This window comes from Rhamphochromis sp. 'chilingali' (genome assembly GCF_963969265.1).
Source record: "Rhamphochromis sp. 'chilingali' genome assembly, chromosome: 8".
NCBI classification, from domain to species: Eukaryota; Metazoa; Chordata; class Actinopteri; order Cichliformes; family Cichlidae; genus Rhamphochromis; species Rhamphochromis sp. 'chilingali'.
The window spans coordinates 7847514-8105940 of record NC_137935.1 but is presented as its reverse complement, the minus strand read 5'-3'; the positions used below and the strand labels follow the sequence as shown (position 1 = coordinate 8105940).

The following is a 258427-nucleotide window of genomic DNA, read 5'->3' as shown; positions in this document are numbered from 1 at the left end:
TGTGCAACACTGGAAATTGAGAATCTACTTCCATGTTTGCCCTCTCACTGACCTTTCACAGCTTGTCCTCGTGTCTTGTTAACACCACAAGGCTGAAAGCACTGTGGAAGATGATATTCACGAGCCTTTTTTACCCCTCTCCATGACAACTTTTGTCACTCACAGAATAACCATTGCATGTTTACAACTGAGGGCAAATAAATACTGTAATAGTAAGACTTTCCATGTAGGTTGCTGAAGCATCACCGTTATCTTAAAATAATTTTAAGTTTTACAAATTATGTAAAAAAAAATGCTAGATGAAATTAACTGAGAATCGCTCCTCGTATCAGGTTATACCCTATTTGCTTGTAAATATTACATATTTATTTGACATTTCTCTCAAATGCAAAGTACTATATCTTTAAAAGCCCCTCTATATTTCAATGTCAACAAGTGCCTTTCTATTACCAGTACAGAGAGCCACTGATGTATTCATTCTTCCAAAGATTTCCTTTCTAAGTCTTCAAATAGATCTTTTGCCTGCAACAAACTGAACTTTGAATCCTTAAATTTGGAAATGCTATTTTATCACAAAGCATGTTGTAGGCTGCTTCCCATCTTTTCAAGGGCATCATGCTGCAAGTTCTTTAAGGATTGTAAACAAGGTCAGTGCTGAGAGATCTCTTCACAGTACGCCCTGCAGTTCTCACATCTTATTTTGCAAGTGCTCAACCGGCGGGAGCAGTTAGAATTACAATCAGAAACAGGTTTACGTACACATACGAGGAGTGTCAATCAAGAAATAGAGGGTAACTAGTGTTTATGCAAATAAAAACAAATGAATATATATCTACCGAAAAGACAAGTGATCAGTTAACATTCATTTTAACTCATGGGAAATCCCTGCCTGACCCCCTTTTTGTCCATGTTGTAAGATTAAACAAAACAGTGGTTTGCTTTCAGCACAGTATATTTATTTCCATATGCATGTCATGTCTCACCGCTTTCCATTTAAGTCTGCATTCATTTTCAGTAGCTCTGACGCACTGTTTTCTACCTCGAGGGTGTTGTGGGTATGCTTGCTTACATCTCTGTGTTTTTGTCAGTGTGATAACAATTGCAAGCTGTGCAGCTGACAAAAGTCCTGGCTAGATTAAAGACAATACTGCCTCAAAATTCTTCATCGCCAGCAGATGCTACTCATATTGAAAGACAAAACTCTCACACTGATAAATATCAATCAAAAATCAACTCCCTGCTCAGATGACAGATTTTGATATCTGCTGCTGCTGTTTTGACCTTTCACTTAAAACCTGAGCTGTCAAGAGGCTGCAGAAAAGCTAAATGATAGCGTCACTTTAGTAAATGCAATTATGGCTTGGTGTTTTTTCTCATGTCTTAATAATTACCACAGAATAAACACAAAATATTGCACTACTGATTAACTCCATATATACACACACACACATACACGTCTATGTGCGTGTGTGTTACTTGTTGAGTCCCTTTCACATTGAACAACCCATCCATCCATCTAAGTCGGGTCACGCTTGGGGGAGCTAAGTATCCATAGCATGTTTTAGCCAAGCAATTTCCTCAGGTTTCCCCACTCATAGTTGGTCACGCTCCATCAGAGTCACAGCTAGAGATTTTGTGGCTCTTGACAACAGCTAAACAGAAGCTTTAATACAATGAATATCCTGGGTATTTTCCAAGGGCCTGTCCAGCTCTTGGCCCCCTGAATTATTCAAGGTATGTGTTTGTGGTCAGTAAACACTTACTGATGTCACCCTTGTTGCGTCAGTTTCTGCTCCTGTATTTCAGTCACTATTAAAAGCAAAGGATGACAGGTTGAAAGAAAAAAGAAAAAACAGATGTGGATGTACTTTAGATTTTTTACTAACTGGATATCAAGAAAACCTTCTTGACGTTGTCCTACCACATACTCTGCTTGATGGGTCAAGACTCATCAGTTTTACTTCTGCGCCAAATCTTTGACAATGTGAACAACAGCACCACATTGTTATTTTATAACCCAAACTGGGCAAATGCTCCCTGCTGTGTACTAGCTTCCCAAACTTTCTTAATTTCCTGTCCTTGATAATTGCAAACGGGAGAAGCAGCAGGGTGTAACTGCTGGGCTACTCCAACACCACCTCAGGAGACACGGTCATTAGCCATTTCCAAATACGCCAAACACATTTTGACAGGTTTGGCATATTCCCGTAGCCATCTCATCATTTTCCTCCGGGTAAAAAGCATGCCCATGCACCGTTAACAGGAATAAACGCAAAGTTTGATAACTGCTGTAATTGCTCTTAATGAGGAGAAATACAGACTCCTTTATAAACTAAATAAGACATTCACTTGAAATTGATGTACGATTGCTCCGAATGACTTCAAAGACAGACAGCAGGGCAGCAGCTAGAATAAAGATAGCTTCAAACGTACAAACAATTAGCTATGTTGCTTTTAAAACAGCTGTCCAAAGCAACTAGACTCTGTGTGTTGCCTCACCCGAGTGTTCCCAGATAAAACAAATCACAATTGGTTATTTATTTATTTGTCTGTTTGTTTTATTTCTCTGATGTTCTCCAGCACTGTGCGGCAGAGGTTGGTGTTAACTGTATGATAATGAATTGAGGTGGCAGTCGATGTTCAGTAGCTCTGTGTAAATAAAATTCCATGTAGATACAGCAACGGCATGAGCTGTGAAGTGTCTTTACTAACATTGTTTACCTGATGGGCTGGCTCTACATGTTCTGTTACTTCCTAACAAAGGGGAAAAGACAAGCAAAACAGAAACAACACTGTTTAAACTAATGTTAATGAAACATTTTCATGCTTAATTATCGTCTTTTGGGGCAATTTGAAATCCAGACATCAGCACAAAGCAGGAGTGACAAACCGATTTGGCACAATGACCAATATCTGGTGGTCAAAATGTGATTACAGCTATAAAGTTATTTAGTAATAGTAGGTAATTCCTCTGTGGCCTTGTTATTAATACTCAGAGCTTCTCAGCAATAAAAAGACCACTCGTTATAATTGGCACAATTGCAAAATTAACAGAATTAGCTGTGAGACTCTGCAAGTTGTCACTTACCCTGCAGCCATGTTCAGTTTTTACTCTGAAATGCAGTCCATTTGTGCTTGTGTCCAACACCTTAGAGCACAGAACAAAGAAAAAACAACAACTGTGTTTTCTTCCATTATTATCCCTTTACTGGCTTTAAGTAGCAGATTTGAAAAACAAGGTTGTTGCATAACACCTCTGTTGAAGGCTGGACATGTATACCCCTCTGTGGTAATGCAATGTAGCCAAGTCTGTCATTGCACAAGGCACGATAACACTTCTTCGTACAAATTCTGCTTGTCTTCATGCAAAGTGCGAACGTGAGTAACATTCTCACCTCAAAATAGATGTTACTTTGTGAAATCATCAAAACTGACTGCCAACAAGGCCCACAGAGCTGTTCAGTTATTGAGTTGTAGCGTGTCTAACTGCCTTGGAGAAATAATCTCTCCAACTTATGACTCTTAACATCCTCTAAAAGAAAATTTCTCTCTGGCTACTGTCATGTGAAAATGGTCAAAGATGTTAGGTTGAGAGTACATTGTTTGGGCTCCCTGTATCACACTGAGGACATGATCTGATCTGCAGATATAAATGATATGCCTATCATCCTAAGGAGAGCAAGTTGTATTATACCACCTGCACATCCCCTGAGAAGCATAATAATCTTTAAAAGCAGAGACAATCCCATTACCTGTCACAGATTTATTCCCTCATAATTGCCAGAGCCTTCCCTTTGGGAGGAATAGGGGGTGAAGGACAGCAGACTCACTGATACCAGACTTATCTTCGGGAAAAATCTAGGGGACATCTATTTTAGTCTTGTCATTCCCATAGCATCGTTTGGCTGTTCTCAAAACCTTGAAAAAGGATTTTTGGTATAAAACAGTGCTGCAATAACACCCATGCATCGAAACCTGATGCTGAAGACCAGCAAACCTCAAGACTTTATACTTTCAACAGTCACCACACTACAGCTGGTAATATCGGTTGTTGATCTTTAATTTAATATTATCCTGCATATAGTAAGAGTCAGTACATTAGCCCTTTCATGCATAGTGGACACTACAGTGGACAGCTATTCAAAGGCTGTTTCCTTGTATTTGTGTCATTGTTGATGGTATACTTGCACATAAACCAGGAGGATGTGTCATTCCACACCCTGCCACCCACTGGTGGTTTAATGTTACTATAGATGTATGATGTGTGTCATTGTAATTATTGTTATTTAACCCTGTCATGCATGAATTATGGCAACCTCAATCAGGATTTTTTTTCTTCAGTATTTTTTTCATCTGTTCATGCCTAAAGATGAATAAAAATACTTAAGAAAAAATCCTGATTGAGGTTGTCATAATTCATGCATGAAGGGGTAAGCCTAAAACTTAAAAAATGTAAAGGCTTAATTCCCTGGACAATACAAAGTTTACAATCTTTGTATGTCCGTTTGTTATTAAATGCAACATCCATGAAATTTGATAACAAGTTGGACAACAGGCCAAGAAAAAATTAGTTTTTGTACAGAGCAAGGCATTAGACCTGATTAATCTGTTAAATTTACATCAAAAAAGATTCTTTTTTTTTTTAATGGAAAAAATACAATATAAAGTGTTAAATGAGTGCTAAAATGACATGTAATGTTGGTAATGACTATCTATCTACCAGTTGCCATTTAATGGCTATCCAGCTACCAAATTATCCATTTAGTCAACCATTCACTGGGAGCAGGCTGAGCAAATTTTGTCTTGACTACGCAGATGTGGTTAACAAAGGCAGTCAAAGCAAATCACTTTTGTTCACACTTTTCAAGATCAGCAATAGAAAAGAAAAAAAGCACCTCTGTGAGCTGACCTGAGAGACTCTCTGTCATCAAAGATCACACGGTCCGTACAGTTGTTTGTTCTGCTCCTGCTGCTCCGTTTGTTCAGCTTTATCTCCAAGCCAACCCAATTACAGAGCATCAAAATACCTTGGGTCTTCTTGTCCACTAAATGGCTCCGAGTTTTTCTTTCTTCCCTTGACAAAAAAAAGAAAGAAAGAAAGAAAATAAATAAACAAGGCACGAATCAACTGAAGCAAAAAGGTACTGCAAGCTGGTGAAAACTGAACATAATCATCAAAAGCCTCCAGTACTTGTACGCTTTATAGCGGGTTCTGTCTTTTTCACAACAATGCAAATGTGTTAAATTAACGAATCAATTGACAGTATTGTAGTAGCATAAATCATTCAGAACCAGCCATCATAAATCATATTCCAGCTCGTTATTGTTCTTTCATGTTATGACAGATTCTCTATCTCTCTCCTGCTCTCTCTCTCTTTTTCTTTGAGCCCCTCATTTGTTTAGATGATCTGACTAATGTCCAAGAAATTGTTCTGTCCAGGCGTGTGCTTGGCTGAGCGGACTGTTTGCTTGTCTGGTATTTGTTGTGCATCTGGGTGCAGGTAGAGCGCTGCAATTCTGTGAGTGATGGCACGCCCCTGTTTTTAATGAACTGTTTATCTGCTGTTTGGTTGCTGGAAATGTTTGATGTTTGCCCATGGAGAGACAGTGACGGCGAGAGAGAGAGCGAGAGCGAGAACTCCTTCTTGTGACACGTTGTTGTGTCTCATTTGAAATCCGCACATTTCTGTAAACTTTAAAAGTGCAATGAAAGATGAAAGCGGAATTAGCTCAAATAATTTATAGGATTTATAAGAAGTTGCAGGGTATCAAATGTTGTTTCAATTTCCTTTGTGATCTCCCTCGTAAGATCTTTCATCTTTTGGTATGACGCATAACAGTTCCTTCAGGAAAGTACGATCAAATTTACCGATCCTTCAGGAAAAATCAGGTCACTGCAACAGCCACAAATATGGTAGTAATAGGATATTTCCAGTCTAGTGGTGAAGTACATAATTTACACTGTTAAACACATTTCAGAAATTAGGCAATTTAGCCCAACAATTTAGAAGCAAACATTTAAAAAAAAAAAAAGAAAGAAAGAAAAAAGCTCTGAATAATGAGTTTGAGTGTGTTTTTGTAATTTGGGCATGTGTTACAGCTGCAGGAAAGATTTCACTTTTCTTGACCATTGTGAGTAGATATTTTACTCCAACTGAAAGTGAATGGTTTAGTAGAGACTGAAGTTACACAACAAGCTTTTATGATATTGGGGATTATAATGTCCATCTGCTTAGGCCCTGCTTTAAAATCAAATCTTTAAATGAAGCTTAAACAGCTGTTGTTGTGAAGTGCGCCTGATGCAATAAATTTTTCATCCAAAAACACAAGGAATAGATTATTCCTTATTAGCAAGTTGGCCAAAGTCATTCCTATAAGTTAGTTTTCCATCAATTCTGACAACATTTAGATATCCAATAAGGTTCTGTAGATATTTTGCTCTGTTTGCATCATATGAAAGTAACAATGTGTCTTCCAGTACTCAGTAACATTTACCCAATCACTATTTCCATGCAGTCAGTGATAAAGCAATGAAATTATAAAGACACCATGCCTCTTTATGTCCTTGTTCACGTTTGTGATATGGTAATGTATGTATATCAAGGGTCCATTAGCATCTCTGTCCCATGAGATATGTCTGCATCTACTGATTGTATTTCTGGGGCCAGAGAATTCATATAGACAAGCTGAAATTTTTTTCTCTTATTTTCCCTCGTCTGGTAAATTGTTCCATTAGCCTTCCGCCGAAAAATAATTCTAGGCTTTCCAAATGCCAGCCTATTCTCCAGCGATATCAATAATTATTACTAGTTTCCGACAACACAATTACATGTTGGAAAGACGTGCTTCTAAGTGCTCTGTGCTGTGGAATACAGATCGCAAGAGAATCTATTTTGTCTGTGACGCTTGTGTCTCTCTGTGTGTCTATGTGTGTGAACAAATAAAATTAACAGCATTTATCTTATTTCTGTTTTCAGCAGAAAAATCTAACAAGTAGAATTTCTTCCCATGCAGGAATGCATGTGCATGATCACATCCTCTCAGAAGTTTGCAAATATCTCAAACTTTCACTGAAACCGTGCTGGCTTGCATCTCCAAAGCAGATGTTTGTAATAGGTGAAATCCTCTCGAGCAGCTGCATTCAATACTGGTTCATTGACCATACAAAGACAAATGACTAACAGCTGTTTGACTAGCTGCACTCACATTCTCTACAGGTGAATTTTCATGTTTTACTGTATTCCTCTTCTTTGTTGTACACTCTACTATTTAACCCCCACAATATGCTCACTCAGAGTACACAAACCAACAAGATTAGCTGTATGTTATTATACCTGTTATTACTCTTTGTCTGTGTGGAGCTTTCACGTTTTCCCTTTTCTCAGTTTTCGTCTGTGTGCCCTGACTGCCCTGATTGGCATAAATGTAGGGGCGGGAATGTTGATTGTCTGTCTCTTCAGCAGTGTTGGTCAAGTTACTTGAAAAAAATAATCAGTAACTAAATACTGATTACTTCCCCCCAAAAGTAATCCCGTTACTTTACTGATCACTTATTTTCAAAAGTAATTAGTTACTTAGTTACTTAGTTACTTTTTAAAAACAAGATTTACAACCTGAATAGGTGATAAAGTGATAGATCTTTCAGCCCAATTCTACTTTTTCTGCATAATCCATCATACAAAATGTAATCAAATGGAAAAGTCTCTTTTTTTAACTTGTTTTATCAGTTTTAATCTTTTAACTTTATGCATCAAGCAAAAATTAAATTATATGCAACATTCTCTGACTTGAAGAAATTTGTTTAACATTTAAACCTATTTTCTGCACATTCCAGCACATAAAATAAAATATTTTTTGTGTTTACACTCACTCTTTCAAATAGATGCAAGTAAAACACAGAAGAAAATAAATAAAGTCAAAGACTAGAGGTCCTTTTGCTCTATTTTCACCTGTAAAGCAGGAGCGGGGTAGGCAGAGGTTTACCCTGGTGCAGGTGTGCCACGGTCAGTGGAAGAATCCGCGAGTTTCTCTGTGAATTTCCAATTACGTCGTTGCGCACTCGGTGCTTGTTTAGGGGTTTTTTTCTCTGTAAAAAGAAGTTTTCTTCCCACGCACAACGGACACTAATGTTTTTGTCACTTTTTATGGAATCAAACTCAAAGTAAGGACAGTACTTCCACGCTTTAAACGCTGCACGCTCATACTCTCTCCCGCACTCATTATATTATCCATTGTTGATCTGCACACAGCTGTTGTCACGAAAGTCACACTCGCTTACGTCCTTGTCATGAGACATTCTCGCAAAAAAAAAAAATCACGGTTTTAGTAATGCAGTAACACAGCGTTCCTACGGGAAAGTAACGGTAATCTAATTACCGTTTTGCAATAGTAATCCCTTTCTTTACTCGTTACTTGAAAAAAGTAATCAGATTACAGTAACACGTTACAAGTAACGCTCTGCTCTTCAGCCCTGCAATAGCCTGGTGATTGATTCAGGGTGTACACTACCAACTGACCAATATCAGCTGGGATAGATGGTAGCCCCTCATAACCCACTGCAGGATAAAGCGAGTATAACTTAGTGGGTCATCCCACTGTTTTACCTCTTGCTCTAATGCCTGCACTCTATAAAAATGGTACAATTATGCACAGCTTTGTAGCTTATGCAAAGCCAACTACTTCACATGAACCTGTGCACTAGGTTCAAGGTGTGATGATTGGCTGTAAAAGTAAATGTAAGGATTGATTTGCATGCGCAGCAGCATAATGATGGATTCATCAATAAACCTCCAACCCCAACCTGTTAATGAGTCAAATATTTAATCAAATTGGAGCTCCAATCAATAGATTCTGATCCTCAACACGAGGACTCATTAATGTGTTCTATTGACATTAACACCGAAATGCAAATCTGCATACAAACAATGCCACATTCACGCTTCGGTCGAGGTCTACCTGCTGGTTTCCAAGTGAAATATTCACATGCAGAGCAATGCATTTTACAAAACATACAACTGCAAAAGTCATTCTCTTAATGGAGAACAGTTGATTTTTTTATTTTTATCTACATGATAGCAGTCTTTTTTATAGTAATCTCTTCTCATTAAGCACTCTACAGCATTTTAGCTTCATGTAAGCTCTAATTCTATCAATCAGGACAAATATCATCAGTATGAGTGTAGTCTTCTGTGACCTTTTCAGACTGCGTTATGATAGTGAACACAGTGAGAAGGTCAGCGTGTGTCCTCTTTGTTCAGAGGAGGAAGCATAGCACAGTGTGAGCTGCTCTAATTTAAGATATTAGAGAGAAAGCTGAGGAATGTGTCAATGCAGAAAAGCTGACATAAACGAGCACACAGCAGAGAGTCCAAAGTGGCATATTTATCGAGCATTTTCACCTATCGCGAGTTAGTTGAGGCGCACAGGTGTGAGTTATACTGTAAATGTGAAAGAATTATTGTACTGCATTGTCTGATCTGTGGGCAGACTGCAAATAAATAAATAAATAAAACACAATCTATTAATATTTCTTATTGTGGAAATCTGCTTGTTCTGAGCTGGCATAAGTCACAAAAGATAAAGCGATTATCATGTCTCAGGTATTGTGACCGATTTAGTTCAACTAATTGAACTCATAAGTTTAATGTAAGACTTTATCATTTCTTGGCTTAAAGCAAACAAATGGAAAATATGTATATTTATAACATTTCCGGGTAAACAACATGGTAAATAATTTACTGAGAATTTGTGCTTTCTTCTTTAAAACAAACCACCTCATTAATAGGCTAAACACTTACTCCAACAGAAATTTTTCTGACTCCCCAACTGAACTCTAACACCAAATTATGAGTTCTTTCTGCCTTCATAAATATATATTTGCCCACAGCATCTCTATCTACGGAACAAACTGAGAGCTCTGACTCACCTAAGCTACTTAATTCTAGTCAGGTAAGGCTGAACTTAAAACAACCCCAGCTTTGACTTTATTAATTAATTTCCTGGGGACTTTTTATTGATTGCAAAACAGTGGCTGAATAGAGCTGCTGGTGTATGTTAAGGGTAAATATAATACAAATATGAAGAGAAGAGCCGTGGGCTGCCGAAACGAATTTCAATTTGTCTGTCTATCGCTGATAGACGCAGAAACAAAGTGGCGTAACAGCTCAAGGTAAAAAGGACTGCATGATGGTTTATGTTTACAATGTTTGTTGTTATAAACTAGGCAGTATGTCCCAATGTGAATTAAAAGAAGTGGAGGAAAACTACTTGCCAGGGGACGAGTCTTTTAAACAGTTTAACAAAATAATGCATAGGAACCAGTTCAGGAATGATTGAAATGTCTTTCAGTATTAAGGGAAAAAAACTGGAGCATTAAAGAAACATCCTAAATTAACCTAATGGCCCAGGCCACTTGCATTGCTCTTAAAATTGGGGCATATTTGCAACATAACCTTCAAGTAATGCAACATTTTCTCATAACGTCTCCGTTTTTTTGGAAATCTTATCACACCGCAGAAAGAAAAACTCCAACGTGTTTTGGATCCACATAATTAAAAAGCACTAATGGTGGAGCAGATTTATTTCATGTCTTTGTTTTCAGCTGGAGCTAGATGTCGAGAAGAAGGAAGCTTGAAAGGGAATCCTTTACTGTTTCTATTAATAAAATCCTGAAGGAGGGAGAAAGAGCCTGAAACTGGGTGATGAGCAGCCTAATAAAAAAAGATGGATTTCAGGTTCGAGTACTTTTCCTGATCTTCAGGAGAAGAATAATGAGTTTCTTTGTTTGACAGTTGGTTAACAGAGTGGATTTGTGCAATCCCTTTGTTCTTTTTCTATCTATTTAAAGTAGTTTGAACTCTAGTTTCTTAAAGGTTGTTGAATTTAGGAATCTGGAAATATGTTTGTCTTAAATATGTTAATTAGTGCAGCTTGAATTAGCCTAGCTATGCATATTTAATTTACAGTGAATACTGGGTGACACTGTTAGTTATACTTCAGTATATTATTATTCCAGCATAGTTTTATTCCAGTAAAGCCAGCCAACTAACAGCCATCTACTGTCCACAAACCCTGTGAGATTTGTCTCCTTCAATCTTTGCGTCTTTACTTGAAATAGAACAGAATAGAATATTGATAATTGTACATGTACAACAAAATTATAGTGGCAGCCAGCATTATAATGATGCTGACGACTTACCTTTTAGTAATCGGATAATTTCCATCTGAGCAACGGTTAAACTACTGCAGAGAACTCTTTCTCTTTAAATGTATCTCTCATCTCATTACAAAGCTTTTTGCCCAACTATGTGTATTGCAAACATTTAATAAATGAGGCAAAATATTTCATAATTATGAATGAAACTAAAACGAGTTTTACACTACAGCCAGGTGTGACATCAAATTTAAAGCTCTACTGAAAGCCATTTTTATGCAGCAAAGAACATAACAATCTAGAACTAACATTACATTAAAATGCAGTCTATCACCGCCACCGCTTTTATACCATCGGCAGCGGGACACCATCTGTTGGCCAGTAGATGCTTTTGTACCACTTTCGTGTGACCTCGGCAGTGTGGCGCGTTCATTTAACCACTTCACTGTTCACAGCGAGTCACTTTTTACATCACCCTTTGCTGCATGTTAAATTCATGCTATTCAGGAATAATCACACAACACTTCAGTGCAAAATGTGACATTTAACATATAGTGAACTGTGGACACACTGCGCAGCTGCCATTCATGGATAAAGGAGAATAACTACACTGTGGTGGGTGTATTCTGGCTGGCAGGCAGGCAAGGTCAAAGGTGAGGCTGAACATACTTTACTGTTATAAACACATTTTTACCTGAGGAAACAGTTTACTTTTTAAACTAGAATAAATATTTGAATTCCACTACTGTTTTAGCTGATTTGGAAGTAAAATGCTGTTATGTTGGTAAATGTCAGTTTTATAAAGAGGATATTTTCCAAATGATAACACCAGGGAGCTCTTTGTTGTGGCACATCCTGTACTTGAAGTTGTGATATTTGCACATTGACTGTCTCGTATGTGTAGGTGTTATCATGACATTTAATGTTTCCAGAACAAAGCACAAATAGTGATAACAGAATAGGACAAAAGGGCTTTTTTGCACATAATGCTTACTTACTTTTTAATTTTGTAATTAACATACATGAATCTTAAGCTCATCTTAATCGAATTGTGTTGGGTTTTAATTAAGGACTATTTTAAAACTACAATGGGATTCGCTGGTATCACTCCTTGTCTGATAAATGCAAGGAGGGCAGGGGAAATGAACATACCTCTCCCTGAATTAAATAGATTCGGAGAGATGCTTGAAGATGAAACGGTAAATTAATAACAATGAAAGGCTGAACCGTATTACAGAAATGTACTGTGTCAGTTGGTTGACATGCAATGAAAAACAAAATAAAAACCAATACACATGGCCTTGTCCTTCTAGGATTTTGCCTGATCCCTTTCTCTCATATCTTCTTGCCTCGCTTGATGCTCCATCTGTTATGATTGATAGAAATTACACAGCTATAGTTGACAGAGAACAATTCCACTGCATATCCACAGAAAAGATAATAACAGGAAAGGTGCTTTTGCCACACAGATTTAAATCAAAGCGGCAGGCCAAGAGTTCGTCTGCTCAAGAAGGTGAAAACAATATCAGAGGTGAATAGTTTCACTTGGAATAATTCTCCAAATGCACATGACATTACACTTTAATGAAGCTCATGTCTATGAATGTAATCTCTGTGATAACCGTGCCATGCAGGCTGTATTAGACGCACTGTAATGCATTGGTACTGCTTTGCCACAGAGGCTGTGCATGTGAGGGACACACTGTGTAATATCATCTCAATGTCATCCCAGAGATTATTGTGAAATAGCTTTGGAGTTACTGATGGAGCTGAAAGCGTGAACTAATAATAGCACGAACAAATAATGCTTCATCAACTGAGAGGATGACAAAGAATGATCAAGGGAACAGCCTCTGAGGTGCAGCTTTAAATGGGTGGGTGGGGGGGGTGGGGGGGTCCACGCTCAGATACTCATTACGTTATTAGAGATAATCAGTTTGTGGTTTTCAAAGTATTGTTTTGTGATGAAGCGTTGGAGTTTACTATTTTTGGTAAGCTCACATTCCCTCCACATGCTCTGTCAACTATTACTCAGGTGGTAATTTCATGTGATTTTTGCAGAACTTGAAATTGCCTCTGGAGGGAACTTGTTACATTCAATCAAAGGTGTTTGCATGGGATCAGAGCACAGATATAGCTCGCTAGCCAGTGTATGATTGCAACCACACCTTCACTCAAAGTACAGGGCCTTGTGGCTCAGCTGGGTTCTGCTCTGCGTGGCACTGTCAAACGCAGGTTGTTTTATTGTGTAGTTCTTTTCAAATCAATACTTCATAAAACTTACGCATACCAAATGAGCAAAAGTACATTATATCGTGACTATATGGCTGAATGATTCTTTCAGCCATGCCAAAACCATACCCAGTCCCAAAGAACTGACCAATAATTCACAATGGTAAGACTGAAGTAAATTATATGAGTAAACGTATTTATATGTATTCTGTGCTTCAGCAGAGTAGACATCCTCATGTTAATATTCAAATTCTTAACAACACGTTATACTCCACGTCCAAATAGGGGTGCAAAGGTGTAAATGCCAAAAGTCGTGGCGGTGTTAAAGAGTTTTCTGTCGAGGTTTTGCTGTTTCACAGGCTGGCTGGCCCCTGGTCAGAGGCGCCCTTGTATTCTGAAGAGCACACAGAACTCAAGGTCTGCTGGTCCTTCCATGCTTTGCTGCTTCCTGCTGCAGGGAATGGGAGATGCTTTATCACGATGATGAAGACCGCTTTGCTGTCTGCCCAGCACCAAGCCATCTCTATTTGATAAGAAAATGTTTTGGGTTTGTTTTTTTTGTCTGTAATCAACATGCAAAAATGATCCTCTGTGCAAAGACTTTATGCAATACTAAATGTAGGACAAAAAAATTAAATGGTAATGCACTGTACAGCTTCTTCTAGTAATACAGCATTGATAACTTTGCGATGGTACATTTTTATTTTTAAAAAATGGATATCCCTGACTATTTGACTTTTCAGAGTTTCATTCAGTATTTATGTTTCCTCGTGGTGGTGAAAACAACTTCCAGTGAAGAATAACCTCATAGAGGGAAAATGGTAGACTCAATTTGCAGCCTTATCCCTTGTCATTTTATTTTATTTTATTTTTTCTTACATTTACTGTTATAGTTTATCACAGATACAATAATGTGCTGAGAGTTGTTTTACAATATGTCAAGTATCGCAGAATTGCTATATCCTGATATTATTGTTGATTATTTTGTGATTCTCGCACAAATAAACTGCCTGTTCTTGTATTCAATTAGACTTATTTTGTTGCAGTGTTTAGCATATCATGAGGTTGTTGAGGCATATTATAAAAATCTACCTTAAAGTGTTCTTAAAGGCTATTAAATGGCATTCACATAATACGAAAGCTTGTAGTCACTTTGGCTTCAGCAGCTGCAGGGGCTCACTGTATGTGTCACAATGGGAGCAGACGTACACTTTGTTGTTAACGCAGTGAAGCAGATGTGATTCTAAAGCTCCCCAAAGGAGAAAGCAAACTGAAAACAGAGGACCCAAAGGATCTGGGGGGAAAAAAAACCAATGAATCACGCAATTGTTGCATACATTCTTCTTTTTTCAGATATATATGTCACCAGTGGGCTCAGTGGGTTCAGCACAATCAGTCTTGCTCAGTCTTTGTTTGTTTTTTCTGTGAAATTTAAAAACTCTGAACATATGGGTGCAGGTTTTCCTCTTTTTTGTCCAAAAACTTTCCAAGTAACACTCTTAGAATAAAAGAAACAGCAAAATGAAATATTACTGTAAAATATTTATGCATTTTAGATGTGCAAAGAATATGCATAAACCCAGTGCAGTGTTTTTAACTGTCAACTTGTCTGAGTTTTTAATATAATCCAATCACAAATCATGTAATATGTATCTCCATTATCAAAATTATTGGGAGCAGATGTAATATTAAAGTTTTCCATTATGCTAAGAAATTTGAGTTTATCCATTTCCAACAGCCTTTTGAAGCTTTTAGAAAAGGACAATATTACTTTCATCTGACTTTTATAATATTCCAAAATGAAACTTGTATTGTTTTGCTGTATTGTACTTGTACTTCAAAAGGGATTGGAAAAACTTGTCTCAGCAAACAGTGATAATAATGTTTGCACAATCAGGAACAAAGAGAAAGAGAGGGGCTGTGTGTGTGTGTATCTGTCTGTCATGACCTGCTCACAGTAGCTCTTTTGCTTATTGATTTTGTCAAAAAAATCTCTTCGGTTTCTGTCCCTTTTCTAGTCCCTTGTCGCTGATCGCACTGATATCCGTCTGTCTGCTTCTTTTAGACCTTCCCAGGCAGCTGGTGCTCTGTATGCTTTACATTTGTAGTAGCATAATGATCGCAGATCTGTGTATCATTACAATATGACACTTGTCCATATGCCAGTGATTAATGTAAAACAGCTGCATTTCACAATGAAGCATATTTCCTCCCACAGTCATTAAACCAAACTATAGCAGCCATCACTTTTCAAATGCAGTTTCAACACATCTACCGGTTCAAGGTTCGTTTACTTAAATCCACGATGGCATAATTAAATCTGTTTGTTTATCAATGCACTGTGCTGCCCATGCTATTCACACTGGACTTGCCCTGGTAAACACACCTACTGTGCATCTTGAACAGAGACACTTGCATAACTGAATTATAATGTTGCGCTTAGATCTCATGCTCTCAGTAAACGATTCACTTGCATGTTGCCTTGATACTCTCTAAACAATGTGATGTGTCTAATTACAGCTCAATTATCTGAATTATCAATGTAGAAAATGTGAAAATCCTATGTTGGTTTTAAACACCCCTCTTGGAGCTTGGCATTTCTGTCACGATCGCAGCTTTGTAATTGAATGGGTTTTGTCTGCACATGGATCATTGCTTTCAGCTGATTAAGGAATGATAGGAAAGACTATATAAATCAAAGACAACCAACCCAACTAATTAGCTGTCCTAGCCATTACATCTACTAACAACTGCTGGAGGAGGTTTCTCTTACATAATCAACTTCTTTATTGGATTGTTTCGCTGCATCTTGTAATGGATCACATTTGAGAATAAGCCAGCTGAGCATAGTAGGAGAGAAAAGGCACATTGTGTCATTAAATTCCCTGTAATGCCATATTTGAGTGACATATAAATACAGGGAGCCTTTTAGCAGTGCTGTAGGCCAAAACAAACTTTGAGCTTTTTTATTTAAAAAAACCTACCAGTTCCCAAGGGCAAACAGGGCACCGGGTCATTTCAATTACTGAGTCTGGTGAAGCACTTTGGTTTGATTATAATTTGTCTTTATATCAATTAATAAACCTTGACAGCAAAATTACATCAAGGTACAAACTAAATGTATGAAGGACATGCTGTTGCTTAATGATTTAATTATGGAATTATACAGTGACATTTTACGAATGCAAAACAACTCCATTCACCCATGTGAGCAACACTGAGGACACAGCGCCTGAGAGATAATCCTCCAACTGCAATAAAATCTGTGACAATTGCCCATGTTGAGCAAAGAGTGTGCCCTCAAAAAGCTTCACCTTCAGACTGGGACTATTATGTTTCTCCTGATATGGGGCTGATGCTAATCAGTGTGGATTGTATTTTACGCCTCAAGGCAGGAAAATGTGCTGATGAGGGTCCCTACAATAAATGAACCATATCACCTAATGGCATCTTGGCCCACCTTGTGACTTACTGAAAAAGCTCCTGCTAAATGTCACAGGCAGGCAGAATGCACGTGTGAGATAATTAGAGAGAAGCGAGTGATCCACAGATTGATTGGTCAGTCAAAATTATTGCTGATAGCAAACTCACAGGTCTCTTGGACACACAGTCATAGGTTTCAAATACCACACTGGTTTTTAAGCAAAACTATAATCACTACAACTATCAGCACTGACCTCAAAAACCCCAAGAAACCCCAAGAAATGATCCTGCATATGTTTCGTACTTGTGGCACTAAAACTTTCCTCTATATAGCTCTGAACACAATATGTGTTCCACATTGCCTCAAAGAAGCAAATCAAAAGCCTTAGCCACTTTTTCTTTAGTATATCTGGAGTATTTCAAAATTTGAATCACAGATTGTGAGGGTGACAAATTGATAACAGTCAGTAACCCGTTAATAGGTTTACACAGCAATTTCCCACTAATTAACCCTCCAGGGTGAATGCAAATTTGCATCTAAAAGGAAGCAATTTTTGGCTCTGTTGTTATCAACTTTACCTCCCAATATTCAGATTATCACTCCAACGAAGTACCTCGAGGTGTCTGTAGTACATGTGCATGTGTATGTCTTCAGGGAAGAATGGGTACGGCTAAGAAGACAATCAGTCCTCGTGAGGAATGGCAGACCTGAAATGTAAGTAAACCCAGTAAACGTCCAGATGCTGGGAAGAAGTGAGAACCATGGCTCATTATATCAGAGTGGCTCATTATATCAGAAGAAGGGAGTCCATCGGCCTTTCTCTGTTGGCTCTCTCACTCATTTAAACCAGAAGCACTTTTTCTTTGAGATGTTCTTCCATCAGGGAGACCGGCCAGTTGGGACAGTTCCCAAATCATTATAAACATGAAAAAAAAATTAACATAGCATTCAGAATAGGACCATAGGGAGGGAGCTATGGTATTAGAGAAAGGAAAACAGTTTCCTGTAAGCAGCAGATTATGAAAACATTAAGCAACAATTACCGTAATGAGAGTTATTGAAGCGGCAAGGTAGCACACAAGCTGTGTGCATCTGGTTACCGCATCTGGCTGCAGTGGTGGAGCATCCAAAGGGGCAGGAGTAAAGGCGTTCATTTGTTATGGCCATTTCTTTCCTGTGGATCGAGAAACGACGTGCCAGTAATTGTCATATACTGAAAATGATCTCACAGGCTGCACATTGATGCATGCACTGCTATGGACACTAAGTGCACTGTCAGAAATTCTAAAGATGTCATTTCGGATAAATCGAGGGAATGGCTTTCAGTTGGCAATTTGTCTCCCTCCTTCTGTGTTAAGAAATGAGCACAAGAGAGGTATTGAAATAGATATAAACTGCAGATAAGATTTCCTTTTTTATTTTGGCAAAAACAGCCACAGAGAGTGGCCAAACTTGGCTCTGCACAAGGCACAGATGTTATTATTTAAACAATGCGGCCATCTAACTTTGTTTGAAGCAGAATGTCTAATGCTTGAAAGCTATCTTAATTGGAAACACGGAGAGGAAGGTTTGTACAGCGCATGCTTAGTTTTAATAAACATGCTTATCGCTCCTATCATCACAAGCATTTTAGAGTCTCCCATGCATTTGACCATAGGAGCAGTGAATCCCACTTTTAAATGGCAAATACTGAACTGACAATATAATCATTTAAAGTATTAAGATAAAGATGTAAACAATTTAATCTCCCTCTTTAACTGTTTTTTCTAACCCGAGTCCTGCCATGAGGCTCTCCTGAATGGTCCTGACCCACATTTGATTGATCAATAAGTCTAAAATCACGTGCAATGATACGTGCATCACATTGTAGGTTACCCACATTACCAGTAAATATATAGAGCATATGCAGACCCCGTCTAATACGACAAACTGCACGGTGAAAGTAATGATCACAATAAACTGACATTTTGTGTTTCATTATTTTGCGTTGCATTCATCCAGCCTTCCTGGTTTGTCACTGGCAATTTAGTGTACAATGCTGAATCCTGCCCTCAGTGCACCCAGCAGCCCATTTAATCAGGGAGTAGGATTAAGGCTGAGCAGCCCTGCACCAGACAAGACGTACAGTAACATGACTCTCTACTAGGGACTCAAGATGGATGGGCTGGGCTATAGTCTGGATGGAACGCCTCCATTGGGCTGTTTGGCCTGGTGGAGCCCATCAATCAGAGCAGCACCAGAGGTCTAAACTGAGGCTGTGTAATGATGCGAACAGCATGTGGCCAAGCCATCCCTGGCTGCTCAGGTGTAAGGGTCCGCCCTGTCCAGCAGTCCTCTCAGCTCCTTCGCCACTATCATCCATCAAATATAGGCCATATTCACACAACGCAACAGATTCTAGTAGGTCTGGAAAGAGAGCTTTGAATAAAGTGGAGTTGTAAAAGACATTTTTAAGCAGAAGATTTTTTGATGTGTTTTTAGTCTATTTTTGTTTTAATGTTTTATTATTCAAACTTTTGAAAGCCTCGTAGTCGTATACAAACCACAGCATTACCCCGGTATCCTTTGTAGCAGCTTGTTTTGGGGACCTCATTCATGCGAGATTGGGCTGCATGATGCTTGGTAAGCACCGTGTTTGTATTTCCAGCTTTTCAAATGGAAAGCAGTGCAGAAGTGAAGACCAGACAGATCACTTTTCCTTAATAGCAGCTTTACAGGAAGTTGCCATTAGCCAATTTTATGTGCCCCATACTTAAGGCTGTGTAGATGCCTCAATCTTTCTATAATGTTCATTAAAGGACATATTTTATTGCACATTATGTGCTTTACATCCCTCACACAAACATATTATGCTCCTGGATGAAGGTGGCCTTATGAGTGCTATAAAACAGGCCTCATGAATATGAGCGTAAAAGCTGCTGCTCAGTCTGGACTCGAAGTGCGAAGGGAAGGTCATTTGGTAGAAAGCATGCACTGCAAAAATGTATGCTTATAAAAATGTCTCTGGTAGAGTTTCCAAGCTGCTAAAATACATCTGCTGCAGCCTAATGGACTTCTTTTCCCTCACTGGAAGCCGGCTTGGGTTTCAGTATGTTATGGGACTGAATTAAAGCAAAGCCATTCTTTGCTGAAGGATTTGTTTCATGCTGCCATGAGGTGGGCAACACCTTGCCCCCCAATGGCCCCCAAATTCCATTATGAGACAAATATTGCAATTATTTGTGGTTTCATTGCCATCATAAATTGAGAGAGCTTGTGGGTCACCAAGGTAAATGAGCACTGGCAAGTAGGATATGAATCCTGCTTTTGTCTTCAGCTTGTCATTACACAACTGCGTGCAGGACCTTTTGGCATTTGTATTTCCATGAACCTGATATTGACGGATGTTAAATCAGCTAAGCTTTTTCCATTTTTCTTAAGTAATCACTGTTGAATGATTTTCCAAGAAGCCAGTGTGTGTGAACTGCTGATAATTGCTTTATGTTCTGTACTGATGATTACTAAGGCATGGAGGCATAGCAATTCCTGATTAAAACCTCAAATTGGATTTCAAAACTAGGATCTGAGGTGTGAGGAGGGGCTTAATACAATGCATTAATATGGATTTTAAATTCTGTTCTTTCTCCTGAATTTCAGCAAATCATTAAGAAGTATGCACTTAAAGGGTTTATTAATTTGATATTGATTGCTTCATTTACATGAGGAGGGATTTCACACTTTTCTAAAATTGAATCGCTAATATCCCCCCAAATCCTTATAAGCCTATAAACCCCAGAGAAAGAATATTTCCTGGTATACTTGTAGCACCTCCAGAGCCTTTCCCCCCCTTTCCATGTCACATCTTGTTATCTCATCCATGTTTGGGCATCTAATCAGTGAGACCTTTCCAAGTGAACTTCATAATTAAAGAATGCATTATTATTATGACTTTAATTACACAACTATGTAACTTTGTTTTAATTAAAAACACCCTTCCCCAATGGGAGCACGGTTTGAATGGCTTTTGTGGGCCAGAGTGTAAAAGCAATTTCTTAGCCTGCATGAGCACAATTATCACAAAGTTCACCTAAAGAACTCCATGACCTTGAAATAAGTGAATGACAATGGTGGTCAATTCTCTCTACCTATCAAAGCATGCAAATTGCAAAATTTTATGCTCCGTTACTACTTGTAGTCTCCTTACAGCGTTTCACATTTCCTTTACTGTGTCCACAAAAAAGAGCTCATGGTTCCTGTAATCAGGGGGTTAATAGCAGCTTTTCATAAAGGCTGCTGAGGGTGAACGTCCTTTTTGGAAAGAGAGGGGCAATGTCTAGTGATTATTAAGATGTGTTGCCAAGGCATAATGGGGTTCCAGCACATTACATACACCTCTCCATGTCATTGGGTTTTGTCAGGCATAAAAACAGTCATTTTACTAATATGAACAAACCATTCTTCATTGCCATGGTAATGATTGGGAAACTGAGTGCAGTCCAGTCAAGTCATTACTATGTCATGGATGACCAGTCTCATTTGATAGAACACCATAGATGGCACTGTTGCACTGCTGACAGGCTGACTGACAGCACGTTGATGCACCAGTCAGAGAGCCCAGATTGTGCTGTCACTCTAAATCTGTGCATTTACCAAAAAGCTGTTAACTACCAATACGGCGAAGCTTCCTCTTAAAAAAAGTAAACAGCCTATTTGGTTTTACGCAATAGATCGGAATCGTGCAATTTTGCAGTGAAAGAATATGTGGAATTTTAATGCCGTGTAATGATAAAGCACACATTTTGCCGATCTGGAAGACTAAAATATTAATTTCCTGTGAAGCTTCAGGTGCTTGTTTGCTGTGAATTATACACAGGAATATGATTTGTCATTCACCTTGACAAGTCTATTTTCTGCCCTGTCATTCCATCTGTGCAAGTTCAGCATAGCTATTTGAATTCCTTCATTATAATATGCTGCTTGTGTTGATGGTCAGTTCAGTCTTTTTTCTATTTAAATTTCAACATGTACAATTTTCCTCAATAAAAAAAAGCAAAAACAAACATTTTTTTATTTTCTCATCAGAACTCACATCGTCATATTTTTTCCTGGAAAAAACCCAGACAACATAGTTTTTCATGATATTTTTAAAAATATATGAACGGTTGCAGGTCCTTGTGATAATAATTTCCATTATATGAGAACTATGGGTTTAGATCTGCACAATAACAAAGGCATGTGAACAAGGTTTTGATCTGAATTTCTAAAAGCTGTAGCGCACTTCAACAAGCTATGTACTGAGGCAGGCAACCTGTACATGGCAGGCCACACAGACCTTCACCAGTACTCTGGGCCTGTCTGGTGGCTCTCCAATTTAACGAAGTGATGTTTTAATGAGGCTGGATCCAAGGGACACCGGTGCTGTTCTCATTCAAGGTCCCTGCTGAAAAAAAAAAAGAACACCTGGCACTGAATACATGAATGCTATAACAACATGCTATAGCTTGCTCACAGAAAATATCACTGCATTATCCTCATCAGTGTGTTGCATCTGCATCACATATTAAATGCCACATTGAACTGAATCATTAGATACAATGATGGTAACACTGGACTTGTCAGTTTCAAAACAGAAAATTAAATATTGATGTTATGACATTCAGAATTATGCAATGAAAACATCGAGCTACCATCCCTTGCAGTGTGATTGATAAGGATTACCTCTACAGCACAGCCATAACAAGCATATCAAGCAGGAGACTTGGCTCCAGTGCTTTGGCTCCTTTTAGAGTATCTCTCCACTCTGATGTGCACGATCACACAGAAGTGTGATGTGTTCAGAGATCAAGGATGGTCATAGTCATACACAGTGAGACTGGCCTCATTAGGGCCAGAAAGTTCTAGTTTTGAGACTTTAACCATGCCACAAAGGGTCTATGAATCCTTTTCTGAATCACATTTGCTGGGGCAAAGCACCACCTTACAAACACCAGTGTTACTTTGGTAGGATGTTCTCTGCTACGATTAGGTACTGACCTGAGGTACCATTATAAAGATTTAATCATTTACTGAGAGGAGACAAGAATCATTTGGCTTAAAGTATGATTTCTGATGTCTTTTTTTAAGGTCCACCAATCATGGGTGGCACCAAGGTGAGGGGCGAGGAAGGACTACTGGCCATTTTCCTGCATATACAACTTTTTTTCATTCGTATTGTGTCATTTTGTATATCCTTCATGATTTCCCATTGTCACCCCCTCCCATCTGCTACGCCCCAACACTTCTTCTTCTGTTTCTGGTGTGACCCCCCCCCCCCCACTATTCTTAGTGGCCCCAATAAGGCCATCCCTATATAAAAAGTTTTGGAGGCAATAGTGCCATCAATTTGATTGGCCAGGGGGTAAATGGACTTATTCTTATATAGCACTTTTCTACTCTCCCGGAGTCCTTAAAGCACTGTATACAGCATTTCTTAGTGCTTCCTAACTACCATTCATATTCCGATGAACGCATCGGAGAGCAATTTGGGGTTAGTATCTTGCCCAAGGATACTTGGCATGCAGACTGGAGGAGCCACGGATTGAACCACCAACCTTCGGATCAGTAGATGACCTGCTCTACCTCCTGAGCTACAGCCACCCCCGAATGTATGTTGGTGAGCCTCCATCCATCCATCCATTCGCTTCCGCTTATCCTTTTTCAGGGTCGCGGGGGGCGCTGGAGCCTATCCCAGCTGTCATAGGGCGAGAGGCGGGGTACACCCTGGACAGGTCGCCAGTCTGTCGCAGGGCCAACATACAGGGACAGACAACCATTCGTACTCACTTTCATTCGCACATTCACACCTAGTGACAATTTGGGTTATCCAATTAACCTATCCCCACTAAGTGCATGTCTTTGGACGGTGGGAGGAAGCCGGAGTACCCGGAGGGAACCCACGCAAACACGGGGAGAACATGCAAACTCCACACAGAAAGACCCCGGCCTGATGTTGGAATTGAACTCAGGACCTTCTTGCTGTGCGGCAACAGTGCTAACCACCGTGCCACCGTGGTGAGCCTGTGTTTTGAATTTTGACTGGGTGGTGGTTAGCGCTGACCGGCGAACTGTCCACTGTATGGCCTAGTTTGCCCTATGACAGCTGGGATAGGCTCCAGCAACCCTGAATTGGACAATAAAATAAATGGATGGATTATTATTGTTATTATTTAGAATTCAAAATTACCCTCATTTTATTTATTTTTGCCTCCTGTTGTATCCCGTGTGGGGTTCTAAACTTCGATGCGCTGTGACAATGATACCGACTCCCATATTTAGCCATCTTAATAGAATGGAAATTCATCAGCACATTACTTCAGACTGTCATGTAGAAAACAGATTGAAGTGCATTGCAATGAGAGTGGAGATCGTAACCTTAATAGACTGTAGGCTATTACTGAATTATCATTAAAAACACATCACTGAACTGAACTGCCTTCGAGTGACAGGAAGCTGAACCCTTTCAGCCATACTTCACATTGTTTATGTTGTCGAGATGCTTTCAACTTTGCAGATATGCAAATTTCTGGCTGTGGCTCTTTAGTTTGTTTTCCTTAAGAGCTTGTTAATTAACGAAAACTTGAAAAACAATTGGGCGGCTTAGATCTAAGAGCATGTCAAAGCTAATAGGCTTTTTATATTTTACATATGCAAAGATGAATCATTAATATCAGCATTGTTTTTGTGTAGACTCCTTCCATCACATCCACAGGTAAGTGTTTTTATTTTTCCATTGAAAATAAAATGAGCTTGACATTCCTCCTCATTTTGATGAGAGAAACACAAATATGGGTTTGTTCTGTAATGATGTCAACGATTAGCAGTAGATCAAAATGCAGCCTGGATGATAATAAAAGTTAAAAATTGTAATGTGAGGTCATAGAAATCATGCCTTCCTTCGATAGATTAAGAAAATGCTGCTGCTGTTTGGGGAAAAGATTAAAAAGAATGGATTTTTCAAATGTATTTTTAGATGGTTAGAGGATCCTGTCAGTGCCTTCAAAACAGCTGTGAGTGTTTTTAAAAGACATCTTTGAAAGATCATTGTGGATTTACCTTTGAAGAAAGCAGCTGTGTGGTATTAGTTAGCTATGTGGGACTCCACACGAGGAAGGATAAAATCTGAGATGCTCAAACACTGGATAGCTTAACAGTAATTCTTCAACAGAATTTTTCGCCAACCTCTTGAAATAACACAACAAATTATTTCAATGTGGTCTGTATTTTATCATGTAGCAGCATATACATGCATTTTAGTTAAGTACAACAAAGCAACTGCTCTTTATCCTGATGTCTATGTGTTGTTATATTTTGCTTTATGTAGGTCAGGCTGATTTCAAGTCTAGGATCCAAGGTTAAGCAGTCAGGGGACATGAGACTCGAATGAATAATGTTTTTTCTTGGGTGAGTTTCTGGCATTCAAATGCCTCTGCATGCCCTACAATGTCACTGTAGTTATAACTTGAACAAGGACATTTTAGCTGTATGTAACAGAATAATCACAATCACAATAATTCTTTGTGTTATTGATTCAACAAGGTGCTTTAAGCATTCCCAAAAGTGTCTGACTTATTGTCATGTTAAAGAAACCACTGGTATGGTGAATTATCCTTCTATAAGCAGTCTTCAGGAGATAAGTAAAGTGTGGTCATGAAAGGATGAACACAGTCAGCAGCAATACTCAGGTAGGCTGTGTGATGTTCAGTTGGTACTACAGGGTCCAAAGTGTACAAAGAAAATATCACCCACACCATTACACCACTAATAACTGCCAGAAGCCCTGATAGAAGGCAGGATGGAGCCATGCATTCATGTCTGACACCATCTGAATGTTTTGCAGCAGAAGTCGAGAGTCATCAGAGTTTATGTAGCAACAAGAACCAATTTTAAAATCAAAGAGTGTCTTGTGACACAAATGATATCCTGGAGAGACCTGTCACAAGATAGAGGCACCTTTGGCTTTTCCAATTAATATGTTACACTTCTTCCTTCACTGGAACAAAATGCTACCAGTGATTAATTAATGTTCTCAAAATCTCTCTGATATGAATAGAAACACAACCAAAATATATTTTCTTGATAAAGTTTTCAAATGGGCTTTGTTTGCGGTGTTTGACGTCTTTTATCTGTAAAAGTATGGACAATGGCAGTATGGTATAATCTTTTTAATTTGTCTTTTATTTCTGTGTGTTGACAGAGATGTTTTATTATGGCTGTGCATTTTCATAATACATAATTGAAAACTCTGAAGAAGAGGGACTCTTATTTTTCCATCCTTTCAATCTAGCAGACACAAGTCTGACAGGCTGATGAAATGGAGAGATTGACTTCTCCTCTGCTACTCAGATTTGCGATGCTCTTTAATGTCAGCAATGGATTGCACAGCCTTATGAAATGTTGGTGGTCATTTTAGTACAAAACAGAAATAATCAATTGTATTCTTTCCTTTTTCATTAATTTGAGGAGATTTCAAATGTCTTTCTCTAAAGTGGGGGAACAGAAGTTAATCAAATATAGTGGGATTGAAAATATCAATCATCTGGTCTCTTCAAGGGTCCATGCTGACTGCCAGAGCACATGTCGTCATCCATTTTCAGCCAATTCACTTGATGAATAAACAGCTCGGCTGAGTGTTTGGCACCCATTATACATTTACATAAATCTAATTTCAGCAGGTGAAATATTCAAAGATCACCTTTACCCCAAGACAGCTTTCACTCCAGATGACACAGCCATCTCCACAGAATACTTATCAAAGCAAGCTAAAGGGGAGGCAGGATTTGTTTGATTCACCTGTGTTAATTACGTATTACAAAGGTATGTTAAAATCTATAATGACAAGGTGTGGGACACATTTAAGATTTTAAGCAGTGATTAACATTATTTCCTAAGACAAAGAAGACCGTGCTGTGATTGTGTACATTTGTCACATTGCTACAAAGGAATTGGATGTGAATTTTGTTTTCCAGACTTTCATGAATAGCATTTTAAGATTAAAGGATGATTTGTTTTGCTTAAGGTTATTCTTGCCTATAGGCGATAGATTTCATTGGTAAATTTGGATTGAACTTTTTAAGTTTGGTCCGTGTTAATATTTTAGCATTGATATTGGGAGACCTGTTGGAAGATTTTTAGGCTGCTTTAAGCTGCAAATAACAGAGTTAAGCGCTGTGAGGCGATTGAAGGCTATCTCAAAGTTAAGGGGAAATCATGAAAAACAATAGAAAGCATTCAAGACAAAGTCACACTCGATTTGGTGTGGGAGCTCTGTTCACTGAAATGAGACCACTCATGAAAGCAAGCACAGGGCTGTATTAGGTGGTAAAAAATGATGCTACCTTTATTTTCACTGTATCACTATGAGCATTATGAACACCAGCTGCTTCAAAAATGAATACAGGTGGGTGGGTGGATGGGGGAAAAGCTATAGGTCTGAAGTTCAGACAGAAGCAATCAAAGGAAGACTACTGAAAAGACTGTTAGATGGATCCTCTCTTTTCATACACTTGAGACTGATATAAAAAGACAGTGAGCTTAGCAATGTAATATCGAATGGTTGTGCATGGTTCTTGATATTTTTCCAACAACAGGACTTGTTTTTAGCTACACATGTTGTAACGCTTCCAACATAAAGCACATCCAGAGACTTTTTAACGAGCTACCTGTCAGATGATCAAAACCTGTTCCACGGGGCAATTTTGCATGCTGTCTTCAGGATAACTGATTTTCTTTTTAGTGCAACTGCTGGGCTGATATTAATTTTAACTTTACTGAACGTGCTTACATCAATGAATATTTACAAGTTATGATAACAGTCACAAGCCATGAATTGCAACAGCGATAAAAATGACTCTGTGAAATGACTGATACAGTAATGCTAGGACAGCATCGCCCTTAATTAACACCAGACAATCTGCTTTCTGATGGGGTTTGCATCATGTGGAATATTGTAAATCTTCACTTTGTGCATTAACTCTACTGGAGCTCTGTATTCATCTTAGGTTCTTTTTATTACATGGCTGATTGACCATGACAGATCCTCTAGCTCTAGATTATTTTGCTATGAGATGAAGCTGACATTTTGTAAGGCTCTGTAATAAGTTCCCACAGAGGTTTTTCAGGCTTCTGATTCAACTTTAGCATCACTGCTTCTGATAAATGAAAAGAAATGTCCTCAATCTCAAAGCCACCTCAAAGCCCTAATGTGGTCAGTTTTGTAGATCGCATGCGAGTCTGCACTTTAGGATTGGCTTGTTTTAAATTTAGTGCTTGTTTTGAGGCAGTGAGTGGCTTTAAGGCACAAACTGGAGACTCAAATTGCCATTTTGAAAGTGACAAGGTGCTGATTTGCCCGCCTGGCACTGAGCGATTGGACATCACTGTTGACAAATGGGCAGTGGAACAAAACTGGCAGGATGCAGGGGAAGACAAAATGCCTTCAGCCAAAGTTTTTTTCTACTATCTGTTATCACAGCTGGACAACAGCTAGTTAAAATTCCTAAATTTACTGAGTATAATCATTTTGCTGCCAACTGTTTCTGTGTCAACCATACTGTGGCAAATATTTACATACTGTATTGTTATTGGATATTCAGACTGTGGTATTTTTTAGTTAGTCACATGAAATAATAATGGAATTTTAATGTTACTTTTGATGGCTGAAAAAAAACACACTTTTAATTCTACGGTATGATATCAGCAGCTGAACCAGCTGTTTTGTATGATAAATTGAACAGCAGTTATATAATATTCAGCCACAATGTTAAAACCCTGTCTAATATCATGTGTCCTCCTTACTCTGCAAAAATAGCTCTGACCGTTTGGTGCATGGACCTCAGGTGTTGTACTGTGGCATCTAGCACTAAGATGTAGAAGCAGATCATTTATGGCCTGTGGGTTTTGGGGTGGGTCCTTCTCAGAGTACAGTACATGTATTTTGTTACATGTCAAAATAACATCCAAATAAATGCCAGCATCTATTTTTTAACCAGCTAAACATTTCACTGTAATCAGATGAAAGGTGTTGAATGTTATTAACTTGAATATAATGGTATTAAGAATGGATCCAGAGGCTTTTTATAATTCTCTGTAGCTGGTATATACTTTATGACTGACTGTAGGACTGCCAGACAAGCTGAAATGCTGCCTGTGGGTGTGAAGACTGTACTGTCTGAGGAAAGGAGAGCAGACCTGAGTGGGTCAGTGGATGCCAATATAAGACAGTTGTAAAGGGATTACAGAGGAAGTGATGAGATGCAGATTGCAGTCATTTCTGCAGCACTGCTGTAATGCAAATTGGAAAGAGCAATGCATTGAATTTCTAGTTATGCCATGTAATACATGAAAAATCAATTTTACAATTACCATTTCTTAAAAGGAGCTTGAGAAAGCCAAGGCTCATTTGCCAAAGCTGCTGTATGTACAACCACAACGTGGTTGATGCCTGTCATGGTGGTAAGCCCCCCCCCCCCCCCCCCCCCCCCCACACACACACACACACACACACTCCCCCAACCCAACCATATGGTTTAAACCTGAGATGCTTTCATACAAAAGGAATCCTGTTTAGCTTAGTTGGCGTGAGACTCTGGAGACAGCTAACAGATAACGACAAGCCAACTGAAGTGTGGCCCTAGCAGTAGAAACCTGGGTGCAGAAGGAGATTGGTGAGGCCATTAAGCAAGGCTTTCAGTCAGCCTTGAGGAAATTATGACAAACCATGAGGTAATTTAGGAAAGGGGAGCAACTTCCCTTTCACACTGTTTATAGTGGAGATGGAGTGTGGCTCATCTGAAATAAGGATATAATTTGGCAGTGGAAAGAACACTCAGCCATCACTGTTGCTGAGGTCACTGAAGTAGTCAAAAAGCTCTCAGATGGCCAGGTCCGTGGGGTGAATGTAATTCTTATTCTTATAGTTCTTGAAAATCTAGGGCTGGATTTGTTGACACGTGGCACTGCGTGGTCTGCACAGTGTTTTGCGATTTTAGAGGGCTCACACTCCTCAGTTTGCTCAGGAAGGTGTATGCCAGGATGCTGGAGAAGAGAGTTCTGTCACGATCAGCATTTTGGTTTTAGTTTGTTATGTTTAAGTCCTTTAGGTTTTCTAAGTTCGTTCTATCATGCCTAGGTTGTCATTATAGTTCTTTGTTTGTTGGTTTCCCTCTGTGTTTTCTACCCCTGTATTAAGTCTCCCCTGTCCTATGTGTTTCATGTCTGCATGTCATTTGTTGTCAAGTTAATGTTGTCATGTCTGTCTCGTTGTGTTTCCTGTTTTATTTTGAAGAGGTCATGTGTTCCTGTGTTCATTGTGTTTAGTTTTACTCTTCTACTGCATGTCATTATGTTCATTTGTGTCAGCTGTTTTTCCCCATGTGTTTCCACTTCCCCTGATCACCTCCTGTGTGCTTTTAGTCTGTGTTCATTCATGCCTTGTCCAACCGTCTGCTATCCTACCTTGAGTCCATGTTCCTGGGTTTTGGTATGTTTAGCGCACCCAGTTTAGGTTATGATTTAGTTTTGTCTTTGCTTTAGTTTTTCTTTGCTAAAATCAGCCTTCAATAAACGGCTTGTTTTCAGTTAATATTAAGTCTTTTTATTTTGCGTGTACGCACTTGGGTCCACCCTCTCCACTCTCTATAGTCTGCCTCTGCCAGACTGTGACAAGTTCAGATCCACTTCAGATCCATGAGGAGCAATTTGATTTTTGTCCTCACCAAGGAAAATTGGGCCAGTTCTTTATCTTCTCGAGGTTGTGTGAGAGTATATGGTCAACATGTGTTTTGAGGACTTTAAGAAGACATTTGACCATATCACTCTGGGCATACTGTTGGGGAAGCTGTTCAGGAGTATGGAGTCCGTGGCTAGCCCATTGCTACAGGCCATTTAGTCCCTGTACAACCATATCAAGAGCAGTAAATCGAACCTGTTTGATTTACTGGATGTGTTTTGCTTCTTACCAAGGTAGACCAAATCATGCATCACTAGCAATACGACACAATACTTGGTTTTTAATTCAGTTGTCTGCGCATAGCTTATTTAGCAAGTCAGAAATACACAACAGTGGCATCACAGATTACATTTTACTACTGTTTTTGTTAACTGCCAATATCTTGGATTGTTAACTTGTAGTTGGTGGGACAGCTCCAAGTTTTTGAGTCAGAAATCTGAGTTAAAGCAGCATTTCAGACGAACATTCAGACTTGGACTTCTGAAGTTCCAACTGCTGCCTTAAGCCGCAATACACTGCAAATATCTCAGGGTCTTGTTTACAGGTGACGTAAGAGTGGAATGGGAGACTGACAAAGTAATTTGTGCAGCGTCTGCACTGATGTGGATGCTGTACTGGTATGCTGTGATAAAGAGAGAGTTGATTCTGAAAGCAAGCTGTCAATCTACTTTCCTACCCTTACCTTTGGCTATGAGCTCTGGGTAGTGACCACAAGGAATCTGAATGAATGAATACATACAGTAGAAAATAGGCTATATCATGGCTGGGCTTGATTGGTGACCTTCATCATTCAGGAGTAAAGCTGTTACTCCTCTGCATTAAAAAGAGCCAGCTGAAGTGGTTCATGCATCTGATTATAATGCCTCCTGGATGTCCTCTAGGCAGTAGCAAACACTGCTTGCTACTGATTACACAAATCTAAATCTATTTTACCTTGTGTCCCTCTCAATTAACAATAACTTGAGGTGGACAAGCTGAGAGGTCAGCAGATTTTTTTTCTTTCCTTGGTGGTTTGCGCATGCACATTGTGGATAAACGTGTGTTGGCTGGGTCTGGTCTTTCATGATGAATTGATTAGAGACCAGCACAAGGTAAGCTTCTGCAGGCTCTGCTTTCACTGCTATTAGATCAGTTATGAGCTAGGCTTTGTATGGAAACGCAGCTAGCATTAGCAACTGGACTGGCTTCAGTAATTTATCATTGTGACAGATGAATTTGTTCTTGCTAACCACCTTGGCCATGTGCGATTTGGAGAAGATGGAGTTTAAAAAATCTGTTTAAAATTCCTTTAGTACAGCAAGGAAAAGTCTGATGATGGAGAGCGGATGGCAGCTCTGACTATGTCTGGTCTAATGAAGCAGGCTAGTTGACCAGATGCAGGCTCAGCAGTCCTTTCAGATTGGCATCTGTGAGTTTAACCAGCTATTTTGCCAACTTTCCACCTTCATTTTCCAATCATATTTTAACCCCTATTGTAGATATTTTAACTCAGCTAATTCATCAAATTTTTTTTAAATTTTGAAATATGTGGTCCTCACAGGATAGCCACAAACATATGATTAAGGTATTTAAAATGAGCTGAACCTTAAACATATACAGCAGCAATATTAATCCAATGAACACATTAATGATTTCTGCAGAATAACATATTTTTACTTTTGATACTTTATGCACAATTTTCCAATAATACAGTTTTATGGATGACCTGGAGGAGCCCAGGAGAGTGAGATCTGGGAGTCTCTGCTTAGACTGTTGCCCTCACAACCCTAACCCCGATAAGCGGCATAAAGGATGAATGGATGGATTTCTTAAAATGTAGCATAACTAATCTGCACTTCCCTGTTTTTAGATAGAGGTTATATTGCAAATACACGTATCTCTGCAAATACTTTTGAACAAATGAAGGCTGAATCAGGTGGGTAGGCCCACCAGATATGACTTTGGCAGACAGTGTTGTATATCACAGCATCCTGTTGAGAGCTAATGCATAATTCAGTCCCTGTAGTGCAAGTCAGAATCAGAGTAGAACAGCCATTCACACTCATTCGATCTGATCAGATCCTGGTTCCTACCTGGAATTTTCGAAACAAATTCTTCCAACAGAACATGACTAGGTAACCCTCACTGGATATATATTCTGAAGGCTCATCTTGAGTGGTAATGCATTCCTGTGTATGCCTGTCTGCCTCTGCTCTTGCAAGAGTAATCCCTTGAAAAAGAAAGGAGAAAATATGATTTCATATTGATTTCAATGTAAAACATACCAGGGGAAACGGGAACAGCATGAGTTTTAGAATTGGTATTTGTTAGTGGTATAGAGAAAGGAGACTAACAAACAATTAATGAAATAACAATGTTAAATGCGTTACAGGGCTGTGAAAGTCATTGTTGTCCTGTTGACAAATAATAAGCCCCTGGAACCCCTGCTTTAAATCTAGTGACATTAGGTGATCTTGACCAGCAGCAGCTCATCTTAAACTTTTGAGCATGTGATGGCGTAACTGCTCACACCTCACATTAGGTGAGAGGTGAGGAACCAATTACCTGGAGATATGTCTTGGGGCCAAAAATATCATTGTCAGCTTGTCACAATGTGAGAAATAGGGTGGAAAAAAAAGAGAACAGTGACAAATCGCAAGGTAACATGACAGATTGTGTTATCTTGAGTTTTCTCCCCAGAGTTGACAAGATCATTCGTTGGACCCATAACTATGGTCATCAGTAGTACAAGATTGCTGCTTCTGTTAAATTGTTTTGATCACTGCGTTGCATTGTGAAGAGTCATCTTACTTGATTAAAACAAGAAAGGAAGCAGCTTTTTGCTTAAGAGAACCAAAACACAGTGGATCTATGTTTGGTGACTTCATGTTATGATGACTCTTCACAACACACGGTAGTCTTTATTAACCCTGTAAAGCCTGAAACACAAAATAATTGATGTAGAAAAACTCATGCATCACAAAAACGGATGTATCAAATATAGTACACTTGGCCTTACAGGGTTAAACCAGTACTTACTTACTTCTACTTGGAAACAGTGTTGGTAAATTCCATCCTTCCATCCAGTCTCTGCCGATTATCCTCATCAGTGTCATGGGGGGACTGGAGCCTATTCAAGGTACCATAGGGCGAGAGGCAGGGTACAGCCTGGAAAGATTGCCAGTCTGTCTTGTGACCTATTTTTCAGTCAGATTTTGTTGTTGTTAAGGTTTTGGCTCAGTGTCTGCTGAGGGAAACTTGTATCAGTGCCTCACTACTTGGTTTACTTCACTCCCTGGAAACCCTGATCTCACCTTGAACTTGAGCACTTGTCATGTACTCTGGATCTCACTCTGCTTTGTCAACAGTGCAACTTGAAATTCATTCTGGAGAACACCAAAAAGTTGTGTGGCAAATTGTGAGGCAAACCAGGCCAGCAGAGTGACAACTGTGCTGCTGTTGCCAAAAATACCTTTTCAAATTGCTCTGAGCAGGCAAAATATGGCACAGGCCACAATTCAGGTTGTTTTTCCTCTCAGTTTGTTGTGGAAGAACTTGGCAATAACAGTCTAAAAGTGTTGGAACTGTGGGGAAAAATAAAAATAACATCTATAAGCTCTGATACTGTGGGCTCATCCTCTGGAAACTCCTGTTTGTTCTTCTGGTTATGGTCAGTGACCCAGCTCTCATCACACGTGATAGACCTTGCATAACAGTCTCCGTGGGGCCCACTGTGATTTCTACCTTTGTGGATGTTTTGTCTTTTGCTTGTTCTCCTATCTTAGGTACCAACGACTGCTGCTGACTCTACTCAGCAACTGGGCCAGGGATAAGGTAAGAGAGTCCCATTGTCAAAGTGCACCATATCTGTCTGGGGGAAAGCAGCTTGTCTGTCGCGTTTAGTGTCATTATTAAAACAAGAACCTATTCTTTACATCCTGTCTCCTTGTTTCCTTTTTCAACTCAGATACTTTTGTTGTTATTTCTTCACATCCCCAGGAATTTTATGTTCCTGAGGAACATAAAACCTTGACATGAATTTTAAATCCGTTTGAAACTGAAGTTGATTTGTATCAAGTTTCACACTGATACATTTACTTCTCAACCACTTACACTCTTGCAAGTGGCCAAAAGGGGACTATCAGGGTGCAATTTAACCACACTGAAGAAATAAAAGCAGTGCAGCGCTGCATGAGGAGCTGGCTTTGAGGAGGCCGGTGGCCATATTTAAATTAGCTATTTGTTTTGTCTTTGTGGGCTGGGGTTTCAGGATTTGTAATCAGCGCTCATGTTGTTAGCTGTTTTGTGCTGGACAGGTTTTTGGAGTTAATTTGCTGTTGCAACATAAAAAATACTTAGTGATTAGACAGAATGAACACTGTAATTCTGCAGAGTAGAATGCTTAATACACTGAAAGAAGAACTTTGTCTGATTTTATTGGAAGCTGGTAGGAGTTACCAAGTTGTCATGAAGCTTGATAGGAGGAAACGGGGAAAGACCAATTTCAAGTCTAATAAAAGAGCAACGTTTTTCCTTGAGTTTCACTACTGTGCTGTTCAGTTATCATGCAGAAAGGAGTTTTTGTGGCAGAAGAAGCAGAGATATCAATCTCTCTGCTGACAGTAGCTTTAGTAGACCAATACAGACACACAACTTAATACAGTTTGAGAAAGGGACATGACTCTTACCTTTTTTTTCTCCTAGAAAATTTGATCTCTTGCTCTCTTAACCTTATCGCTATCACTTTTACTATTACTCTCCAACTTACACATAACACTCAAAGCTAAAAAAAAAAAGTTCACAGGTGTGGGAAATGTGTAAAATCACTACCACTATGAAGCACAGGCTTAGGAACACTGAGTAAAAGAAAAAAACCGCATAGCCAAAACAAATGACAAAATAACTCCTGAAAATCACTGAATAACACAGAATAGTGATAAATAACCACACCACTGTTTTTGAACGAAAACTTATTTTTATACAAGGATGGCGAGAAAGCGGGTCAACGAGACATGGATGTCTGTTTGATAAATCAGTTGCCATGGAGTCTATTAATTCAGTATCTTGCTGAGTCTGACTTATATCAGGTGATTTATTTTGTTCTATTTTATAAAATAGATGTAATGCATTTCTGCTAATACATGTGTACGGCAGATATGGTTGTGAAACTTAAAAACAAACCATCCCAGTAGAAGGCTTATGTCAATGGCCAAGTTACAGTCTGCATGGCCTCGGTGAATGTTGAAAGTGGTTGCAACTCCCGCAGGCCCTTTTTTATCACTGTCGGTGTATTTAAAATGGGCCCTGCAGTAAAGGAAAAAGATGACTTCACAGCTGCGTAACAGTGTGTACAATCAGTGTAAGAAGTAAGGATCTCTGGTTACCATTTCATTTTCACAGGACATAAACTGATAACAACAGCTGAGACTGACAGCGGGATTTATATCCAGACACCGATATATACATCATTCTGTATCAGCTTTCCTTAAAACTGAGCAGACAGATATGTGTCTGCAGCTGTGTAAAATCCACAAGAGGTGCACTCGTATTCTTGAGGAGAGGACAGTACTATAAAAGGCATTATAGTTCACATCTCTATGACACATGAGATGAAGCAAAATCAGAGCCATCCTGAGACAGGTGTAACATATATTTAGTCAGTTAGCACCAGCTCTCGTCTCTGTTTCAGTATTAATACAATGTTAATGGTGACATTAAGGTAGTGTCAGGAAATATTTACTCTTGTCTTACATTGATACTGTGATTGTGTTGATGAGACTGAACTGTTACTCCATTTCTTCATATAGCCTAATTAGTTACTGTCGTCAAACTCAGTAAGGAAAAAAGTGCCTTGAAAACAGCAGAGTGTATCCCTGTATTTATCCAAATTGTATTTAGCCAATATAGTAATTGTTTCATGCCATTTAGCGTGAATAAGGATTGCAATAATCATTTTGAGTAATCCATGTACAGCAAATGCAAGGACCAAAACAGTGAGAATCACCTTCTTTTCCTTGTGATTTCACTCTGCGAGCCAACAGATCCAGTTTCACCGAGAATCTGTTGGATTGATTTAATAGTTAGTGAGTGAGCAAACTCAGCAAGGAGGCACGATAAATCATTTTTATATGTAAAAATTGATAGGGGGGCTCAGTTCCCCAGGTTATGAGTTAAAACTCTCTGGTTTGCCGGTGCTTTTCTGTGTGGAGATTGCTGCTGCATGGATTTTCTTTCTCTCTTATGCTCCTCCTACAGCCAAATGATAGGAGATCATAAATTGTCCAAGTGTGGATGTGAGTGTAAATAGGTGTCTGTCTTTGCATGTTAGCCCTGTGATAGACTAGAAATCCGTCCAGGGTGTACCATGACTCTCACCCGATGTCTGCTGGGATAGGATACCTCCCCTCTGTGACGCTATGGAAAGCGATGAAGAGAATGGATATATGTAGCAATGGATCCTGAAATGAGAGGATTTACACCTTTAAAGTTGTGCTTTTACTATTTTCCCTCTCAGCATCTGTGAGCAATGATTTAATTCTTAATTAATGCACAGAATTTGCTTTTACTTTTGCATTTAATTCATACATTCTATATTGTAAAAGGTTGCTCTTGTTGAACAAAAGATCAAGGTAATAAATTTGAATAAATTTGAATTTACATTTGAAAGCCTGGTTTAAAAACTAAAGATGCAGGGAAAATAACCAATGGGATTTATGTGAAAAATAATGTCATTAGCTCCAAGAAACCGACCCCAGGCTAAGATAAGTGTACATGTAGTTAGTTAGCAGTATTTTAGAGGAGCTGTGAAGGAGCAGAAGTGCACATCATGGAATCATATCACTTCATTTGTATGAACATTTACAGAGCCACGATCTGTAGCCAGTGTCACTTGATCACTTCCTGCACTTGGCTAATGCAAATGTAAAAGGGTTTTTTTTTTTTTTTGCAGCTCTGCGTGATGACTGTGAAACATTATTCTGTATTAAATCCTTTTAAGTGCACAAAGAATTAAGAAGGGGAAATGCAGAATTTTGAGTTGGATGAATTTAGGCAGCAAAATTTTTCATTCTTTTTTTTCCTCTGTGCTTTTACGAAGAACACTAAAGCTACTCACCATGATTAATATTAACTACAGAGGGGGAGAAACTGCACATTCAAGTAGTCATCTGCATTTGCTAAAAGTGCTGCACTGCATTAAGTAGCGTCTCCTGCTTTTAAAGCAAGTTGTGCAAGAGCACTTCTCTCCTCTGGCTGTATTAAACGAACAGACTTTTGGTTGTTGTGGAAAATAATGAGTGCTTTGAGGCAGACGTGTTTTATCATGCAGTAGGAGACCTGTAGATGTTAAAGAAACTATCTATCAGTCTTGGTCATTGTCCTGTCAGAGTACATTTTTGAGTTTACCAAACTGTCTGCTGGGGGTTTGTCTGGCAGTGCTGACATGGCCTTTGTTCTGTGGACCGCTATATCAAAACGAGCAGGGGGTAGAGTAATGCAGCTCCCTGAGAGGTAAGCCTTTTAACCTCGGCACAATAAAGTGAGGCATCACAATTCAAAGGGCCGCTCTACAGTCTGTACACAGTAATCTGTTCAGTCATGCGTCACTGTCACCCACATTCTCTATGCCATCACATTTCTGTCTTGTTGTAAATACTTCAATCACAGCATGTCTCCCCTTGAGGAATAGCACTTTCTTGAACCAAAACGGAGGCCAAGGCAGTTTCACATTCCAGCCAACACCTCATCCATCAGATTGAGCAATAATGGCACCTTCTGTGTCCTTATTAAGAACAGTTTTCATAAGACACAGGGGACACGACTTTGTGAACAACAACAGTGTATCAATCAATACACATCAGCGCATCTTTAAAATCTTCATGTGGAAGCAGGGCCAAGCTGGAAATACTTTCATGTGTGCTGCGTATGTTCTGGCATCTTCTTTATTTGTGAAAAATGGAAACATAGTAAAAAGCAGTATCACGGTTGGATACAAATGTATCTAATGTAAAATAACTGGAACCCTTAGATTCTTCCTGTATTGTGGTTCAGTTTTATTATATAAGGTTCTGCCTGGCAGGTTAAATACATTATCATTCGACTCTTGTGTCGGACACAGAGCTACAGATGAATGGCTTTACATATACTGAAAGGTCACACGCTGTGAGAAAGCTACACTTTTAAAGGACAAATACAATTATTTGCATAGCTGCACTTAACAAGTATAGGAAAGAGACTTTATCAGTCCTAAGTTGGCAGTACGAGAAATGCATACAGAGGGTTTTTATAATATCAACACAATCAGATGTTCAGTCTCATTATTTAGAGCGCAAAACAAAGACATTCCTCCCACTTCACTGCTCAGTACCGAAAACATAAAACTGAAATATCGTCCTCAGAGAAGAATGGAAGGGACCATATACAATGAGCAGTGTTAAAAGAGAGACAGACGAGTATTTCCTTTTTGTTTGCAGCAATACACGTGTGAGAAAATCAGGATATTGTGTTTTGCAATAATGGAGACACTTGAGTTTTTGATTTTTATTGCTGTGGCTGATGTTGCATTGATTATGATCTTGGATATTAGAAGATCTGTGATAAATGTGCACAAAGAGCCTTATTTTGTTTTAAAGTAAAGCTGATATGGCTTTATTCCAACAAAACATATAATCTCCAAGATTATAAAACAGTTCATTTTGACTCCAGATTTCACACCTTATATGATGCCGTTGAGAATATAGTTGCATACAAATGTCTGAGAGGACAAAAAAAAGTTGTAGCAATTTTATATGCAAAAGTTCAAAGGTCAACTTCATGGCAACATCTTTATGTTCTGCCAAAGTCCTTTTTTGGCCATTACTCAAAGCCATAACTAAAGAGCAGAAGGGGAGATTGTGACCATATTTCATTTTGCGTCTCATAGTGAATTGGGACACTAATAAAATCTGCCACTAAATCTGTCTGTCATCTGGACAGACATGAATATAAACTGCAACTTAAATGCTTGGCAGAGTTATACAACCACAAAGTAATAACTCATGGTTTTACTCATAATTCTTACAAATAGGGGTGTGTTTTTTATATTGTCACTGTTTTCCTAAAGTTTTTTAATATAAAGTGCAGCATTCGCTTAGAGATTTGCAGTATATACCAGCATGATGAATCTTAACCTGTTATGTATCATACTACTAGATACTTCATTCAAGCAGAGGTCTTTACAGATCAAGAGTGGGCGTTCCAGACTCAAGTGGCTGCTTCTTCACTGCTGCACACGGTTGGTTAAGGTAAGCGTTGGGGGGCAAGGTAAGTGTTCTTCAGATACTGCTTATCATCTTCAGAGGGGTAAGCTGCAAACAAAGAAGCAGTGATAAATCTCAGGTTGAACATGTTACTCACTGGCATAGCAGCTTCACCATTCGCCAGATATGTCTGGTCACACAGTTGTTAGAAGTGATTTTACCCATGGGTGTTGCTGCCTTGCATTATGCTAAATAGTTAATCCAGTCACTGCACCGCATGTGTCGTAAGGCCTGCTCTTGTTGTGGAAATCATTTCAGAGTCAGTGGTACGAAACAACAGAAATATTCTCATATAAATGTAATTTACCTGCTGAACTTGTAAGAGATTAGAGAATGGTTAGTGTAGCTTGAAATAAGTCGTAGATGTTCCTTCGCAATATGAGAATGTGTTATGACTTGATGCAGTTACGGTTCCAGTTTGCTGTTTGAGCCTGTGGTTGTTAGCCATCATATGCTTTCACTTTTTCATTTGCAAGAGTGGTCAGATTAAAGCGTAAAGGTCACCTTGAGTAACAGAACAAGCAGCAAATACAAACAATGCCTTACCTCAGATGCCATTTTAATAAGATTTTAAACTATAAAAAGCTTCTTTCGCTTGTCGCTTTAACCTTATGCAAAGTTTATTCAGTTCTCAGCAGCTCTGTAATCATAGGCATTGGTAAAACTGTATACAGACCTATGCTTTAATACCCAGTGATGCTTATCTTCATGCACTAATGAGTTAATATTTACACAAAACAAATCTCTAAGCTCAGGGTTTAAATAAGTGTTTTTTTCCTGTTTATCACAATAACATGAAGTGATGGTTTCCATTAAAAACCTGATAATTAATCCACATAAATAATACAGGCGGTTTCAGGTCAATAATGCATTACCTCAATCACACTTGATAATCATGCATAGTCACAACTTGAGGGCCCATTTCTCTCCCCCGCAACAGTTAAGTCACTTTTCATTTTCCCCTGGGATTAAGCGGTTGGCAGCTTTATTTACATTAAATATTCTGGACCAGTGCACCACAGACTTTATAACACACATTTTCCTTCTTTACATGCTTTTGGTCTTTAGTGGGTAAATAAGAAAGACTTTGCTCCTAAGGCCACCAGGGAAGTCAGACAAAAAAATTGAGCTAATTAAAATAGGTAATCAGCACTTTCTGTTTGGAAAATGAATTATTGTTTGTTTGTTTACACTTCAGGGAACTCTTTCTACAAAAAGATAAAGTTCTTTATCCATAGCAAAATCTGAGCTTAAATACAATTAGGAGGGAAAGCTCACTTGTGCCTGTTAAGTCAGTTTTGTTTTTGTTTGTCTTTTTTTTAATGCTGCAGCTGAGACAAAATATTTACCTGCCTCCAAAAAGTTAGGATCCTGTGATTTGTGCGCCATTTAAAAATGACATATAATCAATAACATCTAAGTTGTTTACTTTTTATATCATAAAACTGATGCTAGCGACATATTCAAAAAAAAAAGGAGCAGGGACATGTTCACAGCTGTGTTGTATCGCCTCTTATTTAAATGTTTCATCGACTTATATTAACAGATATCAGTTTTGTGATGAAGGTAAAACATTAATTGTTTTATATGTGCACAAACTCATTAACTGTTTCAAGGCTGGTATGAAAGAGAGACAGCAGATGATCTTAGTTGTGCTTCCTTGGACAAAATTTGATTAAAGAGGGTCCCCGTACTCTGTTAATATCCTCTTTGACTGATAGCTTGTGCAGCAGACAGCAGCTTAGTAAGCCAAAGCCTCTTATTTTCCTGTGAATTCCTCGCTCTAGAATTGATAACCTGCATTAAAATTCGTTAGACTGCTAACAATGTGAAAATTTGCATAAAATTGTTGATTTCTTTTCATTTATGTTTGACCAGCAATGCCTGTTGGAATGCTCAGGCATAGCTGAAAACATTTGCATTTGCATTCTGGGATTCATTGCACAAAATATGTGCCGTAGGCTAACTGCTAGGTATAAATATTGAACAGCTGTAGATAAGGACCATAATGCAAGCCATATTTTATAAATACATGAAGGGTATATGTGTACATTTTATTTTGTATATTTGTTCAAGTGTGGGTTGACACCAGTGTTTAAAGATGACAAATTACTTTTCACAGTCTTTTGCAAGAATGCTAACTGTGTTGTATGTTTAATAATAAAGCAGACAAGCAGGTCAAAGAAAATGACAGCAGGAATGTCTTAATTCCAGTGAATCAGCTTTAAAATGAAGCTCTGCACTTGCATACATTGTGAGTTTGGGTGGTGTATTGATTGACACTGTTACTCCACGCTTGGATGCCCATTGGCATCTGAGAGAAGTGGCAGAGCTGTGGACGATGAGTTGTGGAACAGTTCAAAAAACAAAACCTAAAAGCAGCTTTATTTTTAAAATAAAATAATGGAACATAACTTGTATCATTTCCTGTTGGTATGATCAGGGGAGCTTGACCCTTCACTGAGCTATTTAAAATTTCACAAGCAATTCAGCTGAAAGGGTTGCTGTGACCTTGCTGCAACCATTGAGGTTCATTTTGTTATACTGATGTTATCGGCCTTGTGCTAATATTTATATAAGATGAGATATGAATCCTATTGTGGATCTAACAGTTACAGATCTATTTAAAAGCCTGATTCTAATCTATAAGCCTCAGAGAGTTAAAAGGAGGTCTTCTTTTTAGACAACTGTTTTGAGGCTATCAGTGTAAATTCATCTTAAAGTTTGTTTATTTTTATCCGGCGTAAGTGTTAGGGAACGTGAGCCAGGCAGAGATGTCACACTGCTTTTATTGAATGACTAAACACTAAAGTCAAATCACCATACGCAGGAAAATGCCATTGTATACTTAATGCTCAGTTCTCCTCACCGCAGATGCCAATAAGCATTCTTCCATTTCAGTCCTCGATTGATCTTCCATTTTTCATTATTGCAGTGAGAAAAAAAATTCCCTCTGACAAATCGATTTCAAGATATTTAGTGTTCAAGTTTCTCTTGTAGGTGGTCTTGTTTAAGTGGTTACATGAAAATGGGCAAAACAAAGCAAAAAAACAGGAGATATTTTCAGAGAAAGGACAGCCCAGTATGCAATAGAAGTTCACTTGTATGACATGGCAGTTGCATGACATGTACCCAAGACAACCAGTCCTCCAGGATGTCACAGAGACACATGATATTATGTGACAGGACTTAATGATATATTAAGAACCAGTGAAATGATGTCTTCTAGCTCACACCACTGACATATTACTGACACATGCAGCAGTCCAGTGGAGATACTCCAAGATACTGATGATACTCCAAGTTTTGTAATGCTGGATTTCTGATCTGATCCCTCTCTTAATCGTGTATATTTTTATAAAACACGTGCTACTTTAGAGACCTTATTTTACGATGCCTTATATAAAATTAGCTGCAGCACAAAGATAGCTTTGAGTTTGTGCAATGAATAAATGTCCATATCAAACACATGTCTACGCATAACATTCACCCTAGTATTTTTAGACGTTACGTTTAATAATTCTGTAATTTTGTACATCACACATCGTAATTTCTGTTTGCAGTAAGCATGCAAATCTGGTTTGCCTCTGTGTTTGTTTATGTATCAATTCCCGTAAAGATAACCTGGTAAATTTATTCAGTTTTATTTTAAAAATGTGTTTTCTTTCTTACCCTATAGTGTATATTGGCCACACTTGAAGAGTGTTTCTCATTACTTCTACTGCAGCAGTAATTGAAGCAAGTAGCGCTGCTGTTCACTTTGGGTGGTGCTGTTATTTATTTATGTTATTTAAGGGAAGCAGGCTGAAGGACACATAACGTCCTTTGAGATTAGCTTTTGTTGTTGTACAAGTAGAACTAGCTAGACTCTTGCAGCGCAGAGAGATGCTGAACTACTTAGTCATCATTTGGCATTTTAAGGTTCTGTAATGCTGCATTAAGTTAATTTTTATTTTTTATTTATGAATCACTCTGGCTCTTTCAAATATTTACTTGTATGAACCTTTGAAGTGTTCATTACAGTGGCAGCAGAATGTTGATATTGATTTTACTGACTGCTATTCCTTACATGGCTATATATTTTAAAAGCAAACAAGATTCCGAATGCAATATAAAACCATAATTCTGCACCATACTTGTATGATGTTTCTACATTCAGACAGTATCTGCATTTATTGTACTGTAAATATTTCAGTATTCCTGAAAGTAGAGACACTCTTAGCCACTTCTCGCTGCATTTCGCACATTCAAGATTTCCTCTTAGCTTTTTTATTAGCTACCATTAGATCAAGTTGCAATGTAAATTCATTGCAGCAACATCTTGAGGTCATTTGAGCAGCTGCTTATGTAAAGTGAAAAGGGACCCTGCTGATGCAATAAGTATTTACTGAAGCACAGAAGCACTAACTAAATTTCCTCTCTGCTGGAGATGCAATATGTAACAGTTGTCATTTCCAATTACTCAGACTGAGTAGGTGGCAGGTGATTGACCCTGTAAACATATTTTGTGCCTGAAGACGTGTGAAACCAGCCAAAAACAACGATAATGGACAGCCTGTAGAGGTCTGCCTTTGTCTCCGATGCTTCTGCTGCATTGTGCATCTGTGTTTGTGCAGTGCATAGTTGTTACTTGTACTCAAATGATCTCGCTGGAAATGGAGAGATATTTCTTAGTTAGATGTTGTTATTTTTTTTTTCTAAAAAAAATATCAATCCTAGCCAATCATATATTTGAGATGCTTGAGGAACCCACAGTAATCTGAGCGCTAAGAGTAATAATATTAGTAAGTGTGAAAATGTTTGTGCATGCAGTCCTGATTAACATATGGCGGAGATGAATCATGGAACCAAAAACAGTTTATTTTTTTGGCAATGATAAACAGAGTATGCCTTTTCTGGCAGTGAACCACTAGGTTTTGTTTTGTGCTTTTAGAAACTAGAAACTGCAGTTTGTTTTTATAATGTCATAGATTTCAGGGTGTATTTCTGCAGACTAAACCAGAGAATTTAGGAAATTAATTTCTAATAAAAAAACGAAAGATTTGTTTTCAAATAATGGCCTCATCGGATCATGAGAAATTTCACTGCTACTGTGTGTGAAGCAGTCTGTAACCATTAAAAAATAAACTGTATTTGTAAAGGAGGGATACAAGGAGGTCACGACGTAGTAAAAGCACATAATTTATTAATATCATTTATTGTTTCATGTGAGACGCTTGTCAGAGTTACCGGTGTCAGATCGTTTGTCATTTAGTTATACAACTGCTCCTATTTTGCACAGTGTTTAGTGCACTATATATTTATGAAGGTGACCTTTACTGAAGAAAATGTCTAATTGTGTTTTTCTCATCCACTCTTATAGTCTCTGACAGGTCGGTCAAGGCACATACTATGTGTAGATGTGAGCGTATATATCAGACATGCTCTTTTTCTGTCCATCTCTAAAAAAAACCCAAAACAAATAAAAAAATATTAATCTTATTTTTCAAAATTAAATATTATAGGATCCTCATTAGGAGGCCGAAATGCATTTGTAGGTGCTGCGCTAATCTCTAATTTCCTGGATCGGATTTGGTGAGTCAAAAAAAAAAAATCAACAAAAAAGCTACAGTTATTTATTCCTTTGTGCTCAGACCGGAGCTCTCCTCATAGATAATTTATCAATGCTAGTGCTTTGGCATCAGCTAAGAGTTGTGTATGTGTGCAGAGCAGTAAACGAGTGCATTCTCAGATACTATTGGCTTTCACACCGTGAAGTTTCCTGATGGCTATCAGGAAACTTTGCGCTTTAATTGATTTGGATCAATTACAGCTGACTCCTGGTTGTCATCAAGAAGAAAAGATCAATATTCTAGCTCAAGCCAAGAGAGGTCAAAAGCATTGTGCATGTAAACTGTCCTGCATATGTGAAGTATGGCCTTGTAGATGTTAGTTATTTTCTTGTCAAGCCAAAACTTAACAAGCTGTAACTTCTTTTACACACTTTTGGCAGCATTCTTCAGAGATAGAGCAGCTATATCCTTAATACAGGAACAAATCTCTAGTGTTTTCAATCAGTTTGCAATGTTTTTGTTTTTTTTGTTTTTTTTAAAAAAGCACGTCATTGAAACTGATTACATAAAAGAACCTTTTCATTTTTGTGGTTTTCTAAACATATGCTTTGTTTTACTTGTTACATCCTTATTTCAAGTTTAATAGCAGACTGTACAGAAATAGGTGCTGGCAGATATTCCTTAATTACCTTAATTAACAACACTCATTAGAGTGATGACTTAAGATGTCAAACATCTGCCAACATTGATTGAGCTCTAGCAACTAACAGAAAATTAACAGTTGTAAAAATAGAATCTTGGAAGCTTTAGCCTACGGTTTAAGATGAAGGATTATGCAAAATTATTTCTTTAGTTAGGGTCACATAGAGTCAGCACTATTCAAAGGATCAAATCCATTCACTATAGGCCATTCTGATGGAAAACGAGTGTGCTAAATATGACCTTGAATTGAGTTCCATGCTTTGTAAAGGCAGTGTTTGTGCTCAGTATAAACATCTTAAAGTTTAAAACCCATGAAACAGTGTCTCGAGTTCAATGGGATTAACATATTACTGATCCTCACTGCTGGGATTCTTGTAGGGGGGGTTATATTGTTGCCATTTTATATTTTGCAACATGAATGCATTTAGACAGGAACAACACAATATATTCATTCACCATTTTATATATCATCTATTAAAAACAGAGTAAAAAACAAATGGCAGAGCACGAATTGAGATATTGCAAATAACAATGACTATTGTTTTTTTTGTAGCACTTGGATGTATTTTTACAAACAGTTGGGCCGTCGCAGTTCTGCTATCTCAACATTGTAGGACCCTGAAGTTGATTACAGTACAGCCAATGTGACAATTGTGTTGCTTTTAATTGCTAATTCTTTAAAGTCTAAACTATGGATTTTAGTTGTGGTGCACAAAACTTGTATAGTGATGACAGTAATATTAGCTTTTAGTGTTTATTTTACTGACCCACAGTTGATGCAGGTGTGGTTTGGTTTCTTTTGGGTGGTCTCCAGATGCAAAATCTTGACAATAAAGGTACATAGTGTTTGTGATCTAAAATTGATAAGCAAGCAAGCAGAAAATGAGCAACAATAAAAAGAATTTGAAATTTGCTGGCGTCCATGCTTTTCATTTGACACTGTGCACCATGTCCTCAGCAGGGACTTTGGAGTTACCAGAAAAAAATTCCTGAAAATATTCATTGCTGTTATGAGTTTGAAAAGTGTTTCTGCTCAAGTTATTTTTCGTGCCCTTAGCCAGATGTGTGAATTCTGAAGTGGTACAAGAGTCGAATTATTCTGTTTTGCTTCTTTTTCCAGTGCATATTTCAGTGTAATGGTGTAAGTTTGCTACAGTCAGTGCAGTACTTTATCATAACCAATGTGCAAATCGTTGCAGTGTTGGTGTATTTTTCTTTTTTTTTAAGGAAAGAAACAAGCTAAGAACAGGCAATGAAAATCAACCTACTCGCTGCCTTAGTTAGAAAAATAGGTACTCCAGTGGGTGCTGGAGAGACTGTGGGACTGAAAGAGCAAATCATTACTGTGTATTTTGGGAATGTCATTGGAAGGGTTAGCTGCTGGAGGACAATCACAGACAGCATGGAAGAAGTTTTCAAAATGAGTTTTCTAATCAGATATTTTTTGGACTATAGGACACAGCCTATAGGCTTTTCCAAATAACAACAATTCTGGTTTCTGTTAAAAATCAAACATAAAAAGATTGTCAAGGACCACTTGCATATTTAGACTGGTTTATTGTGATGCTTGGTATTTTGTTATAATTGGGAAAAAATTGATTTGTGATTTTCCCACTTAAGGAACACATTGACAAACGCTGCACCAGAGTAACTGAGTAATTTAAGCGGTGTAGACTGGATTTCAGATAAAAGAGTATGTGTTGAAGTATAGTTACTTTGTACCAGGTAAAGTACCACGTATCTGCTATACAGTATTCTGCATTATGTAAGTGTTCTGCTTTTCTTTCTTTTGTCAGCTCTCTTTTTCTGTTTTTTAAGCTCTAAACGTCTGCAATGCTATGTCCTAGAAAAGTTGGACTTTTCTATAATAAGAAAGAAAACATCTTTTAAATGGTCCTTTTAGGTGCTGCTAGAGTGCATCAGATCATCAGTCCTCTTCAGTCACATCAACCTCTGTCGTCTTTCACTCAATCCGTGAATCTTCTCTGTGGTCTTCTTCTTTTCCTCATGGCTGGCAGCTCCATCTTCAGCATCCTTTGTCCAATATACCCACTATGCCTCCTCTGCACATGTCCAGACCATCTCATACTTGCCTCTCTAACTTTGTCTGCTCCTCTGATATTCTTATTTTTGATCTTGTCTAACTCCCACTAAAAATCAACATCTTCAACTCTGCTTGACAGCTTGGCCTGCTTTATTTTTTGTCAATGCTACCATTTTCAATCAAATACATAACAGGCTTTACTACTATGTTGTAAATCTTCCCTTTGTCTCTTGCTGCCATCCTTTTGTCACAAATTATGCCGACACTTGTCTCCACTCAATCATGCTTTGACTCTCTTCCTTACTTCTGTCTGTGGTGCATGTATATGCACCACAGACACACACATGTCTGTCTTGCTTATACTACTTTCATTCCTCTTCTCTCCATAGCATTACTCCACCTTTCCAGGCTCTCTTCCACCTGCTCCCTACTCTTACTCTCTCACTGCAGATCACAGCGTTATCTCTGAACATGAATGTCAACCCATTCATCATCATCCTCTTCCTTTGAATACTTTCCATCCCTCCTTATTCCATCACCAAGTGTTCTTGCCTTCTTTCCTTTTTTCTTACAGTACATCAAATGGCTTCCTGGGAGATTCCCTCAGCACTACATTTGTACTTTTCCAGTCATCCAGTCACTCTTCTCTGCCACTCAGAACCTGTTTCAACCTAAACTGTATGCAACAGTCTTCCTTCTTTAATTTCCACCACTTAATCTTTATCTGTGCCTTCATTATTTCCTCTCCACGATGTCATCCTACAGACTACCATGCAGTGCTTCCTCACTACATTCTCCCTGACACCACCTTGCAAACTCTTATCTTATTTAGATTGCAACTTCTGCATAAGAAATAGTCCACCCGTGTGTTGACTCATGCATCAACCCATGTTCCTCCCTCTTTTTGAAGTATGTGTTCAACACAGCCTTTTCCAACCTTTTTGCAAAATCCACTTTGATCTGCCCTTCCAATTTCTCTCCCTAACACTATACCTACCGAACACCTCATCACCTCTGTTCCCTTCACCCAGATGTCCACTGAAGTCTGCTCCAATCACCACCTTCTCCCCCTGAGAACACTCTCGATCACTTTATCCAACAGAGTTTCTCTGTCTTTTCCAACTGACTTCTGGCTTGTGGTGCATATATGCTGACAACATTCAATATCACATCTTTGATTTCCTGTTTCAAACTCATTATCTTGCCTGACACTCTCTCTTCAGCTCCACAACACTGTTCGCATACAGTTTGAATCCATCTCCAGTGCTCCTGGCTTTGCTTCCCTTCCACCTGGTCTCTTGCACACACTTTTCTTCTCTCTTCCATATCAGCTTTCTCTCTTTGCCAGTCATTGCCCCTATATAATAAGTCCCTACACTTACCTCCACATTCCTGCCTTTGTTTCGCTCTTGCAGCCTTGTAAGACACCTTCCCCCTTTCTTCTTCCTTTGTCTTTGGCCAATAGTAGCACAGTTTCCACTGGCACAGTTTTGACCAACAGAGGTAGTTGTTAACCTGAGCCTAAACCAATCCAGTATGGAAATTTCCCTCCTTGGTAGAAGTACAACAAGTATACTGCCTGTTACCCTTCCTCACTCTGGCTGGAATTACAATGCAATCCAAATATCTTCAAGTAAGAATAGTAATAGAAAAAACTTTAAGTGGTCTCCATTTTGTACTTGCCCGTGAAAACAATTCCTCTTGGGAAAAAAGTAACTTGATATTGAAATGTGAGGTCATACTGCAAGGTCAGTCATTATTTTTTTGCCTCTACTGCTTCACTAAAAGTATATATATTCTACTTAATAAATTAAAAGTTCAAATGAGTCAAGCTGAAGACTGCACAGGCATTATTACAAATCTGAGTGCAGAAATGTTAGTCAGCGCTGTTGTGCTACTGATAGAAATGCATAACAATGCAACATTGCAATTGTTTAAAAGGTCAGACCATTGAACCACCAGATGAAAAATATCTACTATCTCGCTAAGATACTGTTAACCAGAATTCAAATACAGCTACAATCTTCACTGACAGTTTACTGAGCCAGTATGGACACACATTGTTTCTAGAGCAGTCAACATAATGATAAGACGACAAACTCTTAATGTCTAATTTAGAAATCTTAAATTGGTCTTGAACCGTGAGATGAGTTCCCTCATGATGACCAGATAATTGCCATTAAAAGTATTGTCAAAGACTCTGCATCAAATTACACTGCAACACAATGACCTTTTCCAAAAGTGATAAATCATATTTTTTGCCCTGCTGTGCCAAATGCATTTTAAGTGAGTTGAAGAGACATATTGTAAGTTTGCATGATCATTTCAGTTTAGGTAACCGTTACGAATTTAGCAAATGAGTAGCTTCCTCACATTTACATCTGAAATACTTGACTGAAACCTCCATTTAAAGTGATTGCACCAAGGACAAGGGAGAAAATAGGCTGCTATATCAGCTATCCAGTCACTCCAGAGCCTTTCACACAGCCTCTGCAAATTATAGTAGGCTCATTCCATGATTTTTCTGCAACACATAAAAAAATAAATATGACAAAGGTTCTGTTTTCAAGGCCGCAGGCAGCAACAGAATTTAAAGTTGCTAAATTTCACAAGTTGAATTCTACCTCCTCATACTGCTGGATGTGAAACAGGGGATGCGATTGTGAGTTTTCAAAGCACAGGAGAAAGAATTTCTATTAACAATTATATGAGATAAAAATTAAAAGTAGTTTCTATGTCTATGTCTACAAGATGATGATAATAATTAAATGGTCTATTAATGTGAGCTTTAGAAAATCTTCATGATGTTTAAAATCAGTTACATTAGGTCTTAGACCCCCAAAGATGTGAACAATTATTTCTATAGTGCTTTATAGCCCATTGCAACTCATTGTTTTGAATTTGCTTTTGAACACAGTGGCACTTTTGCTGCTAATGAGAAGGGGATATCCCTTAGGACTTGGTGGAGACCAAAAACAGAGCTAAATTGGGGTGAATACTAGACTTAATATTCCAACTAGAATAGAATATGATAAGCAACACAAATTCAAATGAATCCTAATCTTCCTCTGTATCTGCTGGACTTACAGTCATGTATGAGAGGCTTAGCAAAGCTGCATAGGATCCTTTTGTAAAGCAGTGTTACCTTTCACTGAAAATGTGTTTAAGTAGCAAATGTTACTCTTATCACATTGATTCATTGAACACAGTGTAAATTGCTGTTCTTGAAAGCACTGCCTTACACTCTAATTAGTGCATGTATAGAGGTGACAGGCTCCTGAACTGGTATGCAAGTGATAAAGTACACTAAGTGGTGCATATGGCTGAGACACAATGCTAAACAATATAAAATAACTTTCTTTTTCTTCAAGCACAGAAAAACATCTCACATTAAGTACTAAAAAGAACTTTTTGAAGGTTGTGTGCACAGAATTGTGCTTGATTGTTTTTCAGTTCACCTTAGAAGAGAATTTTGTCAGTTAGATCTTGAACTTTTATAGTCTTTGTGCTCATTTAATGACAGAGACGACTTTATTAATCCTGTTCCCTGTAGTATGATCTGAGAGGTGGGATAACACATGTGGTTGTGCTAAAGTAAGACCTATATAAACCTTTATTTTTTAGCTAGGTCTTAGTTTCTTTCTCTTTGTTCCTCTTTTCCCTGATCCAAGTTTCCAATCAGCCTGAAACACCTGTTGAATTACAGCTAACTTATAAAGCTGTGAAAATGCTTCTTTTTTTTAAAAGAAATTGGCACTTGGCATTGGTTAGATATCACCAAGGCATCTAACACGAGGGCAATATTCTATTATTTATCTGTTGCACATTGCTGGTTTTGCTGTTTTTATATACAGCAGCAACATCTGTGCAGCTGGCTCTAACAAAAATTTGGTTCTAATTAAAAGTAATCACCTTTGGCTGACTGGTAAATGGACCACCCAGCGAACTCTGGGGCTAGGCACTTAACTACACGATGGGGCTGCCAATTTGGCCGTCACAGATGAGTTTTCGGGATTGGCACAATGGCAGGGTTATTATAAAGCCTCACTGGCCCATACTCTGAGAGGGCTGGTGAACCCATGTTTAACTGCAGTCCTTTGCATCTGACCTGGTTGAAGACAATGTGAATATCATTTGAAATTTTTCACTTCTGGAGTGAGTGCATATGAGAGCATGAGGGTGGGAATGGATGTTTGTGTCTGTGTGTGCCTGTATGTCTGTGTCTATATGTCAGGTTGGGTATCAGACGCCACCTCTCTGGGGACACCTCAGGCCCTCCAAGGTTTGGAGGCCTATCTCCACCCACCACCACTTCCCCTGCCGGTGGCGGACTCCCTCAGGTGTCGGTGTGTTGGTGGTTCTTTGTGTCTGGGGGTGGGCGTCCGGGTACACACCGGCTCACTCCTTGGCGGCCGCTTGTCGGGGCCTGGGGCCTGGGGCTCGCTCGGGCCCCCTTTGGAGGTGGGGTGCCCCCGGCCTCTCGGCCTGGGGCTCGGTCACTCAGGCGCAGCTGGGGGCCGGCGGAGCTCACGGGCGCGTCACTGCAACTCCCCCTGACTTCTGCTCCGCGGCTGCTGGGCGAGCCCTCATCTGGGACTCTCCTCAGCTCTTACTGGAACAGTGGCGCGGCTGCCCCTCTGTTGGTCTTCCTTGGTCTCTTGTGTTCTGGGGGCCTCTGGATATCTGGAGTTTTGATCTCCTCCATACCCGCTTCACACCCTGGAGGACGGGGCTGTGGCCCCCCCACACTCCCTAGCAGATCATTACATGGAGAAACCTTTGGAATGCAAGCATGCTGATCCACACAGGTATGCACACATGGGTATTCACAGACGCGGACTAAAGCTTTCTTGGCTGCTGCCTCAAAGCACACTGTGCGCTGTCTATCTTGCGTGCTGCACAATATCGTTTATTATTTAGTAAATATTGATATCTATGACTAGCTAGTTTATTGTGATGGTGCTTTGTTTTCTCTATTATTATGTTGCTCTTTGTTGTTTGCTGTCTCCTCTGTTTGTTTTTTTTTTGTTTTTTTTTTTTTTTTCTCCATACAGGTGACCCAGGAGTTCTTTTTTTTTTTTTTTCTCTCTCTCTCTCTTCCCCCCCCTTCTCACCGTCTCTTCTCCCCTTTGGTTTTCTTTCTTTCTCTCCCCCTCTTTCTCTCATTCATTCCCCCTGTCCTATTTATTAAAAAAAAAAAAAAAAAAAAAAGACAAAGGATGAACTGAAGCTCTGCCATCACGTAATGTCGCATACTGCTGTTTCTGATGTCATTTAGAAAAAAAAAAAAAAAATGAAATTTTTCACTACTTTTTTCTTTTTTGGCAGTGTGAAAATAACAATTTTGGGTGAGTCAAGGATAGACTAGGTTGGATAATGCGAGCAGACCCCTGAAAAAAAAGCTGTCTACCCTTAGCTGCAGCATTTTCTTCTCATTATAAACTGGTTATTACTGCAAATTTGAAGTCCAGCTTTGTTATAATTATTTCCTTGGTTTTATCATTTTCATTTTGTCCAATGTAGTTGATAATTGGTCATTTATACACAACAGCTGCCATTCTTCTTTTGAAAAATGTTTTTGCTGTTTCAAAATCTTATTAATTTTTGAATTCTCTACACCATAGGTGTCAAACTCTGGCCCGCGGGCCAAGTTTGGCCCGCAGCCTAATTACATTTGGCCCGCGAAGCCCTACCAAATTACTATTAGAGCTGGCCTACTGGTATTATACAGCTAATATATATTTTGTTTAGTATTAAGCTTTGCTTGTTCCACATTCAGATTTTCAGCAAAACGTGTTTGAGTCCATAAGAAAAGATTCATTCTTATATCTGGATGAATAAATATATTTCAATAAATATTAACGTTAGCCCGCGACTTTGTTCCAGTTTTGAATTTTGGCCCACTGTGTATTTGAGTTTGACACCCCTGCTCTACACTGTAGGCTAACCTTGTTTTCGTAGTAGGTGATTGTTCTTATTTTGTCATATGATATAACCTCCAGATTTATAGAAAGAATGAACTATGAGTGCATTCGAGCATTCATTATATCCCAGAACACAAATCCCACTTGGTATTATTATTAAAGTGGCATGTTAACAATCTGTTGCTGTTAATATCATCTGCAACCTTGTGAGACTTCAGTCCTCCCACACAGTGTTACTTTTCAGCCTCAGTTTTGCCCATTCTCTTCTGTTCAATGCTTATAATGTACAATGAAGTTCAGCAATGTCTGAGCAATGACCACAAACATACTGCAAAAGAAACCCTGGAAGTTTTTTTTTTTTTTTTTGAGGGTGAAAAAGTATCAAATTCTGCAGTGGCTGAGTCATTCACAAAATTTCATACATTTTATTTTTTGAAGATGGAACTAAAGACAGAATGACAAGCCAACAACAGCTAAAGACAGCTGCAGTAAAGGAAAAAAAAATCCTTGATGTTAACAACTTCCAACAGTCAAGGATTCTTGACAATGTATTAAAACATCTATGATTATATCAGTTGGTCCAATTATATTGGAGCCCCTGAAAATTGGGGGAAAATGGCTGTAATTATCGCAACATTTTTGTTCATCCACTAAAGCTGAGACTCTGCTCTTCAGCTGTAACTTGTTTTATTTTAAATCTATTGAGGTGGCATATAAAAACCAATATTCTGACAGTTGGGTCCGTGTCCAAACATTTGTCGACATAACTGTATTTCCTGTGCACTCGTTCGTGTGTTCAATGATTCTCAACACCTGGCTAGCAACGTGGTATTAGTCAGTGAAGTTATCCCTACACAATTACAAAGATATCTTTTATTTTTGTTGTAAAAATAGATTAAACGTTAAACGTGCATTTACTTTATCCATCTATTTTTGTAAGCACTTATCCATTTCATGGTTTTGGGGGGCTGGACTCCAAAGGCAGAATTACGATGCTGAGGCGTCGACGTGGGCAAAGGGAGTAACTGGTCAATTCACTTCCACAGACAGTATAAAGCATGGATGTCAGAAATATGAAGCCAATGCAGCGGGACATGCAGATGGCCATAGCAGTTGTTGCAAAAGTCTCATGGTTGTATGGAAACCCAAAAAGTGAAAAAACACTTGACCTCTAGAAGCACTTTCCTCCTGAGCTTATAAGCTCAGTTCCATCTTTTGAGTCATACTGAATAATATTTTGAAAGTCTATTTAGTAAATCCTGGTGGTATCATTATAATTATAATTGTTCAATTAGCTCACAAGTTGTAAATGAGTTTTTTGCAAACAATATTGTGACACCTGTGGATACTTTTCATTGTTTTTAACACTTATTTCACTTCAGCTTTTCATATGTTGTAACATCATGTTTCTCTGTGGCTGTTTATAGAATGAACAGGAGCACAAGCAAGACAAGCCCACAGACCCCCTGTTCTTGGCACTTGCTGCCTGGTGACAGTAAAGAACCACAACATGTACAAGACATGTGTCATTATATAGATAGGTCACCTGTGTATCAGAGAGCCAGCACACAGAGACAAACTAACATTCACACCACTCACATTCACACCTACAGCCAGTATGGAATCATCAATTACCCCAACATGCATGTCTTTGCACTGTTTGAAGAAGCTGGATACTTGGAGAGAACCCAGTTGTCATATAGAGAACATGCAGAGAAAAGCCCCATATGCATATGATTCTAAGCCAAGACCAGTTTTCTCTGAGGCAACAGTACTAACCACTGCATCACCTATATTCAGTCCACTAATCTAGTATTTTTGCTCAGCATCAAAGCTAAATATACCACCACATGTTTCATGAAGCCTTTCCCTACTGTGTCAGGCAGCACATTGAGGGAAGAAAATGGAGGCAGGAACAAAGAATGATTTTTTTTTTCTGTCACTAATATTGATCAGACACACTATGAGAGATTAGCTGCGAATATACCCAAATTGTCTATTGAGTGGATAGTTTCCTTTTGCGAATATATAAGTGAGCTTATTTTTTAAGTATTATTTATAGCCATTTTTTGATAACTTGCTCGCTTGCACATCTACAGGCAAAAATCATTTTTTTCTTATTCTTACTTCACTGGGGTGTCACGCTGCAGAATAATATATGTGCAGAGTTTGTTTTTAAAGCCATTTGCTGAAGGGGGAAAGATTCTGTGTTCAGCTTAAATTGTGCAGTTTACATATGCACTTAGAAGTAGAAGTATTCCAGACTTTTAACATATTAATAGACCATGCATTTTTCCAATTCAGTTTCTACAGAAAACGTAATTTATCCAGACAGTCATTAATTAATTAATCATTCGATCAGGTTAATCTTCCTTTTATTCAATTTCATGTCGAATGTATAGTTTTAAAATGACATGAAAGCATTATTACCTTGCAGAAAACTTGTATTGATGTGGGAAGTCTTGGTGCCTTCATGCCACAAACTTATTCAGTTAAATTAAGAAATGTACTCTAATAACTGAAAAAAATTAGTCATAAAAGTTTTTATTATTTAAAAAACTCTGAATTTGATGTTTCAGTCTTTAATTAAACACTTATTTCTACCGTTGTCATGCAGGGAGTTTGATAGGTATTTTTATACCATAAACTTTGAATACTCAGTTTTTGATATTTGTGAATGTTACTGTCTGTTTGAAAATGGTGACATTTGGAGGTTCTAATTTTGTCGGCAGTATCAATTTCTCTGTAGCACTGAAAAGATTTCTGGGTTCTCAAACAGAGCTTTTTAATACCTGCGTGAAATAAATGAAGCATGCAAAGCATTCACTATATTAGATCTGCAAAAATAGATTAACAATATAACAATAAACCTTAAGTTAGAACCAGATTATTCTTTCTGATTCTACTGTATTTCATATTCATGCAGGAGATGAAATGTTAACTCAAATATTTACCCAAGTTATTATTTTTTTATATGATGTGTATTATATGACAGCCAGCATATTAATTATTAATGAAAGTTACAATTTTCTGTCCACTAAAAGTAATTTTACGGAGATGTATCATTAAAAAAGAGGCAAAGTGGGAATATCTGCGGCAATAGAGTCAAAAAAAATTCAAGATGAGTCTGAATGCTCGTTATCTCCACCTAGAGCAGAGGCCCTTTTATAGTATCTTACTTCACAACCTACACATAAAGCTCACACGAGGAAGGAACACAAACTTTCAAAATAAAAACGAGAGGAGTGACTCAGAAAGATACAAGCAAAGAAGAAAAAAAATACAAATTAAAATGGTTCGCAAATTTTTGTGTTGGGCAGAATAATGATGAAGAAAACACGTGCATAATTATAAGTAGCTCTGTGCTATTTGTACATGTGTGTTTTGTGTTTATATAAATAGATCAAGAAGCAAAAGAAGGAATATATACATAAATCATGCATTTCCCCACTGTGGGCACTGTGAAGCTCAGATCAAGTGTAAACTCCTGTTTCATCTGGATTTATGTTTGGATATCAAAAGACACCAAAGTTCTGCTGTGACTTTTGATTCTACATGGCATTATAGGCTGTGATCACACAGTTTTGCTAACCTGTAAATCTCTGAAACAAGATATTTTTGCCAGCGGTAACTTAAGCCAAGCATAATGGATTTATCTGCACTCTTTACAGTAACTTGTGCCACCTACTGTAAACACTGTTTTTCTTAAACAGCCCTCTTCCCTTGCAAAACAAAATGTTCCTTTGGTTTGGTCAGAGTATATTCATATCCTTAGTAAAAAAAAAAAAAAAAAAGAATTAGCTGGAGGACTTTTGGAGGCTAATTGTGTGATTATTTTCCACAGCCAAAGTTCAAATACCAATTTGTACATTCTGAACCACTTTAAAGCTTATATAGGTGTTGAACATACATGCTTAACATTTAGGAAGTTGTTAAAACTCACTAACAACAGGTAAAAAAAAATAACTGAACAGCCTTGCTGTAACCATTCCAGAAAGTTTACCTCAGTCTTCTTTGGTGAAATAATATACGGCACATGGTTTTATTCTGTGTTCATGGAAGTAATTATACGGATAATCATCCCTCAAAGACAGACCATGGAAAGAGACATGAAAACAATTCCTCTGGTTTTATGTTACCCTTTGCCCGGTAAAACCCTCTGCTAGGTCACAGGCATGGACTACTAATAGCCACACACAGTGCTGTGTCGTAATTCATCTTGAAGTTATCAGAGATCTGAGATAGCTTCGGGGAAAAAAAGAAAAACCCAGAATCTATGAATAAACATTTCCAGTCTGGGAGCATTATCGATTAACAGTTCAAAACAATACTCCCTGTTATGAAATGGGCTACACTGTACTCTACTATTATAATCTTTAATGTTGCGTGAGCATATATTAACTGAGACTCAATTTCCAACAATAGCTGTTTTTCAACTAAAGCTGTAAATGGTAACAAGTCACATCCAAAAAACAAAGCAAAGAAGGAATCCTGTTATTCTGCAGCATGAAGCGCTGGAGCTCATGCAGCTGAGACATTAACAGATCAAATCCAGAACTGAAGCTTCAAAGGATCTTGTGATGTCAAAGATAAACACTGTGGGGTTTTGTTTTTTGAATAGTTCATAACCTTTATTGTAAACAATTTTCTCAAGGAAAGTGGAGAGGCATGTTTAAAATGCCATATGAAATAACTTTTTCCACATCACTTTGTATACGGATAACAAAAAGTGACACAAGCTAGTACCTGTGTTCTGCTCCCTGTCACTGAATCCAGTTGTCATTGGGACAAAGACACATTGCAGAAATATTATTTTCTATCTCTACTCCCTGTGTAAACCCTAAAAGTGCTTCAAAATTTATTGCCTCGCCAGCCAAGACCAAACAGGTCTGTTCTTATTTTTGCCAAAAAGAACCAGCTCGTAATGAGATTAGATTCCCCAGCTTTGGAAGACATCTTGAGTTTCATTTTTATTTATCAATCATGCATGAGGTCGCTCAGATAAGACCAAGGTCAGCAAGGCTCCCTGTCAGAGCAACTCCCATTAATACTACTACACTGATTTGTCTCTCACACTTGTGTCAGCCACGCACCACCTCTCTGCAGTGGCTGCACAGTGTGAAGCTGAGACTGTCAACGTTTAAAACGGGCCGTTATGCGACATACATCATTAGATGCATATAACAGGATCTTTTGATGTTGACCAAATATTAATACTATATTGTGGTTACATGTTGTTTGGTTAAAATGAAAGAAGGGACACAACAAATGTCGACTCTATTTTCAGATTTTTAGTTTAAAGAACATGTTTGTCATGGAGTGCATTATAGTGTAATGCAGTGTGGAGTGTAATATATTGGTAGGCATCATGGTTTTTTAAGATGGAAGAGAAAGAATAAGTGAGGAACTAGACAAGGAAAACCAGATCGTTGTCCAGATTTAGGAACTGTTGGCTTGGCCCAAATTCTCACGTTTGAAATTTCTATTCCACGAGGAACTTTCCTATCCATGTCACACCCGAAGAGCCTGTCCAAATAGATTGTAATGTCTGCGTATGTTTAAAATATGCACTTACTTGTAGATTAATGTCATGAGAGTGGCAGCAAAGATTGCAAATGTAATAAGAACTCTGGATTTAGACTCAACACAATACACTGAGATCTCCTGCCTGTGGCTTTGAAATATGTCACATGCACAGACACTAAATAACTCAGACTAGTCGTGCAGAACAAGATATGCTTAAGGCAGCACTGTCTGAATTAAGAAGTAGGACAACCCCGACTACATTACAATTGACTATATATATAGCCTTGGATGAACCGGGATGTTCGTCTCCTCCTGAAGGCCCGCAACACTGCCTTTAGGTCAGGAGATGCACACGCCTACAGTACAGCCAGGGCTAATCTAAAGAAGGGCATCAAAAAAGCCAAACACCATTACAAAAAGAAGGTAGAAGAACACTTCTCCAACTCCAACCCCCGACGCATGTGGCAAGGACTCCAGACCATCACAGACTACAGGACCACCAAACCCTCCCCCGCATCCTCTGATGTCTCCTTCCTCAACGAGCTCAACAACTTTTATGCTCGTTTTGAGCGAGGGAACCCCACAACCACAACCAAAGCAGACATGACGCCAGACCACCAACCTATGACTCTCTCCCCCACCGATGTAGGAGCGGTGCTGAGCAGGATCAATGTCCACAAGGCTGCAGGCCCTGATGGCATCCCCGGGCGTGTTCTCAGAGCGTGTTCTGGGGAGCTTGCAGGAGTGCTCACAGACATATTCAATCTGTCCTTGGCCCACGCTGTGGTACCGGCCTGCTTCAAATCCACCTCCATCGTCCCGATACCCAAAAACTCCAACCCATCTTGCCTCAATGATTACCGCCCAGTAGCACTCACCCCCATCATCACTAAGTGCTTAGAGCGACTGGTCCTAGCACACTTCAAATCCTGTCTCCCCCCCACCCTGGACCCCCACCAATTCGCATACCGCCGGAACAGGAGCACAGAGGATGCAGTCTCCATCGCAATGCACTCTGTCCTCTCACACCTGGACAACAACAACACCTACGCCAGAATGCTGTTTATAGACTTCAGTTCAGCGTTCAATACAATCCACCCCTCACAACTCATCAGGAAACTGACAGACCTGGGCATCAGTTCCCTCATCTGCAAATGGTTACTGGACTTCCTGACCAACCGCCCCCAACACGTCCGGCTGGATAACCACTGCTCATCTACAATCACGATGAACACCGGTGTACCACAAGGCTGTGTGATGAGCCCTTTCCTCTACTCCCTCTTCACCCACGACTGCAGACCTGCTGATGGTTCCAACACCATCATTAAGTTTGCAGATGACACCATGGTGATTGGCCTCATCAGTGACAACGATGAGGCCGCCTACAGGGAGGAGGTGGATCGTCTGGCTGAGTGGTGCGACAGAAACAACCTGCTGCTTAACACCGAGAAGACCAAGGAGCTCATCGTGGACTACAGGAGGAATGCTGACCCACATCCACCCATCCACATTAAGGGGACGGCTGTGGAGCGTGTGAGCAGCTTCAAGTTCCTGGGAGTCCACATCTCCGAGGATCTCACCTGGACGACCAACTGCGCCAAGCTGGTCAAGAAGGCTCACCAGCGCCTCTTCTTCTTGAGGACTCTGAGGAAGAACCACCTGTCCTCAGACATCCTGGTGAACTTCTATCGCTGCACCATCGAGAGCATCCTGACCAACTGTATAACAGTCTGGTACGGGAACTGCTCTGCCTCGGACCGGAAGGCGTTGCAGAAGGTCGTGAAAACTGCCCAGCGCATCGCCGGAGCACCACTTCCTGCCATAAAAGACATCTACAGGAAGCGGTGTCTGAAAAGGGCTGGGAAAATCATCAAAGACCCCAGTCACCCATCACATGGACTCTTCACCCTCCTGCCCTCTGGGAGGCGCCACAGGAGTCTCCGGACTAAGACCACCAGGTACCGGAACAGCTTCTTCCCCACAGCTGTCAGACTCCTGAACTCTGCCTCCTGACATCTGACCCACGTTAAACTCATGGACTGAACATACACACACCCACAATGGACAACTGTACCCTCAAACACAATAATAACATGGACTGAACCACCACTCACAACCACTAGCACTTTATATAGCCTCTGTAGAAACTATCTACACCCTCACTTATCTTAACTGCACTACTGTATAGCTCTGTGTAAATAATCATTCTGTACATTCGATAATCTTTAATCCTACAACTGTTTACAACTTGCATAGTTCCCATTTCTGTATAGCTGTATATCCCAGATTCTGTAAAGTTATTTATTTCATATTCTGTATAGTTTTTCATATTTATATCCTGTTCATATCCTGTACATAGCTTGTACTCACTACAGCCTGTACATACTTATAGTTATAGAATATTCACAACATACTTCATACCGTGTACATTATAACATACCATAATAGACCCATTTCTGTAATATACTCACATATCTATATTATTGCTAATATATATTGTAATATATCTATATCACTAAAGCACTTCTGGATGGATGCAAACTGCATTTCGTTGCCCTGTACCTGTGCATGTGCAATGACAATAAAGTTGAATTCTATTCTATTCTATATGGCATCAATATGATTGATTTGTTTATCTGCTGATCTAGTAGTATTAGGGGAGTACTGGAAATATACACAGAGTGCTTTAAATTGGTGCTAATACATGAAAAACTGTGTGAAAGCACACATCTCTGTTCATATGATGGGAAAATGATTTGCACTGTTATGCAACAATGTTATGCTTATATGCAGCGATGTCTATCTGTGCTGTCATTTTAAACCTGGCCGGTGTTTGTGGGATGACTTTTTGAGATATTTCTGTTATGTATAATGAACTTTTTTTTTACTGGCACTTTGAGTTCACTCTGTGACAGTGTTGAATAGAGTATCAGAGTTGAATAAAGTTTCAAAGATGAGGGACATCAATTGTGAGCAAGGCCTGTCTCCAACCTTACTGAAGCAATTTCACCACCCACCTGAAAATCCCACTTCTGTTTTCCTGAGGGCTGGAAGGCTTTGCCCGCCATCCATTTCTACACTTCCAAGGCTGTCAGTATCTCTACTATTCCTCTTTCCCTCATGTTCCTTCTCTTCCTCTGTATTTGTCTCTCCCTCCATCTCTCCCCCACCTCTTACCTCTGGTATATGTGCTCTGGATACCGATGGTGATTATCGTAAACCAGGGGAAGCAGAAAATCTTAAGATGGATTTTTGTTTCACATAAGATTAGCTATGGAGGGTCCAACACTAAGGAGTTGCTCCTCAGTGGCTAACAAATTCAAATTCAAATTTTATTTGTCACACACACACAACCATACACAGTATGACATGGGGGTGAAATGCTTGTAGCTGTACAATGCCCGACCATTAAATGACAGAAGAAAAGTTTTACAATATTTACAATTTACTACAAAAATTTACAAATTAACTTAGGAATTTACAGTAAAGAATGTGCAAATAGCAGAAGAGATTATAAAGATAAGGATTATAAATTATAGGAATTATAGGATTATAGGAAATGTGTGGTGGTGCGTGTGGTGACGTGTGTGAGAGTCCAGTCTTATAGTGACGTGTTGGGAGAGTCCAGTCCTACACCTGGTTCAGGCCCCGAATAGCCTGGGGGAAGAAGCTCCTCCTCATTCTCTCTGTTTTGGCCTTAAGGGAGCGGAAGCGCTTCCCAGACCTCAACAGTGAGAAGAGTCCATTGTTGGGATGGGAGAGGTCCATCATAATCTTCCTAGCTTTGGACTTGCACCGCTTGGTGTAGATGGACAGCAGGTCAGGGAGCTCTGATTGAATGATGCGTTCTGCCGAGCGCACCACCCTTTGCAGATCTCGTCTATCCTGCTTGGTGCTGTTCCCAAACCAGGTGCAGATGTTTGACATCAGGACGCTCTCGATGGTGCAGGAGTAGAAGTTCTTGAGCACCTTCAGTGGCAGATGGAAGTCTCTAAGTCTTCTGAGGAAGAAGAGACGCTGACGGGCTTTCTTAACCAGGGTGTTGATGTGACAGGACCATGACAGGTCCTGAGTGATGTGGACACCCAGGTATCGGAAACTGTCCACTCTCTCCACTGGCGTGCCACTGATGATGAGGGGTTTGTAATTCCTCGCCTGCTTTGTAGTGAAGTCCACGATCAGCTCCTTAGTCTTGCTGACGTTTAGGAGGAGGTTATTCTCCTGGCACCAGGTCTCCAGGTTCCTAATCTCCTCCAGGTAGGCCGTCTCGATGTTGTCGGAGATCAGGCCCACAACAGCAGTGTCGTCAGCAAACTTGACAATGGAGGTGGTGTCGGATGTGGCTACACAGTCATAAGTGTACAGTGAGTACAGCAGGGGGCTTAAAACACAGCCCTGAGGCACTCCAGTGCTGAGTGAGATGGAGGGGGAGACTTGTTTTCCTACCCTCACTGACTGGGGTCTGTCTGTGAGGAAGTTGAGGATCCACTGACACAGTGATGAGCTGAGTCCTAGATCCGTCAACTTGGTGAAAAGCTTAGAGGGAATTATTGTGTTGAATGCTGAACTGTAGTCCACGAACAGCATCCTAACATAATTCCCTCTGTCAGTGTCCAGGTGACTCAGGGATGTGTGGAGCAGGTGAGATATGGCATCGTCTGTGGAACGATTAGTCCGGTAAGCAAACTGAAGTGAGTCGATGGTGGGAGGAAGTGAAGAAGTGATGTGATCTCTCATCAGTCTTTCAAAACACTTCATCACAATTGAAGTCAGTGCTACTGGACGGTAGTCATTGTGGCAAGCGGGCTGTTGTTTCTTTGGAACAGGGACAATAATGGACCGTTTGAAGCACGTGGGAATCACAGCTTGGGCCAGGGAGAGGTTGAAGATCTCCGTGAACACCGGTGCTAGTTGATCAGCGCAGGCTCTAAGGACCCGGCCAGGGATTGCATCTGGTCCTGCTGCCTTCCTGGTGTTCACCCTCCTGAAGGTGTTCCTCACGGCATGCTCTGTGATGACGAATGCATTTTCTTCACTGGTGCACTCCAAGCGCGCACAGCCGTTTGTTGTTTTAATTGCTGCGGCGTCGAAGCGAGCATAAAACGTGTTCAGCTCATCAGCCAGTGAAGCATCTGCATTCATCATTGAAGAAGCTGGTCGTTTATAGTCCGTTATAGTCCGCAGTCCTTTCCACAGGCTCCTAGAGTCGCACTGTCGTAGCTGTGACTCTAGTTTTTCCCCGTAGCTCCGCTTTGCCTTTCGGACCGCGCTGCGCACGTTGTAGGACGCAGCCTTGTATAGGTCCATATTACCGGAGACAAGCCCTTCATTGTAGGCAGCGGTGCGTGATCTCAGAGCGTCGCGGATGTTTTTATCCACCCACGGCTTCTGGTTGGGAAACGTTCGGATGATAGTTCTTTCTGCTGTGTCGTCCGCTAGTTTCCCGATAAATCCCACAACCGCTTCCGTAAACATGTTGATGTCATCAGAGCTGCGCCGAAACATGTCCCAGTCTGCGTCATCCAGTGCGTCCTGCAGCGCGGCCACCGATTGGTCCGTCCAGCGAGCGACCTCCCTCCTGATTGGTGGTTGCTGCTTTAGCCTTTGTTTGTAAGCAGGTATGAGGAAGATGGCGGAATGGTCCGATTTTCCAAATGCCGGCAGGGGCTGAGCCTTGTAACAGTTCTTGAACGGGGTGTAGCAGTGGTCTAATGTCCTCGTGCCCCGGGTGGGGCAGTTGATGTGCTGGTGAAGGTTGTGAAATGTCCGTTTGAGATTCACTCTGTTAAAATCTCCCATAACAATGAGTGCGGCATCTCGGTGAAGTGTTTGTTGATGTGTGAGAGCCTCATGTAGCTCACATAAGGCAGTGTCCGAGTCCGCGTGAGGCGGAATGTAAACAGTGCAGGCAATGACCGCAGTGAATTCCCGAGGGAGATAGAAAGGGCGACACTTAACGATCAAAAGCTCCAGATTGGGCGAGCAAGAGCGTGTGAGTGGGGAGATGTTTGTGCTGTCGCACCATCTGTTGTTCACCATCAAACACACTCCACCACCTCTTTTCTTCCCCGACTCCATTGTCCTGTCCATGCGGTAAACCGAAAAGAACCCCGTCGGCTGCACGGCGTGGTCTGGTATCGCTGGGTTCAGCCAAGTCTCGGTGAAGCAGAGGAGGTTGCAGTCCCGAATGTCTCTCTGGAACTTGATTCTGGCTCTGAGGTCATCAAGCTTGTTCTCGATGGATTGAACATTGGCTAGCAGGATACTGGGCATGGGTGCGCGGTGTGCGCGAGCCCGTAGCCTGTTCCTGATGCCGGCTCTTTTACCTCGAGGCCGTCGCTTAGGGTCGCGTCCTTTGTTCTCTCTCAGGATCTCCTTTGGCCAGGTTGGGTCCGGAGTTAAACATGGTGAAATGTTCGTGTACTGCAGACCAATAGAAACCAAAGTGTCTCTACTGTAGCGGATTTGTGTGTTTTCCATGATGCCCATGCAAGATTATCGCAGATATAGCAAAAAGTGACGAAAAACTGCAAAAACTGGAGAAGTTAGGGCAGAGCATCCAGCACGGCAGCCGACCTCACCGGCGCCATTTTGTACCAGCAGCATCACCTCTGTAAAATTACCCACAAATGAATGTAATTATATAGAAAATATTATGCAAATATCAAGTACTTGCTCAAGTAAAATTTTACAATTTGACACATGTGAACCTCTAGCAATCAATTTTCTTAACATCGTCATTCTCCTAAACACGAATTGCCTTTCATGTTGTCATTTCAAGTAACCTCTGGCTTACAACTCCTGACAGAAATATGCAAATTTTGCATTAATTCACATCATTTCATGGATGTCCCCTTTGCTTCTGGACCTTTAACAGGCTGTTTAAATAGAAGTCCTTAAATGTTGGCAAACAATAGATCATCAAGACAAAGGGTGAAAATCCATTTTCTGTCCCTTAATTACATTTTGCCTCAGTGCTCATATATTTATTTCTCCTTCTTTGCTCAGTGCATGTCTGTTTGGTCAGTTTAATAACCAATGCCTCTCCCTGAACCTGCACGGAAGCAAAGCACTGAATATATTCCCAAAGATCTATTTTGCATGGAAAATAATTAAAAACTAGTGCTATGGGTTTTTCACATTTAATTTGCCTTTTAACTCTCTGAAGAGTTCAGTAATGCACTTACCAAAAAGAGCACTTAATGCCATGATTTTCGCAGACAAGTGTATGTGTGTAGTATTTTGTCATCTCCGTTGATCAGAGGAGAGTTAAAAGGTTTGTGGCGCTCGCTATGAACATCTTGATGAAAATGAACTCGATATGTGAGTAATTTTCTGTTTCAAGGGACCCAGTGACAGTTTTTCATTCAGTCTCTTTCCTTTGGCCTACCAGTCTGCTTCTATGTCCATTTTCCATCTGCCTAATGTAGCCTTTCAATTTGTGAATGCCAAAATAGTCTGCTGACAACTGATCAGGTTGAGAGCTTGCTTGTATCCAAAGTAATGCATCGCCAGGATGCTTCACCAGAGGCCAGCTGCTAACACCAGCTTTTGTGGTGATTTACCCTCAATTCTTAGCCTCTGCAAATAATATTAGTTATTGTTGTGCGTCATGATTAATGGTGGTGCCTCAAATGTCCTGCTGCTCTCAGCGATTCATTTAACTATCATTCTGTGATTTTTTTTTTATTTTTTTTTTTTTTTTTTTTTTTTCCCTTCCTCTGTTAGATTTGTCTGATGCTGACTTGGTCTAACCACAACCATCAGACTTCCCAGTGTTTTAATTAGACTATTGCTTGGGAAGAGTCTGGCTGGTTATCTAACGAGGTGATGAATTGGATTATATCTCAATGTGAGGTTGAAAGGGAGAAAGATTGTAATGATAAAAAGTCAGTAGAGTTCAGTTAAATCATTAAAACGTCCCCTAGACAGTGTAGGTTTAATGACACACACACATTAGTTTCTACAGTATATCACATATTACCTTATTTATTTTTTTCATATAGTCTTTTTTTGGGCTAAGGTCTGACATTTGCTGATAAATCAGTGCAACTCTTTATTTGTATAACATATACTGAAACAAGTAGAAAAATGTTATGACACAGCAATATGTTGTGTTTCCTCTGTTGCTATTAATTAAGCTGAGATGTTGGTTATTAGCAGTGACACTTTATTGCAAATGATTTTATCAAATTATCAAAACACATTTAATTTATTTCTATTCTGGGTTATAGTGTTTTTTTATCATTATTATTATTTTTTCTTTTTTTTATTAGAATATCTTTCGTAAAACTTCCTCTAATGTTTGGTGATTTAAGGAGCTAACAGAGGCTTTACTCCACTGATATTTCCCTCTAGTCAAAGTTTATTTGTGTTCCACAGAGGTAGATTTAAACCATCTTAAATCAGACCATTTATTATTACAGCTGTTGGGTAGGTGCAGGTTGGAAAGGTCTGTCTCCACTGCAATGTTTTCTCAGCTGCTCGCTCTGCATTACACACGTCTCCCCAGGCAGTGGACAAGCAGGACCTACTCCCCCATGTCAGGATGAGCCCCTGGCTTCCACCCGCGGGAACAACCTGAATGCAGGCAGCTTATTAAGCTGCTTTAAAGGATGTTGTATTTTCTGTCCGAGGCTAAATTCTTCTGCACTCTCCTCGCGAGTTTGCTAACCTCACTACTGACACAATTTGTTGGGTAGAGTCACCCTCCTCATGAGAGTTTGACCTTAACATACCTTTTCCCCCGTCTTCTATCTGTTGGAGAAAATGTATTTACAGGATTGTTCTTCAGAGAAGCGAGAACAAGAACAAGCTTGTGTAATGGAGATAGTTTTGCTTTACTGTTTGTGGTTCTTCTGTATTCTTTAAATTATAGGTTAAAGAATGCGGCAGTACCCTGTTTTCAGTGACAACTCCTCATGTTTCTCCATTTTTTTCCTAGTGCCAGAACTCCATTTAGATTAGCTGCCCAGTGGAAGAGATACTTTGTATCATTGTGTAAGGTAATATCATCCATGGCATGGTAATATTATGCATTTATAGAGTATCTTGAATTTTGCAGTCATTCAGCAGGTTTTCACAATTCACTTATCTGCTTTTAAAAATGGGCACAGGCTCTTATCACATGAAGACTATTTTACCAGTGTAATTGGTTACAGCTTGAACAATTTTTGAAAGTAAAATTTGGAGCTCATATTATGAGGAAGTAATTTACACCTTAAGGAAATATCCTTTCAAAACGATACCGTAATGCTTTCATCAATATCACACAGCTTTAATATTTGCAGAACCTGACAGAAAAGGCTTAAAAACACAGCAGTGAATGCTCCTGACAGAAGGACACCTTGAGAATGGCTGTAATCACTCCACTAAAGGGGAATAGGCTGTGTCTCTAAGAAGAAGACATGACCATCTGAAACCTTGTAGACTGTTGGCAGAGAGTGATCACTGAAGTCTTCAACCAAGGTCAGACCCCAGTGTTTAGTGGTAAGGATTCTGTGCTTCATTTTTGTGTTTAAGGTGGGATATTTCCTTGTGCAATTTAAATGTTACAATGTGTTGACACAAAAAAGGAAGCAGGAAAAACAGTTTTTAGCAAACTATGACCCTGCATCAGAGAAAATACTCTACAATCTGCTGCTTTGTAAAGTTGTCCCAAGAACTGAGGTGGTTTTTATAGCACAATAAACAGGCTGAAAAAAAAAAGTTCCAGAATATATTAGCAGAGAATGACAGCTGACAGATGATTTCTCACCTGAAATCACCAATACACAGTTTAAGTGTCAACGGCATACTGATAAGCCTGCAATTTTCCACACTCATTCTCCTGCAATGATAAAAAATTAGTCTGCATTTCTATTTGCAACATATCTCAGAACTGACATATCTTAAAAAACTCAAATGCATTCTGTGGCTCGCTTTGACTTTGTTCATAGATGGCTGAGAAAATGGTTCATAGAGTTTTCCAGGGGAAAGAAATTGTAAACTCAGTGAAACGATTTACAAAAGATTGCTACGCGAGACGTGCATTGTGTTAATGCTTTGAAGAGCCAGTCAATCCTTTAAAATGGGTCTACACGAATGGCAGGAAGTGTAACTTTTAATGCCAAGCAAGGATTGGGATAAAGGACTTCAACACTGCAAATTAAAACACGAAAGCAAAATCCTGACAGTCTATTAAAAACAACATCCTGTCCTGATACTGTCTTCAGTTTCACTTGATATCTGTAAAACACTAGGTCAAAATGTCAAATCTAATCATTTTCAGGTCCAAACACATGTATTTTTCTTCGTACACACTGAACCTGAGACAGATTGCCTCATTTCAGATTCATAAAATTCTGGTTGACATGTGGTGGGACCTTTGAGCCTTAGAAATTGCATGCTATTAAATGATGGAACAGTGTCTTCTTTACACATACATACAATCACATGCCCTTGTAAACCAGATTATTAACGTTTGTGTCACAGTGGCTGCTGACACCTAAGCTCATATTGTCCCTTCAACCGATTTCTGTGCTGGCCATACACCATGACCCATGTCATTTACTCAGACTTTTATAGTATGTTTTTCAATACAGGCAGCCTCATCTGGAGCCAAAGGATCAATTCAGACATTAATGTTATGAGCATGACATAAACTATGATATGCAACGTTGTAGAAAAGGCAAACTCGCCCACAATAAACGGCATGTTTCAAATTCACTATTACAGTTTATATATATTGTAAGATAACAACATGCTGATTCAGTTTGCAATGAAGTCCTGATTTTAGTTCATCTGTGCCCGTCATTACAAGCAACTCGTCATAATGAGAGCAGAGGTCAAACACATTTAATTTTTTATTATAGCAGACACCGTGGAGGTACTGAAGAGGGGGATGTAATTTCAGTGCAGTTCAGAGAGCAACCCAACCTCTGATCCAGTGCTTAAGTTTATTACTATGGCAGTCACACGACCCAGTACTATAAGAGATCATTATCCTGTGTTATTCTAGTAGTGCTGAAAATGATTTTTGTTTTGTTGCAGAACCCTGATTCAATGAGTTGGGAGTTGCTTCATTATGTTATTATTCTGCCTTTGCATTCGTTTTTACACAGACAGTGAACAAAAGGTCCCAGTGGCTTTAGAATAGCACATCGGAAAGAGATCTGACTGGGAAAATGAATGTTTTGTAAAGTAATTACTATACGTGCGGACTAATTTATTCTTCATATATTTCCAAGAGACTGGGTGAATACTGTTTGCCCTTGCCCATTTTTATTCCAGTAGCATTAGCGACAAGTACAGTAAGAACGGCTGAGAGCAGTAGTCCTAATAAATGCCGGTTATGACACTAGTAGTAATATTTAATGTTTTATTAACTGCTGAACCACACAAAAAGAATGCTGTGACCATTTTCCAGCATGAACAGTATAACTTGGCGTTCTTTAGGGATAGCAATGTGACTGCGTTACTCAAACCGAAGAGCTTTTCAATAATCTCTTGACTCTGAGACACCTCATCCCCTTGTAGAAGATGCACGTACTATACAATGCCACGGTGTAGTACTAGCTGTGTCGACTCGAGATTGATCAGATGTGTGGATCCATTGCTGGGACAGTCTGTGTAATAAGGTGGTGTCCATGGTATGTCATGTAAGCTTCCAGTCATTATCTTCCAGCCAGTACAGAAGCACCTCACTGTAACCCAAGTGGCTCTTTTGACCTGAGGCACTCAGCTTGCCAGTGCCCAGCTCCCTCTTTGAAATTAGTCACTCTCTGACAGGTGAGGATGGATGCCTGTGATCCTGGCCAGATTCATATGCTTTTTCACCCCCATCTATCATCACCCACAGCTCCTTTTGACTCAAACTCCCTACTGCACCATTTTATTTCTGTTACAGGCTTTTTCTTCTCTCTCTGGACACAATTTGATCATCACTGATTTTTACACATGAGGTAATAAACCACCCAAATGTCCATGTGCATTGATATTTTCCATCTTTATCATTTACTTTAGATTTCTTCTGTTTGCTTATTTACCTTCTGTCCAAGCCAAGCCACATATAACTTGTGTGGTAAGAGTTAGAAAAGATCAAAGTAAACTTTGCAGTCCTCCACAATAGTATAACACCATAGCTGTATTTCACCCAGCACCTTCACCAATTTCTAACTGTGTGGGAGACAGATTGTCTGTCTGAGTGAACTGCCACACTTTATAAGCCAAGTAGGTTCTGAACTCCCTACTATGATATGAAAAGTGTGTTTTGCTTTGTGGTCTACACTATAAGCACATTTATGGTGTGTGTGTGTGTGTGTGGGTGTACTTGAGCGCACACAACTGTGAATGTGAGTAGGAGTAAAATAAATCAAAAGCAATCTGACTAATCAGTCACTTTTTACTTTTATTAATGAGATGTGTTTTTAAGTAGCTGAGATGGATCTGCAATATTTTGGCTCAGCACTCAGCACAATGTTCATGGTGCATTTTCGCTCCCACCTATGGCAACATTGCTCTTTTGAGATTTACTGTGTGTGGGCAGATTGTAAAGAATTGAGTGTTTCACACCCTCTGAAAGGAGTGTTTTTCTCTCAAAATATTTGTAATTAATCATGTCATATAATAATAAGAGAACAACTTACAAATAAGACAACAGCTTCTGCAATGTCAACATATGTACACTTTATTCTTTATACTATATCGAATCCTCCTATTTTATGCAGTTCACTTATAATAATTACAACACAAAGGAACATCACAGTAGTCAGCTGAATTTGACAGCAGTTACAATGGATTTCACCAGACTTTTCCGCCATTTGTTCATTTGATCAGTATGTTTAACCCTCATAATTTCACCAAATGCGTCTAACATCCTTCTTTCAGTTCTTCGAGGCAACTGTTGACTGCAGGGAAAGATGCATGTGTTGCCTGGTACATGTTCACTGGACAACTGTTCATCTGGTGAATTTTTCAGTCTCAGAGGATACACTGTGGGTAGCACTTTAGGGTGTAAGGCGCAAATATAAAACATATGAGGCACTGAAGTCATGCTTTGGGATATGACTGCAAAACCTCAGCTCAAATTACATGCTAATGAAGTGTGCCACCATTAAACAGAACAGATTGCTTCCTATTTCACCAAAGGGTGTATAGAAAAAGCATTTTGTTTAATTCACTTGCAGGGGAAATGACTCAAAATGCTGCTTTATAGCACAAAGAAATCCACCGGAGCTGCCTTATTTTTAATCACCTGGTCTAATAAGGCAGCCGTGGTAAAAAGAGAGTGAAGAAAACTAACTCTTTGACTTACAGAAGATACAGATTTGAGATCATCCTCTTCCTTCTGTCCTGTTTAGCGCTAGGTTCCCTGTATCTTCGACCAATATTAACTTGATCAAAAGACAGTGGCTGGCCTCGGAGCAAACTAATACGCTCATTAACATTGGCAAGGGTGCCTGGAAGCAGTTCATGTGCATTAATGAAGTAAAGAACTGAGCCAAACAATCGCACCCAGCTAGCTTTGGAATGCACAGCCAGCCACACGCGGGGCTCCCTAATGACCTGAGGATCTGAACTTGGGCAGAATTCAATAGGCTGTTGTAAAATGGCTTTGTTCAACAGCTCTGTACTGTTATCATGTATAGCTTATGGTGCTTTTGTAAATCCTGTGAATAATGTTCAACTGCCCCAAGTCGGATTTTATTTTAAAATGCGAACAAATGAAAATAGAGCAGCCTCCCCTAACTACATGTTGTTCCACTTGCAATGCTAGAAAACACTGAAAGAAAAAGGAAAAAGAAAACAATTTTCTCTGCATATTTAGATATGCTACCCCAGGGATATGTTTAATTTCCATGGATGAATTGCCCCTCACAATTTTACTTCCTAAAACTGACTCACTGAAGCAAATGAGTTTTCACTCTTTTTCTTGGGGACAAGAGGTCATTTCATTACATTTTCTATCAACACCAAGTATATGCTGTGTTTTATATTCCGTAGCCAAGATTATTTGAATTGATTGACCACTGACATTTTGCTGTTGTTCTCTGTGATGCAAATTTTAACGGCAGGAGTTGGCAAAGGGCATTATTTTCAAAGTATTCACATCTGCCTCCTCCAGTAGGGGTGTAGCTACAGGGCCATAGCTTGCCACATGACAATTTCAAAGATGACATTTTATCAAGACCATCTTCAGTTGTGAGTACGGGTGAGTGCAGACAGCATTCAGGTCAATTGTTTCCTGTGTCCATATGGGCTGCAAGGTGTGCACACTGCCATGCAATTGTAGTCTCCCTCTCCTTTTATTCCATTACTTCCCTGGTTCTTTCATGCATACACACACAGAGAGAAAAAATATGGTATGAACAAGGCAGATTGTGGCAAAGAAGCAATGTGAACATACTCCCACAGCATATCGTATAGGACATAATATGCCTTTATTGGTCTAATTGGAGAAAAACACCTTTCTCTACTATTACAAATGACCTATTTTGAGATGGAGATTTCTTTAACACTGAAAGCAGTCCTACAGAATGGTGAGTAGAACTATATCAAGGAAATTAAACTTGATGGGTAAATTAAAATGAAGAAAAAATATCCATCAACTAACAAAAAATACACAATTGAACTGCATGCTTCTGTCATCTATTGCTGCTAACCAGCCTGCAGGGCCTTGTTAGTCAGCAGCTTCACCTAAGTGCAAGCAGGATGCAACCCAATTTGGCAGACACAGTGCACTAAATTAGATGGCTTCCTTTTTAAACTAATGTTGCTGCAACCAACAAGTTGCATTTGAACTCTACAATAGAAGAGGGTGAACCAAAGGATGAGTTTGGTTTTAAGAGGTTGACCTTTTTGGAAGAGGTTGTCATGCATTTGAAAAAGGCAGTGTTGGTCCAAAATCAAAATCAGAAAGCAGAATGGTGCTTCCCTAAGCATCATGACCTTTGGTAGCCGCTCCATCAGCTGCTCGTCACCTCAGACTCATCTATCAGGCACAGCGCTCTCTCAGAAAACTCACAGGTGCTGCCCTGGATGGGGTCACATGACATGTCGGGTCATCTCACATAATCTTGGCTGGAGGCGATGAGCGAGTGGGCAGAAACACAGTCCTCACCGGTCTATGGTAAATAGAAGAGTTCTTACAGCGGTGTTAATTGGCACAGAGGCAAAATCATGATACCAGCTGCTCTATAAAGGAAAATGGCACTTTCTGTCAATCTCTCATTAGTTTTCACAGGAACATTTGACTCATTAGAGTATTTGACCTTGATGCAGCAAATCTGAAGTATAAAGTCATACATACTTTCAGCCAGTCTCAAAGTTTTCATATAAATATCAGTCTTGCTCTATACCTTGCTTTGACACTTGCATTTAAAAGCTAAAACTGAACCACAGAAGAATACAACGTATTGTCACTGTGGATTTTCTAGTGCACCCCACAGTCTATAATGGTTGTCACAGAAAGGATTTCGCATTAATTTGCATTGGATCTAATAATAAAATAATCTCCTCAACTCCGTACAGAATGAAGCTTAATGACAGAACACTTATCTAATTCCTTAATGTATGCCATTGAATTGCAGACTGCATTATGGTGGGTTGAAGTGGTGGCAATGTCGTTCAATGAACATTCAGCATCTGTATTCAGAATACAAGGGAACAAGGGAACAAGCAACAGGCAGCAAGGTAAGACAACCTCCCTGGACAATTAAAGAATAAACTATTTATGGGGATTTCTAGCAAAGATTCATTTTGGATTTTTGTCATGTTATAAATGTAGCATTTACAGGTTAATATTATTATTTTGCAAAAATCAAAACTCTTCAAAGTTAAAAAAAACAAACAGTCATTTTAAAATCCCAGTGAGTTTTCTGAAAATATTACTGTTTTTAAATGACTCAAAATGCAATTTGTTAATATCAAACTTTCGTCACATTGTCACATTTTTGATTGGTAATACCTTTGCTGAATCGTTGCATTCAAAACATTTAATGTTACTGTGTATGTCTAAATGGTGACATGTTATTCACAGTTAAAAACCTTACAAGCAAGTCTTATTATTGCATTATCTTAAAGTCACACACAGTGAATTCTTAGAAGTCTTACACGATCTGCTAACATCTCAGATGATAATGAGCCACTTAACAAAGGACAGAGGTTCTTAATGGATAGTTTTGGTTGGAATTCAAGAATTTGCTGACAGTTGTGACAATTAGCAATGACCCCTCACAGTTTGGAAGAAGAAAGTTATAAAAGGGAGCAGGTTGCAGTGATAAAATTATACTCACAATCTGCTACACACTCACACATGCCAAATTGTGTGGTTTTGTTTTTTTTGGGGGGGGGATACTGCATATTTATAGTAGCACAGGCAGAAAAAGTCACTGACTGCAGTTACTAGGACCATTTGTAAAACAGATTAACTAGCAAACACAAGTGCAAAAACAGTAAATGTAATTTTTTTTAAAACAACTCAAATATAGCTAAAAGCTTCCTTGTAACACTATGATATTAGTATTGACATTTAATTTTCGTTAGTACAAGCTGAATAACACAAACTTTGCAAAAGGTATTTCAAAGAATTAAAGCAAAGGCAGAAGACACATTGAGGCTCATATGAATTTCATGGGATATTTTCTAGCTGAATGCTTTATGAGAATAACTGAGCCTGCCAGATATAGACTGGCTCTAAGAAGCTATGTTCAGGCTGTTCTAGTCAAGAATATAATAACGTACCTGTGTGTGTAAAGCTCAAATACAAAATTGGCATGTTAAAAATTCAAAAACAAAAGGAAGAAGTGAGACAGTGCAATCCGTAAAAAGCTTAGTTGAATAAATGTTAACCACTTTAAACTAAAGAAATGAAAACCAATACATTAAAAGCACAGTGAAATGTTCTCATAAAGGAGTTAAACACAGTAAAAGCAATAACATGGAAAAAAAAAATCAAGTTCATTTAAACATTAAAAAGCAATAAACTACTTAGAGTTTGTAGATAAAATAGCAGTGTTTGAATCTATTGATTCCAGCTAGTGGAAGTCAAAGCCAGCTATTTAATGATAGAAAGTGAAACTTTTGATAAAAGAGATGGGGATAATCGGATTGCATGCATTTAGTTTAGTTATATAGCTGTTTTTGGTGAGATGCTATATGTAGATTTCTGCCTTAGAACTCAAAAATGACAATGATCAAGGGTTTTCTTTTTTTCTTTTTCTTTTTTTCACAATTGAGGGATTAATAATCCTTTAGGTGTAAAGTGCAAAGCTTGGTTTGTTGAGTTTAGTGTTTTGTGATGTTTACTGATGCGGTGTTGAATACCCCGTGATTATTGAAAACATGCTTTTGGATTTAGAAGCAAAAAGCAGTCAGTGAAATCGTCTACAAGGTCTTGGAGGACCTCAGTAATGTTTGAAACATGTTGCTACATGGTTTGGTTATACTGACATAGTTTTTCCAAATGTTTGGATCACAAACCTGAAATTTGCAACTGATCTGTGGCCTTGGTGGATTATAAAATATAATCTGGAGAGTTCAACTATAAACAGAGGCATGACCTTTTATGATGAATGCTGAATATTTAGAGCAAAGTTATTTCAAACTAAAGCATTTCAGTATAATTACGTTATTTTGTCGCATGTACTTAAAAAGAATTTTATAATAGAAAATACTTACACTTATCTTCAAGTATAAGCAAAGAATCATGCAGTGCATTGCAAAGTGCTTACATGCAAATGTATGCTACTTAGTTGCATTACAGAAATATGAAAACAAGGGCAAATTATCATTGGTGGGTGATCAAAATTGAAATAAAAATGTCATAACATTAAACAATTATGATAACAGGTATTATTATGTTATGATTAGAAAAAAAAAACAGGGTTGCTATTCAATTATCTAGTGCGACTCATGTCTTATATCAGCACTGTATTTTTAGAATGCATCTGTTCTTATAATGCATACCGTGTCTGCGATCTGAGGCATCATAACCCATATGTTGGGCTGTGACTCAAATCAACCCCTGTAAAAGTAATGATGGGCTGTTCGTGACACGCATGAACACTCTGTTTTGCGCCACACTCATTTACAAGTGAGCAGCTCAGCTCGCCTCTGTGCCAGTCATAACTCAGCCATTTTGTGAGGGACAGTGCAGTGGCTGAGGTCACACCGCAGCCGCTGCTCGCTGGCTGATAATAGCTGACAGCTCTGAGTGGACTCCAGAGTGGGATCCACGCAAAACATGCTGATTACAATCGTATTCAGACCATACACCGTGATCTGATCAAGAGCCTCTTCTCTGCATCTGAAAGAGGCGGCACTCTGCTTGGAGATTGTCTCCTTCAATTGTTTTGATCAATTGCAGATGACTCAACAAGGCTCCAGTTTTCTTCAACAATTGAAGGAAATTGGATAACCGAAAAAAATAAAAAATATTGCTCCGCTACTTATGGTTTATGACGACATTCGTCTGTGTTCACCCTTGTATGAGATGTGTGTAATATATTGCAACGTAAGCCTACTTTATAATTCATCAGCTGCACAGCATCCAACACATGTGCATGCATTAGGGCATCAGCTGCCAACACTTTCCAAATAGCTTGTCTCTGAAGGTGTCTGTGGTGACATGTTGCAACTATTTTATGCTTAGGATAACATATTAATAACTGTAGAGGCGAGCTAGCTTAGGCAATGACTTAATGCACTGCTGAATTGGTAAATTGACCCTAGACCCTGACACCACACTTCAGCTCATAATGAGACAGCAGTCAGGGCACTGAGCTTCAGCTTGATTTTGACAGACATGCAGTCGTTATCGCTGTTGGTCACCACTAATCATATGCCTCCATGGAATAGAGGGTCAGGACACCAGGATGACACAGTTTCAAGGTCAAAACTTGCCTTTCTTGCATTTCTGTTTCACATGAATAAGCCAGCTAGTGTGCTGATCGCATCAAACATACTGTGACAACAGGAGACATAAGGTGAAATATTCTGCAGCTTTAAACATAAATAAATGCGATAAAAGTGCTTCAGTTAGAATAGTGTGTCCAACGGCAATGATTCCTTGACACTTAAGGGTTTTGGGGTATGTCACAACCCACGTAACTGTGTGATGCAGCTGAGAACTTCCCACTAAAATAACAATTTGCTGCCTCATATCATTCAGCTGCTACTTCTTAATTTAGTATTACCTCTAATTACAGAGCTCCGTCACATTCAACTTGACATGGATACCCTGTGGGAAAACATAACTGACAGCTGAAAATATGTAGGAAGGTTCAGTCGTGTAATGCTTTTCGTGGACACATCTTAAATATGTTTAATGTTGGGCGTTCTAAAATTCTCACGTTAACGGCACTGAAATTACAGAAAACAACTCAGACCCATGTATACTGCATAATGCAAATCATGACTAAATATATTTGTGTATGAAGGGCAAAGCTAAAGCACATAAATGTGCTCTCAATTATTAAAGATTGAAGTAGGAAAAATTGATAATTTGGTTTGTGTCTTCAATCAAAAAGCTGTCAAATGCTTCCTGAGGGTGAAAGCAAACAATCAGTAACAGCTAAAGTCACAACTGTTGTCTTGATTTTTCGTTAGTTTCTTATTTTTTCTTTCACCTCTATGACCATTACTGACTCAAGACCCTCTGAGGAACAGTCAGATTTAAAATGATTGCCAGCTTTTCCCTGTTGCCATGTCCTCAAGACTTTCGCACAACCATTTCACATTATTGGCATTCACTGCAGTGATCTTCTCATCTGCATGGTGGCAGCCCTACTGCCAGCACAAGGACAAGAAATTGGACCTCAGTAGGGAGCTAAATGTGCCTTCAATCTCAACAATCCTTTTAATCTTTCATCAATCATGTGGAAGCAGTTCAGAGCCCTGATCCTATTACAGTTTGAGGGAAATAGCTTCGAACTGACAAGCATGAGAACTGCAGTGAAAGTTTGCCGCACGAGAAAGTTGTGATTGAAGCTGGGTTTGGCTCGGTAATTTGACGACAAAATCCTCAAACTGGTTTGCTAAAATTGAAAGCAAACAAACTGGGAGTGGTAATTCGCTTGATGTCAACAAAGTGATCTTGAAAGACCATCAAAAATGGGAAAAGGTTCTAAAAATTGTTTTCTTTACTCGCTCTGAAAGTGGCAATCACAATGCAATAAGGACTATTGAAATGCAAGCCTGAAACATGGTTTGAATTTAGAAAGTCTGCGGGCCACGTTGCTCTTAAGTGGCCAATTTAGGAATAAAACTAAAGAATAACGACAGGTTCATCACACTCTAAAGTTGCTCTGATGGTAATTTAGAAAACATTTTAGGTCCAAATGTGCACCCAAATCAAGACCAGTGAACTGGAAAAGTGATTTAGAGTAAATAACTGTGTTCTTACACAGAGATGGTGTTGCTATATCGCAGTAAATTCCAACTCACATACTTGTTGCCCCAGGTTTGTATAGCAGAACGTAACTCAGAAACGTAACTATATATATATATATATATATATATATATATATATATATAATATAACCTTACCAATTCAATCAGTGCTATAAAATCCAAATCTAATTAGTATTTAGTGGTTGCAACAACAAAACATTTTGTATATCTTCCTAATAAGCTTAAATAGTAAGCAGTCACACACTGATGCTACTTTTAGTATATCACAACTTGAAAAGTGAAGGAAGCCGAGATTTTTGATTGTGACACAAAAAGAAATGTAGGAACAGATTTTACCATCCTCTCTTTTTCATAATATATGAAAACTCTTTTTACTGAATTTTAAAAATTGAATGTTGGATTATCTGTGCAGCTGTTGTGTTTTAGTGCCATCATTACATGTGTGCATGTGACATCTTTATACTACTAATATTGTACAGTAGCTTTCTTTCCTATAAACTCTAAAGTTGTCTGTGAAGGGTTCAGGAATCAGAGCTGGGAGTTTGTGCCATTACGTTTTTGTATTTGATTGCTTATTTTCCAGCCCGACAAGAGGGCATATCACCCTGTAATATGAAAAACAAAGTAATCCCACAATTTTTCTACCTATTTTCTAAATTATAATAATTATTTTATGATAATGAGCTTTATGCTTTGAACCAAAGTATGTCAGATTGTTCAGTTTTGTTTTCCCTGACTTTTACCAAAATAAAAAGGTTCATTGAACAACTGATGATCAAAAAATAATTTTTAAAGGGAGTTTTGACTGGTAATGGGTGGCATTGGGGGCATCGCTTCAAAGTCAGAGTTTATTGTCTAGTGTTTTTTGTAGTATGTTTGTGTGACACTGATGCCCTGTGAGTCTGAATGTAAAAGAGACACGTTTATGGGTAATTTGGGGTTTAAATTCAGCAAGCTGAAAATGCCGTAAGTCTGTTAATTGCTAACTTTTTCTACGGTTGCACTAAAGCTTCTGAATATTAAAATTAGAACTAATTTATACCTGGTGGTTGACACTGAGGATTTAGAAAGATGGCTAAAACATTCAAGTTCAGAGAAGTTTAGGTTATGACTATATGCTGCCTCATATTCTCCTCAAAAGAGAATAAAACCAAATTAGCTCAACAGAGGGCCACTGTTTTAGTGCAAAGTATTTACTAATTAGTCACTTACTGTGAGTGTAAATAAAATGAAATGATTGAATCTAAACAGCCTTCCACCACATTGACTGTGATGGAAGCCTTGTCTTTACAAACCACTGTTTTCATTTAGCTTTGTTGGGTTTTTTTTTTTTTTTTTTTATATATAGAAAAAGGGCTTTGGTCCAATTAAAAGGATTTCTTGAATATTTTGTGATTTATGTGTTCTGCTGTGACTGATAAGATGCTTTATAACAGCATTACAGCATGCAAGAATAGTGGAGAACCGCACATACCACGTGGCTGTGTTTTCTAATGATTCCCTTTGTTCATTAGAAGAAAAGTAGGAAAGTAAGAGGACAGCATAGCCCAACATTCCCTAATTAGGAGTTTTATGGGGCATATAATTTGAGTCACAGCACTGAGCCTTAATTCAAAAACTAACATATTTTTCTCTTTGATATTACAAGAATGCACTGCTGGAGACTGAACATTCACAAGCTTATATGACAACCAAGTGATTAGCAAAGGGACTGAAATCAGTTGTTGTGCAACTGATTAATAACAGCGCCAAATGCTATATGGTTTTAAACAGTCCAGAATTTCTGTTGTTAAAAGAGATCAACTGAGTTATTGATCTCATATTTCACAAGCCCACTATCTAATGGCAGCAATGAGATATGGATTTTCCATAAGATATTTATTTATTTATTTACCGCATTCTGTCTCCAACCACATGCGCAGCATGTTCTAATTATAACACAGATTATGAGAGTCGACAGCCATTAACATTCACGTTGCATGACTGTCACTCCTCTGAACAGGTATTGCTATCTCCATCTGTAGTTAAGATAAGCTGCATAGCTGTGATAATAAATTCTTCATTGCAAAGGAATATATTCTCTGTTTTGTATAAATGTGAATTTTATTTCACAAGAACCAGTCTAGTATGTTAGATATGTACATTTAATTTAGATAAGATAAGATAAGATAAGATAGAACTTTATTAATCCCTCGGGTGGGTTCCTCTGGGAAATTCGACTTCCAAAAAGCACAGCAACGACCGAAGTTACAGTTACAGAATTGTTTATATATATATATATATATATATATATATATATATATATATATATATATATATATATATATATAAAAACATGGTGTCAGGAAGGGGGGGAAGCGAGGGAGGCAGGAGAGTGGGGAGAGGACTCTGTAGTGAAGGTGAGGGTGAGGGTGGGGGGGTTGTGGGCTGGTCAAACCTGTTGAAGAAGTTGTTGAGTTCGTTTGCCTTCTCCATAGTCCCCCCCACTGTGTTTTTCTTGGTGTTGTGGCCTGTGATGGTTTTCACACCATTCCAGACCTCCCTCATATTGTTCCTCTCCAACTTCTGCTCCACCTTCCTCCTGTAGGTGTCCTTTGCTTCCCTCAGGCAGCGTTTCACCTCCCGCTGTGCTGCTTTCATCTCCTCCTTCACTTTGCTCCTGAAAGCCTTCTTCTTCATGTTGAGGACAGCTTTGACTTCCTGTGTTACCCACGGTTTGTTATTAGGATAACACCGTACCGTCTTAGCAGGGGCGACTGTGTCCACACAAAAGTTGAGGTAGTCTGTAAGACAGTGTGTCGCCCCCTCTATGTCCTCACCATGTGAGCTCAGGAGCACATCCCAGTCTGTGGTGTCATAGCAGTCTCTCAGAGCATCCTCCTTTTCTGGGGTCCATCTCCGGATGGAGCGCGTTGTGACAGGCTGCCTTTGGACGAGGGGTGTGTATTGTGGCTGTAGGTAAACCAGGTTGTGGTCTGACTTCCCTAGTGGGGGGAGGGGGGTGGCTCTGTATGCATCTCTCACATTAGCATACAGTAGGTCAATTGTCCTGTTGCTCCTTGTGGGACAATTCACAAACTGGTGAAAAGCAGCCAGAGTAGAGTCCAGTGTGGCATGGTTAAAGTCTCCAGATATAATAATGAAAGCCTCGGGGTTTTGTGTCTGAAGTCTTGCTGTGACTGTGTGTATTTTCTCACAGGCAGCTGTTGCGTCGGCCCTCGGAGGGATGTAAACACACACACAGATCACATGACTGAACTCCCGAGGTAGATAATATGGCCGCAAGCTAACAGCTAGCAGCTCCAGGTCCGGACGGCATACCGAAATTTATCTTAGTCTAAAGAAAATTGCATTTTCACATGATCAGTTGTATTCTGTATCCTATATTTTTTATTTGTGTTATTTTTATTTGTGCATGTAAGCATTTATTTATTTGCTGCTGGTGTAACCCAGTTTTGCCAAAGATCATTAGTCATGTGTTTGATGCATATATTAGTCATATCACAGTGAATGCTCACATTCCACGTGAAAGTTTAAAGTATTGCAGTCAGCACATGTGCAAGTAATTCTACTGAGCTAAAAGATCTGGCTTCACACCGCTCCAATCACTTGAGACAATTTTTCATCTTCTTAGAGCTGTGGTTTTCAAGAACAGCTAATCAGAAGCAAGTGTGCATAAAGGGGGAGGGGCTAAAGCAGCTATTTTCAGGCAAAGTTGTTAACAAACAGTTGTTTAAAAATTGATTGATTGATTGATTGATTGAATCTTTATTTTGAACATGTTGAAAAAGTATAAAAAAAATAGAATTAAAAGAGACAAATGAACAAAGCAAACAAAAGGAAAACGAGCAACCACAACTCCAAATAACGTCCATGTTCAAAAAGGAGCAGGAAGAAGCATAAGCTTATTTAATCCCACCCCTTTTCCACTATCTAGTATCAATAGACTACAGAAATACCTCCTTGCAATACCTCCAAGCAGTTAAAAGCAATATAGTCACATGTCTGGCAATGTGGCACATGTAAGTGTGGTACTGGGTATCTTTTAGCTCAGATTTTGGTCTCCACCAACTCCTGGTAGAGATACTTCCTCTTTATTTACTCTACCAAATCTCTGTTAAGATCATCACTTCACTGATCTGCCTGCCTGTTGTTACGAGTGTGTCTTGTCCATTTGATTTTTAAAAAGTTTGTTTCCCATGAATTTTATGTTACAAAAGCAATGAGCATTAACCAAAACAAACATAGTATATCATGAAGGTCAAATCATGGAGCTCGAACAACATGGATTGGGTGTCTGATGTATACAGTGTGCCATCAATTTTGTGTGACGGTTGAGTAAAGGCTACCACTGTGAGCTGTCAGTTTCTTTTTTTACACATGAAGCGGCATGAAAATCAATGTAATGACCACTGAATTACAGCCTATCGCATGCAAACATGAGCCTGAATGCAGCATCTCAAACTGAAACTGGCACTTTTCCTCCTGTTGCCTGGGTCAACGGCAAATCTCACATTCCCACAATGACACAAACCACAATACCAGGCTGGTCTTCAGTTTTACATTTGAAAGCATATTTAACTTTTCACTCATCCATTCACAGCCCATGAGCAGTAAGACTCTGAGCCTGGCCAAGATTAGCTTTTGGCAGACAATGCAGTGAATTAAAGGCCACACATGGCCCCTCTCTTGTTCTCTGGGTGACCAAACACACTTCCAGGGCCAGGAACTCTTGACCAGTCTTTTTAACCAAGGAGGAGAAACTAGGAATTTGAGATAAGTATGGGGCAGCGGATTTAGGATCAGAACCTGGCCAGACAAAAGTTTTGTCAGATGAAACAAGACAGATGGTCTCCTCGTTAACCTACCAAACTCTAGTGTCAGCGGTTTCAGCACAGGTTGAGGGAAACACCCTCATTCTCAAATGTTGCAATATTGAGCTGTACAACTTTATTAGTACATTTTAGGTTGCATTTACTAATGAAAGCCCATTTTAAACATCGTAGTTTTGACTTTATTGGAAACAATTCAGCTTTATCATATCAGCAGCAATTGCGACTTAACACAAAATCTACCATTTACCTTTAAATCGCAACTTAATGTTTCTTTATTCCCATTCCATTGATTTTACGAGTAGTAGGCAACCTTATTTAATGTTTCATCGACTATATTTGTAATGGTTAAGCATCTCCCTCCAAAATAAAACACTACACATGGACATTTTGAGTAACAGTAACTGGCACCCTGCACACATATGGAAGGGCGCACTTGCAGTGTGCAACACTAATTCTGGTTAATTATGACCTTTATAATTATTAAAAACGATGCGCTTTGACCAAAACTTAATAGGAGGACATCATTCACGTCTAACTTATTAAGTCCTAATTATGTTTCGGAAGTCTCCTTTAAAATTGTTATCTATCGAATATGTTTCTTAGGTTTTCCGTGTCTGGTGGAGAATAGGATGAAACACAATGTGTTGAATGTAAATAACATTAGGACAACCCCCCCCTGTAGGGTTATTACTAGAGCGATTTTCCGCGGAGAAAAACGGGCAGATATAGCGCCAGTAGCCCATACCGAAGGGGGCGACCACGCACAGTCGCTCACTCATCTATTCTCCAAACTCGTAATTGTAAATCGTGAGGGACCACGCAGCTTGCCATTCCCCAGCACGTCGGCTGGCGTGTCACCTTATCTCCCACTCTGTGTTCGGGGACTGTTTAACATATTTCTCCCTAAGGATTTTGAAGGCGTTCAATTAGGGCTGTGCATGTAAATGGGCATCTTGGACGGCTGCCTTTCTCGTCCATGTGTGCTGCTTCTCTGAGAGCACTGTAAGCAGCTGCAGCAACAGCAGCGGCACCTTGGAAGAGCAGGAGGAGGAGGATTTCTTTCAGCCGTACCGTGTCGTGCACAGTGGAAATACTCCGGTTACTATCAAAACGAAAGGGAGGGAAGAAGAAGACGGCGGCGAAGTAGAAGCATAAGAGCTTTTGGGGGAGCAATCCAGACTGAAATAGTGAATTGTCAACGGGACAGGCCTGCTTCGTTGGATGTGTCTTCAGAATGGTAAGGTTTATTTTACTGATTTTTGTGTGTGTGCCTGTGTTGCAGAAAACAGGGTCAGCGGCACACAAACATCATGCAGCAGCGGAGCAAAAACGGACAACTAACGCACGGAGCCGCGATCACTTCCACTACAGACGTGTGTTGTTTTTGAACATAGCGTTTGATTGTGCTGGCTCTTTGTAAATCTGCCCGCTTTGCACGTTAAGAAGAGCGAGCGAGAGATTAACGGGGGCTTCGTGAGCGGTGCAGCACGGTAGGTTTACCTGCTCCTCGGTTTTAGCAGCCCAAAGGGTCTGCAGACCGCCTTAACATCGCGCTGTGTAGATCTGACATCGAGCAAAAGGATCAAAAAGTCCATACTTGCTTTTCCTGGCAGGCTGAGGATTAGGAATGGCTGCAGCGTGTCCTAAATGATGTGAGGTAGGCACATAAATAAGGATGTGGAAGGACTGAATTTAGGTAGATGAAAATACTGTGATGTATGACTGTAAGCCTAACCTTGTGTTGTACAGTGACTGCCTCTAAGAGTAGGCTGCGACATTACATTATGTTACAAGTCATTTATTTATTTATTTGTTGTGAAAATCATGGGGCAAATGAATGGGTTTGAAGTGTCTGGGACCCCCCCCCCACACACACACACCTTGTCTTTTTTAAAATACAGGTGGGTCCATATTCAACTTTGCAGGAGCCTTATAGTGGAGTAGCAGTACCAGCCTAGTGAATTGTGTCGGCAGCTTTTAAATGAAGCATGAAGCAAGGCCCAGGGAATACTGCATAGCTGATTTACTGCAGCATAATAATAGTAATAATATTAATAACTAATAATATTAATACAGGGCGTACTTTGGTCTTTATAGACACACACACACACACACACACACACACACACATACATATATATATATAGATATAAGTGACAATATAACTGTAACACAACATCACTGTAAATTTAATACTGTTTCACTCTGACTTTTTATAAAATCTTTTTAAATTTCCAAAGTCGAGCCCTCCAAGCTGGGTTATCACACAGGGTCACAATCGAACCAACTGAATTAACTAAGGTGAATAAATAAATCCCCTTATTTAAATTAATGCAGCATACAAACATTTGCGAGTGAAGGGCACTCAGACTCGGCAAGTTGTGAGGCTAACACACACACCCACACTTCTGAGAATAGTATGCTGCTCGTAGATTTTTGGCCTCGTGCTACATCACGGTGATAGATTTTGTCGAGTTGCTAATGATGTCTAACTAGAAATAAAGTCATACCAAAGAATTGTGTAAAAAAAAAAAAAAAAAAAAAAAAAAATTAACACAAAACATAAACTGATAACAAACAGATTAGAATGCATTTGTCATGCATTTGAATAATCAACAATTTGCCACTCAGTCACATAGTCTTATAAGTAGTAGTTGGTTCTAAAAAGTGAAGTTTCTCTGTCAGAGGGAACATTTTTAAGAATGTTTATAAACTGAGAAAAGGTACTGCAGTGTTTCTTGTCTCTGCTGATAGTCCAGCTTTTCTCAAGACTTGCTTTAGTCAACCAGAACATTAAGAAACTACTCTGTGTACGTGGCGAGATTACACAGAACAGAACTCACAAGTGACATTGGTAGTAGTGGGATGAGTGACCTCTGATATGAGAGGTTAAAGCCAGGGGAATCCAGGGGCCCTCTGTCCTCTATGGCAAGTGTTTGGAGTGAACATCAAATGAGAAGTCTGAAGTTGTTAGGTCCCGTCGAGGTTAACCTTTGTAGAACAGGGCTGCATTCTCTCAGTTGTCTTTGTCGTGCTGATGAGCTCTGAGAAGCAGTCTCAGCACTAGTTCTCTGCATTATAAGAGGGGGAACAGCCCTCCCTTTGTGGTCACAAATGAAAAATCTGTTGCATGTGTTTTTGCCTTAGTTGTCATTTTATTGTGAACTGAATGCGCAGCTATTCTCCAAGGGACAGATGGCTAAAAGAAAGATGACATCAAAGTTGCGGTTGGACCTTGTTATATTCTATAACCGATTGTTATGTTTGAACTAATGTTGGCAGTGTTCGGGGGCAGAAGGATGACAGAGAGGAAACAATGAAATGGTTCATTCCCCATGGAGTTTTCCAGGGGGGATATTGTGTATTTCAAGTAATAATTGTTGTAGGAACTGTACCATCATCTAGGGAGCAAAAATGATAGCATGTTTGGGTGAAGAGTACGTCCTCTTTGATCAGTGGGAAGAGCACGACGATAGGCAGGATGTGACATCAGGTAAATGCTGTATTCCTGTCCATTTAAATAATGGATCCATCATTTAAATGGACAGGAATACAGCATTTACCTGTTTTGCTCGACTAAAAACCTTAAATTGATCAGGGTGTCAATAAAGTCAAAACTACTATCTGTGATACGTTTCTTGTATACTATCTCTTAGTTTTTTCTGCTAATTTATACAGTGTGTGATCCACATGCTTTTTCATCTTAGAAGCTCTGAGTGCAACAAAGGCAGAGGTGAATTATCTAGTGTGGAGCATTGTTTAGTTGAAGCTGCAGTCTGTCATGCTGTGATTTATCACATATAGAGCTAATGGCTAGCTGTCACGATTACACGACATGAAAGCTAAGCAATACGTGCACACTTTTCTCACTCAAGCGTGCCCACACAAACGCACACGCGCACAAACACCTCTTTTTTTTTTTTCCCTAATGTTGACACGCCAGCTCCAGACTTTGCGTGACAAGTCGAGGACACTGTAAAAATCAAAAGCATGTGGTGCTACCGAATGACCAGCTAATCAAGCATAGCAGTTCTTTCTGGAAAATCAGACCTCCTTAGTACTACTAATAACACTAGATCAGGTCTTTTGTGAATTTTATGCTGAATCATTCTAATTGGACGTGCACAAAACTGAAGTAAAAGAGCAGGGACTTGTCAACCTGACTTTAAAAATAGAACTCTTTTTTTTTTTTCCGAGGCAGTCTGTTTTAGTGCTTTTAGAAAGCTTCATGGGGTTTGTTGTGAGTTGGTAAATCAACAAAAATGTGAAGTGACAAGTGCCTGAAAAAACTGAAAAAGCTAAGGACTTTTTAAACAACTAAAGAGGCTGAAAATTGCAATGCAGAGCAGTTCGCAGTTGAATTCACCTTGGTGGTTTCGGTTCCTTGAAAAAACATACCTCAAGAAGTTAACTTTGATGCTGTATTGCTGCTGTGCCGCCTGCACTGGGGCCCATTTCACTAGGTAAACAAAGAGAAATCCAAAAGTCCCAGATAAAAAAAAAAAAAAAAAAAGAGAGAGGTTCTTTTTTAATTTAATATTATTCTCTTACAGATTTATTAATGAAGGGAAATATGAACAAACAAACATTTGATCTCACGTCAGGTGTGCTGAAATCCTTTTTTTGTTTGAATGTGTGTTGCAGTTTATGGCATCATTTAAAAAAAGAAGTGGAATCTTACACCTGTATGGGGCTTTGAAAGTCAGAATCACTCAAAGTATTCGAGGAGTGAGATTGAGGGTGAAATTATTCACTTGAGCCCCCGGACACAGGATAGTATTTCTCCTCTTGGGAACACGGCAACAGACTCCCCTTTGTGTCCGACATTTCATAGTATGCGTGTAGCAATTTTTTAAGATGACTCTCGCTGCTGCAGAAGCTAATGACAACTTGCAGGTGTTGTACTGATTATCCTTACAAATTCTACTTTGATATATGCTTGTCTGCTCAGTGGCACAACAGAGCACTAGCCTGTTTTTCTTACGCTATACTACGTTATCCTCCCATATCTGATTTCATTTTAGATAGAAAAGAAGAAAAATCAAAGTAAAGTGGTTAGTTGAACTAAGGGCACATTTATAGTGATAGCCATAGTTCATGCATTAATCATCGTTTATGGCTTAAAACCAGCCGTTCTGTTGTGCAGAGACTATTTTGTATATTTTTTAAGTGAAATTTCTTACCAGTTGCTGTTATTTTATGTGTTGTTGTTGGATATAACGTTATTGTCTATGCCACTGATTTGATTTGAAAAGGATGAAGAAAAAAATAGACTTTGTTAAAGAAATGTAACATCATTGGCAGCGGCTGTTTCTTTCTTGCCACTGGCTACTTGTTGGTCTGTTTCCTGCTTCTGCAAATGACATGTTCAGATCACCAGTTCGTGTACAGTAAACACCTTGGGCAGGCTCATGATTATAACCACAGGGTGTCTGAATGTAATAGCTAAAGTCATTAACTTAGCACCAGAGTATATCCTTTTATTTTAATTAGAGACAAATCAAAGGAAGGTTGAACGAGACCTCTCCTTCAAACTTAAACTACACCCTGAATAAATAATAGCTGCCAAAAATCAACATTCTCCTTTTTAATTGCATTAGATGCTTATAAAAGAAGTGTCAGAATTTCAGCTCTCTCACGAAGCACAAATTAAAATTTCAAATGTTTACTTTAGGCCAGAATTACAGAGAGCTAAAGCGAACAAACAAAAAAGAAATAGATAAAACAAAACAGCAGCTATGTTCTCAAAAAAATGTAAAATTATTTTACATCGATTGAGAATATTTGAATCAGTTCCAGTGGTCATTTTTTGCATTTTTATAGATATCAGCTGCCCTTTCTACTCTCTCGTATCAAAAACCTTACAAAACGCCTGTTTCCTATTGTTCACTCACAGTTTCACTTCTACTTTAGGTTACAGGTAATGGCTTTGTTTGTAACTCCAAACGGTCGCAGCACAGGGCCGCCCCTTCCTGAGCCTGGTTCTGCCGGAGGTTTCTTCCTCTTAAAAGGGAGTTTTTCCTTCCCACTGTCGCCAAAGTGCTTGCTCATAGGGGGTCATATGATTGTTGTGTTTTTCTCTGTATGCATTATTGTAGGGTCTGCCTTACAAAATAAAGCACCTTGAGGTGACTGTTGTTGTGATTTGGCATTGTATAAATAAATAAATTGTATTGAATTGAATTGAACATGTGTGCATACAACATACAACCAGATTTTGTAAGTCACCACAGTGCCTCAACTACTTGTATTCTGTCATTTTATAACCTTTTCTTGTGTTTATCTAAAAATGCAGATGTAATACTGTGGCAGTTTCTGCCTATGGATAGAAAATAGTATTAAATATTTTATAATTTATCAATATATTCTATTAGAATAAATATTATCTTGACAACACTTCATTGCTTAAAAAAAATTGTAAATGCTATTAGAAACTTAGTTCTAGAGTAATTCCAATTATTAGTACTGCCCAGGATTTAGAAGTTAGAACTTTGAAATACATAAATCTCGAACATCTTAGTCTGCTTTGTTATCCTATTTTCTTTTTCACAAATTAGAGGGAAGCAAGCATAAGCATGGCTTAAACTGACAGGACCTCATTCCCACATTTAAATATGGTTCTGGACAAGTAATGGGACGAATGACCATCTCAGTAGGGTCATTAGATCTGATGGTTGCCTTGCATGGTTGTTAACAGCCAAATAATATGAGGCCATTTTAGAGGACCAGGTGCACTTAGTGCAAACACTGTTCTCTGAGCTTATCTCCATATTCTCAGATGATAATGCCCCCAGCGTATTCGGCAGCTTCTTGAACGCCAGGATATAGTCAGGTAGTTTCATGATAATTTCTCACTTGTCCTTTTTTAAGAATGTCAAATTTAACAGTTAAAGAAAGGTTGTTGGTGCTCGCAGGATCTTTGCCAGTTAACAGTTGCAAAATGTGGTTGTACCAAAAATATGCTGTCATTTTAAACAGTTCATCTTTATATTATTATTATTATTATTATTATTATTATTTATAGTTGTATTGTTCAGTACTTTGGTCTACCAGGTGTGTTTTTAAAGTGCTATATAAATAAATGATGATGATGATGATGATTTCACTGTTATTTAAATACAGCTAAATCACAACAACAGTTGCCTTTAACTACTTTATACTATAAGGTAAAGACATTACAGTATCACAGAGAAAAAACCCCAACAATCATTCGATCCCCTATGAGCAGGCTTGTGCAACAATAGCAAGGAAAAACTATCTTTTAATAGGAAGAAAGTTAGGCTCAGGCAGGGGCAGGCATTTGCCTTGACCTGTTTTGGGTGTGGGGAAAGAGAAGAGAAAAAGGAGACGGGACAAATACACATACAGATTTTTTTTTTCCTATTAACCATCTACGTCTTTTCCAGGAAGATAGCGGTCAAAACTGCAATTTTTTTTTTTTTAATGAATGTTATTTTTTTTCTTGACTAGAATTGCAGTATAATCTAATAGAAATATAGAGTTAGATCACACATGAGGCAAAAATCTGAATTCTAACATGCTTAGATTTTTTCACGAAAGCATTCAATTACTCACTTGTACCCAATACAATGCTAGTTTGTGCCTTGCATGTTATATTGTTCTAATCCACGGGTTCCCCTGAGTTTTTACTCTTGAAGTTGATATGAGTACACTTATTTTGACTAATTATGTTAGGCTAAATGATTCATTGCTGTATGTCAACAAGGTTAACCATGACTTGAAGTACTACAGCTGGTATAGCCTACATTTGTCTTCAAGCAGGAATTGGGAAATAAATTCCCCTGGGTCTCTTGTCACCCAAAGCGTATGCAGAGCTGCATGTCCACAGCTCAGCTGTTTCCTTGAAGGTTTAGATGCACTACATAAACCAAAACCAAATCTTGGTAAGGCTCAATAATAATCACTCTATTGAGACCAGTGAAATAGCTTTGGTTTTAAGTTGAATTTCCTCAAATATTTGAAAAAAAAATATTAAAGCAAATGCAAAACAAAATGGACCATTGAGGCAGCAAATTAAGCAAACTGAGATGGTCCACAGCCTAAAATGTGTCATAAATTGAATGTCAAAGTGGAAATTATCAAGCAGTTTGGTCTAAAAGAGCAGATTTGACATCCCTGGCCTTCCAAACCTTTGTTTGATTGCCCATCATGCACTAAAAAAAAAAACTACACTGATGGAGAAAAATTGAGGCTGACCATTTCAAACTGCTCTCAACTACTGCTCACAGACTTACTCTGCCCAACTGTCGGGTCAATGTGTTTTACACCACTTGAGTTAAATGCAGTGCAGCAATTTGCCCCACTCACATTGTTGCGTGTATATGCTGTGGCCTGCTACAGCTATGGACAGTAGATGAAAAAGCTAGTAATGTGATGACTGAACCTCAGCTCATGTTGAACTTGAGAAAGTGACAGGAATTACAACATGTCCTTGCAGTGTTTGAAAGTCGCATTATGAGGGTGATTTAGCTGGCAGGCGTCACGTTCCTTGCATCTATCACACTAACAAAGTGGCATCTTATATTTTCTGTGTCTTCGAATCCTCCCATCAGAACAGCGTCCCTTGTGGCATTTCATCATGACCAGGATAATCTTATGCAAGATAGTGAAACAGCAGTTAATTTGCAGGTAATTAAACCCTAGTGATTTGCAGTTGAAAAAGCAGCATATACAATAAGAAGTCAATATGGCTATATAATGTTATGAATAATAATAGGGCCACAGCAATGCCAGTACCGTACTTTTATTTGAATCACTGCACGGATTTATAGGGGGTGCTGACACAGAGCTCTGAAAATCGAAAAATGAGTTCATGTCCTTACTGTATTAGTTTGGTTTTTCAGAAGCGCCATCCACCCAAGTCCAAACACCCTTTGCTTTGTGTAACTGTCCCAGGCTCATGTTACATGGTGCAAGAAAGAACAGCATTGCTGAAGGCAAAGATGTGATGCCAGTTTATTAAAGTAACCACCCTGTCTCCTCTTCTAAAAATTACTATGCCATCCAATGAAACTCAATTCTCAGACACATTTTGAGGGAAGCATATTTTGTCTAAGCCTTAGTACCTTTCTAATACAAATAAATCTCATCTTTAAATAACTTAAAACATTTACATTTTGACAGTAGTCTGCGTGAGGAGTGGTTCAGTAATAACCTACATTAAGTTTAACTCTCATGTTGGGTTGTTGGTTCTTAGTCCCTTTTTTAAGTTTAGGCTAGAATTAGTCATCAAAACCACGTGTTTAGGTCAACAAAAAGATAATGGTTTTGGTTAAAATAGACTTTTTCACAGCATCAACTTTTTTTGGAAGCTTCTCCTCCCTTTTCCAGGTTTCCAGGGTTACATGTCCCGCTCATCTAATGTAGGTGTAAGATTAGGTAAGCAAGAACATCAATTGCACTGATATGTTGATTACACGCATATTTATGAAATGTCGCAAACCATACATTTCGTGAGAATTGAAGCGCAAGTGAGAAGACAGTTTAATGTATGGGAATAACCTGCTGTGACAGGTGGTAGCAGGCCTTGTTACTACCCTGATTTAAAAATTGGAGACTGCAGATTGTGTCTGGTCTGGAACAAACATGGCTGTTATTTAGTCAATGCTCAGCAGAGATGTTTTTACCAAACTGTAGTGCCTGAAAACAGATCTGAATGTTTTCTAATTTTGTAAATGTAGTAAGTATTTGAACTTTTTGTTTGTTTGAGATTAATGAAATCTACTCATGAAAGGCTGGATTACAGTGTTTAGTTGTGACAATGGTTAGCAGGTTGTTGGGCAACAAAACATACATGCTATATTATATTATATCTTAACTTATGTTGCTTAAATTTGGCTTGAGATTGATTAAGGTCTTAGTAGGCATCGTGATTACTTGGGAGTTTAAAGTTTTACTCTGCAGTGCTACAGACTGTTTGTAAGATTTAACTTCAAAGTGCTTGACTTCAGTCCTGAATCCCTCTCTAATCTCACACTAATTTGTTGCTTTTAGTTTAAGCTATGATTGCTGTGACAGAGACATTTTTAGAGGATGTGATTTAGGACTACATGAAAGGGAAGATGCAGGACATTTAGAAGCTTATCATACTCCTGACTGATTAAGCCTTTTTAAAAGAAATTAAAAACATTTTCAGATCAGAGTGTTTTTATAAGGTTGGCATCCACTTGCTGTCAGCATCTGTTAGTACTTTGTCTTCTGAATTATATGTCCAAGACTTTATATGCTTCTAAAATGTAGAAAGTGCTAATATGAACTGTTCAATTCTTGTACTGTATGTATTTGGCTATTAGCATAGGGATTTGCATGTTTGTGTGTATGTGTGTTTGTGTTTGGCAGGGGGTCTCTTTTTACTTTAATATAGGATTATAATATTTAAGTGTCATATGGATAAGAGCCTAAAAGTATGTTAATTCAGCTCATGGATAAGAAGAGCACTGTGGGCTTTACTGCCAGCTGCTACCTGAACGCAGTTTTATTTACCTTTGTATGCCTGGGCAACGCTTACCATGGGGTAATATAGTCTGCCTGTAGCCATCAGTAGAGCTCTGGAAACATTTATTTAGGGAAAGGACTGGTGAAATTATCTTTTCATTTCTTTGAGTCTTACTAATCCAACTAATCTGATGTTGTTTCAGGAAGGAAACAATCCCCTTTGATTTTGATTTTGACTGACTGAAAACTGGTTGAAACTGGCTGCTTATATCTGAGTCATCAAAGTCCTGTCAACAGCACTTTCTTTCATCACCCAGTCAGACATCATCGTGACATCTGTGACATAACATTATGATTGTTTGAAAAAAAAAAAAGAACCCAGTCCATTTTTAAAATTTTCCTTCCAAACTGAATTCAGATTCCACAGATTTGCAAGTTTTTTTAAAATCCAATGGCACTAAAAGTCTTTGTTCCTTCAGAAAACTGGCATTTTTGAAACCTGCTGCATATTGCACCTGCATTGGGGGGATTTCAGGGGCAGGGAAGTGTGGAAAAGAAGTTGTCAATATATTTTGCAAGTGTTAGGCAGCAAAGTGGAGTGATAGCTCTCAAGGGGGATGGCCTTAAGCTGTTATTCTATAAATATTAATAAAGCCCACTAGCCTGCCTGGAAGGAAGCTAGCAGTTTGCTCAAGTCACAGACAGGGCTTCAATGTGACAAGTTGTGAAAAGAGTGACGAGATGGCAAGGAAGTGGTAAGATGACATTTAGTGACAGGCCTCATTGTTCAAAAATGAAACGTCATCACTAAAAATGGAAGCTAAGTTTGCTGACCTGTCCCATGCAAAATTCAAATAGATAAAACAATACAGGTGTGAGTTTTATTTACTTTACATTAACCAACAAAATACATAAATCACTGTAAGAAGCTTTGTAAACATTGATTGACATGTGTTTATGTGATCACCTACAAGCTGCATTAGCCATTGTGATTGCAAACATATTTTCACAGTGGACTACTTGACACAAACACATGTTTTACTAATGTGACTTGTTACCCTGTGTCTGACTTATGTTCATGAAAGTGTCTGCAATCTGGTTATTGTGTATTTTTATTGTTATCGGAGCACTTGAAACTTACAGTGGCCTGTTTATCCACATGGCTGCCTAACTGGAAGAATAATGGAACCAACAATGTAGACAAGAATAGAAGATTCTGGCTGCTGCTGACATTGCTCTGCCAAGATGCACTTGTTGTATGCAGCAAAGACTAAGCAGCAACACAGTGCTTTGGCATGCTCGTAGATGCAAAGCATTTGCTTTGTTTGTATTTCTTTCACGAGCTACAGTAGCCTACATGCAGATGTTGTTTTATTGAGAGTTTAGAACAACAGAGGCGAAAATTAAACCATGAAAGTGATATTGATAGGCATAAAAAGGAATATAGAGGAGTATACACATATAGTGTGTTCGTGTGTGTGTTATTTAAACGGTTGTTTTCCCCCCAAGCACTTTATCTAAATGCTGTTTTGACACTGAATAATAAAATATCACTTTTACATTAATAAGAAATATATATATATTGTGATATAATGTGTCTTTCTATTAATCGGCACATCAGTTTTTCCCATACTATGGCACATCATTGTTATTGAATCAAGTGACATTGTTAATGACCTGTAACTGCACCATTTCCTTTATGAATAGGACATGTTTTAATCTAAATTAAACTATTGCATATACGTACATGACTTCAATATGGCAACAGCTATGACCATTACGCAATAGCATCATTCTGCAGGCTTATGCTTAACCACAGTATTTGTGTTAATGGCGTTTCACACTAGTGAGGAGATAATTCCTGTGTGCCAAGGTGTAAATTTGAGCAGCTTTGATTTTAAGCACTTTAACATTCAAGATGAGGGTGTAATTTAGTTGACAAAAAGCTTTATTGTCAACTTATTTAATTCCTGTATGAAAATCTGGTTTTTAATATGGCTTGGCTATTATAAAATTGCTTATCTTTCTCAGTAATTATGACCTATCTGGAAGAAGTCATTTTTTATGATGCACTCAGGGTCAACATTGTATCATACAAAATCGTGTTGCACTAATTATATAAGCAATCATCAAAGTAGACTAGTAAATGAGCAAATTTGACTAGACCTGCTAGTTTGAAGTTCTTTTCAAATAATCAACCAAAGCTGTGATATTTAAGACCTTGGGGAATACTTACCTTGCCAAGTTGTCTAGGCAAGCAAATCCAAATCCTATACAGGAGCACATATAGTACTTACCATGTAGCTCTTAATACTCTACTGGAGTAGGCGTGCATAGTGATTACAGAACATACAGTAGAACCTTTACGATCTGTTTCGTACTTCAGTGTATTTGTTTTTTTATTGAGTCAAGATAAAAATGTAGATTTTTTTTGTATTGTCTTGCAAAAATATCTAATTGTACTGTATATATAGTGTATAAATAGGCCGACAGGACTCAACCCATTTACAGCACATTTGTGGAACTAAGCAGTTTGTGTACAAGTAAACTATGTTCAAACTGAATGGACATTCTGTCTTTTCTAAGAACTCTTGCAAATCCTCTATTGGCAGATGCTCATGTGGCTGGGTCCACATACTGTGTCAGTCACAAAGCAACCATAATGACAGTGCAGACATTGCAATGTGATTGTTTTCATTAAAAGGGCTGCGAGCTGCTCAATTTGGTAATGCTGTTTGTCCGAAACATGTACCCTCTGTAACTACAAACAGTTTTTTTGGTGAAGTGTTTCTCTCACTTATTAGGGCCCGAGCACCGAGAGTGCGAAGGCCCTATTGTATCTGCTCCGTTTCTTATTATTATTATTATTATTAGGGCCCGAGCACTGACAGTGCGAAGGCCCTATTGTAATTGCTCTGTTTATTATTAGGGCCCGAGCACTGACAGTGCGAAGGCCCTATTGTAATTGCTCTGTTTATTATTATTATTATTATTATTATTATTATTATTATTAGGGCCCGAGCACTGACAGTGCGAAGGCCCTATTGTAATTGCTCTGTTTATTAGGGCCCGAGCACTGACTGTGCGAAGGCCCTATTGTATCTGCTCCGTTTCTTATTAGGGCCCGAGCACTGAGAGTGCGAAGGCCCTATTGTATCTGCTCCGTTTCTTTTTAGGGCCCGAGCACTGACAGTGCGAAGGCCCTATTGTAATTGCTCTGTTTATTATTATTATTATTATTATTTCGGCAAATGAATTGGCCGTTTGAGGGCCTAAACATGCTCGAAAACTCATGAAATTTTGCACACATGCCAGGTCTGGTGAAAAATTTTGTATTTTAATGGTTTTACATATGAGCACTGGGAAATGGCTCTACAGCGCCACCTATGCCTTGTTAAATGCAGCCCTACGACCACATCGTTTCAGCTACATGTATGAAATTTGGCACACATGTGTATCATGCCGAGTCGAACAAAAAAGTCTGTGGGCCCATTGATGCAAACCCAACAGGAAGTCCGCCATTTGGAAGAGAAGGTGACATTTTGGCTCTAATTTTGCCATTTCCATGCCTCGAACTTTTGCGAACTCCTCCTTGGGATTTGGTTGTATAAGCTTCATCTTTGGTCAGTGTCAACTACACACCTGGGCCATGTTAAATTGCGGAGCTTTTGAGTTTTCACAATACTATGAGGCCGTGGCGCCATGGCGAATTTCGATGACTCGCCATGAAAATCTTATTGCCTCTCATTTTGTCATACATTTTCTGACCTTGACCAAAGTGAACACATATGATAAGGCTCCACCCCTGAACATATTTCAACTGCCATATTTGACACCAGGGACAGCGCCACCTAGTGGGAACAGGAAATGTCATGTTTTACACTTTGGGGTACAGTATTGTGATGGGTGACACCTGCAGCCTCAAATTTCTCCAGGAAAGCCTTAAGGAGTTGGTCTTGGGTTACAGTGAAAACTGTGACTTTTCGCAAAAGGGTGTGACCCCAGCAGCATGGCGAACTTTAATGTCACGCCATGAAGAAACAAATTAGTATAACTCAATGAAATCCAGTCTGTTCAGTACCAGACTTTACAGGCATGATGTCAGACCTGCCCTGAACAGATTGATGTGCCCATTGTCGGGAATACGTACAGCGCCACCTAGTGGCAACAGGAAATGTCATGGCTTTAATTTTGTTGTACTGATTTTCACAGGTTCATCGTGGCCACCTCAAAAGCGGTGAATATCAACATCAGTCCCTCGTGATGCTTCAGTGCAAAAATTGTGACTTTAAACTGAACGGCGCACCCTGGTGGCAACGCGGTCCACCATGAAAGATGAAGTGGCTTTTGAGGGGCTTGGAAAGTATATAGAGGCTTTAAATTTAGCACACCCCTCCAAATGGATGAAGGCTTTGTTGTCATGTGATCATTTTTATTGAATAGCGCGAAATGGCTCCACAGCGCCCCCTACAAAATTTCAAAACCACAGCCCCAGCTCTGTGTTTTATGTATGAGTCTGAAACCTGGTAAGCTTATAGGAGATATCAAGATGTACAAAAAAGTCTCTTGGAGCAATATCCAAAATCCAACAGGAAGTCAGCCATTTTAAAATTAATGTGCAATTTTGGCGACATTTTCCCCTCTTTTCAGGCTTCATACTTTGACGAACTCCTCCAAGGGATTTCATCATATTGAACCATTCTCCAGTGTGTGGAATCTAAAGACCTTTGTGATGTTAAATTGCGAAGCTTTTTACGTTCAAGGAAACGGGGTGGTCATGGCGGCACGTGGAGTTTCAATCACTCGCCAAAAAGCAGTAATCTGCTGTCACTCAAAGACACAAAGTCCAATCTCTCCCAAAGGTCGCAGGCGTGATGAGACTCGAGCTCGGAAATGTTTGTTATGCCATTTGTGCATAAGGGTTAGAGCGCCACCTAGTGGAACGACTAACAAATCATGAATGAATGAGTTGAAATGTTAGCTGGTGGTTAAATGCATGAATTCCATCAATGTGACATCACATCGGATGTGCTGGTTTTAGGTGTTGGGCGTGGCTCGACACGCCGGGGGTGCGAGGGCCCTCATAACGCTGCTTGCAGCTTTAATTATTATTATTATTCACCCCAAACAAGGGCCTTTTTGAGGGCCTAAACATGCTCAAAAACTCATGAAATTTTGCACACATGCCAGGTCTGGTGAAAAATTTTGTTTTTTAATGGTTTTACATATGAGCACTGGGAAATGGCTCTAGAGCGCCACCTATGCCTTGTTAAATGCAGCCCTACGACCACATCGTTTGGGCTACATGTATGAAATTTGGCACACATGTGTATCATGCCAAGACGAACAAAAAAGTCAGTGGGCCCATTGACGCAAACCCAACAGGAAGTCCGCCATTTGGACGTGAAGGTGACATTTTGGCTCTGATTTTACCGTTTCCATGCCTTGTACTTTAACGAACTCCTCCTTGGGATTTGGTCGTATAAGCTTCAAATTTGGACAGTGTCAACTACACCCTTGTGCCATGTTAAATTGCGGAGCTTTTGAGTTTTCACAATACTATGAGGCCGTGGCGCCATGGCGAATTTCGATGACTCGCCATGAAAATCTTATTGCCTCTCATTCTGTCATACATGTTCCGATCTGGACCAAAGAGCACACATATGATAAGGCTCCACCCCTGAACATATTTCAACTGCCATATTTGACATCAAGGACAGCGCCACCTAGTGGGAACAGGAAATGTCATGTTTTACACTTTGGGGTACAGTATTGTGAAGGGTGACATCTGCAGCCTCAAATTTCTCCAGGAAAGCCTTAAGGAGTTGGTCTTGGGTTACAGTGAAAACTGTGACTTTTCGCCAAAGGGTGTGACCCCAGCAGCATGGCGAACTTTGATGTCACGCCATGAAGAAACAAATTAGTATAACTCAATGAAATCCAGTCTGATCAGTACCAGACTTTACAGGCATGATGTCAGACCCGCCCTGAACAGATTGATGTGCCCATTGTCGGAAATACGGACAGCGCCACCTAGTGGCAACAGGAAATGTCATGGCTTTAATTTTGTTGTACTGATTTTCACAGGTTCATCGTGGCCACCTCAAAAGCGGTGAATATCACCATCAGTCCCTCGTGATGCTTCAGTGCAAAAATTGTGAGTTTAAACTGAACGGCGCACCCTGGTGGCAACGCTGTTCAACATGAAAGATGAAGTGGCTTTTGAGGGTCTTGGCAAGTCTATAGAGGCTTGAAATTTGGCACACACCTCCAATGTGATGAAGACTTTGTTGTCATGTCATCACTTTCATTGAATAGCGCAAAATGGCTCCACAGCGCCCCCTACAATATTTCAAAATATCAGCCCCTGCTCTGTGGTTTATGTATGAATCTGAAACCTGGTAGGCTTATAGGAGATATCAAGATGTACAAAAAAGTCTCTTGGAGCAATATCCCAAATCCAACAGGAAGTCAGCCATTTTAAAATTAATGTGCAATTTTGGCGACATTTTCCCCTCTTTTCAGGCTTCATACTTTGACGAACTCCTCCAAGGGATTTCATCATATTGAACCATTCTCCAGTGTGTGGAATCTAAAGACCTTTGTGATGTTAAATTGCGAAGCTTTTTACGTCCAGGGAAACGGGGTGGTTATGGCGGCACTTAGAGTTTCAATCACTCGCCAAAAAGCAGTAATCTGCTGTCACTCAAAAACACAAAGTCCAATCTCTCCCAAACGTCTCAGGTGTGATTAGACTCGAGCTCGGAAGTGTTTGTTATGCCATTTGTACATAATGGTTAGAGCGCCACCTAGTGGAACGACTAACTAATCATGAATGAATGAGTTGAAATGTTAGCTGGTGGTTAAATGCATGAATTCCATCAATGTGACATCAGATCGGACGTGCTGGTTTTAGGTGTTGGGCGTGGCTCGACGCGCCGGGGGTGCGAGGGCCCTCATAACGCTGCTTGCAGCTTTAATTATTATTATTATTCACCCCAAACAAGGGCCTTTTTGAGGGCCTAAACATGCTCAAAAACTCATGAAATTTTGCACACATGCCAGGTCTGGTGAAAAATTTTGTATTTTAATGGTTTTACATATGAGCACTGGGAAATGGCTCTAGAGCGCCACCTATGCCTTGTTAAATGCATCCCTACGACCACATCGTTTGAGCTACATGTATGAAATTTGGCACACATGTGTATCATGCCAAGACGAACAAAAAAGTCTGTGGGCCCATTGACGCAAACCCAACAGGAAGTCCGCCATTTGGAAGAGAATGTGACATTTTGGCTCTAATTTTGCCATTTCCATGCCTCGAACTTTTGCGAACTCCTCCTTGGGGTTTGATTTCATAACCTTCATATTTGGTCAGTGTCAACTACACCCTTGTGCCATGTTAAATTGCGGAGCTTTTGAGTTTTCACAATACTATGAGACCGTGGCGCCATGGCGAATTTCGATGACTCGCCATGAAAATCTTATTGCCTCTCATTTTGTCATACATTTTCTGACCTTGACCAAAGTGAACACATATGATAAGGCTCCACCCCTGAACATATTTCAACTGCCATATTTGACACCAGGGACAGCGCCACCTAGTGGGAACAGGAAATGTCATGTTTTACACTTTGGGGTACAGTATAGTGATGGGTGACACCTGCAGCCTCAAATTTCTCCAGGAAAGCCTTAAGGAGTTGGTCTTGGGGTACAGTGAAAACTGTGACTTTTCGCAAAAGGGTGTGACCCCAGCAGCATGGCGAACTTTGATGTCACGCCATGAAGAAACAAATTAGTATAACTCAATGAAATCCAGTCTGTTCAGTACCAGACTTTACAGGCATGATGTCAGACCCGCCCTGAACAGATTGATGTGCCCATTGTCGGGAATACGGACAGCGCCACCTAGTGGCAACAGGAAATTTCATGGCTTTAATTTTGTTGTACTGATTTTCACAGGTTCATCGTGGCCACCTCAAAAGCGGTGAATATCAACATCAGTCCCTCGTGATGCTTCAGTGCAAAAATTGTGACTTTAAACTGAACGCCGCACCCTGGTGGCAACGCGGTCCACCATGAAAGATGAAGTGGCTTTTGAGGGGCTTGGAAAGTATATAGAGGCTTTAAATTTAGCACACCCCTCCAAATGGATGAAGGCTTTGTTGTCATGTGATCATTTTTATTGAATAGCGCGAAATGGCTCCACAGCGCCCCCTACAAAATTTCAAAACCACAGCCCCAGCTCTGTGTTTTATGTATGAGTCTGAAACCTGGTAAGCTTATAGGAGATATCAAGATGTACAAAAAAGTCTCTTTGAGCAATATCCCAAATCCAACAGGAAGTCAGCCATTTTAAAATTAATGTGCAATTTTGGCAACATTTTCCCCTCTTTTCAGGCACCCTTCTTTGACGAACTCCTCCAAGGGATTTCATCAGATTGATGCGATCTCCTGTGTGTGGAATCTAAAGACCTTTGTGATGTTAAATTGCGAAGCTTTTTACATTCAGGGAAACGGGGTGGTCATGGCGGCACATAGAGTTTCAATCACTCGCCAAAAAGCAGTAATCTGCTGTCACTCAAAAACACAATGTCCAATCTCTCCCAAAGCTCATAGGCGTGATGAGACTCGAGCTCGGAAATGTTTGTTATGCCATTTGTACATGATGGTTAGAGCGCCACCTAGTGGAACGACTAACTAATCATGAATGAATGAGTTGAAATGTTAGCTGGTGGTTAAATGCATGAATTCCATCAATGTGACATCAGATCGGACGTGCTGGTTTTAGGTGTTGGGCGTGGCTCGACGCGCCGGGGGTGCGAGGGCCCTCATAACGCTGCTTGCAGCTTTAATTATTATTATTAGGGCCCGAGCACTGACAGTGCGAAGGCCCTATTGTAATTGCTCTGTTTATTATTATTATTATTATTATTATTTCGGCAAATGAATTGGCCGTTTGAGGGCCTAAACATGCTCGAAAACTCATGAAATTTTGCACACGCGTCAGGTCTGGTGAAAATTTACGTATTTTAATGTTCTCAGACATGGCCAGGGAAAATTAGCTCAGTAGCGCCACCTAGAAAAATGAAAAACGCGAGCCCCCGGTATGGGTATGACCTACATGTTTGAAAGTCGGTACACCTATATAACTTTCAGAGTCGAACAAAAAAGTCTATTATGGCAATGTCCTAAACCCAACAGGAAGTCCGCCATTTTGGATTGAAGGTGACATTTTGGCTCTGATTTTACCGTTTCCATGCCTCGAACTTTAACGAACTCCTCCTTGGGATTTGGTCCTATAAGCTTCAAATTTGGACAGTGTCAACTACACCCTTGTGCCATGTTAAATTGCGGAGCTTTTGAGTTTTCACAATACTATGAGGCCGTGGCGCCATGGCGAATTTCGATGACTCGCCATGAAAATCTTATTGCCTCTCATTTTGTCATACATTTTCTGACCTTGACCAAAGAGCACACATATGATAAGGCTCCACCCCTGAACATATTTCAACTGCCATATTTGACATAAGGGACAGCGCCACCTAGTGGGAACAGGAAATGTCATGTTTTACACTTTGGGGTACAGTATAGTGATGGGTGACATCTGCAGCCTCAAATTTCTCCAGAAAAGCCTTAAGCAGTTGGTCTTGGGTTACAGTGAAAACTGTGACTTTTCGCAAAAGGGTGTGACCCCAGCGGCGTGGCGAACTTTAATGTCACGCCATGAAGAAACAAATTAGTATAACTCAATGAAATCCAGTCTGATCAGTACCAGACTTTACAGGCATGATGTCAGACCCGCCCTGAACAGATTGATGTGCCCATTGTCGGAAATACAGATAGCGCCACCTAGTGGCAACAGGAAATGTCATGGCTTTAATTTTGTTGTACTGATTTTCACAGATTCATCTTGGCCACCTCAAAAGCGGTGAATATCACCATCAGTCCCTCGTGATGCTTCAGTGCAAAAATTGTGACTTTAAACTGAACGGCGCACCCTGGTGGCAACGCGGTTCACCATGAAAGATGAAGTGGCTTTTGAGGGGCTTGGAAAGTTTATAGAGGCTTGAAATTTGGCACACACCTCCAAATGGATGTAGGCTTTGTTGTCATGTGATCATTTTCATTGAATAGCGCGAAATTGCTCCACAGCGCCCCCTACAAAATTTCAAAATATCAGCCCCAGCTCTGTGTTTCATCTATGAGTCTGAAACCTGGTAAGCTTATGGAAAATATCAAGATGTACAAAAAAGTCTCTTGGAGCAATATCCCAAATCCAACAGGAAGTCAGCCATTTTAAAATTAATGTGTAATTTTGGCGACATTTTCCCCTCTTTTCAGGCTTCATACTTTGACGAACTCCTCCAAGGGATTTCATCATATTGAACCATTCTCCAGTGTGTGGAATCTAAAGACCTTTGTGATGTTAAATTGCGAAGCTTTTTACGTCCAGGGAAACGGGGTGGTTATGGTGGCACTTAGAGTTTGAATCACTCGCCAAAAAGCAGTAATCTGCTGTCACTCAAAAACACAATGTCCAATCTCTCCCAAACGTCTCAGGTGTGATGAGACTCGAGCTTGGAAGTGTTTGTTATGCCATTTGTACATAATGGTTAGAGCGCCACCTAGTGGAACGACTAACTAATCATGAATGAATGAGTTGAATTGTTAGCTGGTGGTTAAATGCATGAATTCCATCAATGTGACATCACATCGGACGTGCTGGTTTTAGGTGTTGGGCGTGGCTCGACACGCCGGGGTGCGAGGGCCCTCATAACGCTGCTTGCAGCTTTAATTATTATTATTATTATTATTATTATTATTTCGGCAAATGAATTGGCCGTTTGAGGGCCTAAACATGCTCGAAAACTCATGAAATTTTGCACACGCGTCAGGTCTGGTGAAAATTTACGTATTTTAATGTTATCAGACATGGCCAGGGAAAATTAGCTCAGTAGCGCCACCTAGAAAAATGAAAAACGCGAGCCCCCGGTATGGGTATGACCTACATGTTTGAAAGTCGGTACACCTATATAGTGTTCAGAGTCGAACAAAAAAGTCTATTATGGCAATGTCCTAAACCCAACAGGAAGTCCGCCATTTTGGATTGAAGGTGACATTTTGGCTCTGATTTTGCCATTTCCATGCCTCGAACTTTGACGAACTCCTCCTTGGGGTTTGATTTCATAACCTTCATATTTGGTCAGTGCCAACTACACCCTTATGCCATGTTAAATTGCGGAGCTTTTGAGTTTTCACAATACTATGAGGCCGTGGCGCCATGGCGAATTTCGATGACTCGCCATGAAAATCTTATTGCCTCTCATTTTGTCATACATTTTCTGACCTTGACCAAAGTGAACACATATGATAAGGCTCCACCCCTGAACATATTTCAACTGCCATATTTGACCTCAAGGACAGCGCCACCTAGTGGGAACAGGAAATGTTATGTTTTACACTTTGGGGTACAGTATAGTGATGGGTGACATCTGCAGCCTCAAATTTCTCCAGAAAAGCCTTAAGGAGTTGGTCTTGGGTTACAGTGAAAACTGTGAGTTTTCGTGAAAGGGTGTGACCCCAGCAGCATGGCGAACTTTGATGTCACGCCATGAAGAAACAAATTAGTATAACTCAATGAAATCCAGCCTGATCAGTACCAGACTTTACAGGCATGATGTCAGACTCGCCCTGAACAGATTGATGTGCCCATTGTCAGAAATACGGACAGCGCCACCTAGTGGCAACAGGAAATGTCATGGCTTTAATTTTGTTGTACTGATTTTCACAGGTTCATCGTGGCCACCTCAAAAGCGGTGAATATCACCATCAGTCCCTCGTGATGCTTCAGTGCAAAAATTGTGACTTTAAACTGAACGGCGCACCCTGGTGGCAACGCTGTTCACCATGAAAGATGAAGTGGCTTTTGAGGGTCTTGGCAAGTTTATAGAGGCTTGAAATTTGGCACACACCTCCAATGTGACGATGGCTTTGTTGTCATGTGATCATTTTCATTGAATATCCCAAAATGGCTCCACAGCGCCCCCTACAAAATTTCAAAACCACACCCCCAGCTCTGTGTTTTATGTATGAATCTGAAACCTGGTAGGCTTATAGGAGATATCAAGATGTACAAAAAAGTCTCTTGGAGCAATATCCCAAATCCAACAGGAAGTCAGCCATTTTAAAATTAATGTGCAATTTTGGCAACATTTTCCCCTCTTTTCAGGCACCGTGCTTTGACGTACTCCTGCAAGGGATTTCATCAGATTGATGCAATCTCCTGTGTGTGGAATCTAAAGACCTTTGTGATGTTAAATTGCGAAGCTTTTTACATCCAGGGAAACGGGGTGGTCATGGCGGCACGTAGAGTTTCAATCACTCGCCAAAAAGCAGTAATCTGCTGTCACTCAAAAACACAATGTCCAATCTCTCCCAAAGCTCATAGGCGTGATGAGACTCGAGCTAGGAAATGTTTGTTATGCCATTTGTCAGTAATGGTTAGAGCACCACCTAGTGGGACAACTATAATCATGATTGAATGAGATGAATTGTTAGCTGGTGGTTAAATGCATGAATTCCATCAATGTGACATCAGATCGGAGGTGCTGGTTTTAGGTGTTGGGCGTGGTTCGACGCGCCGGGGGTGCGAGGGCCCTCATAACGCTGCTTGCAGCTTTAATTATTATTATTATTAGGGCCCGAGCACTGAGAGTGCGAAGGCCCTATTGTATCTGCTCCGTTTCTTATTATTATTATTAGGGCCCGAGCACCGAGAGTGCGAAGGCCCTATTGTATCTGCTCCGTTTCTTATTACTATTATTCAGGCAAAACAAGGGCCTTTTTGAGGGCCTAAACATGCTCAAAAACTCATGAAATTTTGCACACATGCCAGGTCTGGTGAAAAATTTTGTATTTTAATGGTTTTACATATGAGCACTGGGAAATGGCTCTACAGCGCCACCTATGCCTTGTTAAATGCAGCCCTACGACCACATAGTTTGAGCTACATGTATGAAATCTGGCACACATGTGTATCATGCCGAGTCGAACAAAAAAGTCTGTGGGCCCATTGATGCAAACCCAACAGGAAGTCCGCAATTTAGAAGTGAAGGTGACATTTTGGCTCTAATTTTACCTTTTCCATGCCTCGAACTTTTTCGAACTCCTCCTTGGGATTTGGTCGTATAAGCTTCATCTTTGGACAGTGTCAACTACACCCTTGTGCCATGTTAAATTGCGGAGCTTTTGAGTTTTCCCAATACGGTGAGGCCGTGGCGCCATGGCGAATTTCGATGACTCGCCATGAAAATCTTATTGCCTCTCATTTTGTCATACATTTCCTGACCTTGACCAAAGTGAACACATATGATAAGGCTCCACCCCTGAACATATTTCTACTGCCATATTTGACATCAAGGACAGCGCCACCTAGTGGGAACAAGAAATGTCATGTTTTACACTTTGGGGTACAGTATTGTGATGGGTGACATTTAGAGCCTCAAATTTCTCCAGGAAAGCCTTAAGGAGTTGGTCTTGGGTTACAGTGAAAACTGTGACTTTTAGCAAAAGGGTGTGACCCCAGCAGCATGGCGAACTTTGATGTCTCGCCATGAAGAAACAAATTAGTGTAACTCAATGAAATCCAGTCTGAACAGTACCAGACTTTACAGGCATGATGTCAGACCCACCCTGAACAAATTGATGTGCCCATTGTCAGGAATACGCAGAGCGCCACCTAGTGGGAACAGGAAATGTCATGTCTTACACTTTGTTTTACTGATTTTCACAGGTTCATCGTGGCCACCTCAAAAGCGGTGAATATCACCATCAGTCCTTCATGATGCTTCAGTGCGAAAATTGTGACTTTAAACTGAACGGCGCACCCTGGTGGCAACGCTGTTCACCATGAACAATGAAGTGGCTTTTGAGGGGCTTGCAAAGTTTAAAAAGCCTTGAAATTTGGTGCACACCTCCAATGGGACGAAGGCTTTGTTGTTATGTGATCACCTTCCTTGAATAGCGCAAAATGGCTCCACAGCGCCCCCTACAAACTTTCAAATCATCAGCCCCTGCTCTGTGTTTTGTGTATGAGTCTGAAATCTGGGAAGCTTATAGGAGAGATCAAGTTGTACAAAAAAGTCTCTTAGAGCAATATCCCAAATCCAACAGGAAGTCAGCCATTTTAAAATGAATGTGTAATTTCGGCGACATTTTTCCCTCTTTTCAGGCACCGTTCTTTGACGAACTCCTCCAAGGGATTTCATCAGATTGATGCGATTTCCTCTGTGTGGAATCTAAAGACCTTTGTGATGTTAAATTGCGAAGCTTTTTACGTTCAGGGAAACGGGGTGGTCATGGCGGCACCTGGTTTCAATCACTTGCCAAAAAGCAGTAATCTGCTGTCACTCGAAAACAAAATTTGTCCAATCTCTCCCAAACTTCACAGGCTTGATGAGACTCGAGCTCGGAAATGTTTGTTATGCCATTTGTCAGTAATGGTTAGAGCGCCACCTAGTGGGACGACTATAATCATGGTTGAATAAGGTGAAATGTTAGCTGGTGATTAAATGCATGAATTCCATCAATGTGACATCAGATCGGACGTGCTGGTTTTATGTGTTGGGCGTGGCTCGACATGCCGGGGTGCGAGGGCCCTCATAACGCTGCTTGCAGCTTTAATTAGGGCCCGAGCACTGACAGTGCGAAGGCCCTATTGTAATTGCTCTGTTTATTATTATTATTATTATTATTATTTCGGCAAATGAATTGGCCGTTTGAGGGCCTAAACATGCTCGAAAACTCATGAAATTTTGCACACGCGTCAGGTCTGGTGAAAATTTACGTATTTTAATGTTCTCAGACATGGCCAGGGAAAATTAGCTCAGTAGCGCCACCTAGAAAAATGAAAAACGCGAGCCCCCGATATGGGTATGACCTACATGTTTGAAAGTCGGTACACCTATATAACGTTCAGAGTCGAACAAAAAAGTCTATTATGGCAATGTCCTAAACCCAACAGGAAGTCCGCCATTTTGGATTGAAGGTGACATTTTGGCTCTGATTTTACCGTTTCCATGCCTCGAACTTTAACGAACTCCTCCTTGGGGTTTGATTTCATAACCTTCATATTTGGTCAGTGCCAACTACACCCTTGTGCCATGTTAAATTGCGGAGCTTTTGAGTTTTCACAATACCATGAGTCCGTGGCGCCACGGCGAATTTCGATGACTCGCCATGAAAATCTTATTGCCTCTCATTTTGTCATACATTTTCTGACCTTGACCAAAGAGCACACATATGATAAGGCTCCACCCCTGAACATATTTCAACTGCCATATTTGACATCAAGGACAGCGCCACCTAGTGGGAACAGGAAATGTCATGTTTTACACTTTGGGGTACAGTATAGTGATGGGTGACATCTGCAGCCTCAAATTTCTCCAGGAAAGCCTTAAGGAGTTGGTCTTGGGGTACAGTGAAAACTGTGGCTTTTCACGAAAGGGTGTGACCTCAGCAGCATGGCGAACTTTGATGTCTCGCCATGAAGAAACAAATTAGTATAACTCCATGAAATCCAGTCTGATTAGTACCAGACTTTACAGGCATGATGTCAGTCCCGCCCTGAACAGATTGATGTGCCCATTGTCGGAAATACGGACAGCGCCACCTAGTGGCAACAGGAAATGTCATGGCTTTAACTTTGTTGTACTGATTTTCACAGGTTGATCGTGGCCACCTCAAAAGCGGTGAATATCACCATCAGTCCCTCGTGATGGTTTAATGCAAAAATTGTGACTTTAAACTGAACGGCGCACCCTAGTGGCAGCGCAGTCCACCATGAAAGATGAAGTGGCTTTTGAGGGGCTTGGAAAGTTTATAGAGGCTTTAAACTTGGCCCACGCCTCCAATGTGATGAAGGCTTTGTTGTTATGTAACCATTTTCCTTGAATAGTGGAAAATGGCTCCACAGCGCCCCCTACAAAATTCCAAAATATCAGCCCCTGCTCTGTGTTTTATCTATGAGTCTGAAACTTGGTAAGCTTATGGAAGATCTTAAGATGTACAAAAAAGTCTCTTGGAGCAATATCCCAAATCCAACAGGAAGCCAGCCATTTTAAAGTTAATGTTTAATTTTGGCGACATTTTCCCCCCTTTTCAGGCCTCATACTTTGACGAACTCCTCCAAGGGATTTCATCAGATTGGACCGATCTGCAGTTTGTGGAATCTAAAGACCTTTGTGATGTTAAATTGCGAAGCTTTTTACGTCCAGGGAAACGGGGTGGTTATGGCGGCACTTAGAGTTTGAATCACTCGCCAAAAAGCAGTAATCTGCTGTCACTCAAAAACACAATGTCCAATCTCTCCCAAACGTCTCAGGTGTGATGAGACTCAACCTCGGAAGTGTTTGTTATGCCATTTGTACATAATGGTTAGAGCGCCACCTAGTGGAACGACTAACTAATCATGAATGAATGAGTTGAAATGTTAGCTGGTGGTTAAATGCATGAATTCCATCAATGTGACATCAGATCGGTCGTGCTGGTTTTAGGTGTTGGGCGTGGCTCGACGCGCCGGGGGTGCGAGGGCCCTCATAACGCTGCTTGCAGCTTTAATTATTATTATTATTATTATTCACCCCAAACAAGGGCCTTTTTGAGGGCCTAAACATGCTCAAAAACTCATGAAATTTTGCACACATGCCAGGTCTGGTGAAAAATTTTGTATTTTAATGGTTTTACATATGAGCACTGGGAAATGGCTCTACAGCGCCACCTATGCCTTGTAAAATGCAGCCCTACGACCACATCGTTTGGGCTACATGTATGAAATTTGGCACACATGTGTATCATGCCAAGACGAACAAAAAAGTCAGTGGGCCCATTGACGCAAACCCAACAGGAAGTCCGCCATTTGGACGTGAAGGTGACATTTTGGCTCTAATTTTGCCGTTTCCATGCCTCGAACTTTTACGAACTCCTCCTTGGGATTTGGTCGTATAAGCTTCATCTTTGGTCAGTGTCAACTACACACCTGGGCCATGTTAAATTGCGGAGCTTTTGAGTTTTCACAATACCATGAGGCCGTGGCGCCACGGCGAATTTCGATGACTCGCCATGAAAATCTTATTGCCTCTCATTTTGTCATACATTTTCTGACCTTGACCAAAGTGAACACATATGATAAGGCTCCACCCCTGAACATATTTCAACTGCCATATTTGACACCAGGGACAGCGCCACCTAGTGGGAACAGGAAATGTCATGTTTTACACTTTGGGGTACAGTATTGTGATGGGTGACATCTGCAGCCTCAAATTTCTCCAGAAAAGCCTTAAGGAGTTGGTCTTGGGTTACAGTGAAAACTGTGAGTTTTCGCAAAAGGGTGTGACCCCAGCGGCATGGCGAACTTTGATGTCACGCCATGAAGAAACAAATTAGTATAACTCAATGAAATCCAGTCTGATCAGTACCAGACTTTACAGGCATGATGTCAGACCCGCCCTGAACAGATTGATGTGCCCATTGTCGGAAATACGGACAGCGCCACCTAGTGGCAACAGGAAATGTCATGGCTTTAATTTTGTTGTACTGATTTTTACAGGTTCATCGTGGCCACCTCAAAAGCGGTGAATATCACCATCAGTCCCTCGTGATGCTTCAGTGCAAAAATTGTGACTTTAAACTGAACGGCGCACCCTGGTGGCAACGCGGTCCACCATGAAAGATGACGTGGCTTTTGAGGGGCTTGGAAAGTTTATAGAGGCTTGAAAGTTGGCACACACCTCCAAATGTATGAAGGCTTTGTTGTTATGTGATCATTTTCATTGAATAGCGCAAAATGGCTCCACAGCGCCCCCTACAAAATTTCAAAAAGTCAGCCCCAGCTCTGTGTTTCATCTATGAGTCTGAAACCTGGTAAGCTTATAGGAGATATCAAGATGTACAAAAAAGTCTCTTGGAGCAATATCCCAAATCCAACAGGAAGTCAGCCATTTTAAAATTCATGTGTAATTTTGGCGACATTTTCCCCTCTTTTTAGGCTTCATACTTTGACGAACTCCTCCAAGGGATTTCATCATATTGAACCATTCTCCAGTGTGTGGAATCTAAAGACCTTTGTGATGTTAAATTGCGAAGCTTTTTACGTTCAAGGAAACGGGGTGGTCATGGCGGCACGTGGAGTTTCAATCACTCGCCAAAAAGCAGTAATATGCTGTCACTCAAAGACACAAAGTCCAATCTTTCCCAAAGGTCGCAGGCGTGATGAGACTCGAGCTCGGAAATGTTTGTTATGCCCTTTGTCTATAATGGTTAGAGCGCCACCTAGTGGGACGACTATACTCATGGTTGAACCAAATGAAATGTTAGCTGGTGGTTAAATGCATGAATTCCATCAATGTGACATCAGATCGGACGTGCTGGTTTCAGGTGTTGGGCATGGCTCGACACGCCGGGGGTGCGAGGGCCCTCATAACGCTGCTTGCAGCTTTAATTAGGGCCCGAGCACTGAGAGTGCGAAGGCCCTATTGTATCTGCTCCGTTTCTTATTATTATTATTATTATTATTATTATTATTCACCCCAAACAAGGGCCTTTTTGAGGGCCTAAACATGCTCAAAAACTCATGAAATTTTGCACACATGCCAGGTCTGGTGAAAAATTTTGTATTTTAATGGTTTTACATATGAGCACTGGGAAATGGCTCTACAGCGCCACCTATGCCTTGTTAAATGCAGCCCTACGACCACATCGTTTCAGCTACATGTATGAAATTTGGCACACATGTGTATCATGCCGAGACGAACAAAAAAGTCTGTGGGCCCATTGATGCAAACCCAACAGGAAGTCCGCCATTTGGAAGAGAAGGTGACATTTTGGCTCTAATTTTGCCATTTCCATGCCTCGAACTTTTGCGAACTCCTCCTTGGGATTTGGTTGTATAAGCTTCATCTTTGGTCAGTGTCAACTACACACCTGGGCCATGTTAAATTGCGGAGCTTTTGAGTTTTCACAATACTATGAGGCCGTGGCGCCATGGCGAATTTCGATGACTCGCCATGAAAATCTTATTGCCTCTCATTTTGTCATACATTTTCTGACCTTGACCAAAGTGAACACATATGATAAGGCTCCACCCCTGAACATATTTCAACTGCCATATTTGACACCAGGGACAGCGCCACCTAGTGGGAACAGGAAATGTCATGTTTTACACTTTGGGGTACAGTATAGTGATGGGTGACACCTGCAGCCTCAAATTTCTCCAGGAAAGCCTTAAGGAGTTGGTCTTGGGTTACAGTGAAAACTGTGACTTTTCACAAAAGGGTGTGACCCCAGCAGCATGGCGAACTTTAATGTCATGCCATGAAGAAACAAATTAGTATAACTCAATGAAATCCAGTCTGTTCAGTACCAGACTTTACAGGCATGATGTCAGACCTGCCCTGAACAGATTGATGTGCCCATTGTCGGGAATACGTACAGCGCCACCTAGTGGCAACAGGAAATGTCATGGCTTTAATTTTGTTGTACTGATTTTCACAGGTTCATCGTGGCCACCTCAAAAGCGGTGAATATCAACATCAGTCCCTCGTGATGCTTCAGTGCAAAAATTGTGACTTTAAACTGAACGGCGCACCCTGGTGGCAACGCGGTCCACCATGAAAGATGAAGTGGCTTTTGAGGGGCTTGGAAAGTATATAGAGGCTTTAAATTTAGCACACCCCTCCAAATGGATGAAGGCTTTGTTGTCATGTGATCATTTTTATTGAATAGCGCGAAATGGCTCCACAGCGCCCCCTACAAAATTTCAAAACCACAGCCCCAGCTCTGTGTTTTATGTATGAGTCTGAAACCTGGTAAGCTTATAGGAGATATCAAGATGTACAAAAAAGTCTCTTGGAGCAATATCCAAAATCCAACAGGAAGTCAGCCATTTTAAAATTAATGTGCAATTTTGGCGACATTTTCCCCTCTTTTCAGGCTTCATACTTTGACGAACTCCTCCAAGGGATTTCATCATATTGAACCATTCTCCAGTGTGTGGAATCTAAAGACCTTTGTGATGTTAAATTGCGAAGCTTTTTACGTTCAAGGAAACGGGGTGGTCATGGCGGCACGTGGAGTTTCAATCACTGGCCAAAAAGCAGTAATATGCTGTCACTCAAAGACACAAAGTCCAATCTCTCCCAAAGGTCGCAGGCGTGATGAGACTCGAGCTCGGAAATGTTTGTTATGCCCTTTGTCTATAATGGTTAGAGCGCCACCTAGTGGGACGACTATACTCATGGTTGAACCAAATGAAATGTTAGCTGGTGGTTAAATGCATGAATTCCATCAATGTGACATCAGATCGGACGTGCTGGTTTCAGATGGTGGGCGTGGCTCGACACGCCGGGGGTGCGAGGGCCCTCATAACGCTGCTTGCAGCTTTAATTATTATTATTATTATTATTCAGGCGAAACAAGGGCCTTTTTGAGGGCCTAAACATGCTCAAAAACTCATGAAATTTTGCACACATGCCAGGTCTGGTGAAAAATTTTGTATTTTAATGGTTTTACATATGAGCACTGGGAAATGGCTCTAGAGCGCCACCTATGCCTTGTTAAATGCAGCCCTACGACCACATGGTTTGAGCTACATGTATGAAATTTGGCACACATGTGTATCATGCCAAGACGAACAAAAAAGTCAGTGGGCCCATTGACGCAAACCCAACAGGAAGTCCGCCATTTGGAAGAGAAGGTGACATTTTGGCTCTAATTTTGCCATTTCCATGCCTCGAACTTTTGCGAACTCCTCCTTGGGGTTTGATTTCATAACCTTCATATTTGGTCAGTGTCAACTACACCCTTGTGCCATGTTAAATTGCGGAGCTTTTGAGTTTTCACAATACTATGAGGCCGTGGCGCCATGGCGAATTTCGATGACTCGCCATGAAAATCTTATTGCCTCTCATTTTGTCATACATTTTCTGACCTTGACCAAAGTGAACACATATGATAAGGCTCCACCCCTGAACATATTTCAACTGCCATATTTGACCTCAAGGACAGCGCCACCTAGTGGGAACAGGAAATGTTATGTTTTACACTTTGGGGTACAGTATAGTGATGGGTGACATCTGCAGCCTCAAATTTCTCCAGAAAAGCCTTAAGGAGTTGGTCTTGGGTTACAGTGAAAACTGTGAGTTTTCGCGAAAGGGTGTGACCCCAGCAGCATGGCGAACTTTGATGTCACGCCATGAAGAAACAAATTAGTATAACTCAATGAAATCCAGTCTGATCAGTACCAGACTTTACAGGCATGATGTCAGACCCGCCCTGAACAGATTGATGTGCCCATTGTCGGAAATACGGACAGCGCCACCTAGTGGCAACAGGAAATGTCATGGCTTTAATTTTGTTGTACTGATTTTCACAGGTTCATCGTGGCCACCTCAAAAGCGGTGAATATCACCATCAGTCCCTCGTGATGCTTCAGTGCAAAAATTGTGACTTTAAACTGAACGGCGCACCCTGGTGGCAACACGGTTCAATATGAAAGATGAAGTGGCTTTTGAGGGGCTTGGAAAGTTTATAGAGGCTTTAAATTTGGCACACACCTCCAATGTGATGAAGGCTTTGCTGTCATGTGATCATTTTCATTGAATAGCGCGAAATGGCTCCACAGCGCCCCCTACAATATTTCAAAATATCAGCCCCTGCTCTGTGTTTTATGTATGAGTCTGAAACCTGCTAAGCTTATAGGAGATATCAAGATGTACAAAAAAGTCTCTTGGAGCAATATCCCAAATCCAACAGGAAGTCAGCCATTTTAAAATTAATGTGCAATTTTGGCAACATTTTCCCCGCTTTTCAGGCATGATTCTTTGACGAACTCCTCCAAGGGATTTCATCATATTGAACCAATCTCCAGTCTGTGGAATCTAAAGACCTTTGTGATGTTAAATTGCGAAGCTTTTTACGTTCAGGGAAACGGGGTGGTCATGGCGGCACGTAGAGTTTCAATCACTCGCCAAAAAGCAGTAATCTGCTGTCACTCAAAGACACAATGTCCAATCTCTCCCAAAGCTCATAGGCGTGATGAGACTCGAGCTCGGAAATGTTTGTTATTCCATTTGTACATAATGGTTAGAGTGCCACCTAGTGGAACGACTAACTAATCATGAATGAATGAGTTGAAATGTTAGGTGGTGGTTAAATGCATGAATTCCATCAATGTGACATCAGATCGGAGGTGCTGGTTTTAGGTGTTGGGCGTGGCTCGACGCGCCGGGGGTGCGAGGGCCCTCATAACGCTGCTTGCAGCTTTAATTCTTTGTTGTATTTATTGATTTAGCAATGAATGTACTAAAATATCAATTTTGGATGCTTTTAAAAAAAGTCAGCACTCCACAGTTTATCATTTTCAGCTTTACAACAAAAGCTTTGTAGTGATTCTCCAGTGGAGGGCTTTTATTTTGAAGCCCTTAGGCTTTTACAGTATTTCATGACAACTCAATCAGTAGGTTGAATTGTCATAAATCGGAACATTCGCTATTATCTGTTTAACTGGAACTGTAGGGACAAAACAAATTCAAAAGGACATTGACTCCCACGTTACTCTGGAGCAGAAGTAAATAATCAGATTATTAATTAGATAAAGATGTTGTGCCAATCTATACCCCGTGATGCTTACACAACGCGTCATGGCGTGATAGTTTTCCCAAGCCGGGATCATTATGTGACATCATGGTGGTCACCCCCTACTGTGAGGATGCAGTGTAAATAGAACTTAGTGTGGCACGCAGTGTTGTGGCTGTGAAAAAATCCCCCCAGCAACATTAAGCCTGCACATAGTCAACCTCATTGAAACTTAAGCTGCCAACTTTTGATGTGGATGAGATGATTTACATTCATGCATAGTTAGCTGGAAGCAACAGAGCTTAGAGTCAAATGTCAAACTCAAAATGCATTAGATTTATGTTACCTTTTGCCTTTTTGAAAACCATACATTTTCATTTTTATTTCATTAAAAAACTGAAATATTATTTGTCAGTTATGCTTAGAAAAAGAAAAACAATGCAAAAACACTTTCCATACTTTATTTTTACATATTCATATACAGGCGTCTATGTAAACCTGTGAAAGACTAAGTACATGCTTACTGCTTCCTGTTGTATCTGAATAAACTACAAGACTTCTGGAACGATGTCTTTTGGAAAGACAAGAGCAAAGTGGAGACGTTTGGCACCACCAAACACAGTATATCAGCACAAACACCGCATAGCAACTGTCAAACACAATGGTGGAGGAGTGATTCTTTGTGCTTTTTGCACAGCCACAGGACCTTGGCACCTTGCAGCTATCGAGTCGACCATGAACTCAAAGTATCAAAGCATTCTAGAATCAAACATGAGGGAATCTTTCCAACAGCTAAAGCTTGGCCCAAACTGGATAACGCTACAGGACGATGATCCCAAACACACCAGCAAATCGGAAAAAGAAGAGAGTCGAGGTGTGGCCCACTAAAAGTCAAGATATCAACGGCTGAAATACTGTGACAGAACCTTAAGAGAGCTGTGCTTATAATGTAATGAATGCTTGTAAACCTCAATAAGAGGTAAAGAAGAGTGGGTTAAAATTATTCCACAATGATGTGAGGCTCTGATGCAAACATAAAGGAAATGATTACTTCAAGAAATTGCTTCTAAAGGTGGTTCTACATGCTATTGAATCGCAGTGTACTTACCTTTTCAAAGTACTGCACAGAGTCCTATGAAAACCTTTTTCCATTGACTGTATGTGCACACAGAGGAGTCTTGTGTAGCAGTCGTCAACATTTCTATTGTTGAAACTATTAAATAAGAAATTCACAACCACTTTACAAGGAAGATAATATTTTGTTTGGGTGACTGAACTCATTTTTCCCTCGCAGAGATCCCTGCATCATACACATACACTCCATTTGCTGTTAAGTATTTTCTTGGAGAAAAATCTGTTGCACAATAGGACTTTATGTTAACCAGTTAAAAAGTTCAAAGCAATAGTATGTTTCAAAAAAATACATTTGAGAACATATCATGACAGATGCATTGCAATAGTATGCGGTTGCAGAGTTTCTGCCAGTATTCAGGTAGACTTAGATGAAAGCTGTTTGACTCAAAAGCTTTGCTTCTGGATTTATTTTTAGAAATTGGACTTTCGCGCAGCATATGGAAACACGGTTCTTGGATTATGCTGTATCATAAGCTGTGGATCAGTCTGTTTAAATGTGCCTTTTGTATGCAGAATCACTAGTCACTCAGGTTAAGTGATACCTCACCTGAAATCTTTTAAGTGTGAAATCACTGCATCAAAAGTAACAGCAGCTGTGGTTAGTCAACAAATGTTTTTGTATTTGTGCTGTCATTTTATTGCATGGCTCTTGGAACATTGTGAAGACACTGCACCCACTTGTGATATTGCTTTTCAAGAAAAGAAAGAAACTTTCACCATCACTGGTATGTCGGGTTTTGAGTATTGTTTTACAGTTACACGTATTTCTTTGTACATATAACTATTAGTAGACATAAGTTATGTTCAAAATTGCTGCTGCAATTCCTGCTGAAGGAAGTCACTGGTCATAAAAATCGTTTGATGGTCCTGTGCACCGACACATGACCTTTTACACAATAATGCAATGTGTTCTTGGATCAGAGAGCTTATTCCTAATTTCACAGCCAGCTTGCATTTTCAGAAATCCTATTTGCAGGCTAAAGTATTTTGCTGTCATTTTTATATGTAGTACATGTGCACTGCTGAATAAGTAATGGGGGTTGCCACAGCATGCATGCATTAACACTGTAGATCAACAGAGTTGCTCAATGCACTTCAAACCCACTAACTCTACTGAGTGCCCTCACAGCCTCTTCCAGTTCGAAATCATCTGCTTTAAAACGGCAGAAAGTATTTTTATGTAAAAATACATGCACCCTATCAGCCTAAATCATAAAGTGGCACTGCAAAATAGAAGAACCCCAAGCACTCTCTCACTCTGGTAAAAAAGAGATGGCAGACCCAGAAGCTGTGAGTGAAAATGAGTGATATGTGTGCACAGTTTCCTGATGTCACTTTATGAATGTTCCTGTAAGATTCTTGCAGTTTTAAAAAAAATTCTATCAGCCTACAAAACTACTGGTTTAGAGGTGATGCCGTTTGTGCATATGCTCTGGTATAACATGATAGATTATATATGATGAAGCTTATTGATCTAAAGTGACACCCATGTTGCACCATTCTTATCTTAAAGCTGTTGGTAAAGTCACCCCTTACTTAGCTGCTCCTGGCTGTGGGGTGTTCCAGCTGAACAACAAGCTTTGGAAGCTGTCTGCTCCCAAAACATGTTCACTAGACATTGATCTAGAACTGTGTTGCCAAAATGTCACATTGCAAGTATAAGTGTTAACATAAGCCACACGGTGCGCAATTCCTGTGACATGTACTGCTTGTTTGGAATTGGTTTAATTAGGGCTGTGCGATATGACCAAAATCTAATATCCCGATATTAAGACATCTATCGTCCGATAATGCTTTAAATCACAAAAATGCAACATTTTCTGTAAATTCTGTGAAGCGACGCAGCTCGACTTGCGTGAAGTGTTTCCAGCTGTGCGTCACGTACCTGGAGTCGAGTGTTTTAACTGATGCATGAAACGATACATTTTTAGACATAGGTTGTAACAGCCGCCGTTTTCTTTGTGAGTATTTATTACACGGCGTGCTGCGGGGAAAAGCCTGTTCTAACGTTTGAGTCTAAGGTTTATTTTTTTACCACCTGACGGCTCTTTTTCGCTTCTCATCCGTAAACACTCTGCATCTTTCTCATGATTCAGTTTATTTTGAAAAGTCTCAACAGGATCTTGAGCTTTATTGTGAAAGGTTTATGTGGAAAATAAACAAGCGGACACGCGGTGGTTTTACCGGTTGTTGCTAACATACAAAGCATAAAAACAAGCGCTTGTCTGTCTGTAGTGTGGTTATATTAAATATAAGAGAAAGACAGAACTTTAAGAAATTAATATAGCCACTACAGTGACCATCAAAACGATGAAAAAATATTGCCGTAAACAGTTTATTTTGCGACACCACGAAACAAACGATAGCATAAAATGAAACGATAGACGTTTTTATATCGTCATCTGATATATATCATTATATCGAACAGCCCGAGGTTTAATGTTAGGAAACTAAATAATCTGAATGTCCTCAATTTTGTCCTTTAATTTCTAAGTATTTAAGAAAAAGTGATCTGCTTTAATCAGTAGTAAAAGAGAGCTGGCAACTCTCTGTCTCTCCCTCTTGCCCACTGTGCCACCCACACAATGCCTTGTGTCTGTATTGCTCAGTTTCTCTTTGTTCAATGCAGTGTTGTGTAAAATGACAACTTGGTGAAAATGCTCACTTGATTTTTGGGCTTATTTTAAAGCAGAGGGATTTGCATTCCTCTTTTTTCCTTTTATATTTTTTCCCCTTTTTTTCCTTTTTTAATTATACTCATGGACCAACCAACCAGTAGTTTGATGAATCTGCTATTCCACGATTACCACAACTACGCCCAGTTATCATCACTATCCACGATACGGTAGCATCACAGTTCTTATACATCCGATTTAATCAGCTCTTCTCTTAATTAATCTGCCTTTATGATTTCCACTTCAAATGTAAAACAAGTGTCAATAACACAAACATAATTTTGCACGTTTTAACCAGTGATGAATTTAATGCATGTTATTTTAATATTTTATCGTCGCTTCTTCCTAAGCGCTTTTGATCACTTTACAAAAATTAGCGTGCATTCAGTATAATATTTTAATTAATGCATTCAGTATTATGTTTTAATTAATGCATAATTTCTCTGTGAAACTGTGTTTTTATTGTTGCAGCTGAGCTGTTAATTGATTGTATGCTGCAGTCACCCAAGGTCAGTCTCTTTTAGAAGTCTTAAAACATGGCAGACTCCCAAAAACAATAAAGACCAGATGGTGCTAAAACATGTAAATTTCTCACAAAGACGTGTTGGTCACAACACTATATGGATGCTCTTCTAAAGAGTGCACTGAAGAAATATGTGCTAATAAAATGTGGAAAGTGCAAAAGAGTGTGAGATGAGGACAAAAATGAAAACGCTCAGCTCAAAGTGCAACTTCTGTCAGACTAATGTTGGTGTGAGTCAGACCTTTAGTTCCCTTTATTTTCTTCTCAGCCTTCTCAGCCGCTTTATTTAGAGGAGTGCTATATGTGCCTGAATAGTTTTGCATGTGTTTGAACACACAGAGGAGCTTATGTGATTTAGATCATGACTGGGAACGGTCCTGGTATGCTGAGTTAGAAGAAAGTCATAGTAAAAATGAAACCGCTGTTGTGTAGAACACAAGTTGACCTATAGCAGCAATTATTTATTGTTGTCATCTGGCAGGCTCATAACTCCTAGTTCAGTGATTTATTTTTATTTGTTAACGTCGGTTCAAGGACTTCATGTCGCTGTGTGGGCTGTGAACAGTGTTGCAGAAAGTTTTCACCAATTTTAAATAACTTGAAAAGAAAATGATTAACAAGGCTGTTATGAAAAGAATACAGTGGTCTGGCCATCGCAAGTTTAAAAGCGAGCAGATCATGGCTCTCAACTCAGTGAGTTCTCATATGAATAGTTGTTGGATATTTTAGACAAATCACTTGTCTGAAACCATAAATAAGCTATGTTGAACCATAATTGCAATCTGCTCATATGAAAATTTCTCATGTGTTTATTTTCATGGTAAATAGTCTACACTAGTTTTGTTTTGTTGTCATGGTTGGTTCTTTTCTATGTGGTGACTACAAGAAAATACATGTATTGTAATACACTATATAGGAAGACCCAGTCTTTTTTTTTATATACACAATAAACTGCACATACCTGCGTATCACCGAACCCACAAGTAGTTCTTTACAGACAAATACTTTACTGTGCAAACGGTTTGAGCCTTCCCTTATTTCTTTATATTTTGCCTGGAAAATAGAAAATAGCCGCAGCGATTTAATACAGTATATAATGCAAAAGGTGACTTTCTACAATTCTAATGAGCTTGAAAGTCAGTATTCTGGATGGCCATACATAGCCTGAATGCAAATATTAGTTGTATCTCTTAGGTCCTGTGTCAGGACTTTGCTGGATTTTTTTTCCTGCAGTTTTCCAGTTTTCTTATTTTATTTTTAAGAACACATTGCACATATGCCAACTTTTCACCTCGTTGATGCAAAATGCTGTTCTTTTTCTGTCAAACTCTGTTATCTGTGCCATTTTTCATAGATTCAACTAAACAGACTGGAGCCAATTATGCATTTTTGTGGCAGGCTTATAGTACCAACGTTTACGCATGAATAATTTCCAGGTCAGTGTGAAATGGCTTACCAAACTGAAACTGAAAATCAGCTAATGTTGAAAAAAGAAAAGAAAAGAAAAAAAACTAAGTCAGAAAGAAATGAAGAGTAGTTCTAGACTTTTGCACAATACTGTACAATTTTTAAATTATTCCGGAGTTGATATGACATAGAAAACATCTACCATTCATTGTTAGGTCTTTTTAAGCACTTGCCTCCTCTAATATCCTGTTCAGCAACCGTCAGCACCACAGGGCTAAATCTATTTGGGTTGACCCCTGTCTTGCATGCATATAATAAAAATGCCATAGCATATTCCTTGTGTGAATGGCATTTTCATGCTCTGAGCATGTTTTGTTTACAAGAACATCCACTGGGGCAGAATCTGTAAACAACGTATCTGGTGAGACTTTTTGTTCTTGATACGTATGAGAGATATACATATAAATATGAAAATGCTGCTGTGTTTGCATTTACAGCATTTAAAAGCTCTACAAGGTTTTTACAACCAGGTTGTGTATTTGGCAGGGGGAAGGTAGCACCATACCACCTTTTTTCTGTTTGCATATGAATGAGAAAATAACTGGCTGCCCTTCTGATTGCATTTTATGTTTCGTTTTATTTGGATGGTCGTTCACTGTACTGCGCTACAAAATATATTTTCTGATGACTTTGAAGTATTTTCTTTTTAACGTTCTGACTCTTGGGACAGATTTGTTTCTACTGTTTCTTTTGTATCATTGTATCATTCACGTACAATAATTATGTTTAGCTTCGTACATTTGGCAGCTATCTGGGAATGGTGAAATACATTGTGCTTTTGCAAATGTAGCAGTCTGCCTCCTTGAGTACTGAACTTGGGTCATGACTGATTAGTAATGCCTCATCTATCCTTGAATCGTTTAAAGTACCATTAGCATGTTTTGAAATGTAACATTTATTATTGCATTCATCATCAAGGGATTGCGGAGATGAACAATCTAATTCTAGTACAAGGTATCTCTTCATTTATTAATTCAGTTTCTGGTTCCTGACAAATAAAGCAATAGGTTAACAAGTTTTAGTTCATTTAAACTAAGTAATAAAATAATTACCTAATGTTCTATTTACTTTTTTATAGATTGGTTCTATGTTGCCTAGAGCCAGTGTCTACATACAGCTGTATTAAATTTCAAGAAAATAACAGAAATTTGATAAATAAAAAGTTCTCAAATGTTTTTTAATCTCAACACAAAAATCAAAGCACATGAATGCAGTGGATTTAAAGTCATTTCCAAAGATGCCAAGGAATTAGCAGTGAGTGATATTTAAATGTTAGTCTTAGACATTTAAGTTATACAATGAGTATTTTCCAGTCAGTTAAAAGCAGCAAAGGAGAAGAAAGAGAAGTATAAACTCTAGGATTTTCTCCTGTGTCATGGAGTGGTGAAACACCAGCCAATGAGGATTTGAAGGAAAAACCCTGCTTGTTTCAGAACTTGTTAAACACAGAGATGGTGTTAACATGCTTTGTTCCAGCACCACTGCACTACCCCCACCTACACACACACACACACACACACACACACACACACACACACACACACACACACACACACACACACACACACACACACCCCTCCTCCACTACTATATCCAAACACACCCCTTTTCAAAGTTGAGTAAACCTGCAGAGAAGCAGCGAAGGGAGCTTGGCCCTGAATTCAGTGCTGTGGAGGAGCCAGGGGGCCCAGGGGACACTCAGGTTACCAGCATCGAATCCTGCAGTATTAGCAGGGCACAGTGAAATAACAGCCTGCCATCTGGAACCTATGCTAAAGCCATCCTAGCCTTGGAGCGTTCAATCACACTGACCTCAATTAAGTGTTATTTGTTCAGTATTTTTATTCACTTCTTCCTTTGCCTGCAGATCTTTCTGTCCTGCGTTGTAATGTATTCCCTAACTGTGTCACATCCTGAGCAGAGAGTTTATGTTTTTCATGCAGGTCTTCTATTTGCATGAGCTTTCCCATTAAACTTTAAGCAGGTCCACCTCAGAAGAGGCTTCAGGAGAGAGCACCATGAGTGCAAAGGAATAAGCCTGGTCTTTGTGTGAAAGACATGCTGCATGGTATGCTTGGTAAGAGTGGGGTTTTTGGGTGAGGGCTCATGCTCATGACTCTACATGGTCTTTCTTGACCCCACTTAAAAGGGGGCATGATGAGTGCTCTTGAGCAGGTCTTTTCTCTTTTCAGCCTTTATGGTACTCACTTTCTGCATTCAGAAGGGAAAGTTTTATTGTGATGTCCGTCATCAGTTTGGTATGGACAAAGTTTATTTCCGATGTTCTCTAAAACACATTTAAGTATTCCGTTATTGTTAGATGCCGAGTGTATTAGATTTATTTTTAAGTGTAAACATAAAATAAAATTACCTTTTGTCTGTCTTCTGTGAAGTGCAGATTATAATTTTCAACCCCAGCATGCCAATATTTTCTTTCCTCAATTTGTTTCATTTAACTTGCGACACAACCTAAAAGAATAAAAAAACGATCTCGTAAAATTAGATTTTTTTTTTTTTGTCTTTTAAGGTTTTCATTCAATGTAAAATAATTTAAAAACAGGTTTTGTTTAACCAATAATGCTTATCATGATGTCAAATCATTAGGGTGTTATTTTGTTTATTCTAGATATTTAATTGGTACTGGATTGTTATTTATTCTGACCTGTTTTAGTTCTTGACATTTGCTTGACTGGTGAATTGAGTCAGCCTGAGTTATGGATTGCACTTGAAATGGAGCCAAGCGAGTACATGTGTTTTGAAACACAACTTGGAACTGTATTAAAGTTAGTCACTACTCTGAAATGAATATAAAACCTTTGGGTCTTCGGTACTCAAATTCCATGGCTACATTTCTCTTTCAGTTACTGCTCTTTCAGAAAAGCCAGTTTTAATCGCACCTAACAATTCACAAATTGGATGTGGTCTGACTGGCAGCAGTGGTTGGACACCCTTCAAACTAGGGTGAGGTTGGCAGTATTTTGAGAGACATGCCCACAGGAAAGGTGCCATACTGCTTTTTTTATACTGATGCTACTGAAAGTAGCTTTTAATTAGAATCTATGATTTATTTGGACTTTTCACTATGTTTGGATTAAATCTTTGAAACTATGTAGCAAATATAATGTTACACATCAGAGTTATTGAGTCATTTTCAAGTGAGAACCCAAGTAGAGTGCAAAGTCCGTTTTGCTGCTGATTATCGGGACCTGGCAACACCAGAAATCAGATCAAATACTTCTGTGTACTGCAGTCAGAATTATCAAGGAATGCATTAGCATGGGGAGCGCAGCCTTGGATAACTGGTGATTAATCCCGTCCACGTTGGGCATCAAGTAATTTAAATGACATATTTAACATTGCAAAAGTTTCTATCACTGTGCCTAACTTTTCAGTAAGATTTTATCATTCAAGAGTCATACATCTTTGCTTTTCAGGTTTGATGCATTCTCACTCATAAAAATTTCATTTTGACTCCAGAGGTCTTTTTCCTTGATGCATGCAAAATATGCAAAAAGTGGGAAAGAAAGAGAAAGAGGAGGAAGAAATGATACTGCTATCCTAACAGCAGAAAGTTAAAGCAGTGGGAGTTATTGTAGCCCATAAAAGACAATTGGCATTTTATTCAGAATAAAGTATTAGTCTCCGTTTTTATTTTATTTTTGTTTATTCTTTTACAAAGGATGTGTTTTCTTTAGTGTCTATCACCTGTGCCACATTCAGGAATTCCAAAAAGAAACGAGAGGTGTATGAAGCCTCTCTTTCTTATCTCTATTTACTTTTTGTGATGAGTGAGCTCTGGTCAAAAATTGCCTGGTGCCGTGTGCCATGCTGTCAACATGTCACAGTACTGGCTGCATGCCAGAGATGCCAAGCAGGTACAGACTGCGCAGTGGGCATTTTGAATTGTCTGCTAAATATCCCCTGCCATCAGTGATAGACATCAATAGCAAAGTATGTCCTTAAAGGCCAAGAGACACATCCCAGAGGAATTCCCAAACAGGTGACACAGGGAACACTGCAGATGGCCTCTGAGCATGCTGCTATTTTTAGTGTACTTTTGCATAGATTTTCTGACTGAAGCGCAGGACATTATAACTACCCACCAAAGGTAGCATGCTGAAAAATAATGTGCAAGCATCAGTGAAGACCAAACCTTGATACATTACAATAATAATACATTTTATTTGAGGGCGCCTTCCTAAAGCCCAAGGTCACCTCACAAAGAGAAAAAGATATCAATAAAACAGTAGATTAAACTAGATTAAAATAATAATTCTCATAATAAATAATATTCTTAACCAATCATGTACACAGATTCTGCCAGCCTACATTTTGGTAGCTTTACAATAACTTAATATCCAAGTCTGGAAGCAGTGCACCCCTGTATCCATTTGGTTAATAGATCCATTAAGCAGCATGGTGTGAGCCGAGTGCGGCTGCTGTGTGGAGCGCAGGCTGACGTGTTAATTCTGGGTAATTTATTACCCTGGGTGTCGACGGGCACGGCGCTTCTGACAGATTCTGTCTCACTGGGATCACCTCAGCCTGGCTTCCATGGGCATTGCCTGCTTAGCAGTGACTTCAGCATGGGGTGCTCACATCCGCTGATGCAAGTATGATGTAAAACCCTTTAGTGCAGGAAAACAACAGTGAAGATGCACATAGTGTGGCATTATATCAGACTGGCTCTCTTTGAAGATAGAAGGCTAAAAGCACACCTGTGGAGAGAGAGATGGTAATCAAATGTACTCCGAATGTTATAGGCACTTGCTGGCTCTCATATGGTTTTATTTATGGAAGTATCCTTTTCTGTCTAGGGCCGAGCTGTTATTAAATTACAAACGCTGATTGTGGCCTAGAGCTGTAGTGATCAATCCTAATTTACTCGGAGAATTAAATTTATATATAAGAGGATGCAGTGCCCTGGCCTGATAGATGAAAGGGCATTTCCCTCTTATGCGCAAACAATCAAAATGGCTTAAAAAAGAGACAATACATATGGGATTTTGATTTTTGTTGTTGTTGTTTTAATAACATATAACACAGGGCTTTCGCTGGAGAATAAAAGCTGCTTTAAGGACTGATAATAGATAAGCCAAAAAAGAAAATGCACAGGCGTTTGTGCGTGAGGGTTTTTTGCAGGCCTCAGCACTGTCTAATGTTCAGCCGGTGGGATCAGAGAGTGCAAACCTCTGGTGCCTTAGAGGCAGAGAAAGGGGATTGTGCAGGTCAACACAGCACTGCCAAACTACCCTTCAGCCATTTCATGTTATAATCAGTTGAGGGCAAATCAACATATGCAAATTCTTAGTGCCCTAAGAAAATCCTCTTAGAATTTTTGTCTGCACCGAGAGGATGGAAGAATGGATTTCTTTCTTCATGATCAATGTTATTAGAGATTTCTTTTTTTTAATGCAATTTTGCAATGCTCTGTTTTCAGCTCTAGAAAATGGGTGCTTTCTGTTTACAGTAGGCCACTGCAGCAGCCACGCCTTTTAAAACATTGCATCTTTATAGCCGGAGCTGTCATCCGGTCGATGATGAAGCTACAGGGTGATTAGCCCCACCCAGAGGCTGCTGAGATGGGAGATGTGGGAGGTGTGTGGTTGTCAAAGCAGGGCTTGTGGAGATGACTCAGTTAAGCACTTAAGAGTAAGATCATTGCCATGCAGGAACCCTTCGTCTAGCTTTGCTGCGTGTGCTGATTTTTTACTGTTGATATTGAACAGCTGCAGATTTAGTTGTCTCAACACGGTCGTGTATGCTTCTTGTTGTGCATCAGGTTATGGCGTGCGTCTCATGTTCTCGAGCTGATTCATTTTGCAAAGTGCAGCTAAGATCTTTATTATTGCTGTTGTGAAGAAACCTAATGACTGCAGTTTATGTGATTGATTGATGCTTTTATTATATACAGCACCTTCTAAGGTTCAGTATTGTACTTTGATCAAAGATGAGAATGCATCTGCATATAATGCATATAAATCCTTGCATAAATGGACTAAAACTATTAGTTTTTGGGCTGCTAACACTGAAATTCAGCTTTGCAGAGCCACTACACTGCCTATGATGGGATTTTTTTTTCATAAGGAAAAAAAGAAAAAACCCCAAAAAAAAGTCCTCTAAGTTATATTCAGATATACAGACTCCTGTAGTGACAGTGGTGACAGCAAGACATTACTAAGTCTGTGATGTTTGCAGTGCAGTTCTTTGTCCGGTCCCTACATGAGTTATCATGAGGAAATCTCTGGACCCCAGTGTGGAAAGATTGTAATTGGCATCCAGCAGTACAAGAGCACTGCCTCACACTCTGCTTGCGGGGAGTTCTTCCACTCCTTAAGAGCAACATGGTGGCCATTTATTAACCTCGTCTCCAACAACCTGTCACAGAGTAAAAAACAGAGCAGGGTATTTTCAACGTGCAGCTTGATGCTGGGATTGCACTTTGAAGAAAAATATGGGTTAGATGATCTGATTACTAGTGGATGGCTCTAAATGCTCCAATTATAGACAACAGGCTGGAGCTACTTTTATGAAGAAACTTAAGTTACATTTGACAGTGTGCTCTATATTGTGTACTACAGGCTTTCTTTGAGCCCTGCACAAGGAGATATGTATTGGCACAGTTACAGGAGACTTGAAGTCCAAATAGAAATGATCACTTGAGACAAATTTGGATGCAGTTTTTCTTTTGTTTTTGTATTACATTTTTTTGCTCTTTGTTGTATGTTGTATGTGCATAGATGGGGCAATAATCGACATGTCTATTTGCACTCAGGTTTCTGTGTTTAGAAAAAAAATGTTACTTAATAGGCAGATAAAATACACTGGCCAGCTAATGTATTTTACACTTACATGAGTGTGGTGCGTTGCTAAACATTATTCGTGCACCCTTTTTGGATTCAGTAACTGTAGGATCATAAAGGTGTGATCAAATCTGACTCATTTTGTAAATATTAGATTTCCAAGAAACAGGATACATTTTTTTATTATTATTTTTCAGGAGCACATAAGCCCCCTGATTTTTATGCTTTTGCACTCTTTCAAATGACATACTTTGGTAGTTAAATGGTACACTAATAAAGTGCTGGGAATAAGTTGAAAACATTAGCGTTCAGAGACTTTTTTGCACTGTATGTTAAGTAGCAGCATCAGTTGAATTACTCCTGAGGCCAATTCAAAGACAGCTCTGTATAGAAAAATATTTTTGGAACAAGACAAGTCATGCTGAGGTAAATGTCTAGAAGAGTAAAATACACTTTTGAGATGCCAAGACATATATTTAGGTATTCTGAGATCAAGGAAAGCAGAAAACTTACTGGTGTTAGCAACCTGCCAAGTTCATTTAAGCAAAACAACAGAAAACTGTTAATCAGGCCTGCTGATATTAAGACAGCATTTATCAAACCACTTTATAAAAATGAATTGCTCTTGTCTGCAGTGCAGACTGCTAAAATTACTAGAAATATAGCTACATATTTAACTTTCTCAGTTAAAACAGACAAAAACAAATTAAAACATTTCAGATGGCTAATTTCAGACATTTTGAAATTTCATCAAATGTTGCCAGCCGCTGTTGCAAATAACAGGAGACCTGCAATAGCCAGAAAGCTTAGGTCACCTGAAAGATGTTTGTTGATTGTATTGCAACGGGATTTTGTGGCTCAGCCACTGTTGGAAAGACTGAGTCATGCAAGCTGATCTTGGAAAAATCAACACAAGAATCCCCCATCCCCATCATAATAATAACAAAACTTCACAACCTTTTTTGAGTAGCAGCTGGCAGTCTAGTTTTATTTTAATCTGCTTGTACTGCAAAATATACAGTACATCTCTGAGATTTCTGGAGTTAATCTAAATATATTGCAGTTAAATAGTTTTTAGGTAGGGTATATGAGTAGTTCCAAATAAACAGTTTTTAGAAATACAATTATTACTTAACAGATTTTACTTTTTAATTTTTCTATTTGCAGTATTTGAAGGCGGTCAGCAGCAGATATCGAATGTGTTCTCCTCTCTGAACCGCGTTATGACACACACATAGTCTCCACGCATTGAAGAAGGGTATTTTTGTAATTCCGATGAATCACTCCTTAAAGCAGGAACTAGCACTACACAATATTTGTGTTCAGTGCATCATTTATTTGTAGCATTTCAGCCCCATAGACCTTCCTCTGGCTAAAGCTGCAAATTCTCAAATATTTTTAAGAATAAATATCAACGACGTTTACAGTAAGTTGATTATTGCTTTGCTGGTATTAGCTTTGGTTTCACTTCAGGCCAAACTATAAATCATTCAGGTCTAGCCTTTGCAGGGTAATGAGCATTAGTCCGCAGACTAATGAGAGACAGGTCACCACCGGAGCACTTCAGCCTAGTGGAGAGGTTCTCTTTCAAACCTGCGTGAACTCCACATTTATTTGCTGTCTCGCTTTTTCTTCGGGACAGCAAACCTTACCAAAACATATTATTTCCTGTCTTCCCATTAATTCCTAACATGTGTATGTACAGAACTCTGAATCAATCTTCGCATTCTGTATTTTGCCAAGGCCAGCAGTGTATATCAGTGGTGTAAAGTGAATAAATAGACTGCTTCTCTCTGTTATTTACCGGGCTGGTTTAAAAGCATTATTCCATTGCCTGCTCCTTCTGTCAGGGCTAAACCTTGAATTGCTTAGAGTGATTAGTAGCAGGGAGCGTGCTGCAGCACTGGTCCCAGACTACTTTTGTTTATGTAAAGGCTTTTACGCATTCTGTTTAATGCGCTGGTGGGGCTCGCTTTTGATCCCGGAAGGAGGCGGCTGTTGAGATACCTCCCCACCACCACTATGCCCCCTCTCCTCCGCAGCTTGTATTAGCACTACTGAATTCAGATCTATTTGGCAGGCCATTCAGCCCCCCGACCCCATCTACCCAGCTCTTTTTTCCTCTATTGAAAACACACCTTTCTGTTGGCTGAGGAGGCTTTTCTATAGAGTCTAAGCATGTGAAAATTTTCCAGAAAAGAAATAAATGGAGCCTGCATGGAGCACTTCTTCCTTTCAATAGACCTTGTAGACAGTGTTACTGATACCTGCCCAATTTTCCTCTGAGCTGCACTATGAGCTGCTTGTAGGTGTAGATGTTTGTCTGCAGTGTTGTGAGCTTTCTGTCACAGATTATTTGACTATGTGACTTGATAAGTAAAAGTTTTTCACCTGATCTCTTATGTATACATTGCTTTAGCCTGATAACTTTAAAGGGGGAAATAGTTGCAGTTATTTAGTAAAACATGGGCAAACTTACATGAAGATACAGTAAATAGGCAGAAACAGAATTTGTACTATTTTAATGAGCTTGAGAGTCAAAACTTGGTATGACCACCTTTATTCTTCTAGACAGTCAGAACTGCCTTAGACAAGTTTTCTTATCATTCCTTCAAGTGATAAAGAATATTTCTAAGGAATAATTCTCCAGGCTTCTTGAAGTGTATTCCAAAGTTCTTCTTTGGATGTTGGCAGCCTTTTGTTCTGTCCTCTGTAAAGGAAATTCCATACTGCTTCAATAAATATAAGGTATGGGCTCTAGGGAGGCCAAACCATAATTGATGTGATAGTTTTCCATTGTGTGTTTTTCTATACAGGTATGCTTTTGCTGTATTGGCAGTGTGTTTGGGATCATCATCATGCTAAAAAAGTAAGCCATTGCCAGTCAAAAGATTTACATGCGTGATCTGACTGTACTTTTCTGTGGTCATCATCATCATCGTCTGTGTTGCATCAGCCTGTAAAAATTTTCCAACACCACTGGCTAAAATGCAGCCCCAAAGCATAAATGTTTCCCCCCTGGAAAAACAAATAGAGTTTTTCCACTTTTTGTTCTTTTGTCCTCCATCTTTCCAGTTTCCTCAAATTTTCTAAGCATAGACTGCTGATATAGGCCCGGTTTTTGGCTCATACCTCTTTGGGAATCCCTTTGTTGGTGCAAAAATGCTATTTTATGCTTGTCAAACTGTAGTATCTAAAAGATTTAACTCCAAATAATGCATTTTTATGACAGGCAGCTAGTAACAAAGTGTCTGAAGATATCAGGTACAGTACATTTTTTTTTACATTTTATTTATTTATTTATTTATTTATTTTTACCAATTTTCTCTTAATGTGTAAGTCCTTTGTAGGCTTAACAAAAAAGAGCATCCCTCTGAAAATAGTGAGCTACAAGTACTGGACTGAAAAATTAGCCAGTGTCAAAAGAAAAAAAAACTTGAAGAACTATTGCTCAAGATAACCTAAAATAAATGACAAGAAAGCTTTGTGCCTTAGAAGCAAAGTATACAGAAAAATAGACTTTTTGCACAGTATTGTATCTTTACAGTAGGTGTTACAGATAATACTGTTCTAACATTTTAATGATCAGTTGCAATATTATTTAGATTTAGTACATAGCCTTAAAACTTACATTCTTATTAAATTACATTTGCATTAAAATATTTTGTTTCATGCACCTGAACATTACCAGCTGTTACTTATCAGCTATTATCTTAAAATAGCATCACTCATGAGGAAAACTTTAAATGCCAGTGTTTATGATCAATCAATTAAGAGATTTCACAAGCAAGTAATCTGTAATTGCATTGGAAAATACTCAAAGGAATTTGGTAAACACCGTGTGAAAATGCTCTAAGGTGCTGGAGTATGATATTAAATTCAGTGCGTTTAGGCTGTGCTATAACAATAATACCAGAGATATTTTAAGGAATGTTATAATACCAACTGAATTGTAGGTTACATCACATGGATGCGAAGCCTCTGCTTTTCCCTTCCATGCTCCATACTTGGCACTGTTGTGATAACAGCTGAAGGACACATCATGCAAGGCAACATGGCTTCTGCTGCCACGGCTCAAATAGATTTTCTTCTTTGTTGGATTCACAAACATTTTGTTTTGCAGATTTTAACATATTATTATGTTAAATTGAGGTTTGTTTTGTGTAATTCACAATGGCGCTTACGTTGTGTTTATCAGCATGTTGTTTTGTCCTGGTTGGCTGGTCGGGCGGTAGATGTAGGTCATGGCAGCAGTCACACTGGGAGATGCGCATCTTAAATTATTGACCCTATCACAATTCTGTCCTAGGGCTTCTGTAACAATAGAAAAACAAACATGTTGTTGCCATAACCAAATATATTGTAAATATTTTCTCATTGCCATTTTTTTTCTCAGGGTCCAAAATTGCAAAGTCTTTACTCTGTGACGAATGTTACCATTTAGTCTCGAATACTGCATTGAAAAATCTATGACATGTAAAGAGCAGCAAGCAGTTAATTATAATGGAAAACAGGGTTGTGCTGCGAGAGAAGGCTAGATTTATATGCACCGGTGCTGAATAGCAATTCTCAGCACGCTGCTAATTGTTTGATGGATAGTACAGACCCATTTGCATTTATATTGTACCCCAATTGCCTCCCACCTATTTAGATCACATATTTAACTCCTGACACTGGACCAATGGCCATAGTAACCTCCAGACAAAAACCTCAACAAGTGCTTTAACATGAGCTTCACTAAGTTACTTTTGCACTACAGATAAACTACAGGTGGTTTATTTTATGCTTTGCTTTGCCAGGTTTTGTGAAAGACAAAAGACTACCTTTGGAACAAGGAACTCCTGCAGCTACAGCAGTTTCCACTTAATCACATAAGAATTGTCTTTAGCGTAAGTTTGTTTTGGGGAGTTGAGATGTGCTGATTATACAGAATTAATTGACTGCAGTTTGTTCAGCAAAACTTAACGGTAACTCATTTTCTAAGCAGAAATCAGTTAACCCGAGTAACCATTTATGAGCGGTGACGCTGATGTACTGGAGAACTGTGAAGATTTATAGAGGCAAGGTTTATTGCTTTTTAACACTGAATTAATAAGACTATACAAACCAGGTAAAAAATGGCCTGAACTAAAATTAACCGGAACCCTGGAAGAGATTGGAACAGCTGGCTAGTCCGTTTGTTAAAAACTGTATTTTTTATCATGCTAATATTCCAGGTTGCATGTCGCTGGTAGCTGGTTACGTTCCGTCTGAAAGCAGCAGCACTAACCTTTCTCCAGTAAGTTATACTGGTTTTAACCTTTCTTCCTAAGGAGTGAAATCCAGTTCCTGAAGAATGCGGATTTGCAAGTATTACTTCATAATTGTGACTTTTTCTTCGGGAGCTCCAGTGGTCTTTCTTTTATCTATGGTAGCTCATTCTAAGTTGTATTGGCTGATTGTGATCTCCGATGCACCTTGAAGTACTGAATGGGTCAGATGATTTTTAAATCTGTTCTTGCTTCCCAGCAGATATTTCAACAAGGACCTTGTGCATCACTGTGTCTGATGACTTGAACTGACAATTCATTTATTATTGAATACTCCCTGCAAGCCCTTTTCTGTGGAACCACATTATTGCACTGCTTACAGCTGCTATACATCTGCTTTACACCCACAGACAAACCTGACTCTACCCTGGTCAGTTGTAGACAATGTAATTGAAAAATGTGGAGTCTGCAATTGCTTTAGAGAGGAAAATAGACCATCCATCATTTCTTTGTCTATCCAGAGAGACCTCAATTGATTTTGGATCATTCCATAGATATGCAGTTAGCGTCTTTTTGGCACTGCTCGAGGTCTGCATCTAAGGCTTTAGGAGAACTTTGTCTTTAGAATAAAAGCTTGATTATTATCTTCATTTTAGAGATTTCAGTTCATGGCAGTTATGTCTTTTTTACTGTTCTTTGTAAATAACTTTTCTTAGTCTTTGTAAAAATACCCTCATTAACCTTCTCCATCGGTGCTTCAAGGCACTTTGTTCATTCCCTTGAGCCTACCATGAGATGATAATAACACTTTAAAAATAGGCTTTGTATCACATATTACTTCTATTTTTTTAGTGAGTGACGATATAACTTGGAAAATAAAACCTTCTGTTTATTATCTTCACACAAAAGTACATTAGAATAACGGTGGCGTTTCCTTTGTTTTGGCACGCTCTCACAGGATTTAGACTTGGGCAGATGAAGAACAACAACAGCTTTGCTCTCTGGCACTGAAACACAATGATAATGTCAGATGTTGCTAAACACCGTTTCATTTTACAGGTGCCTTTTGTAAAAATTCTGACAGCAGCATTTAAGGTGGATAGGGTTTCAAGACTGGAGAACATTTGCATCCCATGTCATTTGTCACTGTGCATAGTCTGTTAGCCTCTTTGAAAAAACTTCACGAGGTTTCCCATGGTCTCAAAACTACATCTCATTGCATACTAGCCGATTAGTAATGAGGAGGAAGGGCTGTGCAAAACAGAGATGGCCAAAGCACTGAGCCCAGCTCTCAGGAAACAAAAACAATGCACTTTACAGAACATTCTTGAAACTTTAGAAAGCTGCTTGTTGTCTGGTACCTCACATTTGCATAGCATCAAGGATCTCGAGTAAAAGGTAAAAATTAGCAACTCATACAGGCTGCATTTGAAATGTTGGGAGCAGCTGAAGTGCTCTTGTGGCAGAAGAGTGGGAGCATTCGCACTACGCCCCCACCCCCACCCCCAAAACCCTCCACCTCCCCATGTGGCAGAGGTCCTGCTATTGAGGCCTCAAGTCATTAATCACCAGGATCTTTTCAGCTGTCAATACGTACAAAAAAGAAAGCCCCCAACTCCAACAATGGCATCTTTGAAAAATAAACTTTTTTGGGAGAAAGGGCAAATATAGTTCACTACGGATTATTGTTTACTGTTCTGTCTGGCACAAATCTCATACAGTATTCATAAAGAGCTTATCTTGTGAAAAAATCCTTGTCTGAACAGCGCAGCCATATTGTCAGTTAAACCTCCCAGATTTGCCTGGTGTGTTTTTTATCTTTCGTTCAGAGAGCCGTCTTCTAGCGTCCAGTGAGTTGCATCCTGCGTTTGGTTATAGTAATTCATTGTCAAGTGTTGAGGCAGGCAGAATTGAAAAAGAACCCTGTGGCATGAATGGTAAGGTGTTCAGCTCGTGAAATATAATTATCATGGCAATGCATTTGGATGAAGCAGAAATACAGGTTACTCTGAGCTTCAGAGTGAACTGTGATCAAGCATTTTTGTAAGGTTTCCATTCATAGTGACATTTGTAGATGTGATCAAATGTTTTTATATCCACGTGGTCACTTCGAATGTCATATTTGCATGACAAAAATTGCTGTCCACTGTACTAATACCCATTGATTTATGTCGTGCTTCTCTGAGACAGCAACGTCTTGCAGTTTTATCTTTATTTTCTTCTGTTTTCACTTCAACAGTTTGTCCTTGACGCCAAGAAAATAAAATGCACCACATAGCTGAATGCCTAAAGTTCTTCTCTGTGTAGATCTTATACTCTGTGTTCTGTTTGGCAGTAGTAGTTTTATGTTGCAGATTTTAATCATCTCTGTGGGTTCAGAGTAGTCTTAGATTTGTTTGAAACCTCCGTTTCCAACTGGTGATGATTTGTAACTTATAAACAACACAATTCATGGAGGGACACCTGCCACTTTTACAGATGCTGGAGTCCCAGCATTTCTATGTGGCACATAAAAAAGAATATTTGTGGGAGACTTGCACCGTAAACTTTATAGGTGCAAGATTTGTTGTGCAATATTTTATGAAATCTAATCCTAGTGGTTCTCCGGGCTCTCATTGTGTGTGCTGAGCCATGCATGCGCTGTTCGGGGGCATGCATTTGCATTTGATATGTTTCTGCAGCAGCTTGGTTAAGTGTGTGTATGTGGGTGTACGGAGATTTTTATTTGAAAATAGTCAGTAATGGCTTTTTTTAACATACTACCATTATGCTTCCTGAAATGATATGAGCATGTTTGAATTAGACATATTTTATACACATTTGAATGCCTTAACTTTATTTTGGGCGATGATAAAGGCTAAAATATTTTCTTTTTCTTTTTCTTCTACAGAACTCTCAAACTAAACTGGCATTGTAACACACATTTGATTTTGGAAGTAGTGTGGAGGCAGCCATGGAAGTGAAGGAACGTAGACCCTACCGCTCACTTACTGCTCGGCAGGACACAGAGCGCCGTTACACTAGCTCCTCAGCAGACAGCGAGGACGGTAAACCCAACGCAAAGTCCTACAGCTCCAGTGAAACACTAAAAGCCTTCGACCATGATTCCAGGATGGCTTACGGGACCCGTGTCAAGGAAATGGTTCATCACGAAGTGGATGAATTCAACCGACAAGGTTAGACAAAATAGTAGATGAGAAAGTGTCATTAATATCACTTGGTATAGCTAGTAGCAGTTTATTAGTGATATGCATCATCATTTTTTAATGATGAATCTCTTATTAATTTACATTGAGTCGCAGTAGAGGTCACTCAGCATCATCCAACTATTAAGTAAGGTGGCTATGGATTGAACTTACCATGGCAATGTTAAAAACTGCATGGAGGACATGCACACTTTCACCTGCTCGCTGAAATGCATAATTAATCATTTAAGTTTAAATGAAATATGATGGTAGATTTAAATTTGCTTGCCACTTGATGTTGTAGTTCTGCTTTTGCAGAGCAAAAGCAAAAAAAAGGGCAACATTTAAATACAGTAAAACAGGGAATTGAGTTACAATTTGCCCCAGTGTAACAAGACATAGTTCTGATAAGGTACCCTAAAGTGAATATAGTGAAAGCATATATGTTAAATGTCCCAATCCTTCATGTACTTGCAACTCCACGACCACTGCTAGTGAAACCTTTGCTCTATAGTGTTTTCTCCGCCCAGGCCATTAAATTGCTGTCATTTTCCTGCGATGAATACTGTTAATTATGTTAAGTGATTCAGCTAATTATGTCTATCTGTTGGCTTGCTGTAGGGGCAGACTTTTCCCTTCGAGATCTTGGCTTTGGAGATGCCCTCCCATCGCATGTCGCCACATACAGGACTGACCTGGGGATGGCACACCGCGAATATTCAGTCAGTGTGGGCTCAGATGCGGACACGGAGACAGACGGCATTATGTCACCAGAGCATGCAGTCAGATTATGGGGCCGCAGCAACACCAAGTCAGGCCGCAGCTCGTGCCTCTCCAGCAGGGCCAACTCCAATCTAACTCTGACTGACACAGAACATGAGAACACAGAAAATGGTAAGGAGCTTTTCTCTTTTTACTTTTTCTCAGCCATTCTTTATCAAAAAGCAGAGTCTGAATTTTTTTGGTTTATTTTGACGCTGGTGTAAACAACGTAACATGTTGTTTAACAGGAAAAGAAGAACAGCGTGAAATAAAGTCACAGTTTTAGACTAAATGATTATTATGTTAGGTTGAGTAGTTTTTGGCATTGCTCAACTGGACTTCTTACAAAGACAAGATGAGCTGCAATTAAACATGACAGTTTCATTAAGCCTTTCAGATTTTTGCTTGATTATATCAGAAATTGGCCCAAAGACCAGCATAATTAGGATGTGACTTCTAAAAGGAGATGCGCTTATTAGTTTTCAGCACGATCAGAATTATTACCTGCCATTACCTCTGCTTTTTGTTTAGGGATCGCTTTATTCTTGCTTTCTTTCTGCTGAATCTGTTGTATTGTATTGGTCTTTGTTGGACAATGATCTGTCTTGGTGCTTCTGTTTTGTCCCAGAGCGCATGAAGTCTTTGTGTGTTTGCTCAGAAACTCACATATAAACCTCTTTAAATGAAAATTAAATGTTTAGCCTCGTTAAATGTCCACGTGTTCTACGTTGTATGCTGGAAGACATGAGATAAAAGAGCAGTCATCATCATGGCTGGGGTGAAAGGGGGGCTGTGGGGTGGTGTTCAGTAACAGGCTCAAAGATACAGATTCAAACAGCCGGGATCTCATATTTAATTAATCTAAGGAACAAAATTGTGTCAACCTCTGGGGGTGGGCCCAACTTGTCATGGCTGGCGATCGGGAACAAGGGTTAACAAACATTAGCAGCGCATTACTGGCCAAAGGATCATGTTATTCATTACATACATTTCACACTGTATTGTATTCTGTGTTCGCTCTTTACAGCGAGCACAGAATACATTGGCATTCTGATACATCAGGTGACCCTGTATAATCAGCTCCTGTCTTTCTCAGGAATCAGTTACCAGTTCAAACATGTAATGCTGAATGAAATTACAGTTATGTTATCAGTAGTGCTATTGTGTGTCAGCCGAGTCAAAGGTGAATGGAGGGAGACATATATCTGTGCATGCTACAGTATTTCAAGTGTTTTTAGGGGTATTACAATTCCAGAGCCTGACTTTACCTGCGACAAAGAAAACGCCGGAAGGGAATAACAGTTTTGCTGAAGCTACTTGTTAAATTGCAGATTAGCGAGAGCCGTAAAGTTGTGATATTACAGAATTCTGTTTGGAAGATTAAATTTGGATGCTCAGTCCCGCTGTGCCTGTTTGTCAGTAAACTCTGTTGCATCCTGCTATTTTTTTGGACAGTGTGTAAACTGAAAGAAAAAGCTCTCATAGGTTGGAGGTACTCTGTCATTTAATTTGCTTTTTGTGATACAGAGGTACTACATGGTAAAGTTTAAGGTCTGTTTAGAACGATACATAGTTAGAAACAAACCTAAATCATGCATATTAACGGGTAGATTTATGACACTGTTCCCAGGATACTTCCCAGAAAGAGGAACTCATCAAGGGCCTAGCGGCAAAATTCTAATTGCCCCTGCACAGCCTTGTAGAGAACCTTGTGAATAGTTTTGCATTTCAGAGTGTGTCACATTATGTATTAGCTTCTTATTATAACTGACAGAAATGACTCTTGGAAGTGGAATCCATTTGCCCGAATGACTCAGGGAGAGAACATGGCATCTCTCTGCTTGATCATCTGAGATGCCAAAGGACTTGATTTTACCAGCATTGTATATAATTAAAGAGACTCTTCTTGGTTGACTGTTCAGGGGTTGGTAGGCTGGAATGTATTCAGAGCACCCGAAGCTGCAGCATCATGCGTCTGTGAGACCCAATCGGGATTCTAAGTAGCTTTTTATTCCACTCACCCAAGCAGAAAGAGCACTTGTATTCAGCATTTAATTCAGTAATGCCTGATAACATACAATTTATATATGGCAAGTTAATTAAAATCCATCGAGCAGGTCTGCTTGTGTGTGCTTTAATCTCTTTAAATCAACAAACCATTTACTCTGCTTTAATGTATTCAAGCCACTGGGCAGTCCCCCCTTCTTCACATGTGACTTACTTGACCCTAGTTTTAATGCATGCAAATAAGTGACAGCAATTTTGGAACAATTTACTCGATGCTGTGATTCAGTTGTCAGTTTTACACTGAAGAAAAACCTTTCCTTATCATAGTGTGCTTCACTGATTCATTCCATTTGAGATGTCGCAGTAATATTAGCCTTTATCTTGATTGCCGTTTTAACAAATTGCATGATTAGTTTCAATAAATAAGTGTAGTGTCGCAGACATGCAAATTTTTATTGTTATCATTTGATACTTAATGGAGAAATAAGTATTTCCAGTGCTCATTGTAAACCTCATTTATATGCGTGCATCTGTGTGCACATGCATGTGCTCGACTGTGGATTGGATATCATTTAAATGCAGTGTGTACCGGTATGTGTGTTTATCCTATCCATGCTGCCTCCGGTCCCTAGGGAGTCCCTTGAGGATGCTTCCAGCAGCCAGCGACTGCTGAGTCATTGCACATCTTACAGAGTTTAAACTGCAAGAAGGGCCAGGCAGACTGCTGGGTTTGGGAGAGACTTGCTGTTCTTGGTTTTTACCCAATAACGGCTTATCCAGATGTGCTCTCTAATCCAACTTTCCCCCACTGTCATGGCTGGGCTATTACATTTCTGTAACCATAAGAACCGGCAATGGAGATGGCCGCAAAAGCCTGTCGAGGGATTGTTATTCATGTGTTCCATAACCTGTGGAGAAAAACAATGTGGCTAAAGTCTACACAGTTCTTGTTGATAGAAAATGTTTGAGTGACTGATGCTGATATTTTTCAAAGGACAAAATGTAATTAGTTCCAGTGAGTGGTTAGTTATGTTGTGTACTGATTTTGCTTTCCCTTTCTCCGTCCTCCCGAGAGATCTTGTCAGTATCGATTGAGGAGATATACTATGCAGCCGAGCCTTGATGTTACTGTAAAGTTCAATTTCATGATACGCTTTGTTACATCATTTCACAGAAATTTAATGCCGGTATAAAGAATATGCAAAATTTTTTATTTTAATTATTTCATTTCATTTGATTTGATTTTATTATTAATGGTCATTACTGAAATCCTGGTAACTGTAGGCATTGCTTCAGGGCAAAGCTTCATGATACTTTGGTGAAATCTTCTTGTGAAAGTCTCTCCATAGCCTGCAGCACACAAGCAACTAGTAGGGGTTTGTGTTGTCTCCACACACTCCTGAAATCGCTGGATTCACTCTGATTTTAAATCTTTTATTAAATGAAACTTTCCTTGAGGGGGTGTCTGAGTGAAATCAAAATTATATGCTAATAGTACTAATAATAATTTGAAAAAAGTTTTCTGATTTCCTTTTAAAATAGAAGATTTCAACACAAATGAGCAGTCCTGATGCCAGATGCCACTTCTGTTGAGCTTAAGAGAGGTTTTCATTATATAAATGTATTTTTTGGGACGGGGGTAAAAAAGAAGTTGTGTCAAGTTGTGTCCCGCAGCTGTGTTAAATAACTCACTGATATGTGGACTTGCTGAATTCCAAAAAATTATATATGAATGATTTGAGTATATTATAGCAACTTAAGTAAATTAGCTTATTTTTATGGATTAGTCTTGCATTGAAAACAGTTACATTTGAGGGGATGGATGGATGGATGAAAAGAGCAAACTAAAATTAAGTAAGACAGTTGCATGGAGCACAAAACTCTTTATTTCCTTGGATCTGTACTCCACACTGTTCTCAGTTTAGTTACGGTTCCCCCGCTGCTCTGCACAGAGAGCAACCCACCCAGTTCTCTACAGATTCAGTCACACACACTCTGCACTGCTCTGCCTCAGTATCCCATCACCACCCTGTTTCATAACCAAAACCAACAACATTTTTAAGGGAAAAAATATGCACCTCAGATTTTTGAGCTAGAGCATCTCACTGAAATAAGACACTAGTCCATACTACTTCTTTGAGCAAACAATAAGTTGTATTACTGCCAAGTACTAGTAATAGTACCACCCTCCAAAATGCTATCTGCAGTATGGGGAGTTCCCATCCTAGAAAGCAGCACTAATATACACACCCAAATACTACACATTTTATTTTTAGGTTCTGTTTACAACTTTTCTCTCCTTTAAAATAACCCAGAAGTGCTTCTGTGCCACCACTAACAACCCCTTGCAACAGAATACCTAAACTTAGCTCCCACACACCCCTGTTTATATATTTTACTTTTAGGATTTCTCTACCTCTCCTATATCCATTACTTTTTAGTAACACATGCTCCATGCTTTTTTCCCTTTCTATATGGTATACATGGTCCGATACTCTCTTTTCACGGGTAGTTGAATTTAATCACGTATGACCTGTTCTTAACCTAGAAAATATGACTTCTTCCATTCTGTATATTTAATCACAGTACATGTAAATACCCATTTAACAGAGCTGTGACCTTACACAGTGTATGGGCTCCGATCAAATACGGCAGCGTGAAATCGCTGTGACATCACGTGAACTATGAACAGAATGGACTTTACTCTCAATTGTTGAATTGACTCAATAAAAAGCCATTAAGTTGACTTGCCAGAATGCAGTATTTTGCTGAAATAACACAACTGACTCAAGTATAAAAAAAAACAAAAAAAAAAACCTTATTTGTGCAGTATCCAATTAAAGAGGATTCCTTTAAACCAACAATTTCATTTGTTTTTGAGTGCAGTATACAGGAAATTTCATTAAAACAGAATGGACTTAATGAGCATTTAAAGTTCATTTTTTAAAGAAGAGGAATATTCTGATCTTATAATTATCCAAAATACTAAAGCATTTCCCCCCCCCCCCCCCCCCCCCCAGTTTTTCTTCCCTTTCCTATGATCTTTATCACAACAACACACTTTAGAGGCTGCTCCACAAACGAGTGATTTGAGGTAGCATGCAAAAATAAGGCCTGAATATGAGCGGTGGTCGTGTTTTTTAAGTCTTTTCTTTTTTTATTCTGATTATAACATGAGTCAGTGATCAGCATTTATACCTTCAAAGCACATAATCTGCTGAGCTGATCATGCGTTTAGCTTGGGTAAGTGCAGCATTTATTGATGGTGAGTTGGCAGATAAAATGTGGTCAGTCTGTTATCTAGATTCACTCTGCTCCTGCATTCTTATGATGTTTTTGCTACCGAGATGTTCTTTTTGGTCTGCTTTAGATGTTGTTACTGACTTCCACTGATGATCCATACATGCAGTCATAGTTAGTGTTAGTAAGTGTTATAAAAAACTGTGAAACAAAACTCACACAGTATTCTCCAACTCCTTGGTGACAATGATTTTGTTCCCTTGCTACCTGGTTTTAGATGCATGTTGAAGGGTTCAAGACTGAAGAAACCTTGAACTGTTGAAAGATTGAGGTTAAGAGCTCCAGGGCTATACTCAGTTACTGAATCTTTGAACATAGCATGACTGAGTGTGAGGGACAGGTGTTCCTCGTAGAAAAGTCACAGCCCCAAAAGGCTGAGGAGCTTTGAAAAGCAAATCTCTCACAGTTTTGAACTTGAGCGGGGAGTACATCAACCTGTCCCCTGTATCCACGCATTGAAAGGCCTTTTGTTCGCTTCTATTCACTGTCATTATTCTTGTGCCCAAGCCACAATTCCATTGCATAAAGAAGCACCTACACTTGAGGGTGATTGTAAAATGTATGTGTTACAGAGACGCAGCCCTAACAATAGTCCACTTTCTTTTGTTAAATCCAGTACTGTTTTTTTTTTTTTTTTTAGGGGGGGGTTGTTTTTTAATTTGACCTGCGTAAAGTAAAATCCAGGATTTGGTGAAGTGAGAAGCTGAAAAAATCTAAATGAAATAATTTGAAAGGTTACAGAGAATAAGGAAGCACATTACAAATGTACGCTCTGCCTAGAGATAGATGTCAATGGCCACACCCCCCTGAATCATATGAGAAAATGTCTTTGATGCACACTCCACATTTAAGATGTGTTTTAACTTTGAACTGAATAAAATTGGAGCCTGTGGGGTGAAGTGACATCAGCCTTTCATTTGGACACGTTTTTTCTGTATTACACGGCTGGACTCATAGCGCTTGCTTACAACATTACGGGAGTATTTTTTTGTTTGTTTGATAGGTTTGTATCATGAATGTGGGTTCTTATTGGCTAATTAAAAAGAATTAAGATAGAAAAAGTAAGGCTATGATAAACTATTGATACAGACTGTGATTGTTTCTCTCTAACAGATATCTTTTTTGCTCAGCAATGAAACCAGTGACATATTTATAGAATATTATTTTTCAAATACCCTTAGGAACAATTACACTGTCCTATTGTAGTTTATTAGCTGTATCGGTTTTCCTGCAGACACAACAGAATCGTTGTCAAACAATGGTATTTTGAGGCATCATTGACTTTTGGCGTCTGTGATAGAGGCTGTGATCCTTTGCTGTAGAGGAGAGTTTTTGCTGTAATGCTGGGATCTGTAATTTGACTGCAACCACATCGAGCACAACATGGAAGCTTGTTCTGAAATGGTCACGGGCATCGCAGCGGCAGAATATCAGGCGAAATGATGCTTCAAAGAAATCACTAGTGGTTTCCTAGCTCACAGCAGCCACCACCCCCAGTATTTCTTATGAACTTATTTATTTGTTTACTTTTTTGGCAGAGTTTCTCCTCAGATCATGGATTAGTAGAGATATTTGCTGGCTCATTTGCAGGCTAATTTGGTGGGTTTTATAGGCCCTTGTGGACAGTTTTGAGCTGTTATCTGTGGGGTTGCTTATCCACTCCCTGCCAGTGCCTCTGACAGTCTAAACCAACATCACATCAGGGCCCACCACTGAGACTCAGGGGCCTCAAAGCACGACATGAAGGAGGATGAGCCCTCCTCTTTGGAGGATTATCCAAACCTAGTGTTACAATTTCTGTCCCTCTTTTAGCAATATCCATTTAATGTAGAGTCCTATTTTATATGCTTGTGTTATTTTCAGAGAACAGTCATTCTTAAAATGGAATATAAGCTGCAATGCACTGATTCAATATTCTGAATCTTTTTCCGTGCACGAGTAATAGTTACTGTCCAGATTCAAGGATCCTGTATTAAATACAGTTTCTTACTCAATGCTATCATATAAATATGTAACATACCATTAAAACAAAACATCTACAAATCTCTTGTATCTGATGCTTTTTATGTTTCTCTTTTCTAGAAGCCTTGCAGTAAAATTTCAGATAGCTCTGAATGATCGGTTATCGTTGCGAAAGCAATTAGGGGTTGTTATTGAGGTTGAGGAAGCAGAGATCATAATGTGCTGTTGCCCCAGTCTCAGATAAAAAAAAAAATTAAATGTTCATGCTGAGAATTTTCTCATTAGCAGTCACCTCTGATATGTATGGTCTCTGACACAAATTCAGCTATGGAACTTTTAGTCCTACTTGATCTAACATTTATCAGTAAACACCAGCTATGGAAATTGAATATGTAAATATGTTTCTGTCACTTCATCATCCAAAGGTAGAAAACACTTTCTTATATTTAAGATGCAAAATCAAATCATGTTTTTTTTTATTGAACTCTCATGCATATTTCATCGTATATGTATAAAAGTACACAAGAAAAGAGCCAAAAGAGTCTCAGTGGATGCGGATGAAACGTGTCTATTAAATTTGTGTTTCTTTTAAAAGTCTTACCCGGGAATGATGTGAGTTCAGATGGTCCTTTGTGAGTATAATTATTTGTCAATACAGAGCGATTCAAAATAAGATTAGCATGCTTAAATATAAGATTATTTTCACACACATAAAGACTCATTGCGCTGGACAGCTCATGTTCTTCCTGGATTATTTATCTCTCATTGAAAATAGCTTGGCACAGTGAAAATTTCACAGCCTGTGAATTTTGAAGAAAATAGTTTGGGATATAAGCTTTACAGTTTTTTTTCTTCTGCCTTCAGAGGTTTCCCAAAAGTACTGCTGTCACACTGGAAACACCAGTCTTATCGCAACTGTATTAATTGCCAGCTTCTGCAGTAGGTCGCACCAGAGCTGCAGTCTATCTGTCTGTCTTGCAGTGTGTGAATTACCAAATTCTGGCATAGATGCACTTTTAGAGGATTTAAACTGGTTTCTTACTAGCTAAGCTCTGTCTGTTGTTTACAGTAGGTTGGAAGTGTAACGCCTTTACCATTTTGTTCCGCGTAAGTGTAGTTCAGACGCATTTTCCCATTTAGCTTAGGTATGGATGGCAACCTGAGGCAGTATGTTTTCAAAATGTCAAGTTGAACAACTTAATCAGGTACTAGAAAATAAATTGACTTCTGTCAGTCAGCTGCCTGATAAACAGCCACTATAAAAATTTATACGCTACACTAGTTATGTGACTCTATAGCATACAACAGTTGCATGGCTGCGATAATATTATGTTCACTTTTGCAAAAGTGAAGTGGAAAAGCGAGGACAAAAAAGAATATTTTGATTTTCCTAACATTGTTATAGTGTTAAGTTGAGCTTTAAGTCTTGTGTGCCCCTTTTGTCATTTGCTAAAAGACAGTGAGAGGCAGGAAAAGATTTTCTATAAGTTTGTTGTAGTGAGCTCAGCCTGCTTTGTTGGGGTCTGCTGGGGGAACTGCGTCGGAGCTGGTGACACTAACAGATGGATAATCTGATCAAGAAAGCTGGCTCTGTGATTGGCTACAAATTGGACATATTTGAAGATTTGTGGTCGAGAGGAGGTCACTGAAAAAAATAAATACCAATTTATAATACTGACCACACTGTTCACCGTTTACTGGACTGGCAACGGCGGACTTTCTTTGACAGACTGTTTCAGCTCTACTGCCAAAATTCAGTTAAACATTTATTGACATTTTAAAAACTTTTTTGCTTCTACTTTTTCTTTTTCTTAGTGCTGTTGATGTTATTATTATTAAATTATATTAACTGCTGTAGCAAACATATTCCCTAATCTCGGATAAATAAAGCTTTATTGTACCTTTTCTTATCACATAGTTGACTTCTAGACGTTCTGCTTTCTTCACACTGTACACGTCCAAGAAAAGTATAGAAGTAAGATAGAACCGTAAATGTCTCATTTTATTCTAGAAAGTGACAGCTTCATGAATAATAATACAACCTGTAACAGCCAGAATGCAGTAAACAAAGGACTGAAAAAAGATTAGGCTTATGGCTCATATTTATCCATTAAATATTTATTGGACTCCATTCTTATCCTGCGGTTTAGCTCAGAACATCCTTTATGTAACAGAATGTATGTTTAATATGAACTAAAATGTCTCAAGGTAACATTACTGAGGTAACATTATACTAGGGCTGGGCAATTAATCCAGTTTCATTTTCAATTAGGATTTTATCTTCCAACAATTATGAGAACAAGATAACTGGGATAAAGCAATTATTGTTTTTACTGTATGTTCATTTTTCCTAAGTGTTTCACCTGTTTCTAAAAAGCAAACAAAAAAAACTAATAAAAAAAAAACAAAAACAAAGCTGAGACGTTAAAGTCATAAAATGCTTCCATTAATGAACCTTCCAAAGGTTCATTAATGGCTGCTTAAAGCTGCCTGACAGTCGCTGGCTTGCTGCAAGTCCACTGCCGGCTGGGCCTGGACCACATCCCCCATTGCAGGAATTCTACTGTAGAGGCTGTTGGATGGTTGTGGGCCACCAGGGACCCTTCCGAGATTGGCTCTACCGTCGACCAGTTTGTGCTTCCATCCCCCTCTTTTTCTCCAGTTTTTCATTATTAATTAATTCATTTTTTCCCAGTGTTTTGCTTGAGGCAATCCCTTATAAAAAGGCCCATTTTTTAAAGTTCATGACGTCCACTGCACTTATTTAACATTTGTCTGTAATTGGTAGTTATTCACCATAATTGTTGGTAAACAAACTGTTCAATGTTGTCTTATTTTAATTCTTAAATAATTCTTTTTAACCCTTACAAATGTGTCAAAACGTAAAACGAAAAATTGTACACAAAGGACTCAATGCTCAACAATAGAATATATAAAATATTGGAAATTCTTATAATTTTTTGCTACTAGATTGACAAATTATTTAAAAATAATCTTGATGTTTGTGCTGTTGTCCAAGTCCAAATTTGCAATAAAAATAGTTTTCCTTGCTGTGAACAATTGTTCCTTAGTAAAGGTGTTTTCTGTCTGCACAAAATATTCTTGCAACTGACATTCAACCAAGTATTGTTAACTACATACTTGGATGAATTATAAGAAGTACTTGGATGGTTGGAATATACTTATATAAGGTCGAAATTGTTTTCAAATTCAAAATACATTTATGCCCACATTTCTTTACTCTTTGTTTAACTTCTTGTGGTATAAACTAATCTTACTGACCATGTTGCTGACTCTTAGTGGCTTAACTTTTATCATGCTATGAATTATATAAGCACTTACAAACATAAGCCGCTTGACAGCATGTATTTTAGATAGCCTTTTGAACTGTCTTGCACTCAGTGGGAGCTGAACACACACACAAATCAATTCTTCAACACTGACAAAGTGTCTGAAATGAAAAACAGTGGGCTTTTATGTAAGCTATCTGGAGAGCATGATGAGAGGAGGATATCAGTTTTAACAGAGGTGTACTCTCTTTCATGAAAGCCTGCGTGTTACTCCGATGGCTATATACAACATCTGGTGGAATCATGTAAAATGTGTCCCTCTCAGTAAAGAATTTTACTGTATTATACAGTTTGGATTCCAGAAGAAAATTTGGAAGATGTAAAGGTTTTCAGTTTTTTGAGGCCGTGTTTAAGCTCTTTATTGTCTTTTATTAGGAATGTAGCTTTTTCTTAAGGGTATACTTTAGAATTTTATTAGGCAAGCCCTAGAATGCACTGAGGAATGGCAGGATGGGGATGGTGTTATCTTTGTTCAGCAAGGCCCGAGGCAAGCCACATGTAGCCCTAATGAGTCGCTTACAATTTCAGGCTCTGCTTGCTCTCAAACACCAAAAGTAAACTTTTGTCTTTTTTCCCCCTCACTATTCGGGGACCTTAAGAGGATTGTGGGATCATTATTTATTCATGCCATTGTGTTTATTCACCAGCCTCTTTGTGCGATGGAAGAGGGAATGGAGCAGCCTGTGCAGACGAAGTAAAAGCTGATAATTATCCACTATTAGTATTGTTTTTTCAGCCATGGTTTAAGTCGGCTCAGTTGATGATCGAGCTATGATAGAGGCCGCGAAACATCCATTTAAAGCAGATTACCATGTGCACAACTTTGAAGTTTGGAATCCTCTGCTGAGGATTCTCCAAATGGGCGTGATGCGTTTATAAGCCTGTTTTTACTGCACCTTTTCTGTGCAGTTAGAGAAGATGTCTTGTCACAGTGTCACTTGCGAACAGTTGTGTCGACCAGGAGATCCTTGAAAACAGCCATCACAGGCCTGCAGGATGTCGTTAACAGTGAGAGGTGAGGAGATTGGAACCTTTACTTTTCATCCTAGAACAAAGAAAACCCTGGGGATGCTTAAATGGGGTTGTATGGAGGGATTTAGCAATGTCAGACTGCCTCAGAAGTAGCACTGATTCAAAAGACCAGCAAAGTAAATTGTAAAAAAAAAAAAAAAGGGGGGGGGGGGGGAATGGGATTGGGCCTAAAGACCAAGGAGTCTTGAAAACGTTTGCTCAGTTAAAAAACACAACAACAACAAAACGGTGCATCAGCTTAGCTGTCTCAGCACGTTCAGTTGGCCTGCACACTGTGTTCTCCGTTTATTCTAGGTGTCAAAACATTCCTTAAGGGTAACACAAAAAAGGTTGAAGCTTGCCGTTCAGCGGGATTTAGGGTTTCTCTTCGAACAGAAAAAAGTCTCCTCAGTTGATTTCAGTTTTAAATACCGAGTCTGATTCATTTCTCTGTTTGTCACAGAAAAGTAAGAACAGATGGTGTCTTTCAGCTGGATAGCGGGGCACACAAGTTTTCTTCTTTTCCTTCCAGCACAGAAAAATAGAGTGGACTGGATGCAAGAGAGTGGCAGCAGCCAAGCAGGGATGTGGGTAGAGGATGACTGGGGAGAGAGTCTGTGGTTCTAACCCAGAGAGGAAATGCCATCTCTAATCTAAGACACTCTGGCCTCCTGTTCATCTTCCTAGGTGATACCCTGGAATGCATCTGTCTTTTCTGCTGTCTGCTAATGCTGCTGATTTTTTTTTTATCTTAGTTAGAGATTCTCCTCCTTCCCCATGCGGATGAATAGATTAAAACTGCCTAAGATGTTAAATTAGTCTTAGGCCCATTGCCTGTAAATATACTAATGAAAATTACCCATTTGATCTAAATCACTAACTATTTCTAGCATTTTACTGCTATTACTACGATATTTGCATTAATGATCGATGATGATTTTTTCTCTTGTTTTCTGGATTTATTCTTTTCATCCATTTATAATTCAGCATTTGTCTCTTTAAGAGCATACAGTTGTTGTAAGTAATGGATGCTTTGCTTAAAGTGCTGATAGAAGTGTAGTGGTGAAAGTCTTAAATGGAATTGTTTCTTCTGTGGGCATACTGTTTTATTACAAGACAGTATAATTTCCATTTTCTCAGTAATGGTTAGCCCCGTCTATAAAGAAAAAAGACATTTATGTGTTTTTACAGTTTATTTTCAATCATACATTTGGTTCACTCTCGTTATTATGATATTGATTCCTCACAGGTAAATGGCACCATCAGAGAGATATTTATCAATTTTTCAATGCTGGTTCATAAAAGCTTGTTTCCCACTTCCTCTGCAAGCGAGGCTATGGTTCTATTGTGGAGTTGGGGTAAGGAGGAGGACTTGATGTCACATAGAATTGCACCAAATCAATAAGCAAAGTCTTGTTGTCACACAGCAGACATGTTTTGTGTAATCTTGAGTATTGCAAAGGAGCTTGATGATCTTTGTAGTATCACAGTTAAAAAAAAATATACCACATATGTTTACAATACGGTTTATCGCTTGGTTTTGGTGAGTTACTTTTATGACTCTGTCCCCTTAAGCTGCAAATTTGCTTTTGTTTACACTTCTCACTTTAGGAAAAGAAAAAAAGAGAAAGAAAAGATCACTTTTCAAGTGTTAATTTTATCAAAAGGCTAGTTGTTGCTTGCAGCAGTATCATAGAACACAATTATGTCAATTTGGGAATTCTAATAATAATGCACAAGAGAAAATTAAGCTGCCTTGTTGGCCGTATTGCCTGTAGAACTGTGATTAGTTAAATTACCAGAGCACACATGAGTATTCAAGATACATCTTGTAGTCTTGTAATCTAATCCTGATAACTTTTTACATGCCTTATTACAAAATCTGTTGTTTCCATTGATCTTATCCTCACAAATATTTGTCAGAAGAAAATGTAAAATGTTTATATTCAGCAAAAATTACGGATAATATGGTCATTAAAAGATTATATACATTTTTGGAAATACAAAAATGAGCAAATTAATTTTTGTAACTGCGTTGGTTTTTAAACATTGCTTTTTGTTGATCTTTTGTAACATTTCCACCTGCTTTTGCTTGTATTTTTACTGAATCTCTGAGATTGTCAGTGACACAATGGCAATATTAACACCACATTTTCATATTCTCGAAATTCATTATAAAGTAAAATATGTGATATAGTTAATGAGAATACATTTGATAACACCCAAGTAGAAAAAAAAGAATCAGACTTCCTTATTAATGGAGTCGGCTCTTTATCAGTCTTTTTAAAGACCTTGTGTCACACAACATTCCCCGGACAACTTAATCCTAAATGGTTAACACAGTAAATATGGCCACTCGAGCTTTAAGCAACAAGACGTTATGAGGGGGGAAAAACTTGGAAAGCTGAAAAGGGAATTGCAGATGCTCAGGTAATTTAAAGGCTATTAACTATCCAATTAAAGCACCTTGGTGGCCAAAGCACCTTGTAGGCAAATAAAACTCAATTAATAGACCATTATTTGTATTTGGTTTGGAATAATAGGCTTATTTATAAAGCCAGCTGTTTTCCTTTGAAGAGAATATATCCTTAATGCTTCTCAGCAAACTCACAACAGTCACTGTTGTATTAATTTGTTTTGATAGCTTAGTTTGAAAAGCACGAACACTTGTGAGTCATTTTTTTCTAGAAGTAAAGCTTTAATACTGCTGAAGTACCTTTATTTTTACCCACTCTTGTTTAGCAGAGACACTGGCAAAGACACTAGATTTTTGCTCCATAAAGTGTAAGTAAAGATTTCCTATAGTAGACACGGAAGTAGATGCTTGCTTCTGATTTTGGAAGATTTAATCAAGACTATCGGTGGTGGTGTGCATAATCACATTTCACCGTGTGCCACTCAAATTAGACACTGCAGAAGCAACGCATACCTGCAGCCTTCAGATGGGTCCAAAGACAGCTAATCAAGAGAAAAGGAGGACCTTCATAAGTGAAATCTGGCACATAATAATCAAATCAAAATAAATAACAAAACTCTGTGCATAGATGACTGATGATTGGCAACAGTACAATTAAAGTTGAGCACAGCGGCAAACATACGTATTTGTTAGACATAAATTTAGAGGAGAACTTAAAGGTGCTCCTTCTCCAAGTAATGATGTAAACAGTACAGAGCCTTTGTGCTGCACCCATTGCATGTTTCTGATTAGGTCCTTACTGTGATTAGTGCAAAAGATGCTGAAAATTGCACTTCACTAACATCACCAACCACCATCAGCAGATTGGTGCAAAATGCCAAGTAGGTGCAGACAAGGAACAAAACCACTGTGGTGTAGAGACGAGCACTTTGCATGTATGTGCACACAGAAAAAATAGAGCTGTCCATTTCCATTTGACCTCCACGTTTAAACACAGTTGGAACACTTACAGCAGCAGGGAAAATCAGAATATTCACGATCAGGCCCGCTGATGATGGCTGAGGATAAAATTCAGCAGCCGAAAATATGACAAAAGCTTTATTCATGGCATAACATCTTGGAGTGAATCCTACTCCACCTACACTGGATGACAAAATTGGTGCCAGGAGCAAATTACATAACATTTTACTGATCTGCCAATGACAACCTGCCAACCTTTCACATACTCCTGTTCAAATGGTACCACACAACCGTCCAAGCCAATTTGTTGACACATAATATTACTTGTTTGTTCTTTTTTGTCTATTTGTCTATTTTTTTTGCTTTTTGGACCTTTTTGGGTTGGGGGTGGGGTTGCCATATTATCATTGTACAATGCTGTGATTAAATTAAATTACGATTAGCATTACAATAAATGATTCTACCTTTACTACAGTCTTATATGACCACCATTGTTCAACACAATGTGCATTTTACAAAGAGAATAGCTATGTGATGATGACACTCAGTCTCCTCTGAGACTCTGAGTCATACTTCTGTGTCCTATATGCTTAGTGCCCTTAGCTGCAGTTTTTAAGTAAACATAATTCAGACGAGTGACTCCATTCATCACGGAGTCACTCGTCTGCTCCAGCCTTCCTCTGTGTGGTGGCTGTATTTAACAAAAGCAGTCATAGACCTGGTTTATCATGTTGCGTAGCTGAAGAATGGCACATTTTATCTCCAGGAATATGTCTTATTTTCTCTGTATAACTTCCGACTTTTATATCAGTCGGTGGTAAAATAAGAAAGATTAGTTAAGTTTGGAGAGAAAACAGGTTTGAATATCAGGACTCTGTTGATTCTTCTTATTCGACTTTCTTTTCACTTGATTACATCCTCCCTCTAAATTACATTCTTTGTTTACCTGATTTCATTTCCTCTCTCTTAGCATGTGAAGCCTCCTCAAATAAAGGAATTTTTAAACATAAATTTTCTTTTTTTGTTTGTGCTGATTCTGCTTCTCATTCATGCACAAATGTAATCATTCTGATTAGTTTCGTAGCTTCTCAAGGCCAAAATGTGCATTACAGTCTGTACACATAATAGTTGTAGTTCTTAAATATGTTTGGTAATGCCTTTGCTTGTCTGTAGTCACTTCTGAACTCACATAATAATCAGAGGCATAATATACAAACAGATCTGGAGCAGAAAGTGTGGCTACAAATGCTTTTTATGTTGCTGTTGGTTTGAGTGACATAGCACATAGCTGATTATTGCTAAATAATAAATCATCAGTTTTCCAGCTTTTTATTTCTGTAATTTTAAATTGGTTATCCTGGTGTTTTTTTTATAGTGTTTATTTCTGTCTGTCTCTCTCTCTCTCTCTCTCTCTCTCTCTCTCACACTCACACACACACACACACACACACACACACACACACACACACACACACACACACACACACACACACACACAGTAACACACAATTTGGATGCCTTACATGTTTGTCACCTTACCCTGTGACACTGTGAATACTGTTTCTTTCACCATTTTGTGACATTTATTACACTACAGCCATTTTCACACATGAACTGTCATGTAGCACATTGAAGGAGATAGTCTGCACTACTGGAAGTAGTCTTATTTATTTATTTGTATTTATTTATTTATTTATTTATTTTTTGGATGAGGAAGCTTCCTGGATAGAATGTGTGGGAGGCAACACACTCTCTTACTAGCAGCTAATACAGCAGACAATTAGCTGCACTATTTGTACATCAGTGCAATAAGACATCACACGGACTTAGGTAGGTGTATTAGGTAGCTGACAAGTTGAAGACTGGCTAATTTCCCGTCTTACTGTTTCAGACATTTACATTCTCCTTTGCACCTCCGGTGTAGAGAAGTTCACGGCTGCAGCACATGTGTAAAAAGAGCTTAAAGCTTAATGCAGGGTGAGATGCTATTATAGGGATTTGTGAACCAGTATACGGTAGATTCTGTAACAGTTTCCAACTCTAGAATGATTGAAAAAGGCAGTGTAAAACAGTGTTTAAGAAAGGTAAAGGTGAAAATTGGTAAAAAGAAATTTTGCATAAACTAATTAAATAAAAATAGAAAGTAAGTCAGATAAGCACAGCATCATCTTGACAAAATTCCATTACACAGATCCCAAAGATCTGTGTAATGGAATTTTAACTAGTGCAGCCAGAGCACTAGTGATGAAGCAAATGAAAAATCCTAAAACAGCTAAAAAAAAAAAAAACTTTTCTTGATTTTCTTTTCTATATGTTCTTTCTACTGTTCACAAACTTGCCTTGCCCATTTGGAAACCCCCTCGTGCTGCACTCGTCAGTTACTGTAAAAAATGTAGATTTAGCCCAGAATAGCGGCAGAGTGCAGATGTGATGTCACCACTCATGGAGCATGGACATGGAGCTCTGCCACTGAAGATGCAAACTTCTTTTTTGTTGATTTGTGAATTTCTTAAACAGTTTAACAATTGAATTCAGTTCAGTTCAATACAGTTTCATTTACATAGCACCAAATCACAACAACAGTCACCTTAAGGTGCTTTTATTGTAAGTTAAAGACCCTACAATATAAGAAAGAAACCTCGATAATCACACAGCCCCTATGAGCAAGCAGTTGGAGACAGTGGGAAGACAAAAATCCTTTTTAAGAGGAAGAAACATCTAGTAGAACCAGTTTCAGCGAGGGGCAACAATCTGCTGTGACCAGTTTAAAGTGTAATGAAGGTGAGATCAAAGAGACAGGAGAAAAGGAAAACTATGAAGAGAGAGAGTGAGAGCTATAGTTTAATAATTGCTAATGATTAAGTACAGCAGTGATGTATAAACACACAGAGGTGATTCTACCAAAGAATCTTATGCTCCCGTTTGCATGATGTAGCCCATGCCCATTACTAGTCTTTGGTCAGTTTTTGCTCATTTATTTTAAACTGTAGGATTATAAAAAGAATTGATCGAATTTTTTCATCATACATTTGCATGTTTATACTGCTGCTAGGATCATGACTGTAATTCATACACCACATACAGTTTTTTTTCTTTGACCTGTAGAACTGTAACATATAAAATCTTTTAATTATTATTTTTAAAAAGCCTCACAGTGCTTCAGCTTTTGTCTTTTTTCTGATTTCAAGTGACTTTTGATAACTCACTGCATAACTTTTATACAAATTCCATTTCATATAAGCGTATTTTTATTCATATGAAACCTATATTCTATATCCACCCATATCCACCAAGTGGTGTAGCATTACGCTTGTGTAGTGTTGTTGCTTCCTCTGTTTCAGCCTTACCTGTTGTGTTTGTCAGATTATCATTTTAAATAATTAGCCATTCATTCGATTCTGTTTTCACACTTTATTCTGACACATCTGAGCATTTTTAATAATAGTGTTATTAAAATGAATATAATTGAATGATACTGAAAGTAAAAGGTTTTAGAATGTTTGTTTACAGAGGGGGTTACATGCATTTAATGCAAGAATGTTACATTATTAGTAGGTTCCTTTAGTTTAGAACAACCCAAATCTATTGAAATACATTTTGTCAGCAGTTATATAGGGAGCAAGCACTAAAAGCAACAATGTATTTAGCAGATTTCCTTACCTACAGATTACACTTATTTGCCTGTTCTTGTAATTGGCTTGCTAATGAGTAGATTAAGACCTTAAATGCAGTGGGTGGTCATCTGTTTTAGCAGTTGGGACAAACTAGGCAGTAAAAGGCACTTCCTGAAGCTGTCAGAAGCTACAGCAGTTGGGCATGGTCCAAGGGGTCCTAAGTAAAGGTTCCCTTTTGCTGCTGTAATATAGTGAGCGAAGGCAAAAGCAATCAACTCTGGCAGCCAGAGAAACTTCTCTGGCCATCTCAAGCTGTGGCTTTCTGTCTGCAGAGGCCTTGTGTCTGGCTTCAGGTGGATGTGGTGTGGATAAGGCAGTATTAATGAAATGCAGTGAGACAGTAGAACCTTTGTGTGCAAGAGTAATGGCTTCTGAACATGACTACCTTGACCTCATTTACGTTATGACTTTGACCATGTTTAGAGGACTTTAATCTTTTCTGGTCTCAGTGATGAATTCTCTCTTAGAGGAAAATGCAGTAATATTCAGTCCAAGACCCTTGTGCAGCTCATCTTTGTATTTTCCGTCAAGCATTTCAATCCTACGGTTGATCTTAAATAGCGTCAGGTAGTAGCTTGTCAAGTGGTACTTGATTTAGCAGCACAGAGTTGTTTTTTGATACTAATACATGTCTTAGATGAATCCCGTTGAATCAGCCGTGATAATGCTCTTTGCTACAGCTTTTCCTCTCGCCGTTATACATTCCTGCACATTCAATCACAGCAGTGTCTTGGCCATTAACCCACAGCAGGACCACTATGCCTCAGCACCCATTACTGAACCGGCATTAGAGAGTTGAGAAAAAAAATGAAGTGTCTGGTGTGAAGTGTGTGTAAAGCACAAACTGTGACTCTCTGAAGCAGTGGACGTTTACTGCTTGTGTAGGGCTGTGGCTGATATGTTAATATCACTAATTGTTTCCTAATTAGATGCGAGTCAGTGAGTCGTGTTTTAATACTCTTCAGGGATCATTACAGACATAGACGAAAATCATCTCTCCTGATAAATGACAATCAGGTCAGCTGGAATTTCAACATCAAGACAGTAGGACTGATGGAAAAATGGGGAGAGCGCCATACTGATGGCTTTTGTGCGCTGTAGTCATGTTACTTAAGCAGTGTTATTTTCAGCGCACTGCAGAGCTCCATCAAAAGTTAATTACACATTAATAGGAGGTCTTTGTGGAGATTTAACATTCCCTGACAGCATGTGATTGGAGCCAATAAGGCTTAACAGACAAAACTGTACCATATTCAGATGTAAGAGTTATGGAAATATATTGAAATATAACGAGATGACTCATGCTTTAAAGGCAATTGACCTCTCTGACAACTATGCTGTTTTATTTTTTATATTACTGACAAGCAGAAAAGCTAAGATGGACACAGTGTACATACGAAAAAGGAAGGATTGGTTCAGGTTGGATTCATTTCTTGACTGGCAGGGGTTTTATATATTTCCACAGGAGGGGGTATTAACAGTCACCAGAATGAGGGACATATTCATATGCTTGCTGCACAGTGCGTAAATTTGATCTCTAATCATTTATCTCTCAGTGTAACTTTTGTAGTTTGGAGAATGGCAGTTATGCTAGATAACGGATGTGAAGAGAGGTTGTTTAGAATTTGAGGAGTTTTTAGATTCATAGTAATTTGACAGGCTCCTGATGGGATGCATATTTGCTGTGCTGTAATGTTTCCATACACCCTAACACGTCACCTCTGTTTTCCTCTTTTTGTTTTTTTTCCCTTTGCTTTTGGATTTGTGCATTGTAACCTGTAATTATCCCCCCTTTTTTGCATTAAACATCCCAAAAAGGTGTTTTGTTGTTTTTGTTTCTCTAAACCAGTGCCAGGCATTTGCCTTTTCTATTCTATCTCAAAGTCATTTCAGCTGTTTGTATTGTTCTTCCCAGCTGGGATGAGGTGGCGGAGACAAAGGCAGATGTGTCCCTGTTTGTTTTTGAAGTGTCAGAGTTAAGTCTTGCATGTGTGTGTGTGTGTGTGTTCTGCTTCTGTGTGATGTTGCCTGTGTTTGGGTGTGTTTCATTTCCCCCCCATGTGTTGTCTCTGTTTGTGGTCCACAGGTCCTCCGCTGCATTGTTCATCCGCCTCCTCCTCCCCTGTTGAGCAGCTCCATTACCCTCCCCCTTCCATTGCAGCCAATGAGAGCCAGGGAGGGTTGCTAGGTAACTGTGCGGCTCAGCCAGCCCAGGACTCTGACTCTGAGGATGAGTTTGGCCCCAATTCATTCTTAGTTAAAACTGGCTCAGGGAACCTGTATGCTCCTGCTACCGCTACTGCTGATGGTGAGTTGGTTTTCAAACTACTGTTGCTTTGTGGAGGTTAGCCTTCCCCTGCTCCTGGATATGTTGTGTTATAGGTCATGTGGATGGCTATAGGCAAGAAAATGTCCCTTTTTTCTGAGCACCATGAGAGAGAGTAGAAACATTTGAGTCGATATGTAGCCTCAGGAAATGCACAGCACTCTCTGAAGCAAGGTCTGCAAAGTTCAGAGCCTCACACAAAGAGATGGACGATTTTGGTTCAGCAGGAGATATTTGTCACAGATATTTCTCTTCAATTTCAATGTTTGATGGTGAGAGTATCCATCTAAAAATCCCTCAAAAGCAGCTGCATGCAACCTCCACACCTCAGACAAGAAATACAAAAAAGACAGTACTGAGACAGTACTGAAGTACTGAAATGTAGTCCTTGCCATATCCTACTCTGAAGTCTGAGTGGTCTGAAGTTATGTTAAAACAGTTTTAAAATAAACACTGTCATTTTTTTTTATTTAAATAGCATAGCAAAACATGGTTTTTGAGCTAGATTGAGTCTAAAGAGTCCCAACATGATTTCTTATTAATAAATGTCAGCTAATTATTCCTCATGAAACGCAATGTCTCCTGCTGTTAACTTAACACTCACTCAGACTGACAGACTCACATGGTGTTAGGAGATGACAGAAATGTAGTGAGTGTAAAATATTTACAGTATGTTTACCAAGCAGCAGTCAGACTATGTTATTCACACTATCAGTAGTTAACTTTCAGTTATAATGATATATCTTTTTTATTTGCATGAGTTGTGTGTGCAGGTAAATGTAATTTGGCTGGTCTAGAGGCTGAAATTATGGTCATATATTATTTGTTTGTTGCTGCATTGTACTATTCTGGTTGCTACAAATTCAGAGACTTTTGCTTAGACCTTCATTTTCAGTATAAAAAGTTATTTCTTTGTGTTTATGAAACATTATGAAACTTATCACTCACATCTGCATGCTAAATAAGATGCTTTAGAGTTGTTTTAATGTCGATGTCTTTCAGCTACTGTACATCTGTTACTGGTGGAGTAAACCCAAAGGAAAATTCAAAAAATTGAAATATCTGATCAATCTTACAAATCAAATACTAAAGGGTTAGCTCACAGAGCTCCAAACTACCCCAGCTGCCTGTTTAGAAAGCCCGGAGAAGGAGCTATTAATCCCATCGCAAATCTCAACACTAATTCCTCAGTAGCAACATGCTGGTCACCCAACAGTGACATGACTGTGCTGAAGGGGACATGGGTGGGGGGAATGGCTTTTAAAGCAGCAGATTTGTCTCATAACAATGACACTGATTTGCATAGGTACATCGTTTAGGTTGGCCTCTGGCTGTCAGTAAGGGGTTGGAGACTACCGATGAGGAATGTCCCCCACCAGTAGCTTTGGTCATCTCAGGTTTTGTAGGACTGATTGTTAAACTGCAAAGTAGAGCAAGTTTCTATGTGCCCTTCATATACAATTTCATATAACAGTACACCAGAGCTCTTAATATTTCCATGCTTGTCTGTTCTGAGAAACTTGTAAATATTGCTTAGTGCTTGGCAAAATGGGCTTTGCTTGAGATTCTTCATTAATGAATGTTATTATTTAGTTCTACACAATGTTTGACAGTAAGAAGCGACGTACAGTTATATAAGAGGAAATAGCCTTCGTTCTTCAGCTAACTTAAACCACCTAATGAGTTATGTAAGCTTGTTTGTTGCCTGTCTCTTCAGTCATTCTATAGTCTTGCAGATTTTCTTTTAAAATTCAAATTTGGAGAACTGTCTGTGTAGTTTGTGTCAAATAATTAGTGGCAATGTTATCATGAGCTACATAAATGTATCTGCCATTGAGCGTGCATGAGTGTTGTATACACAAAATGACATAGCCAATATAATTAACCAGATTACACATTTCTATATTTGTTTAATTAAACATCTGGAAAAATAATTCAAATGTTTTCTGTTTTATTCTCTTTTTATGGATAAAAAAGGTTTCATGTTACTAAATGTAAATGTGAATTTGGCATGCATCTCAGGTTTCAGTGAGAATTGCATGAGCAAAAAAAAAGGTAATTTAAAAGCCACCATGGCAAAAATGACTGGAATATCAAATCAGATCTTTTTTTTAATGCAGGTCAGTTGTAGAAGACAAATTCAAAGTCAGGGTTAACAGACTGTAGCAAAATAAATAAATAAATAAATAACATTATTATTGGCAGCAAACAACCACAGAAAATTTGCATGCCAAAATAATTGTCTCACAGTATATCTGTTGCTCTAGAAAACAGGTGGGTTTTTTTATCACTTAAAATTACATTTGCTCAAGGTCGTCTTTGAGCCCCCATACAGGACTTAAAATGTTCTGCTAGATTTTGAACAAGTAAACACTCTCAGCAGCATATTTAGACTCAATACTTGAAATGTGCAATTCACTTGTATTTTTATTTTTTATTCCTATTTATTCTATTTATCCCCTTTGTATATTTTATTTATATTTGTCTCTGTATTTATATATATGTGTGTGTGTGTGTGTGTGTGTGTGTGTGTGTGTGTGTGTGTGTGTGTGTGTGTGTGTGTGTGTGTGTGTGTGTGTGTGTGTGTGTGTGTGTGTGTGTGTGTGTGTGTGTATATATATATATATATATATAACAATTCTGTAACTGTAACTTCGGTCGTTGCTGTGCTTTTTGGAAGTCGAATTTCCCAGAGGAACCCACCCGAGGGATTAATAAAGTTCTATCTTATCTTATCTTATCTTATCTTATATCATTATTCACATTAGTAGCTTTCAAGGCAGCAGTGTTTATTTATTTCCCTTTTTTCCCCTGTGGGGTGGGGGGAGTCCTGCTTTTATCTAGAGGAACACTGAGCAATAGTTTCTCTAAGGCTGATGAGGCTGCTCGCTGAAGCCTGCAGTTCTTTTATGAAGCATGTGTTTCACTGTGGCCCTCAGCTTTCTCTGAGGGGCTTCTTCCCGAGGAGACTGCCAGTGAGATCCCGCTGCCACACTGAGCCACAAGATCTGAGACACTGCAAACTCCCAGCATTAGCATCTCTTAATGCAAAACAGCATGGGGTCGGTCAGTGTTAGCTTTCAGCGCAGCCGGGCTCCCTGGTGAAAGGGCCAGCACACCACCACCACCGCACAGCTGACCAAGCAGGAATGCTGAGCCGGACAGAAGGCCCAGGGACATAGCTGTGTGTGAATTCAAATAAGTCTTCATTTGAACTGCTTAATCATCCCGCTGCGTCTGCAAGGACGGAGAAATGTGGTTAAAAGAGGTCACACCAGAAAGTAATTTAGCCACAGACACCGTGAGGAATAAAACTATCTGAGCCTAAATAATAATTTAATGAGCTGCACATGGCACTGCCATGCTTTGCCCCTGTTTTTCTGAGGATCTGATTTTTTATTTTTTTTACTGACATATAAAAAGAAATTGGTTTCTCTTAGTAATAGCTTCAAGTTATCAATGAACTAGAGTCAACAGACAATTTGTCCAGTTCCATTCAACTTGCTGTCCGTCAGCGTGCAGGGACTATGGATAATGCATTTTGCATACCTACATATCTTCCTTTCATTGACATAAAGTGAGATGCATTACTTCCATTGCATGATGATTGGAGACCATCTGTGCCATCTAACAAAATCTCCAACCTCTTGATGGATTTGCAGCAGAGTGACACACAGAACAGAGCATACATAAACACTTGTCTTGTTCTTTCTAAGGCAGCTCAGGGAATGACAGAAAATCCATTAGATCTCAGGGTGAGAGAAGCATTTGCAAGCAAATCCTTATAGATTAAATTGCTGTAAAACTAGATTTTTCTGAATTATGTTACTAATATTTTTTTTGTTGTGTTATTAAAAACAACCACATATATTTTTTGGATAAATATATTTGCTTCCATCAAGTCTTTTCTACTTACTTGCCTCCTTTGCAAAAGCTTGTTTGGGGATCTTATATTTCTAAAATATCAACATTTTCTACCTCGGTGATGAAGGTGAAATTATAGTCACAATCCAATATGTTTTTTCCCTATTTTTCCATAGAGAGCGAGTGGAGGACTGAGCGCTAAACACATCACGTTGTTCTCGGCACCTGTTACCTCTCAAATGGGTCCAGCAAAGACAGCTGAAATTCCCTCATGTATCTTCCATTCAGACTTCTCTAATGTCATAAGAAAAAGCAAGTCCAGCAGAGAGAACCAGCCTCTGAGAGTCAGTAGAGTGTGCAGCTTCACTGCCTTCGTGACAAATTCTATTTGTATTTTTATAGACAAATGGTACTCAACTGGAAATTTTGCTCCTGTGATTAGCCATAGGAGATGTAGCAGTAAGCAAGATTTAATGATTTATCTGGGCGCTTGATAGCTTTTGATTAATTCTGTATCGAATAGCTCACACCTCAATGCGTTGATCGGGTGTTTGGAGCATGTCATATCATTTTATTTCATCAGGTGTGACCATCACTGCCATAGATTTCATCCACTGTCCTTGTTCAGAAATACAACATCCCGCAACCCAGGTCTTTATACCGAGTGGTAAATTGAGAACCTGGCCTCTGTATGTGATTTGCCGAATGTGGCAAATGACACACACTGCAAGCACAAAATCTGGTATTATATTGATTCAGTCTATTATATATATCCACTGTATCCACTGAAATAAAGAGCTGATATAATGCTATATAACGTATAAGTTAATACTTTTATTTTAGTGCCATATAAGGTTTACATAGCACAGAATTTTCTCATCACAGAAACACCTATTTTCCGTCTCAAATGCCAAGGCAGCCAACCCAAAAATCCCAGTCTGCTCTTATTGGTTTGTTGGCTCATTTAGTGCTAAATTGGACCAGATGAAGGGATGCTCTGCTGTGACTGGTTGTCGATTTTATTGTTGTTGTTGTTGTCGAGAGTAAAATTCAAAGTTTGGCTACTGCATACACTCTGAGTATTTCATTAACAAGCTCAATACAGTAGCTCATGAGTAAATGAACATACCCAGGACTTCTCAATAACCAAGATTTCTAATCCTTAAGTAAAAATCGTAACTTTACATTAGTAGAAATATTACAATGAGTTTGAATTATTTTGTATTCTTTTATTTTTAATTTTAATTTTTTTATTTTATTTTACTTGTTTGTGGAACATTAACCATTAATTTTTATTTAATCTTTCCCTGAGTTTTGTGTCACTATTTTTCTACAAATGGGACAGCAGTCTCCCAGTAATTATAACATTCCACCATTAGACATCTCTCTTATTTCTCAGAGTGCAGGGTGAGGTCGTAGCTAATGAAGTGGATTTGCCTTAATTACTTGTCTAGAAAAGCATCAGGAGGCCTTAACCAGTGCATACATCTGTTAGAAAGAAAAATGAATATGCCACATTCCCAGACTGAATGGGTATCTTTAGGCTTCTGTTTTGAATGTCCTGTGAAAGTTTGGCTATGGTAACAAAGTCCTTCTCTGACTCTCTGATAACAAATGAATCTTCTTTTGTGCCAATTTTGTTGTGCAAAGCAGTTCAATAGAAAACCATTTATTTTCTTGCATCCTTTGGATAGTAGTGAATAATTGTTGCTGAATCACCACATCTGTGGGGGTCATGTTTCACTGTGCTTGGTCTCAGACGCGTTTCTTGTCTTTCTGTTTCTTTTCAGAAAAATAAGAATGACTTTCTGCCGGGCTGTTGAGCCAGGTGCGACGAGCATTTATCTTTCTCTTTATTATAATCTGTTCTACTGTGCAGCGTGCTGGGAATTGCTTATATATAAACAGGTTGGCAGGTTTGGGAAAACTTCTCAAAAAGCCAATAAAACAGTTGGAGTGGACTGTGCATGCTAAATTATCTTTTGTAATTTGCAGCTTTCAGGGTTCTCCGAGGTTCATAAAAACATTGTAGTGCATATAATTTTGGTTGTACTGCAAAACAGATTTTTAGATTGGCAAACGTGTGGACCTTGACCCCCTACTGGGCCATAAAGTACAGACTTGAGTTAAAAAACAAAAAACATTTTCAGCTTTGTAATTTTACTTTAGAAGGAAATTGCCTTTACATATGTGCATTTTAAAAAGAAATAGAAAAATTAAAGTTAGAAATTTACATGTTCTTTCAGACCTATATTCAATCCTGAACGTATAACTCATTAATAGTTAGCAAACAGCTAAAGCAGAGCAGTGGCTGCCAGGTGCTAGAAGAAGAGCTACGATGAAGAATTGGTCTCAGCAGGCAGCAGCTCATCAGAAGGGAATGCATCAGTGAAAACACAGTAAAGGAAATTGTTTTAGGGGGCATATGATGATCAAAGGTTTGATTAAAGGCTGCAGAAGATTTTCAGTCGCTGATTTTTTGCAACTGCTGTCTTGAATTTAGAGATGGCTTTTCTGTGTTACAGTATCCAAAGGGAAGGTCAAAGGTGGAATACCCAACCAGAATTATTTTCCATCAGTTTTAAAACTGTTGATACATTAAGGTTTAAAATGTAAATTTAAATCTAAATATCAGAGTAGCTCAGACTTCAGAAAGTATATTTCAAATATGTTCCTCCTGTGGTCTTTAAACAGAGCGAACAAAAGAGGCAGTAGTCCTAACTATACACTGCAAGCGCATTCTGCATACTTGTATTAATTTATACTTATATTAAGTTTATGATATATTGATGTGCACCAATTTATTTTCGTGGTAATTTTTTATGTTGTAGCAAAGCTCTTAAGAGCCTTGTTATAACACTGGGGACTGTTTCTATGGTCCCCAGGTGGAACAAAAATATGTTAGAGGAATTAATTACTTGTTGCCCTACATTTACTTGATGGTCATACAGTAGGAAGTAAAGTATTTGTTTACCTAAAAGTAAATGCATTCCAGAGCAGCGATGCATTTGTCCTTGTGATATATTTCTCAGAGTATCTGTGGTGTCCCTGTAACTAATTAGCATATCCTTATTAATGGCTTTTGGGAATCAGTTACATTACTGAGCAGGAAGGAGATCAGGCTTGCTTAATACAGCATGGTACATTTCGTGTTGATTTCTTTTGCTGAGCCATTATTTAGCATGCCACCTCTGAACACAAAGGACTTTATACCCACTTTGCAGACTAGACCTAAGCATTGAAGCTTAATAATAATGTTTTCTGAATACCCAGTGTGCACCTTAAAAGTTCTTATTGTGCCTGCTTTGATTGACACATGTTGATATCAGAGCTTCATGTTCCTGACCCTAAAAATATCTGAAATGACTCTAAGCTTCTTGACTGGCATGAGTAGGTATCGCTTTAATGAAGGAGCTGATTATACAAAATAAGCTTTGTGTGTGTCTGTATTCTGCTCTCTCTGCTGTAAATTGGCAATTTAGTGTTGTGGATATCTGTGAAATAAAGGAGGCTTACTGCTATAAAGAAAAGCCACTCTGTGTAAAGCCGGGAGTTCATTGATTGATGAATGGCTTAGCAGATGTGGAAATAAATGGATACAGAGTGCATACAGACATTGGTCCTCTATCTCATGAATTGCACACTATCAAATAGTGAATATAAAACCACAGGGTACAATTTCTCCTTCTAGACTTCATATCTAATAGTTTTAAATCCTCTTAAAAAAGTGACAATATAGTTGGTTAAAAAAAAAAAAAGAAAAAAGAGCAAATTTTCCTGCTAAAAGCTTTGAAATGGTACATAACCAGTGGAGTCACTCTTAATCTGGTTGATTAAATCTGGATCAAATCATGAATGTGTTTCACTTAAGCTGCGGCAGTTACGGGATTGAAGTTTGGAGGCAAACAAAGTATTGTTTATTTAAAAAAAACTGTGCATGCTCAAAAAAACGCTAAATGCAAATTCAGAAAAGCCCAGTGAATTGGTGTGTTTCAGGAAGAGGCCAGCTAATCTGTTTACACAGGAGTCAGTGTCTGATCTGAGTAAACTGTCACAGGTCTCTGTGGGAGGTAGAGAGAACACTCTGATAGAGGTCAGTTAGAGAAATAATGAGCAGAAGTACGACTTTTTTAACTGCGTTTTTTTGTTGGTAAGTGAAAAGGTGAAAAACTTAGTAGTTTTTGGTGTTAATTTATACTCACTGGTCAGTTTGTGATGATAAGTCCAGGCTCCTGGTACTACCAAGTTCCTTCAAAACTGCCCTAACTCTTCATGGATTCATCAACATACTGGAAACATTTTTCTCAGGGATTATGGTTCATATTCATCATCACACACTTGCTGCAGATTTCCTTGATGTGAGTCTCTCATCTCACCACATCCCAAAGGTGCTCTATTGGATGAAGATCTGGTCACTCTGGAGGAAATAAGCTTTGGATTTGTCTTAACCAGTTAGTTTACACACATGAGCTTGCTTTCACAAACCTTTTGGAATGTGCATCCTCAAAGGAGCTGCCATATTCTTGCTATGCTGGCAAACAAACTGAATCTGGCTGTCTTTGATGGTGCTTTCAAAGGTAACCCAAAAGTGCCTGAAAGCAAACAGTAAATGAGTCGAATTTTTATTCTTTTAAAATATCTGTTCCATGTTTTATTTCTTTTCTGTTTTTTTTTCTTTTCTTTCAGACGGAGCCTTTCAAAATCACTCTCGGCTGCGGACGCCTCCTCTACCACTCTCCCACTCCCACTCGCCCAATCATCAGCACCATGCAGCCTCTATTAACTCCTTGAATAGGAGCAACTACACACCACGGAGCAACCCAAGTCCTGCGCCCACAGACAGCTCCGTTCCTCCTGAGGGTCCCGCCAGTGGTCAAGACTCTGGCAGTGCACAGGACAACTGGCTACTTAACAGCAACATCCCCCTGGAAACAAGGTACTGTGTAGTTTGTCTCTCAGACAATGTATAGAGAAGTTGGCATCTGGAAGACTTGAGCTGAGCTGGTGCCATTGAACTTGGTGTTTCCTCTTGTTCCTGCTGTCCGCTCCATATTAAATTACCACAGTGCTAACAAGGAGCAAAGCAATAAAATGGAAAATATCCTGCTAGGGGCAAAGGCCTATATTTGTGATGAACATGATTTTGTGGCAAACAAGAGAAAAGTGGTGCTTTTGGTTTGCCTAATACTAGGAGTCCTAACAGGGGAAGCTATTGAGTTTAAACAGCAGAGTAATTACAATCATGTTGGATAATACCAAATTATATTCAGGCTCCCGTGAGCAGGCTTCGTAGCCCCTCCACTTCAGCCCTGAGTTTTATTTATTTCATATTAATCAGCATTCATTTCTCTAGTATTTCTCAATAGGAGGCCCTTGTGTGAAGTAGGTCTGTCAAGTGTTATTGTAACAAAGGGAATATCTGGTGTTTCTTTGGATGGTCTTATTGCAAGGCGGTATGAAATTAGGAATACTGAGGCAGAATTTTCTCAACCTTCCAAGATATCAATTTAGTCTGCTAATAGTAAAAAGAAAAAAGTAATCACCACATCACCAGCGGCACATTTCCTTAAATAAACCCTTTGAGTAAGTTGTTATGGAGAACAAAGAAAAAACCCTTTGTTTTATAACTGTTGCAATTATCTCTTCAAAGCAGTTAAGGCTAAAAACAACAGATCACAATGACAAAAAATTGCGCATACCATGATGTTATATTATATTATATTATATTATATATAAAAGTGAATAGTTTGTAAATTTAAATAAATGCAGCAATTGCATTTCTGTTTCTTATAGGTAAAAGTGTTATAACAAATAATCAAGAATGAGCAAAACCCACAGTTCTGGCCAATGACAGGTGGATTCTTCATATATATTTATACTGTTTAGAACAGGTAGTACCCTAGTGAAGGTGTCACTGAATAATGATTGATATCGATCTTGTCAAGCTGTTAGACAAGTACTGTTCAGGCTTATTATAATTTGGTTGGTCAGCTCAGATTCTGTCAGTAAACTATGATGAGCTGAGAGAGGACAGAATTTCTTTCCTCCATTTATATCGCTTTCTCTGAACATTTTTCTGAATTCTGACTCGAAAAAATCAGCTCAGAAAGTGTGCACAAGTAACAGTAGCTATTTGTTCTTAGCTGCCGCATAGCTTTATGTACAAAAGTTAAGGTTTGAATATTGTAATTTATTTCTTCTGTTTTTTGAAAATGTTACATAACAGCGTCCTCAGTTTAAATGTTGCCAATATTTTTAATATATTCAGAACTTATTAAAAACCACTGGTCTGTGTGATAAAATACATTGCCATAAATTAAATAGCTGTTGACAGGAAAATAGCTAATAGCTAATTTGGCGTGGCTAAGAAACCAGTCTTGAACAGACTTATTGTCTCCTCTTTCAGTTTTTGTGAGACGCTTCAGTCAACAGGAAAATGAGAATCAATTTCAGCTGGTAGAAGGACAGTTAGTTGTATAATGAATGATTACACATCATCCAGCTCCAGTTAATCCCGTACAGGTATTCCCTGTGGAACAGAAAACAGATGGTGAGGAGAGGCTAGAGTGCTGCTGAAATCACATACAGAATCGAGTCTGTATAACCTATTGCATTGAAGGAAAAAAATGACACCTAGCAAAGTTCCAATAAGGAAACTGAAACCATTAGCAATATCCGCATGGACCCTGCAATATTAAATGTCACTTTTACTAAGTTAATAGTATTAAAATGGCCCTCTCTTGACACTTTTGGGAAATTTAATTGCACTGATAAATTCAGCACTGGTATATTTCTGCCGTGCTTTAGCACTGGAAAAATGCCAGCAGTTGGTTGGCCCTGTCCAGCTTCACCATTTTTTTTCTGCCAAGTTTCTGCCAAGTATTTCTTTCTTCGTTAAAAGTTGCATTCTTCCCTAGAACACAAGCTTTAAAGACTATGAACAGATTTTACTGCTGGCCGCAGAGGAGACTGGGATCAAAAACAAAGCCTTTCTCTTGTACCATGCAACGTGTTCAGCCTGCCCATTGCATGTGGACAGTTCATTTCTCCATTGCATTGCTGCTGTATTTCCTTATGGAACAGAGCTCTCATTTGGGGGGGGCAGTGAGACATGAGACTCTAGAAATGTTTGCTGAAAATGTGTTTTAAGACATGTAGCAACCATTAAATGGGGGGGGAAAAGTAGCAGTTAAGGATACTAATCAGTATAAAGGCTATGAAACCTCAGTGATGATTTTCATTAGACTTAGAGTAGTATTTGTGTGTAATAGACTTTAAGGTTCTTATTTGTAAGTGATGCATTGTTTTCTTCCAATCACAACCTTAAAGGAGCCAGAATACTCTAATGTTTATCAGAGAAGAGCAAGACGCTTGCAGAGAAGGGCAGGGCTCGTACAAAACAAGGTATGGCAGTGTCCAAATGAGGGGCATAAGACAGGTAGATGTTATTTGTGTCACACCTTTGTAGAAGTAGTTCCATAAGGGCCTTGGTTGTTTTGTTTTTTTGTCCCATACTGTCCATCTTGAGCTCCATTTGTCAGTTGTTGATGTTGCTTGGTGATCACAAGTTGTATTGGCCTTTCTGTATTTCTTGCACGCATGTCTCACACTAGCTTCATATCCATCTTTCCACCTGTGTGTAGAAACATAGCAAAGCAGACATTCCTAGAGACTTTACAGGACAACCTCATTGAGATGGACATTCTGGCATCAGCACGCCACGATGCCTCGTACAACGACGGGTATGTTGCATGTTTGCTATCTGGCTCAGACTACTGTCAGGATCTGCTTTGCCATGAAAACAATAGATGCCTGCACTATTTTCCATCGAGCATCCTCTGTTTTGAAACACTGTCAATCATCTGTGTACATCTCCTGCAGTGTTACAATCCTTGCTGTATTTGTCCCTTCCCTGTTTTAATACAACTAACAATTTGCATCGAGTAACATTGTTGGATTGTATTGCTTTTGAATAATGGTAAACACGACTGCTGTGTGGAACACAGTTGCCCATGCTGTCTCCTGTTGCTTGAATAGGACATGTGAGAGATCTGTCCTGATATGTATAAATAAAATATAGTCTCGGTGACTTTCCACATCATACATTGTAATATGACATTCAATCACGCTCATGTCACTGTTGCTCGAGAGCTTCTTGTATGCTTGTCAGTAAAATGGCCTTGACAACAGTGCCGCTGCCACTGGCTCTCTGATGGGCTGATCATCCGGCACTTGGACATGTAGCTGTACACGTTTTCTGAGATAGCCAGCCATGTTCTTCAAGGGCGAATAAATCTGCTCAACTCCATGCTGAAACCTTATATAATGTATCTCTCCTCTACGTAGCCTTGACACATGGTTATGGGGAATTACTCCTCTCGCAACGGATGGAATATATAAACAAGAGCCAGCTGTGGTCACTCGTCCTCTGAAAGAGATTTAATATAGATTCACAGTTTCAGCTGTTTCAACCCGAAATGCCTTAGTTTTCTCACTAATCTAGCATGACTATGGTAACACTACTGAATGTGCTTGGTATTACTTACCACTGGAAAGGGCCGTACCTGGATAGACAGTAACCTGCAACGTTATGGTCATGAGCACCTAGTGTTTCTGTTAGAACTAACAAGCAAATGTATTTTCCCAGGCACTTCCTATTCAAACCAGGTGGAACATCACCAATGTATTGCACAACTTCACCAGGATACCCTTTGACCTCCAGCACAGTTTACTCGCCTCCTCCACGACCTTTGCCTCGAAACACCTTCTCTCGACCTGCCTTCAGCCTGAAGAAACCCTATAAGCACTGCAACTGGAAATGTGCTGCTCTCAGTGCCATCCTCATCTCAGTAACACTGCTGTTCCTGTTAGCCTACTTCATCGGTGAGTCACCTCTGACACTCTCATACACCAAGACGTATACCTCTGTCAGTCACTTCCAAACCCCGCCCCTCACTTGAATGCAGACATAGGATGAATACATACTTTATCATTTCCTTCTGTCATCCATTTCAATAGTGATGAATCTGTCCTCTGCACCTTATATAAGCATGGTTATATAGGGACTCACAGATTGACTCTTTGCCCACACAATTTGTCTAAAGAAACATTATCATTCATAGATTGGACTGACTGAATCTGCAGACAGGCAATCCAGTGTCTTGCTCTTGCGAATAGCCAGGATGTGAAATAAATTAATAAGACATCAGCCATCACACGAGAGAGGGCTGCACATTTAGAATATTCATCTTATTTCATTTAAGATTCCCTAAACAGCATTCTCAGGTCCCAGCTGGGTAAGGACTATCAGATAAGTTTTGCTATTAAATCATTTCTGCTCATTTTGACTGCTGTCCTCCCCTAAGGCATTGATATTCATATCCAGTCATACTGTTTTCATTTCTGTGATCTATATACACTAGAAGTGTTTACACAGCATTTTGGTTGCAAATAATCACAAAAAGACAGAAATGAAAGGATAAAATATTAAAGTATATGTGGGGGGTTCCTGTAAGCAATCTCCATATCAATCAAGCGATCTCGCTTCAGCTTCAGACTGTCACAAAGCAACTTCCTGATGTTTAAAACAATCATTCCCAACAATTTAATTTGCCACATCTTGACATATGGAGAATTTCTAGAGGAGAGCAAATGTTTTTAGAACTTAGCTAACTATAACGTATGAAGCTAATGTCTTTGTTCTTGGATAGTAGAAGGATTCGTAAAACTGTGGATAAATTAAATGCCAGTGGCAGCCCTGTTGGTACATTCAAGGTCACTAACAACATATTTGGAGTTCAGTCTAAATTAAGTAAGCTACAGGTTGACTGAGTTATTACTATAAACTAGGCTATGTTTGGGGTTCATGAACAAGGAGAAAAGATCATGTTTGAAACAAAGTGTCAGAGGTTCTGTATTACAGTGAGAAGTCATTTAAAATTTCACAAAAAGGTTTGTTTGAATTGTGAATTTAAATATTGTCATTGCCTTGATTAGCAGATATTTCCAACAGTCTGCTGATTGGAATGAAAAACAAGCAACAGCTTTTGTAATTAAGTAATGAAAGATCACTGTAACCCACAAATAAAAAAAGGAGTTGATACACATTTCCGTTTAATTTATTTTTACCATATTATGTACATCTGGTTTACTGTGAATTTCTGCTTAATATACAGATGGCTACACTGTTGAATTTAAGTCTTAAATAGAAAAAGGAATAATTCATTGTGAAGGATGGCGAGAACGCTGTTCATTTGCATGAAGTTGATGAAAGAAATCTTGATAGTTCTGCTGGGTGTCACAAGGGAGTTACATTTTATGAAGGTTATTTGTTGTAGATACACATTAGGAAGTAACAACCACAAAAGCTATCATTAATTCTTCTCTTTAAGAACACACAAACTAAAATGTGATTATTATTTTTGTTACCAGAACCATTTAAACTGAACTGTGCTGGTGTTAAAAAAAAACACACGCAAACTGTTTGCTGCTCATATTATCTACATCTACTTGTTTTAAATTGGTAGGCAATTTAATATGACCAATTTTAGTTTGGTTTTCTTTTGGCATCACCGGTGTAATTTGGATGTTAAAGTAGAGATACAATTTGTGTCTTCTGCTTGTGACCTGGCCAAAAGCCAAAGATCCCCATCAGTCTGATGGTGCTTAATCAGACTCTGTAATTATAGCCTGCAAAGCTCAGGCCATCTCTCAATGCACCACAAGTAAACATGTTGGAGACCAAGCCTCACCCTAAGATCAGAATTTCAAATCAAGAACGTGGGTCATATTTAATTAAAAGCTTGATGAGAAAATACATTTAATTCCAAGTGCAATTAATTATTGAGGTCTGTAATTGGGAACTCTGGGTGAGATGTCTAATGAACCCAGTTATGCCTTGTGACAGATGTTTTGACATGTAGCACAGTTTTATTTTTTCACAGCTGTGTAAATTGGAACATTTTGAAGTGCAAAAAGGTTGGGAGTTTAAGGTGCCACCATATTGTCTCAGTGGTTGCTTTCTCATTAGCACATTTTTATATATTTCTCATTTTAAGGTCATCAGTATCCTCTTGTGTTCCCTTCCATTCACCCTGGGTATCTAACTAAGCACAATTAGGCTGGTCCCCATCTATTGTTAGACTTTAAGGTCATCCAACCCGGTAAAAGGCTCTGTAGCCCCGGTCATACCTGTTTGTATGTCTTTCAATACCTCCCAATATCTTAGCAATCAATTACTTTTATAGTGAATTATTTTCCACAGCCAAAAAACGTTTTTTCCCTTCGTTGAAACCCCTTTTTGATTTAATCCTAGAATACACAATATAGATTCAAAGTCCTATATTTATGTGTAATGATAAACACCTGTGCTACAGTAATATTTGAATATACTATTGTTTTTTTTCTTTGTCCTATGCAGTATCAATTAGTCATTGCATTTACAACTACATAATATGTGCTTTTTTGGTATATTAACAAACATTAGTTAGAACACAGGTATAGAGAAACAGACAGATTGTGTTTAAATTCAAAGAGCAACAATTGGAAGTATTCATTTTACCACTTAAACATGATTTATACAGAACATCAGAAAAAAGCATCAATATGAATTTTTGCAGGTTTTAGCTCAAGGTCTTAGCTTTTTGGTAATTTCTTTGTTCCATCAGGCACTCAGATTGGATGGATGCTTTGATGTGATGTCTTTTTTCCATCCCAGCTGGCATTAATATTTTTTTCTGCACTGAACTAAGCAACACTGAAATTTCTGTGGCAAATCACAGATAGCAATACGGTTTGACTTCCTCAGATTGGCTGAGAAGTCTTCTACTACAGTACCTCTGCCTCCTAATTGGCACATGGCGTGACTCAACTTCCTGATAAGTGAAAGGAAGGCACAACATGTGCTCAGGACAAAATGGACAGTCCTATAAAGCACAATACTCGTGACAGGTCAGCGGCATCATTGGAATGTAGACACAGCGTGTCAGTGCCAGCGGCTGTCATGTTAGAAGTACCTTGTTATTCCTACTACCTGTCTTTAGTTTGCAGGCAGTTGCAGCAGCCATATTACTATCATTGCACAGTGTTTGCAAAGTTTGAAAGGCAAGCAAAACCAAATTAGGAGGCCTCTCCACTGGCTCAGGTCCAGTGCTCTGCATATCATAGATACCACGAAGGCGCTGAAGTAAATCTTTAAGGATGGGAGAGGGAGGCTCTTTAACCATTTTCCATTAGGGGCCTCAGGGACAGATGGGATGAAGAACGGGGCTCACAAAGACGTGATTACTAGGACACTTGGAACGACATTGTGCCTGGTGACTTTGTGATTGTTCAGCAACGTACACTGACTCTTTCCATTTTGCCAGTCAGTGTTGAGCTACAAATCAAAGGAATGTCATTCTGGAACTTACAAAATGGCAAATAAAGCCATCTGTCTCTTCTATGGTTGCCTTCCACAGACACAGTCACTTCCACAAGCACTGGGCATGCACAGAACAGATGCTGGTATTGAAGATGAACTTTTATCATGTTAGGGAATGTTTGCATTGTGGTTTCCCTGATAACCACTCCATTGCTTGTTGTCTTTATTCACAAATCCATGCAAATATTTTAGTGAGCATTTGGTACTGCTTAACAAGTGTGCCGAATAAATTATTAAGGACTCTTAAATACATCATGCGCATGCAGTTCTAGACTTAATATAATGCCAGTTGCTTAATGATGCAAACCGGCGGATTTGTGTCTAAAACCCTTTTGTTTTTACTCTGATGAAGACACAATCATCTTCTAGTCCTTTGTTTTTGGAGGGTTTCTGACCGTGGCCTAACGAGCTAATGCTGGAACTGTATAGTTGTAGAGGACCCTTTTCAAATAATGTATTCTCCCGCTTCATTATTATTATTGTTATTATTATTATTATTATTATTATTATTATTATGGTAACCAGTGGTAACCACTTTTATCTGATAGCAGGTTGATTCTTGGTGCAAACTCCAGTCTCTGTGCTAGCGTGGGTTTCCTCCCACAGTCCAAAGACATGTTTGTCTGTCTCGCTGTGACGGACTGGTCACCTGTCCAGGGAGTACCAACATCTCTTGACCTATGCCAGATGGGATGGGCTCCATCCCCCTGGTAACACTAATCTACTCAGGCAGTTAAGAAAATGGGTACATAAAGTTAGTTGTAAGCGAAATCCAGACCAGTACAAACATTAGTCTCGTTATTCTCATTTTGATTCTTTTTCGAGTAAATGCAGTAAATTGACAAACAAATTTCTGTCACAGTCATTGTTATTCTTAGTTCTTGCCGTAATCTTATAAAATGACTATCAAATTTCTCCCCAGCAAAAAGATTACAAGAAATCAGTTTGACTTTTGTTTTGTGAGCTATTAATGTTATTATTATTTGTTTTGTATGAATAATCCTGAAATGCTTATGGACATGACTCTGTGCGCTTATAAAGGGGAAACAGAAATGAAGAAAACAGCGTTGTGCTGTAAAATTGTCAGTTAATTTCTCTCCTCATAATTTAATTGCATTATAATATCCTTGAGGAGCTTAAGAGAACCAGCTAAACAATAAAACAGCTATATCGAGTTTCTTGGCCTTTTCTGCTGACTGTTTACTTCAATATTGGCTTTTGCCTTGCTAAGCTTGCCTTGTCCATTCTTTTATTGGTAATCTGTCATGGTCGGCCCCTCCTCCGTCTGTCCTGCGCTTTAGTGCCATTGTTCCAAAGGACATTTCTTTTGTCGACCTTGTAAAATATCCGTGTGCTTCATTCAGTCTGTTCACATTGAAACACCCCTGGTGTCTCCCTGCTGATTTGTTTTTTCTTTGTCCTAACCGTCCCCTAGTTTTGCAGGGGACTGTAACGGTAATGTGCTTGGAAAAAATGGTACTCCAGTGTTGGTGTGGTGAGACAGATGTTGTCCCATGGGGTCAAGATAGCATTCATCTTGTGATTTTACTACTCAGCATTTTGCGAAAAAGCCTGTTAACCATTAAACCAGCTATTGTTCCTTATTCTATGTACTTCCTCTTCCCACCTTGCAGCTGACACCTTCATTATATTAAGCAAAATGAAAAAGAAGCAAATAATAATAGTTCTGTGAGAACATTAAGGTTATACGTTTTCAGCTTAGCTATAATCCAACTTTAAAATGGTTCTTAGCATGAATAAATTCTGAAATTGTCTTATATTTCACATTTCAGCCATGCACCTTTTTGGATTAAACTGGCACCTGCAACCCATGCAGAGACAGATGTATCAGCTGTCAGAGGACAATATAAGTGGCCTAACCTTTCCTACAGACCTGAGCTTGCCACCACTTGGCAGCACAGGCTTGGAAATACATGACCGCAAAGGAAAAGATGACAGTAAGTACAGTTTTTATCAGAATAACTTCCATCCATCCATCCATCCATTCGCTTCCGCTTATCCTTTTCAGGGTCGCGGGGGGCGCTGGAGCCTATCCCAGCTGTCATAGGGCGAGAGGCAGGGTACACCCTGGACAGGTCGCCAGTCTGTCGCAGGGCTAACACATAGGGACAGACAACCATTCACACCTAGTGGCAATTTGGATTATCCAATTAACCTATCCCCACAAGTTGCATGTCTTTGGACGGCATAACACAGGACAGAATAACTTATTTTATTTAAAAAGACATATGTTTTTTCTGAATGGTACTCGCTATAAGTAAATAATCTTAAATGTAGCTGTTCTTGTTTTGATGATGAATTCTTGCACATTCATTTGTGAAAGTTTTTCAGATCTCAAAGTTTTAAAGATGACATTTCAGAGCTCTTGTGAGTTTATTATTATTTTGTCATCCAGTTTCACATTTTGTTCACTTGTCTCCATGGCATGGAGAGATCTGCATTGTAATCCTGTGAAAGTTGTTGTAAGTGGGAAAGTGTTATTTGTTCCTGGAGGGAGAAAATGGAGCAGCTTAAGGGACTGAGTATCCAGGGGCTGGAGGGGGATTAGCCACTCTGTCCCCTTCAGAACGGATGTGAGCCTTTCATCTCCTAGCTCGGGCTGCCTTTCCTGGCAGCCAAAGAAAGCATGTGCTCACCCAACGGTACCAACTGCTCAACTCAAAAAAGTTTGCTCTGTTCCATTCCTGAACAAATGCGCCCAGATTTAACCATGTGATTTGCCACTGGCATACCACAATAGGTAGAAGATAGAGCTATTACTATATAAATGAATCCAGGAGTTGTCTTTTTCATTTACTGGGCAGCAGAAGTGTGTTTAGCTTGCCATCATGACTATAACAAAGCTCAGACTCTGCACAGCACCAATTGCTGATAGGAAATCAATAACTATAGTTTTCTAAATAAGTTAAAGTTTGCTCTGCTATCGCTGGAAACAATGCTGGGCTATCTAATGTTTTATCAAGGTGATTTGTACAATGTCGAAATTTGATATCGTTCTCTCTTTCTGGTTCTCGTGTTTCCATCAGAGCACTATGCTGTAGCTTATCTTGCAGAAGAAAATAGCATTTATTTAACCATGAGGCCCATTATCACTTGTCCCGGGTTATGATTTATTTAAACAGCCTGATGAGTACAACCATTAATGTGCTGCATAAATACGCACACACGCCAACATGTGGAGAATGTGCCTGTGTGCTGCAGCATTATGTAAAACCCAAATCTGGGAGACGGAGAGTGTGTCCTGTATACTCTGATAAAACCAACTGCCACTGATTGACTTTTGCGAAGACTTCCATCTGGTGTGCCATGTGTAACCCTAAGTGTCCTAGGGGTAGTTTGTATGGATGCCTGTTTTAGTCGACTCCACAGCTGAAATTAGCTCATCTACATGTGCAAACAGATGTTGCCCTTTCCGCAGAGTCCAATAAGTTGTATTATGGAGCATATGGACAATTTTTAGCAGTAGATGCGCTAATACCTGAGTGGGTAGTAGCATTAGAAATCCCTCTTTTCTATAATTACAATTTTCACTTTATTACTTTTCCTTTTTACTATCAAAGTACTGATGCATTTCTGTTTTATCAAGTATTTTCAGTCCCATACCCCTGCAAACATATGTACTTTCTTTTATGTAATACAATGTTACAATGTAAAGGTGGGATTATGTGTAACATGTAAGGCAGGGGTGCCCAATCCCAGTCCTCGAGAGCTACCGTCTTGTAGCTTTTAGATGCATCCTTGCACCTGAATCAAATGAATGGCTTGTTATCAGGCCTTTGCCAAACTTGATGGCATGCTGAAGAGGTAATCAAACCATTTGATTCAGCTGTGTTGGAGTAGGGATGCATAGCTCTCGAGGACTGGATTGGGCACCCCTGATGTAGGGTTTATAAAGCACCTTGAGGCAACTGTTGTTGGATTTGGTCATATACATATATATATATGACCAAATCCAACAACAGTTTGGCAACTCAATATTAAATTGAGTTGAATTAAAGTATAAAGACAGAATGCAATAACTTACTTATCACTGAAATTCAGTGCTTAATAGAAAATAGGACCTAGTGAAAAATACCAAATATTGCGGCTGATTGATAATAAAAACAAAAACACAGGGCAAAGGGACATATTTGCAACTTTCTGGCATTACCTTGTCTTTTAATTGCACAGCATTTACTATAGTTTCAAAGAAATACACTTTTTTTCCATTAATAAGTGATTTTTAGTTACTTAAAAATTCACAATGTCTTTATATTTTAGCACCCAAACTTTTTAATAAAGTGAAATAAGCCAGACCTTTCATGAAAAGGTCATTGTCTGGATGGAAGCATTTGTTGCTTCAAAACCTGCATTTGTTGTTCAGCGTTTATAGAGCCTTAGCTGAAGTTTCATCTGTGCACTAATCCACCTCCATATCATCATGGATGCTGGCTTTTTCGGTTGAGTTTGAGCATTAATGATAAGCCAGATATTTCTCCTCCTCTTTAGCGCAAATACATATATATCAAGTACATTTGATAATGGTTTGATTATTTGATGATGTGTATATATATAGTATTCGCTGGATTCTACTAATTATTCAATAATCGATTGAACAACTGATCATGAAATCCCCTGTTTTATTTTCTTAATAGTTCGTCCTTTGCATTGAGTTTTTATACTTCACAACTTTTGTTTTGTTGCACTTGTCCCCAATTTTTTGAAACATGGTGATAGCACCAAACCAAAAAACACTATCTCCGTTCATGATACAATTTTTTGTACTGAAATGAATAATGCTATCTCATGTTGAAATGTATTTTATCGTGATCATGATCATCATTTCTTTTTAACAAAAATATTTTTTCTATTTGCCATATCAGAAGACTCAAAACAGGACACTTCAAAAAGTAACTGGATTTTTGTTTGAAGACTATATTTTCTTTCTTTTGTGCTCTCCCCTCTAGTGGAATTGTGACTGAAATTGCTGGCAGTGGTCGGAGGGTTCATTCATTATATTTTTTCACTGGCTGTCAGCGGCGTGATTGAATATCTGTGATATGGTCAGACTATCATGCTCCAGCAAACTGAGTCCCTCTGCCATCCACATGGTGGATTAATGGTGTGATCTCTTTGACCGATTTACTTTGTGTGCAATGCAGGCAAATTGGACAGCTTGTTCCCAGATGACAGCTATATAGATATGGGAGAGATTGACGTGGGGCGTAAGGTCGCACAGCAGATTCCTCCTGGTATCTTCTGGAGATCCCAGGTCTTCATTGATCATCCCATGTACCTAAAGTTTAATGTGTCCCTAAGTAAAGATGCCTTAGTGGGGATCTATGGAAGGAGAGGTCTTCCTCCATCACACACACAGGTAGGCAATATTTACATGTCACTGATGCTGTTACAGTAAATGTATTCTACTGCACTTATTAGAATCTAAATGGTCGATGCACTTAGCATGTTTGAATGTTTGCGATGCCAAATCGCGTTACTCAATGTTGTGTTTTGTTTGCAAAAGACAATGGTGTATTGTAAATGTGATGTTTTATGAAAAAATTTCCAATCATGCCTGCATTGTACAAGGATTCTTCTTCTTTTCCCATTCTTCTTCTGCCACAAAATATAAATTGGGATATTGTTTAAAAGAATCTATCTAGCCATGTAGGAACGTGTCATGAATGCAAACCAATTCCGAGTTTTCTCTATTCTATTAAAAATCGCTTTCTTGTTGCAGAAAGGTTTATGGAAAACTTCTTCAGGTTCAATACCATCTGAGAGTCGCACAAAAATATTGGGCAGATTTTCCGTCTGTATATAGCCGAGAATGAGACATGTCATGTTATTAATCATACCTTGCCACTTGCTTCGCACAGTTGAGATTACTTCTGTAAATGCAAGTGCAGTTCAGCAAAATTGTTTATAGCATGAATTTTGTTTCCGCTAATGTCCAGTGATATTGATTTTTCAGTCAGCCAACAGAGTTGCCTGTTTCCTCTATTTATGCTTCAAAGAAAATCATCTAGAGTGGAGTTTTCGTAATGTGGCTGATTACACATAGAATGGCAGATGAGTCAAGATTCCCTTCCTTATGTAAATGAAAATGAAATGCCGTCTCATTGGTATTCATTGACTCAAAGCTGATGTGAAGCAAATCGGTGCAGATGTTATTTGGTAAACACTAACTTTAATTCCTCCAGCTTCCCTTTTTTCCACTGTAATAGTTTCAAACAAGGCTTTTATAAGATATGCGGACTCTGAAATTATCTCAGCCCATCCAGCCACGATGTGCCAAGACTTAACTCAAGCTCCTCTAGAATGATGAGTTATTCATGCAGACCAAATGATGCTCCACTATAAAGAGGGCTGAAAGCACTCAAGTCTCATGTGTCACTCTAATGGTGTGTCTGCGGTCCATCCATCAGTCTTTCTCACTTTCTGTGTTTCTGTCTGCAGTTTGACTTCGTGGAGCTTTTGGATGGGCGGCGGCTCCTGGCTCAAGACATCCATGGTCTGGAGGGGCCTGTGGCTATGCAGCGAAGCCTAGTACCCATCACTACACATGACACAGGCTTTATCCAGTATATGGACACAGGCATCTGGCATTTGGCCATCTACAACGATGGAAAAGAAACTGAAACTGTCTCCTTCCTCACCACTGCCATAGGTGGGTGCCCTGGGCATGACCTGCTGCTAAAACCTGTAATAGCAAACCGTAATCCCTATAATACCAACCAGGAGCGACTTTACCGCAAACAGCACAGACTTGTAGGCCATGAGTCAGAAACACTGAGAGTTTAAGAGCCAAGGAAAGTGCAGGTTAATCAAGGTGAAGCTGAATATTACAAAATCAGGACATCAGTGCTATCCCACCATGCCCCTGAGTAGGGCATTGAGAGATCATAATATCCTCATTACCCTGAGTGTCTTCCAAGCGAATCAGGGGTCCAGCTTCTCAGAACCATTTGCATACAATTCAAAGTATGATTGTACCCTCCTGCTAGTGCCAGTTTTGATCACGATTTGCTCCAATTTCCATCTACTTTCCATATATCATTGTAGGAAAGATGTTTCCCTCCTCTAACTGTGTGGCACGCGGCTGTGTTTCAGACATACGTCCTTCTTTGTGGAGGTGACTTCATTTTGTACACTCCTCTTTGTTCTCCCTAAAGCGCCTTTGATTAGCACTGCTGTATCAAGCAAGGTGTGAGAGGGCCTAAGGTGTCGACTTTCACGGGGATGGCAGCTGGGAGCTGTTCTCACATGCTCTTTAATTAAAAGCTCCTGGGCCAGAGTCCATCTGTGACAGGGGCTGTGCCAGGCAGCAGATCGATGAGAAGCTGTCCTCAACACCAAGTGGAGACAGGCAAGAGATGCACTATGCCCTCCCGCTGTGCCAACAACAGCTGTAATTCAATACTTAATATATGATATGACACAAAAAGGGGGAGTCAGGGCAGTATGTTTACTCGTGCTTATTTCTTCTTGACTGGGTGTGCATGAAGGCCTCCTGTGGTTTACATAAGAGAAAACATAACTAGGTAAGGTAGTCTGGGGTGGGGCGAGAACTCTGTCTCGATTGAGTCGTATTGGAGCTGATCTGCTCACAGGAGCTCAGAGGGAGGCAGAGGGGCCCTTTTTAAAATGGGTCACCGGTTAAGTGCCCTTCAGCAGAAACTGAATCTTACCAACTGCCTCACTTGTATTGAGCCGTGGAGAAATGGAGTTGACCTTCAAGTAGAACAGCCCAGGTATAGAAATATATGTGAACAATATCGAACAGACACACTCAGAAACACCAGCAGCATTGTTTAAAAGACACTAAAAGTTAAATTATTTCTGTGTTTCTGACAATGCTCGTAGAGAAAATTTATATATAGATCTTTTTCCTTGCCATCAGTGTACTCTCTATGTGCAGCAAATGAAGGGTTTTCTTGGTGCACATAGCCATGCCATAATACATCTGGGGGGATGGAGCGTCCGTGTCTTTAATCTGGGTTGCTCCTCATTACTTGGCTGTGACTCCATGGCAATGTGAAATGTGTCCCACCGAATGTTTTGTATCACAACCCTCTGGAGCATGAAGCCATTTGTCCCTGCTGCCTGGTGCCAGAAATGCTTCAGCCTAGGCACGGCAAAGCAAAGGGAAGCAAAAACCCAGCACCAGTGTCTTACTCTATGTCCCGTTTAACTCTCCAGCAGAAGTTCTTTCTGTACACAACCACCCATCATCCAAAGGTATTGAGCAACCTTAGAGAGCATGGCAAGTCGCTGATTAAACTTGCCTACTGCGCACTACTCTGTCCTCACCGACTGGAGACCCACACAATAGTTAGCTCCCCTGATATGAAGGGTAATGAATTTCAATGAAGCTCTGCTTGAATCCATGATTTATGCGCTGGCCTATGTTGAGTGTGTGGCTAAGAGATATTCAGGGCCTCCTTTCCATGCTCTCAGAGGAATCAGCCAATAGACATGGGCAATGTGCAGTCTACTAAACTGCAGCATTCAGAACAGGAGCACTCCAGTTCATGATTACTTAATTAAATGTGTATGTTGCAATGTTACAATGTTGCTCACCTATCAAATATCTCTGATATAGATACAATAACCTCTGTTATTGATGCTGGTATTCTAATGTCAGGGTATTGCGTTTGAATATCTCAGAGCCTTTCTTTATGAAAAATAATGGTAACCTATTTGAATCTATTGTATAAAGTGCAAATCTGGAATGTAATTATAAATCTGGGTGGGAATTGTTAATAGCTGGCTTGTAGACATCTATTCCTTTTCCCTAACCTTCAATCACTGCCCTACCTACACTGCTGGTCTCTGTAGCTTTGAGCAAAAAGTCCAAGCCTGCTGCTATAGTTAGATGTTCTTGTTGGAAGCCATCAAAACCCCACCAAAGTGCTGATTGCCTCAACCATGCCAGAGGATAGTTTCTCCTGCATCCCTTCACTAACACAAAATGGCAAAGGCAAGCCTGCAGCACATTAGATATCCGCAGCATTTCTCTGCTCGCTGCCTCCTCCTCCTCCTTTTTGCTGTATCTCTGGTCTGCCTGTATCTCTTTCTCCCTCCTCTCTTTGTCTTTTTTTTTCCTCGGTCTTGCATTGCATCCTCAGTGATGATTGACTCTCCAGAGTAAAGGGAAGCTGAATCCATGGCTCACATTTCTAGCCATTTGTGGAGCACAAGAGATTCTTTGTTCTGTAAGTTTTGCCTCAGAGTTTCTGCTGCCTGAAGGCAATGGACAAGATTGAATATTTTTCAGCACCATTTCAGGCTTAATTCAGTGAGCATTGTGCTTCAGATTCCTGCTGCTGTCTGCAGAGATCAGTGGTCAGTCTTATTTCTAATAAAAGCAAGTGCCGGGACATGGTTCTGTAGCACAAATAACTGTTTTGCCAATTAATTTGATTTTGTTAGAGGGATTGCTAGAGGAAAGCTTGGAAAGAGTGTGCGTGCTTTGCTGATTGTTTGCATCAAAGTGCCTCAGTTTAAAGCCATACAGTTAATTGCAATGGCCACGTCCAAACACTGCATGCAAAATGTAAATGACAGTGTAATTTATAAGAAAAACTTACAGTGTAAAACTGAGATCACAGAATAACTCACGATGCCGTCAGATTTACCAGTCACAGCAGATAAATGCGGGTTCCAGAGTTGCAGACACTGTGCCATAAAAGAGTTAATTAGGCAGCTAGTACATGTGGTACTTAAGAGACTTTAATTCCTTTGTAACTTTTCGTAGAAGCCTGAATAATTAGAACTTGTACCCTTTTAGTGAAAGCTCATATTTGTTGTGAAACATTAGTAACACTCAAAATGTTTTGCATTGAAAAAGAAATGTTGACAGGATTGGATCCTCCATGCTTATGACTGTCATTAGCAAAGGGATAATAATCAACCCAAAGAAAATGAGTGGGAGGAAAATTGTTTTTCAAACCACATTACTCAATCTTTTGATTGCTCTCTTGCAGACTCTATTGATGACTGTCCCAGTAACTGCTTTGGGAACGGTGACTGTATTGCTGGAACATGTCACTGCTTTTTAGGATTCAAAGGACCTGACTGTGGGCGAGGTGAGTCACTATCTCACTCATGTTACCTCTGTTAATCATTCAGATGCATTTTCCAATTTATATTCTCTGCATGGCTCGAACAAAACAATTTTACTCCACAATTGCTTTAGTTGTACTTAAGACCTGTTTTATTTAATTAGGCAGTAATACTCGAAATGGTTCAGTACTCATACTGGAGTATTGGGTTGCATATGAAAGAACTCTATAAAAAGCTTTAGATTATAGGGCTAGTATTCACTCATTCTTTCAATTATTAAAGAAAGGCTCTATTAGTTTTTCTCCACATAAAAACAAATTCAGGCAGCGTGTTAGAATGATGGTAGGTTGTTTTTGTTACCTCTTTACACATACTGAACTGCCATCTGTTATCCATGTGTTGATCAGCACCATGCCTGACACTTTAATTCAGCTAATTTTTGTTCTTATGTTTTTTACCAGCCATTGTTAAGACGTTAGATATTTGTTGGCTGCTTTTGTTAGAATATATGGCACATCTGCTCTAGATGCCAAGGTACAGTCGTTTGTGCTAAATAATATTTACCAGACAGGACACCCTTTAACATTTTGGTCATTGTCAGAGCGAGGCTTTAACAAACACTCACTATTCTTTGTGCATGAAGAAGTCCATTCAGATGGATGTATGCTGTCTGCTCTTTTCAAAGCTGCCTGTCCAGTGCTGTGCAGTGGGAATGGTCAATACCTAAAAGGTCGCTGCATGTGTCACAGCGGCTGGAAGGGCTCGGAGTGTGACGTTCCCACCAACCAGTGCATTGACATCACTTGCAGCAACCACGGGATCTGTATAGTCGGGACCTGTATCTGCAACCCTGGCTACAAGGGGGAAAACTGTGAAGAAGGTGATTGTTTTAATATGTCATGGTTATGTATCCTAAACTAATAAAATCCTACATAATGTGGCTGCTGTAACCGCCATCTTAGCCTGTTAGTGCTTGACATTTTACTCATAATGGGAATGGCTATTAAGTTGGTATGGCTTACAGTCTGTTGAGTAGTAAAGACAGGACATCCTCTATGAAGAGCATTATAGCCATAACAGTTCATAATCCGCATCCTAGGTGACTTTTCCTGTATAAATCATGGCTATAAGGCATTATGTTAATGGAAACAGTCCATTTATTGTCTGAAATTCTGAAAAAAAGTCTGATGTTAATCTTCTGGGAACTTCAGATTCATCCTTTGCTGGATAAGGCTTGACCAGATAAGATTGAAGGAGCCATTGTGTTTGTCAGCTCTTGAAGGCTCTCATTTCAAGATGAAAAATGGACCCTGGGAGTTTGATAAATGGGGGTTTCTGACATCCATAGGCCCCCATTCTATTTTAGGTGGAGCGTTAGCCATAAGGAGTGGAGGGGAATGTGGACGAGAGCCCTTTAACATTTTTACCTTTCTTCCATATGACCTTCAGCCACAATGATTAATTGCCAGGAGAGAGTTTCTTGTCAGTTAGCCTCTGATCTTTGTGCCTTGTGCCCAAACCATCTGCTAAGAGGCAAGAGATCCTGTTTGTCTTACTATAACAGCCTTTATAGCCATTTATGTCATGGTAAAGGGGAGCTGTCATGCCGTGGCCTACAGCTCACAGTGACTAGATATTGCTCGTGCTTGGTGCCCGTTTGCCATCTGTGTGTACCATGTAAATATTGTTTGGTAGAAAAAAAACATTAATATTCTGATCATACTCTCCCACAACTCTTGTTCCTTTCAAAGTGAACACTCATTTAGCACGTCAAGGGAAGGCATTAATTTGATATTTGTTGACTAATTGAACTTGTACGGTGTGCACTGAGACAGTGTACAAAAGCCACTGCATGGGAAGCAAATGCAAACTCTTCAAACTGTCTAGAAACTAGAGTTGACTATCTAGTTTTGCCTAGAGGTCTGGCTGTTGCCCCAGGCTTTCCTTACCATTCCTGTAGATTCTGTTAATGGTTTTGGTTTATTCAGATTTGAATTATGCATTATGGTGGCTTTGATTTGTGAGAAACATGCTCTTATTAAACAGCCTTCGCTCTCTGAGAGGATTTTTTGCTGTGAGATAATGGGAGGGTGCCAGCACAAGCATGGGCAGTACCTGTAGTTTTGTGCCATGAGACATACTGTGAAAACAGCCATTTAATTAGCTTCTCTGTAAATCTTGTCACTGATTTTTGAAAAAAAGATGGACCTCCTTGAATAATTTACCCCCATTGGACACGAGCTAAGCTGAGTGCATCTGCAGCTGAATTGCAGCCTATTCCAGTTGCCATTGTACTTTGGCTCAAATAGAGATGCCAGGTTGCCTCTGAAAGAGAGAAACAGCAGGTGACTAGTGTGTCTAACACTCTCTCTTTGGAACCTTTTTAGTGGACTGCCTGGATCCAACATGCTCAGGCCGAGGGGTTTGCGTCCAGGGAGAGTGTCACTGCTTTGTCGGGTGGGGAGGGCCAGGATGTGAGAGCCCTAGGGCCTCCTGCATGGACCAGTGCTCTGGACACGGAGCTTTCCTGGCAGACACAGGAACCTGCAGCTGTGATCCCAACTGGACAGGCCATGACTGTGCTACAGGTGAGTACTTCACTCAAAACAGAGTAAATATTGGGAAAAGCCCTTCTCACAGGCCAGTGCTGATTTAACTCTGATTAGCAAGTTAAAAAAAAAAAGCAGTGCATCCACAGAAAATGTTGCCTTCAGTTCAGTTCAGTTAAATGTTTCTTAGTGTGGAATATGAGCAGGACATACACAATTATTAATGTAGCTTTTCAAAGACATAGAGAAAAAACAAAATGTAAATACTGAAGTAGTTTATTACTTATATCTTGGCATCTGGTCAGCACTGTGAGTGAATAAGGTAGCACGCGTTTAGTAGCTAATATAATTATAGGTGATATGTATAATAATTTTCAGGTTTAATGGATCACAACAACAAAATACCTTGACATCTCTTTTAGTGTACCTTTGGTAATTGCTTTTATCCTTTCAGAGGTAAATATTTGTTACTTTCTTTAAAGAAAATGGCTCACATAAAAGCCATAATTATTCTCATCAGTGATCAGTAGGAGGTCCTTCGATGGCTATCAGATTCTTTTGATTTGGTTCTAAATGTAATTCTCTTACAAATGGTTGTAGTTGTAGAAAAAAGAAAGACAGATAACAGAGATGTTGTCAGAGCCATGATCTAATGCAAGTTTTCGCTCTTTTTTGAGTTCTGGATTTCTTTACATCAGTGCATTGGTTCACAGCTGACTTTTTTCCTGCTCTGAAGCATTGTTCCTATTGCGTTCATCTCGTCCATGGGGAATTGTTATTCAAAGTGTAGAAACAGCATATGATACAGTTTCATAGCTAGAATATACCTTCTACAGGATGTAAGCACGAAAAAAAGGTTTTGTGTTTTTTACAATATAGGTTACAAGTAGATTCTTAAAGTGCCGCGAAACATAGGTAACATCAGATTTGCACTCTGAGAAGTCTAACCAAATTCACATTAGAGGAAAAAAAATTTTTTTTTGTCTAAACATGAAGAATTTAAAAATTCACTCGACATATAAATGTGTTTATATTTGTTGACTGTATTTGTAGCAGATGGACGTTTCAGAGAGCTCCAGCTCAAATTTGTTTATACAGGGACCAGAACAATTTTCAGTATTTTCATTTGCACACAATTTGGATCCTCAGAAAATATTTTTGAAAAGACTATTTTAATACACCAGTCGCTTTGCTTCATGAATCCTTTTATATTCTTGGCAGACGCAATGACCTATTAGGTAATCCTGAGGATTTTAAGGGGAAATGGGCAGTTAGTCTGAGTTTGCCTCACAGAGAAAAAAAGCTCTGCAAATGATGATGAGCTGGCTTTTTATTCTCCTTTATCCTGCTCATTGTAGAGTTTTCTGTGGTCTAATACGACACTAAGCTTGGTGGTAGGGCAGTATAGTTGGCACCGATAACCTTTCAGACATGGCAAAGAAAAAGATGGAAAGCTTTCGATACATTTTTCAAGATTCTTTATCGCCTCTTGCACTATTCTTTTAAGTCAGAAACTCGTTTTCTCGTGTTGCTTTGGGACAGTACAGCCTAGGTGAGCACGGCTGGTATAATGCTGTTAGTAGCCATAAAACAATGCCTGAGGTTTTATGTCCTTTAATATGTGTGTTTTTATGCCATTTTTGCTATTCCTCCACCCAGAGGAAAGTTTGTTTACTCTGTCCTTTAGTGCAAATGGTAACTGCCATCATGGGAATGGGGGTATTTCTCACTGAGGGCTCCTCTGGCCACAGATAATGAGGGTTTGCCTGCAGGCTGTAATTGGATCTTTATCATGTTAAAGGTTTCTACTTTGTTCCAAGTGAACAGTTGTCTCACAGTCAGTTTGAGTCTGTTTTCTCTGACCACTGTGTGTTGTAGTAACTGGTTGAGTTTATGGGAGAGGGGGGGATTGTGTGTGGGGGGGGGTTTTTCCGCATTTTTCTTGATTTTTAAAAAAAAAAATTGTGTTCTTGAGCTCAATCACTGTTGTTTACTAATGTTCACTATGCTCATTACTACTTCCTTCTTAACTGTAATATTTTTCAGAGGACGTAGAAGGTGTAGTTTGACAGAAAATATTTTATTCATAAAATGATTTATAAGCTCTAACTATTCCGTGTTTGCATGTGATTTCCGTTTGTTTGTATGTTGGTGTGCATAAGCAGCCTGTCAGGCACTAATACTGCCAGCACACTTTACCTAGAAATCAAAAGTCAGATGGAAAATCAGCATTTGCATACTTTGTGCTGAGCTGTAATTAGCAGAAGAGAGTGATTCTGATAAAAGCTTTTTAAGCTGGTAATGCCATGTTATGGTTTGTGGCTGAAAATACCACTCTGATTTAATTTGTAACAATGGCAAAATAGGCACTGTAAAGGCGGTAATTGACTTATTACAAGATTTTACCTCCAGTTTGGTCCCCTGTGGTCAAATTTGAATTGGCTTGGCTAATAAGCCAGGAATACATGGCTATTGTTCATCGTTGCCCATACTGCTAAGCCCCTTTTATTACAAAGTAGTTAATAAAGAGGTTAACATTTCAATGAGATTCATAAGTAATCTGTCAGCGTTTAATTTCTTTCAGCTTTCAGCTTGTCATACTCTCCCTCGAGTTCATGTGATGAGGGTAATGTCCCAGGCTCTATCACACCCAGTCAGGGAGGTCTTTCAGCTGCCACACAATAGCATCAGCCAGGCTTTACAGCAGCACTGTCTTTCAGTCTCCTTCATTGTGTCAGTGTACTTCTTCCTCTCGTGTGCAGCACTTAGAGAAAATGAAGAAGAAAACCCCCCCCACCAAAAACCAGTGTATTCATATCCTCTGCTTCAAATCATTTTGTGGAATCTTGCCTCCTTCCTGTAGACCACAGTAGAACATGTTGCAAAGCTTTGACCGCTTCGTGTACAAGAAGGGACATAACGTTTACAGTTTAATCAAAATGGCAGAAGTGACATTGTTGCCATTTCTACAAAAAGTTTCAGCTGAGCATTTTTTCCTCTTCACGCCTTTTGTAGCACAAAAAGCTAAATTTACAAAAGAGGAGAAGAGGAGAGGAAAAGAATAAGTCTGCTAAGGCTGCCACAATCCTTGTCTTTTCTTGGTAATGGACTTATTAGATTTGTATTGTCAAAAAGGATTGCCCCTTATGAGGTGCAGGAATTTCTTTTCAGCTGCCATCAGACAAGGTAGTGGAGCGTGGCTGCCTTTCCTTGACAATAAATTCTGGATTTGTCTTTTTTTCACCCTTGTCGCCTTGTCCCATCACCGCCTTGTCTTCCCTTTTCCATCCCACTTCCACCTCCCCCCCTCCTTTTCTTTCTTTCTGTCTTCCCCCCACTCTCTTTTTTTGTCCCTTTCTATTTCTCTGTATCCCACAGAGATTTGTGCATCGGACTGTGGTGGTCATGGCATTTGTGTTTCGGGCACCTGCCGCTGTGACGATGGCTGGATGGGCACTGGGTGTGACCAGAGGGCGTGTCACCCACGCTGCAACGAACATGGCACTTGTAAGGACGGCAAATGCGAATGCAGTCCGGGTTGGAACGGAGAACACTGCACTATTGGTAAGATGGGAATAGGTTTTGGGTTTGGTTGGGGCGGGTGGTGTCTCTGTGTTTGGGAGGGGTTTGGGAGGCCAACAAAGGCAAAGACTGACATTCTGCCTGCCTATGTGAAGGGAAGGGTCTAGGTGGAGAAGAGTGGGAAAAGCATGCTTAATTGAATTTGTGCAACTCAGTAAAGCATGAACAGGTTTACTCAAGGATCTGAAGCTTGCCTTCATGCATTTTAATGTGGGAATGTGCTAAGGTGTCCTTTCATTTTACTCATCCTTTTCCTCATCTTTTTCTTTGCTCCCTTTCCGTTTACTATTAATTTCAAATGCTTACATGTGAGTCATTGTGAGTAGGTCAACCACTGCTTTTCGCTGTGTTTATGCTAGCGATTGTTCCCCTCCAAACACTTGCAAAGTAAGGTTTTCAAAACCTTGACTGAATGTCAAGAGCTTTCCTGAAAACCTTGGCTCACATAAGCCAGTAGAAAGTTCAGCCTACTAGAGTCATTATATGCTGTGTATTTTGCAGTGGTTCTATGCTAGGAATAGTTCATGGATTGATCATTTTGGTATAGTTTTTGTATTTTTGGGGGTGAAAAAAGAAAACAGTTTATAATTAAAAAGAGCAGCATGGTCTACACAACACTTTAGATTGAAAATGTGCTTTCAGCATGTTTGCTTTGATGGAGGTGGCACTCCCGCTGTGAGCATTTTGTGAGCATTTTTCTGTCACCGGGAAATGGTGACTGCAGTAATATGCAAACATCAAAGTGCCCCCAAGTTGTTATCATAACTAAGCAGTAGTTGACCTCTGTTTGTGACCTGTCCTCTTTGTTTCACATGCCCTTGTTTGACAGGATGGCATGAAGATAATTTAGTTCTGCTGTTGGATTTCTGAGGTTTGACAGTTTCAGTTTAACTTGAGGTCATTAAGAGAAGTGTTTTAATGCAGTTAGCTTTCTGATATTTCGTGTCAACGCTGTCAAACCTCTATTAAACATTGGAGAAAATCCACAGGATATGCTATGTGATGTCTGCTTTGCAAGACTGCAACTTTGGCATTCTGTGTTCATGTATGGATGCATCTCTTCTCTTCTCTTCTCTTGATAATATTGGATAAGCTATTTGAATGGATTTATAGAGCTATATAAAAGATGTACCAATCAATTGACCACAGACTGCAATTGGCTGGCAGCCTGGACCGGTGACCAGCCAGTTAGTCTCATACAAGTCTGATTACAAGTGGATCCACTTCATGCATGGATAACACAGCCCGACAGACACGCTAACATGTCATTAGTGTGTGTCTGTGGCCATAAGCAAGTTTTTTTTTCTGATTATTGTGGAAGACGCAAAATTCACCAAAACTTTGTAGCAATAAACGTGACACTAGCTAGACTGAAGCCAGCAGACTAAGTAAGAGTCTCAGTATGAGTAGTGAAAATATCTAAGCCGTTAACATGAAAATTATGGAGATGGGTAAAAAACAGAAAAGGGTTGATGCCCTGTTATCTAGTAATAAACTTTCTGAAAAATAAAGTAAGTAATTTAAATCTAAATCTATACATATTAAATACAATTGTATATGCTGTAATATAAACCTGTTGCAACTGCTTTTTGTTTATTAAGGTAAAATATCTCGGGTAGAGGTGGGTGTACTGCAGAAAGCGCACCTCTGTCCAGTAGCACACTTTATTTTCACTTGTTTAACTTAAAGAAAATTCTGTGACTTAACTTCTGTTGGGGGAAATGTAAAGTTTAATTGTTTAATTATTCAAACCTAATTTTACATTGACAAAAACTTAATTTGTGCAAGTATGTGCTGTCAGTTATAGTTTTCAGGAAAAGAAAGTACTATGCGCTAGTATTCTAGCACTTTTTATATTTACTCCATGTTTACTTCAGTGCTGTTGCAGAAACAAATGTCTCAGTGGTATACAGTATGACACATTCATCTAAACGGAACTACCAAACGGAGTATGTGTTAAAATAAGGTCCGCAGCAGTCAGCTTTGTGTTACTAATATAGGAATAGAATTAAACTAAAGCTCTGTCACTGTTTGCTGACAGCTGTTACTGATCAAGGTGCCAAATGGACAAAGATCTTTTTTTCTCACAGCAGTCTCATGCATATTTTGAACCAGGGCTGCATGAGCCTCGACTCAGTTTGTGAATGTTTTATACACTGGCTTTACATTATTGATGGGGCTTTTATAAGTGCCATATTGAGATCCCCACTGAACAAGAATATTCTTCCATGTCGTCCATTTAGAAGCTAAAGATCTCGATTTGAATCAATTTTCATTATCGAGAGCTCCGCGTTGGCCTCGAGTCTCAAGCTGTGGAGCACAGGAGATCCGATTTGGCCCGTGCGCTGGCAAAGCCTCTGGCGACCTTATCATATATAGAGGTGTTTGAAAATTAAAAGCACCGTTTGTTGAACATCCTGACCTCCTGTGCAATATCGCTTAAGAGATTTAAGGGAAGTAACGTGCGCATCAATCATGTTGCCTTTTAAACACTCCCCTGAGACGTTCTGCCGATCTCAGCAGTTACTAAATAGTGACAGATTTCACTTTTTTATCCTTTTGCTCGCTTCCTCTGACTCTTTCTCACTTTCATTCTCTTTCTCTGTGTTCCACAACTTTCCCTGCCTTTTTTCCATTTCCATCTCTCTCCTCTGTGTTGGTTCGTATTTGTTGTGTTGCTTGTAGTGCGTGCATGTAATGCTTCACGTCAGCATTTTTCGTCTTTTTTAATTACCTTTTGTACTGTAAACTAACACATTGCCTTGCTGTCCTGTCATGGAAGTGGCACTGTTCAGACCTCCCTTATATGTCCTGTCTTTTATCTCCCAAGCTCACTATCTGGATAAGGTAGTGAAAGGTATGGCATTCCTCCTTCCTTCTATTTTGGCCTCCTCCCATTGTAAATCCAGCCAGCATTAACAAATCATATGCACACACCATGCTTTTCCCCTACATTGACATATGCAAACACTATGCACTTCTTGTTCAACTCATTCTTAAGATCCCACATCTCCCATCAACTTTTATTTTACCATATTGTCACACAGTAATCTCCACTTAGCACTTTCGCACCTGGTTAGTGAATTTATGGGGCTTTCTTTATGTGTTGAGTAATTGGTGTGCTTGTATCCTTTCTTTCTCAATTGGGGGATGTTGGGAAAGGGCCTTTATAACCTGTGCCATGCATTATGAATGAGCATGCAGCTGTGAGAGGGGCCTGATAGGTGCTGAGGCCGCATCCTCTCTAATTAAAAGAGATCAGAATCAGAATCAGAATGGGTTTATTGCCAGATGTTGAGGTTTACAACATTAGGAAATTGCTGCGGTGCTTCAGTGCAGACAATAAGAATGGTCTGGTTGGTGCTGGGTAAGCAGGGGGTACAGGCTTTGTTGCAGCCCTGCCTTCCTGCCTCCAGCTACCCTTCTTGCTCTCACTGCGTCCTTGGTAATGGACCACCTGGCATAGGATGGTCTGCCAGAGGAGGTCTTCGAACACTTGCAAGCTCACGTTTGGAGCTGTTTCAGGAAGGATTGGGTAGAGCTCAGCAGGGACTCCTCTCTGAAAGGCATGCCAATTAAGTTGAAGTGGTGCCAATTGAAAGTGTATTTTTATTTATCCCTCTAATAAACATTGTGAGCTTTCTAATCATCTGTCTCTACTGGTTTAACCGCAGTTGTTTTGTCCATTTGTTCAGTAATAACACAAGAAATGACCGAAAGTGCCTGGACACAAGGCTTCAGTGCAAAATCTTGTTTTTATTGGAGTTCTAGATGAGTTTTTGTTTTACTTATAATTGCTGAGAAAACATTTGTCAACATGCCTTATACAGTAGTTATTGGCCGCTCTCCTAAGCAGCTGTTCACAGTTCATCAAATGTCCACGGCCCATGGACTGCTCTGTAGTGTGGACAAACAGCTCCAATTGAAAAAGCCTGAACCAAACTAGTTATTTAACAGGTTTAAATAATCAAATAAGGATTTGGGTTATCTGGTGAAATGTGTTCCTGATTACTATTTTATATTATGTTTTACTATTGGAAATATAGTTCTGTTTTGGGGTTCTTTTTTCATGGTTACAATAAGACGTGATTGTAGTGCAGAATTTTAGCTTTAATCCAAGAGGTTTAACAGTAGTATTACACTGACCTTTTATAAATTATAGCCATTTGTATACATAGTCCTACATTTTCCGAGCCTCCAGAGTAATTGGAAAATTGATTAACATGCAGTTTCACAACCAGGTGAGCTGCTCATATCATTATTTTACGACAGATTCAACAAATAAAAAATTTGGAGTTGATTAACATTTTGAACATGTATTCGGTAGCTTCTCGCTGGAATTCTCAAGATTAGGTACAAAGAAATGTTGATGCAAGTGAAGGAAAAAGCCATTGCATTCTTAAAAAAAGAATAATAATATAATAGTAAGAAATTAACTTGAGCCCTAAAACTTTAGTAATGCGCAAAAGAATAATTTGGTACAATTTGTCCCAGAATGATGGGAAGTTGAAAAGTATACAGTAGTCAAAAGAACTGCTGTTGATCTGAAGAAAACCACACTGTCCAACATGGTTTAGACAATGTTATGGCATGGCTGTGTATGGCGTCCAGTGTAACTGGCCACTAGTGTTTATTGATCAAACTACTGAAAGAAAAGCTGGAATAATTCGAAGTGTACGGGGCTGTATCTCTGCTCAGATTCAGCCAAATGCGACAGAAATGATCGGACGACTTATCACAGTGCAAATGGATAATGACCCAAAGTAAACTGCACAAGCAACTCAAGAGTTTCTCAAAGCCAGGAAATGGGATATTCTTCAGTGCCCAAGTCAGTCATCTGATGTCAGCCCAGTAGAGCATGCTTTTCAGTTACTGAAAACAAAAATAAAGGCAGAGACCCACAAACAAGCAGCCACTGAAGGCCTGGCAGAGCATCTAAAGGAAGCAAGCACTGCATTTGATTACAACTATGTGGTGTAGAATTCACAAAGTCATTGCCTGTCGTGATTTTCACAAAGTATTTAAAACAGTGCTTATTTTTAAAATTACATTACTTTTTTCAATGACTGCATCAAATTGCTAGGAAAACCAGACCTGCTCTCTTCTAAATGAGACATCGGGTCTCAATGGGACCACCTGTATACATTTTTTATCCGGTCTTCCTTCTCTCACCCCACCTGGTCTCGGCAGATGGCCGCCCCTCCCTGAGCCTGGTTCTGCCGGAGGTTTCTTCCTGTTAAAAGGGAGTTTTTCCTTCCCGCTGTTGCCAAGGTGCTTGCTCATTGGGGGTAAAATGAATGTTGGATTTTTCTCTGTTTGTATTATTGTAGGGCTGATAATGGGGGACTATATAAAAATGACTGCAATTCCTAAACAGTGAATGCAATGCTTTTGTCGTTGTTAAAACCCTTGTGCACTTGAATCACATCTTGATTTATTTAAATTCTAAAAAGCAGCATTAAAGCAAAAGGGGAAGTGTTGCCTATGCCATTAAAAACATTTATATGGGATAAATGTGCATAAGTAAAAGCAGTGTGGGCTGTTCTTTGAATTGTTTATGCTATGACTCATGTCATAGTGTCACCTTTACTCTGTAGCTAACCGAGAGATCTACAACAGTCATCCCCCTAAATGCGTATACTTGTTTCTGTCTCACTACTGATCTTTCTCCCATTCATATGTCCACCAATCACTACACCTGTCTCTTCTTTTCTCAGTATCTCCCTCTTTTGCTCCCATTCTTTCTGTGTGATGTAAAAGCATACAGTAGAGAATGCTGCCCCACTGTCTTTAGTCGATAAAATGGGTCAGTTTAATATTCTTTCTATCAAGGCAGCCTTCCTGCAACACAAGCCGCTGTTAAGATGTGTTTTTGATATCCTGTGAATTTACCCTATGCCTCTGTGAGAGGATACAGATCACAAGGTATCAGATAAATGTCGAAGAATGGGCAAGATCATCCTCTAATCTATGCCCTTGTAAAGATATAACCAAAGAAAAACATTGGAATATTGTACCTGTCGTTATGCTCCAGCCAGCTTTTCACTCCCTTGGGGTCGCTTCCCCCGGAACAGTAGTTCTTGCAAAGCCTGCCTCTGCACAAAGCTACTGAGGTAACCTTTATCCATTTTAAACTATACTATGTTATATTCTTTTCTTCTTCTCATAATGACAAAACAAGCATTGTATGTTATTGATAGCTGAAAAGTGTCTTGGGACAGTTTATCAAATAATAAAATGAATTATTTTTTCAATAAGTAAAACACCAAACTCTTGTTTTTTTCAGCGGACGGAAATACCAGCACAATACACCACTGCTCTCATTAACGAACTGTAGCGGCATAGATATGAGAGTCCAGTCCACTGTAGTAATGAGTGAATATTGATGTAGAAGATCCCGCTTATCTGATTTTACTGCAAAGGGATATTAGAAGCTTCACGGAAGGTATATCAAATTAATCAGCCTCTGCCGAGGGTCATTGTGGCTGCCCTCACCCATTTAAAATCTTATTGTTACCCGATAAATATTAGCTCTCACCTCACATTTTTGTCATTTTTTTCAAATTTGTAGTTTTCTTTTCCCATAAATAGCGTACAGTGTCCGTGTGTTACTGCTATTTGATTTTCATTGCCGACCTTTGTCTTTGTCCATTTTGTTACGCAGAGGGCTGCCCTGGTTTGTGCAATGGAAATGGTAGGTGCACTCTGGGTAACAATGGCTGGTACTGTGTGTGCCAGCTGGGCTGGAGGGGCACTGGCTGTGACACCTCTATGGAAACTGCCTGCAGTGATGTCAAGGACAACGATGGAGGTAAAGTCACAAACAACACATAATGGTGCCTTCTGACACTGGCCAGGCATCAACAGGGACTCTTAACCAGACATGATTTGACTATAAAATTAACCACCCTTGTGCTTGAGAATATCCTGTACGTACATTTATGCTTTCCAGGCTCAGTTGCTCTCTTATACAGGTGAAGTTGAGGAATGGCTTCCAGCCAGGCACCTGGACAACAGGTTTTTATTAAAAAGCAGAGTACCTGGCCCTGAGGTCTTGAACATTCGCCGGCCCCAGGAGGAAGTCTACGCTCTGCCCTCTAACTAGCCCTGAGCAGAGCCAGGCACACACACAGAGCCAGCCAGGAGGCTGCACCACTCTTGAGGCCAAGTGGGAGACGTGACTTCCTTTCTTCCAGACCTCATTCTGGGCTTGAGCTATGCACTAGCATCCCTTATTTATGCAGGGGCTGTTTGTCTTCCGATCACTGTACAGGGACCACACAGCTCTCAATAGTAAAAGGAGGGTCCTTCTGGGGATTTGACTGAATCCTGACAGCAGGGTTTATTTTTATCACCCATCTGGCCAGATAGGCCCCTTAAAGCAAAGGCTAGGGAGTCCAGTGACCCACTTCAGCAAAGAAAAGTGCAATGCACAGCAGCTCTCTTTGTCATGTATTCCTTAAATTACTGACAGAGAGCCATGAGCAATGTTACAAGTTCCAACCATCAAATAAGGAGGATATACACACGCGTACACGTAAGAAACACTGAGTAAAGCAACAGGTCGGAACTGCTCTATTTTTTCTCACTGCTATGGTATATTAAATAAATTATATATTTAATTTTGACTCCTATTCATGTATATAAATTGTCTCTGTTTGTGTAATAATATAACAGGCAAATAAATAATCCTTTCTTGTCTAATTCTATATCAAGTAAAATATAAGGTATGAAGCCCTAAAATTTTAACAAGAAGAATAATATCCATAAAAAAGACAAATATACAGTGCAAAGTTTTGGGCATAAAGAAAACATATACTACACATGATACATTTATTAGACCATTACCCAATTTAAGGTTTTACCACAGCTGCCCTAAATTGACAGTACTGGAAATTTTATTTATTTTATTCATGTTCTTGTAATAGTCAATCTACCAGTAAGCCTAAGTTTGTTAATTAAAATATTTTTAATGTTAAAATATATTTATTGTTGTTATCCACAAATGTTAAAATTTACTATTTTACAAAAGAAACAAAGTAAAACATGTTATTATTATTTTTTGATTAACACAACAAATTAGAGTTGTTACATTTACAGCCTCTTTAATGTGATGCTTGATTAATTTGTGAGAAAACTCCAGTGTGTCAGCTCAAGTTTGGGTATAAAAACATTAATTCAGTTTGTTACTTCCCTAATTAACAGCAATATTTTTTTTTAGTTTTAGCTTATATTTCTGAAATATTAATTTTCTCTTATTTTTTTTGGACAAGTGGTCTAATAAATTTGATAAGCTAATAGCAGAAGCACAAAGTAACAGACAAGGTTAAAGATGGAAACACAACACACTCATCCGAGGACACACAGTTGATGAATTTCGGACGCATTTGAAATTCAGCAGTGCCAAAAAGCAGCTGGGCTCCGATAGTTTCTTATGGGAGACTTTGAAACGATCTTTTTAGAACATTTTGTACATTTTATTGCAGTTCTGTATGCTTTCTGACTTTCAAGATGATAATTTGCTCCAAACTATTGTTTTTTGATGTGGAGCAAACTAATCATAGTACAAAAAAAACTTGAGTTCTGATAACAAAAGCAGCAGGTACTCTTGCTTACTTTCCCTGATTAATGTAAATTTAATACAAGTCTGTTTGTTCGACAAAGGTTTGCAGCCAACAGTGCATGGCAGGTCCTTGCAGGTTTTGGGCTACACTTCTGCAAATGGAGCTGGGAATTTTGTGAGAATAAATGATCTTCTGAGTTCTGAAAAATGCAAACAAATTCTTATCCATCATCCGAGCTGTCCCAGATTTATTCCGCTGCATAACAATACTCTCAAACACAAAGCCCTAAACGACTTGTATCAACTTATCTGCCACCTACATTAAAAATATGTGGGCAAGTGTGACTAGGATAAATTATTATGTTTTAAAGATGCAGTGTAGTGACAGCAAGCACCAATTTGATTTTTTATTTATCTTTACTGTATTTTATATTACGTTAATGGCTATATATATATTTTAAACTTTTATTTCTCAAAGCATTTGTGCTTAACACACCCTAAAACCAACTTTGAGCAGTACTTTATACTTTCTTTTGCCAGGTGTGTGTCTAGGCTGTTGTTTAATGAGTCAGTGTTTGTGTGTTTTTGACTTCTTTGACCTTGTCAGATGGCCTGGTGGACTGCATGGATCCAGACTGCTGTCTGCAGGCAACCTGTCACACTACCTCCCTGTGTGTGGGCTCCCCGGATCCCCTGGACATCATCCAGGAGACACAGATGTCCTCTGCACAGAGCAACCTACAGACTTTCTATGACAGGGTGCGCTTCCTTGTGGGCAGGGACAGCACCCACATAATCCCTGGAGCAAACCCCTTCGATGGCAAGTGAGTGACTTTTGCATTACTCTCACCAGACAGCACCCAGCGCAGCCTTCTCTAACCAATTCTCTTAATAATATAACCAGAACCAGCTACGGTATTGGGTTGAATTCCCTTTTTATTCTGCATCGTCGTTTGTTGTTCATGCTTAAGATTCTTGTCAGATTCCTCCTGGTTGAGCCAGTCAAATTATCAGTTGATGCTCAGTGATCTCAACAGTTGTGTTATCGCTTTCTTAAGTAATGACATTTGAGGTTCAGGCATAAATCAGTGGATTTTACTTTTAATATAGGCCGCTTCAAATTACTGCGCTACAGTTATAGCACTGACAGATCTTAGTAGATGTAAATTATGTGCTTTTTAAAATCCAGATGAAAATATTTGCACAAGGGAGAGGAGGCAGCAGTCAGTGGGGGCTGAAAGTAAGGCTGAAATGAACGATGAGGCTTGGAGGATGATGGACAGATGATGATGGACAGACATAGAATGTGGCAAAAAGGAAGGAGAATTCCCTACAAAGAAAGGCATCTCATATTTATGTATTGTGATTACTTTTACGGTAATCCATCTGAGGCCCGCTCCCAGAGGCAGAGCTCATGACACCCCAGCCATGGAATCTGAGATCCTTTCATATCAGGCAGGAAAGCAGTCAAACTACCATTAGGTTCCCCTGCCTCTGTTTTCTTTTGTCTCCTTCTCTTTTCATCTTTAAACGCTTGTGAGGCTGCGTCACTTATTTGCATCTCACTTGCTTATGCATCTCTCTCATCTCAACTTATTATACCCACGTGACAGAACGAGACAACAGCCTAAAGAAAGTAAATTGAGAATATTTGAAAATGTTTAGAAAATGGTATTAAAATGTGACTCAGTAATGGTTTGTTGGTTTTAAATTTTTTTTTTAGGTGTTTTAACATTTTTTTAAGCAGACCATTTGTACTTTAAAAAACATGTTAGCATTGGGTTCTTGTTAACATATGAAAATTATGCCAAATTTGATTTAATTCTTTCAAACACCAGTGTCAGTAAAGGCTTTAAAAAACCTCTGTGATTTGCATCAGCAAAGTGAAGTATGGCTGATTTTTAATTTTTTTTTTTTTTTTTACTTTTGCAGTAGCGTCAGCTGATACTTAAGAGAAGCGGTGTGACATTTTCCCTCGTTGACATTTTACTAGCTTTCAAGAACCACTCAACATTTTGCAGTTCTTCACTGGACAGAGGAAGCGGCATAGAGGATTGAGTAATACTCTTGTCTCTCTCACAAGATGCAGACATAAATAAGTAAAATGAAGAATCCAGAGATGAGCTGCAAGATTGGAGGCCTCAGCTCACCTAAAAATATCAGTGATAATCTATTATTCATGCTTGGTATTCATTCCCCAACCACTGACAGATATGAACAGTTATGACAGGGAGCTCTGGGCTTCAGATGAGCCTTAAAGGCACGGTCTCAGCATCTTCCTTCCTGATATTCCTGCCCTGGTCACCCGATCATCTGGCTATTGATCCTCTAACCGCTTCCTTGTGCTAGTAGACATGTTGGACTTCTATTTCTGATGTTTCCCACCGCAAAAAGCTGCAAAGGTGCCACTGAATAAAGCATCTGCCACTGCATGAAACATCTTGATTCTCCACCATGACACATAATACAAGAGACTGCCTATGCCCAGCAGTGGATGGTGACCAGAATAGTAAACAGGAGCTTTGTCCGCGGAACAATTTGGGCAAAGATTGATAGCTGGCATATAATAGCGAGGCAGAAGCCATTTACTTCATTTACAGGCGTGCACTTGTATTATTTTATTTAGAACTCTTTTATCAGCGTTAGACCATTAATGTCAGAAAATCTCTTGTTTGTTTCCTTCTCTGTGTGTCCTAGCCCTTTTAGCAGCATAGTATATTTGGAGAGCTAAAAATTTATATCGACGTCTCCTCGTTTTCCCCTGTTCAGCATGCTATTAACACGCAGACAGGGAAAAGAGAGGGCTGCAGTGACATGCTTACAGTTTCAGCAGGATTTCCCCTGTAATCAATTCATTTGCGTGGGTAATGATGTTTCCGTTGCTTCCGAGTTAATGGTACTATTTATTAGCCGTGGTCATTGAAGGTTCTCTATAGTTAAAGCTGACACGCAGCTTTTATTGTATCTGAGATGTCAGTGTGAGAAAACAATGTAGTTTCCTCACAATTACACAATTGTGAAAGATGGTATTTCCAAATTATGCTTCAAATCTTTACCGTTTAATGTTTACTACCATTATTTTTACCTTTTTTTAGATATAGATCAAAAGCTCTCCTTTTGTCATTTAGTTCTTATTTTCTTGTAAATTAACCAGCCAATATGTTGCTGTAGTCATTTGGATCGTCACCATAAATATCACCTGAAGGAAACCTGATGTTTTTTTTCCTATATAGAGTAAGTTTAAGACTTGTTCAAGTGAGGGGTGAAAATGACATCTGACACACTCCACTGTGACGTCTGACTAGATAAGCTAAACTAAAGATTATTTCATACTATAACATGTCCTCTATGTGCAGATGATGTATGATAAACTGGAGTTTGGAGATACTGTGAAGTCCCTTTTTCTCTTTGCGAATCCCTTTGGACTTGTGAAATCTCACAAAGGATGGAATTTTCTGTAGTGAATTCTTCATGCTTCCTTTGCCACTCTGTCTCAGGGTTTTATTTGATGTCAATATTTAAATCATTTGTCTTGACAGTGAGGAATCAGCTTCCGATGTGGTTCACAGAAGCAGGAAGGCGATAGTTCCGCTTTCACAACTCCATCTCAAGAAAATGGAGACGGCTGAAACTTCAAACAAGACTAAAATAAACTATTGCTGTGAATGATTAAATGTAGACAGCCAGATCAGTGCTGGGTTAACTTTGGTAATAATTCTATGTAAATGCATCCTCTTAGATATTTGGGTGTAAGCCCAAGGATTCAGAGCAGTATCTCCTTGCTTGTTTACAGCACAGTAGTGGACAGCGAAGGTCTTCTGAAGGAGACCTGGCCTAATTAACATAAAACAGGGTTCCTGGGGACCAGGATAGTGTAGGGTGAATGATCTTGCCTCTGGTAAGGACATGTTGAGGGCAGCTACTAACACGCTAGTGTTAATTGTTTCCAGTACGTGGCAGTGTTTAAGACCCAAATGTATTAAAAATAGCCATGGTCTAATGAAGAAGTGACAGTAAGGCATTTGTTAGGGGACCAATTTTTTGCAAACGACTACAGAAACAACGGCTGACCATGAGTCGGGCCTTGATAATGACGAGGGTAAGAGTCGACGAGGGAGACGTGCTACAGCAAGGTCTCAACTCATCAGTCCAGTAAGATTAGGAGGTGAATTTGGACGACTTCCCACTATTGATTGGTGGCGACTGATGATCAGATCTAATTTATGCAGCTTCTGGAGGCCTGATGTCAGTCTGGAAATCTGTTGAGGTCTTGATAATCAGCCAAGCAAGTCTTGCAATCTGCAGTCCTATTATTTCCCTCTCTGGCATTCTGTAATGGAAAAGATAATTCCTCTTTTTTAATTAGAGCAAAAGCAAAGTAAAGCTTCCTTATCTCATTATCCTTCCATTCTGGATGGAAAAACCCTTAGAGACACCCTAGGAGGTGTTAGTTTGTTGTGTTTCTGTTATGGCTATTTTATTGTGTACAGTATTTCTGTTTTGAGCAAATCCATACTGACTTTAATGTTTCTCCTCTCTGTTGATCTATTTCTAATGCTGAAAAGAAAAAAAAAATATTAATAGTAGTAGTAGGAGGGGGAGGAGGAGACAGAGTGTATTAGTATTAATATAAGTACGCTGAGATAGCGTCATTTTGTGTTATATAGAAAATCCACAATGTCAGTCTTAAGTGCTGGTGGTATGTGGTATCAATTGGTATCAATTCGTTTTCATTATTTTGACTTTTAGATAGAAGCAGATTAAAAAAGAAAAGGAAAAAAAGACCTTAAAAAACAGGAAATATGGGAACGAGCTATGGAATGGTATGCAGTAATGGGTCCTTTCTCCATAAACCAAGAATTCATTGTAGGCAGCATTAGTATTGTTGGTACATTCTATCTAACCTTTTAGCTTTGTTAAAATATGCTGTCTGAATGTTTTATCCATCCTCTTTTGCATATTTTAGCGTGGACAGAAATTATATAAATAAAACAAGATAATACAGGTTTTACTGCAGGACACCTGCTGTTAGCTTGTAATTATTTGTACTGCTATGCAATGAGCAATAATGCTGATCTTTTTCACTTCGTACAGCCATGCTTGTGTCATCCGTGGACAAGTCGTGACGTCAGACGGAACGCCACTGGTAGGAGTGAACATCAGCTTCATCAATAACCCATCTTATGGTTACACAATCACCAGGCAGGATGGAAGGTAAGAACCTGAGTCTTTATATCAAAGCACACGCAGAGAGTAAAGGATGCAGTAAAACCTCTCTCGCAGTTACCTAAAAATGCTGTACAGATAGTGATATTTAGATCATTGTCAAATACTTTTACAAAATCTTAACAATGGAAAGGGGGGGAAAAAACACAGTTGCCACAGCAAACTGTGCTGCCATTGATCTGCTTTGTGATTTCATTTGGTCCAATTTTGGAGTTCTCGGCTCAATTCCCAGAGAAATCAAACAAAGCCCTTCTGGTACACTCATAAGTTATGCTTCAGTAGCAGCAGGGTGGGGAAAGAATAAAATATGCCAATGCAAAGCATCTCACTGGAGCTATAAAACATTGTGCAGATGGACATTATTTATTCGACAATAGAAGATTAAGAGAATTAAGTGACACAGTTAGGTTTAGGTCACAGAAATGTGTTTGCGCTCCTTGTTTATCCTCTCTAAATAGTTTAATAATGCTTTTGCCATTTATGAAATGGTTTTTCTAATTAGTTGGATGTTATAATTATGACCATAAAATAATACGTAGTAATGTGACTGTCATAGATCATTACCACTTACTTCCTCAGACAATTCCACATATGTTCTGGCTGTTCAGGAAAGCAGGAAAAAAGCTATTTTGTTATTTTATTACAGCACCACTAAAAACCCTTTGGGGGAAGATAAATTGTTGTGGCAATGTGTTCTAAATAAGAAAGAGGAAAAAGTCTGAGTTCTCTGTGTAGCGTTCTTTGAGCGATGCTGTTCAGGCTGCTTTGGCATCAGGAGAGTTTCTCAGAGAAACAGAGAAAAACATCAAACTAGCTTCGGCGTGTTTCTTGGAGTGAAAGAGAAAAAAACTTGAGAATAAAATCTCTAATAATTTTCTCTCTTTTTCTTTTCATCTTAAATGTATTTGATAAGATTGTACAAGCATACAGTATACACTCACAACCCCCAGTCCCAGGTATCTCAGTGTTAGTAAGGCCTTGTGGCAAACCGAGCCCCTCTATCACAGCACAACATGAATTGGTGTTTGCTCTCCAAGCCCCACTTCTTCCTGGCACTTTTATCAGTCACTGACACTCTAAAGGCCCACATCTTTGCCGCTGGTTTGATCCTGATCATTCCTGCGTCCCCTCATTTCTTCCATCCTGTCGTTTTTCTCTCCCCTTTACTTTTACAAAAATCTCTCTTCTCTACTTCATCATCTTCACCTTCTTCACTCATTTCATCTGCTCTCCATCCCTTCACGCTGTCTTTCCTCTAATCTCTCATTGCCCATAAGCCTTTCCTTTCTGGGTACTGCTCTTTTACTTATTTCCCGTGCTTTCCTTGAGCCCAGGTCTCATGTCCTTTCCACTGCACTGACTTTCCTCATCTCTATCCTTTTTCCATTTATGCGTGTCCCATTTTTTTTCTTATGCATCAGTCACTTTTTTCTTTGCAAAGCTCCATACTCTTTTCTACCTTCCAGCATATGTGTAAACACTACTCCATCTCCCAGGTTCCCCTGTAAACATGCCCAGTCTCCTGCAACTCCCCTGCAATCACTGTAAACAGGCTCAGTGCAGCGTGAAATCAGAAATGCACCTGTTCAGCCACTTAGAAATGGGAAAGCTGTCTCAACTCATTTTTATGATGTGTTCTTTATTGTCCAAGGGCTTAGTTTTTTAAATTACCTTTTCCACTATCTGGGAAAGTTTTCAGGCCTAAACAAAAGAGGTTAGTTTAGTTTCTTTACAACTGTGTAGCTATTTTCTGATTGGCTGAGCATTAAGACAGACCTATTCGCTTTTAAGCTTTTCTCTATTAATGAGAAAAATGCTGACATGGGTTTAAGCTCATTACATTATTAGGGTACTTGTGAGCGTCTTTACGGGAGAACTTGTAGTTTTACAGTCTGTGTTTATTCTTACTAACTTTTTGCTCTGACCTTGGCTCACTTTAACCTAAGTAGACGTCATGCAGTCCATTATAAATATACTGTTATATTGCTCATTAGCTGGCAAATGAGTAAAAATGTAGTTAACTTTCTTAGTTTGATGCATTTCCAAAGGGCACAAGGCGGTAACCTTCTGTAGGTAATGTAATCATTTTGTTCCTTAAGGCTATTGTCATGATTGATAATAGCCAGTGAATCTCTTCATCGATCGCCTATGCTGCCCATGGTAGTCCAGAAGTATTTTGAGTTTGCGTAGCCCAAGCCTGCCAGGCATGCTACAGACTGAATGCAACTGCATGGGTACTGATGGATCACAGCTGCATGAGTACTACGAGAGCCTTGCTCTGCAGACTCGAGACTGATGAAGAAGCTCACTTTGCTTGCACCCAGCCAAGGGCAAAACATCAAGGGCGGACCAAGTTGTTGTTTATCACCACAGCCAATCAGATGTTTACCCTCAAGGGAAGTTAGACTGAGCGAGTTCTTTATATAGAAGCTTAAACCAAGAGGGAGTTTGCCCATTTTACATGGCACTATTTAAACTTACTTCTGTATCTGTAATTTGAGAAAAACTCTGAGTGTGTGTGTGTGAGAGAGAGTGTTTGCCTGTCCCAGGGGCCTGTAGGTGACCAGGTGCTAATTGGCTCTTAGAGAGAAGTGACAAAAGCTGCAAAAGTCCAGTCCAGGTGCAAGTACCATGCAGCAGTTAGAGGTGATGACGCTGCCAAAATGTAGCCTGTTTACTGAGACACAGTCAGGTCAGTCCAGAGGCAGAGACCCTTTAATGCAACAGCAGATGGGATTGCATTGCAGGGCTTTTAGACTGATGTTAGAGTGGACAGCCTTCGTCTAAGAGATCAATAAAGTACTGGCGGCTGCCTCCATCCCTCGGCACAAACCTCTCTCTCTCATTTACAGTACACATGTGAGCACAGGAGCAGCACATTACATGGTAATTGGAGTGAAACAGTCACGCCTGTAATCTGCTACTTTGCATTCTTCAAATAAAATGTTAAGATTATTAAACCAAGGAAACCTGCATTTTTACATTGTGATCTATAATCGTATTGTATCTGCTCCATTGTGTAACAGAGATGATTCAAAGCAGTTAAAAGCATCCTTTCTTTAACTTTTTAAAAAAATTAAATTTTGAATTTATTACTGATTAATCTCTTTTTTATCCTTTAAATAGAGAATAACAAATGTGTCGTGTTCACAACAGAGGCTTGATGCACAACACAAAACAAATAGTATAAATTGGGAATGGGAATTTTCACTGTATTTATTTTAATTCATCCAAAAGTAAGACAATCAGTTAATTTTCTTTGACATTGTGCACATCTGTGTTCCAGTTTTGACTTGGTGACCAATGGGGGCATAGCCATAGCCCTGCACTTTGAACGCGCTCCATTCATCACCCAGGAGCACACACTCTGGTTGCCATGGGGACGTTTCTTTGTCATGGATACCATCGTGATGCGGCATGAGGAGAATGACATCCCTAGCTGTGACCTGAGCAGCTTTACCAGGCCCAGCCCTGTAGTGTCCCCAGCGCCGCTCACCGCATTCGCTGGGTCCTGTGCTGAAAGAGGGAATGTTGTACCTGAAATCCAGGTGATGCTCTGTCCCTGCCCTGCAGGTTCTAATGCATATGGGTCTTCCTGTAAATGATTCATGCCGCACAGCTACAGACTATTTTTCAAGTATAAATATAACAGTGACTCAGTGCTTTAATTTTTATCACTCAAGTGTAATTGGCCTGTAAAATTTGGGTAATTCACAATATACGTTGTACCTAACTGCAGAGTGATGATTATTATCTTATCCACAGAAACAGTTGTTACTGTAGAGTAGTCATCCAGTTTATGCATATAAATACCTCTAGGAAGGATTTGCATCTTACAGTTATGCATACAAGTTTATCTACATGAGGCTTTTTGATGTAAGCATCTATTTGGACTTCTGTGTTGGTGACCTATGTTGTCGAACTGTTTGTGCGGCTCCTGTATTTCTAGCAGGTATCTCTGCACTTCTCTCATTACTCTGCCTCCCAGTTTGCTTCGTAAGATTTATGGCATATCAGGGAATTTAGTCTGAGTTGAGTTTATTTATAGTCGCCTTGTCTTTGCTGCTCCGTGTACAGGGACATCATCCCATTTACAGTTGTAAAAAGGAATCCTGATAAGTCAACCATGAATAGCTGCCCTGTTTGAATAATTAAAAAAAACACACATAAAAGTCATCTGACCTATAACAGTTAAAGTACTTGTTTTGATTAGTACTCTGAATCTTGTTTTGTACTATGGAAAGAGGCGATTCAATTATAGAAGACAGGAATTGGTTAACCAAACTACTGGTGTCGACCCTTGATCCTCATTGCGAACGCTCTACAGTCTATGAATGCTGACCCACTGTTGTTACAGGTCTGACCTCAGCTAAAATTTCTAAAGGCAACAGCATCTTACTAAGCTAACTTTTATTATTCTATATATTATTGGCCTTGGCAGCCTCTGAGCCCAAGAGCACACAGGTTACGCAACTGCGATATGGATTTCATAGAAAAGACTACCATCCTAATGGAGGACTTGCTATTTTGAAATCAATTATGGAAAATTCTCATTGGAATACATAATGAAGAAATTCTTCATCCTATGCCATGTAACGCATGAGCATAATTGTCCTCTAATTAGTGTTTCCAGTCTCCCTTGGGTCCATAGATGTGGTTGGAGGCAAGGCTAAAAAAATAATGGCTGCATTGGCCATTGACCAACAGACTGACAAGCTGATATTTTGTGTAAAACAAGAACAGCAAAAAAATAAAACAGTGGAACATTATTACCTCAAATGTGAGGACAGAATTTATAACATGTCACCTTCTGTCAGGATCGATGCTTTTCTATATTTAATAAGCTTTGTTTTTCTGTTCATAGTCTCTGGAGGAAGAAGTACCTATACCTGGAACGGAAATGAGACTCGGCTATTTAAGCAGCAGGACCCCAGGTTACAAGTCAGTGCTAAGGGTTACTCTCACCCACTCCTTAATCCCTTTTAACCTGATGAAAGTTCACCTCATGGTGGCTGTGGAAGGCAGGCTTTTCAGAAAGTGGTTTCCTGCAGCCCCAAATCTCTCGTATGACTTTGTGTGGGACAAGACAGATGTCTACAGCCAGAAGGTCTATGGCTTGTCCGAAGCTTTTGGTAAGCGATGACAAAAATTATTTTTGATTATACTGATATGATTTTCTTTTATCCAGAGAACACACATTTTTTTACTATTTTATCTTTGTTTTGTTCCATAGTTTCAGTTGGTTTTGAGTATGAGTCATGCCCAGACCTTATTCTATGGGAGAAGAGGACCGCTGTACTTACTGGCTACGAAACCATTGCCTCAAAACTGGGAGGGTGGACAATAGACAAGCACCATGCTTTAAATATCCAGAGTGGTGAGTCAGCCAGTTGTTCCTTTTCATATGTTTTTTGTTTTAATAACTTCTCTTTTTAAAAAAACTTGTTTTGGGGCATTTCATCTTTATTTTGGACAGTAACGTACTGTAGCCCTTGGACAAAAACAGAGTACAGTAGATGAAGGTGAAAAGAACTACATAAAGGAAACTGCCTGCACTTGCCTTTGGCATATCGGTCGCCTGCTAAGCCAGTGAGCTATGCCAGCACCCTTTCAACAGCTTCTTTATTAAAGTATTTGTGGAGATCAGGGAAATTTTTTTACTGCTATTGTTAATAATCATCATCATTACCATTGCATTAATCATACAGTTTACAGTATTGATATTGAATTCAGATGTTTAAACATATTGGTACCCAATTAGCCTTCAAAATATAACTTTATCCCACAACATATCTTAATTTTAAGAAGATGTACCTGGATCACGATCTATTGGTTCATTGTGGGGGTTTGTGCATTAATCTCAATCTCTTAATCTTGTTTCTTTTGAAAGCAGGTTAGGGTTATTTGTATTTTGGTTCCTCGCATTCTGCGTTACTTAACCTCTGCTAACTCCTTGTGTGTCAAGTTTTATTATATTGTTTGGAGTTCTAAGCTCTTATTCAGCTTCAGGTGTTTTCTGTTTGATTTGATTGTATAGTTTGTCCTTGTTTATTCACTTGAGGGTTCAAACTTTTTGCGCTCTTGTATTTTAAACCTTTAAGTTCTTGTCAAGTTTATGGAGTGTGTTATTTTGTTGTACTTTTCTCTGAGTTAGTTCCTGTTTTACTTTGGAAGTTAGTCTCCTGTGCTTTTTACTTCGCCTTGATTGTCTACACCTGTGTCGAGTTCGCCCCAGCTGTCTCCACTTCCCGAATCACCTCCATGTGTACAAATAATCCAGCCTTCCCCCTCAGTCTTTGTTGCAGTGTCTGTTAAGCTCCTCTAGTGTTTTTTTTTCTCCCCCCTCCATGGTCTCCTGGGTTTGTTTGGATTTTCTTGGCTTCTTATTTTTGGACTCTGTTTTTGAACTCTGCAACTGGCACACCTTCTGTTTAAACAGTCTGCATCCCGATTCTCCTCTGGGTCCTTGAACCTGCATCCATGACAGGCTGTGTTAATTTTTTTGTATTTGGTTCACCCATACTGTACACAGGCCTCTTAGAATACTGATTTAGTTGGATGATATATTGCCCCAGATATAACTGCGATAAATGATTATTGCTGATATAAACAGTTTATGCCACAAATAATATATTAATAGCATAGCAATGCAAGTGCGTCCTTCGAAGGCTGTTAAGATTTTAATGTTTAATGATATTCAGACAGCTGGAGTACTAAAATGTATATTCTAAAATATACATATGTCCACAAATAACAATATCCTCTTCTTCTTTTGTTTTCTGCTGTCACTTGGTATATGTCTGTGTGGGAGAGCCTCCACATGGTGAAACTCCCAACACAATGAACAGAGCAGAAGACAGAAGCAAGGCGAACAGAAATGACAGAAAAATATGTCTTGGATTTTTGTTCTTTTCACTTAGCTGCTGTTAAAAAACAAAACAAAACAAGACATCTAAGTCTTGTGATGGTAGTAAAAGCATAGGGTCACATTGGCAAAAATGTTGCTATCAGGACCCCATTTAAAAATAGTACATTTTGTACAAAAGTGTATATTTTAGGTTTGCCTGTCCTTTTTATATTTTGCGCGTCATCCTGAATGTGCCGAAAAGAGTAGATAAGAAGAAGTGCCACTGGTTCCACCACGTGCTTTAGACGATGCTTTTAATGTAACATAAAACTGTCCTCCCTGCCTGTAGCATTTTTAGGCTTTATTCCATTCAGCAGTGTCATGTAGCCCTTGATAGATCTCACTTTTTATTCCCTCCATCCGTTTTTAGGTGAGGGAGGTCAATTTTCTTATTGCCATCAAATAACTCCTAAAAGGCAGTAGTAGAAATAACTTTGTGCATCACCTGTCACTAGCTAGGCTTCAGTGTCTGTTTGTGTCTGGGAGGACTCATCAGAGGAGATGAAGCATACTTGAAAAGTGCTCACGAAGGTGGCATTTTGATCTGTCACGCTAAACCTGCTGAGCCTGAAAGTGGAGTCCAGACGAAGGCGAGAACTGCCCTCACCACCAGCACTGCCAGTTCCTCCAGTCACCCCCTCTTTTGGCACCTTCATGTCTTGTTCATGCCCAGCATTTTTAGAATCATCCCTAATTTAATTGCTATCAGCCTGCTACTCCCAGCAGCAGCAGCAGTCCCTAAGATTAAAATCACGTCCCAGGAAGGGGATGCTTGGCTGATCTCTTCTGATAGACCAAATGTTGTGCTGCTCAAAGATCTCAGGTCACTAAGTACCATCAGATGCAGCAAAACTAAGACAGGCATGCAGATGCTGAATTTCAAATATGATTACATTGATTGGGCAGCAGCAACATCTTTACATTTACATATTTGACAATTTTCCAAGAGCAGATTGGCAACACTAATGTTAAAAAAAAGTGTGCATGCAAGTACATATGTGAATGCTTGCACATCTGCTATATTTTTATTGATTTAATTTTGTTTGCCGCAAAGCTGGTGAAGATAGAAAAACAGGTAAAAAAAACAACAACAAATATATATATTCGTTTTCTTTTGGGTTTTCTTGTTTGGATTTCTTTTTTGTGATTGTGCCTGTGTGATAATTTTCTCGCTCCAAGAGATTATGCTTGTGCCAAGGGTTTCTTGGTTCCTATTTTGCTGTGAAATTGTGCCCGTGTTTTCATCCACCAAGACGACCTCCTATTGCAATCCCAGGCACTCAGTGCAATTTTCATGGCTCTAGTTAATAGAGGTACACACACAGTCCTATTTAAAATCACATCAAATGCTTATCTGTGTATTGACTTACACTTTCCCTTAAATCCTTCATCCAATATAGCTTTTAAACTGCATTAAGCTACCTTGAACCACTATTGAGACAGGAACGCAAAGAGTTAGAGCAGTGGAACAGGCTCAGCTCACCAAATTCCCATTGGTATCACGTTAGCATAAGCAAACTGCTTATCCATCAAGCAGAAATATGAAAGCATTCAGTACGAATCCCATTTTAATCCACTTGTTCTGAACTTCATTACACTCACATCAAGCCGCTCGAGGACCTTAATTGATCAATTAAATTTTATGACATGGAATTTTCAAAATTATTTATATGAACTTCTGTGCTGCTCAACGCCAGATTGGAAATCTATTCTCTATAGATTCTCTGTTCATCTGCAGATTACTGGAGGTGTTTTGGAGTGTGTCTTGACATGTTTTTTATTAAAATAAAACTTTACTTCATGGGTGAGTACAAAGGTGGTCTAATAAATTTGTTAAGCACTGTATAGAAATAATGCAAGTTAAATTGAGATGTATCAAAAGTATAATGACAAGATATATATATTTTTTTAGCTTTGTAGCTGTTGACACAGACTAGCATGTTCGGGTGGGATGGGTTTGTACACATCATTTCTCAGGGTTCTTTCAAACATGTAAATTTAATTAAATCAGGCAGTTTGTTATAGCTGGAAAAAAAAGTTTCAATACACTCCCCTAGTTTTTTTTTTTTTGGAAACACTGCTTTCAATGACAATTGGAAAAAAAGCTGGTTTAACTTAACCTCTAACCAAAATTGTAAAATGTTTTCCACTAACAGCTGGCCATGCTGCTTTGTGCTCACCCCCCTTGTTCTCCTTAACCTAAATAAGCTGTTTCTTTTCTGTACCCTCATCAGGTATTCTTCACATGGGCAACGGAGAGAACGTCTTCATCTCCCAGCAGCCTCCTGTAATCGGCAGCGTGATGGGGAATGGGCGGAGGCGCAGCATCTCCTGCCCTAGCTGTAATGGCCTTGCTGACGGAAACAAGCTGATGGCCCCTGTTGCTCTGGCTTGTGGCTCAGATGGAAGTCTTTACGTGGGTGACTTCAACTATGTGAGGAGGATTTTCACCACAGGGAATGTCACTAGCGTCCTGGAGCTCAGGTAACGGAAGAGTAGCCTACTTACTTTCGCTCAGGACCATGAGCTCAGATGGGCTTGTATACAGGTCATAAACCACAGAGGTCGATCGAGATAGACAGAAATGCCCTAAAGGCAAAGGATTGATGGTTCTGCCTCTCTGATTCACCTGTATCAGCTGGAGTTTGGATCTCATAAGGGACGTAGAGGATGTAATAAGGTCTTAACAGAAAATGTTAAGGAAAGATTAATTTCCTAATGCTCCCAAGGAGAAGGTTGAGTCGATTAAAAAAAAAAAAAAAAAAAAATTGAAATATTGTTTATTCATGCTTCCCTTTTGATTAAGAATGCCTACTACTTTTTAATTCCATCTACTATCAACTAACACTTTCTTTCCTTTCTCTTCCTTTCTCATTTCTGCTTCTTTTGGTAAACCTTCACAGAAATAAAGACTTCAGGCATAGGTAAGCCACACAGTATTTGCTAATTTTTAAAAAAGGGTACAGCCCAGTCACCAAATTAATAAAAATATATATATTTATCTTAATAAAGTTCGAGATATTGGTCTTTTTACACCTGCCAAACCTGTCAACAGCTGTCTATATCAGCTGATGTAAGTACAGCAGGTACCATTCTGTCAATATTAGAGTGAATGGTAAAAATTAAATGAGCTGAGTGATTATCGTTTTATACAATGTTTGCATTTTGTAGCTGCATTTGTTTTAATCTTCGGGGAAAATCTTCTCACTCCCTCTCATTCTCTCCAAAAACACCTGGAAAATGCTGGCCATATCCTACAATCTTGGTCTTTCCTCTTCCTATATTTTTTCTTGGATCTTTTTTCCCTTTTCCTGGTTCTGAAAACATTCAAAAGATGTTTTCACTCAAGAAACAATTCAAACTGTGGTTCATTTTCATTTGTTCTGAAAGATTTGTTTGGATTAAACCAGATAATTTACATGAAAGCACAGTTTATTAACTCTAAGTTTGCTTAATTTCTAGGCTTTCTCCTTAGTTCTTCTAAAATGAAATCATTTGGGAGCATTCGAGTTGTTAAAGAAGTGGGCAGCTGGGTGGGTGAGCATGCAACAATATGAGTGTAGAAGCCCAGGTTCAAGTCAGACCCTTGTCCATTTGCCACATACCTTCCCCTTTTCTACTTTCCTGTGTATCTTCAGTGCTCCACCAACCAATAAAGGCAAAAGTGCACCTCAAAAAAAAATTAACATTTCAGTATGGGACAGTTTTTGACAGTGTTGGAGAGTCTTAAATGTAATTTCATAATCGTAAAGAGAATATGTACTATACATATATATCCCTATTCATATAACATCTATTATAAAAGACAAGTTAACAGTAGTGCATGTTACAGGCAAATGATTGCAGGATTAAACAGAAGATAATGTCTCATTTGGTGTGCATGCCTAGCTACAGTAGCTGATTCTGCTAAAATGGCAACTCAGTGTTGATTTTATCACTGGCTTAAGATACAGAGACTTTATTTTCCATGGCAGGTGGTGGCAAGGGAAATCTCTGTGTGCTGTCTTTAGATACTGTGTCTCAGGCAAAGGGCTATTGATTGATTTTCTATCACAGGGTCATGACTTTAGCTGGGGAACAGTTAGTCAACTTGTGGATGAAAAGCCTTGTGATGCTGGTCACTGGCCTCTGTTTCCAAGAGGATGAACATACTAACAAAAAACTCAGAATCTCTCTTTCTTGCTTTTTTCTGTATCTGTCTTCTGCATAACAGAAATATTACTTTTATTATGCTTCTGTACATTAACTTAGACATCGCATAGATTTCTTTGCTAGAACAAGACACATCAGAGCCCCGTCCCTCAGCACACCAAACACATTTGCATATTGAAAAGGAGATTTGCCCAGGAAAACACAGCATGTGTCTGTATAAAATGGGCGGCTGCCTCCTGTTCATGTGTGAGTTAGCGATAGGAGTGGGAGGTGGGTGATGTTACTGCAGTGTTCATTGACCCCCTACTAAGGATGTCCCAATCCGCTCCAACCATTTCCACGACGCCATGCCGCAAAATCCAATTATCTTCTACAAACTAGATGTTGTCAGTGAATATAGATGGGGTATATGGCCATAGCTCAAGGTCAGAGAATAACACCTCATAGTTTCAAACACTATGGGGGACCAACACTGTTTTACATGCACCTAGGAGCTGATAAGGTATCAGCTGATTGCACATGGCAGATAGAATGCAAAGCCAGTCATTGAGATTTGCCATTGACCTACTCTCAGACAGCAGTCGTTTCTCTAAGCCAGCCAATTGTACCTGGAGTATACTGAAGTGCATCATATCAGTCAACTAGGTCAGCGGGCAGTTTGTGACATGTGTGCCTGAGGTTTGCTGCAAAGCCCTGTCATCACTGATTCATTGAAGGTCAATTGTCACCTAAAATTATGTACTGGAGACGACAATTCCACACACCCACTTGTCTTTCTTCTCGTTGTGTGTTAAAAATGTACGCTTTGGCACTGTCACACTGACCATAAACCCCTAAAAGAACCCTGAAGGTTATATTTGAAATACTGTCTTAATCCACTTTGAATGATGTCCAGCTGACAGGGTTTTCCATAATGCTTATCAGGTCTGGCAGAACTGTGCTGTATCCTGCTCTTATACATCTGGTCATCTTTAAGGTGGCAGCAAACTCATTGCTAAGCTGGTTACGTGTTCCTTTGTTTTGTTTTTCTCCTAAATTAGTAGTAGAATTAGTCAACAGACAGTTAAAATGTGACTTTTTAATAATTTATTTTTATTTTGATGTAAGCTTTTAATTTAACTTTCAGTTTTCTGGATTTGTCTGATTTTTTTTTCATACATTTTCTGACATGAACTAACAAATAAAGTGTGTCAGTCAGCACTTGAAAAGAAAAGACCTTTAACCTCAGTAACATTTATGTAATGAATCATATTTATGGAAGCAGAGCCAAGGCTGTAAAATCACTTTAAAATAACACGGTTTAAGAAGTTTCTAGCATCTGGCATGTGCATAGTAAAATGTAATTGGTCTTGCTTCCAATCTCCCATGCTTTGATTTATCACCGTGAGCTTATGTTTATAGTAAGCAGAAGTGTAATTTTAATGGAAATATTATTCTTTGTCATCCTAATTTGCACTGCTGTGGATTTGTCTACAGCTATCTGTGTTTTCTGTCACCTATCCTGACTGGAGTACATCAGTAGGTTGGATGCATCCTGCCGCAGCAGGATTGGTTATATTTGGTTCTATTGTCTTGTCTGTCAGGTTGGGCAACCTCCTGTGGATATGTTTGTATGGATGTGAAGGATGGCATTGTTGACTTGGCTGGGATTTTAATAGGATATTTTTCTGTGCTAGAATATCAGCCTGATGGATGCATAATGTGTTTGGATCCCTAGTTCAGTCATGCATTTTTGTTTGTATTTTTAAAAAGTTCCAAAGTAAAATAAAAAACATAATTATTTGTATCGATTTCAGCTTATATCAAAGGAATTTCTCAGGTCATAAATTTTAGCACCACTCCCCACCCTTAATTTCTCTACTACATTACTATTTCTTCAATAATATGTGCACTATTACACACACACTCACACACTGTATTTAAAGGTCGACACAGACATATAGATGTAGATACACTGGTAATTTCACTCCCTTTTCAAAACACGCTTTTCTTACTAAGCTGACTGCGTGAGTCCTAAGCCGCATTATTATGTCATGTTTAATCTCATTTTTATTTTAGCATGTTTAATCTCATTCTGTTTTCTTTGTCCTGGGTATAAACTGTAATTGTGCCCAATTGACTCTCTAAATGGCTTTTGAATCCATTTTAATTGTATTACACAGTGTTTCTTATTGAAAGAGCTGTAGCCCTTCCAGCTTTATTGACTTGAGCCTCTTCCTCTCTTTTCCCTCCTATCAGCAACAGCCCTGCACATAAGTACTACCTGGCCACCAGTCCAGTGAACAATGCCGTGTACCTTTCAGACACCAGCAGCAGGAAAGTGTTCAAGGTTAAATCGCTGAATGTTGTGAAAGATGTGGCCAAGAATCTGGAGCTGGTGGCAGGCACTGGTGACCAGTGTCTCCCATATGATGACGCTCGCTGCGGGGATGGAGGAAAGGCTGTTGAGGCCACCCTTACTAACCCCAGAGGTATTGCATAGATGTTATTAAAATTGATATAGTTTCAAGTCAGTTGTCAGTTTGTTTTTGTTTTTTTTTTCTAACCTTTTCTGAAGTAAGCTTTTGCCTTCAGCTGTAACCCCAAATGTGCAGCTAACTAGCTAGTTATTTTTAACAGCATGTCTTTCTGTGAGTTTCCGGGATCTTTTTTGTGTTGCTTCCATATGGGCATGAAGCATTAGTCATTCAATCACATGCTTATTCTTTGTCCTCTACTGTGATGCCATTATGAGTCATATTTGCTGAAAGAGCCCCTGTGAAATGTGCATATCTATAGCCGTGCTTTGCATTGAAAAAGAGAGCGGTTTGCTGTAATTACTGAAAATATGAGGTCCATATTTCTTTCAATGATATTTGTCAGACTTCAGAGAAGTAGAAAAATACAGAGACTTGCTAGGCTTACTAAGCTTCATTGTTGTTTGAGGCTGATAGCAAGAGAGAAAGACATTGATGAAGTTTTCCCCATAATTGAATCAATACTTACAATACTCCTCATCTATTTTGATGTTTCTATTGTTCTTCTTTATTGATTAAAAAAAAAATCAATCCTACCATTAATTTTCATTGTCATGATTAGTCTTTCATTTTATTGCAGTGAACTGTCCTTAATTGTGATTTGGTGGGGCTCTGTGCTCACATTAAGTAACAGATAAACAGAATAATTTAAGGATATTTCCCTCTTCTTCTCATTGTGTGACTTTATCTGCAGGCATTACCGTGGATAAGTACGGCGTAATCTTCTTTGTGGATGGGACCATGATTCGCAGGATTGATCAGAATGGTATCATCTCCACCCTTCTGGGATTCAATGACCTGACCTCTGCCCGACCTCTCAGCTGTGATGCTGTGATGGACATCTCTCAGGTATGACCTCTCTGGAACTGTGCACTGACCTGTGCTTTCCTCTCTCTCAACCTACATCTGTCTCCTTGAATGACCCTTGTTTTCAGGGTGCTTACACCTCCACATCAGCTGGTATTTCTGCAGCTTGATTCTCCAAGCCTGCATCTAGTACTGTAGGCCTTGGTTTAGATATGGTACCGTATTTTCACGACCATAAGACGCACTGTGCTAAAAGGTGCAGTCTCAGTTATGTGTGCCATTACTGTATTTAACACACACATAAGGCGCACTGGATCATAGGGCGCATACAAGTACCGTATGCGTATTTAAAAATAAAGCGGGAGCAAACCTGAGTTCGGTACCTTACTCACATTTTTATTACCAGTAATCGTCATCATCAACAACACACAAGCATACAAGTGTGCGTATTTAAAAATAAAGCAGGAGCAAAACAAAGTTTGGTACTCACATTTTTATCATCAATCAAACCCATCGAAGTCCTCATCCTCTGGGTCTGAATTGAACAGCTGCGCTAAATCTCCATCAAACATGCCAAGTTCACTTTCTTCACTGTCAGAGTCACTTTCCGTGCCGTGCGGCTCCTCGGAAATGATGCCGGCTTTTGCGAAAGCTCGAACAACAGTGCCAGCAGACATGTTAGCCCAAGCATCTACAATCCATTGGCAAATTGTGGCGTAACTCGCCGGGCGCTGCCTTCCACTCTTGGTGAAACTGTGGTCTCCATCCGTCATCCATCGCTGGATGTGTTTGTCGCCGATGTGTTTGCTGCAGTAGGAGCGGAAGATGGCCAGCTTTTCCTTATAATCCGCTGGAAGTTGCTGCGCTACCGTAGTCCTGGTCCGGATGGAAAAATGGCACCGTTTCATAAAAAGTGAAAGTGAAACTGCTTTTAGCCGAATGGTGACCGTCGAAACGCTTCTCCCGCTCGTTCTTTGCTCGATGATCCACCGCTCGAGTCTTTCCTCCAATTCGGGCCACCTCGCCTTATGTCCGCGGAAACTCAACTGCGTTTTCTTGACCTGCCGGAGCTTGTTTTCTAGCTTCCTCCATTTGCGAACCATCGATTCGTTAATCTTAAATTCTCTCGCCGCTGCTCGATTTCCATGTTCCTCCGCGTAGCTGATGGCCTTCAGTTTAAACTGTGCTTCGTAAGCGTGTCTCTTTGCCACTTTCAGGGTTGTTAAAACAACGATGTCCTGCATAACGCACATACCTGTTCTTTTATACAGGTATGTGCGATAAAGTCAACGCACACACTTCACCCTTTAGCGTTCTCATGGTGTTCTCTACTACGTCCTCCTTACAACACACAGGGCGCACTGCGCTATAGGGCGCGCCGTACTTTTTGAAGAAAATCTAAGACTTTTAAGTGCGCCTTATGGTTGTGAAAATACGGTATATAGCCACAAGACTTTCTAAAAGATTCAATATTTTCTTTTTTTCCTGTGTGCAGTTTATTTCAGCAAATTTTTGGTCCTATGATTCATCGTAAATGATAAAATACTTCAGGTCAGTTTAGATATTTTTTGACCCACAGGAGGAAATTCATTTTGCAGCAGGATGAAAAAAATATGTAAATAGGACAAGAAAACATTGTAGACTTTGTAGTTAATCAAGAGACAGTTTCAGGGAAACACACTGAAAACTTTTACTGCACCTATTTTTTTTTTCTACAAAACTTGCCTTTCTGACCTGAGAGGTCAATTCTATTAACCAAAGGATTATCTGTTAAGATTCAATTGCATAGTTTTCACTGGTGCTGTAGGATTATGAACTTGAGAAAGCAACACACAATCAAAGCCGTGCAAGCCTGGTGAAAGCTAAAATCACCTCACAGTTAAAAAGCAGATACAAATAAAAACTGAAAATGAGCAGTTAATTGGGCTCAGTCCAGGCTTGGGCCTTCCAAAGTATCTGCACTAAGCATTTTAAAGGAGTACAGGACCATGCTGAAAACAGTAGCATTGTGGTTTTTGTAGCGCCGATTTCCTAAATGCAGAGTGCCAGTGACCTACAGCTTTAGGGGAATGATAAGAATGACCTTTAACCTCAGTGGTTTTGACTTCATGCACAGATCTTCACTCTGACGCACATGAACACATGTATACATACACACACACACACACACACTACGCAGAACACATCCCCCAGGCAAGGACACTGCACTGAGGTCACTCTGTGGCTCACTGACTTCCCATTTGGAGGTGACAAGGCAGACTTTTAGCATACATAGCTGTTTTTGCCTCCTTGACAGTCCTACCCAGTAGTAAATAAAATCCCCTACAAAATGTATCTTTTTAATTTGTATATGCCATCTACATGATTCATAACTGTTTCAGTTTTACTTCCATGAATTGAGCATTTTGAGGCTTGGTTATTGAACTTGATTGAGGTCCAAGCCCAGCTCAGTATGCATGCAATCATTTGTTTCTTTCCTCTTTGTGTATTTTGTTGAGTATGGATGCAGGATACAGGTCTTCTGCTTTCTGTGGGGAGTTTTCTGTGTGTGAATGATGTATTCAGTGGAGGAAGCAAAGGCTCTAGCTGCCCATTTGCAGCCCTAGGGGGAACTTCATCCCCCTCCTGACCTCCGCTTGCTGCTCCTTTACCTTGTCGCACACACAAGTGCCTATGGATGCTCACCATCCCAGTTCCACAAATACGAGGACACAGGCAGACTGACTGCAGTTCTACAATGATGACAAATCACACAAGCATTGCCAGAGACACTCAGACAGTAAAAAGCATCCATTAAAAATTAATCCAGAGCTTCCTTCTTCAAACACTCCCCAACCCCTCACTTAGAACCTGACTTTCTCTGGAGAAGGCTCATCACAGTGGTCATTACTTTTGCTTTACCACACCTGGCACACCAAGGCAAGAAATAACATTAGATTTCTTTCTCTCCTCTGATGAGGTCGTTGTTATCTTACTTTGCTATCTGTGTAGTGAGCAAGCTACAGCTAAATTCTCTCTTAATTCAGTGTATACCTCTGTAACCTTTCGTTTAACTTTTGATTATCAAGCAAAATGACAATATTTTGACCTCATATATGTTTTTTTCTTTCTTTCTACCAAGGCCTTGGGTCGTTCCTGTCTTAGAAGTATCTTCCATTTTCCTTCCATTTTTCTTCTTTAAAGTCTTGGAAAATTTCGCTGCATTCCCCGCTGAGCTTAAATGCAGGAAAATCATGTCTTAAAACAAGATCACTCAAACATATTTCAGGGGTGTTAGCAGCTTCAGAAAGCTTTATCTAGAGTATGACTGTGACATTCAATTCAAATCTGAGAGGGACTTCAAATAATGACATATTACTCTTCTTGAGGCAAGCATCATGCTGTTACTAGCAAAGAGTGCAGCGATTACTAATGGAACATGTCATTATAATTCTTAATACAATTTCCATTTCATTTAAAATAGTTTGATGTTGTGTACAAATCTACGGCTCGCTTTCTCAGCTGTTGAGCATGTTTTGGTTTTCTTCCTGTTAGCGGCTTTGTCTAGCAGGCGCTTCTGACAGCATCCCCACTGTATAAAAGGGAGGGTATGATCTGGTTACAGCATATGGGACAGCAGCTCGGGAAATATCCCCTCATCAGTCAGAGTGGCGTGAAAACCTCCTTACAGGCAGCTCCCAGGAGCCACTCCACACTTGGCTCATGAAATATTTAACCAGCAGCGTTGACAAGAAATAGGTTTTAAGAAATTGAAAGTCTACCCTTCATTATCCAAGTAAATGCATTTTCTGCTTACTGAGAGATGACATGTATCCACTAGTCTCCTGTTTGTCGTATGTAGCCAAAGGATACATCCTGTTATATAAACCTCTTCCATTATGTGGCAGATGATAGGAGGTTTATAGGATGTGAGGTGTGTAATGCTCAAATCTGTTTTTCAATTACAGGTGGGCGGGTGCCCCACTTTTAAAAGGACGTGAGTTCAAGAATATGAACAGAGCAAAAAGTTTAGAATCATTCAGATCATTATTGCCACAGAATGTCACTGTTTCAATGTTAACTTTTAAATTAGAACATTAGGGATATGTGGAGATAACAAGGAAGGAAAAGGCACAATATAGCTAATGTCTAAAAGCTGTCTGAATTTTATTTTGTGCATTTTGTTCTGTGCAATCCACATTTTAAAAGAAAAAGGGAATTATAGGGCTAACTGTTTTTATATTCCTAGAAATTTTAAGAAACCTGCTTTTTTTATTGCAATGTATTTGTCCAATGTGCTGTTTAATCCCAGACAGTTGGAGAAAGCCTACTACATGGCCAAGGTGCATAGTGTCTGTGCATAATACAGTCAAAATGTTTCATTGTGTCTTTCAGCTGTCTACTTACTTGACTTAATAATATATTAATATGGTAGTCAGCCATTTTAGCTCATGCCTAAGTGCTGTATGCTTGGGTGTTTTATCAGTAGTATATTGCAGAAATAAAAATATATGCAATTTCTAGCTCTTTATTGCTAATTATTAAGCCTTGATAACTTTCCTCCTGTTTCTACTTTCTAGTTGTCTCTAAGTGACCAAACAAAAGAAAGGGTCCTTTGTGTAAAATCTTACCTTAAATCTGAGTCTGTCTTTGCATTTTGGTCCAGGTTTTAATCAGTTTCCTTTGTTGGAACTCCAAGGCTTCTATTGAAATATTGCACTTCATATTATGTTTCTAAGAGATCCCACTGGGATCATAAGTGAGAGGGAGACCAGTAAATTGGATGAAGCCAATCATTCCAATTTGTTAAAAGCCTGATGCATTGTTAGCAGAACAATAAGTCATAATTTAGGAGGCCAGAGACAGAGTAGGCTTTCATTTGATAAGTGTGCTCCAGTTTCTTTTCAAGGACTCATGCAATCTCTTGTCATTACAAAATTAATAACCCAAAGCAAGGAAAAACAGCGACTTGGGTGAAGGATGCAGAAGCCTTGTCCTTAAGTGTTCACAGTTCTCATGAACCATCCCAGTGTGCTCTTTTCAGTTAATCCTATCATTTGTATGATTTCTTCTCACACTGCCCTTCTTCACCACTGTTGTTATCATCTGCAATCTTACAATCATGTTTTTGTGTATCACCTTTTAAAAGTACATCAGCTATTTTCCTCCTCATCAGATAATAAATCGTTTAAAAATGTTTTTACTTACAGCTTAAGCTATAAAAATAATCACGCTGTTTTCCTTTCAGGCTCTTTTCCACATAGAAATCGAAAACTGTAGATCAATAAAAGTATGGTATATTTCTTTGGTACCTAAGGATTATATTTTTGTGTGTCTTTTTCCTCGCAGGTGCGCCTTGAGTGGCCTACAGACTTGGCAGTGAATCCAATGGACAACTCTCTATATGTTCTGGACAATAATGTAGTACTCCAGATCTCTGAAAACCACCAAGTCCGTATTGTAGCAGGCCGTCCTATGCACTGTCAAGTGCCTGGGATTGACCATTTCCTCTTGAGCAAAGTTGCCATCCATGCCACCCTCGAGTCAGCTAATGCCCTAGCTGTGTCTCACAATGGTGTTTTGTACATTGCTGAGTCAGATGAAAAGAAAATAAACCGAGTCAGACAGGTGTCCACAAATGGAGAGATCTCCTTGGTTGCAGGGGCACCAAGTGGCTGTGACTGCAAGAACGATGCCAACTGCGATTGTTACTCTGGAGATGAAGGCTATGCCAAAGATGCTAAACTGAATGCACCATCTTCCCTGGCAGTATGTCCAGATGGAGATCTTTACATTGCAGATCTGGGCAACATCCGTATACGCTATGTGCGCAAGAACAAGCCTTTTCTGAATCCCCTCAGTATGTATGAGGTGTCCTCTCCCATTAATGATGAACTCTATCTGTTTGACTCCAATGGCAGCCACATTTTTACCCAAAGTCTAACTACAGGAGACTATCTCTACAATTTGACATACACGGGATCAGGAGATCTAAGCAGCATTACTGATAAGAACAAAAACACAGTGATCATCAGAAGAGACACAACAGGAATGCCTCTGTGGCTAATGGTCCCTGATGGACAGACCTTCTGGTTCACCATTGGCACTAACAGTGCCCTTAAAACTGTTGCTGCCCAGGGTCAAGAGCTAGCTGTAATGACGTACCATGGAAGCTCGGGACTGTTAGCAACTAAGACAAATGAAAATGGATGGACAACATTCTTTGAGTAAGTAATATGAAGAAACACCTTTCTAATCATTTTACCTAAAAGTCTGGATCCAATTTGAGCTGATAACTGCATCAAAGCAAAGAAGCTTAAAGATCTGTTTAATCTGTTAATTCAGATATGCAGATTGGACAGTTTTGTTTAGGTTTTTTTTCCTGGAGTATCTGAACTAAGAGCACTGAATTCATTATATCACTGAATGCTTTAGTGAATTAATGTTTGCAGTCAAAGAGCTCCTTGGCATGTGAGTTTAGTATTTTGGCATATGAGTTCACTTCTTATGGCTGGATGTCTATGTCACTCAGAATACAAGACCTGCGGAAGGATGGGTGTAATCCTATTTGCTGTTATCATACCAAATAGGATTACTGGATGATATGTTACTCATCTGTGCCCTTGCTTGCAGACTGGAGATCATCACTTGTTTGGAGTTGTTGGGTACAGGAACAGCGTGTATCTATTGAGTAGTACAAAATGTATATTCACATGACTGGGATGCACCCCAGAAATATAAGCATAGTTGAATAGCCAAAGATTTTAATTAAATCAGGCAAAGCATACCTTGTGAGGAAACGACGGAAAACACTCCCACAGTTTAGGATTTCATGTTCTTGTGACTTGCATGAAGCAATCTGTCCCTTAGCTTAATGTACCAGGGGATACTATGCTAACTGGATGTCATTCCAAAAAGTGTGATTAAGCAGATTGGCTGGTCAGACATCTGTTACACCTCGCTGGAGGAATATAACTCTGACACATAATCAGACGCTCTGTTTAATATGAGCAGACATTTATCACCTGTGTTTGATTTGGTTGTCATCTGATGGTTACACTGGAAAAAAAAAAAAAGTGGAAAGGTGCAGTGAAAACAGCACTAATGCAGCCATGCATAGGCGTTTCTCGAGGTAGACTGAATTCCCTGAGGCTCAGACAAATTTAGTGGGTGTTTGGAATTCTGAATGATTTCTCTATGACGTTCTGTAAAATGGCTTCTTTTATTTTTTAGGTTCTAGCATGCGTGTCTTATTTTGAAAGAAATGTTTACGCGTTACCATAGCGACCAGAGAGCATTAAGGGGCAGAGGGGAGGATGTTTCTCTCAATGTTGTTGGCGTATTTCAGGAGGACGCGGCTAATAAAGTTACACAATTACACAGTGGATTCACGTTAATTATTATATTTACAAAATACCACAGTTTTGTCTTAGTCGTAGCATTTTATTTTGTTGTGTTTATCCGCGACACCTTAAAGGCTGGTCCGTGAAAATATTGTCTGACATTAAACCAGTACGTGGTCCAAAAAAGATTGGGGACCGCTGATTTAGGTGATAAAACCTATCGCTCATGCACCACATTGTTATTTTACTGCGGTAAATAATAATATATTATTTTCTACAGGCAGAAGATATTCTGAGTGGTTACCTTTGTCTTATGATGATGACAATGATCTGTGATAGGATGACAGTGCTCCACTCCATAAGGCATGTGAGGCTACTGAGGGGTTTGAGCAGCAAGACCATTTTATGATTCATATAATAATCATATGGCATTTGCAATCACCCGATCGCAGCCTAGTTGAACACATTTTACAGCTTCTGGCAGCACATGGTGGCCCACCGCCTTCATAAGACACTTTGTGATGTTGGTAGAGTAAAACAAAATTGTTATACATGTCAAAATACTTGGAATAAAATGAAGTCCATGTATTATTTCATTTCCTGTCTTTCCCTTTCAAATTAAGCAATGAAGCTTTGTATTTACCTACAAGCAAATCATTTGATCCATGCTTTTTTTTTTTTTTTACACCCAATAAACAGGGTTTTGTTTTTCTTGAATAATTAGCTTTAAAGGTCATTTCATCACCTGAGGGTCAAAACTGTAATTTGCTACCATCAGAACCTCTATTTATCTCTGCCCACCAAAGTTCACTGCTAATCATTTCACCCATATTAATTAATGTGTACTTACATTCCATGCTTCGTGGATCAAAATTAATTTGAATGAACGAAGAAAAAAAAAACCAATAGATTGACTAGAGAACAAAAGACATCTGCCACACTGTCTTTCTGTTGTAACCCCTGGAAACCACATTTGTACAACAGTTACTGCACACACAAACGGTCCGCAGGCCTTAAATTTATGTTGTAATGATAAGTGCTTCTGCTTAAGGGTTGTTCCAAATCATGATGAATTATAAAACACCTAAATATTCTTTTATCGTTTATTTAAGACGGTAGAAGAAAAAAAAATGTGCCTTACCCACTGGGTTTTAACAAATGTTCTTTAGTTATATCTGTAAGTTATCAGTCACACATGCTCAGAAATTCTCAGGCAGCAAGACAAATTGAAAATATGAGCGGAAGTTAGGTATGCTGGGGGTGATGCCGATATGAAGTGTTCAGCCTATTGTTGGGGCCCAGCGTGAAAGGTCATAGAGCTAGCATGTGACACAGAGGTGATGCGATCCGAATAGACTTGTGGCCAACCAGAGGGAAACTGCTCCTGTCCTTCTGCTGAGCACCCTGCCCCTGTGTGCCCCTCTTGTCGAAAGAAAGCAAAGTAATAGGCAGCTGAGCTGAAGCAGGCCAAAACCATTAGAGCTCAGCGGTGGAGCTCAAGGAATGGAACTAGCTTAAGGCCCTAATTGAGACATAGAGAGTTTGGGTCAGTGATCAAGCTGGGGCTTGTAGTGTTGCTCTTGAATGAGATTTCTGTCTTGTGGACTGAGTCTTTTGTGCAGAGGTGAAGGCAAACAGGAACGCTTGGTCAAATAAATGGAACCATTAAAAGTAGTATGGTGCAGATAACTTGCAGTGCTTTCACTGCAAAAACTTTTGATTGCATGATGGACACAAGGAGAATTTCTTGCTGATAGTATATGAGCAGTATCAAAAGAAATCAAAGGCTTAGATATAAATTACTCTGCTATTTAGTATTTCCTGAAGTGGAAGACTTGGCTTGAAATGTATCTATGAATCCCAGTCCCTAGTACAGTTGAGATCAGATAGCATTTATCTCTGGGAGATGATTCCTCTCCCACTCTTCCTTTCCATATTGGATATTTGAGATGGCAGCGCTGAGGAAATATCTGTAAACCAGCACCCGCCATCTCATTTATTAGAGGCTTTATTATGGCAGGCAGCAACATCGAAGAGGCTTTCCAATCTGTATTCAATGTGCAGATAAAAGTCTTCTTTCTAAGTAATGTACCGTTCACTCGCTTCAATTCTGGAACACTGAAAATCTGAAAGATTTAAAATTGTTCTATGCTGATGTGCTCTCTGAGCAAAATGAAACAATCTGGCCACTCATGTTCCTGTATGTGATGAACTGACTGATCTATAAGCTAGGAAGATGCTGCATCTCTCTAAGGATTCACACCTCAGCGCCCCTATTTCATAGGCTGTATAATGAGATTAGGCAATATCGCTAATCTTTTAAGCTAATAAGCAGTTTTCCAAATGTAAAAAAGGTGTTTGCTTTCTCATCTTAATCATTTTTTTAAAATCTATTGCATATTTATAGTATATTTTTCCTTCCCACTGTCGCTAAGTGCTCGCTCAAAGGGGCTTATTTGATTGTTGGGGTTTTCTCCGTATTATTGTAGGGTTTTTTCCTTGCTATACAAATTGCCTTGAGCTAACTACTGTTGTGATATGATGCTAGAATAGAATTAAAATGAATACTTGTTTTTAAGTTGCAGTGAGAAGTATTGATATTAACGCCCCATTCACATTTTGTTGAAAGGGCTAGAAAAGGACAAAGCTGCTTAGTTTGTTGGTGCACCCACTCCTTGTTTGTGAATAGAAAATTGCAGGAGATATTTTTCAAAAGCTATGCTGATTGTGCTTCGATGATTACAGATGATAGCTCTGAAATCCCATGTATTACCTCAGGTTGCCAGCACTGATGGATTTGCTGCTGTGTTTACTGCCTGTGTAGAGCTGGGCGATATGAGATTTTTTCATATCACGATATGTTTTTTTCATTTCAGGCGATAACGATATCTATCACGATATAAGCCAAATAACTATATTTGTAAGATTTAAATGTGCTGTTGCTCACAAGTAAAATGTGAAATAATCAGCAGCTTGTTTTTATTTAAATATTTATTTCCCATAATAAGTTCAACAGGGTAGATGTACTTAAGGAACATGAGACTTTTTCAGATAAATAAAGGCAAATATTGCAAACTACACAAAAGGCAGCCGCTAAAGCGTTTAAGTTTCAAAATAGAACAAACGAAACAGACTAAATTGTCAATTCCACTTAGAAACAAAATATTAATTCTAAAAATAAATCTTAGTTTGTGTTACAGAAGAACAGACAAAACTGACTAACTTTTGTCAATATCAAATAAACTGAGAACTAAAAGGAAATTCTCAATCTCTCCTTGTTGTATAGCTGAGCTTTTCAAACAGTTTTAACAGTTACTTTAGTCTGACAAAAGCCGAATGACGAATTAGCGCTTCCAGTCAGAGACTGAGGCTACATCCACACGTACACGGGTATTTTTGAAAACGGAGATTTTCCGTTTTCGTTTTAAAAAAATAATCCCGTCCACACTTAAAGGGAGAAATGAAGGAAAACGCTGCTATGAACATGCCAAAGCAGCAGGTGGCGCTAGATTCCTAACCGTGCAGAAATGTTGGCCAATCAGAAGTCTAGAAGCCTCGGTGGGAAAAAGTAAACAAAGCTGGGGCATAGAAGCAGAACCGAGTCGTATGTGTGGACAGACAGTAACTGTGTGTATATGTAAGCATTTAAACACTGCAGAGAGTAGAATTAACAGTATTGTAGAAATTCATTTCACCGAAACAATAACGTGGCGCACAGTGTGACGCATGCACCAGTTTATTGTATTTCCAGACTTGCTTTCGGCACAATTTACAGTGCACGCTACTCTGTTTTTTGTCAGACTTGAAATAGCTGAAATACCTTCACACTACGGAACTTCTATGGCTCTTCCGTTCGACAATCTCTCCGGCGTTGGAACCATCATCTGTTTTCTTTTCGGTCACGCTCGGTTGATTTTTCTAGTCGGCACACTCATTTCCTCCATTACCCGCTGGCTGCTTCCCAAACAAACACACGTGCCGCTTGGCACTTGTGCCGTACGTTACAAGTCACGCGACGTGACGCTGCGGCTGTGATTGGTTCGGCTCTGCGCTACTTAATTTGGATTGGCTGATTTTTTATTTATTTATTTATTTATTTTTTAAGAGGACAAGAGCGGCGAGGTCTATCGCGATAGCTTAATTTCTCTATCGAGTAAAAGTTATATCGCGATACATATCGTTATCGTTCTATCGCCCAGCTCTATGCCTGTGTTGACACATTGCTTCAATTTGTGACAACACGGAGGAAATATCGGACTCTGCGGAAAGTTTCCAATCCCTACCTATAATTACCATTAGCAGAGTTTATGCTAGAACACTTACAGAGAACAACTCATAATCACTGCTTATCTGGAATGACACAGCAACTCATTAGTCACATTTATGTACCTACAATCATTTATGCATACCTGACTTGCATTGATGATCATGATTGCTTCCTTATGATTTAACAAACCTCAACAAGGCTTAGTAAATTTTTAATACCACAGCATTGTTTGTGTTTCAGGCATAGTGCTTGTTTATCTGTGTTTTCAGATGGCATGGTCCTCTTTGCCTTCTTTGGTTCACATCAACATATTTCTTTGTAGGTATGACAGCTATGGGCGTCTGACTAACATCACCTACCCCACGGGCCGAGTGAGCAGCTACCGTACAGACGCAGACAGCTCGGTCCGTATCCAGACAGAGGGCTCCAACAAAGAAGATATCACCGTCACCACTAACCTGTCAGCTTCTGGCACCTTCTACACACTTATGCAAGGTGAGTCTCTTTTACGGTGGCCGTAAGTAGAGCGGTTTCTTTTTTTAGGGTTTGTTCTGCGAGGTGAAGTCCCAAAAGCTTTAACTTTGCTTATGTCCCTGATATTAATTTATACAGCTGGGACTAGGTACTGTTAGTATTTTTAAGAAACTCTTTCTCATCTACATATATTCTGACTTCCATTACCTTATGTTCTAGTATTTGATTAATCAACAGTGTATCCCCCTTATCTGTACATATAGCACTTGAGATTGTAAACAGATTTTATTACTTACCTTATTTTTGTGAAGGTGTTGCATTCTCCTGATTTAAAAAGGGATGTATTGTAGAGGGCAGTCGCTCAGAAGCCCTAAGGGAAACTGGTGCAAGCTAAGGGACTAGACAAAGAGCATTTTAGAGGTCTCTGTGGACTGTCACTTAAGGATAAGACCTTCTTTGAGCTCAAGCTGCCTGGAAGCTGCTAGGCACTTTCTGGCTCAGCCTCACTGAATATTTTGGGTTGCCACTCTGTAGCCGAATGAGAGTTTAAAAAGAAAAAAAGGGGGGTTATATATAAATAGTGTTTAATAAATAAATAGTCCAGTGATCTGGACATACACAGACATATGTGCATATAATATAAATATTTAGTAAGCATGTTGCATTGCGTTAATTGATTTAATATATGTATTGATTTTGTGCTGTGTTCCTTTCATGCCAGTAAATTACTTTTGAATTTAAAATTGAAACATGACTTTCTGTAGAGTTGCATAGCTTTTGACTTTGTTAAATGTATTTTCTTTTTGATTTGGGCAGTGCAAATCACATTTGCCTTTATCTTTCGACAATAAGGCCGAGGCAGGTGTCTCGGATACAGATGTGAATTAAAAGCAACACTGTCTGGATTGCTCCAGACATGATCAGATTTTAAATCTTATCTGTGGGTTTGAAGACATCCCATCTCAGACTTAGCTGTGTTAATATCACTCACAGAGGTGCTTCTCTGTTTTTAATAACATGTGTAGTGCAGCTTGCACTTCACAGAAATGAAACAAATATTGATTTTTCTGTCAAAAAAAATAAACGATAAAACACAGTGCCGGTGGTCCATACAAGATCCTCAAGGTTTTAAAAAAATTGCTGAGAAAGATTCATGAGGAGATAAGGCTGTTTTTGAACACCTCTAGGTGTTTTTGGTATCTGTCTGATATCTATCTGATATTATCTTCACTAAATCTGGAGCAACTTTCAATTTTTTAAAGATGGGTTACGCATACACCCTTCTACTTTCTGTTTCTGAGCATATCCCTTCTTAGACTACTGACCGCAAAGCTGTGTCTGAAACGGGAGATGACAATCTCTGGTTTCTCACTTTTGTTTAACGGAGTGGCCACCTCCATGTTGTGACCTTGTCTTAGGCATCTGCCTGTGAGGAAAGTGGCGCCAGGAAATCTGCTGTTAATTAATTCACTATTGTCTGCTTTGTTAGCTGGGTGATCACATAGCATATGACTGTGCTGCCTTCGAGTTTCTTTCCTGCTCATTTGGCTGTTTTTGTCCCCTCTTCTCAGCAAGCTATCATCACAGTTTTGTGAAACAGATAACTTTTAAGATTTAAGGGATTAAGGGCAGAAGCTTTATAGCTAGAAAAATAATCAGGTGTATTACAAGATAATAAAATATATCCAAATAATAAAAAGTTGCAATTATTTGCTTTTAAAGCTTAAAGATACTGCACATAGAATGCTGTTTATAGAAGAAAAATGCAAGTCTGTTTTACATATAAGCCACTGTGAGCTATTAGGAAATTATAGCAAACCACATTGTTATGGTTTGCTATATTTCATGACAGCCAGTATTTTTCCCCCTTCTATTGCTGAACTGAGTGTGTGTACTACTTTTGCAGCATTTTGAGCTTTGTTGGTCTCTGAGGCCTCTTTTAGGTAGGGTCTGCCCCAGTAGTCTTTGGTCAACCCCTAAAGTGTCCATATGATGTAAAGAGGCAAGGGCCAGTACAAGGTCAGTCATGCCTCTATCTGTTTCTCTTGTCGCAACAGCACAACACATCCTGTGGTGCTTTGTGAAAAAGAAAAAGATTTTTTTTTTTTTTAAAAAAGCCTTTCCCCACACGTTGTGTTTATTGTTGTTCTGTGTCCACAGCAAAGAAATTGTCACAGCCACTTGAACATGACACATGAACGCAAGGAAATTGCAGCGTATGAGTTCGTTTTTTCTGTTAAATGAAGTCAAGTAACTAATGTGCTGGCTGACAAACCATTATTTTTCTATTGTTCATATTGAGAATCACATTCATCCTGGTCCCTGTCAGTCTACTGACAGGAGGTAAGAAGGACACATTCTCTGAATGTATATGAGATGCTCAGTGGAAACATTAGTCATTGGTCTGGAGCTGGAACACAGGCTGCCGTCACCTAGGGACAGTAACAGACAGGCTCAGATCTATCCCTTGTGGGTGAGTGTGTGTAAGTGTGTGTGCACATGCGTGCGTGTGCGTATCTCACCCTGCCTTCTCTGTGGCCACAGGCAAGCCAGCAGCTTTTGATAGTTTTCATTCCTCCATATCCTCCAGGCTGCTGCAACAGCTGTAAAACTTTGCTTTACTGGCACTGTGAAACCTCTCACTATTGATCTTTGTTGTCAGAGACCCACTGCGTTATTGCAGTGGTTCTGTTAAATACTGCTGCTAAAGGATTTCTTTTTGCTGAGCAGCCATTTCAGGTCATTATGTTTGCGCCTCACTGACATGGATATTAGATTTAGTCCTCTTGCTTTAGTTACAAGAAGCTATGATTGTTGCTTGCCTTCTAATCATACTCGTTTTTCTCCATCCCATCTCTCCGTCCTTAGATCAAGTTCGGAACAGCTACTTCATTGGTTTGGACGGTTCGCTGCGTCTAGTTTTGGCCAATGGTATGGAGGTGTCGCTGTATACTGAACCCCACCTGCTGGCTGGTACGGTCAACCCCACAGTCAGCAAGAGGAACGTAACCCTGGCTATCGACAACGGCCTTAACCTGGTGGAGTGGAGACAGAGAAAGGAGCAGGCACGTGGCCAAGTTACTGTGTATGGACGCAGATTAAGGGTAAGCATGCTGTCTTGCTAAGAGACACTCATGGTTTTATGCAAGGTTTTTCATCATAGGCTAAATGTCTAGTGTCTTATTTCATATTTTCTCAAATCATCAGCTACAGTCCATGTAGTTATTCTACTACTTCAAATAGGGCAGTATTTATGCCGAAAAACCACAAACTCCAGAAAAAAATCCAAATTCACAAGAAATAAAAGTGTAGCTGCAGATCTAATGGTGTCAGGTTCATTGTGAACTCTATTTTTTTTTTCCTATAGAAGCTGCGACTCAAAAGCTCAGTTGTTTGTTGTGCATAAGTTAAGTTGGCCACATGACAATACAATGACATGTCAAATTATTATAGTAAATAATTAATAAAGCTCTGTTTTGAGCTCTGTCTCACAGCTATAAATCAGTTAATCATAGGCCATCAGACTCATGGATGTATTACTCAGATTTGACTTTCTGGAACATATGGTATCTTCTCACCCATAGCTGTAGAAGCCCACCCACACACACAATCTGGTACATTTTTTGTAGGCTAATTTTGATCTGAATTTGACATAAGTAGATTAAATAAAGTGATTTCAGTCTGTGTATAGATCCTAACAGAGCAGTACAGTGGTCACAACGACAAAGTCCTGGGTTTGAATCCACTGGCTGGCCTTTCTGTTTCGAATTTACATGTTGTCCCTTTACCTGCATGGCTTCTTTCTCTGTACTTCCCACAGTCCAAAGACATGCGTGTTTGATGAATCAGCTATTCTAAATTGTTCTGTCTCTCTCGCTTTGCTTTAGGTCTGTGATAAATTGGCTGTTCGTCCACAATATACTTTGGCTTTTGCCCCATGACACCTGGAATACGCTCCAAGCGATGCTAAATTACATAAATGGAAAAAAATGGATTGATTAATAGCCTGTAACATATAAAATACTTTCTCGTTAAAATCAAAATTAAGAGTTACTTGTATATTGCATATCAACAGGTCTCCTCTCATAATGCAACAAATTCAAAGTGCTTGTCCATAATGTATGTAGGATTTAGGCATTAACCCGCACAACACTGATTTAAATTGCATCTGGTGGCCTTTATTGTTTTGCCTTGGCTTTGTAAGGCAAATGGCTACTTTGGTTAAGTTGTCTTCCACATTGTCTGTGAGGCAACACAGCTAATGGGAAGGTGCCACTTTGTCTGTCATTGGCTGTTCATGTAATGGCCTTGTCGTCCCTTTGGAAGTGAAAGCTACTAATGTATGTTACAGACAATGGCCCCAGGGGTGAGATAGGAAATGGGAGCAGCCTAATGGCACGAACAGAAGGGATGAACAGAGCTGGAATCATTGGGCGACCTTGAGTGACATGTCAAGTGATATTACGTGGGTGGCTGGGTGAGTGTGTGGCAGTGCGCGGCTGGAGGGAGGGGAGGATCTTGAATACAGTACAGATCCATGGGAACAGGAGTAGAAGAAACAACTATGTGGCTCTGACTTCACAGCTTTTTTTTTTGGTGGAGAAAAGGGAGAGTGTTTATATTTCTGATGTCTTTTTCCCCCACTTTGCTTGACTGTATTTGTTCCTTTGATACAACACGTACGCGTTTTTGTTGTGCTGTGCCTTTCATGTCCTGAGGCTTTTCGTTAATGTACACTAATGAAGAACTCTTGAGCCACTCCACTCTTGCAAGAATCTTCATCCTTTTGAATGTAGTATTGATAGCAATGACAAGATGCTTCTAATGTTTGGCTGTTTGTTCAAAGGAGATACACAAAAAAGAAACCAAAAACATGGAATGGATTATCTTTGATTGCAGCATGACAATAAATAGAACTGTTGCTATTAAAGAAAAATTAATTGGAGTAGTCATAAAACCTGAGAATAGACATTTACATATTTACAGGGACACTTACAGATAGTATTTGATATTGGTTGAGACATCATTGTTATGATCTTGAGTGTAATGTAAAAGTCTCTTTTTTGCTTCTACTCTTTTACTTTCTGTGAGAAATTCATTTTAGAGGTGATGTTCTATTTGAAATAACTCCCCTTGAGTGGGTTTCCATTCTCATGGGAACTTGGAATCACTGTTATGGGACACTTTTTCCTTCTATGCCATGCGACTTTGGCAAACCTTATTCTAGCACTGGGAACTTTTTGTGAAAGACATCAGCTCTCTGCTGCCTGCAGAGATTTAACAAGAGCAGCGGGGATCTTTACTAGTATTCTTTAAAAAAAATAACTAAAAGGTGTAGCCATTTCAATGAAGTGTGACACTTGTTATGACAGTGTTTGAAGGCGAAGGAGACAAAAGAACACGTTCTTATTTCCAGATCCAATGTACGTTCACTCCTTCTGTCTCAGGTCTCAAATAGTTTACGCCACTCCAAATATCCATGGATTTATGCTCCTCATGATTCTGTTGGTTTTACTTAAAGTAATCCTCTCGATTAGGTATCAGTGACAATAATTGCCTCTGGTGTAATTGTCCCTTCACAGATGAGAGACCTAAGCATGCTTTCCTCAATGTGAGATTGAAAAAGTGAGCTTTCTCAGCAATCCCTGTGTGACCTGCTCTGTGGGATGTATCTGGAAAGTAGCCAGAAGCAGCCTTCTGAGGCATTTTAAGATGTTTTTAAGCCTTGCCAAGCATTTTACTAAGCCAAATGATAGCACACCTGAAGAAACACTCTGAAGATTAATAAGAAAAAAAGATCATAAATATTACAGAAACAGAGGTGTAGTTTTAATTACAGCCAGAGACCTCTGAAGACCCATTTTACAAAAAGTTCCAGATGGTGTTTAAAGCAATGCTTTTTTTTGCAGAGATCTGTTCTGACCTGCAATCTAAGCTGTTATCTTCTCTTTGTTTTATTTTTTTTGCTTCTGTAGCTTCTGTTTATGGAGGCTGCTGACAGAGAAACAGAATGCCAGGGCTGCTGCTTGATCTTTTTGGCTAAAGCACAGAAGCTGCCTCATAAAGCCTGCAGTCTTCAGAGCAGTGTTGTTTTGCTCTGAAAGCAAAGGTCACCGTTTTAAGCCTGATACATTCAGAAGAGCTGTGTCACTTAAACAATGTTCAGTCATAAAGGAGATTAACTGATTTTCTTTCTCTTTTCCAATTTACGCAAAGGCAAAATAGAATGAGAGTCTGGTAATTCTTCCCAGTAAGCATTAAAAATGAATTTAATGATCAATGTGACTCTAATGTTTCTTGCTTGAATAGGCATACTCGGGCTAAGACACAAACAAAGAAATGTGGTAATTCTTACAATTTCATTACTCCGCTGGCTCCTGCAGTCCTGAGATAGAGCTCCACTTTTGTAATTAAAAGCTATGAAAAGAAGAATATAAAAATAATCACTTTGTGATTAAAGGTCTCCTCCCAATGTTCCACCTCAGAAGAGTAATGCACCAATTCCTCTCAATAATTTCAAACTTTTTAAAGTGTCTATTCCCGTTGGTGAATTTTCTGTAGCTATATAAAGTGTTCCTAACTCCCTGCGTTCCCTCCTATAGGTTCATAACAGAAACCTCCTATCGTTGGATTTCGATCGAATCACCAGAACAGAAAAGGTCTACGATGACCACAGGAAGTTTACGTTACGGATCCACTATGACCATGCCGGTCGCCCCACATTGTGGGCACCGAGCAGTCGACTGAATGGAGTCAATGTCACCTACTCTCCTGGAGGCCATGTGGCAGGTATCCAAAGAGGCACAATGTCGGTGCGCATGGAATACGACCAGAACGGCAGAATCACCTCCCAGATATTTGCTGATGGTAAATCTTGGAGCTACACTTATCTTGAGAAGGTACGAATTGGTTGAACTGTAATAATGATTAAATAGTTTAAAGATAAAAAATGTAATATAATATTGGAGGCATGCTCTACAGATAAAGTGTAAAAGGTGTGTTTGTGTAAGAAACTTGTTATGAGATTTTAGACTGGAGTTAAAAGTTAACTTGTAATAATACAGAAGTGTTTGTGTTGCACTATCAGGCTCTGGAATAGATATCAGCCAAAATGTAATTAAAGTGTCTGGTGCATTGAAGACATACTTTGTTACCAAAGTCTGACAGCAAAGTTCAGCCTGAAATAGCTCTGATGAAAAGAACAGAGTGAAATGTCACTTTCTTCTGACTAATTGAAGGCAAGACTGTTTGGGTGAGGTGAGGAGCTGTTATTCTGTAGCTTAGGCATATAATATGAACAGCAGTCAGTCACCTTGTTAATAGTCTTTAGTCATAGCAACCTCTGAGCAATTTCTCGATGCTGCCTGTTGTGACAGCTTTACAACCTCATCATTTATTGGTCTAAGACAGGCACAGATGTAAATTTTAGATTTGCTTAGGTGAGAAAATTTGGCTTCCTACTGTTTGGATTAAAAGATCTGACAAATGAGCAAAATAGAAGCAGCTTGTGAAATCATCTCTTAAGGAAATCTTAATTTCAGTGGAGTATCAGCAACTCTGTGTTCATGATGAAAATTAGATTTGGACTGACACAAACTTGCGTAATATTTATCGCTTTAGACAAATTGCCTGTCATTTTGTGTTATTGGTATTAGACGTTATAACGGTAGCAATTTTCTAATTAATCTCTATCTTGTCTTATTGTGTCAGACATTGTGCTTCTGTAACAGCTTTTAGGACTGTGTGTTTGTGTAACAGAAAATATATCAAAGTGAAGCATTTGAATGCAGTCAGTCTTACAATTTATTAATATAACACAAAAAAATCCTCTGTTTCTTCTTCTCATTAGTCCATGGTGCTGCTGCTCTACAGCCAAAGGCAGTATATCTTTGAATTTGACAAAAATGATCGGCTCTCCTCTGTGACCATGCCCAACGTAGCACGGCAGACTCTAGAGACCTCCCGCTCCATTGGTTACTACAGAAACACCTACCGGCCCCCTGAAGGTAACGCTTCAGTGCTCCAGGACTACAGTGAGGATGGACAGTTGCTGCAGACCACCTATCTGGGTACAGGCCGCAGGATCATCTACAAATATGGAAAGCTTGCTAAGCTTCTGGAGATTCTCTATGACACCACTCGAATTGGTTTTTCCTATGATGAAGTGGCAGGCATGCTAAAGACCGTCAACTTGCAGAGTGAAGGCTTTACCTGCACCATTCGCTACCGTCAGATTGGTCCACTGATTGACAGGCAGATTTTCAGATTCAGCGAAGAGGGCATGGTGAACGCTAGGTTTGACTATGTGTATGACAACAGTTTCCGCGTCACTAGCATGCAGGCTGTCATAAATGAGAAACCGCTGCCAATTGACTTGTATCGTTACGATGACGTATCTGGCAAAACAGAGCAGTTTGGTAAATTTGGAGTAATCTATTATGACATAAATCAAATTATAACCACAGCAGTGATGACCCACACCAAACACTTTGATGCCTACGGGCGAGTGAAGGAAGTCCAATATGAGATCTTCCGCTCACTCATGTACTGGATGATGGTGCAGTATGACAATATGGGGCGAGTGGTGGCCAAGGAGCTAAAGGTTGGGCCTTATGCCAACACGACACGCTACACATACGAGTACGATGCTGACGGTCAACTTCAAGTGGTCTCCATCAATGACAAGCCTCTGTGGAGGTACAGCTATGACCTTAATGGCAACTTACACCTTCTCAGCCCTGGAAACAGCGCACGCCTCACACCACTACGCTATGACATCAGGGACCGCATTACTCGCTTGGGAGATACTCAGTATAGGATGGATGAGGACGGTTTTCTTAAGCAGCGAGGGAATGACTATTTTGAGTATAATTCTGCTGGCCTGCTTGTTAAAGTGTACAACAAAGTGAGCGGCTGGAGCATTGAATACCGTTACGATGGCCTCGGCAGGAGGGTGTCCAGCAGAAGCAGCAGGGGCCAGCACCTGCAGTTCTTCTATGCTGAGTTGTCCAGCCCCACTAGGGTCACCCATATGTACAATCACTCCAGCTCTGAGATCACCTCACTGTATTATGACCTGCAGGGACATCTGTTTGCCATGGAGCTAAGCAGTGGGGATGAGTTTTACGTGGCGTGTGATAACATAGGCACGCCACTGGCTGTGTTCAGTGGATCAGGCATCATGATCAAGCAGATCCTCCATACGGCTTTTGGAGAAGTTTACCTTGACACCAACCCCAGTTTGCAGCTCATAATAGGCTACCAAGGAGGCCTGTATGAGCCTCTTAGCAAACTGGTCCACATGGGCAGGCGGGATTATGATGTCCTTGCTGGCCGCTGGACAACACCAGACCACGAGATCTGGAAACGTCTCAACAGCAACCACATTGTGCCATTCAACTTGTACATGTTCAAGAATAATAATCCTCTCAGCAATAACGAGGAGATAAAGTGCTACATGACAGGTAAGTTCTTTTAACAGACTTTATATGCTTTATGGCTTTAGAAGATTAAATTTTAAGAAAAAATAAAGCGCAAGTCCACCTAACCTTAGAGGACAGGAAGTTAGCTTCAGTGCAGTTTCGCTGGATTCTACTGATGATCAAACAAAGAGGCATTCATTTTAAGTATCATAACCTTTAAATGAATGTCTTTAAAAAATGTAGGCAATCTGTGGAAACATTGCAAACATAAAGAAAAGGACTTACTGTGGAATTATAACTTTCTATCAGAAAATGATTTGAGTGCAGTCTGCTTCTGTTGATGCTCAAAAGCAAGATTTTCTCTGAATCTTCCTGTAACAATTCTAAGTGAAAGTGAGTAGGACTTAAAATACTTTCAGTTGTATCCAAATAATTGAATATAAATAGAAGTTGACAGTATTTACGTGAGTCCTGCTAAAGCAATCAGTTATGCTTATAACTTGGTTGTGGAGAGCAAGCAAATATTAGCCTTCATTCCTGTGTATGACTGTTGTTGCTTGAAGCGCACAATAGTTATTCCAGGTTTTTCTGTCAAATTTGTTATGTTTTTATTCTTAACAACCTCACACAACTGGAAGAACAGACCCTGCCAGAATTAAATTCAAAAGCAGTGTGTTTGGGAGGATTTTAAGCACTCACTTGCTGGGAAACTGAGGTGTGGGGGGGTTTCGTGTATGTGTGTTCGTGTATACTTGCTTATGTACGTGCCCAGTAGCTATCACTCTGAAAATGCTCAAAGGGAACAATGCTATACGGCCAAGCCCTTTCTGTTGTTTAGCATTCAGGTCCTTTTCCAGAAATATCCTGGTTCTTTGTGGTGGGGAGGGGGTAAATGGCAGTGAAAGCACCTCGGTGGAGAAGGTGAGCACAATGAATCCATACAAACCATACAAATCTTTGTTGGTTGTATCAACCTCTTTTGCCGGAAGGAAAACAACATACTCAGTGAAATCCTTGTGGTTAAACCAAGCAGTAGCTGGATCTCTGTCATAAATGAATGTGTTCATGCTGCATTATATTTACTCCATAATGCCTTTTTGTGGAGGAATAATAATGTGTTTACCTTTTATTCTTTATCCTTTAATAACCTGAAGACAATACCGAGAGACGGAGTAGTCACTTTTTGCAAACACAAAGGCATTCAGCATCATAGTCCACCATTAGGGGCTCAATGGCATTTTAATGCTAAATAGACTGTTAGATAGATATATTGTAGTGGGTTTGCCTCAATTGTGATTGATAGCAGTGACATTTACATTCCTCTCACTAAATTGCCAGGGTCCTTTCATTGTCCTCAAACAAATTCATATTTAAAAAAGCTTTGTCAGGTGCCACAATGTGGCAGCGGCAATGTGTGAGAGACTTGCACCCCGAGTGTCACAGCAATGATGCTGTCTGTAACAAACACATGGAAGGGCGCGAGAAAGAAATCGATCAGGTTGGACAGGCTTTGCTTCTCTTAAGACCTGTAGCCTTCTCTGTGATATTCATAAAATATGACAGCATGCTATAGGGGACTGCAGCAGCACCTATAACCACAGTGTCGGTGGCTGCTATTAGAAGAACCACATTATCATGATTGGATGTATTTAAATCTCAGACACGTCACTTTCCTCTCTTTCAGCATCTCATTAGAGAGAAATTAATGCAGAGGAGCCCGCTGAGTCTTCAAAATATCTCGTGTTGAAGTCTTGGCTGCCTTGAAATGACACCAAATTACTGAATATAATTATCAGCACAGCAGGCACTCTCAGATGTCACTTGGCATTTCCGTAACCCAACTGCGTGTCATTAGTGTGGCACCTGCAGGAGTGGACACGAATTATCACAACTATCTTGAGTGTTTAGCATAGCTTTCCACTATCACAAACAAATCAAGCGGTCTGGCCGAGGTAGGAGCGTTTCATGGAAACAGTCTCGCCCACAAAATGTCAACTGTTCAGATTCAACAAATTAATTCTCACAGTTCTTCACAGTTCCTCTGAAGCCACAAACGATTGTGTCTACTAATAGAATATGTATATCATTTGTTTTGACCCTTCCCCCGCAGATGTGAACAGCTGGTTGGTGACCTTTGGCTTCCAACTGTACAACGTTATCCCCGGCTACCGCAAACCAAGCACAGAGGCCATGGAGCCATCCTACGAATTAGTTCGCACCCAGATCAAGACGCAGGAATGGGATAGCACCAAGGTAGTCATCCTTACTTATCCCACTTTTCATCTTACCTCGGATCGCTTTCTACTTCTGCCCCTCTCCTTTCCAACATCATTAGCAAATGGGCAGAGTCTATGTAGCCAGACTCCCAAAGGAGCTGGCAGCTATCAGGCCAAAACATCGCCCGGTATGCTGGTTGCTTCCCTAGTCCTCATCTTGGGGAATGGGGTCAGGCTAAATAGCTCTTGTAATTGTCCTGCCATTAGGAAAATTCACTCTCCCTTTCTTCTACCACTGGCCATTGATTTCATCTCAGCCTTACACTGTTAGCCAAGGTCTGAGAAGTAGTAGACATGCTTTGATTCTCGCTTTTATCAGGCCTTTTAAGTTGCCCCCAACTCACCTGAATTATTGAACAGGCCACTGTTGTTCTTGGGTTTGGTTACAGCTAGACTAGTGAATGCCACCCATCAAGAGGGAAGATTCATGTTGCATTACACTCTGGCTGCAACCTTAACATAGCCGGTATTGGTTAGAATGTCTTCTCATCTATTTGTAAGTCTAAAAGCTACTGGGGTGATGGAAGATTCTCTGATCTGACCAGCAGACTAATAAACATGGATACACAAAAAACTGGCAAAAACCCCCACTGTTACTATAAACTGTCATGCAGTATTTAGCTCTTAACAACTTATAAATGTCTGAGTGATGTTTTAGTTGGTGTCCCATTTATTTCAGAATTTATCCATCAATATTTATTCTATGACACTAAAGGTGAAGATTTTCAAAATTACTGTGAATAGAAACAAATGCAAATTTGTGATTTGCAAATGAATAGTTGATAAGTGCTCCTGCTCTCATGAGTCCTTTAAAAGTATTTGTAATCAAAAAATGAATTATCTCAGGCATTTCAGCAACACTTTAGTCAATTACACTGGAAATGAAATACTTATTCCTATTGTAATGTTACACATCATATATGCGTAGTGTAAATCTATAACAATCCCAGTTATTTCTTCATCTAACGTAAACTGTTTTGAAAGGGTTGTTGTCAGAACCCCTGGGACTAACTCGTGCATAAAGCTTGTGGCTAACATTCCACAAAGAAACCTCTGAACTCTCCAAAGGTGCCAATCTATAAATGAGCAACAAAAGACACTGCAGGTATTTCAGTGCCTAAGTGTAGATCCGCGGGGATCTGAGGGAATTGCGTTGTAGATTACAGACGATAAATGCAACACTCTTTCAGAAACACAGATGCACTTCTGATTGCTTTAACTGCTAAGAAAATCAGACATCTGGTGGCTTAAATTTTTTACCATCGGTTTCTCAAAAACACTCTTAGAAGGATAGAAGGACTTTCAATATGCTAAAATTAAATTAGTCATATATGAGACTATATTCAGCTCATCTATGTTTACTTCCCTCTGAAGTATTAAACATAAGTAGGTCCATTTTATTAATAATATAACTGAAAGGACATGTTTTATCTACAGACTCAGCCTTTCAATTACATATTCAAAAATACCCATAACAGACTTTAGTATATCTTTAAATAGAAAGTATGCCTCGATTGCAAGATTGTGTGAAGGAGTTTTGCCTTCAGCACACCTCTGAATATGTACTATAAATAATATGTAAGGAAGGTTTGAGATAATTAGTTGTTTTCCTGTGTATGTTGAAGCGTGTTATTCTTATCTAGAATTCCTGCTTCCAAAATGGTATTCTTAGGCGTTTAATGCATTTGATCCCCACTGCAGATGGACACACCGGCCCAATTAGGTGCAGTGCAACTTTAAAACAGTACATGCTATGTGTTGTACAAATGGCTTTTTTAAAACTTTATTTTATTCATGCCTGCCTTTCTATCTTGTTCCATTTAAGCCCCTATTTCACCATGCTGCTGAATCCACCACAGATTGAAAAATGCTGTGAGGGGGCCAGAGAGATGAGCTGTGTGCTGCACAAGGCTTGATCTTTCATTTCGGCTCGTGCTGGAGGCTGATTGCACAGCATGCTATGTGAATGATGCCTCTCTGGGAGTGTCCTGGGAGGCTGCTTTAGTAAAGTGGAGGACATTGCCCCCTGTTCCTCTTCTGCCCTGGGACAGCTGACCGTGTCACATACTGGCACGGTAAACAAACATGGAGTGGCATGGTGTGAAGCGTACCCCCAGGCAATGATTCCCTGGGGGCCCTACAGTACAGCTGCCCCCACCCCCGTTTTTGTTTCCTCTTGAAGCAGGTTGTGGTGTCACATGAAAGAACAGGCAGATATGCCGGTCACTGCAGCCTGCTCTTCATTTCTCAGCCCCACCCAGTCTTCCAACCCTTAGCCATCCTTTAACAAAAGCACAGAGAGACGGAATTAGAAACTGTCAGGGAAACTTTAGATGTGACTGGTTGACAAAAATTCCTCAGGATGTTCACAACCTCTTATCTTAGGCGATGGCAAGAAGGCGCGATGCTTGAGAGCTTTTTTTTCTGCTGCTTAGATACTGTGGTGTTGGCTGGCTTCCATTTAATTTCATTCTCCTCTTTTTAACATGCTTCTTTCTTCCTGACAAATATCTCTTGTCAAGTAGCATTAGGACAAAGTATTAATTTTGGCTGAAAGCAGTATGGTATGTACACATTTGTAAACCCTTAAGGAACAATATACACTAGTTACCAGCAGATTCCCGTTTCATATTTGGCACAGCATGACTGTTTCACCCTTTTTCAAAATATCATGCCTGTCATAAATGATCAGGGAGATTTGCATTTGCTGACAAACACCTCTGCCCCTACCTTAACTATGTGTCAAGGTAGGGGCAGCTGCGATGCTTTGAAGCTGCATTATTCACAGCATCAAAGCATTATGGATTTATGTGCCAATAATAAAGGCATTTTCATTGTTATTTTCAACATGTAACATTATAAAGATGTCTAATTAAAAAAGAAGGAATGCACACGCACCCGCTCACAAGGTATATATATATATATATATATAGTGTACATTGTAGTGTATACTTTACACTTTATTTAGTGTCAAATGTTCCTCACGTTAATATAAAAAGAATCGCTCATGCTGTGTAGTCACAGCACTGAGTTTGAAATGTTTGAAGTGTTAATGAAGCAGTATGAATCTCAGATTTGAAAAGGATGTATCTGAAATCAGACTGTGCTCCTTATTCCACATGCAAAGTAGGATAAGGATAAAGATTACAAATCAAAATGTGAAGCAATCACAAGTGAATATTTGGGAAATATCCGCAAGAACGATTTCAAACAACCTCAGAGAATGAGCAAAAATATATATTTGAGTGTATGAAGCTGTTGCGGGGGCTGCGTAACTTAACAGTATTGTCTTTGTGGTTTTTTTGCAGTCTTTGCTGGGTGTTCAGTGTGAAGTTCAGAGGCAGCTGAAGGCCTTTGTAAAACTGGAACGTTTTGGCCAGATCTACAGAGCCAAAAGTGCTGGATGCCCTCAGACGGAAGATAAAAAGATCTTTGCTTCTGGTGGCTCAATCTTTGGCAAGGGGGTCAAATTTGCTATCAGAGATGGTCGCATCAGCGCTGACATCATCAGCTTGGCCAATGAAGATGGCCGTCGCATGGCTGCAGTTCTGAACGATGCATTCTACCTTGAAAACCTCCACTTCACTATCATGGGAATGGATACCCACTATTTTGTCAAACTGGGCTCAGTGGAGGGAGATCTGGCCCTTATTGGTATGACAGTGGGCCGACGTACACTAGAGAATGGCGTCAATGTCACAGTGTCTCAGGTCAACACTGTTGTCAATGGCAGGACTAGGCGCATTACTGACATTCAGCTACAGTATGGCGCTCTGTGTCTGAATACTCGTTATGGCAGTAGCGTGGATGAGGAGAAAGCCCGTGTGTTGGAGCTGGCTCGGCAGAGAGCTGTCGCCCAAGCTTGGGCCCGAGAGCGCCAGAGACTGAGGGATGGAGAAGAGGGCTCACGAACCTGGACTGAAGGAGAGAAGCAGCAGCTCCTAGGTTCAGGGAAGGTGCAAGGCTACGATGGATATTACATGGTTTCAGTTGACCAATACCCTGAGCTGGCAGACAGTGTCAACAACATTCATTTCATGAGACAGAGTGAAATGGGCCGAAGGTGACATGAACACGAGGCTCTCGAGTGACTGACTCAGATGAAGGACATGGGACTTCTTGCCAAAGACAGTTGTGTACATGACCACATGTTTTTTTTCTTTGACTGTGCTCAACTTGGTTTTTAATATACTGAAAAAAGAAAACAACATGGTTGCAATCAGTTGCACTGTATTAATAGAAGAGTGCCCTTCTCCTTTTGAAGATTCTTTAACAGTCTTTGCTCTCCAAGTGCGGCTGCTAGAGGATGAAAATTTGTGATGTCTTGTGACTCCATTTCCTCATCCCTGTTGGTGATTCTGTTCAAAGGAATCCAAGAGGAGTATTGGTAATGCATTATGTTCACTGGATCACTCTGCTGACAGACTTGCAGATTGTTATTCACAAGCTTGCTCTATTCTGCCTTTTTCTGCGCCTCAGCCAAGGAGATTCCTTCTCTTTTAATCACTTCTTTTTTATACTTGAAACCGTCATAGCCCCAGTCATCCATAAATAATGAGAGAGATTTCTGTTGGCGGTAGAGCCCTTCATCAGAACCCAGCTGAACTTGTCAAAGCACCTTCATTTGTGTGATGTCTTGTAATTTTTTAAAGAGGAAGCTCGATACTCATTTGTGGTCTTAGCTTGGAAGGCTTCGGTGCACCGTGACTGTGCATGTTGGCCTTTTTTATGAACTTTAAAATTAGCAAAACTGCTTAATTAAGCTTAAATTGTATGTGGTGGAGCCAACAAAGGGATGTGAGGTCACTTTTTTTTATTTGGTGTGTATTTTATTTTATAACCAGACTTCTTTTTTTTTTTTCTCTATGAACAAAATGAAAAGCGAATAAATTCTTCTCTGCTTCTTTTGACTGTGGTCAAACAACTCGATTATAAAAACAGAGAAAAGCCAACCCTGTGAGAAAATACTGTGGAATTAATGTCTGTATTAAACTACAAAAGGTATTTTACAGGAATGGTTTGGGGTTATCTTTTAGTTTTGTTTTATAAATAGCTATATGAATTAACAGTATAACAAATGTGAATTTTAAAAAAATGTGAACTGTTGTCCCTTTTATTGTTAATTGTTGTACTTGAACAACGCTTAAGGGTGTTTGAACACATGGAATAAACTATGAAAGGTGGTTTAGTTAAATCAATTACTGTGTTTTTCATCAGACCACATGCATTTTACTGATCTCGGTTGCATATGAAAGGCTCTTTTTGTTTATCAGTGATCTTAAGTCAGTATTCCTCATCACAATGTCCAGTCACATAAAGCTCGGGATAAAAATACTTTATAAAAGTGAGGCTACAAAGAGGGTCAGTGACTAATCTCATCAGTGATACACGGTACATTAACATATTGGCTGTTGAGATAGATGGGCTTTGCGTTGTGTTGTGGGTGAGATGAAAGATACAAATTGCCTTTGCCCAAAGGGCTGCCTGCAGGTCAGCTTTGAAAGTGCTTTCATTCTCCAGGATAGGGCTCCGCTTGGTCCCATGGCTGGCTGAAATGCATTAGACCTGCAGGTGTACTACTTCCCGTTTACAGACTAAAGGTCGTCTATACATGGCAACCTTGAAAATAACTCTCGTGATCACATTTTAACTCCCATGCATCTCCCTCGGTGGGCAATGCAAGGGACAACTTAATGTTTCTTTATCTGAAAACGGACGCAGAGTCAAGACTATTTTGGAAATCGTGATATTGATTTAAATTCAGTTAGTTGTTGAACTATGCCAAGCCACTACACACTCTTGACTTGCTAATTTTCCCACAAAACATTTGAACATGTTCGTGTGACGAGAGCATGATTGAGTGTCTCAATCTGTACAAGTGAAAAAGTGAAAAGGACATGGGTGGGGTTTTTTTTCCTGCTCCTGGTCGATTCATTTACATTTTTCAAAAAACAAAAATAAAAACTATATATGTATGTTCTACATAATATGAATGATGGATATTTGCATTGTGGAATATTGCACTGAGAATTGTTGCGTCAGAAGACTGTATCTTTTTCTAAAGTTGACTCATTTCGAGTTTTGGTTTGTTCTCAACACTGTGTTTTTAGCGCTTCTATTTGACTGTGTAAATATGAGGACATCAAAGTGAGCTGTAAATAAAATGCAAATGTAGATACCTCTTAGAGCTACATCAGTGACCCTGTGTAGTCTTAAGGTAGAAAAAAAAATAAAGGGAATATTTTGTGTTTATTTTTTGCGTTTGTTTTATACACAGTCTATTGTGGATGATATTATCTATCGCTGCATCTCAAACCACAGCACACTTATGTTACCTTCCCTTATATTCATGTTCCTACCACCTCGGACTGTGAAGATTTTCATATCTACATTACACCTTGGTACATTACACAAATGTTAATTCTCACCCTGCTACACATTTCACAAGCCTTTAATGAGGCTAATTTGATGCATTATGATAATGAAATATAGTTCGCCGTGTGCCGTTATTTAGTGAAACACGCTCTGCCACCTGTTTAGACATTGAACTTATTAAATTCTCACATGGACTGAACATGTGGCTGAATCACCAGTATATCAAGTGCAGTCTATTAATATCAACTTTTCTGCAGTGAATGTGTTTAACTGGCATAAGACGAGCAAGCCTCGAGGGATGCAGTGCAAAACTTGACTATTAATTAACCTGTCAAAGTTGAGGACCAATCCTTTGATATCACAAAAGCCACCAGGAGACTGTTTTTAAACTTGATAACTTTGTTGAAGTAAGTGCAGCTCAGGGGATAATCCTGTTAGCAGGCAGGGTGGTGCGGGAGTTAGCTGCTAGTATGTGGTGGCAGCGAGGGAACCTAGAACATTTACACTCTCTGCAGGCAGAGCTGAGCTCGCTGCCCAGAAGAAAGCAACATGGCCCGTTTGACGTAAGCAGGCCGAATTTTCACATTTGTTCTTATTCACTTAGCATTGATGTGAGTCAAGGAAAGTGCTGATCTCTCTGTATGGAGGCCTAGCATCACAAGAAATGATCACACTCTGATGATTGCTTCACCTAGTCTGACCAAAAGGAAATTTCAAATCTGTGACTCTCATTTTTCTTGAGACAGTCTGAGCCTTGAGCCTCACATGCCTTTGGCAAAGAGGATTTCTTTACAGGGAACAGAGAGTCCTGCTAGCAGAGAGCACGTGCAGTCAGAGTGTCCTTTAATTCATAGAACCTTATTCTTTGGTAGAATCATAATAACAGCACTTTGACCTCCACAATAATTGCTACAACACACCTCAATGATGGATGAGTCGATTTTTTCTAAACTAAAAATTTATCTGTAAAGTTAATACTGATGCCAAGAGCAACTGTGGCTACCTTACTATGTGGCTAAAAAATTAAAGTAAAAAAAAGGCTGAAGAAAACAGCAGACTATGTGCCAGCAGTAAGGACTGAATTACTGCTGATACTGATGAATAGCCTCGTTAAAACCTTACAAATTTGCTGTTGCCATTTGTGTGGCAGGGTGTACAGAATCTGCACTTTAAATCAATTAAAGCTATATATCTGATGGCAGCAAATATGAAAAATGATCTTTTGATATTAGTACAACTCAGATCCAACACGATATCAGTGTCTGTTTTAAAATGTGCACACAAAAGCTTGCGTTAATCAAACAAAGAAACATCATTTCAGCTCCTTTTGTTGACATGTTTCCTTTGTGCTCTTCCTTTGTGCCTTTGTTGTCAACAGCTGGATGGGCAGGAACTATATTTGTAAGATGGGTCTCCACCATTGCTTGGGGATGTAGCCAAAATGTGGATTTGATCCCACTTTACATCTACCACTGCTTCTTTGACCAACCAAGAACACAGCTGTGATTTTTGCATGACGTTAATATCACTGTAACCAGTGGAGGAAAAGCATTTCTCTAAAACTCATCCATGAACTGCTGTATTTCTCATTACCTATGCTGAGTTCTATCTTCACATTGCTTTCACACTTCATCTGTTTTCCTCTCACTGATAATTTTACCACTCTGGACCTGAGTTGGATAAACACTGCCAAAGGTATTTCCTGTTAAAATCAGTAAAAGGTTGATTCATACTGAGGACCAGCCATCCATTCCCTCAATGAATCAGTTTCTTAGTCTGAAAACAACTACAAAAATGAAACACCTGCTGTCTGTTGTTTTCTTTTTCCTGTCAGTCTCAGGTGCTGTTATTACATGACAGACAGCTGCATCTATTTTGTTCAGATCGGCAATGTAGTTGGCAAAGAGCACCACCTTTCCATGACTGGCTACACTTGTTCAAGTTTTCCCGACATCCATAAAATAATGTTGGTATGATGGTCCACATCTGCTGTGTAGCCCCATAACACCATATGCCTGACTGAACAGGACTGCCTCTTATTCTGTCTTTAATCATTCAGGTCCACATTCCCTTCTCTACCAGTTATGCAAATGGTGGACCAATCATAAAAATTAATGGGGCAAGAAATGGTAAACCAACTGGCCATAGAGAGGTGAGACTGAATTGTCCTCAAGGTTTAGGTCTCATGTGAATGCCCACCTTGATGACAAAACACAGCAGCAGCAGAAGTAGACAGCGAAGTTGAACTCTGGAAATAAGAAAGACATGATGGTTTTCAACGTGTCATATTTCCACGGGTCAACCAAAGGCCATTGTTGCCTCTCATGCTGCAAAGGGAAATGGAAAATGTGCAGTACTAGCACCCTAAACAGTACAGTGCTGCATGCTTGTAATATGAGAAGCATTATTCTCTTAAAATGAGGCTAAAGAGCCCTGTAAGATAGCTTTTACTGCCCTACTCTAGGGCAACATAACCTAACATTCTGACTTTTGAACTAGTGTAAATGACTCATAACACAGCTTTTGGTATTGAAGTCATTTTGACGGAGGCACACATAGCCAAGACAATTGATAACCTGTGAGGTGGAGCAATATCAAAGCTGGTCCTCTCAAAGTCAATGCTCTATGTGGGGTTTCTTAGTGGGAGCACAGTGACTGCAGAGTGTTAAAATTAGATGCTGTTACCGCTGCATGTATTAAAGAGAGAAATGTATTTGCATATCTTAGAAAATGCTTTACTTTTTCTGAAAAATTATATAATGTAAGTCAGTTGTGCTATTTTATGTATTTTCTCATTGGGAAAATACTAAGATTATGTCACTTCTCCATTTCATCCTGACCTTCATGGATTATGAGTCAATGCTGTAAGAAATGAATCCTGTCAGCATAAGATGAAACTCTTGTATTTCTGCTTTAGAAATGTTTGCTGCTGTTTGGTTGATGTATACTGGACTTCAGGATCTTTGTGGACTCACTGGAGGCGGAAGCCACAGCTGCGTCCGCCATCTCCCATCACATTTCCCCTGACAGGTGTGAACAAAGGACCCAAAGAAATGTCACTGCAGCATTTTAAGTCACTCGGACACCGCTTGCATTCAGGAATGAAACTGCCTTGGCACATTATGCAAATCATATTGATAGCATAACTAATGCTTTTATTAGGCTAATTATGCCTGAGGTCAAATCTGTCCGTAGCACAGGATCAGGACACACTCAAACCCAGTGTCTGGAAGCAGTTTGGTTGACTGAAAGGTTAGCAAATGCTTAATGTTTTAAGACAGCTTATTATGTAGTACTTTATATCCATGAAAAAATAGTTGTTATTGATTTTTGTCTATGACGTGAGCACCAGCAATGATCAGTCAGAGGCTCTCCTCTCCTTTTCGTTTAGTAGGACCGCGGGGATAAAAAGTAAAGGCAACGGTATGAAAAGTGGTTTTAAAAAGTTTCATGAACGTAGGATGCGAACATTTCTCTGCGAGATATTTTAGAGCGTCCAGAGAACCAGCTCTCTCTCATCATATAAATGTGCGTTGAAACTGAGAACATGTTAATCATAGGCAGATGCAACGAGAAACCAGAAAGGCAATGTAATTTTCATTCTCGGTGGAGATAATCTGCCGTCAGGGCTGAAACAAGGCTTATGTATATTTAATAGGATTGAGCTGCTGCAAAACATTTAGTGGCACAGACGTATTAAAAATATATAAAGCTGTAGAAAAGGTTGCATATTCTTTAAATGAGTCAGCTCTCTTTTGGTCAGTAGGTTATGTTAGTATATCAGTGTTGAAATCCTTTTTCTAAAACCTCTGATGCTTCTTTCAATATACTTTGGAAGCAGTTTTGTTAGTTTAAATGAGCTTCATGTGCTTTTTTGAGATGGCTGAAAAACACATGAAGGCTTTAGAGTTACAATTTATCAAAGAAACAACAGACCTGTTTATTGACAAAAAGCTGAGGACTGGAGCTGTTTGAATTTAGCTTGTGCAAGCTTTAGTTGCTTTAGTCAGAGGTGGGAATTTTATACCTGCCACTCAGTGAAGAGTTAGTTAGGTTCTAGTTAGTAGCAATCTCTAGCTTCAGACAGCTTTTTAACAAACGCTTTGCTAACCTTATTGACACTTTTTTAAGTGCATGGTCTGTATGGCACCCACACATGAACAGTTTGTATTAAATGAAATGTAAGTCAACAAATGCAAGAAACATCTGCATACTACTGGATCAAGAAATCGTTAAATATTAGAGATAGTGATTCGTAGAAATTGTTTTGCACTTTCCACAGGACAATAGAGGTTCTCAGCAAATGATGCCTCTCTTATTAAAAAGAACAAAAATAGCAACACGCAGAAATCAGATGTTTTGTTTCCTATGTTTGTTTTTGAAAGTAGGATTGTGTGCATTGCTGTCTGAAATATAAAGCCTGAAGTCAGCCTGACAGAATTGTTTTGGTTACAGATTTGTTGGGCCCATTACGAATACTATTATGTAGATCAGCCTTGGGAGATTTATTTCCACGTTGTGCATTTGAATTGTGTGACACCAGGCCTCTCATTTCATTTACCACACAAAAAAGCCTGCCAGTCCAACTTTAAGGTTGTGGAAATTAGACAGTCTTGTTCTCTTTCATATTTTTTTTCTATCGACTTTTCTTAAAATGTAGATCGTGTAAAATTGCTGAGCCCCTTCCACAGCCGCACACAGACCATACACGCAACCATTTTGCAGGGAAAAAGAATGAAAACAATATTACTATTTCTGTCAGGGGAAAAATGTTTTTAACCTCAGGATTTTCAATCGCTTTCTTTTTGAAAGATCTTTTTGAAATATTTTGAAGGATGCCTGTGTGTGGCATACTCAACACTGTTTAGATTTGAAACAGAAAGGCCACACACACACTCGGACAAATACACAAACACACACGCACGGAAGCACAGTTTTTATGTTTCTATGTGGAGTTTTTAGAGACCGCTTATCGGAGCAGCTTTGTATTCCTTCAGTTTCCATCACTATCATCACTGTAGCTACTAAACAACATGTGTAAACATAAATAACATATTTACTTTAATAAAATGTCGCTGAAAAATATCAACCAGATATAAATACATAGACATAGATTTTGTCTCCAGTTAATCAGCTGTGAAGAAAAACAATAATAGTTCAATAAAAATATCTCTTTACTTTTCGTGGGATAAGTGATGCTGTCAAAAACTATCAAAACTTAATTTTAATGAAAAAAAATCACTTCCTGTATTTAATGCCTGTCACTGAGAGGAAATGAGAAATATATTGGGAAATAGAGGAACAGATTCACAAAAAGGTTTACTTCAAAAAGTAGAATTTGCCACAGAAAGAGACTTTCCAGAAAACAGTGTTTGCTGAATATACACAATACCAGCTCCTTTCATCATGACATAATGTTTCAGGAGGTGTGCAGCTACAGTCCCAACTCCCAGCTTACATTGCATTGTTTTGTCTTATCAAATAAAAAGTGATGATTTTCCACTGTTTCTGTTGCTCTACAACAAAGGTGCTTGAATTGGAATTGACTGCATGAATAAATCAGATGTACAAATCAGAGGCATCTGGAGGACAGTGTTGTGGTGCAGCAGAGATGCTATTAAAAATATATATTTGTTTGCTTTTTCCTCTCTGTGTATTTAAGTACGCTTCTTTGTCGTTCTATTTTACAAAATTTAAACTTTCTCTTTAATGTAGATGTGAAAAGATGCCAAATTTTGGTAAATGTTAACTGTTTTATAATTAATAGCACGTGGTCTTAGGCCATTGTGTATATAAGTGACTGAAAAATAGAAATGCTGCATATCCATTTTACTGCACTGAGTTTAACTCAAATGGCCACATGGAAGAGCAAGACATTACCATTTATTGTTTGGCTAATTAGAGGTTAGTTGCTGTGTCTGGATAAAATAACATAATTAGGCTTAGATTTATGCTGCTATATGCTGACAGAGCATTTGCTCACATGGTTGCATATGTATGAAATTCAAAGAAAATAAGGCTGCTGGCTTATGTGTTATAATAAAATATATTTAATTTCAGATCACCTGAGCAGGACAGTAGGGCACAACAAGGACAGATGGATGTGTGCCGGCGTGAGCGGAAGTGTTATAACGTAGGAGAACATTATAACACTGCAGAACTGACTTTTCAAAACTGCCCTTGGCAAAGACACACAACTGCCCCAGGGGTATCACACCATTTACTTCAGCACTCTGACCTTTGTGATTAAATGCACGTCTCGAAAATTCTTGCCTACAGAATAGACGGTGTTGCCCCGGACCAGCTGAAGCCTCACAACTCAAATTACATGATTTTTTTTACAAAGCTAATAAGTTATTTTTATTATATAAAGGAATAATGTTTTGCTCACAGAAATGAAACCAGATTTCATCCCCTGTAAGGTAAATGAAATATATCAGTAGGGGAAGGACATGTTTATGCTACTGCTGAGTAATGTTCCCACACAAGCTGAAAAGAGCTATTTTCACTGCTCATATGTGGTTTGCTGTTAACTGTGTTAACTATTTAGCTTGTATTCTTAAAATAGGACATATGTGTGCTGAAAAAGTAGTGGAGAACAGAATTTGGCAAAAATCTTCTTTTTTCTTTTTCTTTCCTTGTGCTATGGAGAAGTGAATAACTGGCCACAGCAGCAACGTAGCTGCATTTTATAACAGTAAAATATCCTGAAGAGCTGAATATCCTGAAAGACATTGGGTTTAGCAGCGGATTATAAAAACATCCCACTGATGTGCTATGTGAGTATCCCTAGACAGGCATTCTCAAGCTACACCCCCAACAAGTTAAGAAAATAAATCCTGTGGTGTTACATAGATAAAACTAGAATTCCTGCATCACAATTAAGAGTTACCATTTAGGATGATTTCTGCAAATTATCCTGTAAATGAGGATAAGGGAGCTGC

The 258427-nt window shown here is 39.4% G+C and overlaps 1 protein-coding gene across 8 annotated transcripts; it reads left to right on the top strand.

The window, feature by feature from the left end:
• The first annotated feature begins 85543 nt into the window (after window positions 1-85543).
• On the top strand, window positions 85544-251360 carry tenm4 (teneurin transmembrane protein 4). 8 transcript variants are annotated; one of them, XM_080888545.1, is made up of 33 exons: window positions 85544-86038; window positions 133307-133359; window positions 138630-138915; window positions 139546-139818; window positions 160453-160674; window positions 169243-169492; window positions 171886-171960; window positions 172200-172298; window positions 173204-173439; window positions 178771-178935; window positions 182140-182354; window positions 183437-183647; window positions 186967-187068; window positions 187731-187925; window positions 189433-189633; window positions 192973-193158; window positions 199841-199987; window positions 202347-202563; window positions 206834-206953; window positions 210252-210513; window positions 211830-212097; window positions 212199-212342; window positions 216107-216356; window positions 216776-216796; window positions 220263-220495; window positions 221235-221389; window positions 226676-227553; window positions 233259-233431; window positions 236279-236514; window positions 240013-240309; window positions 241260-242874; window positions 244943-245085; window positions 248417-251360. In XM_080888545.1, exons 3-33 carry the CDS (start codon window positions 138693-138695, stop codon window positions 249173-249175), a joined length of 8571 nt encoding a protein of 2856 aa, XP_080744671.1. In that variant the 5' UTR covers window positions 85544-86038; window positions 133307-133359; window positions 138630-138692; the 3' UTR covers window positions 249176-251360. The 8 variants fall into 8 exon arrangements, with proteins under 8 accessions (XP_080744671.1, XP_080744670.1, XP_080744676.1 ...); XM_080888544.1 differs by lacking the exon at window positions 133307-133359; XM_080888550.1 differs by lacking the exons at window positions 133307-133359; window positions 160453-160674.
• The last annotated feature ends 7067 nt before the right edge of the window (window positions 251361-258427 follow it).

Excerpts from the sequence above, each read along its gene's own strand:
- tenm4 (XM_080888544.1), top strand. The coding sequence starts at position 138,693 with ATGGAAGTGAAGGAACGTAGACCCTACCGCTCACTTACTGCTCGGCAG. Across the intron at positions 220,496-221,234 it reads CACCCTTACTAACCCCAGAG|GCATTACCGTGGATAAGTAC; the intron begins GTATTGCATAGA and ends CTTTATCTGCAG. Across the intron at positions 233,432-236,278 it reads CTTCTACACACTTATGCAAG|ATCAAGTTCGGAACAGCTAC; the intron begins GTGAGTCTCTTT and ends CTCCGTCCTTAG.